Below are 288358 nucleotides of genomic sequence, written 5' to 3'. Positions count from 1 at the left end.
ACAAACCACCGCACATTATCTAGCAAACGTAGGCAAAATTCAGCTTGGAGGTCACACCCAACCCATCCAGTCTCTGACCGGATCTCATAATGTGTATTAAGTCTTAGTAAAGTGTCAAAAATGTATATTATTACATAAATGAAGCACCACAAAGAGTAAGATAACATTGATTCTTTGACATGGGTGTGATTGCCATTAGATTGAGTTTTTAAAACCATTTCCTAGTTACATCGATTGAATTTAGAACAGTTCATTCCAGAGTCCAAACTGTTGCCGTCATAAAACCTTTATCAACTGAACAGTCAGTGTTTAAGTAACATTTTAACATTAACAGCAGCAGTATAAGGAGAAAAAAAACTGTAAAGGACTGCCATACGTATGTGTGAAGAAACACTGCTGGTGATTATATATCCAACTATCATGACACCAAAACGCCCACTGGACTAAGAACTATTCTTGGCAACTCCCAAAGCTTTAAATCTTTGTGTAAACATGTCACAAAAACCTAAGGCATGAATAAATGAGGTGTACTGTAGGTGAGGGTGTTTCAATATGAAAAAAAAGACATAAAAAAGAACCACTTATTAAATTAGTAAAAAAAAAGGGAAGATTTTCATTGTACTATGCCATATAATCATGTATGCATTGAGAATTTTCCTGCAGCTTTGCCATGTTACTCCATCTAGACATCTTCAACGACGTCTTCAAAATGGCTCCCCTTGATAATTCCCGCAAAATCGGTAGGTGTTCAGATACAGATGCAGCTAGGTTGAGAGCTTATGGCAACACGACGACGTTTTTAGCCAAGAAATGTCAAATTCTCAGTCCATTGTGAGCAGGAAAGAGGTATCCTGTCATAACATCCCCCCCTTGTCTTCCATTGAACTGTCTGTAGATTTGCAAGCTGAATGAATGACCCACACTGACGGACAAACTGTAGTTTGTTTGAAACGATTTAATACCATCGCCCCTGAACCTTTTCTCCCACACATCCGACCTTGGATTCCAGTACAGGAAGCCAAAAAGGACATGCCTTCAAATTCAGGTTTGTTACATAAACGTGTAGTTCAAGGACAAAACCCCTCTGCATCACATCCGCCACCCCACCTTCAACGACACCCGTAATAGAGAGCTTGGGAACATGGCTGTTTTTGACACATTAAAAGCGTGACAGTGTAAACGGCTATGGGCAGAAGAAGGGGGAAAAAAGGCACCAACACATGACTTCCTCTGTGACAAATACATTATCAAAAGACAGAAGAGTGTTGATGCGTTGCGCGTGCACGCACACACACGCGCGCGCGCACACGCACACAATGAAGGAGAGATTGCGTGAAAAGGAAATGTGATCATTGTGTGACCGAAGCTGCAATGCGAAACAGCGTACAGTTGAATGTGAATGGGGCCTGGCAGGTACTTTATGAATGGAGGAGATCATGTGACCGCAGCACCTCCCGAAGCAGATATTTCTCACTGACTGTCAACAAGGGCACACAAGAGATCAGCCGTGTAAAACCATATCCACCCCATGAATCCCTTCCAAATAACAACACTAACCGGTTCAAGACAAGTCAATTATCCCTTTTATATCCGCCGTGTTTGGATAAGTTTACGCGGAGCTTTTGTTGCATTCAGGGGCGCATTTAAAGATTTTTTTTATGAATGGAAGTATGTAAATGAGTCTGATTGAAGAAAAACAGACCATCTTCCGCCTTTAGGGGAATGAAAGATCCATTTGAAGACGTTTAATGTCTTTTTCTTTTGCACAATGGTGACGATGTCCGCATTATTATGCATATGCGGTTACTCACGTATGAATGCTGAAAAATGGCGTTTTCGCCCTTGTACTGTCTATTATGTGCTAAAAACAGATGTCTTCTTGTGGGTTTAAAAACGGATTTTATGCCAAAATGAGGATCAGTTGATGATTTTTACACATGACGACACGCCATTCAAAAAAATACATTCATATATTACCCGTGTCGTGTCCATGAATCGCCACACGTCATGAATGCATACAAGCAACATGCTAGGGGTGATAAAAATATGGTTACGGGCTTAGATCGTTAGAATTTATACTCACTCGTTGTTTGGATTTGTTGACTCTTCACTCATTTTCTTCCTCACGGAGATCCGAGTCCTAGCACTAGCATCAACGGCGCTATGACGGCGGGATAAAATAGCACAAAATTCACCATTTTCTTCCACATACGGACAACCCAACCGTCTTTGACTTTGCTGTTTATTCAGGGTGGGGTGCTCGGTAAAAAGCGTCTGAACGATCCCCCCTACGATGGAGGAAAAAAAGCGAACAAAAAAGGAAAGAAATGGAGCTAACGTTAGCCGTTAATTCGCGAGGAGAAAGAATAACAATTTTGCCTTTTTCTTGGAAGTAAGATCCAACCATGGGGTGAAATTGCCCATCTCCTTTCCAACCAAACTCCGGGTTAGGGGTGCGAAGATTTGATTTATTTATTTATATATAAATAAAAAGGGCTTGATCGTGTTTAAATATATCCTCAAAAAACGCAGAAAGTGTTGAAGCCCGTCACGTTTGGCCGTGTATTAGTCGTAGCTGACAGTCGAGCATCCATTCGCCAAGTTGAGAGCGCTCCGGGACGACACTTGAAACAGCGCCTTGTTGGAAAAAGCCTTGCTCCGCCAACGTGTCCGAGTAATGTCCGCTTCAAGGCAACCTCGAAGCCTGGAGAGGAACGCAAGAGAAGGGATGGAGAGAAGAGGAATAGTCGTGTCCCAAAAAAAAGTGGGGTTCCTGCACAAATGCTTGTAAGAAGGGGAAGGAAAAAATAGTTTTGTATTTTTCCCCTCAGAAGTTGGTGGACATCTGCGTTAGTCGAACTCCATTTTCAACATGGGGAGGACTGCGGTCAAGTGAGCCGTCGTTTCTTCTTTGCGAAGTCAAGCCAGCCGCACTTCATTTTTGGTTGCTTTCTTACTTCAGCTTTTACGGTAAAGGGGCAGGAAATGACGGGCGCGCGCATGAACTGGGAAAAAAGAACGCGTCAACGTCACCGTTGAATCCCAGTCGTGTCAATGGACTTCATTTCGCTCTCATTCGCATCCTGATGTGCAATATAATACACTTTAAAGATGCCATATTAATCAATAAATGCCATTCTTTCAACCAATAAAAAAATGACACCATTGATTGTTTTTCTGTACATTTGACAATGAAATGCAAACACTGACGTCACCATTCAGGTCCTGGACAGCGTCATTAATGAAAGGAGTTTGTCAATGAAAAGGCAAAAAGTGAAAGATAAACATGAAATAATCATCCATCATTCGTATTGATTTGGTCTCAATACATCAAATGGCCATGGAGCTGTTGGTATACTGTCAACGCCATTCTTTCAATTATGAAAATATAATGACTCCATTGATTTGTTTCTGTACGTTTAATAATGAAATGCAAATGGTGACGTCACCATTCAGGTCCTGGACAGCGTCATTAATGAAGGGAGTTGTCAATGAAAAGCCAAAAAGTGAAAGATAAACATGAAATAACTTGTGTTGATTTGGTGTTAATACCTCAAATGGCCATTGAGTTATTGGTATACTTTCATTCATACCTTTTCTGAATCGCTTATCCTCACAAGGGTCGCGGGGGGTGCTGGAGCCTATCCCAGCACCAGGATGCTCTGAATTGTTGCCCAGCCAATCAGGAGATGGACAACAATTCCCACTCACTCATACCTAGGGGTAACTTAGAGTCTAATAAAAAAAAAAGTATAATTCATAGAAGCAGTTTTACATTGAAAAACCGAAATATGTACAATAAACAGGGAGTGATCACACATCAGTTGTCTTGATTTGGGGTCAATAGGTCAAATGACCTGGCAGATATAAATGAAATTAGGTGCCGATAACAGTAATAAATTGGTATGTATTAATAATTGCCTGCCTTTCTACAAAGTGTGACCATCTAAAAAGGATAACATTTACTCATTTGTGTGATACATTCAACACCTTTGTTTGTCATGCAGTATTGTCTTTGTTTTGTAGGTACACGGGTAAAGTTTGTCTTGTGATTGTGATCAAGGATGTTGGTTCAGATGGAAGGCCAAGACAGTTGAAATGCCCTTGAGGAAAACACATATTTGGGATGTTCTACGTTTTGTAAATAGCCAGAAAGTTAACTTTGTGAGCATTTGAAAACCAAAGTGGTGCATAAGAAGGTTTGAACTGGACCCAAATTTACATTTGTTGAATTTAATCATGATGCATTTTACTTTCCCTTGAAAGAATATAATAAAACTAAATTGAAATACTCATCCTTTGTAAATGTACACAGGCACAGTACCGTGACATCTGTGAGTAACATCAATTTATTGATATGCCTTTAAGGGAAATCCAGGCCTAATGTGTAATGTTAGGAAATGACCTTTCTCCATAGTTAGTTGGCCATTAGCAAATTCTCATGGTCAATGTTAGTGCTTCATTTAGTATGTAATGGTCAAGTGAAAATAATCATCAGAAATGGAATTGCTGATTTTTTGGGGGACTTTTTAAAAACTTTTTATTCACTGCACTTGAATGACGATATATCTGAAACTGGCTCTATGAAGAATCATACTTTGTAATTGAGTTGAGGCAAATGTGGCATCCTTTTTGACGATTTCATGACATTTTTCTGAGAGGATAGATGACCCCCCACTTCCTTCTACTTCCTATTGTTTGTATGCTGTGCGTGGGTTTGATTGAAACCCGATCCAACTGAGGGGAAACTAGTGTTTAGGGTGAGGTGGACGGGCCCTGGTGCTGCCGGGGGGAGGGGGTGTTTATTTGGGAGGCTTCACTGGGCTGCCCTGTAATCATGGTACAACCCACAGGATTGAGGGGATAAATGAATATGTTGGAGGGGAAGTCGCAGATTACTGTTTACAATTCGCATGGGGACGAGAGGGAGCAGCATGAGTGTGTGTGTGTGTTTGTGTGTGTGTGTGTGTGTGTGTGTGTGTGTGTGTGTGTGTGTGTGTGTGTGTGTGTGTGTGTGTGTGTGTGTGTGTGTGTGTGTGTGTGTGTGTGTGTGTGTGTGTGTGTGTGTGTGTGTGTGTGTGTGTGTGTGTGTGTGTGTGTGCGTGTATAAAGTGGGGCATGTTGAAGCATTTGCAGATGTCTATGCAATGACAAATGGAAGAAGGGCACGCATGCTGACCACCGCAATCTGCTAATGAGCCGGACTGCTGCAATTGAAGCATTTGACCAAGTGAACATCTTGCTTTGGGTTCAGTTTTAACAAAAAAAAAACAGGCTTGCAAAATAACGGCTCCACTCAAACTGGGTTATTATGTAAAAGCTTCAAATGTCAGTTAAAATATTATGATAGCATATCATCTTGAAATTCAGGATAAGTGTGGGAAAACAACATAACCAGGAAATCCCCTTGAGGCAAAACTGTTTCTAGTTTATTTACTCAATGCAGTTGGTAGGTTGAGGGGTGTGGTGAGGCTATTGTTTGAAGTACTAGGTGTACAAAGGGAAAAAAACAGTTGATGAGCGATAGTCAACCATTTTTTTAAGGGAAAGTAATGCTTTGAACAAAACAAATGTCTGCATAGAGAAATAGCGTTCCATTTATGTTACTAATGCTAATTTTCATTTACCATCAGACTTCATAGCACTTGTCAGTCAAGACTGTGAACAAAACTGTCTGCACTATAAAAAAATATCACATTTACCAGCTGTTTTTTCATAATGGAGCCTAATTGAGGGAGATATTTGATATCCGAAAACATCAAAATGTCACAAAGTGTCTTTTTGGTGTGAAAATAGAAATACATAAAACAATGAAAACACTTAAATGAACAATAAATTAACTCCCCTCTTTAGTTGCTTTTTATACTACGCCCTTGTTGGCCTCCAAGGCTGCAAATGTCTGAAGGTGCTGTTTTTTTTTTTACTTAGCGACAAAGGTTAACGCTTTCTTACAGTTACAATCTGGTTCTTTGGTCGAGAGGGGATTAATTTGTTTACGTCAACAATGTGGGCCATAATGTCAACCATTGGTACACACACTTTTTAGAACAATACTTTACTGGCCAGACCGCCACTCAGCTGCTCCCCCCCCCCCTTGGGCCTCCTCCACTTAATCCTCTCCCGCTCATCTGGAGACTACAAGCAGCACTCCTCCATGAAGAGATGCATTGTACCCAGATTATTTGATTGTTTTCAGATGTCTGAGATTTTCCGACTCAGATGCATGAGAGCTAGGGGTCGGGGGTGAGACCTTTAGGCCAACAGACACTCTGAGAAAGACTAGGGTCCGGCGTTGAGACACATAAGTTGCAGGAAGTGACCCCTGCTAAGGTCGATGATAAACAATGGGTTCACACAAACTGCTGCAGTCCTCCTTTATGGAACATACCACTCAGGTCAGATCTGGTGGGGTGACATTTGAAGGCAGAAAAAGAAAAGATAGCAATAGACCTCTTTCTCTACTCAATTTGACAACCAGGAAGACTCTTCACTGATGAAAATTAAGCCCAGAGAGGATTGGAGAGTAGACAAGTTGAAAAAATTGGATACAAATACGTTTAGATGTGGAAGAATGGAGAAAAATGGTTGCTCAACGACAGGAATAGAAGAAGGGGACCATGGCGGTGAAGGAGGAATCATCTCGTCAAGTCTAGGGTCCCGTGCCTGTCCAATTGGAACAGGCAACTTGTGTGCAGGGGGAAGCAGCACATTAAAAAACTGAATGGCGCTTTTGTTCTCAATGCCATGCAAGTCTACCGATGACTTTGACTCAAGAAGAGCATCAACAGAAATTCCCACTCTCATTACCTCCCCAACTCTTCACATTTGGTTGCCTTGATTGAAAACCTAGAGGGAATTTGAATGGCCAGATAAATGAATAAAAACCTCGAATGTCGGGATTAAAAAATGTGCATAACGCCACCCCCGTGCGCTGCGTCATGTGTGAGTCACCGCGGCACATTGCAACTGGGGTATAAACTTCATAGCAAATGTAGCTGTACATTCACACCACACGCTTTAAATAGCTTGGCCTCCTCAACCAGGCACTGATGAAATTCACGCAATGAGCAAATGACTCAATCATACACAAATGAAAGAGAAACAGATCATCTTTGACATTACATCTGTTCATACTCTTGGTAAATTTTCAGTCTGCCTCACAGTTGAAAGGAACTAAGCCAGTTAATTTGCGTTGCCCACATGATAAATTCATTAAAAACTGTCTTTTTGTGTGTGAATTTGTGAATAATTACTGGCTACTCTTTGCCGTGACAATTGTGTAAGTCCACTCAATGTAATCTAATCCTTTTTTTGCATTACATATATGAATGAAAAAGCTTAAATTTCATGCTTAGTGATGATTTAAGCAAGTTGGACTAAAGAAGACCCTTTTTTCTCTGATAAAATATTCATACTGCAAAGGCCCACCAACTTTAGGAGTTCTGCTTTTACATTAAAAAAAAAAAAACGGAGAAGGTAAGGTTGAATAGAACATGTGTGCGGCGGGTGTGTGTCTTTGTGTTCACTGTGGAATGCACCTGGCCTGATATGCAGGCGCAGGAATGCTGAATACCTTCTTCTCTCGCCCAAGGAGGCAGGGCTGGAATGTGGCCGAGGCCTCATTCTTCTTCTACTTCTTCTCTCTAGTGTGCACAGTACACACACATCCCACCATGCACACGTATCCCCCCCCACAAGACACATATGCCACTGGGTATGTGTGTGTGTGTGTTGGGTGCTTTTATTTTCAGGTTCAGGTTGTGGTGGCAACATGATGTGGGCATTGACCAACAGTTTATAGCCAGTGAATAACCAAACTGGAGTTATACAGTATATAATCATAAATTGTAGTCAAATAAAAGATTTCCTTGAAAAAAAATAACTAAAGGCTACTAGCGAATGAACTGGAAGTGGCTGGCAGTGCATATAATGTTGTTTTTTTGGCCATGTAATTTCAATGTTTCACAATTTGTTGACATTCAATCAGTTTAAACTCAAAGTTGATTGACACCTATCAACGTCAATGGAAGAAAATAACTAATAATGCACTGAAAGATTTCATCTGACAAACACTTCCACCACTAAACCTGTTTACTTTATACTAGTTTATATTGGGCATATTGGCTCCAAACATGGCTGCACTGAGGAAGTTTTAAGAACTAATTGAATTAGTTCACTTAACAGGATTTCCTATCCATTTGTTTTGGAAATTCGAACAAAATATTGGCCGACCAACGTCACATGTTCGAATTTTGCGGTGCCGTAGTTCGGGTAATGTTGACATGCGGTGAAGGCGGGCGCAATTTTGATGCCACTTGCCAACTAGTATTTACACAACAGCTACCTAGAAACAATACAAACAAGCCCATAAATTTTGGCAGAACCGTAAATAGGAGTGTGCCGATGTCCTTCTTTTCTACTGTGGTTTGTAAGACACTGTAGCCATGCTCGGTTGGGCCGCAGACTGGAGTAAATTACAGAGAGCATGGTTGTTTGGAGGGTTGGGGGGTGGGGGGCATTATTGTGCATATGTGTGTGTGAGGGGGTAGCCTGGGGGATTCAGGCCTCTGTGGTTTATGCGTCTCTCAACAACCAGTACACATAAATGCGTTTTTTTGCAAACTTTCCACTCTTAATTGATTGAAGCAGCCTGCTTCCTTTACTGGGAATAACCCTTCCAGTAAAAGTTTTTTTAACGGAAGTTTGAACTTTTGGTTTACTTATGGTGTTATTTGAGCATGTTATTCAAAATTTTGAATATCCAAGTTATGGTATATGTAATATAGTACTTGTTGTGGAGAAAATGGCCGGTCAAAGAACAATACATACTTTTTTTTTTTTTTTTTTTGCTAAAGTAGAAGTTGTTGTCAAATCAACAAATTGCTATTAACTCTGTCATTAGGTTGTTTGGTAAAACAAAGGAAATAACCATGACATCAAACAGGCTCTTACCCAAGATTAATCACTAAAAACATGTACTTCTCCCACTAGAATTACTACTTTCAGCAATGTCATAGAGTAGTGAAAGGCAACTCAACTTAGCAATCTTTTAGTAAGTTGTAACTGTGGACTGGAGGACTAACAAAAGTATTAATAGAAATAAAAAAAATATTGTGCCCTTTACTCTCTATGATGACAATGAACCCAGGATTACTGTATGTATAATAGATGGAAATTAAAGATATATAGAATAAAGAAAGGCCCCTTTTCAACTTCTCAATGATAGTAATGTGTTTTTAGTCCTTTTCTGTATTTTCACCCATGTTAGAGGAGAAGATAGCGTGCTCACAGGGCCGTCATTCAGAGCCAATTTCCTGCATGGCGGTCTTGAGACCCGCACTTCCAATTGATTTGGGCCTTGGCCTTTTGATCTCTCCCACAGCACCGGGAAGACAAGCCTGGATTCTGAAAAATAGAAGACCTAATTTCTAAACATAAAGTAGTTTGTGACAAATAAGAGTTCCTCTAGAGAGCCTATGGTGGAGAGTCACGAGTAAGCACAGAATTGTGTGAATGAACATGCACAAATGATGATGAATAGCACTGTTATTTCCTCTTTTTGGTCTGTACTGACACTGTGTGGCTAAATCTTGAAATGCAGTGCAGTTGTTGAAAAACGTTTTGGCCACCACCATGTGGCAATATAAAATGCTACACTTCATTCATTCATTCGTTCATTCCTTAATTCATTCATTCTGCTTTTCCTCATAAGGGTGGCAGCATACTATTGTATATGCATGTTAAAATGACAGTATTTTATAACATGACTACTTCTCCTAATACTTCTATTCCCATGATCAATTCCACAATACTACTACTTTTTTTGTGTGTTAATGCTTAAACATCAAAATGCTTGCATATATGCAAATGGAATGAGTTTATCATGGGTAAACAGATGTTTAAAGATGCTGAGGAAAGTTCTCTTTACCCCACCCAAAATATGGCACACTCCTCCAGGCCTTCCCAGTCACTGTCACTTTAATCAGCGTTCATCCCATAACCGTGTAGGGATCAATGTCATTTGTCATTTAACACACCATGTTGGAAAAACTAAACACTGGGTCTTTAGCATATTTTATGTGTAAATGCAGCATTTCTGACTGCAAGGTGATCATGGAAAACATTGAAGGTTTGCGGCTTCTTTGCCAAACTTCAACATCTGGCGTCCTGTTGACTACAAACAAATGTCATTTTGTTATTAAACATATCATGTGATAGGTTGATGGTTAAATCATAGCACTGCTGGAAAGTTTGACAAGAAAATACTCAATTTCTTAACTTAAAACAAAGCAAACCTTAAAATATAATCCACGCCAAAATAATCTGAAATACCAACAAATATTGTATAATCTGTTTAAATGTCACATTTCTTTTCTCTATGTTGCTTTTTCATTAAAATTCTTCTGTGCAGGCACCACAAAAATAAAACTGGATTTAGAATCAAGACAAAGCAAAGAGAAAAAAAAATCAACAATTGCAGCAATAAATCACCTTAAAGTCTACGTGAACACAAATAGAAATGCTATTTTTACTTTCGAGACTTGTAAGGTAAAATGCACTCTTTTCTTTCCTGGATAAATGTATCATGTGCTGGTATCTGTTCCCTGTTGGTTCATGTTTTGCTTTTATCACATGATTTAAGTGTAAAATGTCTCCATGGGGGAGATCATTATTTACATTGGCAACGGTGCTTTGTATATCGGAGCTATTTTCAATGCACTTAAAAGGAGACCTACTCTTACTTTATGTACATTATTTAACACAAGGCTATGGCAAGATAGAAGACATACCTCTCTGTGTGTCTATTATTCCACATTTTATTTTATGTGTACCAAAATTAAATATTAACTTGTGTATCTTTTTGCGCTTGCCAGAGACTGTTAAAGTGGTAATTAAATGGAAAAACATGCTTGGGTGAAAAAAAACAATTGTCAAGAAGGGGAATATGGAAAATCAATCCATTGTGTATAACCAAATAAAACTTGGAATGACAAGTGTAAAACAAACAACCACATGTTGACCTCCAAGATAATTTTTAAGAAAACAACAACAACAACAACCATTGATGACATTGTAAACACCTTGCGGGGAAAAGACACTGAAAAAAATGGATGATAAAGCTGTCAAAATTGATAAAGTTTTAGATACATGAATGCAAAAATGAAGGTGAACAAATGCAATATCTGTAACAGTAATTTGATAAGGTCAACATAAATTACATTAATTACCAAAACATATTCTTACTATTTAAATTATATACATATATGGGCTATATTTTTATGCAACTGTGAAGAAAAGTAATCACTATGGGGTGACATAGATACCTGTTTTTAATTGTACTAAATAAACTTTTGCGCAAACTGTCTTTTGAATATTATTTGCAAAGCTTTCCATAATCATGCTAGACAAATGAAACATATTTATTGTTGTAGTGGGAAAATGTGGCTAATTTCAATACATCACGGAAGGTTAAAATGAAAGACTTGTCATATTAAATTCATCAAGCCAAATATTTAGAATTCATTACATCGAGCAACTCCCCAGTATACATGGCAGTGTAGGTCATGATTAAACTCAATTGCATTGCTACTTCTTTAAGCAAGGCCCATTGAATGAATTGGGACAGAGCAAAATCCTCCCCAATTCCCAAGAGAAACCCTGCGACATTTTACCGCTCTGTGAACCTTCAGCTACACAAGGATGGGAAAAAAAGAGGGGATGAGGGTAGGAAAACGCCGTCACATGTAACAAGGAAGATCATCCTGTGATAAACACATAGCTACACGTCCCACTGGACCCCGTTGTCTGCGCACTAAATAGCAATTGTGTCTGTGCCACTACAAGGCACCGAATCCGTGTTTTGTCCCTAGGTTGTTCGTTTGAGAGCGTCACTTTGCTTTCTCCAGACGTGCTCGGCAGTCTTTCTCGTCGCCCCTCGTGCCAGACGTGCATAATCACGGCAAGCGTGGAGGGCGCTGGAACAAAGACTGAGTATATGTAAAGCATCATATGCATGGGGCCCTTTTCTTGTAACACTTTCAGGTATTCTTATGGGTGTTTGGTTTTTTTTTAGGCTTGATGTGACACATACACAAGAAAGTAGCACATTTCAAGACTTGAAAAAGGGCAAATCCCACCTTGATAGACAAAGAGCTGATGTGACTTCTCGTTTAAAAAAGAACAGGGTTTTATTATACATTTAGAAAAAAGATAAGATATTCTTTGTTGAGTAAAAAATGACTGACTGTTTTCTTGGAATGATGAATAAGACTCTTCAAGACAAAAACATGGTCCAGGGCCTGGTCATGGTCTTCTGAGATCACTTGCCTCATTGAATTTATGAGACAATTTATTAATGATGATACAATGATCTGATTCATATATAAATAAAAAGGTTATATTGTCATATTTTACAAATGTTGTTTGGTTAAAGTGCAAGACATTGATTGTATTGAAATAAATCTCACTTGAAAGAATCAAAAGATAGTTTTAAAAAAAATGTTATAGTAGTAGAGAGAAAACTTCAATCATCAGATTTCCTGAAAGTAGGTGAATAGCAATAACAATTTTACATTGGGTTCATTTGTAAAAGTAATACTACTCCCTGATTTAAAGAATGGGCTGAACAATGGAATCCGATGTACTTTAATAGTGAATTCTATACATCTTTCCCCCTTATTATATTACATCTTGTAATGTATGAAATATGCATCCATTCTTTAAATCTGGGAGTAGTATTACTGGTCATTGATGAAAAATCACTGCATTAAATACTCAAATTCATGCAAGATGTTATAGTAGGGTAACTTTTGTTTCCCAAACATTACAGTTCAAAAACATATCTAACCTTATCAGCTTTGTAATAGCTTTTAGTGTGTGCAAACAATTCTTAATACTTTAATAATGAAGACTTATGGCTTGGCAAATAGGGTGTCGGTTTTAGGAACCACTGTCTAAATAGATGCTGTGCTGTGAATATATATAGAATTATAATCCAAAAGTTGACTGTCATGCATTAATTATGAAAGCCTCTGGATGGCAGTATAGATCCAGGAAGTCATGTTTTTCTTCTCCCATCAGTAAGGCCTCGCGGAGGCCTGCTACAACGTGCCTCATAAATGTCAACAATGATACAAAAAGGGCCATCGGGCCAGTTTAACAAACAGAAACGTCGTCAAAGTCCACGCTGTCTGTCAACACTTTGCTCTGAAACTAATTGTAAGTTTGTTTTCTTGGATTTAAAGATCAGAGAATAAGATCCCAGTGTGAGATCGCTAGGAAATGTCTTGATTGATTTGAGCATATCCTATATTGACAGGCTTTTTATTCTTTATAGTGGTTGACCTGCGTTGATGCGTTGAGTGGCCCGACAGTTTGACGTGTAGCAGTAAAGGCGTAGATGAACCACCCGCTGATCTTCTTCATTAAGAGTGTCAATTGTGTTTAAAAGGTAAGCTGATATGAATGTGGATGTTGTTTTTCCCCCCATCAATCTATCACAGGGTAGAACAAGCCAAAATATTCGTATTAAATTCACATTTTACATTCTGTATACATTTTTTGATGGTGCTTTTAACCCCTGCTCACACATATTGAGATCATCAGGGTTTTGTACAAAAAAAAGAATTATACACAATGTCAGAAATAACATAATACCTTATCTAGCCAAATGTACAGGGGCGCGACTAGGGATAGCCTAGCAGTAATCGCTAATTTTTGTGATGTTTATCCAAGAACATATCCACTACTATTCCAGGCATTGTCTCAGTTTGCAGGATGCATAAAACTTCTCTCAATTGCATGACAATTTAGCCAGACTGAGACTTCTGATGACCCTACAAGCCTCAAGGTGGCTTTTATTGTGGGTTTATTCCCCTCATAGGTTGCCTTCCTCATTGGAATACAATATACCACAAAGCACGTGCATAATTTTTCAAAGATCTGATATGATTTTGAAATGTTGAAGCACTCCAAAGTATCTAGATGAGAACATTGCAGGAAGGCTCAAGACAAAATTCAAACTGAGGCAGTGTAAGTCTTCCTAATCATCACTACATCACTGTGCTTCACATTTGCATGATAATATTATGTAGAAAATTGCCTGAGCAGAAGATGAAGATAAAGATGCTTTAATTTGAATAACTTCTCATATTGTCTCCAAAGTACTTTTACTTAGCTCTCCCATCAATACATCTGCCTCCATTTCTTTACTTTCTCCATCCCCCCCTCTCATTATCAAGAATCCCCCCCTCCCACCACTATTATTCACTTCCAGTCGGTCCACAGGCGCAGGTGGATAGGAGATAACTCGTCTGGGCGCTTTTGTTTTCTCCCCAAGACCCTCATTAATCATAGGCAAAAAGAAAGGCTGTACTTGAACATGTAATAATATGGACTGGCTGCCCCTGCCTTTCTTTGCCGCCATGCCAAATTGGAGGTGAGCGGACATAGGCAGACACTACTCCCCTGTCCCCAGACTGTCTCATCATTTAGCTATTTATCCATCTTGGGGCTTGTCTACCGAGCGTCTCCGAGCTTCTCCCGGGAGGCCTGAGAATGTTAGGGGAGGGAGGATCAGATTTGTTGCTTTGGCTTCCCCCCCACCTCTTTGATTCTGTGCCTATAAGTTAGGGATTAGACGCAAATTTCCCACAGGGCAGTGGTGGATTTGCTGGTGTTTAAGTGTTTAACCTGCCTTAGTCCTGAGAGGCAATGGTAGGCGTGGGTGGGGAATGGGAGGGAAGAGGAAGTTGTGTTTAGGGAGAGGACATGGTCAACGTCCTGAGAGACCCGGGTTGATGAAGGTAAAGCCAGGGCTGCCTTTGACAAAGGCGAGCTTATCCTTCACAAGAATTACATAGTACTTCAGTGGTTTTGAGCGGTGTAGAAAATATTGATTTTATTGTTGACTTGTTGTGGATTTGTCGGGATCAAATATTGCTGCCATTTGATGAAAACACTTCTCACTACTTTATGCTCTTAAAGGAACATATCACAAAAATGCTTTCATTAATGTTACGAGCTGCAAACATAATAAAATACATAGATTTTGTAATTCATTGCTAAAAAAGTCAATTAGGAAGTAGAAAATTACATAATGTTTAATATTTAAATGCTTCTATTGACACATTAAAAAATGGAAATGCTGTAAACATTTACCTTTTTTAAAATGCCTATAATCTGTAAAATGTAAGCAGGCTGTTTCTTGTTTTAGGGTCATGTCAGACAAGAGACCTTTTGTTGGCTATACTCTGTCAACTCAAAACGGGCCCAGACCAGCAGGAGGATCCATGTCCTGTCAAATGTAATCTAGATGGATTAGAGTGATCTGAGGGCAACTTTAGGGCCTTGGGCGTGAAGGTGTGCGCTTAAGGCCCTTCTATCTAATACAAACAGGGAAATCCTAAGCCGTGCTTGCATTGGATGTTACCAGAGAACACTTTTGCCACCACTTTTTGGTCAGTGCACAGGTGTCCTAGGCAGGCCAATGTCAACAAAGACTTAAAGATTGGCTGTCAGTGCTTCCATTAGCGGTGCTCTTAACCCTAAGGCCTTGTTCTATTTTATGACCCCTCCATTTTTCTTAAGCCTCAGTCTGATCCAATTCATTGAGTGATTACCACAAAAGGTTTTTGTGAGTTTCAAATGACGAAAAATGGCCCAAAAGTATTTAAATCCGTCGCAATATATGATTCATTTCCAGAAAATATTGAGTGTGGGTAATGTTTGCACTTTGTGTGTTGTCAAGTCTTGATAAGACTTTTATCAATGTGACACTAAGACAGTAAAGTGTCCCGTGCCTACTTGGAAGCCAGTGAAATATACAGTAAAACCGTATTGATCTTTAATTAAAGAAGCTCTTAACCCCAGCTCGCCGGCGGGCCCTCAGGCAAGCGGGTTAATTAATGCACTAATAGTCATAATATTTGTGCTGTGCACGAAAGGTACATAAAAGATTATCTATTGTATGAGCAGTTTATCAGTCCAATGATGCCAGAGCCCCGTGCTGTACATATATCACTGTTATGGGCAGAAAAATCTGCCATACGGTCAGAAGGGAAAGCAGGTGGAATACTTCCCCCTTGGGTTCACCAGCAGTTTAGCCAGACCCCACATTTTACCTCCTGGGAATATCCCCCCTCGCATCGTAACCAAGTCCGCATTGATGGGACTTTTAAAGGCACTAACGCTTTGCTACCTTGACAACGCGGCACTTGCTGTAAGCCCTCGAAAAGATCCACTTCTTTTCCAGAGAACCCCATACCGCTGACCTTTATGTTGTGTATCCCCATAACCAAGAAGGGAAGAGAAGACATGTTTGCGTGACAGGACCAACACTCTGTGATATCACCCTTTATAGCTTTATTGATTTCCTCTCCGGATGCAACTATTAACGTCGAGCTTGCCTGCCCCAGTGTTCTCCTCAGGTACGCACACTGTCTGGCACTCCCCCCTCGGGTCTTGTGGATTCTAGATGAGCTGGGCGATGGGGGGGTTGGGCGCATGCTTTTTATAATTAAGGTCAGCTGGGATGCATTACGACATTTGGAGGTGTTAAAACAGGCCCTCCTTAGAGAGTGTGTTGGCACTGCCCGTGCTCGTAAATTAGCCACACTCCCTGCTGAGGTAAAAGAAAAAAAAAACAGGAGATGCTGAAAATGTAGAAGAAGGAGAAGGTGGGCTTTGAGGTGGAGCATTAGCCAGATTTCATAAAATGAGAAATGTAATTGTCTATTCCGAATTATATGGAAGGAAAGGTCCAGGCAGGAATAATGGGCAGGTGCAAGTAGATGCCCAAAAAGAAACCTGTTTCCTGGATATGTCGAATCAGGAATTAAGCAGAACACTATTGTTTCCACTGTAAAAAGCACCGGATTATAAACCATCAATGAAGTGAGTTTATGTTCATACATAATATACTTTAAATAGGTAGGTCAACTGCCAAGGTGTGTTTTCTGTAGAATTAGAGTGGCTCCGACAAGGCGTGCCTAACAAAACCCGGGTCCTTATTGTGCACAATGAGAACACTGTGGCATGTGGACACGAGGTGTGGAGAGAACAGGGAGCAAACAAAACACAAGTGTGTCACAAACAACATGAAGTCACAAGGCATTCAACTGGACTAGTTGGACTGGGATTGCCAGCTCACACTTGTTGGGTTCAAACGGGGGCCATCAACCTTTTATTCATGGTTACGCCAATGATATTGGATTAAAACAGAATATATCTGTACTTAAGTGGGATATACGAACATACTTTTAACCTTACAGTTCAGACTGACTTTTGATGTACACAATACTGTGGTAAAAGTGTTTCATAAAGAAGAAAGAAGCAACCAAAACAAAACTAAATTATATGATCAGAACTCCAAAATGGGTGTTTCTTATTTTGTTCAATACAAATATATTTTAATCAATTAAATCTACCATAAATGTAAGAAAAATTAAGATGCTTTTTGTCACTTGTGGCAGACTCCCTGGATTCACTTTTTGAAAGCACCAATTTTGTAAGAAGGAGATGTTCCCCTGACCCCCCCCCAAAATATCAAACCGAATCTGAATTCACTGCTGAGGATAGTAGCAGTTTTTTACTCCTGTATTTATTTGACCATTATTTTCAATTGTCGCCATAAAAGACACACTTGGCAAAGGCGTCCTCAGAATGTCGGCGAGAGCCACTTAAGTGTACCACTGGGGGATAGTATGTTCCCCTCCAACTCGATAAATAAAGCCATTTTAGTGAAGATTTAGTTTTTTTTTCAGAGCTGACACTTATAGGGGTAAAGTTCTCGGCTTATGGGGATACTTTAAAGTTTAACCACTTTGCTTATAAGAGTAAACTTTGATGATACCGCATGTATAATCTTCCACAAGGTTTCGGGGTGTAGTTTATGAATACTTTCCTTTTAGATTCCAAAATACAGGCTTTAATTAGGCTTTGAAATGAGGCATAATTTCGCAAATACATCATGGCTTTATTAATTCACGCCTAAAAAATAATAATCACAATTTAGGTTCAGAACCTCTGTATACTGTGATGCTAATGTTTGCATGGGGAGTGTGTTTGACTTCACAGAACACTGAACAAGAACAAGAAGCGGAACGACTCGCTAATTACATTCGACCAGGTTTTAAATAGGAATGGGCGGACACAAAGAGATAGTTGGTCCTTCATTAAACCCGTCGGACGCAGCCTCAGTTCCCCCCCACACACACTCCTCTTGCAGCAATTTACACTTAGGCCATTGTAGTGCGACGATGGTGTTGGACCCTCCTTCTCGACCTCTGTCCTTTTTTGGAGAAGCGGTTGAAAGTATGGTTTCTCTGATTAACGACTCCAACTTCAGCACCCTGTCTCTCCAACATCGAGGTGACAGTCTCTTGGGCTCTTTATGGAAATTAACGGGACAACACACGCCAATTAGAGCTGCATTATTTAGAATAAAAGCATAACCTGGGAAAGCCACTTCAGCAAATTAATGTAAAGTGAAAAAAAATGGCCATTACCCACAACTTATTCAATAGAATGTATTATTTAACCAGATTGAACTGGCTAAATAAAGACAGTCAATCACTGTGATATCTAATTTGATAAACAAACACTTATTATTATTTATTTGAAAATCAAACCTCATTACATCATTAAATCTTTAAATATACAGGAAATGTTCTGATAAGTGTCAGTGAACTTATGCAAGATTGGAAACTGCAGTGAATAATGGACAATATGATTGTTTTTTTACTTTTAAAGAACTTTTGCTGAGCTAAAATTCACTTTTCATTGGCAAAATAATTGAACTTTTAAGTAATATAGTTTCTGCTGTCCTTATTTAAGTTTATTGTGTATAGGTTTGTTAGTGAGGACTAGATTTTGCTCCTTTTTTTAATTAGGAATGTGAAAACTATGTATTAAGCATCAACATAAGGTCTTTTGAGATCGGCTCCTTAGCCTGACACGCTGTCTTAATTTCTCCCTTTCTCTGGCCACTGCAGTGAGTATTAAAAGCAGCGAGGGGAGGGTCCTTACTTCTATGCGTCGGAATACATTGTAGAATTTGCAAAAGGGCAGTGTCTCTAGGAAATCTACTCTTTCTTTTGGAGAAAATGTCACGGCAGAGATAGGAGATTGGCACCACAAAGAGCCTAAAATAGCACCGGCTGCTACGCGTTGTCACAGGAAATTTGGGCCAAGACATTGACTTTTGTTCTGCAAAGAACTGGCCCCTGAAAGGGAGACGGGAGGTGTAAAAATTGTGATTTCGCCCCTTCGTCCCCCAGTGCTTAATGCAATACATTTGCCTGGAGTTTTTCCTCAAACATTTGGAGTTCTACACCCAAAAACGAGTTTCCTCACAAGGATCCAAAATACACAAACCTGCCACAACACCATCACAAACTGTTGATATTCATTCTCAGCTTTGTTTCTCCCAATGGGCTTGGACTGCAAAAGTAATGCATCTATGCCTAAAATTGTCTCTAAGCAATGAAGATGGAAAAACTCCTTATTTCTAATGAACACAATGTGTTCTTGGTGAAGCGTTGTTTGATCCGTCATCCAAGATTCTTCCATGTAATTCTCAGAATGCACAGGTGTGTGTCCAAAACAACTGAGTATCATAAAAGACCATTAACTATTGTCATAGAATTTAGGTTTCTTCTTCTTTTAGCACCAAGAGCTTGGTATTCAGCACCATGAGTTACATAGTGTCCATTTCTTTGACTCTGTTGGAAAGGGTTACACCTCACTATTCTGTCTTTTCCCCTATAACTCCAGTGAGTCCAAAGACTTCACTTTGCACATTTGATATTGGGGTTGCACCCTCGACAACTTAATAGGATTATGAATCATTTCTGCCAATAAAAAAAACAATCACATGGGCTGATTTAAGCATTGGCTAATTATGCCTCCATAGTTGATAGATCAAAGTAAGGTGCAGCCCCTGCAGAGAAAGGCCAGTAGGTTTACCCCGGTCAGGATTTCTTTTAATGAAAGGGTTAATCTCTTGCGGGTTGACCATTCAGGAGCAAGCAGTGTGACCAGATGTAGATAAGTACAAGAATGATCTTTGCCGAGGTGCAGTTTGAATACAACAAGAAAGGGTGACTCCATTCCAGGTCCTGAACCAGGAAAGGAAGATGTTTATGGAAGTCTACTTTATTTATTCATTTAGTACATTCTGGTCATTCTAATGAACTTTACAAGCTCCAACTGTCCAAAGAATGAAAAGACAGAATACAGTAGCAACTCTCAAATTAAACAAAAGTTTTGATTCTCTGTTTTGTTATTCTAAACATCACTGTCTTGTTTCCTTCTTTTATGTGTCCCTTTTCTTTCATAGTTTGGCTTGTTTCTTCTTAAACTTTTCTTATCTCCTCCCTCCCCTGAACATCTACTCCTTAAATTCACTTCATTTAACATCCTTCTTCTTGTCCTTACTTCCCTTTCTGACCTTTATCTTCATCGCTTTACCCTCTGTATCTATTTTTTTTACTTTCTTCTTTTCAAGTTGTTTAGAGGTGTCTAGTCTGCAAAAGGGATATGATTTAATGCAATGATCTTGTCTAAATCTGCCCAAGCTGACAACGCCAAATAGTCCTTGCAAATCTTTTCGGTTTATCCACTGATTGTGTTGTGATGTAAAATAAAAAAAAAAATGCCAGTTACCTGAATAGTTTCGTGCCCTTATATGCCCCACTATTTGAGAAGCACTGAACTAGTTCAATTCACTTGTATATTAAATTAATTCTGCCCATTGAAATAAAAATGCAATGCAATGAATCCAAGGTGACCCAAAAAAACCCTTTTTTTGTGTTAATTTTTGTCAATATATAGACTTATACATGGAGCTCCAAACACCCATTCTTTCCAATTAGGGGAAGTAGCTTAATGTTATTTAGCCTCGGCTTTTTAGACTAAACTGAGTTGTGAAGCACCTCTTATGCTTACTGTAAGCACAAATGCCCTCTTGTGAGTCATTAAACACGAATGCCTTGAATCGAGGCAGAGAAAGAGAGTGGTAGACACACAAAAAAAGGAGAGCCACTTTTATAAATACATATAAGCTGTGGTTGGCGAAAAGCGTTTGGGAATCTCATCAAGTCAGCGGTAAAATGGGCCCCTTTTGTAATTAAGAACAAATGAAAATTGCTTATCGCTTACCGAGTTACTCTGCCCGCTGTTTGGCCGCCTTCGGAGGGATTAATCAGCGGGCTATTGACATTACATTGTTCCACAATTATCATTCATATGCTCTATGCTAATTGGGCATATTTCATTATGGAATTATGGCGCCCACATACTTTGTGGCGAAACTGAGATAGACAAAAACAAACATTAATCATACACTGAAAGTAACAGAAAAATATTTCAACTGCTGATGCATTAGAAATGCTCACAAGTCCAGATGTAGTAGACACTTAAAAATGGGTTATATTAGTTATGATTCACCACAGACTAATAGTGATGGTTTGGGGTGATTATAACAATGGAACCTGAACTGGAATTTACTGCCACAGAAAAGGCTGTACAATAGCAATATGTCACAGTATTTTGCTACTTGGGAGTTTTATTGTGTTTTAATTTTACTCCGTTAGAGTGGTGTGGTTTTCTTTTTACTTGTACGACAACTTTACTGAGAAGTGTAATTAAATTATAGTATTAATTTTAGGTCCAGGTTGGAATAATTGACTCTACCACAAGATGATGAATGAGTGAATGTTGGTATCAGTTAAAATTGATTAACATTAAGATGATAAAACCTCAGAAGTTGACCGCCAACTGTGAACCATTTTTGTTGGATCTCTAAGGTTTTTTTTTCCATTTTTTTCCTTCTTTTTATTTTATTTTATCCATGAAACTTAAATTCTAAATGGTCCAACAAAAATCACAGGTTGACAGCAAACAAATAAAACCAATTAAACCCTTTTTGTGCTGTTTATAGTGTAAACATAGATTACAACTCCCTCTCCCTTCGCTTGTGTTCTGTTTCCGATAAACTCACTAAGGCACACATGAAAACCAACGCCATTGTTCTGACGGCCCGGGGCTCTTGATAAAGAAAGAGTTTGCCTAATGCTTCCATAAACAAGTTAGGCAAAGTCCAGCAGGTTGTAATTGTGTCTAATATATTTACACAGGATCGATTTCCTTCAGTGCTATCCAACCACCACTGTGACAAGCCGCACTCATTTAGCTTGGGTCACTGCGGATGAGTGTCCTCCACCGGGCCGAGACAATGGAAAGTATTGAAGTGAGTCTTAATGAGGTCATTATTCAAAAGCCATGACGAATCCTTGGAGGCTAATACCTGCCACCTCTCGATCCTAGATTCCTGACACATGTCTCTAGAGGACATGAAGAAAAAAAATAGGCTCAAAAAACTAATTTGTAAGCCTGACATTATCGTTTTTGTGTCATTTTTAAAATTTACTGACCTGGTCGTGCCACCAATTGACATTTCCTGGAATTGGGAACGTGGTCCAACTCTTCCCATATTTTGCTCTGGACTAAACTTTATTTTTAGGTTTTTGACAGTCAATGGGCTTGCATGATTCAAGGCATCATAAATTCAATTTTTGTGACTCTTGAGAGGTGTATTTCCTGAAAATGTGTTTGAATGGTTGTCTGTCTCCTTGTGTCCTGCGATTTGCTGGCATTCAATACAGGGTTGATGTCCTCTATTGCCGGTCATTGGTTAGGCTCCAGTATCTCGGCGACCCTTGTGAGGATAAGCGGCACAGAATATGGATGAATAACTCTCTGACTTGATGCTATTTTTATGTAATTTCAGAAATGATCAAAGGATTTGCCATCATCGTACTGGTTACTGGCATTTACTGGCACAAAGGATTTGGCATCATCACCTGGAATTTACTGGTAATTATGCTATTTTACTTAATCTTGGATTTTCGGATCTAAAATAACTGAGAAATACTGTAGTCACAAAAATGGACACTATGTATTTGCTGTATTACCATCATTAAAATGTTCTAAGCTAATTAGCTGATACTGTTGGTGATATCCAATTCATTTGAATTGGAGGGACTAGCAGTCATAATTCAGTCAATTCAAATCGATTGGACCTCCATCACTATCAATGGCAGTGAAAAATTATCATTTGCCACCTGCACTTAACTCTGACTGTCTACATTTGAAAATGTATCTCATACAAAAATCAAATGTAATCAGCTGTTAAGATACTAATGCAAATCATGACACACACATGAAAGATTTCAATTGATGGTGGCATTATGAACTAGTCACCTGTTTGGAGACATAAGTTGGTAAGAATTGGCAGAACAAGATTGAGGAAGCAGTAGCAGACACACCAACACCCCCCCACCGCCATCTCTTTCTTTTCCTTTTATCAGGTTACATGACTGGAGGCTTCATTAATCACCACCTTGACAGCCTCCGAAGGGGTGGGAGGCGTGGGGGCTTGAGGTTGTGTTGGGGAGGTGGGGAGTGGGGGGCTAACTGCATTTGGTCCAATTAGACGGCACAGAGACAATAGGAACAGTGAGTTGCGTCCCGTGTCACAAGCCAAGCTTTGCCTCCCTGTCATTACCTTAGAGAAAAGGAAAAAATTAACCCCTACCAGCATTTTCCTGCTTTGCCTCCATTGATTCGAGGCTTTTGTGTTGTCCCTGGAGCGTGGCGCACAATTACAGATATTATTACATCTGCATTGATTTCTCTAAGAGAGCAGAGTGTCTCCAAGCAATTAAAAAAAATTACACTTACCAAGTGGGCCAATTAAAAAGGCCCTGGCCTTTGAGGGGGGGCTGACTGCGTTGGTGTTGATGGACAAGGAGGAGTTGAGTATCAAAATGTGGCACTTTAGTTTTGATCTTCATGCATACTGTAATATATATTCAGATTTTTATGCAAACTCTGCAAATGCCAATGAGTGTCTCGGGTCACCATACAAATTTCATAGTATATTAAATATTAAAATGGAGTATTGTATATATACTTTTTGAGTACACCACTAATTCCTGAAATACTCACTTAATGTTCAAAGCTTTGTCCAGTATGCAAATGAAATCTAGCATATATGCGAGCTGTTTGGATTAAACAACAAAAAAATGTCTTTATTTACATCCTATGTATATCGGATATTAAAATGCTCACAAAGAATAAGGATAAATGAAATTTTGTTTGGAGCTGAATGTATTATCATCTGAAATGTGTTTGAAATGGATAATCACTGTTTACGCTAATCCGTGAAATATTCAAATAAATTTACTTCTTTGGGATTAAGAACAGTAACAATAGAAGGCAGTTCAAAACCAAACAAACTGGGACAAGGTTTAGGTGTCTGGTTTACAGTGGAGTAAGCCCTCCACATACTGTACGTCCTGGTCGGTATCATTAGAGGAAATGTTTTATTATTGTTTAGCTATTCAGTTCCTGATTAGGGGAAAAAACTGCTTCCTTTATAGGATTAAAGAGTTTTGTGGAAAGGTTTTGGTCTTAATTTCCACTGTAATTCAATAAACCTAAAACCTACAGAAGTTGCAAAATAATAAAAGGAACTGATGATGTAGCACTATCTATTAGAAATAGCATTTAGTGTTTTTAAATGTGAATGTGCGTACATCAATTGTAAATGTAATTAATCATAAAATCAGTTTAATATCTGTGATATAAATCGCTCAAAAAATGCCTTATTTGTACCAGTTATGCAGGCATTTTTTTCACATGACAAAATAAACCAATTGGAAGGCCTAACTAAAACCATCCGGAGTATTCCCTTTGGCTTTCATCCATAAGCCGTCGCCCTCGCACATTTCCACGTTGAGCCCCCAAAATCATTCCAGACCAGCACCTTTTGAGAAAGCCCCCCTGCTGAACTGAAACCCGAACATTCAAATGAAATTACCCAGACATGCCTCTCCTGACAGTCAACTGCGATGACACGCTTTAGGATCCCATTTTGGAGAGTGGAGGGCGGGGGCTTTAAATGCGCTGACATGTAAATGACTGGCCGCAATAGAAGCCCGAATGGGACGCGTGATTCTACATGATTTCAAGATGGGAAGACTATAGATAGTGAGATAGGCGAGAGGGGAGATTCATAGGCCGAGCATTGTAGGGTTGGACACACCCTGCCACTTTCATTATGTGGACTGCTGCATCAAAAGGTGATGTAAAGGGCCTGCTTTTACTTCTTCTGGCAACGCACCCCAGGAACTGAGGTTTACTCTAAAAGAGGAACCGGCTTTATTTAAGCGTGAACTGCTAACTTTAGTCATGGAATCAACTATCAAGTATTAGTTTATGGTAAAGCATAACAATTTACAGTTGAACCTTCTAAGTCAAACCTCGTAACAATATTCAACAATATGGATACATTTGGCGACCATGAAGTGTGTCAAAGTAGTTGTACTCGATAGTTTTTTCTTTCCTATTTTGTTTCCTATTTTAATGGGCATGTGAGGATTTTCTGCCAGAAGTGAGATTGATCAACTTTTTTTGAACAAAAGACCTTGGCATTGTGAATTCAAGCCCATCTGTTTGTCATGCTTGGAGTGCTGAGTGAAGATGTAAACGGCTAGGTTAGGTTCTCGGAGGACTTTAATTTGACTGATGCTGTGAATTTGGCCCATATGCTTGCCATGTTTGGAGAACCCAGTTGTTAGTTGGCTATGCTTGTCATTCCTGACAATGCTAATTAAAATGTCTGCATTGTCCCTACATATTCCAACTCACCTATTTGTGGATTTATTTTTAAGACCTCTACTCAGTCCATGACAAAACTACTGTTTTGCTGTGTTGAAATCATGGTCAAATTCAAATGGATAGACATAAAATCATCGAGCCATCAAATAAAAATTCTGAAAGATACAGCCTGCCTCTCCATTGCAACACTGTGTACTCGTTAAAGTCGAAACTCCAGTTGTCAGTCACACACATGCCTTGCCCTCCCTGGTTCATTGTGGACAGAGCTCAGCTCAGCTCAGCAGCTGAGGGATGCAGTTTATATGCCACCCTGGAGTTACCCAGAACCCTATCTAAAACAGATTCCATTGAGAATAGCAGTCCCTCGAAATGTCCAGACAAGTGCTCAGTAGTTGTGTTAGGAATTGGTCTTATCAATTACTTAATCTAATGTATATTAATACGAGTAACTAATCTGCAAGCATTTATTTATCAAGTATCTATTTGGCATCTGAAACCCATGTTTGTCATGCTCCGTCACAATTTTACTGCCTGTCAGTGTCATTAAATCTCTATGAAGCTCACTGGGGAAGTCTGACGTGCCTTATCATGCTGCTCAAATGTGCTCCCTGCACACAATCTCTTAAAACGCACCCATCCCTTTTTTGTCAAAAAAAAAAATGAAATCCTTCAATAGTTGACTCATAAACAGTGAATTTTTCCTAAAGCTTTATATTCAGTAAATTGCATTGTAAGGCCCCGTGACCCTTGTGAGGATAAGCGGCATGGGAAATGAATCCATGCAAACCACACACATGCAGGCGCAAAAAAAACCACACACTATTTGTGGCAATCGGTGAGCCTTGACATATTTCTTTCGTCCCCATTTGAACTATGCAGGTAGTGTGGCAAGAAACTTTCCTCTGGCAGCCAGTAAGTGCAAGGCTGTGTCAAAAATGACATGCCTCTCCCGATTCCATGTCATGCCAGGCGTATGATGTGATGGGCGAATGACGCTGCTTCCTGCAGAGACTAGCGGGAGGTCATTATTAAGCCTCTTAAATTAGCGCCAGTCTACAAGTAAACCCCCCCTCCCTCTGCCTCACTCTGCCTTTGCAATTGCATGACCCAAAACGACATGCAAACCCCCACACGGCAGAATTGACAAAGAAAACCATTTTCCAAGTTTACTTGCAGCAAACTCATTTCATGTGTGATTGAATTGTACCTGTGCAGTACGACCCATTTAAACGAGGAGTGACACATGGACGCTTGGGGAAGCAACCCATGCTGTTGGCTTTCCATGCACTCTACCAATTGGATGTCCTGTGCAATGCAATTTACATGTCTCTCTGTCACGTGTGCATTTTATATGGTTCAGCTCACAGGGGCTACCACTTAGATGGAGGGGAGGGATGCTACATGCACTAGTGTAATAGCATTTGTTCAGTAAGCTGAATGCTTTACTTGTATACGCCTGAATTCAATCATACCTATTTTTTTAAAGCCTTTTTCCTACTTACAATGAAGTCCGGTAATGTGGCGGTGTTCATCTGGCATGCGCTATTGGGAAACGGAACTTGCCGACTCAGCTGACATAGACATTAGCGAGAACTTTGGCAAGTAATGGACTGCTTCAGAGCACGGGAACTTGGGGAAATAGCAAAAGAACTAAGAAGTCTGACAACTAACTGTTCATTTTGAAACTGTGTAATAGATTGAGACTGTGTAGGACAGTATTATTGTGTGTAGGGTACTTTCATCATACTATTATTATTTTTGTTATTATTATTTTGAATTACAGTTGTGATTAAGGATGCCTCATTTTTCATTCTGGTTTCTTACAAATGAATGACATTAGTAAAGGAACTATCTCATTTATTTGAATTGGAAGAAGCTGCTGAGTATGTGGTGATGCTTTCAGGCAAGAATTTTCATTTTGGACTTCCCTAAATAAATACTTAATACTAAATAAATAAATAAAATTAAATAAATGTAAATAAAAAGAAGCTGCAGGAGTAGTATTAAACAAGTGTGTTTTAGAGTGAAAACCCCTAACATCAATAGTTGAAAGATACCCCAATTGCCAAGGTCACCCTTTAAACTCCAATGCTTCTATTTCTATTTCATTTTGTAGACCGCAGACAATCCCTGCCGTTCCCGCTACCGCTGCCGCGTTGTGCGTATGTACGTATATTTACAGGAGTGCACATAACTGGGGTCTAGGGAAAAAGCGGCGGTGGAGAAGGGAAACCATTAGGGGAATAAAGAGAGGTGCTGCCTCACAGCCGAGCTTCACAGGCCACTGGAGCAAATCAAATTGGTTCTTGTTCTGCGCTGTACACACACACACACACACACACACACACACACACACACACACACACACATACACACACACACACACACACACACACACACATCCACACGCACGTACACACACGTACAGGAATTATACTCAGCTAGAGTGGAAGAAGAGCACATCTGACAGGATGGCCTTTGGGATGTAGCATGTTTAGGCTAGCCCACTAGAGGATGCAGTCGTGACCTCCTACCCCACTGAGCCACAGGTGAGCTCATACAGGAAGCTTCACTAGCAAGTTTACTGCCACTCTTGCCCCCCCCAGGAGACCTCAGCATTCTCGTGGCTTGCTGTACTTGGCAACATTGATAAACATTACAGGGAATGTATTTATTTTAGTTTGCGTGAATGGTTGTAATTTTATTGTATTCATGTAAGCCTAATTATTACAGTAGTCTCAAGAAATCTGCGGACATAAAAATGTGGAACATTATGGTGGTAAATCAGCAATGACATTGCATTTGTAGTTTTAAAGGTCTAATGGCAACATCCATCTACCTTGCCTGCTGGTAATGTCTCATTTAGGGTCAAATCCTGTTCAAATTCAGCATCCTAATGTTCGAAATGAGATTTAAGTTATTAGTAAGATCATTGCAAAGCTGACAAATTGCCAGATAATGGCTGATAACGACCACTAAAGCTTATGAAACATAAGGTAGAGCCCTTTTAATTCTTTGGTTTTATTAGAAATACACAGTGAAAGGAGCAAAACCTTAGTCGACATAATGTTCATGGCCATATATAACACTGCAATGCCTCTAGGGCAGTATTCTTCAAAAGTAGGAATGAATGGAGGTAAAAATATGAAATGCATGCAGTGCTTACTACTCATTCCTCTTTGAAGGATTAGCACCACAAATCACTTTTGCACAATTCATTACATGGCCTGCAGAGAACATGCAGATGTGTGATGGATGCTTTTCTGCAAATGGACTGGTGCCGAATAGAAAAATGCACAAACTTTAATTAAAGAGGACCAGACATGCACACCACCATTGGAATTGTTGGTTGTCATTCTACATTTGTAAAGACAAGATCACACATTACAATGGTCACAAATCTTGCTGTATAAAACTTATAAATAAGTGAGCACCATACTTAACAATTCAGAATGATAACTATAATGTCAGCAATTGAAAATGCAGTACTAAAATGTATAAACAATTTCTATTATTTTATTTTATAATTTTATATAATTTCCAATCCAAATTGATGAAAGCAATTGGCTGAGATAGGCTCCAGCACCCCCAGTAAAACTTGAGGATAAGCGGTATGGAAGATAAATTAATGGACTATTAAAATTTCTAAAGTTTTATATTCTTACTACATTGTAAATTTAATTCCTGGATTTTCTTTTATGTCGCATGAATGCATTAAAACGATTATAAACCGTGAGAGAAAATGTAAATCATTGACATAGCATCTCACAATCCATCTCTATGTTCCCTTGCAGGTCAAGAGTCAAAAAGGAAGCAACAAAACTCAACAGCCTCTGCTGCCTGTACTTTTGTCTGAGGATGGGGGCATTAATGAAGAGCTCTCCAGCTAAATACATCTTTATTCCGCAATTAACGACACTACTCCAAGTGAGCCTTGCCGTGAGCAGTAGCTGAGGCCCCTTCAGTCAAGTCCAAGCCTTAACAGCCACTCCACCATCAATCAGACCTTGTGTCCAGTAAGTGCCGCCAACATTTATGAAATATTCATCAGATCCCCACTTTTGCTGTTCCACTCAGCCCTAATCGCCACGTTCAGGCGGCAGGCATTGTGTCACCACTTGTCTTTAAAGAAAAACACACAAAAAAACCCAATACAATGACTCTCGTGAGGGGAAGCAAATTTCAAAATTCCTGCTATTATGCCAGCCAGGCACTTTGGTATTATCGTGTCACTCACAGGTCTCTCCCACCGCTTTGGATTTTTCATTATGTATACTAAGGTCACTGCACAATCTAACTGTATGTGTAGAGTTGTGGGTTCTGAGTGAGAACTGAAAATTCTAAATATATATTTTTAAGAAGTTCAATCTAATATAAGTATGAAATTACGTAGTGCCTTTAAAATTGACTTTATGGCAGCAGAGGGGGCGATAAATTTGGCCGACTCTTTTCCAATAGAGTATATTTGCAGTTTGGCATCCGGTAGCATATTTGGCGCCAAGAAAACAATCTGAAATGATATGTAGCACTTCATTAATGGAAGAGTAGTCCTGAATAAACTTCAGGGCTCAATTATTGTAGGATTTTAGATTTTTGTAACAAGGACTTCTTGGTCATCGCGTTCTGTTCTCACGCTCCCATAGTAGCCTGTATTTGGTCCTCCATATTCTATTTTTGAATTAAATCATTTGCAAAATTCTGTGAAAATATAGATTTTCACTGTACATCAACTTCAAAAGTGAATTCTTTATAAAACACCCCTTCCAAAAGACCACCTTGACGGTTGCTAAAGGTTTTAAGACGTTGACACTTTCACTGTATGCCACACAAACATCATGTAATGCCCCCGGTTCCATTTCTTCCCCTGACTGCTATTAATGTCATTATAGAACAATGATTATGATGTACTCGTCACTCATGTCAAGCAATCACTAAAGGTTGGGACGTTCATCATCACTGTTCGTTGACTTGGAAGTCAAACACACAACGTCCCAGTTAACAAAAGCCACGGAGGATTCCACCTTTTTTCCCTCCCCCTCCTCCCCTATTTGCAATTCTTATTGCAGCTAGGAAGTTAATCTATCCGTGGCGATAACTCATTGGATGATACAGCTTAAGAGAACACGTCCTCAGTCGGCCGCCTTGCATTTTAAGCAGGGGCCGGGGTACAAATTTTCCAAACACAACTGAGCTAACACTGATTTACTGCTCCAGTTTATATAAGTCATATTAGGAATTCATGGACCTGGCGAAAAGGGATTAGAGCATTTATTTCAGGCAGGGAAGATGATCCTGTCATTAATGGTCGATACTTTCATCATCATTTAAAAACTGGAGGAATTTGCCTGCCGACGAATCACAGGCAGATGCGGCTATCTGGCTGGCGCAGCCGGCTCTGCGTTATCTCGCCGCCGACCCGCTCGGCTCGAGCGAACGCAGGGCCCGGCGCCCATCAAATTCTCTGGATTAGACTGTCAATCAGTGGCGCATTGCAATTTCTCCCAAATGTCACCGAGATCAGAGTCATTTCTTGGCTAATTGCTTCTCGTCTCCGCTTTTAATGCCGCCGTCGTTGAATGCTTTTGGTGACAAGATGGCGCCCGGAAAGAAAAAGAAGAGCCGTGCTTTTTGTTTAGTGACGGAAATGAGCCAGTAAGTGACTGCTCAAAGTTCAGAGGGTGTATTGCTCAAATGGCAGCAAACAAAAGGGGAGGAAACGGAGGAATGATCTCCATCTTGAGCACTGCGACATCAATTACAGCAAATTCTCGTTAGAAAGGGGTTGGCGTGCGTGTCACGTGCACTGTTTTTATTCCATAGATTGTTTCAGAGCCAAGCAATTTGGAGGATTTTCTCGTCCTGGTGACACCTTAGTGTTCATTTTACACACCATTGCTGTACTGTAACGTGACAAATGCAATGTCAGGCACTCTGTCCTCGGCAGTAGCCACAATGCCCCCATTAATTTTCTCCGCTCTTTAACGTGCTTAAGGCAAGTATTATTAGCCACGTTAAATAAGCCAGGGAAACGCTAATTCCGCTGCATGTCAGAGGCGGGGATTACATTTTTCATGACATGTAAAGTTATCTTGAAAGGGAGAACATGCAAATAGTGGCTAAAAGCCAAAGTCACAGCCCCAAATGCAGACTGGCCAATCACCATGCAGCATACAACACAGGTCCGACAGTCAAGTTTTCAATATTTTTTCTCCAATGACTAAATATGATAAAACAATGTGACATGTATTACCCAGAGAGGTTTACGTGCTTTCCATTGGTAATTAACAGCTGTGGATAAAGAATATGCTTATTTAATTACACACTTTTTGCCAATGCTATTCAAACCACTAAAACAGTGTTGTTTTAAGCCAGTAATGCAAAAAATGTCATTGTATTGCAGTAGCACATCAATAGGAACTAAATGCCAAATACATATTTTTTTCAATGTAATATGTATGGCTGCAGATAACTCTTTGATTGATGTTACATTTATGCCACAACAAATAAAGAGAAGATCTCTTCCATTTTTGTTCATCTCAAAGGACTGCAATTTTCTCGACTACCACCATAGACAAGAATGTCTCAAATCAGAAACTAGATTCAATATCTACCTGCAATAACAAGCGTTTTACGTAACGCTTATGGAATTGTGATATAAATCTAACCCCATAAATATTACACACTAGCATCATTTTTGTTAGGAGGATGCATAAAAGAGCAGCCATTATTATTTTTTTTCCCCCAATGCTGAATCGAAACTCTGAATATAGAAGAGAAAAGAAATAATGGGGGGCACAATAACAAACACTTAGCTGCCTTCCATTAGTGCACTTAACCTCCTCTTCATGGTGAGCAATTCCACTTTACATTTCCTTTTGGCTAAATGCACATCTCTAATTCACAAATGAAGGGGATGCTTGGAGTGGTCCTCTGTCTCCAATGTTGCAATTAACTTTGCCTCCTCGTTTCTCCCAGCTTAAGGTGTTTGAAAGTCATTAGCTACAACGCAAAGGCGTCTTCTGGCAAAATTTAAGCAGGCGCCTTCCTTGTCTGTGTCGTTTATAATGACTTGGAAGAGAAAAGAACCTTCAAGGGTTGTTATTCAAAGCTGAGTTAATGGACGAATGCAGCTGTTATCATTTGTTTTCACTCAGAAGTATGCAGTTTTTCTTTTCTGTCAGACAAGATTCCATGATAGATCATCTATGTTTGCAAGAAGAAAAAAAAAGAAAAAAATAATGAAGAATTGCATAGACAGTTTGGCAATTTCTTGCAAAATTCCAATTCAACACATCACCAAGTACATTTTGTAGAGAGAATTAAGAGAAATTACCTATAAATTGGAATAAATTTGGAACAAACATAGTATTAAAGGTCATTTTTCCCTATCATTATCCACACAAATATTACTAATAGAACAAAATCACAAATACAGTATTTAAAATGAGTTAGTTTCATGGTATAATCATCATTTTGGCCTACCTTGAACAACTGCGGTTAAGGCAGTGTATTTACAATACTCTCTGTATTATGTATTGGAATAAATAACATGTCAAAAGTGAAGACCTTGAAAAGGCTTGAAAAAAAAGTCAGTAAAAAAGCACTACTCTAATAAGCAACACCATTTGTTGTTTGTATTCTCGCTGACATAGTCGCAGTGGTAAATAATCAGCATATGTCAGAGATAAACTTGAATTAGACACGTAATGATGTCACTGGCATCCCACAAGTATCTTGTGCTACCTTGCACTCGGCCACCTGTGTGACATCGCAACAGCGGTCGGCTGCATCCATAAGCAAAAAGGCTGCATAATTGGTGACACGTGACACTGCGCTATCTGTTGGCACTTTTTCCCTCCCGTCTGCATGTTGCCCAAACTCCCTAATTACTGGCTTTTCAGCTGGGAGGCGACGGCGAGGAGGAAGGCGTCAGATTCTGTCAACTGACGCCTTGTTTCAGCCTGGAATCCCTGGAGTGAATTTGGGGAGAGACTCACAAAGAGTGGTCATATCAACAATTCATAATCAAAAGCGCCAAATTGTCAGCTGTCACACTTTTTTAATGATCCTTGATACCTCAGGCTTCAGCTGACCCCAAAACCCTGAGTAATACTGAACAAATACACGAAAACCTACTCCAATATTAAAGAATGCACGTTACTTTTCGGCTTAGCTGTGCATTTTTCTTGCCACAAATACACATTTTTGTCTCTGACGTTCAACACCCCAATGATTGTAAACATTACCTCAAGAAAAAAAATATACCATATGGCAACTGTACTGCACACTAGTGTATTTTTCATTTTTTTGTATTCCTCTATATGTTTTTCTTGATGGCAATAGGACTGACATATAAACACCCATAGAAGTAAATGATTTGGTATTTTTTTCATATAAAGATTATATCCATTTGTAGTCATTGTCTCCCTAACATAACCCAGATTGACCCCAAGTTCAAGTTTTTGTTCATTTTTTATGTTTACATGTGGTGCTGGTGATGGTTTATGTTCAAATCTGTTGCTCAAGGGATTGTTATTGCAATATGAATGATCGTAGCCCATATTGTGGACTAGGTTTCTTTTTTTTAGTACACTGTAGACCATTTTTGAACAGATAAATGACAGAATTTACTGTCTTTGTCTTTCCACAACCAAATTTCCCAATTCTTCTATTTCAACTGTGCTCTCCAGTGCTCTACAATGTGCTTTTTTCCGAGTCATTTCGGTGGCAAACAATGCCATTTCAGCCCCCACCGACTCCCAACCTCCCTCCTTTTCTTTCGGATGATCCCAAACTTGTGCTTCAGTTCAGGGGAGGACGTAAAGGCCGCAGTGGCTTTGATCGGCCGACTGTTACTAAGAAGCTTTCGGAGGGCTTTGAGGGGACCTAAAATGTTTTAAAGAAAAATGGACAGATCAAGACTGGCCAGAAATTTGACGGTTCAGAGGCAGGTTAAAAAGAGTCGGCGTGTTCCCATCATATATAGCCAGCTGGTGCGCATAGGGCCATGCAAGATGACATAAATGAAATGTAAGAGCCGATTAGTGGCAAAGTTAAACCTTCACGTGAGTTGAAGTAAAAACAACTCTGGAGTGTTTTGCTCCTTCACAATGTAAAAGGATATTTATAATGTGCAAAATACAACCAGAAAAACTTTATTTACATCGTCACCCAAATCATTGGGCTCACCTTATAAGTTATTTTCAAAGAATAAGACAAAACAGTGATTCATCTTTAATCCCATTTGACCCAACCAGAAATGTCTTTACCCTTAATTTCCTCTCTAAACACTAGATTTAGAAAAAAAATTAACACAATGACCGTAACGTTATTAGTGCTGTTCAAAAATACTATCATCACATAATTGCTCTTTTATTTGCAATAAATTTCCATAAAACATTTCTCTTTTGGTTAATAAGGGAACACGACCTCGTTAATGAAACTGGCTGGTCCCCGCTAGTGATAACTGTTATTTATTTGAATGCTACGTTAGGTTTATCTATGTGGCCGCACCTTCACCAGCACCAACCCTGTCTGCTTTGCCAATTAAGCGTGTTGATACCATGGTATGCTCACCTGCAATTATGACATTTTAATGAGCCGCTGCGGATAGAACAAGGGCACAGCGAGGTCAGCCAGAGGCGACAAAGCATTGGAGTTTTAATAGACACTTAAATGCTGTTAATTTTGCTCCCACTAATGGGGGGAAGGCAAGCATGCAAAACACCATCTCGCCTTTGAGTTGGGGTAAGAAGGCAAAATGAACTCATTTGAACAATTTAGGGACTTCTTTTCTTCCTTAGATTATTGTAGCAGGTAGATTGGGCTTTCCCCCCATCTTTTAATGCATTTGGGAAGAATTTGGGGGAAAAAAATTCAAAGTGGGCATGAGTGCTGACGATGTAAGGGCAAGAAATGGACTTGATTTCAATTAGTGACCTTTTTGTTTTTTCCATGGCAGGTATAACCACAGCGCATCACTCACATGGTATATTTGGCTCATCTTTGTCAAAGGAATCATCATTCATCATTATTATACGGGTGAGTTTATGTCTTCATATTTGAACTATGGTTTAAGACCGTTAGGTCTTCTGTTTACAATACAAAAATGCAAGCCTTGCTATATTTGCAGGAATTTCTGGCCAGTACTACTGCCATTCCACACATTTTCTAGGTTTAGGTTATAAAGTAGGGCAATAAGACACCCAGACTTTTAAGAAAAACACATGAGATTGCCTTAATTGGCCTCATGAAAACAACTGTCAGTGTTTTAGCTGACCACAATCTGCTGTCTTCTTCATACAAGAACGAGACCTAATTTTGTCTCGACCTTTGAGACATAAGAGTTGCAGTATATTCATGCTATCTTCACTTTTTATTTTTTTTAAGCATTTAATAGTATTGGATGCTCTCTTTTTGTCTGTAAGGCATTGTACACATCATTGGTCATTGATGTATATCCCCTTTTTGACTTGACTTCATGACTTGACTATACTCATGGTATTGTAAAATGGACGGACAGGAACACATTTATACACCTTGCAAGTCTGCAATTTTTTTAAAATTACACACCATATGCAGAGGGCAATATTATTCTCTACAACCCACAATGTCTGACACTATCACAAAATATCAGTGTCTTGCAGTTTTACTAATGCATAAATTCAGGTGCTTAAGATCCTGGCTTTTGGGTTAAATCCTGGCCAAGAGTAGAGGATTTTTTAATGGGAAGACGACGGTCCCCCTCTTTTAATGTCTCGCAAGAATGTGTTATGGCGCTGTAGCTCCTTTCAGCCGGGCCCTCCTGAATTCAAGCCGATTATGGATAACAACCACATTACAGTGCGATACATCAAAGTCCTAGCTTACTGCTCAGCGGGGAGCCACTCTGGCACATTTCAAAAATCGACCCGTTCAAAAGCTCTCACTGGTTATGTGCTCAACGTGTCACACACTGAACTTTTCTCTCGTTGTTGACCTCATGTAGTTCACTTGATTTTGGAGCAAATAAGATGAGGGAATGGGAAATAACAAAGAAATATAAACAAAGACTTGGAAATAGTCAGTATCCTAACACAGACAATCCGTAGACATAGGGGGATAATTACAAAATGACAGAAAATTTGTATTACCAGCTAAAGTAAATAGTATTGAACTGTGTTTTTATTGTAACCCATGTAGTTATGCTTGGATGTTTTTATTTTTTTAAGAAAATACTTCTTCTGCCCAAAATATACATAAGTTAATGGAGATTTTGTTCATCAGTAGGACGCAGCAATTTTTTTCTTTGCAGCTTTTGTCTCTTCCTGGTTGTCATTTTGCATGAGCATTCTCCAAAAAATTCCGTTAAAGCCATTGCTTCCATCTGCTTCTTTGTCTTTCTGGTGTGATTTATTGCATTTCTTCCAGCTTTTCTTGCCTACAGGCAACTTGTATTTCCATCGACATCACTCCACAACAAATTGCTCCACTCTTGCCTCTTTTAGTTTCTTTGAAACATCAGTCACCTTCCCAGAAAATTTGCAATTACTTTTAATGTTGCCAATTTTTTTCTGGGCATTTTTCTTCGTATGAAAAGTCTATTATCTTGTCAGCCTGTCTGTATGAAACCATGGAGTCAAATCATTCATTCATTCTTCTGTGCTACAATCCTATCTCAACCTTCTTCTGACAGGATGTGAGGTGCACCCTGAACAGGTTGCCAGCCAATCGCAAACCACATACATATTTACAAACAACCATTCATACTCTCAATGACAGCCATATAGAATTTAGTGTTCTATCTGCCGATGCATGTTCTTGGGACGTGACCGAAAGTCGGATTACCCAAAGACAACCGACGTAGGCATCGGGAAAACATCATCACATAATCGCTCATTAAAATTTGATTCACAAAGATTGACTGATGACAAAATTGCACTGCAATTCATAGATAAATGGCCATTGTCATTGACGAACAAAAGAATGTAACCAACCCTAATAGGTGTATATAAAAATATGTATATTTGCATATATGTACAAAGTATTTGCATGGCTTCCCACCTTTGAATGAAAGTGCCTGATTTCCCTATAGAATTTCCATGCACCACCATTAAGGCTTACTTTCCAATCATCATTTCTATAATGACTGTTATCACAGCACCTTGGCAAATCCCTGTTCTAATAGCTTGCATACTGTAACACTGCTTTGTGCATATGTTGTATTGTTTATGTAACCTTGTACTGTCAAAGCAGATCAAACTCCTGAAAAGGTTGATCACCTGCCACTGTTCTGATTCCATGGGTAAATTCATTTTTCCCCTTTAATTTTAATCTTGTGCTTAGTATCTCTTCATCCACTTCAGAGTTTGACACATCTGCTGTTATTTTGTTGAAATCCATTGCCTGATATTGGAATTTTCTTTTTACTCTTTGATCATGTGCCGTTACAAAATTGCAACTACTGTCGTAATTTGGGGTTGAGTTGACTTGTGCATTGTTTGAGTCGATGTAGTTTTGTTTCATGTTATTTCTTGTTTTTCTGGCTCCCTGTTCAATTTCACCAATTTGTATCTTCCAATCGGCTCCCTCCAGAGACGTGTGTCAAGTTTAGGTTTAACTCATTCATTGTCTGTATTTACAGGTTTGTTTATAGTACTGACTTTTGGCTTCCTTGGCTTTCTACATTACTTTGAATATTATATTTTGCAGACATTAATGATTGAGAAGTACGATTCTACATCATGCCCAGCTTGAAATTTTAAAATCCTCCATAGCTGCTTACCTGAATTTGGTTCCTTGTTACATCTTTAGCACGACTATAAAAACTTCAGCTCCTAACAATTACCCGGTTATTGAACTCTTAAATTGCAGCCTCTTTTTCTATTCTTTATTTGGGTGCATAAGATCCTTGAACAGCTCTCCTTAAAATAAGCAAGCACTCAGGATGTGATTGTTGCTCCTAGATTTACAAAACGATAAATGTCTCGCTTTTGTGCATATGGTTTTGATTCAGCAGTGATAATTTGCTTATTCAAGCCACAGTAGATTAAACTCCTTTGTTGGGCAAACACATTTTAATATAGTGTGAATTACCTACTGTGCTTGTTTAGAGTGCTCCAAAAAAAAAAGAATAAATGGAGACAGCCAAACAGTTGGGACATGGATGAGGTGCTGGGCATGGTTGACAGGGAGGATGTGTGTTTATAAATGGGTGTCATCAACAGACACACAAGGAGATGAAAATATAATATTTGAAGGCGGCTGACTCTCTGACATTAGCACGGCACTAATCGTTAGGTTGCGGCATCCTTGGTCATTGAGCTCCCGGGAATTGAATGGAAGTGCACACATTGGGGCCTGTCATTACTACAAGAAATGGCTGTCCACTTCATGCTGAGAAGAGGTGCCCTCTGCTTTCACTCTTAAGCACTAGTTGTTCACCAAATAACAGAATAGCAAGTGTCTCTGAATGCAGGATTTGCCTCTATTTAAAATTAAAAGCTGCTGTGCAATGCTTTGGTAACAAAAGAGGTCCTAATAGCTCTGAGGAATAAAAGGCTCTACATCTTAATGCACAATTAAATCAGTGAAACGCTCAATTAGATATTTTTCCCTGATAATACCAATGCATCATACTAAGCAGGCAACTCTGGGGCATACTAAGCATACTCCAGCGCAATCTAAGAATGCAAAATTGGGTGCGATAGTTTCTGAGGTGAGAGTTTATTGGTACATTTTAATGTGTGGAGCGTCCTAAACATTTGTAAATGTTCCTCCATTTTATTTTTCAAATGGCATGTGAATCTTATCCATCCAAGTTTTCACGATAAGCAGTCCAAAGCTTTTCTGTGACCGAATGTAGAGCTCACTTTGCAACATCAATCTGTATTGCGAATAGCACCTGAGGTGTTTTTTTCCCTCATTCCCCATCAAGGTCTTATTCACTCGAGAGCTTCAGCAGATTAGCGCTCCGCTGGGGTGCAATGGCTTCTCGGCACGCCGCTTCACGTCCAATTTGAAGTGCATAAGAGCGTTCTTGTCGTTAGCGTTTACTCCAGACTGTTTTTCACACTGAGCGAGTGTGACGTTAAAGACAAATAAAACCACATCAGCCCACGTTGATCTTCTCCAAGCGGGGCCCCGGCATTTTATCTTGGCCGACAGCAATTTTCAGGGGGTTATGGATAGGCCATCTTGCTAACGCTATTATTTACAAATGGCCCAAATGTCAACGTTCCTTTTGTACCTCTCGGCTTTTCTCGTTGAATGCTTTGCCGGCGTGAAAAAGGCTGAGCTTTAACAGAGAGGTGAGCTGCCGAGTGAAAAATATTTCTATCGCGCCACCATTGGATCAATAGATATGTGTTTACTCGTCCCGACGGCACAATGTTCACTCCATAATGATGATTATTAAACAGCCTGTTGACTGAGAGCTTTTGTCTGGCCGCTTGTCAGCCGCTTCGCCCGGCGGAGGGTCACACGCTCCTGCTGTCAGGTTAGCACAGACACCTCTGGCAAACGGCATCTGTCAAAAGGGCGGGTTGAGTTGAGCTGCTGACCAGATACCCTTCTACCAAAGCAACTAGACGGGTCAATGAGATTCCACGTAATTATACCGCAATGGGACATGTTCCTTTTTAGCAGAGAACTCACAAGATAAGTGCGTTGGAGGGGTAAACTGGGGCCATTTCAGACTGAGAAAAGCTAGAGAGAAACTCATGTTTCTAAAGGTTCACACTGCTTTATTCATGGCAACAAATCTGTATGCAGAAATGATGTATCGTGCTAGAAAATCAATATTTTGCTCATTATTTCTAAGCTGTGATGAGTACAGTGACTCCTCTGAGTTTGGTCTCTTCTATGCTGCAACCAACACGATTACTGGCAAATCACTCAGTTCTTTTGCAGGCAATCCCTGTTTAATATAAAGTCCTAAAGTAGAGTTAGATGCTAGTTCTGTTTTTTTTTTTGTCCAGGGATGAGGTTGAGAGGTTTTGCTGCATTTGGAAGTTGTGTGCGTCTCAAATCCCCACAAACTACTGGTGTGTATTTTTCCATTCTTTCAGGTGAATGAACAGCGGCCTTTGCGTTTAATGGATTTCTAGCCTCTGAGTGACAGCGTTTGAATAGGCTGTAGCAAATAGGGAGGTAAAAGGGGCATTAGAGATGGGGGTTGGCCAGAAGACTGGCTCTGTCTTCTGCATTTGACAGACGCACTACACGTGCAAACGTTTTCAATGTGGGGCTACAGTCGTTTCAGTATTCTGCCGGTGTATGTGCTTTTGTCTGTATTTACCCCAGAAAAACCCTTCCACTCTTTGTTTTACGTCCGCCATGAATGTGGCCTTCTCTATGGATAGAAATAAAAGGTAGACATGCCCCAAAATTCTAAATTCCCAATGTATGCACGGGACTTTAAGAATATTCGTGAAAAATACATCAGCCATCCCCTTTTTTTTAATTATATTTGCATTTGTATTTTTGGCAATGATTAGCCTTTTTAAAATTATTGTTGCAATGACCAACCAACCAAACAAAGTAAGCATTGACTTAAAATTAGGCTACATTTTCTGAATCTCAATCATAATACATGTTAAATAGATGATTGGTTTCACAAATTTACATTATTATTACAAACAAAACACCATGTCAGCCTTTCATTATCATATCCAATGCTATTTGCTTTAGAGAGTTATGAAAGCCTTTCCTTTGGGAAACAACCACAAGAATAAGTTAAAAGCCTTTCTCCATGAAATAAACCATTTTAAGAACAAGCCTGCTCTTGGATGGAGCTGTAGTAAGATACGTCTTGATCTAAAATAAACATGTCACCCTGTATGCGCCAATGTTTAGCACTGCCACACATATGGATGCCCCCCAACACAGTAAACACAAACACACAACGATAAGGAAAAGACATTCATTGTTATTAATTTGTTTTTTTCTTTTTCTCTTGTGTTTGGTTGCTGGCAGGATTAGCACGCTGAACATACAGTCCAAATTCCATAACAAACAATTGCAGTTAATCTGCTCACCAGGCTTCACCCAAAACCTGCAAAGTGCCTCCTTTACATAAAGCTGATCAAATTAAGATGCTCACGCTGACCAAACTCTGTTTTCACAACATGAATTGTATAAAGTAAGAGATGAATGCGAAGTGGTTACTGTAAGTAACCATAATCAGTGTTTAATCCTCCAACACGGCTCGACATTCTCAGTCGGTGCTCTGAACCGGAATGGCCGTGTACAACAGCAAATGCATCCAGCGTTCTTATATGCCAGCATAATCCCTTAATTGCTCTGCGGTGAAACTGTCTATACCATATTAAGATATTCAATGCAGCCAGTTAATGGAAAAGCAAAAAGGGTATCGTGTTTTGCATAAAACCTTTAAAGCCAAAAATGTGCTCTGGCTTTTAGTCTTTTTTTCATTTTCATCACAGTGGCATATTCACATCCTTAGTAATCCCCTACCTTTTCTTTGGGCTCATGATCATTCTCTTACAAAACATATGCATTTGCTGAAATGCTAAATTTTCCAGTTTCTTATGTCATAGGGGAATTTATTGAGAAGTAAAACAACAAAAAGAGTTTCAATGAGAAGTGCAATGCTTTTGACAATGCAGTGATTTAGTTATTCAGTCTCTCGCAATGAAGGTGCTTGGCAACAGCAGTATCTTTTTTTAATGACTGAAACCGACATATAGTTCTAACTCTAGTCTTTTCTTCTACTGTTATATTCCTTATTTTGTTTCCATTAAATATTGACGTCCATTAGACAGGCTACCTTAGGCTCCTCATGATACCTTTCCTAAGGGACATTGACAATTTAGAGTAGGATTCCAGTAATCAGCTTTTTTTGTTTTTTATGAGACACAAAGAATCAACTGTATGTTGGGGGTAGTGTCTATCAAAAAAAAAGAACCTGCATCTGCATAGCTGTCAAATTCAAAGATTTGATAATATTCAAAGGACGTGATGGTAAGCCCAAAACCACAGAGGGTGTTTGATGATGTGTGGTATTCTCTTGGGAGAAAAAGCTGTGGTGGCGTTGGACCATACTTTTTCTGTTGATGGCATCATCTAAGGCTACTACGTATATCGATCTGAATGTTTTTAGAACCAGTTTTTTTTGCAGATGTTGCTGCTTGACAATAGCCAGAGCAAGAGCATTTGACATCAACTCACCAGTGTCAAGATCAGCATGTATATGCATTGATCCCTATGTGAATCAAGTTGATCAGCAGGGGCCTAACAAAGATGTTTTGAAATTTCATTACCCTAGACAGAAAGTGTCAGTGCAAAGGCAAAAAGCTGGGACAGGTTTGTTCACATACGGACCAATAGATGTCATCACAGTGCTTTTATGGATATAACCAGAAAAATCTGCATACCTTTTTAAATTTTCTTTTGTGGCACTGTAAAAGCTTGTTGGGCCGCCAGGCTTATGAAGCGCTAAAGGAAATTTTGCAACTAATTTTAAATCTGTATTTCACATCTCTACCCAATTTTTGTTGTTTTTAAGTCAAGATGATAAAGCGAGCAAGTTGAGAACAAGGCGGGATAGGCCACGGGAACAATGGATTCAGGCTTAGGAAACGGGGGGATCTCATGTTAGACAATAAGTAAGATTCATTGGGTCATTTTTTTTACTTGCGTCTGCCAAGATGGGAAATGAAATGTTAAATGTTTCATGGGCTACGAAAAGGGCAGGATTTGTCTTAGTATTTGCCGCTGGAGAAGAAGGGAAGGAGTTTGATTGTTGGAAAGACTCAAAACAAGGACAATTAGGAACGACGGGAAAAGCACCGCGAGCAAGAAGGAAAGGAATGAAAAGGGTGAGCGAAGCTGTTTTGGGCTGTCTGATGGATGACGGTGTAGTCGGCTTGGTGGGGGCGTAGTCTTCTGAATGATGATGGCCTAATATCATCATCCCCCTGTCAGGCCTAATAGGCTTTCCTTGGTGGAAATCACTCACACGGAGCCACCATAATGCCCGGGAACCCCTGACAGCATCATCCATCCACTCAAGCCAAGCCAACGTCTCAAAACTAATAAGGAAATACATGCTTCAAGGAGATCTGAAAAATTAAACAGGTAGCTTACCGACCATTTCTTCAGAGGGATGTTATAGCAGCGGATATGAGTTGGAATAAATATCGACATTGCCACGTGATCTGGTTTAAGATTTAAAAAATAAGGACCCTCATACAGTGTAATATTAGTAAGTACAATGTTGTAGCATCCGTAGGGCCTGGATTTTCACTATTTTCACTACTTTGTAGACATGAATCTGTTTTTTTTTTTTTTTTTTACAGTTTGTGCCCAAACCTCTACTTTATCAGCACTTCCCAAACCTACATTTTCCTTCTTCTATGATTGAATTATAATCACAGGCAAGCCCTCCAAGGTCATTATCAGCAAGGCTAAAAATAACACTTTTGAATCTTCATAGCAGCTTGATCCAACGGATGCATCTTCTGAGGTATTCTAATTTTATCCCAGCTGCCTTTAGAGGAGTGGCCCTGCCGATGTTTTCTTCGCCGTGATACACCTGTCACTGCTTTCCCTCGCGCAATGGCTGATCACAGCACACTTTAAACATGCTTACTCTCCTCTTATCTCTCCCCGTAGCCTGCCGATCCCGTTATCTCCGATCGCCACTTTAATCATGTGACACCTCACAGCAAACCAACACCACTCCCTCCCGCTTTTTCTCTCGCTGCCCACCAACCAACCAACCAAACACACACATACACACAAACACAAACTGCTGCCATCAATAATGCTGACAACTTTTTTTCAAAGTCTGCTTTTGAAAGCATCTGTCGCGTCAAAATTGTCGCATTTCATTATGGGTGATATGCTATTAAAAAAATAGGAAGTATAGGAAGTGCATTAGGCAATCATTGTTTTGCTTTTAAAAGCTATGCCTACACGCATATACCCTCTAAGATGGCTGCAATCCATTTACATCACATGTCCATCTCGCTCTTTCCTGTGCATATAAACTAATTACTAGAGTATGAGCCAGTCACTCTTTTTGACAATCCACATTTGAAGTTGGATGGGTGTCATGCATTTTTTTCTCCATCATGCTTGGCATATGAGGACCCTTGGGAGTAGCTTTGTGCAGAGAAAATATTTGTGTCACTACTATTCGTACGGTATGGATGCAGGTGTGTCATATTTGATGCAAGTGAGACAATATGTTGTGCACAACTAGATGAAACTTCACTAAACAGAATAAAAGTATGTTTTGTGACTTTAAAAGTGCAGAGAGAAGAAGAGTTTCTTCCAGGCATACCATGTTGGCTATGTTTTAAATGAGGAAATTGCAATAGTGCTCAATGTCCACTGTAGCTGTCAATCCTGATATAGTGGAGGCATAGTCCTGTGTTTCTGAAAATGCTTTCAGGTGAAGGATTGACAATTTCACCAAGTCAGCAATTCAGCACAAAGTTATTCTGAGTCTGACAGTTTTCAGCACATATTGTCAGATGCCATGTATTTAGAAACAAATTACAGAATGGGTGTACAAGGCAATGATAAATAATCCTACTATTTCCTTTGTGTATAATTACTAAATGGAGTTTCACTTGTATAGTGCTTTTCTACCTTCAAGACACTTTCTCCTCATTCCTCAAGACATTATATATAATGCATTCTGCAATGTTAGTGTTAAGCACGTGCCACTCTGGTTGTAGGTGGAGCATGCGGGATAAGTGTTAATAAGAGAGGTGTGTTGCAAGCCCGTTATGCTCTCCACGCTGGCTGATTCTCTTTGAGCTTTGAAAGGCCTTGGCGATACAGTAACAGCCAGAGGCAGAAAGGAGCTGTCTGTCGTCAAGATGGCCACTGACACCCACCTCACCCAAGGGGGCTGTGGAGAATAGAGATGAGGCAGCTGGTAGAGGGTGAACAGGAAGCATGGCGGTAACCACATTAACAGCTGGCCCTCACCCCGACGTTGCCTTGTAAGCCCAAGCGTCAGGCAACAGGTCATATGAAAAGCAAAGTGTTTGTTTAGCTGATGGCGAGGGTCTTACCATGCAGCATCACTGCGAGAGCCTTTTTGATTAGGGCTTTGTCGTTTCACAGGTGACGACAACACGGATGCTCGTGAATGTTGAGTAAACAAGACAGGAACAAAAGCTGAATAGGCACAGGCCTGAGCTGCGTTGTGTACATTAACTGATCCACTGTAACCTTTTTAAGGGGAGAACAATCATGGTTTACTCTAGAAAAGTTACAATCTAAAGGACAATTTTCTTTGTGTTGTTGTATCTGAATTCCCTCTTTGGGTACCACAAGCAAATTATTGTAGGATTTTTGTCCCTGTTGTTATTTGAATTTTATTTTTTATTTTTTCCCAGCAAGATGGGGAAAAAAATCTAATGATTGATTAGAAGTAGACACACACAATTGTGTTTTTGGTTTATTGTTGGTTATATTTTAATACATTTAAAGGGAATTTGAAATAATTAATTCTTAGTTTTGACATTACTTTCTTTTCGTTGTTTATTCAGCCACACACGAGTAAGATGCATGCTGCTTTAAAGAATGCAGATGATAGATAAGCCTAACAAATTTTCCCCTACCTGTGGCCGCAGCAGTGACCTCAAGACCAGGTCAAGAAGCCCACCCCTTCCCTCCAGCAGTCAATAAATCATGATGTCACCTCTACTGCCCAATCCCCTCGTGCTATCGCTAACTTTGAGTGTCCTCCGCATTCTTTCACTTCCCCCTGCTCCTTGCTTGACCCCTCCATCCAAACAAACCGCCTGTCAGCGCTGCACCGACAGGTACGACAGCTCCGGGTAATGTGAGGAGTGATCTCTCCCCGGAAAAAGTAACACTCTTCCTTCCCCCCTCACCCCGTCCTTCGACTTTGTGTCTCCAGCACCCTCCTTCCTCTTCCACCCTTTCCTCGGAGATTATGGACGAGCGGAGAAAATATGTAATTACCGCACGTTCTGCTAAGCTGTTTGAAGATGGAATGTGTTTTTAGTCCCGAGCCAACTCCACACGAGGGTTCTCAAATAAGGACTAAAGGGTGCGACAGCATGGTCGTCTACACTATCTTTACTTAAGTCTTAGTTACATCCAATTTGCCTGAAGCTTTAATTCGCCCTTACACGGATCATTGTTGGACATCCATATTTGGGAATCTGGCGGTATTATCTACAATTTGCCAACTTTAATACCTTGCCGTGGATTAACGCTTATTCTGTGTCTGGTTTTGGGGGGCACAATTCGCCACCTCAACGACTCATTGGGGTCATCTTTGCAGTGAGCACAGCCCTCCCTAGTTTACATTCTTAGTCATCATTAGATGAATAAATATCACTGAGATTACCTTGTAAGCCATTCGAAACTCCCCCCTTTGGACCGTATCTCCTCAGACATGAAGAAAGTATTAAATGGCTATTTCTGTTAGCATGTAAAATCCCTTTTGCTTTGAATGATCCCACATCTTTTTCATGTTCTTGTCACCAAGCCCAAAACTGAGCTTAAGCAAAAAAGGGGACAGTGAAGTCTGGTTTTAGCGACCTTATCTGTACCTTTGAAGCCAGGATGAAGTGATTGGCAGGTCAATTTGTGATTATATCGCTCCATGTACTTTGTGGCCCTAACGCTCCTTTTTTTCCACACCAGATAAGACTTCCCTAATATGAAAACTGTCATAATTCATCCTCGTGTATGTTTTTTTCCTCCCCCTCCCTCTCCAGGAATCATCAATCCGGTCACCTGTCAAGAAAGAGATGTCCCATTTTTGCCGCCATCCGCCCTTGTGTGATTTCACTTTATGGAGATTATCCCGCACTATAAAGCAGGTAAGGTTATTTTATGTTTGAATCAAAGTTTAGTTCCCTCAATCATCTTGGAATACCAACAACTGGGAGGCGCTCAGCATGGGTTTTTTTCTAGCTTTTTGTCCACATTTCCCCTGTCGAAAAGCCATCACGATTGCCGTCCTCCCAGCTCAGTCGGTAGTTTCCTGTGCAAATTAACAGACTCAGTGGTGAACAACATTTCCAATTTTGAAGGCCAACGCAAGTGGGCAAATTAAGCGTGTTTTTTCTTCTTTTTAATTAAGCCCAGTCCACGGCTCAAATGAGCTGAGGGGTGGTAGTGTTTCCGGATGGGGCAGGTGCAAATCTAATCTCTGGTGGAAGCACTGTTATGTCCGTCCTCCAGCCGAGCCCCATCTTTCTTCTAATCAGTCCCCAGCTTGAAAAGCAGACTGTAGTTTGGGCTCCCCTGTTGCTGTGGAGTGCCTGATGCTTTCCCCAAATATATTAAATTGGAACATTTTTGGCAACTTTCATAGGGTTTTTGTACACAAATGGAGGGATTTCAACAACCAGGCTAAACAAAAACCTTTGCATCAAAAGGTATTGTCTTCGTCCTGAGCACAACAGACCGGATGTACAAAACTCATGAATTATACTGTGAGTTTTCTGCATAGTGTGGGGTTATAATCAAATTGTATGCACGTATGCACATATGATTTTTTTTAAACACGTATGTTACAGGAGCTAAGCAGGCAAATTTACTGCTGTACAGTGGAACAAAAATCTTTTACTCATTTCTGCTAGTTCCTGGATTCTCTGCTTTGCAGATTCATATATTATCTTCCATAATCTTAACTACACCCTCTAACTTTTTTAGAATTTCATGACATGCAACTCATTTCAAGGGCCATGATTGCATTCTTGATTGAACATTTTTTTATTTCAATCCAAGTAGACAAAGCCTTTTCTGTGTGCTGTACATTAGAGAATGGACAATAGAAAATGAGCACTATTGGTGAGGTAGCTGGCTGCATTATGAAAATGGTCTTTTTTGGCTGCCGAGGCAATTGAGTCTAGTGTTTGGCGTCCTCTGTGGGGGCTTGTACGAGACCAAGACGAGTCACAGATAATGAGCTGCCTTTAATCACATGAGACAGTACTTTGAGTCGTATTTGCAGAGAAGGAAAAGGGTGGGGGGTCTAATTAACCGACTACAGAAAAATCACACGGCTTCACGTGTCCGTTGGAACTGACACTGAGGCCTAACCAACCTTGACAGGAAGTGACAACAAAGGCTCTAGCTCTGTTCTTCAACCGCAACATGGCAAATCAAAGACAACAAAACTGGAGACATTTTATGATTGCCAAGCTTGAAATTAATGACATTCTTTCTTTGTATTTTTTGCCTAGGAAATGAAACAGTAGATGAAATACATAGTGCATTTTACACCGATTTTAATTTAATTTACATCTTTTAACAAAGCACTTCTTAACCACAACATTTTTATCGAAAATACATTTTTTAGATCCCCATTCTTTTGAGATCGGTGTGCTTTACATGGTAACATGATAAATAGCCTATTTAAACCCCCCAACACTCATCATTTCTGATTTTAGAACATTTTTCCCCTTTTTTATAAGAGTGAATGACATGAATGCATTGTTTCCGAGTGTTGATCACTCAAGGGATCGGATAACGATAATATATACATTTGTTAACACAGTAATCTGGGTGGTTCCTCACCGCCACGTACGTTTCATTTTAGCCGCCTGAGATAAGTCGTTCAATCCCACCGCTATTTCATGCTCGTCCATATCCATAAGCAGCCCAAAAGATTTGTCCTGTAACGCCAAGTGAGCATTTGCATCTAAAACGATATTGGACGTTTGTTATCCTCATCAATCAATACAATCTTTCCCCTCTATTCTATGCATAATCTTAGAAGCTGCATGCAAAATGTTCAACAATAACATGTATGTTATACAAGACACCATATATCATCCATGGATGCATTTACATGGTGTTAACAATTTCTCAGGGCGGATTAGAGGGCGCTGAGGCAGCAGCTCAGATCCCATGAGAGGTGGGCTTTGGGAGCTGATAAGGCCACAGCCATAGCAAGGCAGGATTAATACGTCGGACCAGGACACATGGCGGCCCCTTCTGATTATGCCAGCGGAAAAACTGTTCTCTCCCATCGGGCTCGCCGTGATTAAACACAGACCGAGTGTGGACTCGAAGGCAAAGGGATGCGGAGATAACCGCGTTTTATATATGCGAGCCGAGTTGCCAGGCTGATCAGGCGGCAGGTTTGTTCATGCTATGGGGGTAAAGGGATCGTACTGGGGGGAGGGAGGGAGTTTGTCTAGCCCCTGAACACACACCCAAGCTTCCACTGTCACTTTCCGATCTAACTGTCTTTCTTCAGCGGAATATACATCAAGTATTCCTACAGTTATTATTGGCAATAGTGAGGGTAGGCTACAAATATATATCATTAACAGATTTTTTTGGTTGAAAAGGTATCAACAATGATAATATTTTTTGATTTAGCATATCAAAACCACCAGAAAAATGAAAAAAATAGTACATGAACATTTTTACAATTGGTGTGAAACGTTTTCTTCTCCAAAATCCCCAAAAATTGTAAAAAAAAGTGTTTGTTTTTTTAGCAATTCAATTATCACAGCAGGCTTCCAAAAAGTTCAAGTTAGACTCACATGTGCAAGTAGATTTGTTTTACTACACAGTTCCAGTTTGTTTTTCCCAGCGACTCGTAAAAAGAAGTTCGGTGTTTTTGCATTAATTTTAGTTTACGTTCAATTCTGTACTGAGACCTCTGTGTGAGCGCAGATTACCTAATTAAATTGCCTCAAAACATCTCCTTATGGATTGAATTCCTTTTTGTAGTTAGGGGGAGCTTAATTAATTAATTGTTCTAATGACCTATTAATGGTGATGCACCAAGAATTCTAATGAGACGCCTTAATTAAATATTACCTCAATGTTTAATCATTGGGTTTTAATTATTCACATTATGTTTTCTGAAGAATCATTTTGGGCCCTGCTTCACAGAAAACAAAACACAAGTGTACTACATTGACAATTCTTTTGGGATACATTATTAGTTGGCAGGAAAATAGATTGTTTGGCACACTTTTGAGGCATTGTATTTCAATTTACAGTAAAAGAGACACTGGTAAGTTGGAACCGCAGACTAGACCACAGATCCAAATATTATGAGACACACTGACTTGTGCAAATGTCCTGCTAATGTATGGTTTGCCTTGAACACCACCTTAGCACACATTTCCCTGACAATATGATTGGTCATTACGTCCTCACAAAGTTTTAGACCATACATGGAATGTACATATCTTAGGTCTTACTCTCATCCATCCTCATCTGAGACAAACTGGAAGAACTCCGTCATCATCCTTGTTCTAGCTCAAATTTGGTGGGATCAAAGGTGGCCAGCTGGGCGGGGGCGGGGAGCAGATGGTTGCATGTTCATAGGGGGCAGAGGGAAGCAGGAGCGGGGGGTACTAGGCAAAGGCCCTTCAGGTTTTAACACCTCCTCTCCCCTGGGTGCCCGCTTGGTTCAGAGGGTGGGGAGGTGGTAAGGGGATGATCCGGTTATGGGGAACTTACCTGAGCTCAGTGGCATGACCAGCAGGCTTCCAAAGGGACCACCCCCTGCTTCGCACACATATGGCGTTAACCACAGGGGCGCCTGACCCGAAGACAATGAACCACGGAAGGACATGGGACGATACGCCTGGCTCATTAAAACGAGTGCATGTCAGTGAATCTATTTATTAACAGACTCAATTTTTAATAAACTTACAGGATTCTTTCATCTTTGCCTCGAATAGTTTAGGTGGTACCTTAGAACTACCTCATTTTGTTGAGAAATAGGCTCCTATTTTCTATCCCTTTCCATAGTTTGGTATAATACATGTAAAATCAGGGCACCTACTTAAACTTTCAACCTCGTGAAAGCATTCTTTGTCGGCAGAAATACTCTGATCTGTTTTGCCTGTGGGTTCATCTGATGTTGCAGTGAAGCTTTGGGATTCAGTTTAAAGCAATATTGTATTGTTCGCTGGCGTAGGCTGGTCATTAGTTAAGAGTTATAATTTTGTTTTCCTTTTACATGACAATAGTGGTTGATTTTATTTTAGGGAAAATGTTTCATTCATCAATGTGTGTATTCTTGGTCATGGAAAAAATTTAGCATTTAGGTTATGGGTCCCACTGTGCACAAAGATAGTCATTTATATAGTGTTTTGTATTCCGGAACTTGAGGTAACCTGCATGTTGAGGGTGCGTATGGCCTAGAACTGGCAGGCTAGTTACAGACTGCAGGTGCTCGGACAGATTAATCCTTGGCTAAATCAGCTCCGCCTCAGCCATCTCAAAATTCCTGGAAAGGAGCCTGCTGGGAACGTCAAGTGGTACTTGTGGTCTAGGATTATGACTTTCATACTCGATGGCCTTGAGAACCTAAACGGAGTCGCACGAATTGTATTCGGAAGGGGCAATACGTTTTTGTATGGGATTGTCCTGGAGACCGATTTGTTTTTGTGGGGAACTATTTTTCCCATAAATCCCTCTTAAGAAGTCACATTCACCCTGTGGCTAATAGGATCATGATGGGAATAATCTTAGCAAATCTGACAGAAGAAAAAAAATGAATATCATGGCCTTCAGTTTCTTCCTTTCGGTAAATGAACAATTTCAAACATCTTTTCTCTGGCACTATGGTGGGAAAATAGACAAATTTTCATAGCCTGAAAGTAGTTTGTAATTTTTTTTCAAATGAGAAAAGTAGCCAAAAACAAGTATTTTCTTCATAATTCTATGCATCAGTGAAAGAAATAATTATGGGTGTTTTTATCCATTAGATTGTATGGCCTTTAATATTGTTTAACATCCTGCCTTCAGTAAAAATATATTATTTTAAAAACCCATTTCTGATATGGAAACAATGAAAAAGCTAGACTACTATCTCATTGTCATTTCTCAGTTCTTAAGGACATATGCTTGATCAGATGGATTTCAAAAGAAAATGACAATAGGTTTTCATCAGGAAAAGTTGTCTTCTCCCTTCTTTCACAACTTCATTCTCTCTTATTTGTGATGTCACACCTGCTATCATTCAAGCGCCGCACACACTGTCAGTGCATATTAGAAACTGGTGCAGGCGAATGGGGGGTGGGTTTGTGTCTCGACAGCCATCGTACAGTATCAATATTGTGACGGCTGAGGAGGTGCTCCATCCTCACATCTCCTCAGAGTGTAAAGACAATCGAAAAGACGACGCGTCACGAAAGCTGACACCCGAGTCACTTCAAGGAAAGCCCTTTCAAGACGAATACAAAAACCTCACCTGACAACACCGGGCCAGGCCAGGACAAGAGTAAATAGCATCAAACGACAACGGGCGCTTCCACTTTTAACAAAGAGAAATATTCAGTTGAGATTTTCTTTCAGAAGAGTTTAAAGGAATTTCAAGAATCGCCAAAATATGACACTTGAGAAAAATAAAAACTGAACGGTAGCATTGAATCCATTTCAATGGCCTTCTTGTTTTTGGAGGATTTCCCCAAACAGAGAAAACTTTTAATAAGAAAACACAGAAATAAATAATTATCCCAAAGCGATTGCTCTACAAATCATGGAAATTTCCAACAAAAATCGCAATTTTGGCCACAATTGATGATTAATCTATTGAAAGTTATTATTCAAAATTTCGTAAATTCGCCTTCTGTTTCAGTTTTTAACAAAGTATTGAGCATTTTAATTTAGCTTGTTATTCATGGTAATCCTACCCAGGCGACACAAGCACACAACATTAAGATTTCCGATGAGGAAAGGTTCTGGAAGAATAGAACAGGATGAAGCAAATGGTACTGGAAAAAAGAAAAAAAAGAGGAATAATACCAGGGTGATTACAAGATCACACGCTACGGTAGAATTCCCATCACTTTGATTTTGAAATGGCTATTTAAAGGGCAGCAGAGCATCCCGGAAAATTAAAGCGAAGCCTAATTAGCACTTTCCAATCTGACAGAGCAGCGCTGTTTTCAGCTTGGCTGAGCAATGCGGTCAAGCAAAAGGATAAAGTTAGCAAGTGACAAACCCAGCCAAGCCTTTGGCACTACTTCTTCTAAAACCACATACAAAAATCATGAACTTTTCACTCCTCATCTGATAATTCCTTAACACATTTCATATTTACGGCCACGGATCCGCAACATGCAAGCCATCCCTCTAGGCCCGTGACCTATTGAACCCCTCACCGTTAAATTAACTCTCCCCTAGCTGGGTGCTGCCTCAAATGTCATGAGCGACCCTCCTAATCCTGTCTGGCTGTCAACTCAACCAGTCAGTGGCCAACCAACTTGCCCCATTGGTGAACAAAACGTGCCCTGGACATACAAGTAACAACGGACCAGCTACTTTCTGCTGCGCCTGAATAATTCCATTTTCATCGACCCCGACAAAAGGATGGCAGGGACGAGTTAGAGGAGTTTCCGCCTGAAACTTTGACTGTCAAAGTGAGCCAAAAGTGGAATTGCAAAATCCTGCCTGAGGGATGTAAAAGTGCTGAGGGGAGGTGAAACTAGACACTGTCAAGACAGTTTGTGGTGTGTGTACATGCATGTGCATGTGTGTGTGTGTGTGTGTGTTTCCCTGAGCCCTAGGGTCTTTATTTCAGTGTAGTCAAAGAAAGCGAAAGCCCCCATGGCTAAATCTGTCACAGACCACAACAGGTCGACTGTAACTTTGCCTGAAAACTTAACAAATCAAGTTTGATAGTTGGTCTACATACTTAAGTTTTGGGGTTTTGCTACATGTCGGGATGACGAGACAGACAATCATTCTTGAGTTATGGCCAATTAGGTTCCAATATTTGCCTCTACAGGTATACATTTTAGTTGATGGCAGCTGTTCCATTTTTTACAGGCTGCGTACCAATTTTTAACTAAATTTAGTGAAAATTGGGAAAGCAGTTCATCCACATCTACAACCTGTTTGCGATGTGATAAGACAATAAATCTCTTTTGAGGTTAGTGTTATGGTTTGGATGACCTTTGGTGACTTCTTTTGAATCGGGGTCATTCTTTCTTTAGTTGAATGCTTCGACAGTTGTTCCTTGATGTCCCTACCTTCTTATTGATTGTGGCTATTTGGCGTAACAGATTATCTCCTTCACCGAATCAATCCAAACCTGTTCTGGCGACCTTCGGTGACTTCCCCCATAACACGGTCATGGAAAGCCATTGGCGTCATCAGTAAAAAAGACCTACCTAATTTGATTTGAGTCAAATGTTAGGCTCAATCATTGTCAATTAGCTCTGATTTCATTAGCCCAAATTGTGTTGTAGTGTTTGATGACAGAGATCTGTGTGTGGGAACCTCATTGTCGGATCATTGTTCTGTTGTTTCATTCATGCTCAGTCATAAGGTCGATGGAGAACGACTTGCTTCCTTTGTGGATTATGGAACAAAGGTTGTATAGTATCGCTAATCATGGGCATGAACTGTACCTGGTCCAAGTTTCATCCTTTTTAGTGACCAATTAGGATAGGTAAGTATCAGATATAATTAAATCTCTGTACTCACATGATTTTAATTTCTACCCAAACACATTTCATTTATTATCCTACATTAAGCACAAATTTTGGCTACATTTGACCTATAAACATAGCTAAAATCTGCTCAGTTCCTTATGTTTTCCACTTCTTGAATAATGGTGATGTATGAAAGAGGTTAATTATTTACAACATCTGTATTGTGTGCCACTTGTGGAGAAATAGGGCACACAAACTAGCAAAAAGTGCAATTCATTCAACTCCAAACAAAATGACATAAATTCCGATAGATGGTATATGCTGTTTTTTGACCTTCGTCTTTTCTTAATACCTTTCTCTCAGTTGGAGTAACATGATATTTTTTCCCAGTGATGCCCTATAATTGACGTCTTGGCTGCACTTTGCCAACGTGTGTTGAGCTGCTGTCTGGGTGAAGAATACAAATTTGTCTATAATCGAGTTCGCACGCACGCACACACAAATGCTGCCAATTATCTGAAACCCCCGTTAAGTGATAACTCTGTGGCTACTCGAGCGTGAAACAAGGAGATGAAGATGAATCTTCCTCTTCCCCATCATTCCGTCCCATTTAATTGACAAGCACTTGCTCGCTGTTACATTTTTAGAAGATTACAAATATGAACGAAACTCGAGCACCCTATTCAGACCTGCTTTAATCGCACGCCAAAGCGGTTGCAAATAATCTACATATTTTAATAAGGTGTCAGTGGCGGAGGAAGGTGTTTGCAGACATTTAACGGATTATCGTCCGTCATCCCTGCAGTCAAGAAATTGAAAAAATATCCTTCACAAATGCAACCTTGGCTAGCAAAGAGCTGTTTTCCGAAATGTCCATTTCTTCCACAAATTTACAGCCAAGGCTTTTTTATTTGTTGTTATACGATCCCATTATTCTTTTGGAGGTAACTTTCATAAAAGTATGGTTTGAGTGATTCTTTCTTTTGGCTCTAGTACACAGTAAGAAAGTAAGATAGATAGAACTCACTTATCAACTCTTAAATGAATTCTCCTCATGTTTGCCGATGACATATAATCTCATTACACCGTATCACAATTTCTTGCTTACTGACAAAGTTTTTAGGCAAGATTTCATATGCAGTAGACAACACGAGTATATCCATTGCTTGCTTGCCAAACATGTTCAGTCAGTCAGAAGTAGATGAATCTGAGTGCTGAGACAACAGGGCGATGAATCAATAGCGTGACAGTGATTGTGTCATTTCCGAGCGATTTGTCTGCCGCTGTCCCGTCTCCTGGCCCGAATGAGACGTCACAAGTCAGCCATGATTGACAACTCCCACTCCAGTCGGTTAGCTGCAGGGGAGCTGCAGGGAACGATAAGGACATCTATCTGTGTTGTCCCTAAAGGCAAGTTGTGATGAGGGGGGGTCACGTGAAGTTTCCCCTGCTCCTCATGGATCTCGTAGACTTAGTTCATGTCTTCTTTAACACCTTTCCTCTGCTGACCTTTTAACTCCTGCTACTTGGTAGGATATTCTTCTTCTGGGGTCAAATGGATTCCCAAAAGACCTTTTTATTAAGTTTGTATACTATATGAACTGATTTGAACTCAGAACAGTACTAAAAATGTCTTTTTTAACCACACAAAACTGAAAATGTGGTTCTCAATATGACTCTTGGGAAGATGTGTATTATTAACAACATTAACTTCACAGTTCGACTTGTCGGCGTCTAATAACAGGTTAATAGTAATACCCAACATCCTCCTAATTCCATGTCCCTGCCCACACAACTACTTTTTGTGTAATCCCTTCTCAACAAACTTGCAAACAATTGACCAATGAATATATAACCCCCTGAGTGGGGGGGCTAATTAGCATTAAGTAACCAAACAGAACGAAGATCTTAACCCACAATAGAGGGCCAGACTGCACAATAACATAAGTGTGTTAGTGGATTGAAGTGCCCTTTACTTTTTATCTCCTCAAATCTCCTTATTTGGCTTTATACAAAAGCAAATAAATCAAGCATTGCAGGGGTGCCTTAGAGAGGAGGGGGCCCATGGGGTTTGCAATGCCACTTAACCCTAAAGTACCTTGTATTTAATTCCTGGAGCATATGTAGTCTGGGTTGAATGTTCATGTCCGTTTGTTTAAATAGAGATGATTGTGATGGCTTTATCGCTATGTTATTAGATTGAAACTGGCTTTTATTTGTGAGTACAGTACTTTCTTTCATTGAAAAAAACCCACAAATTTGATGATATGAATATTTGTGAGGTTTTAATTCATTTTTTTGTTCCTTCATTTTCCGTACCACTTATCCTCACAATTGTTGCAGGGGTGCTGGAGCCAATCCCCCCTGACTATGGAAGTCCATTGGCAATGGAAATGTATGTCGTTTTTAGGCTATCGTACACACCTTTTTAAAAGAGCCCCTGTACCAAAGAAGCTCAAATCCATGAGTGACCTTGTGCAAAGAAACCAAGGATGAATGCAAATAGAAAATGTTGGGAGTGACATTGGAACAACGGGACGTTTTTGAGATGACCGAGGGTGGAGGCTGTAAAAGCTTGAGAGAATGCCTCACTTATTTTCTCAATCAGCAAGCGGAATAATAGCACAACAAAAAGCCCAAATGTGGCCAAACCCTCACCATAGTCTTCCTTCTGCTCGCTAGTTCCGGCGTTGCTAAAAGGAGTCTGTGTAATCACCGCCAACCCTGGTGACCTGGAATAGACGTCTTGGTCGTCCCCTTTGAGATCCCCACTGTGCAAACACAGCAGGCATATTAAAAACTATACAGCATATTTTGGGGACATTAGTCTAACTCTAAATGACAAGTACTGTGCTTATTTTTTATGGGATTGTCGGCTATTGACGATCCATCATGCATTTGAATGGTCAAGGGCGTATAAGTTGGTTTTCTGTACATAAACTTAACCACACTTTCTCAGGCTTCCATAAGAGCATCTTTTTTTAACTTTTCAGGGGGATTTAAGCGACAATTTCTCCTTTATCCAATATTTAAACAAGAGAAAAGAAACAAACACTGCAAGAAAATTTTAGCTTTTATATCCTGCTCATTATTTTCATTCTGTTAATAATTTCTCACATCCGTAGAAGACGGCATAATTCTCCATGGCTTTGTTACATTGCCACATTGGAATGAAAGTGTGTTATTATATAAATACTGCTGCACTTTTGACTCCAGGAAGCCACTTCCTCAGGCGCAACCTTTAGTCATGCGTTGGGGCGCTGATTTACAGTGACTGGACGAGGCTAGACGGGCGCGCCTCTCTCGACACCTCCTTCCCCTCCCCTTGCCTTCACTCTTGACACCCACATTTCCTCATCTAATTTTAGGCCCGCAAGTCTCACTCTTTGACATGTCCTGGGGTTGATTTTCACCTCGACCACCAGCGCAGCTGTCCATCCGCGTGATGTCCTGAGGCGTCCTGCTTTATTAAAAAGTGTGAATTCCTCGAAAGAAAAAAAAAAGAATTGTGGTCGGAAAGGAGAGTGAGGCATGCTAATAGGGGCATAGTGGCAAATTAGAGAACGAGTTGAGGGTGGCATTTGTCATGATTTTTGTTTGGTAGCGTACTAATGAGGAAGGAACCACTGTTCTTAATGGCAACGTTAGTTTGACTTCAAACATTTCCTTGTGTGGTTACTTAAGGTTTTGAGATGTTGACATATGGTTGAGTTTTTAGAGAATGATAGGGGTCTCTTTAAAGTCATTGAACTTAACTTAACTTTTGTCTTATCTTATAATTGAGTGTGGAAATGCAGCATTGAATTATGGTTCTTTTTTATATCGGTATAACAGCAAATTTTTACTTTACATGCATAATTAAAACTAAATACAACTGTATTCTGTAAAAAAAATCTTCATAGTTATTGTATATTTGGATGACTTGTTTAAATGGTTAAAATTACACTTTGGTAACACTATAAAAATACAATTTGATCATGAATGTAACTTTCGGGGGGTAATTTTTCCTTAATAATACATGCCATTTTTCTTTTTCACTCCATATTTAATGTTAGGCCGTTTTTTGACTTAGTGTGTACCATCAAATTATTGTTGACATAGCCACATTCTATTGAGCACCAAGGACAGAGACACTGGTACCAAATGAATAGGAAAATACATGGCAATATGGATAAATTCCTCTGACAAACTTCTTCCGCAACTTGAGGTAAAACACAATAACAATTTACATGACACAACAAGCGAGGGTGGAAGAAGAAGAAGAAAAAAAAGATGCAAACTCTGCCGCCAATCAAACTTGCTTTTGTGTTGAGCACACCAGATAAAAAAGAACCTGGCTTTCAAATCAAAAGATCCAAACAAAAGCTCCCTTGTCGCGTGTCTGTAATGGCACCCGCTCTATTCGGCTAGTGATTATATAGAAAACAACTGCAATTACATTACAGGCTTCACTAGAGAGAGAGAGAGCGGGAGAGAAGAAGGCCCAGGAGAGATGATTAATATTCTTATTCTTATTCGGATGGAGCCATCGTGCTGACAGCCACAGTCTCACTGATTCTCTCATCAGCTATAAATGCAAAGTGTGGCCACCAAGAAGAGAAAAAAGCAGTCTCACATTAGATGAGAGAGCTGTGTTGTAATTTAAACGTGAAAATCATAGTTCTGAAGGCAAATGATGCTCTTTCTGCCTTCTGAGTCTCTGAAAAGAGCACTCAGCTCATTCATTGGAGGAAAAAAATACTACACTGTTGAATGAATGTACACCAAATGCTGCAATTAAATGAATATAGGATGTAATAATTACTTTGGGGGTTGCCATTGTTCATATAGGCAACCTGTTTTGTTACCTTAGCAGCAAATTTTTTTTTCTACAATTAGAAATCGCTTTTGTGTTTTCAACTATGGCAACATGTGCATGATATATTGCAGTTTTTGCAACACAAAATAAATAAAGTGGGCATATAGACTATCCGATCTTGGGGTGCTGGAGCTCAGCAAATTTGTAAAAGAAACACAAAAAGTTTTCCAGTTAATATTAGACGATAGGTCCACTAACAAGCAACTTTAAAAATATTAAACAATGATTATTCAGTACTATATGCTACATTTAGTATCCTGCTATGATTCTCTGTTCAACTAAATACCTTAATCAAGCACATGTTCACAAAGTGTAAAATACAGTGTATGAATCAATACATTATTGGTCGATTTTCTAAAATAAAATGATTAAAAAATTAAAATCTGATGATTCAGAGAACAGGAAAACTCCGAACTATATGTGATCTTGTGATGAATGTTAGGCGGACGTAACAACTCCGAGTAAACTGTGCTGTCCTTATTGATTTCAACAACGTCTAAATATGTCAGTTTGTCAGTAGCGATGAGATCCTGCCCCTACTTCAGCTCTTCCTGTAGCCCGTCAGATAAGCCCGTCCATTTGTAGTGACAACAGTGTGGGCGTCACATTGGCCCGAGTGGATACTGACATTCAGGTGAACCCTCCGTTTCTTCTCGCTTTCTTTTGGCCCGACATCCCTGATTCGCTTGTACTGTCACTGTGGATGAAAACGTCCCACTCGTTATCTTCGCCTGTTGTAATTGCTGTCTTGTTTGCGTAGGAGATTAGAGGGGCCTGAAACCCTGTGTGGTCTCTCGCCAATTGAACACAGCAGCGGGGGTAAAAAAAAAATCCCGATCTGAGGAAAGCATGTAGTAGTCCCACGTATGACGATATTGCCACGCAGATGAACTGGTGTTCATGATAAATATGATAGTATTAAGTGAAGAATTGGCACACCTCTTCTCAGGTGTGAGCCAAATGAACTTTTCCCACATGATCTATACTCATTAGCTGCCAGTGGTTCCAGTATAGGTCGCATGGATGCACTGGGTGGGAGATATTTGGGTTTACAAATGTCCTCCACAGAGGACAGATTTTAATTACTGGTAGTCAGGAGGAAAACCAAGAATAAACTTTATACCTTAAGGGGTAATATATGCAACTAAAGACAAATCAGGCACCTGCTAATGTAACCTATTTACAGTTTTGTGAATCACTTTAGCTTATAAATAAATAAGAGGTCCGTAAAAAAACAGACAATTTGCATTTGTGTCCTAACTCCAACCAAACTACAAAAAAGTGCTTTTTAGGAAATACCGTAGTTTAAGGGATGTCTATTCCCTCTATGCCAAAACACCACTATAAAATATCTTCCATTTTGGACCTTCCCAAAACTTGTACTAATTTATTAAAAATTAAAAGAAAATGTAAATACAACAGTATACTTCAGCCAATTAAAATGTTTTTGGTTCACAGAGTTCTGTCCAAATGACCTTAGTTTCAACAGTACCCCACAAGGGTTCTTTTCAACAGCCTATGCACGAGGCCTGCACCTCAAGTGCTAGAGTTGGGCCTTTTGTGTGCAACAGCCTGCACTTTTACTCCCGTCTCCGAGGGTGGCATCCTGTCAACGGCCTTCACTGGTGTACAAAGCCACACTCCTCACTCCTAATGGCAAATTTCCATCCCAAGCCCTCCTTTTCGCCTTTGGACTCCCCCTTCGCTTTTATTCCCCCGCCGAAATGCCCCTCTTTGCGTCGGTTTCCTCTCGTCACGGTGGGTAGATTTTGCGTCTGATACCGTCAGATGGCCCGGAAAATTAAAAACCCAATTAAAGTGGCGGTCCGGGAGGTCAGCTCTTCTGCATATCAAAAAGCGCCCCCCTCCTCTGGCTATTCGCCGCAAATTATGTCTGGTAACGGCTTGCGTTTGCTGAGGCTGCAATTGCGCGCCACTCTGGAGAGTAATAAGAATGCTCCTGTCTTACCGTTTGGAGAAAAAAAATGTCTGCTGAGCTGGAAGAAATAGCGACTATTACCAAAAATCTTTTATTACACTTATGGATTAATAAAATATTGCAAACCTGACTATTAGAGCTACCTTTAATCATGTTTGATGAGATTTTAATAAGAGGATGGCTTTTGTGAACTATTAAATCGTAGAAAAAGAGGTTTGCTGACATAAAAACTGAAGTTGAAAATGCAGAACAATTCTCATATACCTTTAAAAACAATAGTTGATTGATTGTAATGTAGTCAATGAATCAGAAATGTGTAAACTTGACAACTGGGTGATGCTACATTGTAAAGCTTTTTACTCCTTACACCCTCTATTCTCTTCATTCTTCGTTCACGGGTGACACGCTACAAATCTGGCGACATTCATGCCTCATTTTTCTTGAAAAATTGACACCCACCTAAGCACCTAATTTCTTTCTTTCCCTCTCTCTCTCTCCATCTCGCCATGGTTCCTTTGTGTCCACTGTTTTACCCACGATTCATTAACTCGTGTACAGTGGTTGGAAAAGGGCAGAGAGAAATGGCCAGCCCAATTTAATAGCACACGTCTCGGACCAGCACATTAATATTCAGCGTAATGTTTCTGCGAAAGGGGGGTGGTGGGAGGTACTCACTCGTCCAAACGGCCTTATTAAGCAGCTGGAGTGGAATGATGCAACACTCACACACACACATGTGCACATTAAAACACACGACATTTCAGTTTGCATCATGACAACTTCTACAATGGAGGTGCATCCTCTAAGATTTTGCAAACTTGACCATTTCTTTACCAGTCACTCCTTCTTTTATTTAGATTTTTTACAAAAATGAATGTCTTTTTCCCCCAAATACAGGTTTTTTTTGTCTCCCCTTTCCTCTTTCACTTGTCTTTTTTTTTTTGGTACCCTACAGCAAGCCACAAGTCGTCCACGTTGGGCCTTTTAGCTCCATCTCATTTACATTTAATGGCATGATAATACACATTATCAGACTATTTCCAATAATTACAGCCTTTCACTCGCTTTTCACCCTCACCCCCCAAAGACTTCCCGACAGACATTTCTTTTTTTTCCCCCCTCTCTGAATTTTCACATTTTCAATTGCAATCATTCAGAATGATTTGCCCTTAGAAATCACAGGAAATAATAATAAGTCATTTGCACACAAAAAAAAAGGATTTTTCAAAATTGGTATGGCGAATAGGAGATTGAGCCCTTTGCACTTTTGGTAGTTAATGGCAAAACTGGTCGCTTTTAGAAAGATCTTTAGGTGAGGGCTTTTCTGTCAGATCAACTGTGAAAGCTGACTTAGCCACAAAGAAACACATTGTTTGGATAAATCACTTTGGTTTTCTTTTATGATATAATATAAAAATACAATATTTCAGTAAATTGTACCCTTAAATGGAAAAAAAATATATATATACATACAATGTTTTTTTTTAGAAGCTAGTTGTCTCATTACTTTTGGCAATGTAATTGTCAATCATTCATTTTATGAGAACTCGTATTTAACATAAATTAAAAAATGTTTATCACCTCATGTTTTTAAACTTATTCCAGCACAGGTTCAACCCCCTCAATTGCAAAAGTGTGCACCAAATCCTTTGGCCAGAGGGTGTTGGCAAATAAAAGTGTGTGCGATTATGTTAATACATAAAAATGATTTTTGTATTTATTTTTTCTACTCTGTGTACTTGTAGGGTTTAGGCATATGGAAGAGAAAGCATGGGGGCTTCCCCGCAGTGCCCATCTGAATCAACTCCTGGAACTTGGTCTGGACAAATTAAATCAACACACCAGTATGTAAGTAAGTAATTTTATGTAAAATTTAACATTGATGTCAATGACGACGACGTTTATTCCTCGCGCGCCACGAACAGTCCACGGTCTGCGCTCATTCTGCTCTCTCTGCGTTCAAACAACTTTAATACGTCCGAATTGGCTGCAGGCTATTGGGGGAGAGGGTGCTTAAAATGCACAAGACTTTTGATGTCACCACAAATACAGCGACATCAAAAGGAAAGTGACTAGCGGCATGTCATCCGTTACGGCGGTGAGCTGTTGGCTAGTAAATATTACGCATGAAGCATTGTGATGAATTTAGCTTGGTTGCACGTGGTTCCGGGTTGCGGCTTAATGAGATTTTTCCGCTTTTATGGAGTTCACAGATACTCAACTGTACTCTCTTCAGTCCGTATAGATGGCAGGATTTACACAGGATTTTTTCTTTTGTTACCAAGCACATCCTCGCATTTCATTAAATCCCGCCTAATGAGATGAGCGTCTCTCCCCAAAGAGCAGATGATGAACTACCTTATGCCACAGCGCATAAATTAGTATGGCGAGGTTAAATGCTGGAACTGGCTCGTGTTTCACAAGAGGACCCTATCCGGTAGTTAAATCAACGCTCGTAAATACTGCCAGCCTTACCACACTGACAGCGTAGAACCACCATCCAAATCGAACACGTCATTTAATGGATATGACGTTATACTGTAAATAACGTAGTCTAGCTTTTAGATTTCTCTAAAGGACACACAGTATGCATTTTTTTGCACCGTTTAAGTTGTTCTCTGGGGTTTTGTGATATCTTTTAAAAGTACCCAAAGCATGTATCTTTAAATTAAGCTCATACATGTTTCACACGTTATTTTAACCAAAATATTTAGCCAATACAACTAAATTGCTTACTCAGGACTCTGAAAAAATGATATTCTAAGGACTGCCATGTTTATAGGTTGATCAGTACAGTACATCACTTATTTAACTTTTGTTCTTGAGCTGTGCCAGTTTTTGTTTGTGGTATGGAATTGCTTTAGCATGTCTGTAGCTTTATCAGCCATGGTAAAAGCCTTCCTGATTCATATCTGCTCTTTCTTGTACAATTTTTCTGTCCTCTGTGCTTATTTTAGTGGGTTATTCGAGTCAAAAAGCAGGTTCTATTCAGTGTGAGCGGCGTTTTTAGTGGCCCAAATACTGATTGTAAACCCAGACGTCCTCAATGATGTGCATTAAAAATTTGAAATTGAAAAGCCCGTAATGGTCAATGACACTTCAACCCCCGCCCTTTTCTTACCCTGCATTTGCTACATTCTAAAGATTGAAAAAATTAAAATCCCGCAGCAGAGATAAATGGATTGGATGCTTGTTGTTAGCAGCTATATTACTGGTACTTGCATCTTTTGGGCCCACATGGGTGTAATGGACTTATTTTCAATCACTCCTTGTCTCAGTAATTAGTGCAACCGTGACCACCCCTCTACATTAGCCCTGAACTGCAACAAGGGCATTGCTGAGAACGAGAGAGGGGCTTTCTCCCAATGATAATGTGAATGGATACCTGCAGGGGCAGATTTCTGCACTGTTCCTCATCCTGTCAGCCACTCTGGCTAACACTGGGACTTAATGAACCTGAAAACAAGACACTGTGTGTGGCGAGGGGGAAAGTGTGGGTGCGTGCGTGTGTAGGTATGTGTGTCCAGATAGGTGTGCATAAAAGTGTATATGTATAAATCCAGAAACTACTGTGTCGACAGTACTATATTCACAAGTATGATCTTTTTTTTTGAGTTCTGAAATGGATATTTTTAGTACTACCTACAGATATAGTAATAATATTCAGTATCAATGAAAATGTGAGCACCAAAGTTTGAGACACTTCAACCCAAGTCATCATAAAGCGGTCAAATGCATTTCCTTTTAAATTTATTGTTATTAATCTTTGTACCTGTGCTGTAGAACAATATGAGGGAAGCACCTGCTCGTGAGTGATGATACACTGGAGAAAATGTAAAAGTAGAGTCAAAGGGAGAACGATAAAGGAGGTGAGGCAGAGATGGAGGAAGGGAGAACACAGATGTGTCAGGGCCTGGGGCGATACAAGTCATTATGGTGTAAAGTGCTCTAGTGGTGATGTTGTTGGGGAGAGCTGAGAGGTCACCGGCTCGGGGGGTTCGTCGAGCGATACATTCGTGCATACGCATAAGTAGACATGCACGTCTGGAGGAAACTGAGAGAACATCTGGATATGTGCCACCTGCCTGAAGGAAGTCATCTAGTTTACACGTGGTGCACGAGTGGTGGTGATGAGGGGATTTTGTCCCTTCCTGGATGTACAACCTTCCTGAAAGTGTGCACCACTAAGACATAGTGAAGGACACGGTGCTGAATGAAGGAGCGTGCAAACCAGATGACACACTTAACGGGGATTACATGTTAAAGTAAATGGTAGTCTACTTTGCAGTCGTTTTTTTGTGTCACTACTGGTTCTGTTTTGGATTTGACTTTGTTCATTTGGGTCTGTGTTTTTTGGGATGAACGCTGATACAAAAATAATATTACATTTGGAAGGAATTTAAAGATTTAGAGTGCTTTTGTCTTTCTGCAAAAAAGGGTACGCCTGAGTATCGATAATTGTATGAGAAATATTCAATAGACTATGAAACAACCAACAACTTATTCATGTACTGTTGAGACAGCGATCCTAGTGTTGTAACACTTAGGCCTTGTATTGTCTTGGTCTGGATTCCCCAAAATATTTTCTTGGTCGTTTTCCATGACCCGTGTGAATAACTGAAGCAACAATAATGACACAAAAAACATTTTAAGATGGATTTTTTCTGGTCTTGGACTGGTCAGTTTCATATTGTCTCAGTCAAGTCTTGGTTTCAGATACTGTTGTCTTGAGCACAGCACTCCAGCAACACCCCATCTTGTGACTTGTGTTCTCCTTTATTGATATTAGTGATTCGATTCGATACCCCAGACCAGGTTTGCCATTTCCTGCCATACAATGAGAGTAGAGTCGAATCAGTACTGCGCAGTGAAAAGGCTGCATGTACACACAGAAACTGGAGACCAGCTGGCAGAAGCCCAAGTGAGCGTGGCGCCAAACAATTGCATTCATTAGGGTTAATTAATCATGGTGTGTAAGCGCAATTTACTTTTTTTTTGTCTTGTGTGAACATGCTTCATAAAGACATTGCTTCCTCAGGCTGCTTTTGATCCTTCGCACAGGGTTCGCCCAATGGAAAACCCTTTGGGGTTGAATGCCAGACCTTTTATCGTTTGAACAACAAAGGTAAATGGAATAATATAATTGCTCGTCCAAGGAAGAGAAGGCAAAGGAATGAAGTAGCTTGAAAGAAACGGCTTGGGTGCGGGAAGGCCTGGGGTCAAGGAGCAAAGGAAAGGCACGTGACAAATGTATTCTGATAACTGAACAGCAGATGTCTCACACGGAGTTCCTTTGTTGCCAGAACAGCAGGACCCTGCACTTCAGTGGGCTCACTTTGCACCGCATTCATTTGCCCGCCAGCTGCCAATTTGGGGAAAGAACAGGCGGAAAGCAGGCAAAAGCAAGGGTCCGTCGTCCATCTCTCTCACCTCCCTCAACATGTTTTGCAGAGAGGCAGCAACTTAGCTCTCTCATCCCCCAGTGGCCTGTACAATTTGTCATCTGAATACCAGTGTAGACTATCATGCACAGTATGAAGGTGTGGGTTGCGCCATTCTTTTGGCTGCTGCAAAATGAAATCACTTTAGACTTGACTGAAATTCAGTCACCCTGACAGATAACTCTGTCCTTAAAATCTGAACATAAGTACATTCCATCCATGATTCCTAAATTATGGAAATCAGGGGGACATCACACTTTACTGTGTGCTTTCACTCCATTGAAGCCCACTCTCATTAGGCCCACAAGAGCCCACACTTCATTAACACCAGGGTGATAACAAATTTGCACCCCTCTGCTAAGTGATGCGAGGCGAAGCGTGGCGGTGTGGAGTCATGCTGTGTGAGGCTCAGGTGACTACAGGCGTGACTTACAGCTCACCTGATGGCTGTGAGCTCCCTGACAGCCAACTCACATCTCATTTTTGCCTCGCGGAGCCACGATAAGGCAAAACGGTCAGATTTGGCGAAATGAATAGTCCAGTTTGGACAGCATTCTTAAAATTTGACTTGAGTTGGAGTAGTCTCGAGAAAGTCCTCCATTGTTGTGCAGGCATAACAATCACTGTTCAGGATATACTCAAGGCATAAAGAACATTTACATTGGGGCAAAGTGAATTCTAAGGCATTTTGCCAAAGTATACCCCACTGATGGTGACTAGACGTCAGTCCCAAAACTATTGTCGAGTACTCATTTGTTACAGTACAATTATCCCTCTCGTTCCCCTCCCCAGTGTCAACTCACGGGACACGCAAATGAAACAAGATAAAAACTTTTTGATTAAGGGAGGCCGATCGTCTTTTTCATTTGGATTCAAACTGCACCAGAAAAGCGAAGGGATTAATCTTAAGGCTGTCCTTTTTATGCTTGTCTCCGCTCATTTCTCCCGGTTGAGGAAGCGGCAGTGAATAATGGGGTGTCCATCAGCCGTAGGCTCAAGAGCAGATTGGGATTTTCTCTTGGGGATGATACAAAGCAAGGCGACAATTGATGGTCTGTAATGTACAGTTTTAGCCCAAGTTGTGATAGGGCCACTCTTGACGTGGTAACAGGAATTCTTTTGAAAGCTTCTTTTGTTGAGGAAGGCCAACATCATGATTTTTAGAAATATGGATTTAGAACATCATGCCGACTGTAATTCTTGCTTTGACAAATGGCACTTTGAAGTCTTACGAAGAGGACCATACCAATGGCCCATTGTTATTTTCACTTGCCTTGACTGTTATTTCCTATATATGCGAACCATCACTTTAATAAAATTGTCTAGCTCTTCGGTCATGTGAGGAGCACCTGTCGTTGGAGGCAGTGAGAAGGCGGGGCCGGAGTAGAGACGAGTTGTTGGGGTGGAAATCATGGTGGGGATGCTATCCATCAGTGCTTCCATTTGATATTTAATTTAGACTTTTATGAGCTTTAAAGGATAGGCCATGTCGTCTTTCTCTCACAGGCTTCTCTCTATCACGATGCAGGATAAATTCCTCTCAGCCATGGAGCAGCCTAAGTAAGGTTCTTGTTGATTTATAACTGTGTGTGCGCAATTGGGGGTGTAGTGGACGCTCTACTGGCCAACATTCAACTTTTTCCGCACTTGATGAGTTCAAAAAATATCTATATATGCACCATATTTACAACAATGTACAGTAAGACTACTCCTACAAGTATCGATTAGAATGTCTAAATTAAAAAATAAATGCAACATTTGTTAAGATATTACTACACTTTTTGAGCAATTCATCATATTCAGTGGTGACAATAAGAGTCTAATTTGGTATTTGTAGTTTTAAAAAAAATGGCACTTTGGAGGGCATACTTTTACTTGAACAGCAACATTATAGTCATTAAATCCTTAAATTGGCATTAATTGACAGAGCCATCAGACATGCTTTTTGTTTCCGTGAATTATGTATGATTGAACATAGTCAGGATAATTCTAAAGAGCGACAATGCGCTTAATAAACTAATCCTCTCCTAATGGTCTGTTTTACTGTAATGTATAGCATAATTCATTACCCCCTTTTGTACTAGTAATTATTTCTAAAATACCAAAGAGCCATCTTTTCTTCTCCATCTCTGATTTATCACTTCAGCTCTGGCCTGACGCTGTCTTCCCAAGGTGTGACATTTCCAAATATTTATGGCTTTGGCACATTAAAACGAGGCCTTCATTTGAAGGTGACCGACTGCTCTTCCACACCAGTGTAATTAATAGAACCGGTACTTGTTCGCCTTGTGTTATTTAGCCGCTGCATTCTTTTTCAAACTGCATCTGGAGCTCATAAACATTCCCCCCTTTTTTTACACTGTGTAGGCACTGCTTTTCATGTGAAAAGAGCCAAAGTTTAATATTTTATTGATTAGATCTAAACCTTCTGTCCAAAGTGGCAATTAAAATTCAATTAAATTGACTGAAAGCATCAAATTAAATTTCATCTCTTTATGAGCTCCCAGATAATGCTCGAGGACAAGACTTGAATATCATCCCATCCTTTTTACATGTTATCATCCTGCTCGTTCACGATAAAAATGACACTTTGGGGTACACTTTCGATATTTCTTAACTATAACTTTGTAATGAACACAATTTATGGGTATTAAATCTACTGTTATTGGATTTTGTAATAACGAGGCACAGCATGCCAGAAAAGATAAGAGGAGAAGATGATGTTTATAACTGGACGTTTATCCGGTAACGTGCCAAACTGGATGAGGAACATATCATTAACGAGTCTAACAAACAACAAACTTCTATTGTGTGCTTTGACTTTTTTTTAAATAGTACATTTCTTTTTGTTGAGAAAATAAAAACAACGTCACAGGCCTGTTGTGGTGTGTAAATGAGCCTAAATTTCATAACAGCTGGTTATTTAATTTCACATTTGATTTGTGGCCGCGTACTCTAGAGCAGTGTATCCCAACCTTTTTGAGCCGAGGCACACTTTTTGCATTGAAAAAAATCTCAAGGGACACCACCATCTGAAAATCTTTGTCGCCTATATTTATAATAGTTATTCTCATCGAAGTTTTATCAGCAGAAATCGCATCCAAAATTATTCCAAAATCTAATTTTTCACAATGACCTAATGTCACGGAAATTTGGCCTGTGGACCCTGAACAACTTCCGGTTTGAACCAAGTAAAGTTATTGATCGCATCATTTTATGATTTTTCTCTAAATATTACTTAAATCTCCTAATATTCCGCAAAAAAAATTGTGCTCACAGACTTTACGTCGGCACAAGTTGATGCGCTAGAAACCAGACAACTTCCGTTTCGACTTAGAGAAAGAGCAAAAAATTACTGTTTGACAACTTGAATCAAATAATAGTATAATTTACAATTTAACGTCCATCATATTTTGATTTGAACCTTGTAATAGTTCCTTTATAATCTCCTTATATTCATATTAATTTTTCTCTCTCAATATCACATTGTATGACTTCTTGCAATTTCCCACGGCACACCTGACCATTGCTCACGGCACACCAGTGTGCCGCGGCACAGTGGTTGGGAAACACTGCTCTAGAGACCCTAATGTTTGTATTCAAAGCTAAATTGTAAGATTTCCAAGATTTCCACTAAGATTTCCAATTATCGTTTGTTGAATGCAATTTATTTGAGTTTATTCCATTATTGTAAAGTAGTCCAACCAGGCAGGAAAATGTTATTGAGCTAGTTTTGAATCTGGAGTGCAACTGTGCCCTGTACAAGTATTTAGTCTATTACCCTCTTTTGTACCAGGTCTATGATAGTCATATAATTTTAAGGGTGATGGAGGTTGCACTTGCGCACTAACCTCTCCTCTCTAGTGTACTCTTAAAGGATCCAATGAGACACAGTCGTAAGATAGCGACTTTCTGTCACCATGTAGCAGACCATCTGGCTTTATTTTGTTTGAGTATATGGCTCACTCATCCCAGATTTTATTGTTACCATCTCTGGGCAGAGGGGCTGGCAACCCCAGAGCCCCCCACCTCCCACCCTTCCAGTATAACACGAGTTCGTGACTCGGCACTCGGTAATTTAAAGCCGTTATGGAATTGCAATTTCAGGGCTCAGTGCTTGTTTTTCTTAAATGTACTCAAGGAATTAGCCACTCCAGCCACAAATCAGCCAAATTTATGCACAGTTGTAATACACTTTATGGGCTCATGGTACATTGCTTCAAAAACAGCAGATGTGAAATGATGATAAATATAATGAGGGCTCTTCCCCTCCTCGCCACCCTCCTTCGCCGCCAAGTGCGGCGGCAGAAAAGGACGCGGAGCGTGTTTACTTACCCCGTACAATACATTTAATGTCTTAGTAAGGGCCGCCGACAAAACCTGATTAATGTCCTCATCTCTTTTATTAAAGATAAGCGTGCCACTGCAGTCGTGAGATAGAGGCACCACCATAAATCTCAGGGCAAAATGAGCAGTCAAATAATCACTCATCAGAAATGAAATCTACATACATTAACACCTGGGCGTCAATGTAAACACTGGCCGCCGTCGACCATTTATCCCGCTATTCCTGCTTGGGGGTGGGTTGGTGGTTGGGGGTGAAGGTGTCTGGAGAGTGTTACGCTGGAATTGTGTCCACCATTAAGGTGATGGTTGACAGAGGCAATTAGGCATCCACCCTGAATGGGACGTAATGTTCTTCCATGCCTTTGGATTAATCAAGGCATCCGTTAGACAGTGATGGGTGACTCCGTGATTTGCCGACAAAGTGATTCCTTATCCCGTGTTTGGGGATTGAGATCCGGAGGTTCCTCCTGTCATTTATCGCCTTTGACAGCCATCAAATTGTCTTCTCCGAGCTAAGGGACATTATCGGAACCCCCAAGCGCTTAGCGGCAGGAATGGACTATCTTAAGTGGTGGTTGCACACCAGCAGATATGTAAAGTGACCGTTCTGCCTGACCCATGGTTCTATGGCAGCAATTGTCTTGGGTATAGGACGTTCAGACACATGAATGGATATCAAGGTTTGTTACATGGAGGGAGCTTGATGGAATGAAGATTATAGGACACTCACATGGACCCACATAAACACTTTGGTTTTTTTAAGATTGGGATTTGAACAGGACATTTTAGGTGTGGTAATGTATGTATGAAGGAAATATAATGGAAGTGTAACTGTCTTGCACTCCCCTCAGTAAACAAACGGTTCAGCTGACTTCAGGTTGTAGTAGTGGTATTTGACTATTATGATTTTTACTATTTCTAAGCTTTTTTGTATATATTCAGTAATTTGCTAAATTATTTTAATAGCTTTTTGACGGCATTCTTTTCTGATGAGAGCCGCATTCTGAATACACTTTAGTAAAGACACTTAAAACATGTTTATTTGATTTTCTTAATTAAATAATGAATTTTGGTTACTTTTCAGAAACCGTTGCATGTTTTTTGTGCTCGTATCTCTTTTATTTAAGCTAATTCAATTGTCCTGTTCAACGTGGCGATTTTGTACAATGTCACTATTTACATATGTGCAATCATGCATGTATGTATGCAGTCATTGGTATGCATCCACCACATTTTGCTCTCTTCCTGACACCCATCACAGGCGCACCTCTGTGACAGATGTCATATGTTGTGGTTCAAAACAAACAAATGCATAGTACGCTATGGTTTCTCTTTGTTTTTTATCCTATCTTGATCATCTAATTATTCTTTTTTTTTTGCTTGTCTTTTCTCATTTGCCACTGGCATCTGGCAGAGACAAGCTGACGAGGTGTCTTCACAGCGGAAATTGTCAGAAATTGATTTTCCATGCTTGATAAAAGTCACACGCAATTAGTGGGAGTGTCAAACGCTTTTAATGCATTCAGTCGAGTTATGTTATGCCCTGCCACTCACAATATTGACAGAGATGTTTGGCAACAATGATTATAACTTAGGTGACTCAAAGAAACTCTCCCAATGGTTTTAGTATGTCATTATAATTATTGAAGATAGTGTTTTTAAGGAATTATGTTGGTGAACGGAGGTAAAATGGGGTTACTACTTGGTGCTGTTGATTAACTCTCAACTTTAGCATTGTCAATTCATGTTTAGATGGGATTTTATACTATATAGCCATACTATTTTCAAGTCTTGTTTCATACTTGTAATGAAATCATGTAATCGTTCAGCTCTGCTGCTGTATTTTCTCTCTTGTCTATACGTTCACCTGCTCCACAAGGTACTTAGAAGGTCATTAACACAGTCATTGAGCATGCGATGAGGACCCGTTAGCGTGGCCGCCAAGCCCCGGCCAAGTGCCGAAGGTACAATATGCTCCTTGTTATTCCAGGCTCATTGGCGCTAAACCCTGGCAATCAACGCCGTTTTGTCCGAGCTCATTGGCCCAGCGGGCTCTCGGCTGCCGAACCACTGGCTCGGGGTCTGGGTCGTTAGGTAGAACTCGGCGGAATAATGGCACATTAGAGTCTTACAAATCAAAGAAAAAGGTTCCAAGCATATGTGATGTCATTTGCAGAGAATAGAGAGCTGCCATGTTTAAAGGCAAATCGTTTCTGGTTCGTTAAAACTCATCGCTAACTGCTGTACAGATGAAACACCTCGGCTATAATATAACCTGATTCAAGTAATGATATAGATCCTCCGACAATCTTTTTCAAATAATTATCCATACTTTGCAATTACGTCCACTATGTCATGGGGGGAAAATCACATCACTTTTTTAACACAAATCTTTGCATGATTATCTGCTACACTTGTAGACTCATTACATTACATTGGCATTTTAAATCCAAAGCTATAGTGCTGATTGATTCTGTTATTGAGGAACAGAAGCTCATTCATCCTTTTATTTAAGGTAGTTTGATTATTTTGAGAATTTGCTAATTAAAAAACAACCCATAATAATAATAATAATAAAGAAAACAGAAGCAGCCTAATTGGAATGTTGAAGCTCAGGTTATAACCATTTTTGGCATTGCGTCCAACTCTTATTTCAAACCTGCAGCTTCTTGGAGAATTCTTTAGTTATAAAAATATTAAAAGTTGTCCATTTCATCTGTGGAAGCACCTTTAAACTATCTTTCTCCTCGTGGGGTGGAGACTTCTGAGAGGTGGGAGTTTTAGGGGGGGGGGGTGCCATTTGGATCCAAGGAGAAAGCATGTTGTCAAGGGGCATTAATCATCAGAAACACATTTCCTCATAAGCATTTCCACTCATTAGAATCAGAGAGCCGCCGTACTGCTATCGGAGGGATTCTTATGCACATTGTCGCATAAACAGAATACATCAATATCAGAGAGAAGGCAGGGGAAGCTCATTTGCAAATTAAGATTGCAAGTTCAGAAAAGAACACCAATGACCCTCTAAAAGCGGAAACACAAGCTTGCCAAAGAGACATTAAAAAATAAATAAATTAAAAAATAGTTGCACCTGCCGTGGCTGTTCTGAGCTTTTCGCAACTGTCGTACCATAGACAAAACATTTCAGATTTACAGCCACTCTAGCCTGTCTTTGCGCCTTGATGGATGGCCTTCCTGGTAGATCAGCTTTTAAAAGAATGCTGTCAGTTAGCTGGCATACCGCTTCATTCAGGAAGTATGAAAGGATAAGTGATTGGGTTGACCTCACACTTTCTTCCTTCTTATCCCTTTCCCTTTTTTCTACAATTACTTGACAGTTTGTATTTATTGAGGTCAAAATATACGGATTTAATGGTGCCAATTGATGGTTACATGTTTCACACTAGTGGCTAATAATTGTATCTCCTATGTATATATGCTGGTATTCCATGAGAGTTTAATGAGTTTTTGTTTTGTTTTGGGTTATTGGTTATGCTAGAACAGTTTTCGCCAATCAAATATAAGTATTTCAGAAGGTAACCCTGTCAATATAATGGGTTTAATTGGTTCTTCAAAATGAATGAGCAGACTTCCTTATGCATTGTTGTACTGTTTTGCCCAATTTCAATGGTATTCTTTGTACTCTTTTCCCAAATCTTTATTTACGCTCTTTAAATTGTTATTGAAAAGTTAACAATTTGGACATGACCTTCTTAAAAAAACAGATCAATTAATCAGTAAAATTTGGTCTAGTGCTTATATTCTAATTAGATTTCCTTGGACAACACTACACCGCAAGTCATTGTGTATTTAACAGGGTGATCATTGAAAGCCTTCACTAGCCATGAATTCTTGACTCTCCATCTTTTCGACTGCTTCTTCTTTTTGTCTTTAACTCGATTTTGCACATTCCTCTGTTTAGCCTGGCAGCCCGGTAGAAGTGGTTTTACAGTTCAATCAGGAATTCTAATAAACTGACCTGCGCTTTAATGACTAATTCATTGTCTCCTTTACTACCTTCATGGGTATAAAGCGGATTAATGACTTGAGCAAGGTTAAAAACAGTACCACTGTGCTTTGCCGCTGTCCTCCATCCATCATCCTTTAGATTCTTCAGAGAGCAGCGGAAATTGAAGGAAAAATTAGTTATGCTTTTGATGGATGATGGCATAGGTGGGCAAAGATTTAAGTGAGGCTTAACCATTGATGGCAAAGGAGGGTTTTTGCGGCCAGCCATAGTGACAGGAGGATTCCCATTTAGAGCCCCCAAACTCTTTAACAACCCAAAAGCCATGTATTTTACAGTGTTGTTTATGCTACAATGGCTATGTATAATGTTGTACTTTCACCAATTCTGATGGGAGGATTCTTGTTTTTGTGAAGTTTTTCAAGTATTACAAACACCATTTTAAGTATAGACAATGAAGGTTATATAACAGTACTGGTTTGGACTCCGTAACCAATTATTTCAAGTGGAAGTAATTTTAATGGATCAAGTATGATGATAATTGCGGTCACACTTTGTGTTGTCATTCTGTTTGATGCCAGTGAGTAAAATGTCCCACAGAGAAAAATCCATTGCAGATTTCTCTTAGGGAAAAAGATATATTTCTGGTGAACTTTTTTTGACAGTTTATTTACTTTTCCATACTTCTTCCTTGTTCTGAAAGCAGAAAAGGAGGCGATGAAAACACAAAGGGGAAGCAGGTTCAAGGCTGCGTCTCTTTTGTTTACCATCCGACGTTCCCATTGCACGTGCCTCCGCCGCATGTTGGTGGTGGGAGGGGGATTCTTCCCAGTCATTTCTGACAATGTTAATGATTTAGTGGAGAGGCCTTCACACCGGATGATTTGTGACACGTCGGAAGGCTGCAAAACATGGGAGGACGAGCTAGGAAGAGTGTTTGGGATCCGGGGGATGCCTTGCAGAGAGCGATTCATTATATTTAAGACAAGTGTGACATCCCACTTCAAAAAGCCGGTGCACATATATGTATGGAGGGGGGGGATTTTTTGGGGTGGTCAAAGCAGGTGGGGGGTAGCCAAGTACAAAGGAATGCCTGGGTGTTTTTGGATATGACATCGGAACAGTAGGCAGGCATATGGAGACGGCAGACTGGAAAATAATGGCTAATGGAGGGATTTAGCCTGAGGCTACATGCCTGCTTTGCCTACGTCTGTATAACTAGTAGATTTATAATTCAAATACATACCTTTAATAATTAACAAGCAGTGAATATTCGAGTAGAATGCGGGATATATTTTCCCGCCGATGGAGGCAGGTGGAAATTTTTTGACAGCAGCTCGAAACAAAGAAGGAGGCAACATTTTCATTTTCAAACTCCTGCGGGCAACAAAAGCTCGTTTTTCAGAGAGCATCACTCCCCTCCCACTGGACAGTAGTGTGTGTGGGTGTGTGTGCAGGTGTGTCTGTATGTGTGTGTGTGCATGAAAACTGACAAATATTAGTGTTGTGGCAAGAAGCACTGGTTCCATAGCATCTTGCTTTTTGTGGAGCATTGCAGCCATCAGCACGCGACTCCCCTGGAATTATTGACTCAAATATTTCAAAGATTTAGTAAACAGTGGGCTAAAAATTGTACAATGTCCCCGTGCAGGGGATGCTTTGCTTCATTTGGTACTGGTACACCATAAGCTTTTGGCTTGTCAACATTGTACAGTTTTGCAAATTGAATGATTTGGTCACATACTCAATAGATTCAGTACACTTGTGTAATCACAGTGGTCACAAATATGTATGTTGTCACTACTTTGCACTTCTGGAGATGCTTTGCTCCTTCTGGCCTAATGTGTCTTATATCTATCTATACAGGGTACTTTTTTTAAGATTACTAGTATATTCTAGAGAGATATTTGCTGCCTGTGTCCATGACAGGATGTTGGTATTGTTAAGGGATAATGGGCGATGACACAGCTAAACCCCATCAAATGCAAAACATTGGACAGTTTTGGTGATTTTAAATTTTCCCTTAACTAAGACCTATTAAACACTGAAAAGTACATAAAATGCATTTTGCGACTACTGCAGGTATTCGTTTCATTAACAGTGCTTGCAACACTTTAGCACACTGTCCTATAACTTTTGTTTGATTGACTACTAAAGCCTTATGATAACATGATGACAAGCTCTCTGCATAAATTTCACTGCATTTACACTACTGCAATTTGTCGTCAAAATGCGTTGAATTGCAGCCTATTTATGAACATCCTCTCTTCCTTTGCAAAAAAACATCCCTAAGGATGGTATTTTCAGGGCTGCATATAAGTGGCACAATAATAATTTCGGAAAAGAAAAAAAAAAGTGTTATGCAAACACAATAATTCAATGATAACTGCCTCATTTGTATATTCCAGATCGGATACTGCGTTCAGTGCCGGCCCCATTTTTTTTTCTCATCCCCGCTCTTTGATGTATTCTCATACATATTGACGAGCCACTGTTTGAAATACGAATGTACCATACTAACTCAAATCAAGCATGCTTTTTATATTAAATAAAAAATGGAGCATTAGTTTGTCCCATTTATATTTCCGTGCTTAATTAGCAAGTGAGAGATTGGACAATTAGCTCATCCATGGTAATTGATTATAATATTACAACGTGGCCATGATAAGGCGAGCGCAAGATTCCTTGTTCCACATTCCTCGGTGGGATTGCTAATATATACAATGCTTGTGTGTAATGAGGGCTTTAAAAGGGCCAAATCAGCTGGGGAAATTGTTAATTCTATTCCGCTCAAGACTTAAAATGAATTGTGTTGGGGGCCGGTGTGTGGGGGGATCTCATGGATGACAAGTACCCCTTTTGATTTGGCCTGACGTCAACACAAAATGATGAACATCAGTCCTCGGATGAGCTTTTCTCACGAGAGTTTGGAAGGAAGATATTATTTTCTTCAGGGTTGTTCATATTTAGCACAAGTGTATTTTTATGTGGCCTTTTGTAACATAATTCTGCATGATTTGATATTGTCTAGGGTTATTGGGTATATGTTTCCTTTGTGTTTTTTTTAAGTATGCATAAGAGCTACGTTGTTTTAAGAAGTTGATCGGTTTTACGCATAGACAGGGTATTTTGACGGGCAGGCAGAGAAACATACAAACTCATACATTCAATTTTGACAGCTCTTATCCTTATCAGGGTCGTGGGGTCGTGGAGCCCATCCCAGCTAAGTTGGGGCGAAAGAAGTACACCCTAAAATGGTCACTAGTCAGTTCACCAGTCAGTTGTAGGACCATTCGCACTCACAATCACACATTCTCTTTTGCTTATCATTTTTTTGTATTTGAGAATATACTTGTTAGATCTCATTTTTTTCTGTGTTTGTCCAGGAAGCACCAATAGTTTACAAATACTCTTTTTTTGGAAGGTATCTAAGGCTGAAAGCACCAGATAAGTGAAGAGATTTGTTTATTTTAATCTTGTCACGTGGTTTCTCTGATAAGTGTATGGTTATGCTGTAAAAAATAAGTTTATTTGAATTTTTTAGAGTGCGTGTGGATCAGACAGGGTTTGCGCCAACCCACTGTTGATGAAATAACAGTAATAACAGAAAGCTTGCTAACAAGAAGCGTGGTGGGACTATGTCCAGTATTTGATGTATCTGCGATTCAATCTTCTTTTAAGTGTTAATTTATTTTTCCACATTTATGACAGTTTGCTCGTGCAGCTGGAATCCATCAAACTGTTCCTTAACGCATCAACATGAATCGCTTCTGTCAAGATAAACAGTGTGTCGGACAGATTTACCACACAACACCCCCTGTGTCCATACAGTGCACGTCCAGCCTCACACAGGCTCACTTCTCTCCCGAGTTGTCAAATAGCCGGGGGTGTGCGAGGATCCGGCGTAGACCTCCTAACCACGTCACGCCGGTGGGGCCCTCCCCACTTCCACTGGAGTGTGGGGAACGTTACAGTCTGTCAGGGACCACAAACCGCAGAAAAGAGCGGCGGGAATGTGATGTTCACCTGAAAAGTTCCTTTATTCGTGTGTGAGTGCTTGAGGAAATAACTTCCAAAGATTTACATTGTTCGTGAAGATGTTGAGGGGGCCCCCCATAGAATGAATGATATGGACCCCGTCGAGAATTTTATAGATTTCCAGCACTCGTAGAAAGATGGAGTGTGTATACATATATGGATATTTATATAAAATACGATGAAGGATGACATGTCTTCACTGTGCTTAATAATTAATAATAGCCCATTCTGGTTGTCTATGAATATTTACAGGGAGTGTGTGTGCCAGGGGGACGGAAGCTTGTGTGTTTAGAGCATTAAACGCTCAAACACTGTCGACGCCATTTCGCCTCAGAGCATACAAAGATTCTTTGCAGAGAGCATTTTATTTGTTGTAGCGCCATGTCGCTTATTCAACTTCCACTTATGTGTGGCAAGTCGCACTACAGGTGCTCCCTCATGCATCAATCCCACGATGCTGCTTTGAGACAGAGGAAGGAAGGTTCCCTGGAAATTGTTTCTTCACTTGTGGTATGTTGTACAATGTATATTGTCTCTAAAATGGCTTTATGGTTGGTGATTATGCAAAAAAGAAATGATAAGCCTAAAAGACTATTCACACCTTGCTCCACTTTACATCTGAATAAATGGTAAACAACACTTCGTTAGGCAAAAAACATGCATTTTGGAAACAGTTTTTAAAAATGCCAATATACATGTTGTTTTGTTACCATTTAATTTAAAATAGTCAAAACATTGCTCCTTTATTGCCAGGAGTCATCTCCAGTAGAAGTCGGTCCATTGAAATAGCCTAAATATAAATATAAAGCTCTAAACAAAGCCCCATTTATTACTAATAATCAAACCAACCTGATCAAAACAGTACAGAAAATGTCATTCAGTATTCTAACAGATTGTACGCATTTGTACAAAACTATTTTCCTTGAACTCTGTATAAACCCCAGATTACCGTCTGTTTAAATCCCTGTCGAGGAATAGTTCAGGTATAAGAAACTTTATATTTGATAGGTTTAAGTATTTTTTATTATAATGAATCATAAAGTGTAAAGAAATGGCTGAATGGCTAAACTTTTAACACCATCATTCTAGTAGTGCAGATTTTTCATTTTCTCATAATATAGTTGATGAACGCTTAGGCCTGCTATGCTACTACATGTCACTTTTATTCATGATGGTAAAGCGGCACTTGGTGTGAAAGGTTTAAGATCCCCTGCCTTGGACTGAATATAGTGTAACAGTAGATGAGAGGCACACTTTTGAATGGAACCCCCGTTTATGAGCTTTGACCTGGACAGTAACTACGACATACCTCGTCTGGCTAAAATAACTCTACGGAGAATACGGCCTCATCTAGAAATGGTGGACTGCGCATAGTACAAATAAATTGTGTGCCTCTTAGACCCCGTCTTGTTTGGCTTTTGCCGCCGTTGCTCCCATCGGCGATATTTATCCAAGGGAGGGAAAAGCTGAACGCTGTTGTTTCCTCTCTGCGGGTCCCCGAGCCCTCAGATCTTCTCCTTTGGTGAACGAGAGCCGGCTCCAAAAGCCAGTGCTTCACTTTTGATATTTCAATCCCCCCTTTGACAAGGCCGGATAATTACCTGGCTAACATGAACGCTTGATCATGCCCGGGGGAGGGGTTTACTGGACGTAGGAGGAACTGGCACCCAGTAGCCCCCTCAAAATAATCACGTTGCCTCCCTTGTTCTTGACTTGTGTCATTGCTCTCTGCAAGTATTTCTTTAGACTTGACTGATTGAATCTTAAGATTCTATGCCGGCTATAGAAATGATTGAAAGAAAGAGGCCGTGAGGAAGAGTCTCACATCATTTTATTTCAAGAACCAGTGACTTTTAAATTCTCCAACATAGTTGTGTATGGATATACGGTGCTTAAACAACAGTATTCATTGCAAAACAGGGGTTTCAGGGGTTTTTGTTCAATGACTATTTATTTGTTCAGGCCCTCTTGTGAATTTATGGAACCTTGTCAATGATGCTTATTGAATAGGAAAGCAGTGTTTACTCTGCTGTGTGACTGGAATATCAAAATGTGAGCCTGTGTGTGTTTGTGTGTGTGTGCAGCTGCGTTAGACTGGCTGTGAGATCGCAACCTGAAGTTGTAACACAAAATGGCTTCACCGACACCGGACTACACTGTCATGAAGATTACATCCAATAAATTCAGGTCAACAACAGTACAATAACAAAGATATTTCCAAATAATACAGTGGGGGATATGAGGCTATCATTCTAGTTAAATAGGAATATTTATAAAATAAAATTGTTTTGGCGAAATGAAAAAACAAGTGAAATACATTAGTCTTCCATGATGAATCTGTTTTGGGAAAGTGGCCCAAACATCATATAATTAACATGAATACAAAAATGAAATGAATTGCAAAAATAATACATACAATCAAATTTTAAAAGTAAAACAAAATGATATTTTAAATAATTGAGTACATACATAATACCTGTACCATATTGTAGTACTATTGCACTAAATTGACGTGATTACAAGTAAAAATAATTTAATGTACAAATGCTGTTTATAGAATAAAACACTCAAGAAGCAACATTATATGAAATATTCACACACAATGAATAAAAGGTCTACATTTTAACTTAACAATTTTAACACAGTGGAAAAACAAGCACCAGTAATGTACAATCAAAAAAAAATCAATTCAAAAGAATTAAACAGAATCGATTAAATATAATGAAAAACGTTAAACTAAACAATAAAATCATATACAATACAGTCCTAATCCTGCACCTACCAACACAAATGTGCATGGATATAAACTAAAAAGGATTAAAACAAACACAACTATCAACCAAAAAAATCTCTAATCATAAAACCATAGGTCTTTGTTCTAAAAATGCATGTAATATTTAACCATCGGACTTATTTTTGGCCCACTATAATTGCATTTGGGCCGTGATGATCCAACACTAACATCTCAAGATGCACATGAGCTCAATGTGTCTCCCCTCCAGAGGCGACACAACAATTAAATCAAAGCTTCAAGTGTTGCTTTTGCCTGGAGCCATCGTCGCTTTCCCCAGCGCACTCCTCTCCTTTTTTATGGGACATGTTTCTATTTCCAAATGTGCATTAACAACAGTCAGCCATGCATGCGTGCGCACTTCCTATAATGTAGATAAGGCAAGAGAGGCCGGGGAGGGTGTTAGGGGGTGATATGTAATAAAAGGTGGGCCTTTGCTGCCTGTTTAAGCCCCCTTAAGCCTGATAAATGATGAGCGACAGAGGCGCAGCAAGAGGGTGACCGCTATTAACTCCTCAAGCCCCCCTCCCAAAGACCCCTGCAACTTTTTTTTTTACCCCAGCTGTATACCACTCCTCTAACAACACTCCTATTTTTATGCTGTCATCATGCATACAATATTTGTATAGGCCTGGATCACGTGATTAGGATGGGATTATGGCGCCTATACTGCAGTAGCATCAGGTATTTTGGGACTAACACAAGCTCATTAAATCAGCATTTAGTGTACACATTGTGCAACACAGACACACACACAGTCTAATCTGATGACCTGCGCGGTACAAATACAGGGCTCAGTGCAAACTCAGTTGGATAAGGGAAAAAAAATGAAGAGGAAAATTAGATAGTGTATCGCATGACTGTAGAAATGCTGTCTTTATTAGTATTATTATGTTGACAATTAAGAAACAAAATGTAGAATAATCTTTAAGGTAGAAACTTGTTTAGTATTTATTTGTCTAAATTTAGTTGTAAGTAGAATGTGCTTTGCTATGCACTGATCTATTTAAAGTGTTCACTTGTAAAAGGCAGAAATTGTGTAGATTAGATCAATGTTGGTTGTAATTTTCATAACACTGTTTAATTGCAAACAATGTAGTATTTGCCAGAGTAAAGATGTTTCTAATATACATTTTAGGCAATTTAAGATTTAGCTATTGACGTAATTTATTAAAACTCATTCACAATCAGTCGAAATGTAAGGAAAAAACGTTGTATATAAAATATTATTTTAAAGTGGCATGTTTTGCTTAACTGCGCATGATTTTATTAAATCATTTTGAATGTGTAGCTTCAAAAAGTGCTTGTAAAATGATGCACAAAAGATAAAATATTTTCTTTTGGAAAATATATTTGTACTGAAGTTAAAGTATACATTTCTTTAAAATTTAGTTTAATTTATCAAATGAGAACTCCTATTTTGAATTTCTTTATTTTTTAAGGCCTCCACTCGCTGCTGTGCTTCTGTTTACTGGTGTAGTAAACTACCGCAAGGTGTCGCTAAAGGGCCACCTATATTAACTGTGCTCCAGCAGCACCCCCGCCTCCTACTGCAGCCTCTCTGCGGGAAATGGGAGCCAAACCGCGGCTTTGGGCGCTGAGAAAATTGACATTGAGTCGCGAAACTTTAGTATTTGCCTTTTTTGAAACTACGTCGTCACATTGCACCGGTGGGGGTCGCCTGGAGTTCAGGTGCACTGTTAAATACTTGCAAAGAGGGGGGAATCAAGATGTTTTATTACCAAAACAATGTGATTCATGACATTTTTTAAAATGTAGAAATGCACGAGGATTACATGAAATAGGAGGCAATGTAGAATGAGATCTAGATAGATTTGCAGGCCCTTAAAAGTTAGTGCTTTTCAATAGTCAGTGAATTCTTTAGCTACATTTTTTTAAACATTACATTTGTATGTTTGGAGAACATTTGAAAGGGTTTCATTTATTCAGAAACTATGAACTTGATGTGAATTATTATTTTTCAAAAGTATGACATGGGGGTGGGTATGTGTAAAATATAGTTTTTTTTTATAAACACATCAGTATATTGGCTTAGAAATTGAAATAACATTTCCCCATTCATTTTAATTAACTTTATTTCAAATGCAACTGCTTGAATGACATTGAAAAACATTGAATGCAATTTGTTAGATCCGATTTTAGATTCTAAATTTGTCTTCCTAGTAGAAATAGTATAAGAAATGTCAACAAATCCCAACAACTTGACCATTTTTCCCCCCAAAATGCTTGAAAAATCTGCCATTTTTGAAAAGGCCAAACCCCAAACGGGCGCAAATCAACTTCAGTTGAAGTTTGTTTGTTTTTAAGGATTTCAAGCAACAATGCTCACCATGTGTCGCTGTTGGGTGGCTTAGTTGGGGTCCACAGGGGAGGTGATGGTGGTGTGAGGGGGTGACATCTCTTCAGGATGTCTCCGAGATCTTTAAGCCCACTGATTGTCCCACTCGTGTTTTCCTTGAAATGGATCCCCGGCCCCCCTCCATCCCACTACCTTCCTCCTTCTCCTGGTCGTCCATATCCACGCACATCCACGAACACCGTCCGATGAGTCCAAAAACGCAGCTGGCCATGTCCCCACACGGACACGGAGAGCTTTAACCCTCCGTTGACCTCCATTTGACACCAGAAGATGAAATGTTACCGTCTGTTAATGGTGTCCCCCCCCCCGGTTCTGTCCACACTACGTTTATATACGGACAAGCTGGAGTGGATAGAAATATCCTTCAAACCCTCCCATTTTTAATGTTACCACTTTTAAATTGTGTTAATAAGTCGTTAGATGGGAGGAGAAACGGATGGCGATTATTAGGTTTGAAGCTTTATTTTTAACACGTCATTTCTAATCCCGCGTGGGCATTAAAAGACATAAAGTAAGGCCCTAAATAGTTATATAGCAGCATATAATAAGTCAAAGGTCGATGCTGTGATTTGCAACGTTTTGTGTGCATTACAAATACAAATATACAAAGTATTCAAGGTGGAAATTTAATATAGCTGGCAGAGTAGTTTTTCTTTTTTCCTTATTTACATTTAAACCTAAAAATAACAGCGTGCATGCATAAAAAGGGAAATTGCCTCGATTCAAAATTATTAACCAGTCAATATAGGCAAAATATATTTGCAATCTGTAAGTGTGTTTATTATAAAGGTAATTAAATCGCCAGATTTTTATGTGATGAATTAGTTAATACTTCAAATGTTAAAAACACAAGTCTAGAAATGTCATTCATATTAAAAAACAAGTCTAGAAATGTCATTCATATTAAAAAACAAGTCTAGAAATGTCATTCATATTAAAACAAGGCACATTTGTGTATAGAATAAGAAAAGAAAATGAGTCATGTTTTCTTACATTTAAAAAAAAAATACAAAAACACATTATTACCAGGTGATTTAGTTTTAAGATTTATTTTTCCGAGGTAGCCAAGCAGGCGCATTCTAGTGCATTTGTGTGTGCGTTGAAGAGCCTTACATTGGACACGCGTAATTAACTTCCAGTTTTCACACGCTCTTTTGGCTGCTCACATCACTCTGCTGGGGGGACAAGGGGGGTTAATCCCACCTTTAAAAAAAATCCACTCGACGTTTCCATTTTATTCTCATTATTATTACTGTTTGGCAGTTTTTTTTAATGGTAAAGCATGCACAAGAAATGCTGCAAGAAAACTCGTGTTGGACTTACCAGCGTTATCCAATATAGGACAGAAAACTTCCATGGCGCTTGTGCATTTGTCCGTTCTCTCCCTCTCTTTCTCTTTTCTCTTTCTTTCTTCTTTCTATGTGCGTGTGCTTCTTCCTTCCCGGCGAATTGCTGCTAGAAATGTCCACGCAGCCGTTCGTCAAAGCTTGCGTTCACTCCTTTGCTCTTCCCACAAAAACACGCACCAGCGACCCCCCCCCCCCCCCCCAACTCCTCCTCGCCACCCACCACCAACAAACACGACAGTTGTCACTTTGCATTTATGAATTATTTGTTATTTGTTTCACGTTGCCTTTACTGACCCCCCCCCCCCCCCACAAAAAACAATACAAACTCATCCTTAATTCCCACTATAAAGTAATTTACCTGCATTATCATTTTACTCCTTCAATATTAAAAGTCAGGATATAGTGAGGTGGCCCCGTGCCTAAAGAGAGCTCCTGGAGGGTCTTCACGTGCAATCGATGCCCTCCTCGCCCCTCCCCTGCCCCTCCCCCTACTCTTCAGCTTCAATCTCCCCTCATGATTGATGATGCCCGCATGGCCATGCTTTGATAATTGACCAAATACTCTCAGGCACTGATTCCTATCGAGATGGGGAGCAAGAATACAAAAAAAAGAGCCTAGTATGCATTTCATTTGCATTATTTTGTTGTGCACACTGCACTACATAAATGCTGATATGCTGTGTATTGTCTAATTTACCGTAAAGCTGCTGCTAAAACTGTAGTAAATGTACTTTGGTGGGAAAAAGATGAACATGGCATGAAAGATTAAATTATTTGATGACTTTCTTAACTAATGTCCAATGCAAATGTATTTGCATGTAAATATATAGTGAATGTAGTTGGTAATGAAGATTTCCACATTCTGTTAGAGCACAAGTGTACACAAAAACCCTTGCATCTGAATCTGATCTGTATTATGATCATGTTCAGGGTGAAAAATATATTACAATGATAAGAATTAAGTCATTCTTTCAGGCCAATTATCCATTCAAATGGGATAAAAATTTGTCGTCAAATGAGGTCAGTATATAAACAGTGGTGGTCATTTTATGCTTTTAAACTCCAGTATCAATAATCATAAAGTGTAAACAGAACAATGGAAAATGTGATACTATACTTGCAGTAATACCATTTTGATTTATTTACATGTACTATAAACAGATGAGTCTGGAAAGAATGGCATTTTAAATCTATATTCATCTATTTGTCAGCATAACTGTACACAGTGGCTCACCAGTCTCATCTTTTGAAAAAGTCCAACAATTTAAAAAAAACAGACAAGTCGTAATTGTTTTGTTTTATCATTCAAAGTCAAATTGTAATCAATCAGTCGCAAGAAAATCCCAACAACATTGGCAGCCATATTGTCGTCCCTTCAATCCAGTTGAATACGGAAATCGTCTTTATTGGCCTAGTTTAAAAGGACGTCAATACAAGTGGAAAAAAATGTTCTGTATTTATTGCTATGTTTACTACATTTCAGCTTCAAATTCATCGTCGTCTTTTTGGCCCTGCTAGTAAATGAAGTCTTTACACATGGAAAGAGTGAATAATATGTGGTCACTTTTTGTTATACTATTGGTATATATGCTAGACTTTAAAAATGGGAATGATCTTCAATGCAACATTTGCTGCGTTTTTACAAATTGGGAATCTTCAACAGTCAAACATGACCATTTGTTAGTATTTTGACTAGTCTTTTACTTCAGGATGGAATTGTTGTCCCTTTGCTGTTCTTTATTCATCTTTCATCCCGCTTATCCTCACCAGGGTTGCTGGAGCCTATCCCAGCCAACTACAGGCACCAGGCACGGGACACCCCGAATTGATGGCCAACCAATCACAGAGCACAAACAAACAAACACCTATTCACCCCACAATCTCATACCTAGGGACAGTTTCTAGTGTTCAATCAGCCCACCATGCATGTTTGGGCTATGTAGGAAGAAACTGGAGCACCCAGAGAAAACCTACACAGGCAAAGGGCGAACATGCAAACTGCACATAGGAAGGCCAGAGCTGGGGATTGAATTTGTGATCTTAGAACTGAGGTCTGAACATGCGAACCACTCTTCCACCTATATACCTATGTGTGTGCTTGTGTGTGGGTGCGTGTATGCACTTTCCCCCCTTGGCTGATATGAAATTGGTTAAAAATCAGGTGACTTGTAGTCAAGGTGGAAAAATCTAACATTGCGTCGTTCCTACTTCCATCCGGTATTATTATATTTACTTATATATGTATATAAGTTTGCATGTGTCATGCAATATGTTATGTTTCTGTTCATGTATACAGTATATCCTGTATATATACATGCCCATCTGTGTTCTTCATGTGTGTACTATAGCTGTCCAAAACGTGTATCCCCAAAGTATTTGGGGTGGGTGGGGTAGAGAGTTGTGGAAGGTGGGGGGATTGAAGAAGAAGAGGAGAAGGAGGAGGAAGAAGAAAAAGAGGAGGAGGGTGGTTTGTCTACTACTACTACACACGGGACACACACGCACACACACATTAGGAGGAAGAGTGGGTCTCTCCTCTCTCTCGCGTGGGAGAGCTGTTCGTTTTTCTTGCCTTGCCTTGCCTAGGCGCACCACCACTGGCTGGGGCCAGCACGCCACTTCCGGGATCCGTCATTGCGCTCGCCCACCGCTCGGTGCGCTCACTCAGTGTGTTCGGAGTACGCGAGCCGGCCGCCAAGCTGACAACACTCGCTGACACTCATTCACTCACCAGCCAGCTACCAAGCCAGCCAGACAGCCAACCCAGCAAGCAAGCACCAACCGACGGACTTCGAAAGTCATTTCTTTTTCTTTTTTTCTTCTTTTTTCTTCATTGTTCACATTTTTTTTACCCTCCTCCCTCGCCGTCCGCTTGTGCAAAAAAGTCCAGAGTGGGGCGAAGCAGACATTTAAAGGAGACAGAACGGAGAGGACTTACGGGGGGAGGACACCGGACTATCGCGCACGGCACCCGAAAAAAAAAAAAAACACCAGAAGAGAGAGAGAGAGAGGGAGTGAAAGAGAGAGAGAGAGGGAGAGAGAAAACTTGAACATCATCGCCGAGCGTCATTCATTCATTACCTTGACAACCTCTGGCTTTGATTGACAGCCGGAGTGGCAAAAAGCCATGATAGACGCGACAGTTGACTTTACGCGCAGCTCGTTGATGGGCCCATTGTAACTCTTCCATCGTATGTTTTTTTCCCCCTTTTATTTTTGTGAGACTTTCGGAAAATTATTATTCCCGGGAGGACAATCCAATGCGACGATTGCCACTCAATCGGGCCGGCGAATAAGGAAAATTCGCCTAAACAAATCAAAAACTTAGTGGAAGGCAAGACAGAACTGGGATTTTTTTTCCTCTTCCACGCGGACGAGTGGGATATTAAATATTACCCTCCCAACCCCCTAAAAAATATCAGCACGGCTCATTAAGGAGTTTACCGGAGCCTGATGGCGCAAAGGGTAAGTAAGTAGGGTTCCGCTGCACTTCTCCGAAACAATGTTTTGGGTGATCAGTAGGCGTAAAAACGCTCCAAAAAGTCGTACCGCAACACGCTAACTTGTCCCCCGTTGCATCTATTCCCGCAGTACGACGAGCTGGCCCACTACGGGGGCATGGACGGCGTATCGGCGTCCATGTACGGGGACCCGCACGGACCTCGGCCGCTCCCGCAGGTCCACCACCTCAACCACGGACCGCCGCTCCACGCCAGCCAGCACTACGGAGCCCACGCTCCCCACCCCAATGTCATGCCCACCGGCATGGGATCGGCCGTCAACGATGTCCTAAAGAGGGATAAGGACCAGATTTATGGGTAAGCTGTGCAGGCTCTTGTGTATCAGCTGCTAGGATATTTATTTTTGGTCTCACTATATGAGGAACATGCACTTTCACCCCCCGGAGTTTTGTGGAGGTTTGTGCGCAAGTTTTCCTAAAGCGTAAAAAGGGGTCTTAAAAAGGGGTGTATTAAGGGGAAAAAAACTCACTCGTATATGGTAAATTGTATTGTGAAATTGGGATTTTAAATATTTTATTGTATTTGTTTCTTTTTTTAAGGACTTGGTCATTTAGGGGGAAATATAGCGAGAATCAAAACAATAAGGCGTTTAGGAATCTAACATTTATTTAATTGTACTAACTCTAAATGGTTTTATGGAAGGGCGTAAATGTTCTCGTCGTAAATAATGAAGTTTAGACAAAATGTCAGGTGAACAAATGTTTGCATTCTTTTAAGAAAATAAAACCTGCCCGTACAATTCAAAACTATAATTTCATATCATTATAAAACACAGATTTGTAATTTTACCGAGTAGAAACAAGCGTGTGAATGACTTTAACATTTTATATTTCCTATCATTTAAAATTATACTCGTATTGCAAACGTCCGCGGTACTTGACACATAGACTCTAAAATAAAAGTAGTATTCTACTAGATTGTCTCTGTCGAGTGTGTGTGTGCGTGTGTGTGTTTCACTTTTGTGTTGCACTTCTCACGCTTGTCACGGTGCACTTAGAAAAACGTCAGTCTCCACCATGTGGATCAATGAGAGGTTAAAAATGTGGTTAAAAACAGCTTATCATAATAAATGGCAAATATTACCATGCGATCCTTTTTTTTTAAAGTCGCGGAGTGTTTTTTTGGGGGGTAAGTTGGAGTAAAAAAATGTTTAGGAGGGGGGGAAGGATTTGCTGGATGCATGCACCGGAGTTACGGACACGCTGGGCTGTGCTCAGTCCGTGTTTGCTCGCCTCTTTGCAGGCATCCACTTTTCCCACTGCTCGCTCTGGTTTTTGAAAAATGCGAACTGGCGACGTGCACGCCGAGGGAACCCGGAGTGGCCGGGGGAGACGTTTGTTCCTCGGATTCCTTCAACGAGGACATCGCGGTCTTCGCCAAGCAGGTCCAGAACCAAAGATCACATCTACAAAAACATTAAAAAAATAAAGACATCTACATTTGCATGTAAAACTTAACTTTTTTTTCGTGTTTGCTTTTAGGTGCGAGCAGAAAAACCTTTATTTTCATCAAATCCAGAACTGGATAATTTGGTAAGTGTTTCATATAAAGCACGTTTTCACGTAGGAATAATTTTGGTAAGTTGTTTAAAAGTTGGGAAATGACTCTTTATTGTTTTATGTTTTTTTTTCTTCCAGATGATACAAGCCATACAAGTATTACGGTTTCACCTCTTGGAACTAGAAAAGGTAAAGATAATAAAATGTTATTTTGAGGAGTATGACGAGTGAATGACAATTTGCATGTTGCTCTTATTTATTTTTTACGTGATTTTTATTTCTAAAAGTGCCTGTCATGTTTTGAGTCACGACGCTAAGCCGTTTAGGAATAAATAGTCATATTTAATGCAGGCCTATTTAAGAAGCTCAAGTAACAATTGGTGCTCAATTAAGCCTCTTTGGCGCACGTTATTGATCTGCGTGCGCCTATCTGCTTTCAACTGCATGCCACTTAATGCGCCTTTCATTTTTATTTAGATTTTGGATTACGATTTGATCTCTATTTTATTTGTTTTTGCTTGTTACACGTCAACTTGTTGCTGCACGTCTCCGGGGAATAAAAAGCTTAAAAAGACGGCAACAGTTTGCCTATTGTTTGCCCCCCTTTCAGTTAATTTGAGCTATTCTCGGAGCGCTTCTAGCAAGTTTACCCCTCCCTCACGTCCTGGAAAAATACCAAAAGAAAAAGAAAAACACATCAATTTTGTTTCCTCTTTAAGGTGCACGAGCTTTGTGACAATTTCTGCCACCGGTACATCAGCTGTTTGAAAGGAAAAATGCCAATAGATTTAGTCATTGACGAACGGGATGGAAGTTCCAAATCGGACCACGAAGAATTATCAGGCTCGTCGACGAACCTCGCAGATCATGTAAGTAAACGCAACACTTTTCCTTTTATTCTGCATGTGTTGACGGCTTTGATCTTTCATTTTTAATACGTTGAAAGTGGGTTTACTGCAGTATTTTCTTGATATTCTATCTATATTCTTTTTTTGCACCATTTGACGTCTTTTTAAAGATTTAAATAAGACATATTTGGACACCTTTCCTATTTTTGGGCTATGAATAATTGTATAGAAATGTTATATCAGTTTCTTTTCCTCCTTTGAATGCAACGCGGATTTGTCATGAGTTTTTGTTGGCTTGGATATTTGCTTCTTAAAGAGCGTGCGCGTTTATTTCTTTAACCGGGATGTGCCGGTGAGGTCAAAAGCCAAACGTGCTACAATAGCCTTAGTTATTGTTTTAAGTCTTTTGATTAGGTTCACTCATGCGTGCGTAATCGTGTGTGTGTGTGTGCGTGTGTTTTTGCGTGTGCGTGTGCGTGCGCGCACTGTGTAGAGACAATTACGTGTTAGTCACTAAGCTTTAGCTTTAGGCCACTATTATTAAAAAAAGGGAGAAAGAAAGACAGAGAAAAGGGGGCTTCCACGCAAGGAGGCTGTGGGAGTGTTGGAAAGCTGCTGTGGATTGCCTCGGAGGTTGTGTGTGTGTACAAATGTGTGTGCGTGTGTGTTTGTGCGCATGCATGTGCGCGCGCGCTCGTCTATTGCAACGTGAGGCTTTAAACATCAATGTCAAGTTCAGATTGCATATGATGCTTTTCTCTCAGAGACCCCACCTCTTCTCCCATCTCTTCCGCCTCCTGCCGCTACTCATGTTAATGTGTTTAATTGTTTCCTATTGATTATTACTTTTTTTCTTTTTTTTACACTGCAGTATGTAGTTTAGTCGCTACAACCCCCCCCCCCCCCCCCCCCATTTTTCCTCTTTTTTATGACTGGAGGGTCTGAATTCAATTATAAACAGCTAGTGTAAAAAGCAAGTCAACTTTAAATGTAAAAATGGTAACAAATCATGCCTTTTTGGGATGCTGTGTTGTTTATTATCATCAATATTAATATTGAGTCCATGCATGGGAGTTATTGTAACTGATGTTTTGTTTGCGACGAAGTCACTTGCTCAATATGAAGCGCATTATGCAAAGTCACTACTGTGCACGCATCTGTCGGCTCCTGCTTCGGGGCCTCGTACACACACACACACACACACACACACACACACACACACACACACACACACGCTCACACACAGTTTTGGGTTCAAGCTTTGTCATATAATTGTCTTGTCCAAAAGACACGACCAAAATGTGGTGTGCCGTTGGTCTAGATTCCTCATTTAGATAAAATAATATCTGTACAAGTAAGATTACAGTAATACTATAAACTTACTTTTGTTGTAATATGCTAGGAGTGAGCCAGTTTTATGCTTGCCAAATAGTGGACCAGTGTTTGGCTTGAGTGGTTAATTACTAGAAAATATATCGTACAAAATCTGTCTAATTGCAAACATTATTTGGATTTCAAATACATTTGAGGTGGAATTGACATTAGGTCACAGAATGCATTTGTGTCGACCTTGCATCAACTTGCCAAATAGTGCATCTGCATTCAGCTTGAGTGACTCTCAAATTGTGATTATACGGCACTTTTTAAATGTCATACAATAAATTTTGAACTGACAATACATGTATAAGTTACAAAGCTCTACAATCAACTTGCCAAATCGTGAACTCACAATTGAAATAATCATTGATTTATTACTTCTCAATGTCATTGTTACCACACCTCTTTTCAACTAGTTTTATGTCCTATGCACAATACAACTTGAAATTGGATCAGCTCAGTTGATTTGTATATGGATGGCAATGATGGGGTAACACTTACTGTAATTTACAACCTTTACAGAAACTTATATCACAAATTTGGTCTTTAATAATGATACAGACAATCTTGTATTATAACTATACTTGAAAAAATAAAATACACATTTAGAATATTTTTACCTCCTATGTATAACCTCTATTATAGAAATATAAGTTCTGAAAATACCCGTCAAAACTTTGGCCCTACTTGTATTACATTTAATCACTTGGTGATTTGGCTCTGTTTCCCCAATTAATTTCCATTGGCTTTTACATGAGATGGTTCTTTTTCTCCGCTTTGCATTTTTAATCGGTATTACACCCCCCGAGGACCAGTGTCTCATGTGGTGAAAGTTGGCTTTAGTAGCGATGATGAGGACGGCTGCATTTGTTTCCCTTGCGCCCCCCCCCTTTCCCCTCTCCTCTTTCCTCATACCTGACAGCATCGCAAAAAAGCGCACTTTTTATTTACACTTGAATGCAGCATTGTCTTTGGCATGATTGGATTACGGTGGAGCGAGAAAGGGGATGAGAGGCGTTCACTGACACTGTTGATTTGGTGACTGTCTCTTCCCGTGGAGCCCACCCAGGACTTATCCCCTCCCTTTTTAGTCAAACCCCATCCGTGGAAAATGGGGTAATATAGAGGCGTTAACATGCTCTTCTGTCTTGTCTTAATGAAATTTTCGCTCTGTTGTTCCGTGCTGCGTTGAATTAAACACAACTAAACGGGCCGTATAGCCGCTCTTGAAAAAAAATCATTGTATGTCGTACTTTTTAGGACCTTGTGGGCTTCTTGCTGCTTTGTTTTGGAGATCCTTCCTCAGGGAGGTAGATAGGAGTTCCCATAGAGGTTACACTGTTGCTTATCTTGACGCGGCATGGTTGGAAAGAAAGGGAAAAAAAGAGTAGAGGAGGAGGATGGTTTGACGGGGGGGGTGGACTGTTTACGTTGGATTTTCAGCAGCAGACAGGGAACTGGTTAAAACAAGGCAATCTCGCTTTTAGGTGCAGTCAAGTGTTACAATAATGAGGTGTGGATATAAGGGTACAAAATGTCCTTGCAAAAGTTTATAGTATATGCTAGGATAGTTGACAATGAGATCTTCACACTAAATGCTCCTTACAGTAGTGTAGTCATTCCAAATGTTTGCATTGTGAGCTGTTGCTACATTTTTTCAGTTCCAATATTAACACTGCTTGAATGTATAAGAAACAAATAAATAATTTAGGTCAAAATCAACAGTATGGTATCGTGTGCACGCAAATTGTTTTGGTATTGCTATCAGTTTGACAATGTCTTCCTATTGAATCATTTGTCAATTTGTGAGGTGGAGTTGAATATGTCCACAACTAATGCAGTAATTTGTTAATTTAGGGATTAGGAGAAAACTTTTTTTCCATTTTTGTATTTAGATGGGAATGGTAATTCCGTATTGAAAAATCTATGCGATCAGTACACTTTTAAAAAGGGTCCAAAGTGACCCTTGTGAAGTCACCAAAATATATATCGTGCGTCGTGTTGCTACGCAGTTCTGTCTAGCCTTACATTTCCTATTTGATTAGTGCTTCCAGGGCCTAGTGCGAGCCATATCTAATCATCATGGCTGCAAGCGGGAGAGAGGAAGGGAGTGGGAGAGAGGCTTTACTCACTTGTTGCATTCTGCGCACCCCCACCTCACACTACCTCTTGAAAAGTGCATTGCATGCAACACAGTGTCCACAAGTTCCTTTTCTGCACAGCACGCACGGCACACCAATGTATAGTATGAGCGTTTTTTAATATATTTTTAAATAGAACCTCTTTGAGTAATGATAGACATCGCTTCACATCACTTGTCTGTTTTTATGTGCACCACTTTATTAGGCGCACCTCGATAATACTCCCCCAGCAAAGCCTCTCGAGCATCATCATCATTATAATAACTTTTTATTGAATGTGTTTGGAGAGAGGCGTTGATTTATTTTGGGGTAATTTTGCAGACTATTATTTGTGGCATATGGCTCTACACCATGTAAAATCTGGTACACCTGTGCAATATTATACAATGTAAAATAACCCAATTTAACAATATAATTCCTATTCTTTGGATTTGGATGTTGACTTCCTTTTAATGTCACTGGAACTTTTCATAATTGAAAGTTAGTCTCATAATACTCATTTGTTTAATAGGTGTGCACCTACAATTTTTTTCATAGCTTTTTTGTATAATTATGAACTCTCCTTGTCTTCTACTTGTTTGTGGCGCGTGGCAAGATGTGTCTTGAAATATCTGCCCGTGTTATGATTTATAGCCCTTTTCTTTGAGTGTGTGTGTGTGTGTGTGTGCTTGGTAATGTGTGTTTGTTTGGCGTGGTTTTAGCCTGTCAGCGTTTCATTAAATGGGTGCCACTATTTAGATTATAGTTGAACCTTGTAAATTGAACACAATTGTAGATTATGAATACACATTTTGCTGTTGTTAAATCCTTTAATGTGATTTCTTTATCATCTAGTAAAATATTCTTTATAAATTACCATTGAAATTCTGTTAAACTAAAGCAAAATACACTCCTCTTTAATTAAAGCACATACTTTTTAATTGCTAAAACCAGACAAAACATATTTTAGTCTGAAACAATAATTTAGGACAAGTCTTCTGTGTCATGTAATGAATTAATCTCCTAACCCAAGGTACTACTGTAGTTCCCATTCCTATTATGAAAGCAAATGGCAAAACCCCCCGAGACGTTTCTATTTTGGCATCTTCTTCAATCCTTAGAATGTTGTGTGTTCGCATGCCACCATTTTCTCGATCTTCCTCCTGCGCTTTTTAAGGCAATTAGCGTTGAGTGTGATTGTCTCTTAATTACACCCTTTCTTCGGGGAATATTTGCACTGTTCCCCGTATATGCCCTTTTTGCTGTTGTTGTTGTGCGTATGCGTCTAGTCTCGCACTCGCTTGTTGTGTAGATTGACTATTTGGCTCCACGCACAACTTGTTTGAACTTTATCACACCCACAGGGCCCGCGACAAAATGCTTGTGTATGTTTGTGTTTGCACGCCGTCTGATGATGATGCCGCCGCTGCGCCCTCCTCTCTGAGAGGGGGCGCCGTAAATAATTTATGAGGGCGGGAGAAGAGGGCTTTTGTCGCCTTGTTCGCTACACAAAGTTACAGTGTGTGCTCTGATGTGTTTTGCAGACAGGCTTATAGATTTCAGGTGAATAAAAGGTATTAATAAAAATTGTTATTGCGGTTATGAACACTGGCTCCGGTACTATGTTGTGGTGTGTAGGAGGCACACATAACTCTGGAATGCTGTGGTTTTTAAACTCCGTCCTTGAGTCATAGCGCTTGATTACAAAATGATTTATAATACATTTTTTTATTTTCATTTTAAAAATCGCTAAACTGTGTGTAATGTGTAAATAAACAAAAGTGATCTACACATAAATATGATGTAATCCCAATAGTAATGCTCTCCTTGTTAAACATTGACATATCATGACGTAACAACTGTTTTTATTCAATAATAAATCAAACCCAAGTTGTAAACAATAAAAGAAATTAATGCAATTCAATTCAAATTAAACCACAATTGAAATCTTATGAAATAAAAAAAATGACAAATACAGTACATTTATGTACTAATATATCAAATCAGGTGCGTCTTGTGTATAAAGTTCCAAAAATTAAGTATAATTTTTTGTTGTCAATATTTACAAATGCATTGACATACATTTTTATAACGAGTAACTTATGCTGATAGACACCAAAGGCACAAACATTGTATGACAAATTTTTGTTAGAATAATCAGTAAAAATCCAACCTCAATAGTTTGTCAACCTCTGTTATCACTTTAAAAAAAAACTATTATTTCCTTTAACAATATTAATTTCAGTCTGTCTTTGAATTTAATTCAGTGTTGGCACTACTATAAACGACATATTGCCCCCACAATGCTAGGTGAATTAAGTCTCATCGATTGGTTGCCATTAAGACCACAGCGAGCCAGGTCTCACTCCAATGTAGACAACTTTGAGTTTTCCGTGGGGAAGCCGGTCATTTTCTACCCCCCTGCTGAGCCCGCCACTGCTTAATTACATGCAAGCTGCCTTCATCTCTCACGTGATGAAGACGCAACTGGATTATTTTGGGAAGCATCCTGCTTTTTACACAGCGTTCCCACGGGTGCTTAGATAATCAATCAAAAACAGTGACTTGTTCATCAATGAATTACAGCTGTAAATGCAGATGAGGTGGTTGCTTTTTAAAAATTTTATCTTAACACAATGGCTGCCATTGCCGACGTGAGATGTCCAATCTATTTGAACGCTCTGCTCAAATGGATTGGACGTCTATCGCCATCAATGGAAGTGAAATTTGATCGTTCACTGCCAGCACTTCTCAGTTAAAATGGATTGGATGTCTGTCACCATCAGTGTCACCAAATGAATTTTTAATAAATCGTGGATGTGGCTTGAGTGTGTCTAAGGTGAAATGGAATGCACTAGTAAAGAAAAAAAAACATTTCAGCAGGAATTAAACAGTTGAGATAGTCATAGCTCAACAAAGTAGGTGCTCTCTGTCAAGAAAATATATGATTTTGTATCCAGAAATAGTTTCAACCCAATGAAAACCACACTGTGACTTGGAAACAGCTGTATGAACTCCTTGACAACAGACTTTAGTGGAGTGTATCCGAGCATTTGCCAATCAATGGCCCAGAAAGTGAACTGAGTAAAGGGGCTGACCACTTTCTCCCCTGGGTTTCTTCTAGAGAGCCCGAAACCATTGCGCCAGCCTTCATTGTCGCGCCCGTCTCGCGAGTAACCCTCCAAGCTTTCCATCTCGGCAACAGCTGACACAGAGAGAGCCTTGAATGTGGGCGGAGGGGGCGTTCAAGGAGTTTTGCCCCCCTTAACAGATAAAAGGACCCTTGCTCGGTGCACGACAGGACTCGGCACCCGGCGGAGCCCGGGAGCCGCTCATCTTATAGCCTCCATTTCCTCCAGCTAAAGCTTCACATTACCTCTCCTCTTCTAGGACAGCTCACTTCATTGCAGGCAAAGTGGGATGCTCAATTAAGACCATATTTTAATTTGCAATGGGACTATTTTAGCTCTATATATTGTACAGTATTCTCCGTGTTGTTAAAGTCAGAAAGTGGCATAGCAGGAACTGAGAAGTGAAGTGAGGTTTGTGGGAAGCCTCCATGCAGTGCTGTGTTTGTTTGCCTTGGGCTCCGCACAAGGGGCCCTCCGAGGCTCCCCCATCCACCTCCCGAGCAGCGTCCGCTTCATATTTTAATCCAAGTTGTTAGGCTCCTTTTTTCCTGCGACCTCCCTACGGTATCGGGGCTCAATTTTTTGGTGAGTGACGGCATCGGTCAGTCTGAAACGGCGGAGGAAATTCCACTCCGAGCCTGCCGTCATGTGGCACTGATAAAGCCTTTCCTGTAACAGCCCGAGTAGCCAGCTTCCTAGTGGGCTGGGCAAGGAGGGAAGCGGTGGTGAAAAATGCTAAGTCTTCTTACAAGACAGTCGGCACGTGGGTGCAAAATCTTCATAGTCATATGATGTGTAAAAGAAAAATGTAAATGTTAAGGTGTTCTCTTGGATTTTTTTCATCTGGGGGTTGTCAAAAACGTTTGTAATGCGCAGGACTGCAATCTCCATTAACAGATGGATACAGTTTCGAAATTAGACCTGGTGTCCGATCCTTATTTGCAGTTTTATAGTATGCAACATCATTTTTAAACGTTTATTCATTTGAAAATGTCGTTGAAAGAAATACAGACATGCTTGATTCATTTGTTGGATTTTGCCTTATTCCGAAAAGACAGCAAAAAAATATATTTAGCAATTAGTACAGTCCTCACTGCAGGTGACAGTCATGAGCAAATCGTTAAACATCATCTGTCAATCATGACGATGCAACTCTCCCATTTTGACCATTATGTATTTGGCAGTCAACCAGTTTCAAATCAGCAGCCCACCACCTACAGTAATGGAGTGTAACAGCAACAGCATCAACTTATTTTTTACTTACACTTTCGACCTCTTTTCACAGGAAAGGAATGTTGTACAAGTTGGTTGGGCCTTAGCTGAGGCCTGCCCTCTGAACACTTGCCATTTTATTTCTCAACCTGCATTTATAAAAGCAAATGTGTGCATGTGCTTGCTTCATTATGTCATGTGTTTGCGTGCAAATATGCGTGTGCGTATTCCTCGTGAGCTTCTGTGGGCGTGTACACATTTTTGGCAGATTAGCAGGAGAATCACTGTCATATCTTATTTTCACTTTTGACAGTCGTAATGATTAATGGTGTCTGTGGTGTGTTTGGACATCTTACCTCTGTATTTCACACTTGACTCGGAAGTCTCGCTCGGTAGTGCTACAACAATAATATAGAAAAAAAGCTGGGAGGAAAAAGAACTGCACTGCGTGCGTTTCAACAATTACTCAGCAGAATTTGTGGTGCAGGATGCCGCTTTGCAAACGTTTTGTTCTCATGCATTAATGAAGATCTTTGATTGCACAATTTTGACTGATTGCCAGACATTGCCACTGCATTTTTCCCTTCTTTTGTTAGTCTTGTCCTGCGTGTGTTAAGCTAACTGGCAGCGTGTCATTTTGATACAGGCACGCTTGTGCTCAAGGGTGAATTTCCTGGAAAAAAATATGAAAGAAATTTATAATGTTTAGTGTAGAGTAAAACAAAACCAAGGGGGCGATTATGTAAACATAAATGTTTATTCTGTATTTTAACTCAGAAGATACAATCAGAGGAGATAGAAACAAGTTCACTTGAATAAATAGTGAATACTGAGTATATAAAATCTAAACTCATGTCCAGCTCAAAAATGTAGTGGTTCCAATAAAAACAGTGGTTTTGATTTCTAGCATCTTATGAAAAATAAATGTTTGCAAAAGATAGTTTGTAATAAACACTGTCAGTATCTCAAAGGCCTTCAACGGGCGTGTACGGCTTGGTGCTGACAAAAATCTGATAATCTTAACCCTATGTCAGATTGTCACTTATTTGGTTTTCTTCCCTTTCTTTGAAAATCTCAGAATCCGTCATCCTGGCGAGATCACGACGACGCTACGTCCACGCATTCGGCAGGCACGCCAGGACCGTCCAGCGGTGGTCATGCATCGCAGAGTGGCGACAACAGCAGTGAACAAGGTGAGCCACATGCACTAACACACCTAAGTACAGTGGACTCCCTCAGATTTACACCGATCCAATTATATTTTCCAAATTTTTGCAATATTTTTATATATTCCTTCATTATTATTGTCCTTTAAATAGTGGAAAAATATTAAACATTATCATGGGATGAACAAACCCATAAAAACACCAGTGGTGCTGAATCAGGTCATATTCAAGAATAAAAAAAGAAAAATACATGTTTTTAGGTTGTTCGTTTTCAGCAGTTTTGTAATCCATTAAAAGAGGGGGTCCACTGTATTAATGTCTTTATACTTCACATATAGTGATACCAGAATAATGCATGATTCAGAATTTGAATTAAGAACAGTGGATTTCAAAAGTCTCCCATCCCCTATTCAAATGCCATATTTTGCCTCATAAAAATAGACCAGTACATAAATATTTTCCCTAAATGTTGTGCCTTATAACCTATCCAAACTTTCAGCCACACAACTCGCCTAATTTGTCATTAAAACACATAAATACTGTCCAGTTATTTGACCGTGAAACACCCATTTCTACAATTTCCCTTAAGGAAATAAAAATCTGGACCATATCAAATCAACTGTGTATGGGTATCATCACCAATACGCAATGACTTGTAATCGCCCATTGCCAACACGTAGGAAGACATTTCAAGCCAACTCCCTCCTCTTACCCGATTGGATTATCCTGTCTTTTGACTGGCGTCCATGTTAACACAGTCACAACCAAAAAATGAACGCGCTTATCCACTGATTCAGTCAAACCCGTTTGAGTAGTGAGCCCCTAAATAAGAGAGCTTTCCAGAAACATTTCTATTTTGAGACTCAAACAAAAGGTGGTGACTAATAGTGTATTCCTGCCAGTTGGTTTTAAAAAGAGGAAAAAAAAACATTTACTTCACTGCACACAACAGCCTCTAATTACGCCTCAGTGTTATCTAGCACACAACCTGCCAAACGGGAATAAAGCGTTTCAAAACAAACGTATTGGAATGTGTTACAGATAGTGTGCGCCAGTCTTAGATATCTGTCTCTATTCGCTTGTCACGCTCAACGTCAATTCTGACGCGATCAAAAACATGTGCATTCTGGATAAAATTGTCTAGCACATGCGAGTATGGCCTCAAATGTGTATATACTTATGGATTAGTGTGTGTGTGTGAGAGAGTATTCTCACATTGTCCAGACATTTTGCACGAAATTTCATCAAGTCGTATACACGAGAAATAACGCTTGCCTCTTGTATTGTTTTGCCAATGAGCGATCAAACATATCGATGGGCTTTGATGCCGTCTCGGACTGAACCGCAGACCTCTGTGGTCACCCACATCTCGACTAGTTGGACCTCAGGACAATCAAATCGCTTTGGCTTGTACCAATGGGAATGTTATTGATCCCCTTATGGAGAGTTTTCCAATTTCTCTGAAATTGACTGTCATTTTCAACAAAATATTGCTTTCATTTGTGCAAAGCTGACATTAATGAAGGAAGCATTTGAGATATGCCCCTTTTGTTCGCAGCCAAAAGTGATCTCAAATAGATCAGTTCAAGTTACATCTAAATAGATACATGTTTATTCTTTAAGAACCATTTTTAGACATGGATTTGTCTTTTGTAACAAAGCAGAGCAGGCATTCTATAAAGAGCAATGATGATGATGGGAGGGGCAGGAGAGAAACAAATGCACTGCCTATTGATTATCTTACACACATAAGTACAAGTGACCTGTAATCCACAGAGCACTTATCGACTCCTATCCGCACCGTATCCAGTAACAGACGATCGATATGAGGCCAAAGACAGTTACGGTATGGCACTTTGCGCCAGGCCAAGACAGACACCAGCGTCTCATTCACATTGCCTGTCAATAATAATAAAAGTAATAATAATAATAATATCATCCATCATAATACTACCTGTTAACTACTTTTCACGCCTGCATGGTGATTTAGAGCAATAGAAGTGGAATGAAAAAGAATGAAATCAGATTCTTAAATGATGCATGATGCCATGTTCATTGAATTCAATTTCTATTCATAATTCTGAACTATTGTAGAACATTTTATGTCAATGGCAAAACATAAAGCACCAAAATTAACATTTACATTAAGGGAAATGACAAAATGCAATATATAAAAATGGTATTTAACTGGGTGCATTAAAGCAAATAAACATTCTGAACTATTGTAGAACATTTTATATCAATGACAAAACATAAAGCACCGAAATTAACATTTCCATTAATTTAAGCTAAATTACAACTGTTTAACTGGGTGCATTTAAGCAAATAAACAAGCTAAAATTAGGTCGTTAAAGCAATATTTTAGAATGACGAAAATCAAGTAAAAAATATAAGTTAATCCTTTTATTTGTTTCATCAATCGTATTTCACCTCTTCCTCTAAACTAAAGTTAATTAAGTGAAAAAGAGATGCCCCTGTCAACTTATTATGCTTTAGTCATGAGTTAGCTAGATTGATGACAGCATCATCCACCACCACTACCATCTCAACACCTGCATTCAAATCAGCAGCTGAGAAGAAGAGGAAAGAAAGTCAGAAGGATAGAAGGGTGCATGAGGGGGCATCTGATTTAATGGTCTAATGAGGCCGTCCTCCAGCCAGTTGTTTGGTGTGCTCTGCGCCGCGCTCTGACCTTTCGCTCCGCTCGGGAGCCCCGCCGCCTCATTTTTCACATTCTTGCAATTACGTTAACGCTTGAAGCGCTCGCTGACTCCCGACTCTGGCCCTTTTCCATTCTAGCACCCCTCCCGCCCCGCCGCCGCTAGTACTGCCCGCTAACCCCCCACCCACCCCCCACCCTCCATCCGCTGATACGTTCCCACATAAAATTTGCACTGCGCTCTCTCCAGTCCGCTGAGAAAAGGCGAAATGCTCGCTTCGCCGTGGTAATGGGGTCTTTAACAGCTTGGCCCCTGTTAAAAGGGGTGATGACGAGGATCAGGCAGAATGGAGGCGAGACGGCTAGATCGGCACAAAGTACTTTCTGCCAAAAGAAACATTCGCTTTTTCTTGCCACCTTCCCAATGCGAAGGTTTGCTTTTGGGAGAAGTATTGTTACATGCCATTTTTTGGGTGTAGGGTAAAGTTGCATGAGGTAAACAACATTGCACTTTATGCACTTTATTTTGTAATTCATTGGGTATTATGCTACTCTTTTGTTTTCATCTAAACCAGCGAGAGGAGGTAATTTAATACAAAAATAATTACTATATACACTTTGATGATGAATCAAAGCAAACCATCTTTATCTTTACAGTCAGTTAAAATTAATTGCACGTCTAGTAACATCAATTGACAAAAAATCTACTCAGATTCAAGATAAGTCATCCAAATAATTCGGTTTTAACCTAAAATAGTTTTGTCCACTCTGCTTCGTGCCAATGTCTGCTTTCTGAATTACAGTGCACTTGAGGCGAAAAGTAGAAAAATGTCAAAAGTGGCCCTTGTCGTTTAATTTCTCGGTATGCGCTCTCGGGAGGGAAAAGTTTGGACACCCCTGGTGTAGCAGGATCTGGTGTACGAATATTCTTTACAACCTCAGCCTCGGGATGCTGGAAGGCAGCGCAATCCACCTCCACCAATGTCAAGCGGCGTTCTGAAGCCATGCCAAAAAACAATTAGACAAGTGTGTGAGCATGTTTCGCCACCTCCTACAGGAACCGTTTATTATAAAGCAGTAAAGAACGGTGAGCCCTGCTCCCAGAATACACTTCAAAATCTGACAGTACATTTCTGACATTCAGAATATTGACTCACAAATCATTCATACACCATTATCATTTTAAAGATTTATATAGATATTTTTTAAAGTATTTGCATTTTTTTTAAATGACAATGCATTTAAAAGCAGTTTTAAAAAATAACATTTCAGACAATTCAGAAAATTACTATTTTTTTAAACATTTTTACAACCAAATGGTCCACATAGATCATATTTAATAAGGAAAAAATAAAAAGAGACTGCATTAACAGCAGAGTGACTCTCCTCCTATGTTGTGCGTAGATAAACAAACACAAAGTGGATCGGACGGAGTGCACAATAAAGTCAGCCGCTCATGCCTTACCCTGCACATCATTTTGATTAACAGTCTTTTTGGATGGCGCCCAAGCTTATCTCGCAACATCAGTGGCAGAGAGTTAAACTTGATGAATGTGCACTGCTCTCTTAGCAAGGTGCCCGCAATTGTGTGTTACCACTCTAACGCTGACTGCACATTTGACAAACGCCATCCAACATACTCAGATGTAAACGCTTAATCCCAAAAGCGCTTTCACAAAGGTAGGGAAGCGTCAAGTCCGTACTTGTAATTATTAGCTATGCATGAAGGCGAAATCCACATTGACATCCCGAGTGAGCAAAAGCTTTTTCCATAGTCGAGAAAAAAAAGGGGCAGACACCATTTTGTAGCATTTTCTCCACAATTGAACAATCCCCACGCTTTTGTGGATAGATGGACTCCCAAGAGAGGGCCACGGATGGACGGAGCGGAGGGAAAGGGGAGGGAGATTGCCCGGTGCGGCCTGATGCTGTTGCGGTTTTTTCTTTTGGGTGAACCAGTAGGCAATGCGGTGAGGTCTCGAGGTGGCCCCCCTAATATGTGAGGCCCTTTGCGGTGTAGTCGCCTGCCGTGTCTGCTATCAAAAGTATCAAAATCACAATATCCATTGCTTTTGGCTGGAAATGCATCACTAATACGATTACGCGTATATTTTAACCTTTACATCCACTTTCTGTTCACTCAGTCAAGCATGTATTGTAGCATTGGATTTAACATCTGAATGTAGATTCATCTTATCCTGAATATTATTTTTAATATATTTTTAATACCTCTATAAAATATTTGAAAATGGACATCATTTACTTTCTGATTTTCACAGTTTTTTGTTAGGTATGATCCTTATATCCATGTTTAGTGAATCTTTTTAGCCATTATTAATATTGTTCAACAATACACATTCAGATTATTCCCCAAGTTAACACGGCCTTTAAAACATAGTCAACAAACATAGTGATAAGCAACATGATTTAGTTAACAATAGAGTAAGAAGAAAGTCATAGTTTGAGCCGTTAATGGTCATGTTAGAATGATGCAGTAGTTTCAGCGAAGTATAAAAGTCCAAAATTATACATGGATGTATTCGAAGACGTGATATTATGACAAAAAACTAATGAAATGTAATATTACATTTTGATGACAAGTTTGCCCAATAGTGAATGCAGTGAATGAGAAGAGGGCCATCATTCATGTGAATGTTTGTGTGTGGGCATGCGTGTTCGCTTTAAGTGCCTGTTAGGCTTTAATTTAGTGTCGTAATTAAAGCTGAACACTGGCCCATAAACAACAGATAAACAATAAAGCAAAGCCAAGCCCCGCTGCTTCATGGCCCTCACTCCCAGCTGCTTGTGCACTGATACGGTGTGTGCTACGTCACTTCAACTTTACACACACAGAAAAATAAGGGCTTATAATGTAAAACTCACATAGTACAAGTTTTGCACTTAAACTTTTCAACCACATTCAAATTTGGAATTTTGCTACCACAGACTTTTGCCAAGAATATATTTGAAACATAATTTCCGGTCATATTTATTTTAAGATGCAATTCCATTCACGGACATAATGTAGGAGAGACACTTTTTCGCGTAACGTTATACATTTTGTCTTCTCTACTTACAATTTGGGGGGGGGGTTCATATATGACAATGCACCCTGTTGCTCCACCTTAACATTGTGCTGGTCAAAATAGTGCATTTTGCTAGTGTGCATGATGGTTTTGTTGCGAAGGGCAAGAGTATTGTTGAAAGCTGAGAAGAGTCTACGGGTTGAAAAACGTGTGATGGGGTGGGGTGCGGTGTTGTATACGTGTGTGTGTGTATTTGTGTGTGTAGTGGTGGGGGTTATACTTTCATGATCCCATTAGCATAAGAGAGGCTAAATTATTCATGTGGAGTGCTTAATCTATGGGGAAAAGTATAGTTAATGCACATAGTTTTAAAATGGATCTTGCCCTGCCTCTGCTCTAACACCAGATTCCTGCTGGATTCAGCATTCAGAGGCATTTACGGGAACAGCTACATGCACACACACAACACACACACACACACACACACACAACCTCACTCACTTTCGTGCTCGTCCAAGTTAGTGTGTGCGTGCCCCGCCAGTGGCTCCGAAATCCCCTTCCTCGTCCCCCCATTCCCACTTATTGCCCTCCGTGTCCTCCCCTCCCTGCTTTCTTTAGCCCCTCGCAGGACCGCAGACTACCTGGCCCTCTTCCAAAATGTGATTAAAGAGAATGATCAGCTCCCTCTGCTCCATTCTTCCTTCCTCCCTTCCGCTCTCTCTCTCATTCTCTGCAGCTCTATCTTTCTTCCGACCTGCTGTTCGGTTCTGATAGACCACGTTGAAACAAACAAAAGACGATCAAGTGAGGAAAAACTGCAAACCGAACATTCACTTTTTTTCATCACTTTCTCCTTCTTCTGCCTTCTGATTCTCTCTCTTAGTCATTTTGTCTTTTTTCTAATTGCCAAGTCACTTAAATTTCAAGGAACAAAATTGTGATTACCTCACCAGTTATAATCAGATTTACAATGTCTATGCACTTTTGGAGACTCCATCAAATCATAAAAAGGACTGTCCAAAATCTCACTTGTCAAATTTTCCTCCCAATGACTCACAAAGCAGAAAATATCTCGCCAAAACATCTCAGGAAAATGCCAGTTTGTTTTGGTGCCATTAGGACCACCCCCTTTACTGTTCTGCCTTTCTGCATGGTGAAGTCACTTTGACTGTGTTGACCGTAATTACGAAGCGAGGAGGAAGCCTTGTTGTAGGGAAGTAATCATGATTGAACTACAGTAAAAAAGGAGGGGAGTGACTCCTTTTTGGCTGCTCATTATATGGTGGCTTTACACAGCCGTGTTGCATCGCTGATTACCCGAGCGCCGTTGAGAATGTAGGAGAGCGTGCACGGGCGCCTGATGTAATACGCCTAAAAGGGATTGGAGCCCCGAAGGGCATCTGGGCATCCATTAATGCATCCTCCAGTGTATTTTTCACCGGGACGATGATGATGCTGATGATGATGGCGCTCTTGTCCTTGAGAGAGAGAGAGAGAGAGTAGAGTTGAATGCGGGTTGGTGTAGGGGGGTTTTCCAAGGAAAATTTCTGTTTTGTTTCAGCCTGCTCTCGCCCCAAGGGGGTCAGCCAAGAAGTCGGCCCTTAAGAGGTGATAATCCAATTGCTCCAGTCCTCGCCAGATTTGTTTTGCCCCCCCCTCCCCTTGCGTCTGGCGGCGTGTTTGTGTGTTTACACAGAGTGTAAGCACGCGTGCGGGGATGTAATAGACAGAAAATAGGAGGCCATGGCAGCAGGATGTCAACCTTCCCAACCCCCGTTTTTTTATTTGTTTCTGCTGCCCTATTCTGGATCAGAGCAAGGTTACAGGGGCCAAGTGTGTCAAAGGCACACCTGCAGGGGGACGACTTAAACCATCCCCCGTTTAAGGTGCGCTTAGTTTAACCCTGACTTCAAATGTCCTCTCTCGGACTGCCCTTTTGTATTTGACCAATGGGCCCTGCGCTCTTTCACTTTCTTTCCTTTCTTCCAACTCCCTTTGGCTCTTTAATCTCGCCTACTAACCCTGTAACCTCTCTATTCTTCTTCTCCGCCAATGTCCAAGCCCACATCACAACATTCTCAACAGATAAAAGAAAAGGTGAGTGCCCGGTGACTTAAGGGTAGCCAGGCGAAGCTTGTTCTGTTCAGTGCTCGTACTCAAAACGAGGTTTTACTCACTTGGGAGACTTATTTGGAACATTACTATCCCAGAAGAAAACACCATCCAAAAGAGTGGGAGGGAAGATGATAAAGCGAGTGCATCACAATCCGAGTTGTGCTCATCTTTCAATGTTTATGCAAAGCTTTTGAGAGGGCAGGATAAGCTTATTTTCTAGTCGCTGTGGAGCAGCCGATTTCATGACTCTTACATGGAAGCCTTTTAAAGGTACAATAGCATCCACCTCATGGCTTTTGTTTGTTTTCCATGGCTATTTGGAGGTGTATACTCTGACAGCAGGTAGCACCGTGAGCCCTTGAAGTTTTTCGGAGGCAGACACCTCAGGATTTTTGATCACCCCAGAGGAGGTATTAGCCTTGTTAGTCAGTGAGGATAATTTCTTATTTACACGCCCCAAGCTGTGAATGCTCTCGCAAAGGAAAGCCGGCTAAATGCGCTCCCCAAAATGGATGAAAAATGACTTCTAAATGAAATAAATGCTCCTTCTCGACTTGGCTGCAGGGCCTAAAGCTGAGAAAAACCTTCATTATGCATTTACCGTAATTCATTTAAAGGTTTATCAATTTGCAAAATAAGAGACAAGGGATCTCTGAGGGGAAGCAAAATGAACTAGGCAAGATGAAAAGACCTTAGATATGCAGAGGATAGCTCAGTGCCAATTACACAGTGTTCCATGTTCTGAGGCTAGTGTTAAACGCTGCACCCGTTTCTCTGGTGTGTCACGTTCTTCACATCCTTACAAAAATGAAGACCTGATTCCTCTTTGATGAATGCCCCCAATCCTAATTGGCAGTATTTCTGTTCAAATATTGTCCATTTACTCAACCAAATGTGGGGGACTTTGGTCACATTGCTCTACTTGAGTCAGATTTGGACTGATTTGATTTGAGCAGATCAGTTTTAATATGTCAGGACACTTTAGTGAACATATAGTATTGGTTTAAATGAGCTAACCTTGCCGTTAGTTTTACATCTGAGGTCAAAACATAGTGGACGATAAAGAGACACCATTGTAGAGCTACTTAGTGCCAAGTTACTAATGGCTGACTGAACTTTTTGGAATTAGTGTGGACTTGACTGCATTTTCTTACCTTTCACCATAATATGTTTTTGGAACCCAAAAGACATACCATATGTGACTTAATCGTACTTCTGCTGACTACTCCATGTTTTCATTCGTTTTCCACTGCTCTCTTGGCAACACAAAAAAAAAAAAAACGCTTTATTCCCATCTTTGCAAACAAGCTGAGGATGAATCATGCCCCCTGTTTGAACAATTGCAGGAAACGTAAGGAGACGGCGGGCATTTTTTCGGAACCAGAAAACACTACTTATCTGCTGATAAGTGTGTGGGTTCTTTTCAGTATCAAAGGGGGTCTCACACTATAGATGCATTTGGTCTGAAAACAATAGAGTAAAAAAAAAGGGAAAACTTAACTTTTTCAAAAGTAAGAGAAGGATGGGGGTAGCTAATGCTGCATTGTTTAGTATGAATGCTTACTCCCAGGGATGCAATGTTTAGACAACTGAGTGTCTGCAGGAGACATCTGTGAAGCCTGGCCTTGTGACCTCGTAAAGAATGCTCTTAAGGTGGTGGTTGTGGTAGTGGTGCTGGTGAAGGGGGTGAAAAGTGCCTTCACATACATCGTGGCCTACAGGACAGGAAGGAACAACACAGAGCAGATGATTTACTGCCCATAACATTAGGCACAGCCGCTTAGTTCTGTCTTTACACTATTGACATGGTCAATGGAATGTTTTTTATTCTGCAGTGCTAGGTGCCAATATTCAGACTTGCTCAGTATTTAGATAAGATCATCAACAAAGTACCATTTTGAACCAATGGTTATCAAAGCATATCAGTGTAGCAAACTCAGTTTTAATCAATGATTTGCTTCCGTAGTTTTCCACTCCAAGGCAGACCGATAGTAGAAGATTTGCTTTGTCAATTATGTCAAGTTTTATTTATTTATTGCTGGGGGTAGAAAAGAAAGACGTTGATTGCTACAGATAATGGCGATAAGGTAACCTTTTTTAAATATAGATATCACTTATATAATTTGGTTTGCTTCCACCAGATTCGGCATTTGTTTTCAAAAGAATTGGATTAACATTGTTGATGTAGCAGGGAAAGTGCATAATTGCAGTCCATTTTTAAATGAATAGTTGAAGTGAATTCAGCCTGCAGGACCCCATAGTTTTTTCAATATCGGCCCACTGTGAATTTGACTATGATTCCCTTTTCTAAATTGCCCATTGTTCTTAATGTGAAGGTGAATACTAGGTCATCTACATTTGTAGTCTATGATTGGCTGGTGACCAATTCCACCTCTTCTCAAAGTCCACTGGGACTGGCTCTAGTTCTATTGTACTCTTGTAATTTAGTATTTTTGCAGATAAAGCTGACATACTATTTTCTTTAGACAAAAAATAATTCTCATCACTATTCATTTGACCAAGCAACAAGTCGTTATGCCCATGTTTTCAGGAGAGATTGTGCAGGTATACAAAGTACGTTGTTTTGCAGGCATTGGCACTCTTCTTCCTTTGCGGCCACGATGAGATCATTTTCATCCTTTATGAGTCAAAAGGAAGCTTGGTTCAAAATGAAGCCCTCAGAGTGAAAGAAGGGGGATCCCTACTGCTATTCAAAGCACCTGCAATTGTGTGTGTTCGTGTGTCCATTGTTGTGCAAGCTCCAGGGGCAGGCAGCAAAGAACCCCTTGTTGTTGTGGTGGTAGTAGTGGTGGTGGTTGTTTCCATCTTCACCACCGGCTGTGGCCTTTTGCCCTCATTCCCTTATTATGCCATCATTGTGCCATTTTATTGTAGTTCTTTATTTTATATCACAATTCATGTACCCCTGCTGCCTTGTCATACTCCAACTCTTATACCTCCACCTTCTCTGGTGTACTGTACATGCTTATTGTTCTTTTCAAGCACCCTCATTACAGCACTGCTTGGATTTTAAGGGCCTCGTGCTTTGATTTGGCTCTCGTGGGGGGAGTCGCTGTTAGCTGCTGGCTAACTGCTACCAGGGCTGCTGCAGCCACGGATGCTGCCTCTACCCCGCCCAGCCAGCCAGTTGTTTCAGAGAGCAGGCTTGGGGGTATCACTGGGCTGAGGCTGAGTGAGGGTGCATGTGAGGCGAGAATTGAAACGTCAATAACCCCTCCGAAACAGACAGACAAGAAAAGAAGGGGGATGGAGAGCTTCAAAAAGCCGTGGATGCTAATTAATGGCATGAGAGAGGCTTTTCTTGCTTCTGGAACTTTTAACGCTGTGTGATCAAGATCTTATTTGGAGTCAGGTCCGTTCCTGCCGGCAAGACTGTACTAAAGTGCTTGAAGTCTCATTTAAATGAGATGGAACAATTATTTGTTAACCTTAGCATGTAGGATTCATTGTAAAATAGGTGGATATATTCATGTATAATAGCCTAACAGTTGTGTTGTGGCTTGAGTTCATCGCAAATCAATTGAATCTTAATATTAAATTCCCCAATTATTGATGGTTTTGGCATCGGAAAGTCTTGGTCAGTACTTGATCTTTACCTCAAGTCTTAGTTTCAAATTAGTTTTAACTTATAAAGTCTTGATCTTGACCTTTAGACAACTACTTAAATTCTGCAATTGCCTGTTTCTACCTTTTTTCCACACCATATCAACGTCCACCGTAAATGTGGAGTTGGAATACAAACAGCATTTTTTTAGTTAAAACATTCCACAGTTTTGGTGCTTCCTTAAAGTTCAAAATGTGCTTTAGTGTTTTCTTTTTTAGTTTCTTACTATTTCTTCTAAAATTCTCCTGAAACACCATCTGCTGTTTTGGGGGTCAATGACGCAAAGACAGACGGCTGTTTCGTATAGTATCAAGAGAGATAAATGTGTGCCAAGACCCAATGGAGGACACTCGGGCCGGGTTATTGACTTGTAAAGACGTTGGTAGGTTAGGGGTCTTGACAAGACGTAAGCGACTCGACGCTCTCGTAAAGCCGAGTGAGTTCTACACTGGTTGGCTCCCTGGAGATAGAGACAGAGCCCCGCTCGGCTGTATGGAAAAATGCAGCGATGAAAAGAATGAAAGAGTAGTTTTGTGAAAGGAGATGTTCGTTCCCCCTCTGTGTGTCACAAAACGCCCGTGCCCCCGTTTCTGGCGGGAATGAGAGCAAGCGGGGCGGGCGACGAGGGTGGAATCTCTATAGTATGTATGTCAGTCGTCATTGTGTTATGGTTTGTGTAAGATTTTGTAGTACAAATTTGCATGTTTCAGTATCAACAAGAACACAAGATGTTGACGGATGGCACTGATTCATGAGGTTAAAGCACAAGTGGAAGAGTAGAGCGCTGCCTGTTTGTTAGTTTTGGCTATGCATTTCCAACAGCAAACGAGCATACAAAGCCTGTATGAACGCCTCCCCCGTGCTCACTAATCAGAAGAATTCATGAAGCTAAACCAAACTGACAATTATGTTTGCTAGGCCGGTGACAGAATACAAACAACAGCAGGAGAGCATACAAAAGTCTGTATGAACTCCTTTCCATGCTGATAGATCAGACTAATTTATGAGGCTAAACTGCACTGACATAGTGCAATGCAAGCGGGTGGGTAGGGGGGGGAGGAAGTTTTCATTGACTCTCCGGCGCGGGCCCGAGCCAAAGCCCCGCAGGGATCCGGCTGGGTTTGAACTTTATCAGGGGCTGCACTTAATCAATACCATATCGGAAAAAGAATTAATTACTAAAGCAGAATAAAACAGCCGCATTTTAAAGCGAGGATTCATCAATTCCGTAATCTCTTGGTTACAGCTCAGGTGTCGGGAGGATCATTTCAACTCGGTGTAATGAGGAACTGTGGGAGTTTACAGACAACCTCCGCTGTCCGACTCCTGTGTGTACACACACAGGCGCACACACAACTTGCAACCAACTAACTCTCAGTTCTTAGCTTTCACCTAATCAAGATATTTTACCCCTTTGCTTCCCCGTCATTCCCCAGCATTCCTACTTGTTTACCTGTTTCTACTTGTTCTCGTGAGATTATAGAAAATGAAAGCACCATCATTTGTAGGAAAGGTGTGTTAGAAAAATGAATGTTCTGGTACTAAATAGACTTGAGAATTCCGCTTTAATGCGCACTATATGGATTTTTTGTTCTGGCTAGCATTTGCAGCGCAGTAAGTTTAATAGAAACACTCCCCACTAGTCCTATTTTCTGGGAATTCCTGTCTATGCGGGGGAACCAGAGAACGGTTTATTAAAGTCCAAATCAATGGACGTGAAAGTGAGATTCCTGCTGCTGTAACCATCAAACTGGACATTCCTCCTGGCCAGACTGGGATAGCACTGGGTTGTAAAGATCAAGCCGTGGCCACAAAAAGATGTTTTTAGTAAACAGCGAGTAGGTTCTGGTTGTTCTCTCCTGGCGACTGCTGCTTTCTGGGTCTCCTAGAGTTTGACCTCTACCTTCCAGTCTGTAAACTGACTGTCCTCAACTTGCCATAATGTGTGTTTGTGTATGTGAGAGGGGGGGGCAGTTTTAAGGCATGTTCCACGGGGGTTATGGGTGATGAATTGGCTTTTTAGTGAGCTCATTAGGAAGCCAAACAGAGTTTAGACTGGTGGAGCAGGGCAACAGCGCAGTAATCAGTTCTGCTCGCTTTGTTCCTTTGCCTTCAGGACATTCATGGGAAGAAAAAAAAGAAAAAGTAGAGGAGAGCAAAGGGAAAAAAAAGTTGATGGTGTTTGGTTGACGGGAATACTGCTGAGAAACTCAAATCTGATGGTTGACTTGTTGATTTACAAATGTTTTAATCCATTTAGGCCATAGAGCAAAGCCCTGCGGCACAATAGTATATATATATTATGAAAAACCTGTCCATCAGGTGTATCGAAGAGGCTTTTAATTAAAAGAAAAACAATTTAAACAGTATGTTGTTTTCGATTTTTGGTTGGAATTTAATTTACTACTGATGGTTTTGCCATTTGATCTTCCAACAACAACACAACCAAAAAGAACACTCGGAATGTCAGTGTCAGTGCATTATTTATTTCAAAATTAGCATCATAATATAAAACTATCTCCATTTTACTTAGTCTGAACACCACACAAAATGAGGAATTCTTTTAATGTTAAAATGAGTAGAAGAAGCTTGTTAAAACTAGCGATCATTGTTTCATTTCAACATAGCCTGACTCACTTTAGGGAATCCCCTTAGTTTAATATTTAATGGTGAAGTATACTTAATCCATCTGTCTTTTTTTCTTGTGGATTGTAGAAATGGAAATAATGATGGCGTGAGCAGGCTTAAGGTTGTGCAGTGTTCTGCTTTTTTGGTAGTGAAGCCTTGACAACAAGAGTTGCTCAGGAGCGAGAGAGTGTGAAACGTTTGCATTGTACACAAAGCCCCTTCATTAACCACTCATCCTTGTCGTCTGAGTAAGGGGGCAGTCATGGGCATCACAACTCCCTTTGAGTTTCCAAACCCACCCCTGTAATTTAACTCCTTAGCCATCCATGCAAATTAGTTCCTGACATCTGCGAGTGTCTGCCTCCTTTTCGCTTTTACGCATCTTCATTTTCGCCGGCTCTCGTACACTCCAGACGCGTCCTCATAAAACCCATAAAAATCAACTGCTATCTTCAGAAAATGTAGCGATACATTCTCACCAGACATAAAAAGAAATATGTATATTTAGCAGTATTCGGAATTGTCAAGCAAAGAATGGGTTCAACTTTTATATGAATCCCTATTAAACCCAGTTATAACTTAGTCCTACTTTGAATCAGATATTTAAATAAGTAGGGAGTTTGATGGAATATTTAATTATTAACTTACCAGTAGTAATCTTCAGTTGAATGACATTTCAGGAAACTTGAACAGTATCATACACAAGAACTTTTTATAATGCACAGATTGGACTTTAAGTGGCACGCAGACCCTACTTTGCCGACCAGTGATCTATTGTGTGACCCTCAAAGTGACAATTGCCTAAACTTTGCATCCCTGGATGAGAAATAATTCAACCAAATAAACCCCACTGTGGACTTTTTAAAAAGCTCGCTCCGCCCTCTATCTTCTTCGCCTCTTTTTGTAAGGATGTGCGCGGCAGGGGCGCTCCGAGAGGCCTTGTATCGGTAGAGAGGCGATACTTATCTCCGGCATTCCATGGATGACAGAGAGATATGTGCCTGATGGCAGGGTTAGGGGGCTTAAAGAAGGGGGCGGAGGAGCGAGAGTTGTTGAGCAACTAAACACCCCTCCACCCCACTACCACCACCATCCTTGCTCCATGCATCGCTGTCCCCTTACTGCTTGACTGCCCCGGCTCCTTGCACGTAAAACCCATCTAATTAGACACTCTTATTCCACTTCATTAAGGGAACACTTAATGATGTGTTTTGGGGGTGAGACAACTACACATTACCTCTCATGCAAGTTGAGTCGGAGCCGCCAGAATGCACGTACAGCTGCGTTTGAAGTGATTGTCCCCACATCTCATGATTCCTGGATGTGGAGACCAAAAGTGGGGAGTGGGGGGAGTGGCAATTTTGCCTCTCTCACCTTTAGCTGCCGTCCTGGTGGTAGAAAAGGGGGAAAGGGGGGAGAAAGCGGGTAGTGACAACTGAGTTTGGCAGGGAGCCTTGTTGAAGGAGAGAGTTTGTTGTAATTGCTCTGACAGGTTTTAGGGCTGTTAATGACTCCGGACCCAGCGCTACCAATTTGTCAGCATGCTTGCTGTTTACTAAGCTGTTGTTTTATGGTCCAGTGCGGGGGCCTTGCTGCTTGTTTAAGCACAGATCAGGAAATAATCAGGGTAACATCTCCCCCGGCTGTTGGTATGCTTCAAAAGAATGAAAGAAAAGTGTGTTTTTAGGAGTTTTTATCTACTGTATGATTTCAGTAGTCTATAGGAGGCCAAATGGTGACACCAAACCAGATGCTAGAAGCTGTTTACATGGCATTGTTTTTTTTTTTATATCAAAATCGTATTACAGTTCGTCTGGAATCACAAAAAGGTGGTTGTTATTTTTGGAAAACATCAACGAAAACTAAATGGAAAGCCTGGAGTGTGTTCATCCAGATTTTTTAATGAAAATAATGTTAGGTTGAGTATTGCATTTGACATCATGTGATTCAATCATTCCTAATTGAATATAAATATGTAATCCAGCTCCAAATTTAAAACCAGTCATAAGTAATACAATTTCAGAGAGTAAAACATAAGTAATATTATTAATGATTTAGCAACTGACAGATGAAATGCAAGACCCAAGTCGCAATTAATGAAAATTTAAAGTTAGAGTAGGGAATGCATTTCCAATGATTAGATTCTGGAAGAGAGAAACAAGCTAGTTTAGATTTTGACTTAAAGGTATGCAATTTGTCAAAAGAATTGTTGAAAAAAAAAACACAAGTGCCTAGGCTGATGTTTTGATTTGACTTAAGGAATGCTATTTTCAGGTTTATAATTTGTCATATTTAGCTAATGTGTCCAGACACATTGCTTCCAATTGGTAATGTAAACTTAGAGTTTTAGATATGTTGACCCATACTCTTTGTAAAAACACTTCCCCATGAGTGATTGGGTGTGCATCTCGAGCTTGTGCTCCCAGAAGCAGCAAAGACCCATGCGTAAATCCAGAGTAAATAAAAGGGGGTAACCAGATGGACAAAAGCGGGAGCCCCTACCGCTTCTCCTATTGCGTTGCCATTTGTGAGGGGTGGGGGGGCTAAATGGTGCTTATGTAGGTGGAAAAAAAGACTTCTAAATCCCTCGCTTCTTTTCTGCTCATTCTCGTTGGCCCAGCCTGTGGGGCGAGAAGTGGTGTAATAGGATGTTGGTGGAAGGGAGGGGCCCGGTCACTATGTCGAGCTCATAATGCCCAAAAAGAGCGCCCCTATATAACATATATAGCTTGTCCAACTACTCCGAACAGGCCATAGGTGAAACATGTCTGAAGGGTTCACATAGAGACAGAAGGAGGTAATAAGTCACTTTAAGCACGGCTTCTATAAGCCGCTGCCTCAACACTCTTGCTTCATTAGTCTGAAACAAACACCAGGGGCCTCTCCGTGAACCAAACAATATTTAAAGCCCATGTAAAGGCTCTCCACTCGCTATATGAATAGCAAAAAGCGAGACTGGCTCTCTTGTGGCTGTGGATTACCAACCGAGACTTGGTTAGACCATGGTTACTTACACTTTCCATTACATGACATTATTAGCTTATCCAGCAATGTAAAAGCTGACATAGTAGCCGTTCTAGACCATTTGAGGCAATATAGTCATTCAATGACTCTTCTTTGGTGTGTAGTCTGTACTTGAGTTAAGGGGTGTCATTTTGCCAGGGGCGGTCGTGTTAAAGTCAATGCATACTTTTTTTTTTTTTTTTAGAGGAGGGTTGTAAACTTGATTTTGAATTATTAACAACGCAGTTTTCAAAGACATCTTTGATGTGCGTTTTCAAATGTTTGTATTTTCTGACTTGAACAATAGGGGAGGGAATGCCATTGGCCTAGTAAGCAGGTGTTGTTGTTATTGTTTTTTGTTGTTGAAGAGAAACCTACAAAAATAATTCTGGTGAATTTGAATAAGTAATTTTGTTTTTGAAAATGACCATTGTTATCTATACGATGGATGAAGAGGAAACTTAGTTTGTTTTAAACAAAACTAAATAATTGTATTTCCTCGGAAATGTGACAATAGCTTTTTAAAACAAAGGTAAAATGATAAATAGTTGATTACTCCTTAGTTTTTAATAATTCCCCATTTTGCTCGTTCATATTCAAATGAATCCATTTAGCATATTCAGTTGCCTATTGTTTCCACTTTGTAATGCAATGCCATTTTATGGCCTTAGTAAAGGTAAAGTAATGGGAGTGGTGGTTAATAGAAAAACAAAAAATATTAATCAATGCTTGATATAATTGTTAGTTGTGGTCTCATATACAGTAAAAAAAAAAGTAGAGATGAGTACATCTATAACTCTTCCATGGCAAGCGGCTGCAAACTTTCCTTGTTTGCACCCCAGGACTCCTCCTAACAAACATACTGACCATTTGTACCGTAGATTGTAGAAGCCTTGGTGACAAACCAATTCTTTATGCACAAAAAATCCAAAAAGCAAAGCCCCCCCGGATACACTAATACGTTAGATAAGCAAGAGTTGCGGCGTGTTTACAATCCTCCTCCTCCACCGACCCGTTAATGAGCTCAGCCCCGAGACCAATTTACTCACAGGGAAGATATATGTGAATGCATTTTTAATAAGCACCCACTGGTGACGAGTTGAGAGGGAATGTATATGAGCGGAGTGCGCTCTTGGACTTGTTTGTTTGCCCATTGAATCTTCCACGTTGCATTATTAGACAATCTGAGTGAATTTATGCGCCGACTTTTAAACAGTGGCCAGTCACGGCATCAGTGGCATGTTTAAGGAAGAAGGAGAGTGGTAGAGTCGGGCGCTCCGACACCCCCCATCTCCAAGGGTGCTGCTTTTCCAAAAGTGCCCGAGGCTACACTCCAGCATCTCAGCTCCCCGAGGCCCTTTGGCTGCCTCCTAATAGCCAACCCCCATCTGTGTCACATGGCCAGATGATGGGACGCTTCCCCCTTCTTTTGCCCTACACTTTTTTCCCCCCCCTTCCCTCCTCTCCTCTGACTACTTTTTTTCCCAGCGTGCACATCCACACAGGTTAGAATGGCAGAGTTGCCAGGGAACAGTCAGAAGCCATTAGCGTTTGGGACAATTTGCCCTGCAGCGTTCCTTCTCTGGCTCCTAAGAAAGGAGGTGGGGGTGGATGCAAAGCACCAACCCTCCTTTAGATGTAATGAGGCTGTGCAAGTTGCCTCTTCTTTATTCTTCTGCTCCTTCGCCCCCTTTCTCTCTTTGTCTTTTTCACCTTTTTCTTACATTGCACCTTCTGGCCATAGCCTCAGGTTTTTTGTTAGAATAAACACATGGACACAGAAGACCTAGGTGTATCCCACAGGGCATCGTCAACATGCCAGAAAACTCACCGATCCTTTATTTCTTCTTTTTTTTGTTAAATCCATGTGCTAGTATGTGAGCCATTCCACCAAAAGTGGCCAGTTCGTGTAGTGTCAATCTGATTAGGAGTAAACTCTCATTTTTAAAACTTTCACTTCAAAGTTTGTGTTTTAAAGTTGTTCGGCAACTCCTTTGCAACAAGATCTATTGTGGGGATTGGCTGGATTTGTCTATAGTAAACGGGTACTCCAAAAGCCAGAGACTTTCATTCGTTTAATTTTCATTTCATTGGTGGTTCTTCTGTCAAAATGTGAGAATCATTTTTAAAGACAACTTTACTGTTTACTGTTTACTATTACTTTTTATATGCCACATAATCAAAGGCTCTCAAAGACACCACCTAAACAGTGACTTGACTACCACTCTTCTAGATCCTTAAAAAGCATCTGGATCCTTGCCACTCCAATTAAAATCCACTTGCAGAATTTTATTGAGCAGAACCCAAAGTCAAAGAAAAAATGAAAAAAACTGACAGGCATCAATTAATGCCATATTTAAAGCCACACAGACCAGTTGCGCAGCAGTTGTCATCTCAACTTTGAATAATCATCCTTCATAAACACTTTGATTTGTCTGTAGTTAATTTCTGGAGGTAGAACAGTTAAATGTATTCAGAAGTCCTTTCAATGTGGAAGATGTATTTGATATGAAAGTGAATTCAGCTTAGTGGAGGAAATCAAACGAGTTCATTCTAGCTACACATAAGAGAATGTTACATGTCTGGTTAGTGCACATTACCAGTTGAGGAGAAGCTGAACATTTCAGAGTCTTGTTTCAACCCTGGCAGTGGCAGAAAGTGGGAGGCGACAAGCATGCTGGGTAATGAAGTGACAGGTCACTCAGTAAATACGCCCCGGTCACCCCGCACGAAGGCGGTGGCGGTGGTTTTGCTGATGGAGGCTATCACGTTGCAGTGAAAATGGAAACGTCAATAAAATTAATCTGCTAGCCTTTTTGGCCAACGTGTGGGTTCCACTGCGTGAGGCCTTGACCGCTCACAGCAGGGGAGGGATTTACTCCCAAAAAAATCAACACAAAAAAAAAAAAACATGGTGAAGAGACACAAAAAAAGCAAACAAACCAAAGTGTGTTGCACATTATTCAAGGGCCAAGGTGTTTAAAATTCGCAGCGTTGTGTTGTTGACTTCCGCGTAGAGTCGCATTTCTTAGGAAGCGCACACCCCCTTTGCAGTCAGAGGGGAGCAGAGTTTATTGTTTTAGGCTTTCCTGAACAAGGATTCGTACTTAGCGCGGGATTTACGGCGCTGGGCCTGCTAATGAATGTCCGTCGGACAACCACAACACCCCCATATGTCCCTCAGAGGGGCTATTGCTTCTTTAACTTCACAAGCCGGGTGCTAAGTCGGCACTTCTCTGTTTTCCCCCATTTTGGTGTGGCTCCGTCCTAATGATGTGGAAGGAAAACAAGGACAGAAAGGACTGAAACAGGAAAGGGGGAGTAGTTAGAATTCAGGTCCCCCTTGCTATGTGTTTTCCATTTATTTGGGATTTTGATTAGTGCCAGGAGTCTGTATTTTCCTTTTTTTTTTTTTAAGGTCATTAGTTCAAATATTTATGCGTGGGTAGCGCTCATATAGGTGCCCGTGATTGACGCCTCTCTAAAAACGGGTCGACGTACCAGTTTCGAATTTGGAAAATGTCCGGGTCCTTCGCTGCCTTGGTGGAGGAGTTTTTCAGATACATAATTTAGATGCCCTCAAGGAAGGCTTTCAAGGCATCTGTGCCCGAGGGCAAGAAAAAATAACCACCACTGTTAAAAGTAAATCATTTTTTGCTAATGCACAATTAATGCGGGGAAGGAGGGACAAGAAGACAAAAACAAGGGGGTGCAAGAATGGAAACTTTTTGTTTTAAAGGCGAAATCTTGTTTTCCACTTCAAGTAAAACACTATCAGACATTAATGCAAGCTTACGCTAGTCTGCCATACTAATCAAGGAAAGAGGTTGGGGGGAGGCAAACAAGTCCATTGTACGCTTCCTTGTGCATTGACGCATCACCTCAAATCACATCTATGATGTGCTTTAAATTTGTACAGAGCTCAAAATGGGGCGCCTTAATGTGTACAAAATGTATGGCAAGTTGCTCACAAAGCAGTGCATTGAATCGAGCAGAAAATGAACATGTTTTTTTTGCTTTTTGGTCATATTTACTGTTTTGTTCTAATGTGAATTTAACATAATTGCACAAAAATGACTTGTAATGTGATTAGTGGGATAATGACATACTTAGAGAATACCAAACAGGCACAGCTCTTGTAATAGCTTTGCGTTAAAGCCCAAAACAGCACGTTTCTGACCCGCATAATTAATGAAATCTACAACAGTATGTAGAAATAACATATTCAAGCACACCCTATGAGTATATTTCAAAGTATTTACAATGCAATCTTTTTAAGGGTCATTAAACACCAAACAATGCCACACACATTGGAACACATAATATATTGCGAGCCCAAGACTAATAGGAAACACAAATATTGTATTGACAGCACATATAGTTACAAAGAAATCCTTTATATAAAAGTAATAAGATTTAAATAAGATTGTGTCACTGCATATGTGTGATGCCCCACAACAGTGCACAGATCCGTGAAACACCGCCACGTCCTACATTATGTCAAGCATGCAAACATAATTGAATTAATGACTCCTACTGTATGTCAAAGCTCCTGGGTTGTTACGTTCCCACCACTGTAGATTTGGTGTCCAACTGTAACACTACAGTTCTTAGTTTTTAACCCCCCCAGACTCTTGTACATGCATTGGGCTATTGAACAGCAGTGCAGGGTCTCAATGTAAACCCCTCACTCAGCACGGGCCTTTGTCTAAGGCCATCTAAATCCTTCCCCCCTCGTCCTCCTCCCTTACTACGGCCCTCATATCTTCAATTCATAACAGCGGAAAATCCACTGTGTTGCCTTTAACATCATTCTTAGGTATCAGCTGTGGTATTTGTCAGTTTATCCATTCTTCACGAGACGCGTTCTGGTATGCCCGTGTGGCATTTTATGTCTCACGCAGGCTTTATTTTCCGCCCAGGAGATGGTTTAGACAACAGTGTGGCATCGCCCGGCACTGGGGACGACGACGACCCGGACAAGGACAAGAAGAGGCAAAAGAAACGTGGCATTTTCCCTAAAGTTGCCACTAACATCATGAGGGCGTGGCTCTTTCAGCATCTCACTGTGAGTTTTTCCTTTTATTATTCTTGTTGTTGATATGATTTGTCGTGCAAACCGCAGCTGTCACACAGTTGTCATTGCGAGGGGAAGGGGAGGGCTCACCTGTCAGCCACCTGTCACAGAGGAGCATGGTGACCGGGTCAATGTAATCACTTTGGACTGTTTACCCTGCTCAGCACTCTTGTGGCGACAATGGGCTGGACAAGCACGGGATAGTTAATCCAAAGTCGGGATGCACAATGTTTGTTGGGCAACAGTCTCGATGCCAGGCTGTAGAGGGAAAGTGCTACTTCCTCAGGAATGTTTGGGACAGCCATGAATAGTGCCAGGCAACTTTTTTTTTCCGTCAACAGTTTAGCTGCTTTCCAAAATTGCAGAAATCGAATATCTGATCAGGATTAGAATGATTCATATAAACGAATGCCATCAATTATTAATGATATATTTACAAGTGAAATTGTTCTCCTAAATTTAAGATTACAGGCCACAAACACTATGCAGAATCTTTGCCTTTCAAACTTTTTCTGCAACCAATTCCATATTTCAGTCAGATTGTGGCCATTTATTGCCTGTTATCCTTCGTAGAGGGAAGTCTCTCAAAACAGACAGTTTTGAAAACTTTTAAAAACCTGCTTTATTCAATCTTATGACTACTTTTTGGATGTCAATCTTTAATGTGACAGTCTCTAAGGTAAGATAAGTCTATTGACAAATCTCTTCGACTATACACACACTTAAAACTTTGAGAAAATAAACACATATTTATTAGAAAGACTCATGCACATATACTGTCTGTACACACTAGCATATTTATACATGTATTTTGTTCCTCTTCCTGCTGATGTGCCATGTTTTGTTGATGTAAGGCACCTCCATGTGACATTCTATTTGTAAGCATGTAGAGGATCGATTCATTGAAGCCCCCCAACCGAATTCCCTCCTTGTAACCTCGCTGATGTCAGTACATTATCAGAACATCAGGCTGTATTGATTTTGCCACACTGCTCCAATTTCAGCAGCAGCATGTGACACACAAGCTGTATGCAGCAGTAAAAGCCCGTCAACTTTATTCTGATCTTCGACCAAAGAGTGACCCGCTCAAAACCCCCACCCCCTCCCCGTAAACCCCCTCAATCCCTTCCACCAAAAAGTAATGAGTGACCAGCAAATATGGCCTAATTGAAAGGGCTGTAAATCCATTACATATTGGTCAGGGGATAATCAGGAGTGCTTTAATCACTTTTATCTATTCAGGAGCAGTGAAGCTGCAACTGCAAAGCCCCTGAAGCCTCGCAGGCAGGCCCGCTTATTGCTTATTATTCTCATCATTATCAAAATGACTTCAGCAGCTGTTCACAGCTCACTCGTTCCCTGACTGCATGGAATTGTGACCGTCAAGTTGATGATATTTATTTGAAAGAAGTAGAACGACTTATTAGGCAAACTGTATTAGACGTGTAAGAAAGTGTTGCCTCGCAGTAACAAAGCTTGGTCGTTGTCTTCTTAACATTAAACGGTGATGAAGAATTACCCACCTTAAACAAGCTTAAAAATAGTCCGTTTTTTTTTTATTTTTCAGAAAAGTTAATCCGTGTGGTCAGATTTAGTTGTGTGCTTTCAAATTCAAGTATTTTATTGTAGTGTATTTTATTTCAACTTTTAGAAAAATGGAAGAGTTCATTTTTAGACAAAATAACTTTGCTAAACTCTAATGAATATAAAAGGAAACACACACCACATTAATATTTTATTTTACATTTTGCGTCATAAAAAAATAAACATGTTTACTGCATTTATTTATTTATCTTTATTAAAAACTGCTATTCTAAAGTTTAGCAAGCATATCAAATACAAACCCCTGTCAGGCAAAAAAGAAAGACTTCAAGTACAACCTTACCTAAAGAAAAGGGAATAAAAACATTTAACACTCTCCTGCAAATTGATCCTTGCCCAAAACCAAATGTTGCACACATTTTCAGGCGTCTTTAAAAAGGTTTAAAGGAAAGAAGGGATGCACTCAATGGACAGTTTCGAGGGTGCTGCTTCATTGAGTGTTTTCACGGTTTTCCCCCCCAACACCCCACTTTTCTGCCTGCTTGTAGATGTTCTCTCCAATCTTTATTTGTTTCCTTTGTGTAAAGCGCGGGCTCGTCTTGTACAAATAATAATCCCTCCCTTTTAACCTGCCTTTATTTCTTCGCCGAGGAAGAGGACTAATTGAATTATCCCCCTTCTCTCTTCTCACCATCCAATTCTCCCACCCATAAAGTCTCCCTCACACACACACACACACACTCGCAACCCGCCCGCCCGCTCGCCTTTCTTCTAATTTGTTAAGCAAATGTATTTTCCGTTGCTGGATGCATTTGGGCTTGAATTCTGGGGGACTTTGGCCCCTGAATGGCCCATAGTGGCATTTTGTCATGAGCGCATTCATTAACTGAGGGGTTAGGAGTGAAAAGGAGCCGCCTGGTCTTCCGTGAGCCACGGGGGTCTCTCTACATATGTTCTCAACATCCAGCTATTGTCATGTCTGCCTCAAAAGCTCCAAAAGGACAGGGCAGCTAAACCCCCCTACCCCTCCTTTACTACCCTACACTAGCCTACCACCCAAAACCCCCCACTTCCACTCACAACTATTGGCTTTTGGATGTAGTATAACAAAATTGTTCCACACTTTATATGATGAGGTCAATTTTGAAACTGGGAAGTACTATGTTTATACCACACATTCTTTTTTTGTTAGTGGTGCTCCATGCATGATGTTTTATGCGTATCATATGAATATGTTGCGGTAGGTTTTCGCCTTACATTCTGTTTACGTCAAGTTTTACATGTGATGGCACAAAAAGTGAAGTTGGTCAGTTTCTGCTCGAGTGCTTACTTGAGAAGTACCACTTTTGCTGTCTCATTTCAAAATAGTTTGGAAAATGTTTTAATCACCACCAAAACCTCCTTACACAACTCCTTGGTTAACATAATTAGTTTCTACACTCTGCAGGGCATGATTTTACCGCTGACAAATGCAATGGTTTACGACAATTTGGATGCAGTCGCTGTTTGTCTCGGTCACATTTCGCAGTCACACATTTTCCTTCTGTCACTGTTTGCCATTTTTGCCTGCACACCACATGGTGGAAACTCAAGCCAGGTCAGGATTTACTGTTCCAAACTGAACTAAACCGTACCACTCGGTGGCCGCATATTCAATTCCCCTCGCTACTGTCGGACCACTGCAACCTGAAGTCCATATGTTCATTCTCAGAAAAGCACGTAAGCTGGCAACCTTAAATGCCTGGTATATGGAGTTGGCATGGGGCCGCGTGCACAGATCAGCCGGTGTTAGCCGGTCACAGCATCACTCCGCTCCTTCACTCTCTCTTAATACCCCACTTGCTTCGCTTCCCCCGCCCTCTCCCGTCCGTCCCCATGAGGTTCTGGATGTCTTCCAGCCACATTAGAGGAAGGGAAATCCCAGACTGTTGGTATAAGCTTTTCAATACTACAGGGAGATTATGTTATCAGAAAGGTAAACTTGAGCAGGGAGGGGGGATGTTCAACTGCGCCCCTAATGCAAAGATGATGACGAGGCGCCGATACACCGAGGCAAATTTGTCTTTTTCAACCTCGGGCAAACTTTTTGAGGTCAAGTTCTTTTGAGTCATTTTTTAGTTTGAATATGTACTTTTGGCATTAGTCAAAAAAAAGGGAACATGGGGTCAGTACATTTGGAGAGTGATTGCATTGCCCGAGCCAAACGTTCAACCTTAGCGTCCGTTTTGGAGTCCCCATGCTTGAGGACAGAGGGCATTGGCTTAATAAAGGACATACTGTTGCTCTAAAATGAACAATTAGCCCCTGGCTTTCCTTCCACCTCACCCTCTGCGAGACCTCACTGGCCCTCCCTCACCCTGTTAAGACAGGCTTGGCCTCACAATGAAAACAGGAAATGGTCCGAATCAGAGGTACCACTTTGTCTTTGTCTTTGGACTTTGTGTTAAGCCCACTAAACACCTATGAAAATAAATAGCACACGCTCACAGTGGTCAGTGAGGAGAGTTGGTAGCCTCTCTGTGGCATCAACCGTCTCAAGTTTTGTTACCGGGTCACCCTTTTGGCCCGGGTGTTTCAGGGAAATGCTGTTAAGCTGCTAAGCCAGGTGTATTGGTCCCTCGGGCTCCCTGAAAGGGAAGCGATACAGACCTTGGTCTTTTTTTAAAGTGATTGGGCTGTGGACTAGAAACAGTGTCAATAGGAGATTGTGTTTGTACTGGTAAAGTCGGACATTTAAAGTGGAACACAAAAGAGGCCTTGATTGCATTTTTTACTGTCTTGGCTCAGTGTTGGTATGGATTTTATGTTTTAAGGGGTTTTAGTTTGGATTTAATGCATATTTTACTGAGGTTATTGTACATCTATGATGACTGCGTTTAAGGTGTAAATCAGGGACCATCTGGCGAAATGTTTTGTTTAGAATTGCATGTGTAAAATGCAAGTAATCACAAAACAAGATAAAAACAACACCTTTTTATTGATAAAAATAACATTCAAATGGGAAATGTATCTAAGGCACGATTATTACAGAAGTAAAAACAAACGTTTTAATTCATAATTCAACTTTAAAGACAAACCACAAAATAATTGTTCCTTAACTTCTGGTCGGTGGAGTTTGTAGAACTTTTGTAGACTCCCTGAAAATGATCAAAATCAAATATTGGGTGTAAAAGTATGCACTACTGTTCTTGTGTCCTGTGTCAGAGCTGTGTGATTAACCCTAGCGCGGACACGTCCACTCTGCGAGATGAGTGCATTGTCCTGCAAACATCATTAGATACAGCAGTAACAATGCTCCTGCCCACTCCTCCTCCTCCCCTTCCCCAACTCCAGCCCAACATAGAATTAGTCTCCATGACAACAGGGTGTCATCGCCAGGTCGAGCCCTCCTATGGGAGCTGCTCTCTCAACCGCCCTTTTATAGATGCACATAAAAGAGGCAGCCCGGGTCATTCGCAAGACATGGGCGCAGGCCGGGCCAAGCCAGGCCAGGCCAAGCTAGGCCAGACTAGGCCAGGCCAGGCCCTGGCAACGGATGTTTGTCCTGTATGATAAACAAGTGTACAAGTCCATGCTGTGAAAGGGGGATATGGCCCACGTTGTTTGCGGAGGCCCCATTTCGTCGTCCTTCTAATCCATTGGTGGCTGACTTAATGGGCAAAAAGAAACAAAAAGTGCCCATCATCACAACATATGCAAGCCCACTGTTCATTATAGCAGCATACACAGTAATGCAGATGCAGTGGTTAACTTTAGATCGTAGTTTGTTCCAATGTATCATTGGAAAATGTCTTTGACAAAACCTGTGGTCAAACTTAAACAGTTTTAACCACAAAAGCCTAATGAGGTGAAATCAACTAACAGGAAAAAGAAATGCATTGCTTGATTGCATTATTGTATTTGACTACAATTTTTAAAATATTTATATTATAAAATTTAGTTCTTTCACATACTGTTTACGTCTAAATATTTACTTTAGTAAATGTTTACTTATTGGTAACAGTTTTTCTTTGAAGCTTGACATTGCTGCAGTGCTGCTCAACCCCAAATCCCCCCAAACTTCACCATCCACTTTCCTTGAATAATGTGAGATAAATTCCACGACAATATTGAACCATGCGGTTCATATATTGCCATATCCCACATTTATGTCTTTTTCTTAAACCCTTAAGGTTGAATTTAAACTAAAATGAGTGACAAACTAGCAGCCGGTAGGTTTTTACGAGCCACCCGAGCTTGTGTCACCCACCCTATTCCTACAGTAATCCTTGTGTGTAACACAGGCAATATAGAACTGGTTGAGACACATCTGCAAACACTTTGAACAGCTTTTCCTCCTCCTCTTTAAAAAAAAAAAAAAATCCACTGCATTGCCTGCTGCTGTCCTCCCGCTATGGTCTTGAGAAGTGGACTATTTGACTTTTTCAAGCCAGGACAAAGAAAAAGGAGGGAGCAGGTTTTAAAGGCTTGAAGATGGAGCAAAAGCAGGGGAGGGAGATCCTAAAGGTCAGCGAGGTGGAGGCCTGGAGGAGGCCCACACACTAATCTGTCATGTGCTTGTTTGCCTCGCAGCCCAAAAGTCACCTCTCCAGTCACCCATGGCAACCTGGGCAGCCGTTTTGCTTCCATGGCCTCAAATTGTGCGACTATTAGTGGAGCAAGAAAGAAAAAGAAAGTCATCACATTACTTTAGTGACAAAACTGACAATGCTTTGTGTGAGTTTGTTTGCCAAACACACATTAGGTACAATTAGACAAGCGAGTTTCCATTGGGGGGCTTTGATAAAGACGATGTGGAGGAGGTGCCTTCGCTATTGTCTGCTGGCCGCTCAACGGCTGCCATCTGCTCTTCCCAACCAACGCTGGGATCGTACTCGATTACCCTTAAATGTCTTAACAAGAGGCCTTCATTCAAAGACAGAATAAAAGTTTAGAAGGGGATCCGGTGACGTCGCATTTTCACAGGCTGTATAATTATATTACAGGCCACATCAACTCTGGCATCACACTGCATTTGCTACTAGCACTTGTGATAAGGCTGAGTGTGATTCACTCGGTGCCGGTGGACCTTTATACTTTGCCCCCTAATCCAGATCTGTCGTAGTTCCACTTCAAAGCCACCTAAGATCACGTGCAACCCCCTGATATATAAAGTATGAAGTGTGCGTGCGCTTTTCTGAAGCTGAAGCAGTACATAACACACTTTTTTTCATCAAGATGAGCCCCATATGTTTTGTGTATGTGGAAATGCAAGGAAAGCTGCCATAATCCCTCCCTCTCCCTTCTGCCCCCCTAACCCTAAATACCATCCCAAATCTCCCCATTTATTCTCCTTTCCCCCGTCCTCCATTTCGCTCGCTTTAGGTTGATTTTCACTCCTGCTGTTTGCAACTTAATGAAGAAGCAGAAATGAGTGTTTTCACAAAGGGGTTTTGTTTACGACCAATTTGCACAGGCGGAAACCCTTTGTACCATCTACTAATACCGCAACATGCAGGGTGGGGGAAAGGGATGTAGTATGTGTATGGAGTTCAGACATTGCTTGAAGACATTGTGTTTCTTAACCCAGAACTTCAATGTTGCGAGGAGGCTCGATTGAAAATATAGCCACATTTTCCACTGAGCGGTCAAGTTCGGTTCACCACAGTATGCTTTATAAGGAGAAAGACAAATCTTTGGTTTTGCATTCATGCAGGCTGACAATAGCAGCAGTATTGACCTGGCAATTTAAACCCATCTTGTGATTGAACCCAATATAGATGCAGAAGACAGTGTCCTTGATTTATAACACTGCTGATTAATTTAGATTCATTAAGCATAAGGTCATTGTATACAAAAAAAAAGGCTGTAAAAAGACGTACTTGCTGTTTCTCGTGGAATTGTTTTAGATTAATCGGCCATAAGTGCAAACCTATCACACTCATACCAACGAATCTGTGTACAGAACCGGTAGAGACCATTATGCAGCAATTACAAATAAATATGTGGAATACATGGCACAGCAATTGTTTTCCATAAATTTGATAGAATTGCCAGGCAGCTTTTGGTGCTCTATAGTGAAGAAATATGAGTTCAGAGTATTCAGAAAAGATTATTGTTTCCATCCATTTTCAAAAGTACATCAACACTCCCATTAATCAGATTCTTCAGTGAACATGCATGCTTTTTTGGAAAGTGGGAGTAAGCAGAACACTCAGAAAAAACACACAGACATGGGAAGAACTTCTAGTCTGCACACACAAAACCCATAGCCTAGTTTCGAACACAAAACTGAGATCTATGTGGCACGAGATTAGGGGGTGTAAACTGTGTTGCCTGAGAAATATCCAGTGATCCTCAATGAATATCCACCTCAAAATGTAAATAATGGCAGAAACTACTTTGCAGAAACAGGGGGTTTCTTTCCCACCCACTGCTGCTCTAGTCATAACATAAGTCTAAAATGTTAAGGCGGCTGCCTTAACTCTTTGTAAAAGCAGAGTGAATGATGTCATCTGCAATTACAAACTGCATAAGCTTGCCTGTGATAGCGTACATGCCCCCGGTGGGGGTAAGGAGCAGTTATTTAGATGGCAATAGCAGATTTCAGGGATTTCTTTTTTTTGCCTGTGACCTTTCAGGGCGCAAAGCAAAAATATGTAAGCGGATTTTGGTTTCACATCCCAGAGCTGGTTTCCTCAAATTACCCCTTAACCTTCCGTGGGTGCCGCCCTGCAGGCGAGCCTGACTACCCCCAGTTGGTGGCGGCTGCTGGTTGCGGCTTCTGCAAGCTGGCGACCAATAGGGATTATGCTGAAGGCATCAATTCCGCTTTTGATATGTATCTCACACCCAGAGAAGAAGAACATGCATAGGGAGGAAGTGTAAGCGTGGAAGCGGGTTTAAAAAAAAAGCAAAGGAAAAGGTTGAGCAATGGAGGGGCGACGAGCGAAAATGAAAAACAGATTTCGTGTTACACTGTTTGGTTTGTCATGGGACTCTGACTACACCAAATCCCCAAACTGCCATTCCTTGTGATATTTTTTTCCCGCTCTTTCACACCTCTTCTCTGATACACGCTTTTGTTTTGCCCTGCCACTGCGTCCAGAGACGAGCACTGAGGATTCCTACACAGTGGGGTCCTTATAACTGGGAGCAACATCTCTTGTTCTCACCTCTCCCTCCACCCACTTCCTTACCTTTTCATTCTTTTCCCTTCTCCTGTTGATATTCCTTCTGCTCCCTTGTCTGAGTGTGCTTTTATGATCCAGTACTTCATCAAAGACTAAACCTGAGCAGGTCAATTTGTTGCTCCTTTACCCAACAACCTCAATGGAATCTGTCTGCACCTCAACGTCTTACCCATAATTCACTTTTGCTCGGACTGGTCTGAGCAAACACAGTTGAGCTCGAGTTGTTTTGTTGAAAACATTACGATGCTTTCTTGGATATTGCAAAACTGTATTTGTTTTCCACATAGTAACAGAGCATTCTGGAACAAAAACAAATGCATAGAGAGTCAGTTGAATGGAAATCCCACCTTTGTAACAGAATTGACTATCACGCAGACTTCAAAACTGACATTTGTTTCTAATCATCTGTGGTTCAACAGTAAATACGGATAAATAGTGTCCTGCTTTTGTTGGAAACAACAACAACACAGGTGGTTGTACTGTTACTTCTCTGACATGCTCATTTTCTTTGTGAAAGAAGCTGTTCTAGACTGCCCCATTATTTGCATCCTGGCTTCACGCAGCAGTGCCAGAATGATAAAAAGCTACACCACATGCTGATCCAGGGAAAATAAAATCCCAACGATAGAAGCGGTGGAAATCAAAGAGAGAAAAAAAATCAAATATATAAATCCAAATGTAGGCCTTGGCTCCAGATGTGAATCCGTCTGACTATTGATCGCTGGTGCCGCAGATCCCCAAGGCTGCGGTGTCTGACACACAAAGCACCCCGCTTAAGCCCATGAAGCAGACTGTACGAGTATTTAGATGACGACAACACTCTCCCAATCCAGTGCATCCTCCTACTCCTCTTTCCATCGCCGTTTCCAACAGAGATGCGGAAAATTAAAATGCGTAATTAGCACCATGTCTCCAAATGGATCTCTCCTTTATGTTCATTACTGCAACCAGGGGGCAATTACAAGTTCAAAGGAGTTTTTAGGGGCATCCACAAGCCGCATAATAACTCGCAAATGAAGCATTGCACATTTGTCACAGCGTAGCTGACGATGTTGATGTTGAGTCATCGGCCCCAAATGTGAGCCACCCCAAGGCGTCGGGTTATCGGGCCCCAATCCTCTTATGCGCGTTTATTCGTTGTTTTTAACCAACAACAACAAATACTGGTGACATTTACACTAACTTCCTCTATGTGGCTTCTTTCCACTGATGTAAAACACACTCAGTTTTTAATTGAAGTAAAACATTAGTTATATTTAATATAGATTTGAGTTAAATTATGAGTTAAAATCAACCTAATTTAGCTAGAAGTACAAATTTAAACCCCATTATCCTATGGTCAACCTGACCAACACATGACTGCGGATATCTCATGTTTTGCCTCCGACGTTTTGTCTCAGTTACCTCTCGGGCTGGGTCACAACGGTCTAATCCTGACTTCAGGTGGCTGTACAGCACACTGGGAGAAAGGCTAGCAAGGGGCCGGGAGGTGAGATCCTGTTACAAGAGTTCGCCGAGCAAAGGGGGTCACCGTGATCTGGAACGATCACACATGGCTTTGCTCACGCATACATGCACATGCATGGACACACAACACATTAGTTAGAGCCCGGCTTATCTGGGTCCGGCAGCCTCGGGTTTCATCTCGTTCTTTATCTCAGGACTGTACGGCCACTCTTTTAGTCCGTCTCTGCTGTCCCGACTGTTTGTTCTCTAAAATCTATCCGCTTCACGTTAAGATGCTGTGATATGATCGACATGGCGAACCGCTCCGGCGGCCATGCGTCACACTCTCATTGTACTCCCTACAAGGGGAACACAGCTGTGGATCTACAGACTCAACCTTAGGGGCTTTCAGGCCAGAATCGGAATGTCAGGCATATACTGCCGTTTAAGGCTCTGCTTTTTTATATTAAAACTATAAGAGTAGAATATACTCAATGTTATATGTACTACTGCTGACCATATCATGCAAATACATTTTATTTTGATGATTTCATAATTATGTTTTATTATTATTAGTATACCGTTAACTCTACTGGATTTTTTTAAAAAAGGAATCCCAAAAAGATTGTTATACACTGATGAAAGTAATACTAATACTTGTCAAGGTTGCTTGAGCAGCCCAAAAAATAGGTCTAAATAGTCGCCAGTGATTTGGAATGGAGGCATATCATGTGTAACCCAGTCTGTAAGAAGTCATTTCTCACCAATGGGACGACATCCATCACCATGGCCATGCGCTGGCTGTTTCATTAAGTAGCCCATCCAGGCAGACAGATGTGTTCAGCAGACAGCCGTGTTTGCCTATGCAAGAACGCGTATTAACCCAGGATCCTTTGGGGGAGATTAATAGGCTGCGAGCCTCTTTCCATTGATTATCTTCATGCTATGCCCACCCCCTTTCCTCGTGCCAGATATTAAAAACTAATGAAGCCTATTGAAAGCTGGGGAACGGCAAGCATCGTCACGGATCATTTTCGGTTTATTTGGACTCAAACCGAGAGGGCTCCTTTCAAGGCGCAGTTTTAGTGGATTTAGAAAACAAATGTGGCGAGAGTGCAGACAGTGGGATTTTACAAAAAAAGGGGCTGCGATCCTGAGAAAAGACAACTGAGCGCTTTGGGAGAAGCGACGAGATGGCGCAGATGTTAACAATTCGGCAGCGGTGCAAAAGCATTCCCAGTGTTAGAACCTCCTAATTGCTATAATGGTGGTGGTAAGCGTTGACAGTAATGGAGTCGTGGGGATCCATCCCCGGCAACCTGAATTAGGGGCCACATGCTCGATGCACATTGTTTTTTGTCTTGACCAAATTTTAGTCTGGCCATGAAAGCCGGACGCTGACTGACGCAAATGTTTGGGGGTAGGCATGAGACATAGCTAAAGGCCTAGCCAGCAAAGAGTTAAAAGGAGCCGTGTGATGGCCTCACCTCTGCACCGGGACTGGTGAAAGGCGGCAGGGTGCTGTCGGGGAAAATGACTTCCTGAGACATTACCATCAATCACCAGACAGGTCAGGCCCCCCGATCCTTCCATCAGGATGGAAAGTAAAGGGGGGGAGCTTGTTGGGGGTGGATTATACTTGAGGGGAAGACTGGGTTCAGGCTTGTCGAGGAAACAGCTATCGATGGACTTTCTTTAAACGTCTTGACTGTTTTATGTCCTAGTGTTCATCTCGCATCTTTTCCGATGTTTTTCGAGAAATTCCGGAATGGACGAGAGTCCCTCCCTCTGCTCCATTGCATCATTGGTATTCTCTAGGCAGTGGGCCCAGAAACCAATCTTTAAAGCAAGAGAAGGAAATAGAGAGGGGGTCAAGATGGGGAGATGGGCGACAGCTGTCTGACACCCACAGATGGTCTTTCTCTGACCGTGTTTTTCTGTCTATCTTTTCTCTTTTTTTTTCTAAAACTGAAGGATGGTTAAGGGGAGGTGCTTGGGTTACCTAAGTGAGCGGTTGTGTTACATTCCAGAGAAGGGAAGGGGTAGATGGTGTGGAGAGGGGGGGGTGGTTCAACGAGTTGTTGAAAAGAACACAGACGCTTGTCAACAGCCTTCCTAGCCGGGAAGCCATCATGCAATCGCTTTAGACCTGGAGGTCAATGACCCTCTTGTTGGACTCAGATAGAGAGCGTAAAATTTACGTGTAATATTTTTGAGTTGGTTTATTCGTTAAAAATGACGTGAATCGGAATCATGCAATCCCGACCATATCGAACATTTACATCTTCCTTTGCCAAACTTGCATGTAATCTTTTTTCTATAATTCCATTAACTCTATCATTTGTTCTATTGGTGTTTTGTACATGAAACCTTTAGTAAATTTCAGTTTTAATGTTGGTATAGCCAAGACCAGCCGGATTTTTGTCGTAGCCAAAATACTATTTGAGTAAATTAACCATCGTATTTATGATGGCAAGAAATGCATTCATGTTAAGGTTCTCCTATGGAATAAATTAGAAGGCTGATTTCACAATCAATTATAATCCGCTACCAAAAAAGCCTCACCATTTCTTTTTAAAAGCTAGCCGAGATTGTAAACGCAAAAGTCAGCACTGCTAGAATACAGCACACTCCTTTTTATTTCTTTCGATGGGCAAATTGGAGTCAAGAGGAATATAGTAGTGGGGAAATGGCAGAGCGGCAAGCATGGTGCCCCCTCAGCGAAATGGCCCATTTGATTTGAGCAGTGAAAGTTCATCAGCTTTATTAATGCCAAGGTGTATAAATGAAGTATGAATTAACCGACTTTTATGGAGCTGAGTCGTCTTATGAGCTAATGTTTTAGTGAGTTGCCGTGAGCCCAAGAGCTCAGTTGAGGTGGGGATGGGAAGGGGGTGGCTGGGAGACCAAGTGAAGTGTGCCGAGGTCCTCAGAGTCCATCCAGCGTGGCTGGACTCTTGCCCGATTGTAGCTCATCGTGTAAGCTGGTAGCGCGTAGGGACATTTGTCGCTCGCAGCCATGATAGTAAAAAATAGCAGGCCTGCAAAGAAGGTTAGCCTCATTGCTCTTGGCCACACAACATTTATGCATTGAAGAACACACGCACACGCGTGCATGCGCCCCGCCATCCTGTAATAAGCGGTAAGCTGAGCTAGCTGATGGTCATCCTCCCGTGGGGCTGCTGGTTGGCTGCCAACTTCCTGCCTTGCTTTGTCAGTGGATAAAGCCCCTAACAAACGACAGAGCTGTAAGCGAGGCAGGCGGGCCAGCCGGGTCAAAGGTGGGCCTCGACCCCCCCCCCCCGGGCAGGATTGAGCCCAAGACCGAGGCCGAGGAGAAGGACGTAGGAACGCGGATCAGCTATTAACTGACGCGGTTGGCCTTTTTTCTTCTTCTTCTTCCGTCGTACATTGTCTCGCTATTGTGGGTAAAAAAGCGAAAGCTCCTCAGGGCGTTTGTGAGCCTTGTTGAGCAATGACAGGAGATAGCGTCTTGACGAGTTGAAAGCATGACTGGGAAGACGTGCGTGCGTGTTTGAGAGGGCCCCAAAAATTCTGCAGCTACAACAGGTTGGGGCAGGGTGGCGCTTATTAAAGGCTTGGGCGCCTTTGTTTTCATGCATGTTACTTGGAGTTTCGCATGAATGCACCTTTGCTAACCATCAACTCAACTGTGCTATGGCTCTTGCTCAAGTTGGACAATTTTCTTGCAGTAGTTTAAAATTTAATGCACATTTGTTGGTGCATGAGTCTTTTTTGATATTTCAATTTAATATGAACATTGTAATGCAAGTAGAAAATATGTTGCACATGTATCTTTAAATGCATTATGTAAAACTTACCATACTTCATGACATGTATATTTCATGTTGTGCAATGCCTATACGGTATTGTTAATGATCATTTTAAATGTTCTTATTAATATTGGACAATGAACATAAACTACAATTAAGAAAGACCAATCAATTTTGACTAGGGGGACTTGCACCGATCATTTTAATTTTTCTATGACCCATGCTGCTTTTGCATAATCGTGAAACCTTTGTAGTGCATTTTTTAACTTTTATTTTTACAAGTAAACTATGCAAACTGGAATTTTGCAATACTCGGACCACTCAAACCAATCATTATATGTCCACCCCCATGAACATGTTAACACACTGACAGACATAGACAAGGCACTGAAGGAGAGGAAAGCAAATCTTTCTTTTCCAGCTCGCTCGGTCGAGAGGGAGGGAAAATTTGACACGGCTGACTTGAGCACATTTAGCATCATTAGCAAACAGGAAGTTTCCCCTGCAGCTGTTTGCGCCATGAAGGGGGAAGCAAATGGGAGGCAGTGGTGGGTTCAGTAGGGGTATTGGACAAACGTTACCCCCCACTTTTTGATACATTTTTTTCTGTGTGTGTGACCTGAGCACAAAAAACTGACATTATAAATGTCTTATGATATCTCTCAAATTGGCGTGACATTCCACAGTTGGCCTCCGGGTGTGTGTGTGTGTGTTGGGGGGGGATTGGTAGTAGGGTGGTGGTGGGTTGGCGTTGTTGTTTGTCCTCAGTAAGTGGTTGCGCTCTTGTCGTGTCCTGAGGCTCGCCGTTCGAGCGCCGCAGCCTTTCACGGTAGAATGTGAACTCTTAAAGAGGCAGCAGAGGCGAGAGGAGAGAGGCTTGGCTTGTGTATCCCAATACTTATGCTCATTAAGTTAATGCACAATGAAAGGGAGAGCCGTCAAGTGGAAACTCTCAGAAGCTTCTATTTGAGCAGCGGACCCCCACCACTTGCCCTCCCCTTCTCATCCTCTTTTCTCTTTTTTTTCCCTCACAAATGAATCTGTTTCAATTTCAACTGAAGATCAGCCCCACTTTGCTCCCAATTGGCAGGTCAAACAAGCAACACAATAGAGAACAGCGGCCTCAAAAGGAGATTCTGTATGTTAATATTAAGTCTCAACAAGATTGTCTCCTTTACAATAGATGAGCTTTAATGTAACACGACGCCAGGTGATTCATTGTTTTCCCTTCGGTCTTGTTTAGAAAATCACTGCGGTTTTCTTTCTTTTTACAATGTGTGCGTACGTCATTAAACAGCACTGTTGTTTATTCAGAAGCTTAGTTAGCTCACTGTTGCTCCTGATGACTTTATGACTGGCAACAGAGGCAAGAGATTTGCATGGGAGGATTGGTTTAGTGCTTGTTTAAAAGCACATGCAGGCAAATCAGGGTCTGCCAACCCTTCCAGTCCACAATGATTTGATTTCTAGTGCCAGCAATGAGTGCCCTATTAATGGTTCGATAAAAACCCTGAATTGGTGGCCGGCCAATCGCAGGACGCAAGAAGATTCAGTTGAGTCATTAATTTCATATCAGAATAAATGGAGTTTCCAGCTTGCTTACAGAACAAATTTAACCCATGTCACTCTACTTATTCTTTGAAAATAACCCTTTGGCGTCGTGGCCAAAAGTCTTTAACAGAAAACCAAAAACTGTTGTATCTTACTGACATGAGGTGAGGCAGAGAGTCAGTAGAGCGCCGGGTGCCCCTGAGCGGGCAGTTATCACAACAAAGCCGAGCTGGGGCCGGTCTGCAAAAAGCGGGCCAAATTCCTGCCCTGTAGGACCTGGCTTACAGCTCCAGCGGAAGCTTTGAACGACGGTTGGGAGGGGGGCGGCAAGGGGGGGCCATCAGACGAGGCCAGACGGGTTACTGAGAAAGTCATAGCTTCTGGGGCCTGGAGAAGAAGAAGGCCTGGAGAAGCAGAACTCTGAATCAAGACCTCCCTACTACTCCCCGACTGTATTGCTCCATCGTCATTAAAATAGGCTCATCTCTGCAGCTTGTGGCTATAAATAAGATCAAAACAGAACTATTGGCAAAATGATAAATCACTGGTCACAAGAGCAGGTACACCTACTGGAAGATAATGTGTTGAAAACATACAAACAATGAATTGTACAGGATAGACAACTAATTGGGTTAACATTTATATTTGAGGAAACAACTACAGGGCATTTTTGCATGTGTAACATATTTCTAGCAGTGTCTGTTATGTTATACTATTTGTGTAATGCTGGTTTTGTTAGAAACTTAAGTCAAATGATTCTAAAAAGCTAGCAGTGGTTGAGTTTGAACTCTTTAATGCAATGGACCGCCAATCCATTTTAACTGGAAATAATTACTGCCTTTAAATAAGCACAAACATAATAGTCCCTGTATAATCTATTTTAGGATGACAGGTCCTTAATAGGCGATGTTTTTTTGTTTTGTTTTTAACTGAACAAAATCCTTTTGTTAAATGAATGCCTTCTATTATTATCCTCAGTACCGGCAAAAGCCCACTCATGTCTTTGTTTTTATATAATGCCAATGTGCAAAGCAGCATTTGTTTTTTGTTTAGTTTTTTTTTGTTACTCTGTGTAGTGAGTCTGGAGGTGCGTTGGGATTGTGTGGGAGTGATTGCTATTTAGCCTCGCCGAGCTCGCAACAATCATGGGGGCTCCTTCCCAACCCCTCCTTCCATTTAGTCCACAAAGCTCTGGCTACCCTGCCCCTCCTCACCCGTTTTACGGCTACTGTAGGTTTACAGCTTCGCGCCATCTCCGAACGAATGGCGTAGGGCGAACAAGAGTCCTGGCATGGGTCCAGGGGCATCAGTCCAGGGGCATCAGTCTAGTGGCGATGCACTGCCAAGCAAGCAGGCCCATAGTCAGACACACAACCCTTCTCCTTCCTTCGCCTCGGGCCTCGCCAGTCGACCTTCTGTTTGCAATCATCGCCATTTTTTTACTGTCAAAAGAGCAGTCCACTGCCAGTTACACAGGAGGTGGTATGTTCTGAATGTGCTTGACACTGGGGAGAGGGATGGGGTGAAGATAGGAGCCGACTTTCATTGGTTGTTATCAGTGGTTGGCATGTAGTGGTTGTGGTTTGGGAGCTGGCATCGGGTGAGTTCTTTTTATAAGCGTGGGTGGTGGCTGTTTAGGTGGAAGCAATGTTATTAAACCACAGAGGCACGTGATATTTTCGTGAGGGTTTAAGAGGTAAGAGAGCATTCAAGGTGGATGCACTTCATGTCATATTCATCACATTATTGGGATTCGGTACATAAATATGTTTTGAAAATTATTCTAGTGAAATGTAGCATGATTTTACTCTTAAAAAAATATTTAAATCTATTTTTAACCTTGGTTTTTTTTTACTATTAACAGCACAGTATTTTATACCAAATTCTTTTTCAGTTTGGTTGGCTTTATGAAACACTTCTCTACCATAAACACTCCCAAAACACTACTAAGAGAAATAGGAGGTAAAGAGAAGCTAGATTAATGCATAAATGGAAAGAAATAATCAAATGAAACTTTGTGACATGAGTTCAAGTTTCGATTTAAATTCTTTTCTAACTGCTATGTATTTTTTAAGCAATAATATCCTGGCATTAATTGTCACTTGTCATTCTATTGGCACTTGTCAAATTTATGACCAGCAAATCTGTCAAAAAGGCATCTTATAAATCATAGAGGCTAGTAAACAAGCATGATTGATTGTGAAAAACATTATTTGTCATATCTTTTTCATCTGCAAGCATCTCCCAATATGCATCCGCTGTCTTTGTCATTTGTCACCAAAGCCAATTGAAACGTTAATAACGGGGAGTCGATATTTAAAATGTGCCAATCTTTCTCCCCCCAACCAGACTACCGCATGCAGATTTCATATTAAAATGCCATTCCTCATATTTGATTGCATTCATTTTCTGACAGCGGATAATACCATCAACCTGCAGTCACTTTGATTAAAAACAAATACGATTCCAATCAGTGTGAGGGATATTGCTATTAAATGACAACCAAAACTCACACCAAGAAACCTAGAATGATGCCGTCATTTGTCTGGCTTATATATGTTGTGAAAAGTATTTTCAAAGAATAAATGTGCATATAATCAAGTCTAAAATGTCACAAAAAAATCAACAACTCTTAAAGAAATCAAATATAATGTTATTCATTGGCTCGAACAATGAGTATATGAAAAGCATTGGAAAATAATTGTAAAATTCTTGCTAAAAGTGAACTAATTTAAAAAGCAAGGTAATGCAAGTTTTAATAAATGTCTACAGCTTTTTCTTTGATTTTGGCAACTACAAATCCATATCTCAAATCTTGAGAAATGCCCATACAAACAAACAAACAAACAAACCCAACGTCCTCCTAAGGTCATAAAACTGCACCTATATTTCACAGCGGTCATTAGTGGTGAATCCTTTCTGTGTCGTCGTGGCGACGGGGTAAACAGCCAATATCCAGCCTATTTCCTGGGAGTCATTAGCGTGGAATAGGTTTTCGCAAAGCCATACCACAACCTTGTGACCGCCGTCTATAACTCACGTCAAACGCTGATGATGTCATTCATCAATCGGATCGGTTCACTGTGGCCGGAGGGGAGTAGGGCGGGGGGTCGACATCATCAGGCGCAGGGCCGAATGAAATGCAGGATAATGATCGGTCTGAAGATGTTTGCGGCGAATGGAATGGACATTTGGTGACCGTGGAAAGAGGAGACGTGGCTAAAAATGTGCGGCAAAGTCAAGGGAGTGCGCTCTGTTCCTTCCCCCTCGGAGGCTGGCACAGTTTAAACTTGAAATGTTCGACAACCGCAGGAGCCATTATCAGAGAGGGAGAACACATCACACCCTGTAATTGAGCCCCAATCACATGCACTTGCAGAATGTTATCCACCTGTGTGTGTTGGGGTAAAATGCGTGCGCGTGTGCACATGTTTATCGATGATAGACAAGATGCTCTCGTCAGCATGGTGGCCTTAACTTAATTAACGAAGCGGTTTCGATCGTAGCTGACAAATTGAAGCTTCTCGTCTGGGCCGCTAATTATTTATTAGACTGCGGTCGGGCTGCTTTTAAGGCTATTGGTCAAAAGTAGCTGCTGTGGGGAAGAGGACCGGAGACTGAAAGGGGAAGATTGTCTTCCTGTGTGTTTGTGTGTGCCATCCATTAAATAATCATGTTCTGATGTCTCAGGAGGACCTAGTGAGACAATGTCAGGGTTTAAACGGCATGTTTCATACAATTCAATTGTGGGCTTTTCATGTCACATTTTCTTCAGTTTATTTCATGTTACTGCATAGTGTCAATAAATTGGACTTTACCAAAAAAAGAAAGGCTAAGATTGATAGCATTTGTATTGTCATCCCCTAAATATGGGCATGATTAAATATAACGTCAAAATTCACAAATTAAGGTGTGGAATTATATCTTTAGTTTTTTTAAAAACACAATTAAATTAAATGTTGTCAAACAATGGCGGAAAAACATAAAAAAATATATGTGGATTAAATAAAAATATTGCACTTCCACCCACGTGAACTGCACAGAAATTAACGCGGCAAGGTTACTCAAAGGTCTAAAGAGTCATTCTCCGATTTCACGGTTGCTGCCACCTCATAACCGCCAGGCCCACCATGGCGGCTCGCTTCTCAAGTCCATCTGTTTGTGTGTGCGAGCCTGCTTGCTTATGTGTTTGTCGTTGTGATCCATGAGCTCCGTGCTAGAAGGAAAACTGCCACAACATAAAGTGTGGGTGGCCTGCAGTCCAAATCGTAAAAAAAAAGACGTGTTGGAGTTTTGGTGAATGTGTGGGTGTCAGGGTTTGGGGGGCGGGGAGCTGGATGGATGAACTAGTCAGAAGGCAATTGGGGTGGCGTGTGGAACCCCTAAAGTGGTCCCCCACCCCTGGGGTTTAACGATTTGGTATAAAAATGTGCAAACTTTTAAAATGCTGTGTTAATGTCGCTAATATTGTTGCCTGCACATTCTCACCTGACCAGGTCTTCCATACAATACTATACATAAAAACTGTCCAATTTGTTATCAATGTTGTAGTCCAAGGCTATTCTGTGGTTATTCTGAGGGTTTCTTTTTACTGTAATGTACTTTTTGATGAATTATTTCTTTTCAAATTCTAAATGGAAACATTTTCTAGACAAACATTTATGCACGAGGTGTCAGAGTGGCATTTCTGTGTCATGTATATGCCGACATACACACACAGAGAGAAACACACTCACGTGTAGGCAAACATATAAGCCAATGAAGTCGCACTGTCTCCTGAGCCAAAGACGTGTCAACACTTGGCAATCAAAAAGTGTGTCTACCCTTTTGTTGTCGATAATTTCTCATTTCAGTCAAGCCGACACATTATATTAATCCCTCCGTGCAGACAGGACTCATTATTTGTCCTCTCCAGTGTGTCTTGTATGTTAATTGTTAATTCTTCAAAGCATTTTTTTCATGCTTTTTTGGCTGGGCCTTAGCCGGAACATAAACTTAATGAATGATACAACATTAGTGTATTTTAAAAGTAAAGTATACAGGGGCATGCATTCAATTACTGTTGCCCAACATTTTTTGTGACTCCAGCACAAGAATATTTTATCAAAATGTATGTTCCTATTATTCTAGCCCCAAATAAATCATCAATACGCGTCGCCTTCGCAGTTCTGGGATCGAGGGTGAGATGCCCTGTGATTGGCTAGCCACCAAGTGAGGTTGTCCCTTGACTTGTATTCGAAGTCAGCTCAGAAAATGAAATTAAAATACAAAAATGCATTTGAATCAACGTTGCATACCCTCTTATGTTAATCCTTTTTTTCTACGGGTGTGTAGAACTAGAAGAGTAGCATGTCGGTATTTTCTTTGAAGGGGAATAATGTTAATGGAGCTTGAAACCACCTGAAAATAGAGGAGATTTAAGTGTCATCTTTTAAAAGGAATTTTTGTGCGCGCTGATTTGTTGGTGTCAACTCTATATAATATTTCTGCGTGATGATGAGCACTATGTAATGCAATGTATGCGCCTACAAACAGTGTCTCATTTGTTTCGTTTGTATGTGCCCATCTCCTAATCTGGCCCTTAAAGACATCTGTCAGAGCCAATCACTGTTGTTTTGTCATGCTTCAGAGCTAAGCAGCCCAAGACCCGGCATGTATATGTCAGTCTTCGATAAAGCCATTGAAGCCAATGTGACTAGCGCCATTGCGTCCTCAGGTGGAAATTTCCCAACTATGAAATGTGTTGATGGAATGAAAGCATCCTCAGACGCCATAATATAAACATGTTTGTTTAGTGGTATGTTTTTGACAATTTACTTGGATTGCATTTTTTTGTAGCAAAAGCTGATATTTGGTTAACAAATCAACTAACCCTCACTTGAATTTAAAGTTGTTTTGTCCTACTGACGATGTACATACCAATGGTATCGTTATTTGTCTGAAAATGGGAGTGAAGTAGCAAGGTTCACTGTTTTTCAAAAACTTGTTCAGCCAGCTTTGATCAGCAAAGCTCAATTGTACATCTGTGCCTGCGTGTTTACGTTGAAGAGTGGGCGTATGCATGCCTGATGGGTCTATACCGTGCCGGGGGAGTGGCGAGGTTGGCTTGAGGTCACAAAGAAGGTGCAGTGAAACGCACAACATGGGGGAAAAAAAATGTCAGAAGCAACTGATAGACCACAAGGAATCTAACACTGTGGCATGCCTGACTATATTTATAAAGCTAATGAGTGTGTATATTGTTTCCTGCAGCACCCGTACCCGTCTGAAGAGCAGAAGAAGCAGCTAGCCCAAGACACGGGACTCACCATCCTACAAGTAAACAACTGGTGAGTTCACTTTTTAACATCCTGGTGTCTTATGCTTCTAAAGTGTAGGCGGGGACTCAACTGCCTCAGAAATGTATGTAGGTCATATACAGCCAAGAAGAATAATTGTTAAAATAAGATTTTTGGATTCCCAAAAAGATATTTGAAATCTGGTTATCGTTGCCAGAGTGATCACATTCTTTTTTCTTGAAATTGGATGACAAATTGGCCAAATAAGTCCTCAAAAATTGGACTTTTTAAAGCTTACGATCATTCTGGTTCATAAATGTATGCTCAAAAATGGAAAACTTGAAGTAAGCAATTCATTCCAATTGTAAAACACCAGATTGGTCAAAATAGTGTCGTCTTCTTTGGCCAAAATCAAATCCTGCAGTTTTTGTGCCTACAGAATAGCTTGGAGATCCCTATTTTAGGTGGACCCCAATTCAAAAAGGATTTCCCACCAATTTCCTAAATTGTGAAAACCATTTATGTGCATCGGTCCGTACCAAATGCACATACACACGAGTAAACACACATACAATGATGTGCTTGCTACCAGAATCTTCCTGTTATCACTTAAGTCAGCGTCTCTTTGTGGCTTGATACACATGAAACTGACTGGGATCTATTTAAGGGAGATCATAAGCTACCCCTGCAGCCCCCACACCCACAGACACCCCTGGCACCCCCTTTTCGCCCACCCCTGCCATCCCAAAAAGCCATGCCACGCTCCACCACCAGTGCCCCCACAGAAAAAGCGCCAACCGCCCCCTCCCCGGTTTACGGCAGCTATATGGTAGGATTAAGGTGGCGGTGGCCAGGCCGGTGAGGCCTTTGTAGATGGCTTAGCACATGACTGGGGGTGGTGGATTAAATAAAATGATCACAGAAGCAAAGAAATGATACAGGAATTACTTATCAAAATACTAGCCCCGGTTTTATCTGCGGCTTAATTTGGTTCCGTACATTCTCAGGGTGATGTTCAGATTAATTGAAGTGACAGCCTCCTTTCAGCACGCCGGGGAGGTATTTGCACGGATTTCAGGTCTTACACAAACTTAATTATATGGAACCCCATTTTATCATTCTAATTCCATGTAGCGAAGGGTTCTATTTACAAATGACAAGTCTGTGCCTTTTATTCGCAGCTTTCCTTAATATATTTATCAAAGCGGGTTCATTTACAAAGTGCTCTATCTGCCGGGTACAGGCGGGCCCACATTAACGAAGCTTTTAGGTTTATCAGACGCGCGGGCCGACAAGCCACCCGAGGGTCAATTGATTTTTTTTCTTTTTTGCTCCTCCGATTCATTTTTTTTTCTCTCCGTCTCATTTTTCTTGGATCACAATGAGAAACATGCCTGCAGAATTAGCCTGGTTTGTCAGCCTTATCTAATACCGCCCCCCACCCCACACCACCACCACCAGCATCATTTCGCATTTTCCCTCACCCTTCTGCTTTATTCACCCTTCGAGCCAAGCTACTTAAATTGGCCACAGGAACCACCGTTATCAGACTTTAATGCACCCTACAGTGTGGATAGCATTTCAATTACACCGGTAAGCAAAGATTAGCCGCCTGTTTTCATGGCTTGCTCTAGTCGTCTCGAAGCGCGCCACGACGCACACCTTACCTAAGGGAGCAGAAAATTGAGTCGCCTCGCCTGTGTCATGGTGATTAATACAGCAGGAGCAGGGAAACTGACAGAGATTGACTTCAGAAATGCGACAATTTCTCCTTAATGCATTTACTGGCACTGAACATAGAGCTAGGACGCCTATTGTCATCAAAGGCAGGCAATGAGAGGAACTGCCAAATATAATGTTTGGACATGAATGCCTTGTCTTTTGAAGACTTAATAGAGCAGAGGTCAGCAACTGGCAGACTGAGGTCCAAGTACTAGATGTACATAAGGAGGCAGGCCTACAGCCAAAATAAAGGGTTCTGGTTCTATTTTTAAGTGGCACAATGAGAACTGCAAGAGCAAGATTGGCAGGACGAGGGAGAGCTCTGGGCAAAACATTTAGGAAGTTGAACAAATACTTTCACCACAAACAGGGTGAAGGCTTTGAGTGGAAGGTCATGCTTCCAGAAACATCCTAGAAACTGACATTCTTGCATTTAAAATGACTCACTGCAGATTCTACTTTCACAGTTTTATTATACGCAGTTGATATTTCCTTCAGATATTTTTTATTTGCCCTCTTCTGGTTTCTCTTTCCAAGCCGAGATAGCCTGCCCGGGACATGACATACCGTTGCCGTCCGAAATTCCTGTTAAAAATAAAAGCTCTTCAAATTCCTGGCTAGGCCCTCGCATTGTTCTGTCTTTGCCTTTGATGCGTGGCCGCTGCCAACGTGACGGGCCAAATACAGATAGAGATATAGTCATGAAGACAGAGACCCGACGGTGGTGGTTACTAGAAGAGGAGGGGGCGTTGGGCTGGATGGCCGCCGTCTTGGGTTTCCAGTGCTCTCCCCCCATGGGGGAAAAAGATGTGCTGAATCAGTGCTTTGTCCTCCGCCACAATTGCGGTCCAGCGACGGCACAAGGCCGCCCTGTGTTTGGAGTTGGTCCCCTCCTACCTGATCAAACCGTCCTCCCTTTTCTACCTTGGGCTCACCTGGATGGGCCCAAAACAATTGCTTGAAAAACTCCTATTTCTGCTATCTTCAATCTGCATCATGAGCCAATAGCCTCACCAGAATACATTAGTTGGCCGCAGTTAATAAAGCACAAGGGAAAAGGTTAAAGTCCACTATTCCACCGCTACTTGATTATCCTTTTAATGGTACCCGATGTGTACATACTGTGTGTACATGGTATTTCTAATGTGGCACCGGGATATGTCCCTTCTATTGACAGATGTTTTGCGCACATTTCACCCTTAGTTACCATTGCACTTTCTGCTTCTGTGTAAATTTTGGAACGAGCAGGTGTCTGTTTTGTTTTCCATCATTCTCGGTCTTGGCTTCATTTAGAAAAATAGAAAAGAATAACAATTATGTCTTCGATGTATTTTTGGAGCGAATTCTTAGTCTGTCAAAAAGACAAATAGATTTTTGAGCGCAGATGAAAGATTATTTTTGCTAGTGCAGATTTCTAAGTGACATGAAAAAATGCTTACAAGGTGGAGCTACAGAGTCAAATCTTAAAAAAAAACTCTTTTTAATCTGAGCTGTAGATTTTAAAAACAACATTGTATAAAACCTGCACAATTCAGATTGTTAGCTTTTTGGCATACACCTGACAGAGAAAATCAAATGACCAGGTGAATGAAGCATTTTCCACATACAACCCCATATATCGCAGCCATCATTTGGAACTAAATGGGGCCTGACCAGATCCTCGACATCAGGCCCAGCACGAGTCCTCGCCTTTATTTACCTCCGCGGTGACGCAGTCATGGCATATACACATATGAGATGACAAATGACGACGGGAGAAAGGCTGCTAAAAGAAAGGCAGGAAATGGTGGGCTCATTATTCCTTCGTCTTCTGAGGCAGCCAGAAAGAGAGAAGATGTCACTTCTTGGCATATATGATGACGGACTGCTGTGCCAATGGAGCACTAATAACAATAAAGAGGGCACTAAGCCACACTCTATTTTTACTCCTCTGGCTTGTCTCTACAGCCCAGAGGGGAATACACGCACACACACATGCACACATACACACACACTCATACAAGAGCGAGAGAGGGAGAGAGAGAGACTCTAATTAGCGGCGAAAAGGAATACAATGAGTGAGTTATTAAGACACGGGGGCTGCTCTCAGCCAACCTTTGCCCCGTGTCGGAGCACAGGTCACATGATAAGGAAAGGAAATCCGCCAGACGACGGCGCCAGGCGGCCTGTGCCCACTGAAGACGCAAAATAGCTGCGATATCTGCAACCGTTCCCACAAGGGAGGGCATAGTACATGGACTTATGTTATTATTATTTTGAAAGCATCAATCAGCTGGGAAATAGGAGTTGCATACGCCAATGACTGCTTAACGTTTTGGGGGCATCCTGAAAGCAGAGGGTAAAGGTATGAAGGAAAGAAAATGGGAAGGAGGCAATGTTTTATGTCTTTAATTCCATAATTGCAGCATATTTAGTGGTGAAGACTTAAATATTTCAAGTTTTCCTTTTTTTAAATGGCCCCAGTGTTTTTATATTGTCAAATCATTTTTTTTATTTTACAATATATGCAACTGCCATTGAAATTCATGTCGCTTTTGCTTTAATTTCCTCACAATTTCCAACTCCAATTTCCATTAGTGGACATTGCCTTGGAATCCATTTTGACCCACGCTCAGTCCCACAATTAATTTCATCTAAACCTCAAGGGTTAACATTTTATTCCACCAACTTGCCTGTTTCTTTGCAGTCCACAAAGCCAAGAAAAAGTCCAAACAAAGCCAACAACTTAGTCCTCCAACTTTGTGGAGCATTTTCCTAACTCCCATCTCTGGCCAATACAGAAACTTAGGACCACTGACTTTTATGTTCAATTTTTATGTTCCCCTGATTTTGGCGGGCAAGAAGAATAAGTCATATTTTCCAAATGTATCATAAAACTATGAAGCAAGAGCCACTAGCTTCTATTTACCCAATTCTTTGAAGATATGAGAGCCTCCGGGGGTTCCTCGACATCCTACTTTTCCCGTTTTCATCCTTCTTAACTTTGACCCAGATGGAAATGTCGGTGGCTTTTTTTTGACTCCAACCTGGGATTTCAGCCAGTGGCCGTGTTTCACCCCTAGCTTACTAAATATAGTAGGATACTATATACAGTTATATATGTGTTTGATTAGGGTAGAGCGAGCAAGAGGCGGGAGTTGCTTGATTCGGTGGCGATGCCAACACGGGCATCGTGATCCCTCTCATTTAGGCAGTGCTAATTGGTAGTTAATTAGCCGAATTGACTCTGTTGTCAGATCCCAAGCGTCAGCCCCCCACCTCTACAACCTACCCTCTAAATTCATTTGAGATGGGCAAATAATAATCACATCTGTAGGGATGAAGCAAATCGCTCGTTTTCACATTTGGCAGATTGTGACGCGAGTTAAGGCTCTTTTTAATAGATTTTTATGAACATTTGATACATTTTGATCAATTATGGTAGATTATAACTGCGTATAAATGTGTACAACTTTTGAAAATTGATTTAGATGAATTTTGGTGTGTGGCTGTATTCTTGTACCAGAAAAGTACTGGTCAATCTCACAGTTGGTGGTTTTAAGGTGTTTAATAATCAATTTTAATAAATATGAGCGGTTCAAAAATATAGTACATGGACCAATGTGCTACAGCACACGACAGGTTGAAGGTTCTGCAAAGAGTGCACATGCCATCTACTGGTTAATTTGTAATCTATGACAGAAGTTATTACATTAATTTTAATTATATGTATACTCACTAAAGGAGTGGTACCTATAACTTCGATTCTGAATTATTCAGCGTAGAAAAAAATAGGTTGGGCTCCAAGAAACAATAGAAACTGACCAATGCTATGTAATTAGCAAGTTTCAAGACACTGAATTCACAACTGACATAGGGTTAGGATTTCAAAATTAGTGTACACAAGATCAAGAAAAAATACTGCAACAAATAATTATGTTGCGTTTTGGCAAATCATCAGCCTCAAATAATAATATAATCTTAAACCTGTGCAGTTTTAGATAGGAAACATTTTTCCGAATTTAATATAATGCTGAGCTCCCAACTAAATCCCAGCAAGAATACATTGTCTTGGGCCTGTGTGAGGCTGAGGAACTGAAAGAAGCATTGCAGGCAAAGCTTTGGAAGCGATTGGAGGGTGTAAGGAGATGGGGGTGCCTTTGTACTTTGCAGCACCTTTTGGCTCTTTCAAACCTCAACAGCTTGGTTTTATTGGTGGGGTCGTTTAATAACAAGAGCTTGCGCGTTTGAAATAAAGTCGAGGCGCGTTTTGTGCGTGGGCGAGGCTCCTTTTTCCTTCTTTTTTTAATTCTTAGACGGGTAATTTCTGTAGCAGCAGGGAGGTCGACAAGTGTGGGAGAGGGAAAAGTAGGTTAATTTATTTCATTTGCAGAAAGAGAGAGGCATTAAAACCTGTGGAGGAAAAAAGGGATTGCAAGGCAGTGAAAGTGGAGGGTAATTTTTAACATGTATATTTCTTTTAGGTTTTTTTTTTTCTGAACACAACTTAGCTCAATGCACGCGGGCAGCCGTTGTAATCCTGCCAGAATCCTCCCTTTGCCCGGAGGCCATCTGTGAGGAGAATAGCAATTTTATGACTTTGCCATTAAACCAATTTCACAGCCGTATTGTTTGTTAATGAGGCCCCCGCAAACGAGGCGAGATGTCACTCAATGGGGACGACTCTTCGACTCAACCTGTGCCATCTTCTTCTTCTTTTGTTGCTTCAAGTCGACCGCCCCAAACCTTTCTCCTCCAAACCATCTCCTTCAGGGGTCCCCAACACATAAAAAAGAAAACTGTAAAAGATAAAATTCAAAGTCTATACAGTCAAGGCTTTTGTTTAAGAGCTTCCATTTGCCTTCGGAGCTCATTGGGACAAATGGAGGGTGGGCGGATGGGGTTATTATCATACTGTACCAGCTTAAAGGGACCTTTACAAGGGCAGGTTTAGACCAATTTGACATCAAATGTAATCACAAATGCAATAGTAACATCCTTCATGCAGTTTTTCTTAAATTCGGAAGCCATTTTTGCGTTTGCTGAGTCTGAGTTTACAAGTGACAAGAGATGTTCTTACTGGTGCCCAACGCCGAGCATCACACAACCTGGCAGAGTACATTTGGAATAATTACTTTTATCTGTTGAGGAAGATAGCCATGGGAATTATGTGTCAGCCACAGGAAAAATGCCTGCTGTGTGCAAGTAGTTGTGTATGTATGTATATGTGTGTGTGTGTGTGTGTAAGGGGGTAGGGTATGTACGTAAGAAAGGGCGTGGGGGACTGAAAGGGATAAAGGTGACCAGGTGTAACAGAATGGCCTTGAGGGTGTGTGTGTGTTGGGGGTGGGTGGGGGGTGTTGGTGTGGACAGGATCTTGCCGCTGAGCTTTTTAAACTCTGTGAACCTCAAGTAGGTATGTTCTCTTTGTTGAGGCATGCTTCTTGTTTTTGCCTTCACCTTGCCGCTTTTCACTTTGCATTCCTGCCAAAGCCCCATTCTGTTCTTTTTACACATACTAGAGAAAAATAACCATATAAATATGCAGGATATAACAATGATCTCGTGTCATTCACCTAAGTTATGGTGCTTTTGGTACTGAAAACCTTTATTGGAGATAGGGACATTGATATAAGGCTTTCATCCCATTCATGCTGCTTTTACAGCCTTGAAACTTGGGAGTTTGTGATTTTTTGGGGGGGTGAGACAGATATTTGTTTGGCTTTTATTATTGCAACTGTCACTTAAGGACAGGGGGCCACAGCGGGTGAGACGTTTGCGTTGGGGGTCTGCCATGCACATCAGAGTCCCTGTGGCCATGTAGCAGTTGCAGCACCACAAACATCCGCTATTTATAACTCCCCTATGCTGGCCTTCACAGCTCAGCTTGTGTGTGTGTGTGTATGAGTGCATGCTTCTGAATATATGTCAAAGCAATTATGTGCAATTGAAGCTCTTATTAAATTTTTGCCCAACGCTGGGTCCGCCGCTACAACCATGCAGCATCATGGAAACTTCCAGGGTGAATAAACACATTCACACACCACTGACACAATTATGAAGAAATAGGTGAGGGGTCGAGAGTGGCGAGTATGATACTGTACTCCCTTATGTATGTCACTATATATCTGCACCATCAATATTTACTGTAGTTAATAGTTAAACTAAGAATTGGAATGACATTTTATATTGCGCCTTTCCTAGGTAATTGTCACAAAACCTGTTTTAACATTCACGTGAATTCATACATTTCATACACAGTACGGGTTAATACTCGTTTGTGACTTCAGATAGGTTTATTACTGGTAGCCGTTACATACATTTGAACTGGGAGCTGCTGCCACTCCTCCCAGTTCAAATTAATTTCACATCAATCCCTGCCAATGGCGGCCAATGAGTTAACACTTAACTGCCATCCCACCCAATTCAATTGGTTTGCACGTCTATCTTTGTCAACGACAGCCAGACTGTTTATTACTCACACCTCTAAAATATGGAAAGCATTTTAACATTTGGAAAGAAAGTTGCATTAGCGTGGTGTAAACATTCTGTAGCGCAATTTTTATGTTCCCGTCAGTAGAGAGGTAAGTGTATAATACATGTAGAGTTTTTCTTTCCCACATTACAGTACAATACATTGAATTCCTGTTTGGTTAAAAGGAATAGCAGAAGCATTTGTCTGATCCCGAGCAAAAAAAGCAAGTCGACCGTCCTTATTTCTCTGCCTCGGCTGCAACGGCACTCAATTTGGTTTGAAATATAACGCCTCTATCATGTCATTATCGCTCCCCCTGCTAATCCACAAAGCCGCCCTGTTTGATATGTGACAAAAAAGGGAGGAGAAGGTGGGGGGCGGGGTGTCGGGTCACAGAGTCGCACACTCGATTACCAGGCACTCGACGCAGGGAGAGAAGAATAAAAGGCAGCTCCAGAAGAATCAGACATAGAGGAGGAAGAAAGTGAAGATGCAGACTGAGAAATCAAAGTTGTTTGATAGCGCTGAGAGGTGAATGGATGCCACAGTAGTTAACCCTCCATAAGGAACGCTATAAGCAGGCTGGAAAATAATGCGGCTGATAGAAGGGGGGGTTGTTGGGGATATGAGGCTTCCCTCTGCATCTCCTCTCCATGCGTAAAACACCTAAAACACTCGTATTCCAATTTACCATTCACTGTAAAAACGGTTCATTCGCCTCAGGGCCCAAAAATACCTTATAAAAAAAGTTATTCACTGCAATTGATGACTGTAGATGAACAATTACCATGCCAACTGGGTGCAGTATTGTACATTATCCTGGTTCACAGTTAAAGACACACCCCCTCAGTTTTAACCTACCGGGAAAGAACACGAACCGTCATGTCGTCCCAAGAGAGGTGGTGTCAAACAAGAGGGCAGAAATGACGTATCCAGTTCTGGGCTCCGCAGTGTCCGCTTAGCTGCAGCAACCCATGGTTTAATCCAAGGCCCTAGCCACTCCCATTTTTACGTTTTTCGTATCTCTTCCTGACTTTTCCGACCATTTGTCTAACCTTTTTTAATGAGTCCACCTTCCCATCAGTTCATTCCGATGCATAGCAGGACTTGACTTTTACAGTGAAGCCGTCAGCAGAAATCTGTCAGGAATAAGTGCCCGGCAAGAGGCGGGTGAGCAAAGCGTGCCGCAGTGCTATTGATTTATTTTAATTAGCTGCTCGTTAAATCCTGCCAGTTTGCACCGCAAATACGTATAATGCTTTGTCTGATTTTATATTTTTTCTCCCCCCTCTCCCTATCGGACTCAACAACTCTACAGTTTTATTTTTGGGGGGGTTTGGAATGTACGGTGGGCTAAGAGCGGCCGGAGCGAGGCGAATGCAACTTGCAACCGGGGCTGCGGGGGTCCCACAAAAGGCCAATGAGCGCAGTAATAAAAAGGGGAAGAAAAACAGGTCAGTGAAAGTCCACAGAGGAGAGGTGAAACAGTCCCTCTTTGAGAGGCGCACAAAAGAGGATGGAAAGGAGGGGAGAGAAAAAGAGAGAGATAGAGAGCAAGTGAGTGAGAGAGGTATGTAAACACTGCAGTTGCCCCAAACGTGGGCCCTCAACCTTCCTTTAAAAAAAAAAATCCAGCAGCCTTCTTGCACTCACATCTGCACCAAATCAAAGACGGCGGTGAGGTCATGTTCACCCGCCTTACGCCGCTACAGCGCAGCAAAAAAATAAAGGGGGAGCGCCAAAACATCCCCACGTCAATCCCAGCTCCGCTATTTGTCACATTTGCGGTGATAGCGTATGATGAATCAGCTGATAGCGTTAAGTCCGGCCTGCATGCGTGGGTTACAAGGCTGATTCAATCAGTGTTGTTGTCACTACAGCAGATCAGTGTTGGATGTTCAGTAGCCCGAGACCGCCCCGCTGCAGGGCCGCACCATAATGACTGTTTGCTTATACTAAACGCGACCTCCTCGTCAGCTTTTTTCAGGGCGCTTTTCTGGTCAAAGGGCTTTTTTATTTTGTATTTTTTTTCCCACATCCCTACTTTCTTTTTTAGACTTAAGTGAACGTTTTGCTTTGGAAGTTGATGTATGGAAGGAGTGAGTTAGAACTAGCTTCATGCAGTAGTCATCGCTTTTTGTTTTTTGGTTAAGGTCATTTTTTTCTCCTTTTGGTGTATTATTAATGATAACTGAGGCATACTAGGATTGTTTAAATGGTATTACCTTTAAAATGTAATTGTTGTAGTTAAAGCAATTTAAATAAATAATAAAGACAGAGCAAATTCAAATTTAAGGAAGCCATAAGGACCAATTTAATTTTTTTTACTTCATTTTCTACTCTAGTGTTTCCTATCTGACATCCTTTTTCACAGTTATCCTACCATTAACCTTTTTCCCGACTCTAACTTTAAAAATAAATTAATTCATTTTTAAAAATCATACAGCAATGACAACAACCACCAGAATTGACATCATCCAATCACAAGCCATTTGTGGGAAAGGCTCAAAAAATATGACTTGACAAACAGACAAAGTTAAACTGTAGCTGGTTCCACTATGTCTTTACACACAAAGGTTGTGTTTCTCTTGAGCTTAACTTGTTGCCACGATAACCAGGAGGCAGCGCTAGAAGTTTGAAGGCGGGGGATATAGACCCCACTCCACCCCATTCTGGCCTTAGAGCATCTTTTATCAGACCTGAGTCGAACCAATTGAGCTTATCAAGGTCGGCCCTGATAACACTGTTAATAGTGTGTGTTTAGAACAACGCCACCACCCCCAATCATCCACTAGGCGATAGACAGGTGTGAGGACCAGGTCAGGTTTTGACCATAGGGCCCATCAATTCCATTTTTCTTAGGCTGTCCCTTGCTGTCTATGTTCACAACAATACCATAGCGTGTCCCCAGAACCTTCAGACAACCCCTGAAAGTGCACATTTTATTATCTGCATCTGGTGGTGCACTTATTATTGCCTGCCTCTGCTCAGTGTTCTCAAACCTACACACAAACACACACACACACACACACACACACACACACACTCACACAGCATGGGAACTCCATGCTGTCTTCAAACAAATAATTAAAGGCAAGGTTAGGGGGTCGCATAGAGGTCATTCCTTGGGATACGCAGCAGAATGTGTACATTCTCCCCAGGAGAGAGCCAACTAGTGTGTGCGAAAGGGGTGGGAGGGGGTGAGAAGGGATAAGAATGGCCTTTACCAGGTCCACTAGTGTTTTAATATGGACCCCTTCTTCAGCAGCCCCAAACTTGTTAAGCTGCACTTCCCCATGTCCCGACATACTGTAGGCGGCACACACCCTAAACCTTAGCCCAAAGTATCCAAAAGTGCACCCAAGTGCTAACTATTTTCTCACGCGTAAGCGCGAAAACGTACGCACGCGTCTGCCGAGTGTGTCAGCACATTCTTTACAGTACACACAGCCGCCATTTCAGCTTACAGTAGCAAGTCGACGTGTCCTAAAAAGGAATGACGCAAAGAGATGGCGCACATGCATGCGTCCGAATGGACGGAAGGACACGCGCCGAGACGGACAACAATTCACGGTTTACAAGTGCTCGGGAGCTCCGAGGCCTTGTGGGGAAAATAACAGAGGGTATGAATGATGGAGCCAGGACAGCGGGAGTCCACTTGACACAAGGTCTCGGCTACGCTGGATCAACACGGCGTCCCTTGGCTACTAATATCGGCTCACACACTTGGGGGGGAGGATGGCGCGCCTGTTAAATAGCCTGGCCAGAACACAATGTTGTCTTATACTTAGAGTGCATGTTAGTAGACTTTCAATTTGTATATCTTTCTATACAGCCGTGCAAAGTGTTATGGAGGTCATCCAAAATAGACTGTTGGGGGGGGGGGGGGAATACTCTAGCCAAAGTTTACTTATTTGCTGCAATTTTCTTTGTCATAGTGTTTTTCAGTCTGTCAATCTAATGCCAGCGAATGCTTCAACCATAAATTGCCTACTCTTTCGGAGAAATTAAATGGCAATTTTACAAGATGTTAGAAGCCAAATTCCCTCGATTGAGGAGAAGTCTTCGGCCCTTTATATAGCCACACTTAATGCAAAATAATAACGCTCTCAGTATATAAGTATTTATTTGATATTTCATGTTAAGTTAACTGTGTATTTTCCATGAGTGCCTTTCTGAGATTTCCAATCTGTCTTAAAAGGCCTTTAAATTGTGATTCAATGACGTTTACCTTCATTGGCCTTCACTTTTTTGCATGTAGAGGTGATTAGGATTAGGATTAAACCAACTGTTTGGTTCTGATTTTGACAAATAGTCTCAAGTAATTATTGCACCACATGTTGTGTGGGCATGCACTCACCATCATTATTGACAATTATTCCTTGGTTTGTCATTTTTTTTTTTTTACCTTCAGGCTAAGGCATTATAAAGATATTATAGTGCTGTTTTTTTTCTTCTTCCTAATTGTGATTTCCTTTCTGGTGTCTGATTGCCAAAAACCCTTCCTGGGGTTATAGTAGAGTGCCACCTCTTGGTGCTTCTTCAGTGTGTGCCAATTGGCTTGCACATTCTCGTTATTCCATGTGGAAAAATCGTATTCTTGGTTTTTTTTCAGCTGTTATTGCAGAGCTGAGAGTTGTCAGCGGTATGTAAATGATTCCCCTTTGGTGCGTCTCCTCCTTAAAAACATGTCTTGGACTAAGCATTGGTCTATTTGTGTTGAAATGTAATACAAATGTGCAAAGAAAGCTTTGTTTCGAGAATAGCTGCTCTACACACACGCGTATCTTTACATCTCAGTGTGTGTATGTCACAATGCTCTCGTTTCTGGTTAAGTGACTCCAAGCCACACCTGCTAACTGGCTCCTGTTGTCAGCATTCCTTCGCTGAGAAATCATCATGCCAAACCAGGCCTCTCCCTGGAGCGAGTCCCAGCGAGAGAAACGTGAGAGAGAACGAGACAGAGAGGGGGTTAGAGATAGAGAGAGAGAGAAAGAGAGTGAGGGTGAGGGCCAATCGCCACAGAGACTGCAGGGGAGAATCTGGCCAATCAGGAGTGAGGTCACCAGTTTGACAACTTTGTCGAGAAAGAAAAGTGAGTGAGTTGAGGAGCGAGCCAGAAATTTGAGAAATGCTAAACATGTCTGCCCGGATAAACAAAAGCTGCTGCGAGAGCAGCGTTCAAGTGTGCACGCCATTTTTCTTCCTTTTTCTCTATTATGACTTTTTAGTGGCTATGTCCAAATGTTTTGACGGGTCTCCAGCAGAAGACAGAAGGCCAAGTTATGGGAACACCAGTCAGGGCCGGATTGATTTTTATTTTTTTTTGTTTACATTTATTTTATATTCACTTGCCATTTTAGGCAATAGACAGCTTCTCATTATATATTTATTTTTGGTCTTAATTTTGAGCTTGACTTATATCATTTGGTTACATTTTTTGCAGAATTTACTTAATCCATTTATCTATATTTATTTCACATATTTTATGTTGTATTTTGTAGTTTATAAAAGCAATAGAAGGACAATAAGGAACAAAAAAATGTCTTTGGTGTCAGATTGCCCATTTTTAAGTAGGACTGTCATTGCCAGCGTTGTCACAGTTTTCACTTAAAATGACCAAAAAATATATGAGGGGTGCCTTATTTTTACACACCTGTTTATCTGCGCTTTCTCTTCTTCATGGTAAGCGTGCAACTTGGAGGCGGGCAGATTAGAAGGCGTTTAAAGTTCACCAGGGAAGGTGAGGGCAGGTATCATGGCTTCATGGGGGATTAAGATTCCAAATTGGTTCCAGCTCTACCTTTCCTGCTAATGACCACCTCTTGAGTCATTCTGTATGCTTCGCTCGTGATTTGAAACCACCTTTTCTATTTAATATCAACCACATGGCCGTATACTGGCAGTGGTCTTTTTTTATGGACGCAAACCACAGGGTTTAAAAATGAGTTTTTGGGAGGCGAGTGGTCAGCTTGTGTTTGACGTGACCCTCAAAAGAGTTAAAAGGTCAACCCCAGCTGACAGTCACCTCCAAGTGAACCCCCTCCCAGAGCTCCACTACACTGGAAAAGCTCCTTTTTTGTGACCTTGCGATTATTTGCCACTAAGACTGGTAATAAAACTTCAGACAGCCTAATTGATGGGCTCGATGACAACAATACCACGTGAAAGTAGCCCATGCCTGGTCCTCATTTCTAGGCAGCTGGAAAGAGAACAGAAGCCCCTCCCTCCCATAATACATAGAGAAATGGGGACCCATTGTTTGTTCATTTTTTAGCAACAAAAAAATATTACTACATTATATTACAAAATATTTTTTTAGCTCATAACTCAACTTTCAACAAAAACCCAATGACTTTTTGGTTAATCACTCATAAGTTATAAATTAAAGAAAATCATGCTACCCATAAATCAAATTTACCCTTTATTTGAACTTTTTTTTTTAAATCATGGCACTCATGATTTAAATTTTGGTAATTTACTCATTATATAAATGATAAAAATAAAGAAAAAATCAGTAGACTCCTAATTTAAATTGTCAAATGGCTCATAATTCGAAAATTCTGTCAAATCCTGTGGATTAAACTTTTTAAAAAGCACTAGTTAAGCAATATCTGTCAATTGGAAAAACTTGAGGAATCTTCATACCTTGAATTTGAAAAAAAATCATGTATTATTTTAAACTAAAATAGGGTTTGGTGAATGTACATATTAAACTTTTGGGGTCCAGTAGCTGCAACAAGGTTAAGAACAACAGATGTTACAGCCTAAGAAAATGTGAAAATTTGCATTTCTGCAGGTGTATGTAGCAATGGTGGTTAAAAGGGATGGGCAAACTCTGTCAACACAAAAGCATCCCATGCTTGGTCCTAATTTCTGGGCAGCTGCAAGCACTCTTCCCAAGAATTGGGGTTCCATTGAAGGGGAAGGAAGGCTGAAAGGAAGCATGTGTATCCTCTGTGCTTCTTCATTAAAGCTTACTTTTTACATTCCAATGAGGGGCATCCCGATGCTGTAAGGGGGGGGGGGTGCAGCTTTGGAGACAAGCTGCAGTTAAGTTGGCGTGTGCAGGGCCAAAGTGTCTGAGGGGGGAAATAAAAAAGGACGGCAAGAGAAAGGGATGTGCCACAACTAAAGCCCCCCACCCCGCCTGTGCCCGAGCAGCGGCTAATACTTGAGGAATGTCTCCCCGGTGCCCGTGGCAACGCAACGTAATCAAAAGCTTTATTAAACGAGGGGGGAATAGATCATAAGGAACATTAAACGTGTCCCTCGCAGGGTTCCCAAGTCGCCGCACAATTGCCCTTTTGTTTGTTGTTGTTTTTTTTTGGCTGTGGGGGGGCAGTGGGGTGTTGCTGGCATGAATGTTGGCTTGATTTAACGTTTGTTTCTTGTTGTTCTGTCTTTGCCAGGTTCATTAATGCCAGGAGAAGAATAGTACAGCCCATGATTGACCAGTCGAATCGAGCAGGTAAAAAAAAAAGAAAAAGAATGGATACAGTAGTCTTCTTCTTCTTGCTCCTCTCCCCTCCTCTTCCTCCTTCTCCTCCCCTAAAGCCCCCCCCTGGTGTGAAGATGTCCTTTCCAAAAATCCCACTCGCATGCACACTGTTGCCCTGTTTCTCTAAAGAAGAGGATGGGGGGGGGGGGGGGGGGGGATTGGTTTGGGTGTCTTACCTCAAGTTACCCCCGTAGACCATCTTCTCAATGTGCACAGACTAATTGGAGATTTCCTATTGGAAGTACATGGATAAAACCTTTGGACTACTTAATAGTCGGGCCATTGTTGTTTTTATACTACATTTGTATCCAATCTCTAATTGGCAGGCGTGTCTTATCCTACACAATTTAAATTTCGGCATTTTTTGTGTTGAAAACAAGAAAAATCTAATAACCTATTTAGTCCATATCAATCCCTTTCACACATTTTTAACAAATATGTAATATTTGGTGTCCTTTTAAAGATAAAAAATCTCAATAACTCTAAACAACCATTGACGAAGAAGAGTCACCATTCAACTATTTTGAGGAACTTGCGTTTTATTAAGATTAAACCAACAATATTCAGACCTATAACACTTCTTGGTTGTTAGCACATTTTTGTGCACTTAAAAAAAAAACTAAACCTGTGTGACTCTCAGGCACAAATAAAAGACAAGACACATCTTTTTTTAATCTGGTTTATTAATATAAATTCATACACAGTCATTTCTTTATTTGCACAGCTTTCTTGGATCCGCATCTGGAATATTTAGTCGCCTACCTTCAGTTTATCCCAATTAAAGATCTCTATAATAAATTAGCATGACTAAGAGCCACCCCAGTAATCCCAGTTGGTTTCATATGATCCGACATAATTCACTTTGGTGCATTTGATCTCCTAAAAGACAAAACCAATGCAGATTGTGTGGTAATATGATAGCAAGGCCTGACTGTATGCTTTCTTTGCCCTTTTTGGAACAATGTTTGTGCTGTACGAGTGTGCCATAACTTAACAGAGCATGTGTGTGTTTGTGTGTGAGTGTGTGAGTGTGTGTGTGTGTGTGCCACGCGCCACTCATTGCAGTGCACAAACATGAGAACAATGTCTTACAGTATGTTTGGGCTGGAAGCTGAGACAATTGCTGATTGTCTGGTGTCTTTTCTCTTCTTCTTCTTCCTCTACCACCATCCTCCTCCTCCTCCCCCAAACCTCCTCCACATCCTCCCTATTTTTTCTCATGCCCGCGTGTTGACTACAATCAGGTTTTCTTCTTGATCCTTCAGTGAGCCAAGGAGCAGCGTACAGTCCCGAGGGCCAGCCCATGGGCAGCTTTGTGCTGGACGGGCAGCAGCACATGGGGATCCGACCGGGTGGTGAGTCCTCTCCACATCTTCCTATACCTACTAGGTTACATATTATATACACATATTTTTATTATAAGTCATATCAGCAACAAGGAAGAAAAAAAACACAATTCAGTTGCAATTTTTGGGGTGAATTTTTTTATTTTATCAGACACACAAACATTTTTAAAATATATAAAATGAAATATGACAGCCTTAAAGTCGTCTCATAACACAACATGGCTGAACTTGTGTTTTCCAAACATAATTTTTCCACCCATTCTCCATCTTCACTATAATTTGGGAACAACTCTGCCAACTCCAGAATTTAAAGCGAATTTCGGTGACAGTCAGTGTGAAAAATAACATAAGTTTCACTCCAACCAAACGATGAAAATGTGTGACTTTGTCTGCAAAATATAGCATTAGTTTACATGTATTCCAATTCTTATCAATTGATTCTTCTCTCATCTTCCTTTTGCCCTTCCATCTTGATCTAACTTATCGTTCCTCTGACTCCAGCTGATTCTCCTCTGGTGTTTTCTCTCCTCTTTCCAGGGCCTATGAGTGGAATGGGGATGAATATGGGCATGGATGGGCAATGGCACTACATGTAACCTCCATCTTGTAAAGCAAAAACACAAAGAAAAAGGGGGAAGTAAGTACTGGGCTCTCTATCATTTGATCTTTTTTTTCATTTTCTTTCCCAGCTTGGAGACATTTCACCCTCGGACCTCCCGGTTTTGGTTTTAGGATCCTTTTTATCGCGGTGTGAAACAAGCATAGGGAATAGTTAAAGATGAATTAACTTGGGAAAGGGGAGGCTCGAGACGTCCCGGGATGGGACTTGTGGCGCCAGACAACAAGAAGAGAGGGATAGTAGAAGGAACAGAACATTTATTTATTGAGCCCAAATCCCTCCTCTTCACCCCTTCTGAGAGGACGAGGATGCAAATGTCGGGCATTTAGGGAAAAAATAACATCTCCTGGGGAATGGGCTGACAAGGGTTTGCAGTTGGGGGGTGGCGGCGGGAATCAAGCAGGCTCCACTGAAGCGATAAAGAAGGAGAAGTGAAACTGTCCTAAGAGTGACATAAATCTGTCCGGCGAAAGGATTGATGCTCAAATTATCTTATATGCAAAGATGGGAACGTTGCAGTACATTACACCCCCCCCCCCCCCTCCTCGTTGGTCAGCCCCCACCCACGATGAGATATACGGGCCTTGAAAGGGGGGTGGCATGGCCTCATCCTTCACGGGGGGTTTGTTTTGAGGAGAGATGTGTTTTGATTGTTTTTTACTGGACGGTGACAACTTAAGGAGCAGGACGGGGGGTGGGCAGTGGTTTGTCTGGGGCTGGTGGGGTGCCTACTATTCAGATCATTGCGATTCATTTATGAGGCTGTAGCTTTAGCGTAGTGACTAAAAGAGACACATTTAAATACTAATGCGGTAATTTAGAAAGAAAACCACAGTATTCTACCAATGTGAAATACTATGTTAAAGGGAATGGTAAAAAGTAGTTTAAATTTGAAAGAGTTATTCAAAATATTTAAATCGTGAAATGCAAAGGCCTCTGATAATTGCAAAAATACAGTTTAAAAGCACAAAAAAACTTAATGTCCATAATTCTGGTGTCAAATGGCACTGATATGACCGTCTTTCGGCCTTTCCTCTCAAGGGAATTAATATTAATGACATCATGAGAATTTTGAAATTGTCTTCTCGCATGTCAGGGAGCGACTGCCTTTTTATTTTTGTTTTTCTCCAAAAGATATGTAAGCAATACATTGGGAACCGAATGTCAAATTGCGAAATACATCTTGAGTCACTTCACAATACACAATATAGCAGTCATGTTGCCAGGCTCTAATAACCAGTGTGAAAGTTGTTTTTTGGATGGATTTATGATCTAGTAGCACAGTGCCAAAATGACGCACACACACACACACACACACACACACATCTATTGCATCTAAATGTAGTAATCGTGATTAAGGTAGCCACGCGGGCCCGTCTCGCCACCTGACATTTAAAAAACGGAGACATATCACATCGCAAAGAGCGTCGGGGGGGGGCTTCCAAGGATATTTTATCTTAACACCTAAGCTGCGCGCTGGCCAATGAGCCACAATATAATAGCACTTACCTTGATTAAAAGAAGCCTTTATATGCAAATGGTCCGACTGGGTTTTTTCCCCGACAGGTCAAAAATGCAATTCTACCGACAGAGATCATTTCACCCTTCTGGTCTTTACCTCCTCTTTCTCTCTCTGTCTTCTGTTTTGTCTCTCACTCATCATCAGCTTGTGGCGACCAGGGGCGAGGAAAAAAAAAAAAAAAGGAAAAATCCGGAAGCAATGTTCCCTAAAACAGCCGCGCAGCGACAACATTTGCTCAGTTTGGCTAATTCTTAATACGCAAGCCGTATAATTTTGAGACTATTTAATTACGCTGGGGCACTTTTATACGCTTCATGACCAATTACATTAATAGCTTAATGCAGATGAATATTATTCTCTCTTGATTTGATTACTGCAGCACACAATATGCTTCGACCGCTTACTTAATTACGGACGCTTGTTGAGCACCACGACGGGCGCTGTGCCGTAACAAGGGGGTCTGACGAGGAGTGGTAGGCAACCGGTATTGTCTTTGCGTGTGACGTTCTCGCTAATAAAGAAAAATATATCAGGGGAGGGTGAACTTAACGCAATGACTGCCGCTTCTTCCAGTTTACAGTCTCAAAAAACATCTGCTGGGTCTTTTAACAGGAGCCGCTCCAGGTTATATTGAGGCCAAAGGGGGGGCACCTCATGCCTATAGACCCCACCCTTCCTTCCACTTTGCCCCGCCTTGAATGATTTATTCATTTTATGACCCCGGTAGTGAGGTTTTAAGAGAGCTGCTCTCACAAATATGTGCATTTCCAATCATCTGACATGGCAACGCTGAGGTATTGGAAAATGGGCCAACCTCTCATCCAATGAGACCAGTCATTAATCTCACAAACACCCCCCCTCCTCCTCTGCCGGCCCACCTTCCCTCTCGATGCTATGTCCTCCTCTTCCCCTCGCAAAGGCCCTCCGGTGTCATTTCTTAATTGCAGTGTACTAAGGTGCAGGAATGCAGCGAATGAGCATGCTTAGTGACCTTGCAGTGACCTCTCCCCTCCTATTACAGCTTCTAATCCCCCAGGGGTTCACATTACAAAGCGGGCCGGCCCCACAAACTCAGACCCGAACCCAGAACCAGGCCCCCTGGCTCCAGTAGGCGCCCCCCCGCCCCACCCCTCCTTTCCTATCCAGCCTTATGTAGGTGGACTCAATGTTGCTCTTAAACAAGAGTGCGTAAAGAAAAGGGGAAGTCAGGAAGAAATATCACTCACATATCTTGTCTTTGGGAAATTATTACAAATGTGGGCCTCAAAACCAGTTTCATTGGGACAAATATAATAATATATATTGCATGCTTATCATGTGTAGACCCACACAAGCCTTAAAGACACAGTAAGTCTGCAAGAAAAAAATAAGATGCCCTTTTCTTGAGTTGTACATCCATCAACAACTAATTACTTTAACATTTTAAAAGTCCACTTCCCAGAGCCAATGTGGATTTTGATAGGCATCTCCATCATGGTTCTCAAAAATCCTCTATTTTGCTTTTTTTTGCCATTTAACTATGTTTAATATCACGAACTCTGGTTTTGAAAAATTCAACTCCTAAAGTCAGTTTCACTTCTCAATGAGAGTTTTGGTCCACATATCGATCATAAGTATATCTACAAAAAAATGTAGATGAGGAGAAAAGGATTGTCTGTGTTTTTTCTCTACAAGTTGTCACTTTAAGGTCAATTCAGCCTTTTTGTAGACACCCTTGAAATTTGACATAGGCTGATATCTTACAAAATTCTGCCCCTAAAGCTACTGCCACATAAATGTTGGTATGCATGTCTATTACAAGTAGACCTACCAAAATCTATCCTGCACACATACACAAAAGTCCTAACAGAAAAGCCTTATTGTTCAGTATTCGGATTGGAACTGGAATTGAACCCACCAGTGCAACCTATCCCTGATTAAACTGGAGCAAGTCCATTTTTTTTAAAAATTATTTTGCATTCATTCTGAGGGAAAACAATACAGATTGGTGACGTGTATTGTACATGTATTTTTGTCTTTTAGGTCTGCCAGCCGTGCCGGTGGACTACGTACCTCAGAGCGGTCCTATGGGCGTGAGCATGGCCCCGGCTCCTTTCAGCAACCCCCGTCAGATGACCTCCTACCCAGACCAGCTGCGTCACGTGGCCCCTCCTTTCCACGCGTACCCCCACCATCCTCACCCTCACCACCACCACCACCACCACACCATGCTAATGCACGGAGGAACCACCTCACCCCACCCGGGGATGTCTGCGCAGAGACCCCCCTTGCTCACGCCCATGGACCCCACCAGCACTGCAGGAGCAGGCCTGGACATCCACGCCTGACAGTCAGAAGGGAAACTTTTTTTGGCGTTTGCTGCAGCCACTTTTTGACTAAAAGAGAGAAAAAAATGCTGTGGCGCCATCTTTTGAGACTTCTTTTTTTAAGAGTAACAATCGAAAAAAGCCTTTGGGGCCCTGAACTGAAGAATTCCAGACAAACTGTGATGACCACAACTCTTTTTTTGTCTATTTGTTTTCTAACGTTTGTTACATTTTCACCCTGAACGGAGGACCAAGTTGACTTTGTAAAGTCTTGGGCTTTAAAAAAAAAAAAAAAAACGAAACAAAATTGAAAAAACTCCAAACATTTACAGAAAGGAACATCACTCTGGAAGACTTTTAAAAAGGAAGAAAAAAAACTCCAAGAGTTATAACTACTGTAGTATAATGAAAAAAATATATAGGTAAATAAGTTAAAACTTGTTGTTTTTGGATCACTTTTTGTGTTTTTTTTTTAAGTTTCCCCTTTTTTTGGAGGACTCGCAGCACAGCACTACGTCAACAAAAAAGATGGAACATCTCAAAAGGCTTCAACAGGGGCCACCAGGTCCTAAATACGCCCGTCACCCCCCCTGCCCCCAAGGCATGATGGGAAAGGCTGCTAGATGACACCCTTGAAGATTTGTCATGCCCCCTCCCCCCAAACACACTTTTTTTTTTTTTTTAACTCTAAAGGCTCTTGAATGAATGTTTTTTAAAGGAAAACAAACATTGTTTCGAATTGCCCAAGCACTGGATTGTGTTATTTTATTATTTTTCTTTTAATACATTTTTTTTTTACTTGCGGACTCTCTTGATGAGCCAAGTGAAGGAAGAAGCTCCACATTTTAGGGGGAAGAAAAGCAATCATACACAAATACACGGACACATGTTGATTGTGCAGCACTGGAGAGAAGCTACCGATGTTAGCCCCCGCCCTAAACCCCCCCAAGAAAATGGAAAAAAAACAATGACAAAAAAAAAAAACACTTAAATTATGAACTCAATGTTTTTTGGGAGGCTTCACAACAACACACATTTAAAAAAAGAAAAGAAAAGTTGAGAGACTATTGTAACAAACTTCGTACAGAGTTCAAGTCTATTAATTGTTTCCTGTTAGATATTCTGTGTTTACCTCAATTGAAAAAGAATGTTTTTTTTTTTTTGCTAGTTTCAGATCTGCTGTGGCATTGATATTGTATATGTCCATGAATTCCTTCCTCTTCTGTTGGTTTTATTTTGTTTGTTTTTGTTTTGTTTGTTTTTTTCTCAGCACGTGTTTCTCACTAGAAGAGAAGGTCTCCCTTGAAAGGTTTGTCAAAAATGAAAAAAAAAGACAAAAACAAACAAAACGTAACGAAAAAAAATACCTGTATGAGGACTGTGACGTATTGTTTTAAAAGGTGTTCAGTCACAAAATGCTGTAATAAATATTTCATTTTTGATTTTTTTGGTAGATTTCTGCTTGATTAACTTGTGTTTTTAACGATCATATTTCCGCACATTTTAGCAGCATGTTAACTATTGTTTTTATCTTAATTCACAATCATACAGTTTAGGCCTTTAATAGAGCAGGTCATGTTTAAAAAAATGTTATAAAACACTGCATTTTTTTTTAGTACATAAATATGTTTAAAAAGATGTTTACGCAAACAGTGTATATATTATTTTTCAGTAGATTTCACATTTAACTTTTTGATTTTTAACAGTACACGACTCATCGAAACAAAAGCGAAATGTAGAACATTAATGCGAGTATCCTTGTTTAGTTATCAGACATATTCCTATGGGAAAAAAATGACATTTTTTTCCCCCCAAATCCTCATAGGGAATGTAAATTTATGAGCGCAGTTGTATCATAAATTATTATTTCTTTTAAAAACAGCCATCTGGGAGGACAAGTAAAATATTTGAAGAGTAGAATATCTTGGACAGCTATTAGCTATTAATAAAATGATAATTTGGTAAATATGTATATATTTAAAAAGAACTAACAATAAAAGTCATTGCTTCAGAGAAAAAGATTAAACTAAAAAAGTATTTTTAGGACAATCCCTCAGAAGCACTGACTCTTATATCTAATTATGGCACTGGTTACATCTATTCTAGATTATTATTTTCATTATTATTATCATTTTTAAACGTATTTGTGGTTCATGTTATTTGACTGATATTGCTTTAAAAGGTACCTAAACATCATTTAAAGGTGAACAGGGCTTCAGGCTGAATTTAAATGGCACATCATTGCGAAGATAAAAAAAGGTAGGACTACACATTGTTTTACTTCTTCCTATGCCTTTTTTTAACAGATTTTTTTTGACAGATTGCTGATAGTGGACTAGAGGTACTGCCACAAAGAAAATGACTCGTTTTTGTGTTGCATATGTGAATGAATCCATTTATGTTTTTTACCTTTTGTTTGAATAACAGGAAAATGTATCCATTACAGGCTGGTTTCTGAAATTGCAAGAGCAGTAGTCAAACTCAACAAAACCAGCACAACCTTGCTGAATTAGACCATAAATTGAAATTAAAATGACATATATTCAGAAAGAAACTCAATATTTATTGAATGATTGGTATTGAAAAAAATATATTGGGGACAAATATGAAGAAGTAAAGGTATGAAGACAAATATTTAGTTTCATAGAAATACAATGTACATATGGGAATATATACATAACTATAAAATGAAAAAAAAAGGTTATTCTCTTGTAAAGTGATTTTCCAAATGGATTTATAACTCGACATATCCAATATTTGTAGGCTGTGTTTCAAACCAAGCAAGGAAGCAAGTGGAACAAATGTGCTGCTGTCTTTCAGGCATTTGGCAGCGACGTCTGTCGACCAATGTGAGTACTACAGTGCAGCAGCCCCACTGGCTTGAAAAGGCCTTTTCTCTCTTTCTTTATCCCCCTACTCTCCTCATCCCCCTCTCTCATTCTTCTATTTTGTGAGGAACCGGCCTGGCCTAACCACCACAGCATCACGTTAGCCACAATTGGAAAATATTCATTTTCTTTTAATAATTCCAATCATGGGTGCTTATTTTTTATTTTATTTTGATAGTGAATAAATGTAAGCTGCATCCCATGTTTAAATAATGTTAAATGTAATGTTTCGCTCAGTTGTTACTTCATAATTTGCTTTTGTATTTATTAATTGGGGTGAATAAGATGTGGTGGTAGGGCTTCATATTAGGGGGCATTTTAAAAATGATTCATCAATTTTCAGTTTGTTTTAAATTATTTTTTTCACGTGCATTTTGCTATTTTCATTATATTTATTCGTAGTTAGAATTTAGAGACATGTTAAAAAACAAATGCATTATGCATGTCTTTAAAAATAATTTGTAATTTCATCAATAATGGTTGGCAATTATGTTACTTTTCTACATCCAAAATAGTGACGTATGGTATTGATAATTGCATTTTCGGCATTAAAAAACATGTACATACTTTATTCTTATTGTTCATATATAATTTTAAATACATTTTTACAGGGTAAAAATCTAGTTGAAACAAATAAAAAATAGAATTAGAATACAGTTAATATTATTTTCTTCCTTTAAAATCCAAAATCTCCACACACCTCGCTCAAATTCTCCTAACAATTTATTTCATTTCAACATTCAATTACCTCAAAACCTCCCCAATTGTCCTCACCCTCTTCTTAAAAAAAATGCATTTTCTTCTAACCTAAATTTTATTGCCCCCCCCCCCTCCTCAATAGACAAGATCAGATGGAGAAAAGGACAAAAGGATGGAGAAAAAAACATGAGGATGATTTTCATATTAATAGTTTTTTTTCCCATTTTCTTTCTTTCTTTCTGTGGTCTCCCCTCTTCTCAATGCAAGTCCACCATGCCCCCCCCCCCCCCCCCCCTCCCTCCCTGGACCAGACAGAAGGTAGATTGCCTCTCTGCTGTTTTCCTTGCGTCCGCGTGTCTTGACAGCGGATGATGGATGATCCGAGCTCCACCAAACAACTCCTCCCCTTCATCTCCTCCTTGTCACCCCCCGTGCTCCCCCAAATCGAAATGCAACAGAAAAATCCACCAAAAAATCCACCCGTTTAACATGTTTAGTGGGATTTAACTCTCGTTTTTTTTTTCTTCCACCAATCTCGATTTTTGATTTCCACATTTTCGCATCCTTAGTATTTCTATGACGACGTTATGCGGGTCATGGGTGGATGGAAAAAAATGGTGTTGTGGGGGAGTGTGAGTGGGAGTTAAAGGGGGGAGGTGGGATGGGGGGCAGGGGGTCCGCATTTGGCCTGATCATTTATCAATGTCAGCCACATAATGATTCTCCCCGCAGTCACCCTATTGATGAGGATAATTACATTAGCTCAGAGTGAGTGATCAATAAAAGCCCGCGGAGAAAATGCTTTATTATGGCCAGCAAGCACTAAAAAAAGAAGAAGAAAAAACAGAAGAATAAGAGAAGGAAAAAAAAGAAATGTTTTATTAGAGCTCGATAAAATGGAGAAGAAAAGCAAAGATGAGGACTTTCCTTAGTGGAAAAAAATGGTATTCTTATTTTTTTAGACAAAAATAAGCACTATTATTAATGTGTTGCTTTGTTAATATTTTTGGCGAGATTTGTGAGGTATGTATTATTTTAAAAGGGCATTTAGGATATTTTTTTAAATTGGAATGTAGGTTTAAATTAGACCAGGGCAATTAATTTGAAAAAGGTTTGCAATGGGTGGAGTTTTTTGTTGTTCCAACCCATATGAGGAAACCTTTCCACCAATCAGGTATCTATATAAAGGCAATCAGTGGATTGCAGCCAGGTGCTTCCTTTTTTGGCAGAAAAATCATTTGTTAAACTGTTTGTGGTGGATCGGTTGGAACCAAAATCTGCACCCACAACGGTCCTTAAGGACCGTATTGCCCAAATCTGGTTTAGATAATCGGATGGTAAGTATGTTTCAAATTATAGTGCCTTATTTTTTTTGCTTAAAACTTGCATTAACTATTGAGCATAGGCAAAAACATTTTTAAAATTCATTTCTTGAACTATATTTCATCTTTTCAATTGAAGGAAGGCAACTTCTTAAGCAAATAAAAATAATTTCAACATTGCTTTGACTATAGATAAAAGGAACATGCATATAAATGCATTTTACTGGTCCTTCACACTTTTTTATTCAATTTTGAGATCCAACAAAAATGCATACATATAAATGTTTGCAGGCGCAAAAAAATATGCAAACCTGTTATAGCCGGTAGACAATTAAGAGCAGTGAGTTCTATATTTTAATATTGTTATTATTATTATTTTAAGGAGCGATGCCCTTTCTTTTCTTTCACACTCCAGCAGGCGCTTGTCTGCTTAAAAATGAGTGACACTCACCCACAACCCCCCTTGAATTAAACACACACACCACAGACCGAACTAAAATAAATCTTAATGAGGCAAAAGAAAGAAAGAAAAAAAAGATAAGAGATAATAAGTCAAAAACAGGAGCCGCAGGGAGGCTTTAAGAATGCACTAGTGACCACTTGGGGGACAAAAAAATAGAAGGATAAAAACGAAAGCAGGCCTTGAGACATTCAAAGTCTTCATTTCGATCATTTAAAATTGAATTAAGAAAGCCTACAGGCCATAACAGCGAATATTAATTCGTTTTTAATCTTATTTGTTTTACACATGTCACATTTTGCCCTAAAGGTTTTTTGACCATCTTTTTGCAGATTATTTTTTAAATTGTATTTTAAATGTATTTAATCATTTTACATAACCATTTATTCTTTTATTTAAAAGTACGACATACAGATGGTAAATGTCCTTATCAAAAATTCAGCATTGAGAAATGGTATTATTATTATAAGCTTAAAAATACGAAAAGATGCTTTTAATGCTGTGTGGCATTGATTCATATGCACGTCATTAATTAAAGACCGCAACTAGTGACCCCTACAGGAAGTCAAAATAAGGCAGCCGTCAAATAGATGTGAGAAAGAATAATAATTACTAAGTATACAGTGAGAGAATCATCGTGGGGTTGTGTTCATTTTTAGTGTGTGTATGTATGCATGTGTGTTTCCAATTTATATCAATTAATTTATAGTGGGTGTGCATGGATTTTTGACCTCAAATAAAGAATATATTTTAATAATAGTCATTACAAGAACAAAAGGGGAAAAATACAAGAAAGCAGCATTGTGAATGAGTGCTGAGGTTCACCAATTTTTTAACAGGTGGAAGGAGGGGATCAAAAGGGGACGCTGTCCAAGGTACCTTAATGACAACCTTGTTTTAGATTGAGATCTCCATTGGTGTCATTTTAGAGAAATGTCAGCTCCAAGAACATTTGGTGGTCAATGTGTTCCTTTTTTTGCATTGGCCTTAAAACTACAACCTTTAAATGTTACAAAAAAACTCATAACCAAAACAAAACAAAAAAAACTGACTGTTTTTCTTCTCCAGTTTTTCCTGTTACATATTCTAGCACCTGGAAATAGTTGTGATAGTAAAATATACATACACAATAAAACCCACAGCCAGCAATATAGCTATAAAATAGTATTTTATTTTGGGTTATATACCAGGTTTAGAAAACAGCAGTGATTCCAAGATGTTTTAATCTGAAGTACACACACTTTGGTATGTATTGATATTCCACTGCCAATCTTTCCAGTTGAACATATTTCATAACTTCTGTTATTCAGAGTAATCTATAGTCACCTGTCATTCTTCCTTGTTATTTATCTATCACACTCAAGTTCATATGTTCCTATGGTGTTTCACTTAAATACACCAAATAACTGAAATATTAGTCTACATCAATGCACATCTTTCATTGTCATTGACAGAAATGTCTGTTATACTTATAATACTTTTTTACACTTTATTTTTGGGGCAAAATAACATCAGTATAAAATTGGATGTGAAGTAGGAGTGTTGTGTTTTTATCTCTAGCAGACAATAAATGCACTGTGTTCAACTCTGGCGACATCAACATTCTGGGCGATAATGACAGGCAGCTGACATCCTATCTTATCTTCAGTCAGGTAGCAGTGTACCTGAGGGGGGTGGGGGAGGCTAACTGTAGCGATAAGTAACTTCTGGACCAATAGAAAGCCTCACTGGTCTGACTGTGCAGGTTAATGGAGAACGCCACTGGAGACGGGAAGTCCAGAAAAAAGTGAAAAGCACTTTATAGCACACCTGAATGCCCCAGCGTTGGGTTTCCCGTCCCGTTCCCAGTGGGAGAAGCCCATTACGGAGCTCTAACACAAGGTGGTTGCAAACGGTGCGATGGAGATCAAGTGATGTGATTGACAACATCACGTCCCTCCATTCATCAGGTGACCTGAGGGGATCCCCGTGGGATCTGATGGGGTTACATTGAAGAACTGGACACAGATGAGATAAGACTTTCTCAAGGTGTAAGAGTTCACAGTACCATTGGGCGGGAAATGAGTTGAGACTGACTGAAAAGCAGTTGTGGGTCAGTGGATTTATCAACAATGTATGACATGATAGGCAGAAATGGCACGTTAAGGTCAATGCGGACACGGAGTGTTATGGGGGTGATGAAAATAATTTAAAAAAAAAAGAACCAAGGTAAACCAATTCAGCCTTTTCCCATTTTACATGTTGGAAATCTGTTTGCTAATTAAATGACCATGTATAGTATTCCCTTCAAAAAATGACATAGTATATAGTAAGGCTTTATTCTGGAAAAGTGACCATTTATAGTAAGGCTTTTTTCTTAGAAAAATGGTCTGTATAGTAGAGCTTTTAACGGTAAAAAATGACATGGTTTAGTAAGGCTTTTTTTTGATGAAAAATGACATATTATAATGAAGCTTTTTTCTCAAATAAGGTGTGAGTTGGTAAAGGGGAGATGGTGCAGTGGTTAACTGAACCGTCTACCATGTGGGCAGCCTGGGTTCTAATCCCACTCAGGAAACATTTTCCCTAAATTGTTTGTGTATTTGTGGTCAATACCTTCAAATGATGACAAATGAAAGTGCAGCCATTTCGTGGCACAGAGGTTTTTCACTGGACTCCCGTCTGGGAGACCTGGGTTCAAGTCCCGATTGGGACACATTTTGACTTAGTTGTTTCTGTGTACTTCTTGTCAAGACACACAAACCATTACATAGGAAAGTGTAATCACTTGGTGGCGAAGAGGATTGTTCGCTGGACTCCCGTGTGGGAGACCTGGGTTCAAATCCCGGTTGGGACACTTTTTCACTTAGTTGTTTCTGTGTACTTCTTGTCAAAATATTCAAATGATTACAAAGAAATTGTAGCTGCTTGGTGGTGCAGAGATTAGTTCACTGGACTCTCGTCGGGGAGACCTGAGTTCGAATCCCGGCTGTGACATATTTTCACTTAGTTGTTTGTGTGAACTTCTTGTCAAGACACTCAAATGATTACAAAGGAAAGTGTAATCACTTAGTTGGCGCAGAGGTTAGTTCACAGGACTCCCGTCTGGGAGACCTTGGTTCGAATCCCGGTCAAGACACTTTTTCACTTAGTTATTTCTGTGGACTTCTTGGAAAGACACTCAAATGATTACATAGAAAAGTGTAGTCACTTGGTTGGCGCAGAGGTTAGCTCACAGGACTCCCGTCTGGGAGACCTTGGTTCGAATCCCGGTCGAGACACTTTTTCACTTAGTTATTTCTGTGGACTTCTTGGAAAGACACTCAAATGATTACATAGAAAAGTGTAGTCACTTGGTTGGCGCAGAGGTTAGTTCACTGGACTCCCGTGTGGGAGACCTGGGTTCGATTCCCGCTGTCGCCCTTTGGCTGATCACTGAGGCAAGCAGTCTGGAAATGGAACAAGAAGGAAAAAAAAAAAGAAAAACTTTTTAATTTTTATTAAACACTTAGTCATACTTTTCAGCAAAAGGTTATATTCCGAACTGCCTTCGGCAGTTCGGAAGACACTTGATGGACCTGTATGTGCGAAAGGCGTTCTCGGGTCGGCCTTCGGCCGACCCTCGACCGCTTGCTTGGTCAGTGAACCGCCGACACCGGGAAGCGAACTCACGTTCTCTCGGTGCAAAGGCGAGTGTGCAACCCACTACACCAACTCGTGCCCCACTTATACATAGGTGTTGAAACGTTTTATCCAAGGAAATGGGATGAAACACTTAGTCATTTTTTTGACAAAATCTTTCATCCACCATTGAATACTTATGCACTTAAACACTTAGGCATTAGAACTTATTTTTTTAACTGAATAATATTGTGAAAATCTTTGCCTGCACTGGGATTTGAACCCAGGACCTCATAGACGACAGACTGATGACTTAGCCACTGGGCCACCACCCTGTGAGAGAAAGTAGTAATACTTATACTTTTGTCTCATTCATCTACCTGCATAATATTGGGAAAATCTTTGCCTGCACTTGGATTTGAACCCAGGACCATAGAAGTGGGAAACTGATGACTTAGCCACTGGGCCACCAGTCTCAACAATTAGTCAGTAGTATTTGTTGTTTTGTCTCTTTTCACTCCCAGATCATACTTAGTATTTTATGGTACCTTCAAGTGGGAAAAGTTAGGTAAGCAGAGCAAACCAGGTTTTGAACAGAGGTGGGAGGCCAATGACTTAGTAATTGGCTCCCAAAAGTAAGCAGCTGTATTTATTGTTTTGTCTGTTATAATTATTCATATAGTTAAGCTTTTTGTTCTTAAAAAACAACATACTATATAGTTTGGCTTTTTTTCCCTATTCAAACGACATAATATAATAAGGCTTTTTTTCCCCATTAAAAATGACATAGTATAGTAAGGCTTTTTCCTCAAGAAAATGACATAGTATAGTAAGGTTTTTTTCTTTTAAAAATTACTATGCATAATAAGGCATTTAAAAAAAGACCATGTAGAGTATTCCTTCCTTCAGTGTGGTCAGGAGATTACACTTTTTTTCTGGGTCACCCCTGTCACTATTCAAATGCCATACAGGCGGGGATTGGGGAAGCAGGGGAGTTAGTTGACCTTTACAGTGGTCTTCACGAGAACATGCTGACTCCATGAAGCCTGTCACCCCTGCTGTTCATGTAGACAGGAAACTCTTTGCTCTCATTTGGGAAAATTACTGTATATTGCCCATTTATATCTTTATATTATAAACAAGACAATATTATCTAAAGGAAAATAATTTGTGATTAAAGTGAAAGGTGTACAATTTAATATTTAAATGAGCTGTTTACAAATTCAGGTTTAATGTTATTGTAGAATTATTCTGTGAAGAATGACTGTCACATTTTCATAGTGTGGCAGCTCAAATGGGAAGCAATTTCATATTTTTCCCAACACATTTTTTTTTTAGCTAAGGCTGGCCCGCATTCCCTGTGTCATTGTCATTAATTTTGATGTCAAACATGCCATCATACCTCCTTCCTGTCAGTCAAATGTGGCCTCTCTCAATCCTGGTTCATGTTCTCATGCTCCATTGTTGTTTTAAATAACATCTGATTAGCTGGCACAACTTCCTAAAAATAAAAATGGGTTCCTTCTCTCGTCACATCGGTCAGAGAGCCAATTTTTCCCCACCTTTCATCCAGCTCACACTCCACTCCCTTTTTTTAATGTGTTAAAACTTTCACTGGCTTTTCTAAGGAAACTGATATTTATTTCTACCCTGTGATATTGTCCTGGTAAGGGAGGATCGCAGACTAAAAGCTCGGGGCATAAACAGAGCGGTGTACTCTACACATAAATAACAGAAGCGTGTAGAAAGTCTGTATGGTGGTCTGAAACAGGAATGAAACCTCTGCTTTGTCTATCTGAATCTCAACGGGCCATTCAGAGGTTTGCTTGAAGACACATTAAAAAACAAAAAAACAACAAATAGTAAACCCAAAATGGATATCTGAGAAGCTCCGCACTGAAAGAAAGCCACAAGGTCTCCAAAGAATTTTAGTAATAAATTCTACTAGAATTTAAGCATTACATTACACTTACACCGACCGGACTGTTTTCTACAATCCTGTCACGCTCTACAAAACCAAGTCTTCCTAAAAACCACTTTACAAACATTCCAAACGTAAAAAGTAAAAGGGACAGCTATTTTGGCCCAAAATATCGAACCAATTTATGAAAGTCGTAGTACGACGAAAAATGAAAACAATACAATAATAAAATGTGACAACCTTGCTGACGCATTACAAAAAAAAGCGACCATTCAAGTCGGAGATCTCCAAATTTAACGTGTTCTGGAGCCTAAGTAACCAAAATGAATAAATGTTTGATACTTGGCACCAAAGACATAGCCATGGCACCTCAGGTTATACCATTATTAAACATTAAATACAGTCCAATTTCATTTAACTACCAAGTTTGTGCCAGCCATGCTAACATTAGTGTGATAAACATGTCCATTCAAAGTGAATAAGTTCCTATTCATTTTGATTAGAATTACATGAAAGAAAACTACTTTACAAGTCCTAAGTGGATGTCAACAAAATTCTATTGTTCTTATTAGAAATTATTAGTCTGCACCATTTTTTTCTATATTTGTTCCCACGTGGTAGAGTCTGTCCAGCTGCTTTGACTTTGAAGTAGGCTTTAGAAAGGTGCTATTTAGCTGGCATTGTGTGCACAGTGCTAATTTATAGAGTCTGACCCTGACTCTTCTTTTGTGCCATGGCCATCTTGGGAAACAATGGCAGGAAGGCTCAAAACTTGAGAGGAACTGATTCTGCTGTTTTTTTTCTCCCCTTTTTCTTTCTGCTCTTATTCATCTGAGAATTTTCCCCCCGGCACGTAAAATAGTCCTGTGTTTGTGTCCAACAGGAGTCATAAAGTGATGCCTAAGCATTCCATAGGCAGGCAATAGGGTTGAGTTTAACTGGACACATGGGGACAGTTGTTTTGTTGGAGGAGGAGGTGAGGCAGGGGGCTAGGGTGGAGGGTGCCATGGCCGCTTTGTGACCCAGCAGTGACCCAGTGGCCTCCTGGTGGAAGGATCAAGGCCTGGATGGGAGCCGGCTAAGGGTTAGAGGTTTAAGGGTCACAAATCAAGCAACACCTCATCCGCCATTCAAGCGTGCATGCCGTGTCTTTTTGGACTGCATGAGTGCACAGAATAAATATAGAAATGCTTATTTTTAATTCTCTGCAGTGAAGCCGACTTCCGTTTTGGAAGTGAACTAAATTTGGGATAATGGAAAGGGTCGGGGAACTGTACAAGTCTGGAGAAAATAAATTCATTTTTACACCTATAACCCACTTAAGATTTTCCTGTATAGTGAAACAAATATTTTAAATTTCAATTCAAACATATATGTACTTATTGTGGCCAAAGAAGGTCTATACTCCCATGTTAAGTGCCACAAATAATAAATAGGTTTAAAAATATTTCCAATCTGAGTGCAATCCGTAAAATGAACACTTGACCTTAGAGTTATGGGTGAAGAATGCCATTTGGATACTATTCCATGTTTTGACTATGTGTCTAGTTAATGACATCTCCTAGTGGAAATAGCCCAAAAAAAGAGTGTCAACTCTATGGCAGCATTGTCAAACAATCATGCTTTCAGGTCATTTTAGAAAATCTGAAGCCAGCAACTGTGCTACAGGCAATGCATACCTGCGTCTCAGGCCATCAGTCAACTTTATGGTGATCATTTTCTGTTTTTACAGTGCTCAACTTGTGTTTTTACCATTAGTATACACTCATAAAAGAATTTAAGCCCATAAATACGACCTGCCAAACAGTCACACATCTTCCCATTAACCTTTGGTGTTCCAGTGTATCGGCAAACACCCAAACGACCATATCGGTTTAAGACCTTCGATGATCATAGTATTTTTGACAAAGGAAATATTTAGTCTTAGTTTTGATAAATGCCAATTGTACAGAGGCAGCAATGAATTACTAAAACTGTGCACATCAACACAGATGTGGAAGACTAAGCCATGTCCAGTGAATAAATCATTCATCAAAACTGCCTATATTAAGAATTAACAAAAGTCATTAATAGAAGTCTTGAGCGGAAATTGATAACATGGAGAAAGGAGGGAAATGGGTCACAGCCAGGCCAAAGCCTTAATCAGCACCCATTCCGTTCTCCTGTTCGGAGCATGACTAAGAGGGCACCGAGTGACGCAGGTGAGAGCCAGGCTTCCAGTCATCCCCCTCCCCAGAACCGCACCTCGCTTATCTACTCACGAAACGGAAGAGGAAGGAGTGACAAAGGCCAGGACTCTGGGTGTGATAAGGAAGTGCCTTGTGTCCAAGCACTGGTCCTCCATCACACCCTGCCGTCCTTTGAGAGGGGCCAACCGGGGGCCACAAGTTGACCAGGAACTTCTTCAAGATTGCGTTTTTTTGGTGTAGATTTGAGCGCTGCACTAAAAGCCAAAGAGTCAGGAAGGTAGTGGCAGACTGAGAGTATAGGTCAGCAAGAGTTCAGGGCAGCAGAATTTTTGTCTCCAAGCAGGAAAGCTAAATTACTTCCGGATTTCGTTGTCTGCCCCGGTGTAACTGTTCCTACCCTTCCTGCTCCGTCATCCACTGCTCTTGTTCTTTCTAATGTCATATTTTTCTTGCTCTTTGCCCACCAATTGGCCTTCAGTCCTTATGACCAGTTTGTCCGAGGGCAACAATGTCCGTAGGGAAGCAGTCTTTGAGAAGAATACCTCGGTCTCTTTGGCAGTCTAGCTCACCAATGAAACCGTACCAGTAGATGACAAGGCCAGGTCCAAATCTGAAATAACAAAGACAAACAAAAAGGGGATATTTAGTCTTCATTGCAATTAATCAAGAAAGTTGTGTCATGACATCTCGAAAGTATGATTTAAAAAAAAGGTCAAGAACACAAGATGAGAGAGATCGATCAGTAAAAAATGAAGTTACAGAGTCTTTGATCTTCTTCCAGAAATTACAAACAAACTCCTGCTGTCCAGTAAGATCGCTCTCACAGTGTGATGCACACTTCATCATATTACAATGGCAGGGAAATTAACAATAATATGTGACATAACAAAGCACTAGCAAGGCCTCCGGAACCTGTCATTGGAAGCCTTTGGTATATCGCAGAGCATGCAAAGTTCAGCGCAAAGCCTCAGACTTAAATGTTGCATGTGGCGGTTAATGTTAGCCAGTCCAACAGAATCCAGCTGTTTCATTTTGCTTTGAAACTCCCCTCTCCCCAAAAAAAAAACAGTTTGTGAGTTGTACCGGTCTCAAGAGGTACATGTAATGAGTTTCCAGGCAGCCAAAAATTTGATTCAGATTATTTAAACATGAATGGCTTCTATCTTGGTTATTCCACTGTCAGCCTCATGTCTTAGCTGCAATTCTAGGATCTGTCGCTATTCCTGAGGGTCAAGAAAGGTGCAGAAGCAGTCAAACCGGTGAAGCTCTTCAGTGGGAACGTCGAGGGCTACCGTAAAAACGGCACTAAATCATCTTTCAAGCTCTTTATTGCACTCTAGAGTAACCAATGGCCTCTCTGGCTCGTGGAGATCATACGTTTTCTTTGAACGCTGGCTGCAATGCATGAAGACCTGTCTGAGTTGAACTCTGAACCAAGCACACCTTCCTTTGCCATCCCCATGCAAAAAAAGCAAGATTCTAGGGGTTTACAGTGCAGCCGCCCCAGACACTGTTCGACAGTTAACACCGTTGTGGGTTCCCAAGGGATTTGGACAGGAAGCGGGCAAAATGGGCCACATGCCGGTGTAGAAGTTCAGCGCTGAGGTAAAGTACATAAAAACTTCATCTGACGCCAAATTCACATTGAAATACAACCTCCAAAGCCTTCCCTACGGTGTGGATTTAATACCAACTTAGGGAATCTTTTGTATGATTATGATTTATAAGCACCGAAAAGACACTTACATGGTTGACCTTACAACTTCAACAGCGTATTTAAATCGCATATATTAAAAATATCCCTACTGTTCACGCGTATGTGACGGCTTGTATAACTGTATACAGTCTGGGGCTATGTGGACACAACCTTGAGGTAGTATTCGACTTACAGACACATTAAAAATATATCAGAGTGTAAGCATCTCATTCCCATCTCCCACAGAGGCCCAAACAGCAGTGCATGTTCCTGTCCAGCACACCATCCTTGTATTATAACTTTTACTGTGTGTGATTTACGGAGCTGTATCTATGGGCGAGCAGACTCCAAGAAATCCCACAGATGCAACTGTGAGTTCACCGCAATGTCACACACATACCTCAGCCTCACAACACTGCCCTCCGAGTAGCCCCCCTCTCCTAAAAAAGTCTCACCGTTTCTATGGAGGACGGCAACACATCCGCCAAGTCTTAATATGGAAATGTTATGGAAGCTAAATGTAAACATTTACATTAGATGACTTTTAAACAGGGGTTATGCTCCTCTTTTTTTTATTCAGCTGTGGTGCTACACCTAAGGCTTTTGGTAAAAAAAAAAAAAAAAAGTGGGCCGGGAGAAGGGGCAAGTGGATGTTTGAGCAACACAGTGAAGAAAAGGAGCTGCAGCGAGCAAAGGGAAAGGTTAAAACTGTACATCAACAGATAAGACGGTGGAGGACGATACATCACGTTCCTCGCCTGTCGAGGGGGAGGGCGAGCACAAATTGAAACACGCAAAATTATCAACACCAGGGGAGCCGTGTCACCAAGGCCTTTCCATACACCAAAAGAAAATAAATGGACTTTGAATTGTGCTCAGAATGAATCCTACTGGGAAGTTGAGGTAAGAAGCAGACACAGGGGATTGATTGAAATAACAATACTGAGAGGGGAACGGAGTGGACAAGGGTTCAAGGCCGAGATTAAAGTCAGCATTATGAGATTGTAACTCAGAAACACTGATCAAGTACTACAAAATACACTGCACTTTTGAAAGGGTCTGTTGTCAAACTTTACTGTTAAGACCCAAAAGGGGTTCGTTTTATTTGGTCGATATTTATTATTTATTTGACCTGTATTTTAATACGTTTCAAGCCTGGTTTTTACTGTATTTTCATTTATAAGGTTGGTGGGAAGCATTTTGTTTCATGATTTCTGCAGTAATAAATTACCAAATTTCATTTGTCTGCCAAAGATACAATAACTTATTGCATACTATATATTTGTGGGTTTGGATCTTAAGAAGGAAATTGTCCCTAAATTGTGTTAAGTGCCAAAAATTAGAGTAATATACAAAACAGGTAGGATAGCCGTAATATAAAGAATTTACTCTTTATGCTATACATTTATACAATTAAAAAAAAAATCTTAATGTTCAGAATGCTGAAGTGAATGCGACTATAGGGAACGCATAAATGGGGCTTAAAATTAAATTACAATGGTGATATCATAATATCTATCTGCATAATTAAATGAGTTTAGGCTGGTTTTAAGAGCCAGTGGGCAACCAAAAAAAAATAGAGTAGATGCATATGTCACCCCAGAGATTGAATTCATTGACGGTTACACAAGATTGTTTGAGTAGACTGAGAACTGAAGTCCTCCTATGAACCTTTTACAACAAGCTGTTAAATGAACAATCTTGTGCAGTAATGAGTTGGTTAGTTTGTAAGCTTGTGGTTTATTAACTCGACGTGAGGTGGCTTAAACCTGGCATGCGCTTTTTATACACAATATACAGTAGAACCTTTGAAATACCAGGCTACTGTCGCCACATTACTCAAATTGTCTGCAATTCAAGCAAAAACACCAGAACGGATTTGTTCTACCAGCCATGCTCCAGGTTACTGTTAATGAGCTGGTTCCTATTTAAGGTGCTGGCAACTAGCCTAATATTGTTTAACAAGAGCGAGGCATGCAACAAAAACATTCACAATACAATATTATAACTACAAGGTGAAGCAGAAGATGTTTCCCACCAAGCATTTCCTCACTTATGCAATAAATAATGACATGACAGGAACACGTAGATTCTCATCTTATCAAAAGATTAAAACAGTCCTTGGACCTACGTACATTGATATATTATCGTTGGCGTACATGCCGTCTTGGGAGATGATAACCCAATACAAATACTGTATTATTGACACAACCCTAGGAGTACTCATTGTTTTGACAACCATGCCAAATGTAAATTGGACTAAAATGCAGTGAGAACACACTTCAAACCTAATACTATATGAAAAATGACCATGCAATTATGAATTATCAATAAAATCAATAAGGAATAATGGGCTATTTCAAAAAAGAGTGACAACACATCACCTGCATACCATTAAGACATATACATATATAACAAATACTGCAGCAAAAACAGACGGGCTAAACCTCCACCTGAGTCTTCACCATAAAGGGCCCTTTGTTTTCAGTATCCATACATTAAGCCAAAAGCAAGCTCTGCCAAGCATTACAACGTAAATTATTTCTTTACTGGCTGAAAAGCAAGTTAAATCCTTGAAATAATAGTGAGAAATGACTAGGAAAAGACAATGCGGGTGTAGAGAAGAACTAATGGCCTTTTTTGTTTCGTAGAGTGTTTTGAATCTTATCCATTATGTTACTGCAATTACTCGCAACTAATTCAGGGTGCCCCCTGACTACTACTACCCACGGTTGGCTGGGATAGGCTCCAGCACCACCTTGTTTAGATAAGCAATATGTAAAATGAATGAATGGATTCATTATGTTAACTTGACCTTGTTCTTGAAGCTTCCGATGCTTTGCACGCTGTCCTTTCATGGCCAATGCGGCCAAAAAATTGTCTATTTTTGTTGTCATTATTTTTATCACTAGACACCCAGCATGAGTATGAGAAGGCCTGTCAGAGAAATTTCATCATAGAATTTTAAGTGTACCTCAAGTGATAGCTCAAGGTGTATTGTGGTAATTCATGCACAAAGCAAAAGTAAATATCTCTTTACAACTAGTTTTAAATCTTGCCTTGTTAACGTAACAGCTATTCAATGGTAGAGTGGAATGCATTACACAATTTCGTAGCAAGACAAAAGCACTACTTTATTGTTTTTAACGCGAGACAATTGTTAAAAAAAACAACAACACATCAGCACTACTTATGTGGATATGCATGAAGTTACACAAGACCTCTAATTAATGACAAATTTGCTACTGAAGTATCTTCTCATTGTGGAAAAAAATCTAGGTGAATGGTGAATTTGATTTTTTTTTCTTTCTTGGTATTATCATTTCTTCTATTTTCAGCCTGAAGATATGTTTGTGTATTGTGCTGATGGGTAAGCACCTACAATGTGATTGTGAGGTCAGATTGAGTGCTAGGAATTGTATACTTCAGTAATGTGTAAATATGTGCGTAAATTATCAGTCCCAAGAGAGATACAGGAAGATTAGCAAAGTTTATCTAATTGTCCTAACAACAACACTGGGGTCATGGCATGCCCCAATAAACAAAAATCTAATTTACATAATAAGGTTAACAATAAAAAACAAAATAATTAAAAAGAGTACGACAACTAACAAATATATTAATGATTACTCTGTCAATTACATTTCCAACCATTTTCTTATAAATAAATATGGGAAATTGATTGTGGTCAAGTAGATTATAAGGGCTATTCAATTACATAATTCAAGACCAATTTGTTGAAATCCTAAAATTGGAAAATTCCTCTTTTTACCTTATATTTGACCGCACCGTTGACATTTTCTAATCCCGCGAGAACTGTTCAAACACACCATGCACACACCTTTATCTCCCAATTGCAAATTCTCACTTTCGCTGACCCCCCAGTGTGCCTGACAAAGCTGCTATTACCTCAGTCACCTTCTCGCACCTTAAAATCTTATCTCTCTCACACACACACACACACACACAACCACACACACGTGCACAATTAGACTGACCCTTTACCAATCAGTTCACTGATAGCCAACTTCACACATTCGTGCGTGAAGGCAGCGCACAGCGATCCTATAATAGAATGACTTTTTGGGGGATATTTGGTCCGAGTCGTTTTGTAACTGGACTAAATCAGCAACACACAGTTAAGGCCAGAAATAGTCTCTGGACACACTCAGAGAGGGGGGATTAAAAGGAAGACATCTGTAAATAAGTGTATCATCAAAATGAATAAATCCCTACTTTGACGTGAGAATTCATTAACACCTGATACAGATAGGACTAGATTCTGTATAATGGATTGACATTTTTAAAATTAATTTAACATACTCAACTAGTTTTAAATAAAAAAAAATAAAACATTAAAGCATACATAAGTTAACCCCCTTAACACAATAATTCCAATAGCAATTTTACAAAAGTCGAATACGGACAACATTATAGCACCTGTGCTGTGCCGGACAGAAATGGCATCCTGATATCTAATTTTTTCCACTAAAAACATACTGATATATATTTAGTTATGTATATATGCATTGCAACAAAGCTGAACACCACCAATAGAGCTAATTTGAAGAACTGTTTACAGAATCCCTGTGGTATGGACATGTTGCACGTGTAGTTTTGACATGGAGAGGAGAAACTCCCATGATGGGGATTGGATGTGCAGACAGAGAGAAGCTCAGAGCCATGGGGATACATGCTCCTTTAACCTGTTATTGTGAACCCCCAGCAGCTTTTGCTGATAATTGCCTCAAGTCTCTTGGGAGAGCCGGTCAAAAGGAAGGCATTGGGACAACCATTTTAGGATGAACACACCTCCAGAGCCTCTCTGCCCTGGTCCTAATCCTGCCCTCAGCCCTGGCGGCAAACATGTTTTCAATTTAGGATGCTCCCCTGCTGAAGTCGTGGCCCTAATCAACAGCAGTTTGTACTGTAATCCTATCTGGCCTTGTGAGGGCAGCGTCAGGCTGACCGGGCGCCTGCAAACCTGATGTGTCCAGCTGAGTGTTAAGTGTGTGCATGCGTCTATGATATTGTGTGTGTGTGTGTGCGTGTGGAGTCACAGGATGTGTGCCCAATATGTCCACATATTGCTGTGATGTGGACATAAACATACAAATCACACACGATAAACAACTCAGTGGGCCAAAGTGCCATGTAATAAGAGACTTGGGATTGGATGTTCGATTTAAAATTGTTGAAAGCTTTTCCTGGGACGTGTGATCTTGAATGCCGCCAACTCAATGTATTGATACTATGGGATGGCATGTACAAGATGAACGGGAGGGTCTAAACAAGATCCATGTGAAGATATCTGGCTTGGAAGATGAATGAATGAAAATTGGGCATGTTAAAGCAGGTGTGAATGTTTGTCGTAAAGGGCCTGCTGGCCTCTTAGTTCACAACTAAAACCTCCTGTCCCAAAATTAGAGCTTGGCCTCTAACGTGTCCCTGGGAGTGAAAAAGAAAAAAGAGGCCTGGCTTTCGTCCAAGTCAGCACCTTTGGAAGTGCAGTCGTGTTACCGCCACTAAATCAACATGTCAGCACCCAGCCTAGTAAACTTCTTCACCCTGACTGCAGCTACCCCACACACCTAATGAAGTGGTGTGAATGCCCATCTGTCTGTGGGAGGGGACTTTACCAAGGAGGATGAAGAAATACAAACTTTTCAAGTTTGTATTGGAATGGCAGACAGATGCAAAACAAACTGGCTATTAGTGGGTTATACTAGTCGACCTTGGCCTTCTGATTCCAAAGTGTCCAGGTTCGAGGGGCACGATAGAAGATGGACACGGGTTGAGTGTTGGGGTATATGGAAAGCTGTGTGCTTACTCTGCACTCTGTTTACATTCCCTAGGGTAATTTTAGCCCCAGGAGGTGGGGAAGGGAAGGGGGTGCCACATGTCGTTGGGGCACCCAGCAAAATGGTGGTACATAAACAAAAAATTAAAACAATCAAACAAAAAAACTAAAACAAAACATGCAAAATCCCACCATACATTTTTTTTCATCTAACAGGATGAATTAATAACATTATAAATCCACTATAATTAAATCAAAGACAAAATAGAACCACCCCCCTATAGGCTTTTGGAAAACAGACCAACCACAGCGTCTGGGCAAGGCAGTTGAACTCTTGCTTTCACAAAATTTAAGGGTGTAAATCTAATTTCGTTGTAGTTTTAAAAAATTTGCTACGCAAACAAAACAATAATCTCAGCTCAAGAATTGCCTGTTGGAATTCGTCTCTTTATTAGTCCCAGCTCTACAAGTCCCTTCAAAGGCCACGTAGAATATCTGTGTATTTATAATCTTACCAAAGACTTTCGTTTGTGAAAGCTGGGGGGTGGTGGGACAAAGCTTATCGAAACTAATTAGGCGAGGGATCGGGATAGAAGTTAAATAGTGGGCTACATGTAATGAAAGCAGCCGTGCCGGGGACACTAAGGGGTCAGGCCTACACCAAACAGTGCTCCTCAGGCAATCTGGTATTGATTTTCACTTGTTTGGGGATGAAGGTGGATGGTGGAAAAGGGAGGGGGAGGCATGTAGCAAAAGAGAGGGAGAGTCAAAGAGAGACACTCTGCTAGAGTCTAGGGGCCTTATGAGTTGTCAACTTGACAGTTTAACCCCTTTTGGAGAAGAGCAAACAAACCAAGGGATCTCTTGGGTTGACGGTGTTGATCTGTCATAGCAAGGACACTGCAAAGCCCCACACAATGCCCATTTAGCAGAGAAAAGACTGAGTATATGTGTGTATTGGTAAAAGGCAAGTGTGGCTACATACTATAGTATTCAAATCACATTTCACAAGCCTATAAAGAGTCTGCAATGGTTGACACATTGCTAACACGTGGGATTTGTTATAGATTCTATGTGACATGTCATCTGTGCATTTATATCTAATTACTTTACTTTATATCGAGTTACTTTGCATTGAAAATGTGGCTTGAGCCTTACATTGTCAGAGAAAAAAATCTTAATACTACAAATGAATTGGTATATTATTTTAATAAAATCTGACGTTCAAAAAAAAATCCACGGCCCGCTATTTAATTTGAAATAAATTATATTTACATATATTTAATTTTCCAGTCAACTTACATTTTTTATAATAACTGAACGTAGGTCAGCCAGAAGCATGCATATGCCAGTGCTCTTCTATTCTAACCCAATCTTTAAGGCAATCTATAGTAGCACCTTCCATGTCCTTAAACATTACTTTTGCCAACTCAAATTCTCATTGCCTCCTCAGATAGCCAAAAGGTAGTCAGTCCATTAACTGTGCCGAGCATGGACACCCCAACTCAGTGCAATACTTAAAAAAAAAAAAAAAAAAAAAAACACACACACCCAAACTGTGTCTTCACGACAAAATTACAGAGGTCCTTATTGTCCCCATTACGGCCCCGGAATAGCTCCACCTCGACAGATACTATGTGGTCCCACACTTGTCAGGACTTGTCAGACAGATAGTGAGTCTGAACCCACACACATAGTTGACAGGTAATCTGAATGTCTTCAATTATCCCAATTAAGGCTGTCATAAACAATTCGATAAGTGCTCAAGCAACACAAACAGATAAACACACGCACAAGTGCACAGGCGTACACACATCAAAGTCTATGGGGTATTAATGAGAAGGGTAATGGGTATATCAACGGATGCTTGACTTGTCTTTTGTTTCAAGAAGCTGTGGCATGTGTATGTGTGTGTGCAGTTCCAATCTAGAGGGCCCCTCCCTTGTGTTGCTCTCAGCTGTGCACTGCTGGCTGCTACCTGGTCACTTCAAATTGCGCCATCTCCTTTCATTAGCACATTGCCGGCTGAGAATCTGAAAGGCCGTGACAAAATTCATTTGAGACGAGTGGGAGCAGATTGCCTGAAGCAGGTGCTATAAGGGAGATAAAACAAAAGCAGCACCTCTATGTGTGTGTGTGTCACTGTACACATGTGCCGTGTTTTCAGTTTGTGTGTGTGTGTGTGTGTGTGTGTGTGTGTGTGTGTGTGTGTAGGTTTGTGGGTGGTGGACGCTTTTCCCTGGTCTTCACATTCAGTTTTTGTCCTGGCTATGTTAAATGGGTAATGACACATAAGTGTTTTTTGGGGGCGGTGGGAAAAAAAGAGAAAGAAAAGGATCGGCCCACTGCACACTTTTACAAAGCTATGGTGAAATCTAAATATTGTTTCTAGTGTGACTAAACAGGGCAACGCCTTAACAGCAAGGAGACGTGTGACAGCGCTAACATTGTTTGATTTGGTTTCCCCTTCATAGTATCTTATCGCAGTGCAAAGGTGACAACCAATCAGCTTTTGTCCACAGATTGTTCCATCTACATGCATTTCTGGCTGACACGCTTTGGGCAAACGCTAATCTTGAAAAGAACATTTTTACGAACACAAGACCCAAGCGGCCTTCGCATCAATATGTGAGTGAGGCTCTAGCATCATCGCAGGCAATATTTTATATGCAATGGTTCAAAAATGGTTCTACATCAAACAAGGCTGACAGTTTTAGTTCAGCCTTTAGAAGCTCTATGTTGGGTTTGCAGAGAAACCTTGGACTAACTCTTGCATGTCATCCTTGTCTCAAGTGGTACGGTATCGAGAAATTAACATCAAATACAATATTATCAATTTTCAATAGCCAAATATGTGCGCAATTAATGAGTTTGACTTATTAATGTGATGTAAACATCAATATTCTCCAACTAGTCAAACTTTTATCAAGAATAGACAATGTCAGAAGGGTATTATTGTATTATTGATAAAATCACTTTAGTAATTTATATAAATCTCGCTTTACTACGCCATTTATTCAGTTTAAATTTCTCATTTTCATGGATAATTAACTAAATGTATTCAATAATTCTACTTTTAAGGTATCATAGACATGTTAGTGCCAATCTATTGATTATTGCATTATTGACTCAACCCCTTGGTTGCCCCTTTAAGGTATATTTTGTCTAATTTTGCATGCCTGTGCTATTTCAATGCCAGCAATACAACAAACATATGAAAAGGTAAAACAAATAAATGTATAAATAATAAAAACAAAAAAGACCAGAAGCATCACTGGGAAGTTGTAATAGGAAATTGCTCTTGGCAACTATTTGTTCAAGCACCAGATTTATTTCGTCTTCATGCCAACCCGACAAGCCCCCATTGGAAAACAGGGCAGGTTCCCCCTAATGAGTAATCTATTTCCAAGCAGTCGTGTCTGGGCATGACAGTTTACTGAGAAGCTTGAAGAACTGGTAATTACCAGTGTTACGGGGCAATTAATGCATATTACACTGCAGCACTCATAGCAGTGACTGTCAGCTCCCCAATAAAAATGAGCACTCTTCAGCTAAAGGGTGACATTAATTGGACCCTTAATGACTATGCAGAGGAACCAAGCCAAATAGGAACAAAACAGTGGAATCACTTTGACTCCAGCAGAGGGCTGGAAATTGGACTAAAAATGAGATTAATTGCTGTTGAGGGGGATGTGGTGAGGGGAAGAGGGGGGAAAAATAGAGTTGGGAATTATAGGGTGCAGAAGGAGCAATGGGTGCTCGTACAGATGACAATTCAATTAATTATTCTTTGTACTGTTAGGCTAGTTCTTTTCAAGCTCTTAGTCTCAATGTCTTTGAATACCTACAGTCGATGTATTCTATTTTACAAGAACCAGATGCTTTTCACAAACAGTTAACATGAGATATGGCACCTTATAAATGTATTTTATTAAGTTTATTTTTGTTATTTTTTCAAATTCCTTTGCAGAAACTTTGGAGTCAGGTTCACATGATGAAAATAGCTTTTGTTAGCAGATTCATAAGCATAAAAAAAAATCATCTTTATAGAAATTAGCTGCTAAATGCAACACTGTCCAGCAGGACAATAATTACATGTAATTTATTTTAATTAAAATGATCAATATAATATTTTTGCTTTTTAGATTTTTTAAATATATAATACAAATTACATGAATTCTTACAACTCAATATTTGTTGCATTAGTTTAAAATTAAACAACAAAGCTTTAAGTGAGGCTAAGAGAGAAATATATATTTTTTAAGGCACAAAGTTATCTTTGAGGAAAAGTTACTTCATGAAGCAAGGATTTGCTAGAGATGTGAAATCCCAATTAGTGGTCCTATATGCATATATCTATAGGCCCTCCACCTCAATACATGAGCTCCTAAACTGCGTGTGTGTGAGTGTAGTGGTGATGGTGGGGGTATAAAACATACCAAACACACTGCCATTTGCATACATTTTTGATTTCGGATTTCCTGGCTATTTAAATATGCGGTTAGAAATAGTGCGGCGCTGCCTCTTGCGCTGTCACGCTGCACACTCATGCTGTCATTGGCTCTGATAGAACTCACATGCTTCAAAGGCGGCTTTGCAGCGGCGCGGAGAACGAGCAAATATTTGAATTGCAAAAACACCTCATCTTCCGAGGGGAGCAAATTCAAGACAACTTTTTAAGGAGTTCGAGACAAACCAACCCCCCACCTAATGAAACATCGAGGAAGCCCACCCTTCTGTGCACGGCGTGGAAAACATATTCACAGTGTAAGCACTCGCCTGGCTAATTTACCATATCCAAATTTGTGTAATGGGATATGACACATTCTACAGGGGTTTGAGGGGGGGTAGAAACTTTAATACAAACAGAGAACCGTAAAATGTTTAAGCTTGCCTTGTATATAAATGAAATCCACCACCCAAATCCAGATTCTCGAAAAGCTGACATGGGTTTGATTACAGAATGAAGCGTAATTAGCTGCTTAAGTTCTCCAGCGAGGTTTTTCCTCACTGATCCTTCGATTCTACCAAATATGTTACACCTCGAGACTTTACATATGTTCACTTGAGATAAATGTTAAAGTGCTTCCAGCTAAAGAGAAAATGTCCAAAAATAATCTGAATCATAAATCAACAATGTGGCTTATTGGTTTTCTAAAAGTATGAGCCCAAGCGTTTGATGCCAGAATAAATAGCGCAGTAAAGCCAAGGAAGTAAAAATCGAGGCATGAAGGCCACGGACAACCTTAACATCAATAAATAGTCATCGTTAGACATCTAAGAAAATACTCTTTCAACAAGGGAGACACTCATCTCCCATCTTTATGATGAGACACATCTGCAAAACTTGAATCCAAACTTAACAGAGTCAGCAGTTTTTCATCATGCTTAATATGCCTGAATATTTTCTTGCCCTTTACTATCACTAAATCATGTCCCAAAGTTAAAGAGAGTAAAAAAGGGTGTGCAAGTTTTGGGTTTGATTACTGAGCTGTACTAGTGACAATATATATGACCACCTTCACTAAGAAAAACAACCGTTTTTTTCTCTTAATGGTGCTTATGGATGAGAAATAAAAAATGCAATTCAACAAATGAGAGTGAAATAATTTCCATACCCATCGGTAAGGAAATGTATAACCACACATGCATAACAACTTTTTATAATATTTACCTAACCTTTTTTTCTTAACAACATTTACTCTCAATAGCCGATGCACAACTGTTGATTCATTTAAATGTACTACAGATATCGAAGCAAAATCATATGCTGTAGTAGCTTTAGTACACAACCACGCCACACAACAAGCCAAACCTCCTCTTCCGACATGCAGACAACATGGAGACAGGTCTGAGCCGAAATCAAATGTGAATGATGAATAGCTTTACTGCACAATGACCTCTGTCACCGGGCTCTTGCCCTAAATCAATGCTGAGCGATAAGGGGCCTTACGCTAGCGCTCACCTTGGTATGTTCGCCAGCAGACCTTATCTGGAGCTTGAGGAAGTTTGAGTAATAACTAAAGACAAGCCAAAACAAAAACCAACCCCACCTTGTCAAACATCATTTACAATGTATACGCCCTTTTTTTCCAGCATTGCGGCTGTTAGGACAACAATTATAAGAAATAGACATTTTGGGGGAGTGCATGGAATCTGGTAATGAGACAGTGTGTAGATTGCTAGAGTTTAATCAAGGCTGACAAAGAAACAGATTTATGCAAGGATTACTATTATCATTATTATTATTTTACTACAGATTCAATAGGTTAAATGCTTATTTTTTGTGGCAAAGTTTGAGGATTAGAAGTCTGGAACTACTTTGTCAAGATGTCAAAATTATTGCATGTTAAATAAGAAAGAAACGTAGCTGTAATTTAAATTTATAGAATAGACCACTACATATGGTCAGGTCAAGTAAAATTATTATGTGGTATGAATCAACATGCTTTTTTTTAATGAAGACAAATCTTAATAGTAGGAGAACGTATAACAGAATTTTCAAAGATGGACGATGGCTAAAGCTGAACAAGCAATGTTAAGTAAATAAACAGTGACATGCAAAAGCATACCTAAATGCTTAATAGTAATTACTGCTGTGTTCAAAGTGACAGGCAGGAGGCTGACAATGAGTTAAAGATAATACTTTAAGGTTTACAGAATTTGGACATTAGACCTGTGCATGTTATTTTTAATTGAAATAAATGTGATGAAGTATTTACGTTTATGTGTGAGAAACAGACACAATGGCGCGAACTCGCATGCTTCCAGCAGTCGCATCAAAAGGGTGAAAGGAGACCAAACATGACATCAAACGTCGCAATTAGCTGACCCCTTTTCCCCAGAGTCGCGGTTTGAAATGGACTGCCTTTAAACGCGTGATTAAAATATGTTTGCTTTCTTATTCAAAATGACATTTGACAAGGTTAGCAATATTTCAACTAACTGCAAAAACATTCTTCTGGCTATAATCCTTTACTTTTTTCCAATGCGGACTAGAGGCCCAGGTAACCTCCGAGCGAGTTTCCCATGAACTCATAGCTACAATTTTGGAAAGAAAACCGCTGGGAGGGGGGAAAAAAGTAAAAGCGTGTTTTGTTTCACTCTACACAGTTGAGGCTAAATGTTTTACAATGATTATCCAGGGAATTTAACCCCCCTTTTATTAAGTCATTTTCATAACCACCAGCTCCATTCTTGCATGGGACATAAAGACTGTCAGCAGCTGAGTGGATCAAGTTCCTCAATCTGTTAAACCCTCTCATCACCAAATTAGTATAGGTATAGTCCATAGTCTAGTGGTCACTTCAAAAAGATCAAGAGTATATTGATGCTATTTAATGATGACTTTCAAAGGATTACATAAAAGTACTTGCATAAAATGTTGATATTGAAGCCACAAAGAGAATGCTTGCGTGTATATGGAGTCAAAACAAACCAACGTCCAGATAAGCAACAATTCATGGCACGGAGTCAGTAACAGAATGTACTAGTTAATAATTTTCATATTCACTCTAGACAAAACGAATGCAAAGTGTCAGGTTCGGAAAGCGAGCTGGACTGGGCTTCTGTCGCAGCTGAGAAAAAAAAAAAAACAACCCTTTGTTCAAACAGTTATATGCTGCCAGTTATGCTTAGAACCTTCAGCCAAATACGAGTCGTCATATAAAGCACACCCCTGTCACGCAAGAAAAAGAATATTTGGCGTTTAGCACTGAGGAAGAGTCCTTGAGTGAATAATATAGATATCACTTAAAATCAACAGCAGATTTCTTTGGCATTTCGATGACAGCACTTATAGAGAACTGATCTAGAGACTCATGTTCGATATAGATTCACTAAACGACCTAATAAAAATACAGTACTAATTCTCTACGGCTTTCATATACAGTAGCATATAGCAAAAGTACACACAGAAGTTAAAATATAACTGCTAAATAGCTAAACTCTCCAGAAATTGACTTGTACGCCGAGTAATGCATTTTTGTGGAACTTTGACACTCAGTTACTGATTGAGGACTTAAGTCATGCTAACTGAATTGAATTAAGGCAATCTTACCACTGATGTTGTTTCATCAGTCAATACTAGAAAGCAAAAATACGTCCTATAAACCAAACTTGATCTTGATCTAATATTTATCATCCTAGAACACTGACTTTTAGGGAGATAAATCTGTGCAAGCCTTAGTGCTTAGGTATTAACCCTCACAATTGATGAGCATAATCATCAGGTCAGCACTTTTGACACAGGCTACTCATGTGTCTTTGATTACACACTCCCACTAAGAGTGACGCAGGCAGTAAGGTTTAAGCTATCAGGCAATCAGACGGCAGACAGACGTGAAACTCGAAACAGAGTTGGGTTAAGGGGAGAAGGCTGCCTGGAAAAAAAAAATAGATGGATAGAAATGAGTCCTGACGAAGGTCTTTAACAAATGCCAGGCCAGAGAGGAAAGACTCAGATATGCATGTGTTCTTTCCGTGTCTAACAAGGTCCTGAAGAGAATTAATTGTGAAATATCATACAAAAACAAATACTTTTTCACTGGCCTTAAGAATCCGTTACTTACGGCATGTCAATCAAAAAACAACTTCTATGAAGTAAAATCAGATAAGGGTCCAACACAGGGAAACAAACCATCCTGACCGTATATCAAAGTTATTCTATTTAAGTGATGAGGTCATCTGGAGACTGAAAGTTTTTCAAACCATCTTCCAAGTAAAATGAGCAATGATAGATGGAAATTCAAAACAGCATCCCGCCATTTGACATTACTTATTGAGGAGCAAGGATTGATTTTAAGGTGTTTTATGGTTCTGTGGTTTTACAACTGCTTAGAATTATTGCTATTGTATAGGATCATCCTGGTTAATGGCTGCTTGGGAACTACGCCAATAAAAAAAGGGGTAAAGAGAGGAAAGACGAAGGCGAATATCAGAATATCAAAAGCTAGCTATAAATCAGTTAGTCCCTTTAATCAGGATGTTTTTGTTAAAAGCAGAAATTCGCTTTGAATGAGGAAAACAATCACTAAATGCTTGCCCATCTTAAACAAGGAATTGTACTAAGAATATATTCTTTCTGGATCGCCATTGATTGCATTTAAACAAACGAAGAAGCAGTACTTCAACAATAGATCACTTGTCGAAGGTGAGAAGGAGGGCAAAAAACTAAAACGGGAAAAAAAATGGCAAAAATAACCCTGGGTGGGACAAAAAAACAAGGGTATGTGTGGGACAGTGGACCTATAAAAAGGAAAACGCTGTCTAGGTTATCTATAAGAAACCACTTATCACAAGCCAGCAGCCCTGCTCAGTGAATGATGGGCCTCCACAGACCTCAAGTACTGAGCGCATTATCTGGTACACACAGAGCGACTCTTTAAAAAACAAAAGACAGAAATATGATGCATTGTTTCGTGTGGTTTGTCATTTGGTACAAAACAACTTATTTGCTGTGCTGTCTGAAATAGAACAACCTCAAACATTGATAGGAGATAGTGACGCTGACCTTAAGAATTTATGATCTGTGATGTAATGACATCATGGGGAACCTTGTTGCTTTGCATTTAATGCTGATGCAATTATAACTTTGACACAACTTTGCATATTGCTCTAATTGTCTGCTGTCTGGGGCCAAATTATTGACATTTCTACGTCAGCAGTGTTTATTGATGGAACATTTTTTGAATATTAAAAGGCTTGTAGTGGACCGAAAACAGGCTCAAAGATTGGTATTTAAATTTGGAACTTTTCTTTTTAATTTATGAAGTAAAAAAAATGATTTGACAATAATTTGGGGTGCAATTTAATGAGGTCAACTGATTTCTAGACAATTACCAACTATCCGTGGTTTAAATTAACATATGAGGGATGAATGATAACACTGAAATTAACAACTTAATTATATAAGGCAGATAACAGCAACATTAAATACTTTGACACCAAACAATACGGAAATTTAAGGTGCATTCAAATTAAAAAAATACTCCAATAGTTTTAAGAAATGTCAGGTGCCAGATCTTCCAAACTACAATCATACAATTGATTCAAGATAGCTAACATGATTGTTAAGTGTGAAGAATAGCAACCATAAGGGGTGGGGAGTTAAAAAAGTAATACAAATTAATAATTAAGCCACAGCCACAAAGAATAGAACCGCAGAATATGTGCTATAGTCATATTTTCAGCTGGAAAATATCTCAAGTGTTCATAGTCTAGGGCCAGAGGGGCACTGAAAGAATAAAAAAAACTGAAGGCAAGAAGTGTGTCTCTGAGATTCTGATGTTATAGATTGTGAAAGCTGACAAAAACACAGATATTCTTCTTTTTAAAAAATAGTTCCAGCACAAGAAAGAAAAAAAATACATTGAGTCTCCCACCTCATATTACTTGAGGCTTTCTTCATCATCTTACAGTGTTGTGGCCAAGTGCAAAGATAGGAGAAGCGATACCCTTAATGCGCTACTGAGATGCCACTTTCCTCTACTACTGTCAAAACCAAGTCACACACTCAATGCTAAATGACAAATTTGGATAATGCACACGTGACTTTACTTATATAAATGGCAGACATGGCGGCTTAACTAAAGCTAAATCCTGAGGCTGCTGGAGAGACCCGAGTGTGCGGATTACACCGCGGACCCCTTAAACAATGCGCTCAAAAGTGCATCCTTAAACGCATGAAATCCTTGAAGCATCACAGCTTACTTGTCATTTGGCATTAATACTCCAGGATGCCGGTGCAAAAGAAGGGAGGGTAGGCTTGCACCTCTGTGTGCGATGGCGCCCCAAAACAAACACTTGCAAAGCCCTAAAGGAACTAGCATTGTGGAGACCTATTTTTTTTTCTTTTTTTCTGGCTGTGGATATTCTATGAGAGGATGTCATAACAAAGGAAACAATAAAAGAGGCCACGTTCCTTCACAGCAAGGGGTGCCCATAACTATAAATAAGAGGAAGGCAATGTCACATGCGCTTATGCTTTATCAAGGAAGCTAATATTGTTGCTTTCTCAAATAGGAAGGCTTTATTAATATTCATATTTTCCTCTGCATATACTTTTGCTTGGATAAATAACAAATAGGGGAATGACATTTCTGTCATATGACATTTTGAGGTTACGGGTGGCAAGGAATGAACTATACTGTATAGTAGCACAAGAATAGAAGCCAAGCTCACTTATTGCCCCAAATTTTTGTTTTCAGATTGCTTGATATGTATTTTCAAATTATATTTTAGTTTAAATATGACCTGAATACCGATTTATTGTTGGCCTGTAAGAATACGACTTATAAAACCTAGTGCAAGCATTCTGAAATCCAAGCTTAAAAGGGCCAGCAACCTTTTCACTTACTCATATTGACTTAAAAACAAAAATTAGCAAAATATAAACATTTCATTTTCGATTAATTTATATACTACATATTGACAATCCAACTTCCATCCATTTTTTCTCTCTCAGGGTCTCTTCCAAAGATATAAATTGCAAATGGGCCCAGCTCTAAATGCGTTAACATCCATGAGTGAACAATCATATCTATAAACTGAATTCATTAGAATTATTACAACATGAATTCATTTCAACTACATTATTGACGTGGCCAGACAAAGCCTAAGAACAAAGCCTAAGAACAAAGCCTCCAGGGACAAACAGAGTATAAAAAAATAATAATAATCCTAATGCAAATTTGCACCTGAACACATTACCAGGTGGTCAAGACAGATGATGTATTGTAGCAAACTCAAGGGTCTTAACCCCTGCTTCATATAAGGAAGAAATGAGGCATACTGTAACATTATATCGTGATCAATCATGTTTTCTAGGGTTTCTGACAACTCCTTCTCATAAGTAACCTTTTGACACTATGTTAAGAGAGCCAGCATTTAGCATTTGCAGTTTACAAATCTATCTGACTGAATGTGGAGGGGGAGGAGATATGTTGGAGGCATCTACGGGTATGAATTTATGAGGAAAATGTGAGGAAAAGACTAAGCATTTTAATCTTTGAATGTATTATACAATTCATCAAAACCATTTTGTGCCAACACGAACAGTATATTCTGATTAGTGCTATTGATTTGTTCATAGGACACCATTGCTCTAGGAAGGACATCCTAATGGTACACACTAGATCCTTCATCATCAGCTCTAAAGAGCCGCATTCGGCTCCAGAACCTATAGTACTGAACCCTAGTCTAGTGCATAAGGAGGTGCTGTGCCATCACACTTACATATACTTTAAAAATGGAAACAGTATTAAAAATAATCATGATGAAAGATGGCTATCTTAAGGGGTACTGCATGACACCAGTGTCTTCCATTAACATTAGCCACTTCTTCCTAATTACACAAAGGACTTATTATGTGTTAAATATTAAAAGCAGGTGAATAATTCCTATGCAATTCCAATGGTGGGGTGAGAAGGATAGATTAATTATACTGAGAGTATGTCATATCAAACGCACTTGCCAATTTTGAAACACCACCATCCAAGTTCGAAGGATTAATAGATGATCGACATAAGGCAGTAGACTTGAACAGATTAGATAGATTTGATTCCATAGAAGATCACTTTAAATTCATTTTTCTCTGCTTTTCCACTTCTTTTGGAGCATTTTATGTGAAGCATCATTACCCTTCACTCCACTGAAGAGGGGTTCATTATAGGGTTAGTCTGTTGGCAAGACTGTTGTTTGGATGAAAAATGTAGTTGGTTAGAGCTTTGGAGAGAAAATTACTTCTTTTTTTTCTCCTCCATTCTCCGTCTACAAAACCATGCTCCCAGAGCTCCCCTTATTGCTACAAACTGAGAGCAATTAACACAAAGGCAAAGCAGTTCTGTTACGCGGAATTGAAAGTTCAGGAAAATAAGCAAATCCGTGAAGGTGTCATTAACGGAATTCCAATCTCTGCTGTGGATTCTTAAATAATAAAAATATATATATATATATATACTCCAAAGGTTGTAGAGTAGAAAGGGTTGGAGAAACAATCAAAACATTGGCCCTTAAGGGCTTGCTTTTCTATTTTCACGATTAAGCATTGACCCAAAAGGACAGAAATCCCTGATACGATGATGGAAAAGCTCTAACAATGAATGAAAATGATTGCAAATTTTGAAATGTCAACATGAAATGTCAATTAAAAGTACTGGTTGCTGGATAAGGTCCAGACTGACAGTTCTACATTTCTAGTCTGACACAACAATATTTATCTGATCGGGCTTCAGGCTGACATGATGGGATCTACATTGTCACTTGTCTAATTCAATTGGACAAGGCCGTACCGTCGAATACCAATGCAAGACAGCTCCGGGCAATATATGTACGGCTCGGGCTAACCCTAAACTCCCAATAAGCATGTTAGTGCCATGATTGTTTGACCTATCGTTACTAGTGAGGCTGCTGTAAACAACACTTCCTTCAATTCAAAGCAAACAAGAAACAATAATGATACTTGGTGACTGTACTACTACTGAAACTATATATGATGATATATCAAATAAAATAATAAAAAAAAGGACAGGCTCATTATTTTTTTTCTCCCGCTATTGGCTTTGAGCTGTTGAATGAGGCTTATTGGTGGGAGCAAATCAAAACCTATTTCTAAATGTCACTTTTCACCACATAGCAGTTTTTTCTGACATCAATTAAAGCTCTTAATCAGTTAATAACAACAAGGGAGAGCAAGTTTGATCAAATTAAATGTGTACATATGGATACCGAAACAGCAATGGAAAAAAAGACTATTAAAACTAAAAAGAAAAGGGTGATAGATAAATATAACAACAAATCAGAGGAAGATTTTGAAAAAAAAGAGACTGACCGGTTCCAGTAGCTCCAGAATTGTTCGTTGAGATAGGTCCGGTGACTGTGATCATCTCCAAATGATGCTTTGCTCTCAATCCAGTGAACAATGTGTCCTTCCACAGCTTTCCGTAAAAACAGATACCAGACCATTCACATTTGCACCAATATAATACATGACAATGCACTGTGCATTTAAAGAGAATGGATTTAAAATCAAAACAATTCTAAAAAAAAAGGCTTACTAACCAATAGGAACCTCTAGGATGATATCAGGTGTTTTGTCATAACCTTTAGCTCTCAGTTGGTTTTCATCTGAAAGAGAAGGCAAGGTCAAATGTGTAAGATTTGTTGGATTTGTGCATTCAATACCTTTAACAATTGTTTGCAAACTTCCCTTTGGCAATACACTGAACAACATTGACCACAGCTTTTGTGTATTTGCACAAAAAAGCTGAGCTTTGTAGTTTAGTGAAGCTTCATAAACTATAAAGTGAGAGGACAAGGTTGGCACTATAGCTTGAGTAAGCCCAACCTCGATCCTCACGGACTACAGCCATTGTCCTTGACTTTTTGCACACTTCAGCCATTATCCGCACAACACCTGATTTCTCCATTAAATCTCGAGCTGACCAGGTCATTCGGTTCCAAGGGCCTGCCTCTTTGTCTCCAGTCAAGCTCAACTAATGGGCTACAGAGGAGAATTGAGAAGAGATGGAAGGTGCTGGTGTCAGTAAAGAGGCAGCATCAGCCAAGGATGGAGAAAGGGGAGCCGTGAGGTCAGAGTGGCTGCCAGAGGCCTGTGGTGCATATGGGGCATCCTGGACTGTGCTAATGTGTCTGCACCAGAAGAGAGGACTAGGCTAGGGCTGTTGACATTGTCATGTGGCTCTGATCGCCTTTTTACACCACCTTTGATTAAAATTAATGGGCCGTCCCTGCTGTTGGGTAGCTTATTTCCAATCCATTTATCAACCGAGGTGATGTTGCCTCAGTGGCCCTCGTGCCCTCTGACAGTTTTAGAACAGTCTTCTGTATAGCCGTGAAGAAAGGTCAACACCGCAGGTCCAAATAAATGATGTGGTCTTAATGACACAAGGAATGACTTTCATCCTTCACTCACCTGACCTATGGGATGATGATGGGATGAGGGGGTTGAGAGGAAGGGAAGTGGGGGTTAAATATTAACTTCCACAATTTCACACATGAGCACTAGCTCAATTAAATTGTATTGGGACAAAATACTAATTCCAAATCTATAACCCTATACACTCCAATAATGCTATTTTATTGAAAAACATAAAAGAAGGCATTTTTTTTCAACAAAAAAAGGGATAGTTGTTGCTCACCTTTGGAGCAATTGCTGGTAAACAGTCATACTAAATTGGCTAGAAAATTGAAATAAAGCAATTCTACTATCAAAAATCCATTTGCATTAAAATCAAACATCAATTTGCAGCAATCCACTGTAGCCCTATTTTTGTGTACCAAGCCTATGTGCTGTCTTATAAAGGTTAAATAAAGACTTACCCAGGAAGGACAGATTTTTCTCCTTGAGTTTGTCACAGAGTAGTACCTCATGCTCTTGGCCAATAGCACTGTGGATAAGAGTCAAGGATTCCAAAAACAGTTGTATTCTACTAGAGCATGAAATGCATAAATTAAGAGTGAAACTAAAAAAACATCCCAGCATCATTATTTATGTGCAGATCCATTCCTTTCCCTACTTTAACATAGTTGCTGCAAAGTCTACTGGGGCTTATTACGCAAGGTAAAAGTAATTTCTCTTCATACAACTTTTTCATTCAAACCTCAAGGGCATAATCAAGTTCTCTGGCCAGCGTTAATCAGCACTCACAACAAAGCCCTAAAGTGCTTCGCTGTAATAATGAATTGGGAAGAGAGTCAGAGAAAGTACAATGTGGAACACAAATCTTTCCTAACAGTGTTGCAATAACTTCTTGCATTGTATAATGTAAATTATTTACCTTGATATATTTATCAAGACCAATTAAGACAGTGCTGCTGTCACATGAACTGGGTAAATGTATTTTGCGATAAGAGCAAATCACACGAGTAATTATTGAGCCATTATTTAGAGAATAGACTAATACTTCCCATTTGTTTATATACAAAATATTTCTGCAGTATTAAACATCGATTTAACTTATACTAAGAGAAAATATCATCCTTCATGACATATGCCAGCAAACAAACAAGTGGTATGTCTACAATGATCTAAAAAGAGCCAATAGTGAATGTGAAGATGTCATTCCTGGTAAATCCAATATCATTGAGTATGTCATAAACAAATTGGAAAATATAATTACGTATTTACAGTATGTATATTTCAATTGCCGGTAATTTCTCAACTGATTGTTGATACAAATTGCATAAGTGACTAAATCTATATGTGGTGAAAAAGCGTGACAGGAACTGTCCATGGTGCTGAACTGCATTTGATACATGATAAAAAGAAATTTGAATATATTCATAAAATGAATACAACCCACCTGGGGATGATACCAATTGGTTTCATTAAAGAGTACCCAGCTCTCGACATCTATTTTTTTTTCTTCATTTTACTCCTATTCACCTGCGGTATTTTGAATTCCTGCCATTCAATATTTCCTTCCACATCCTGCATCATTTGCAATAGAGGGATGGTAAATGCTTCCTCCGTGAAGTAGAATTTTTATGTGAGGTGAAGGCAGACACATCTCATCCCCTTCAATAGCTTCTCGTCAATTTCAAGCTTAAAATTTTATGGGATAGGATACTGTTTGATGCAGTCTACCAGTGGTCCATAACAGCAGTCGTTTACTGTGCACTGAGGATAGGAGGGGGTGGGTGGAGTTACACGGGATGTGGAGCATTGAGAGAGGAAGAGAGAAAGGTAGAGGTGAGGTAAGGTATGCCATACAGTAGTAATATAGAAGGAGAAAACTAGTGTTGCACTGAAACCGGTACGTGAATCAGAAAGGAACTCCAAAATGGAATTAAAATACAGGTATCGGTAGGACTAAAAACGCTTAAAAATGCATATTTACAACAACAAAAAACACTGAATATGCTCATTAAACAGTCATATTTCTGATGTATGGGCATATACTATACGGTGTGGATAAATGCACATGTTTATTGGTAATAAAAGCCATCATTCGCAGTACCAAAGAGTGCAAAGTGGAATGGTATCAGGAGAAAAATTGTCAGTGTAACGCTAGAGAAAACATGTCAGAAAAATATCCCCTCTCTGTATAAAGATAGTGTGCATGCAACAAAATAATACAAAGATATCTGAAAACACAAACACATTTACCTGGTATACATTCTTGGCTAAGGTTTGGTCTGGTATTAATGATGGTTCTTTGAGCATACTGTTGAGGATGGATTTAGAGGCTGTAAAGAAAAAAAAACAACAAACATGGTGATGCACATAGCAAAGTTTGTAAAAAGACTGATCATAGACATTTTCTGAGGCACCATGCCTAAATAATTACTGGGTTTGTTGTTTATTTGCACAAACTAACACCATTTCAAAATTAAGGGTGAATTTCTTAAATAAATTACACAAAACACATCCATTCTGAATGAGAAAACCCTGAGAAAAACAGACAGTTAATTGAATTAAACTGCCTAGTGCTTGGATTAGCATAGTATTCAATATGAAAACAGCCACTTGGCATCTATTCAGGTTTTAAATAGATAAACGTTTCAGTCCAGAGCACAAGACCTCCATGTAGTTTATCTATGTTACAAACACCGGCTGTTCTGCATGTCTCATCCCCATTTTTGGTCTACTAACACAATAAATCAGACATAAAAGCATGCCGGATGAGTTTCCCTGGGTATTGCAAAAGGCTGAGGAATAAATAGGTAGAAAGGAAGAAGCCTTAAATCATTTCTTAAAAAGATTTGGATTAAATGGATTGTAACATTGTGTGACGAAATGGCGGAGGCACATCATTTTAGTGACGTATATATAGATGTGTGCTCCTGACAGAGTCACCATATTACACACAATACCTAGGGTATGTTTTAATACATATTTCAGGCATGGATGTTTTGTTTTTCTTTTTTTTTTCTAATGTGTTTGGTAAAATAGCATATTCATTTTTATCCAGTTTGACAAAACTGAATAAATACTGGGACTGATAGTTACAGAAATTAAAATACTAGACTAATAGGTCATTCCATTGTGAGGAGAAAGATTTGAGCCTTCTTCAACAGAGTAAAAACCGGTAAGCCAGAAAAGGGACTAAGCCTTAAGCACTCCCTCTTCACTGACACTTCTTTTATTTGTGCTACCATCTATGTTTTAGCTTCACCCTCCAGCTCATAACCCCACACACTCCCTCTCAGAACTGCCAAGCATGGGCTTTATTTCTTTACTCTAATCTGTACAAGCCAGGCTCCTTTTTTTCTATTTTCCCCCCTCCTTGGTGGATCTATACCAAACTCCCAAGCAGGAAAGAGGGGTTGTAATTTCCCCTTGAGTTAGGACACCTCATGACAAATGATAATGGGAAATCAATAAAGCAGGGGAAATATGAGGCGGCAAACTTTATGAAGCCAGGAGATGTATTACTCTATAGATAAGACTGTTTTCCCTTAACAAAGTCACTACTTGAGTGTACCTAATACTCTGAAGGAAAATCAAGGGAGCCACAACCACATCAGCAATATTGGCAACTTATTCCACTTTAATGGCATTTGGATTGATCCCCCCCTCCTTGTCCTAATGGTCCTTTTATAGATTTGACGCTGCTTCTGCAAAACAGTCATGTGTATTAAACCTCCCTGAAGGCTAACGGTAGCCATTAAAGCCCTTGTCTCACTAGTGCTCATAATTGGAGGTTTGAGCACCACCACAATTTGGTCTCACATGACACACACACAAATACACACTTTACTAGTAGGCATTGATTGCTTGGAACAGTGAAATTCCCCAAGTCCAAAAGTTTAAAGCTCGTAAAATTTTCTTCAAGAATACAATGAATTTTCCTCCTTACCGTCACTTTTTTTGTTGGGGTTTTGGGTGGATGGGTATTTTTTCTTTGTCATCCCCTGGCTATGTATTTAAAGCTAGCATGTGTGGCAGTATTGTCTCTTGTGACTAATGTTTGCCTATTCATTGTGTGCCTACCTTGTTAAGTTTGTATTTTTGTTAATTTTGTCCCAATCTGTATAATTCCTATGGTTAATTTTCATTAAAATCCTACATTGTGCAAAGTACTTATCTCTCGTTTTCCTGCTTCCTGCTCCTGGGCTAAATTATAACACCCACAATCGAGAAATCTATGCTATGTGGGAAAGGAAAAAGAATGACAGCAAACTTACCTGCTGTTTGTTAGACTGTTTCATAGAAATTAGACACTTAACCCCACCCCTTTTAGTCAAAGGCCCAATGAAGAGAGTTATTTTCATTACCATTATGATCAGGGCGGAGTTTGGGGATTGTGGCAAGGTGAACGGCATTATAATTAGGGACGCATGACAAAAGCCACGCCCACTCTGCTGAGATGACCAGTAACAAACTTCTACAATACTTAGAGTATTGATTAAGTGCCAATCAAACACTAGGAACACAGAGAAAAAAATCTTTATACTTAATTTAATCTAATCTTAAATTAATATTGTTTTTACTATTGCCTATATAAAAAACCCTGTTTTAAACTCTTAGAAATCTGTAAACCACAACTGCCAGCAGATTATATCCTCTAATTTGGTGACTAATCACAAATTCTCCTCATCCTGCTCTCTATCTTTACAGTAAGATGGTCTTAAAATAACGATAAAAAGCATGACCTTGGCGCTGACATTGTAGAATTCCATCCAAGAATCGACGTGATGAAAATCGAAGGCCTAGTTGTTAATAAATCACCATGCTTTTAAAATGAATTTACCCTAATGCTCATTCATCATGCACTGTAATACTTTTGCAGGACTGCACAAACACAGCAGTAAATAACAACAAGGCGCCAGCGTTCCTTTGCAATGCTGCAGCTTCCGACATCAGCATACATTAAAAGACGCCCCCGCCCTACACGGCATCGCTCCTCCATGACACTCTGAGCTCATCTGTTTCTCTCTCTCACCCCCCCTCCCCACACATACACACACAAACACACACACAAACTACAAGCAACAACATACATAAAATAGAGGGATATAAAAAGCACAATCTGACGAGCACCAGACACACAGAACAAAGCCCTGCAGCACATCTTTGCCCCCTTGTAAACATTCACCAAATTTACAGTAATTGTCCCACGTTGGTATAAATTGTGACTAAGGCGCCGTATCACACCGTTAGCATCTGAACACAGCAAAAACAGAAGAGGCATGAAAACAACAAATATAACACTATGCCTCCCCCGGGATTTGCTAAACAAATCAGTAGACTGTGTTCGTGGAAAAAAAACTCCAAAAGAAGATGAGCAAACAACAAAATAATGTTGATTTATCACAGCTTACGTGTGCCATTTCTTTCTATTTCTCCGCCCGGGTGAAAAAGTCATTATAGCAAATGCTGAGAAACATCATTAGGAAGCAAAATTTGTTGAAGGAGGACATAATAAACAATAATGGATGACAATTGGGATTGAGTCTGACACTGATGAGCTCCTCTGCAAGTTTGTTTTTAAATTAAAATATATATATATATATATATATATATATATATATATATATATATACTATCAAGAATGTGTGTGACTTTTGGATTGGGGTGAGGCTAAGTGTACCCGTGGGGGGATTAGCCGTTTCCTCTACATGCCCAGCCCACTAACACATCATACTCCCTTACCCCATGCCACCAGAGTCATTTGAGCTGTGGAGTGGGGGGTGCACTCATTTATCAAACTTCATGGAGCAAGGGAGAGACAGGCCCTGATAATGTGCGCCGCGCTAAAGCTGATTTTCCATGATGAATCTCAGAGCATATAAATTGGCTAATATCTGAAAACATTTACAGATACTGCAGGAATTGACTACTTGCGCGACATGATGAATGAGTCTTCCCCATGCTGGACGACAGCTTCGCAAATCTCCATGGCAGCCTAAACCCCCTCATTTGACTTTCCAATTTACTTATTTTTAAATGCTTCCTCAAATATATGTAAATAAATATACATAAATATAGAAATACATAAAAATTATATATATATATATATATATATATATATATATATATATATATATATATATATATATATATATATATATATATATATATATATATATATATATATATATATATATATATATATATATATATATATATAAAAATAAAAATTAAATAAACTTGCTGTAGTTAGGAGAGGTGAAGCTGGTGGAGCTGAAGCGAGTACTGGGGCAGAACGGATCTGCTTCCACCTGATTCTCCCTGAAAGCATTGAGATGAAACTCTACATTCCAGTGTGTATGTGCACGTGTGTGCATGTGCGTCTGTAAAATAATTGCAGCGGTAGATCTGGCAGTACGGAGGCTACATAGGTCAGGCCATTAGACTGCAGCAGAAGCTGGCTGGAGCTCCTCTTGTGAAAAGGGAGTAATTAGTATACTTGTCAAGTGGAGTGCTACGGCGCTGCCCGCTTCTACCACACTTGCAAAGAATTGCTCATCTTGCCTCCAAATGCACTCCTTTTATGCGACTATAATTATTTCTACACACACACACAAACAGTTCTTGCCTTCAGGTAAACAAGAGCCTTAACAGTGACAATGGACTCTCCAGTTTGACTGGATGCAACACAACATGACACCCAGCTATCTCCAAAACAGCAGAGTCATTATGAATAGATCAAAAGGAGCTTGAAAACATTCTCGCAGTGTTAACATCAAACATGGGACATTTATAACCTGGCATACAGGGCTTCTGTAAAGGAATGCGACAATAAATCTTGAGGGCGCTCGAATCACACAGTTACAAAACACGCAGGGAGCAATCTAATCTGGAGCCGGGCCTTGGGAAAATGGAAAGGTCAAATAGCTAGCAAAATTGCCTACACGAGAAAAAGAAAGAGAGGGAAAAAAGTATGTCTAAATCTAGAGCGCCTGTCAGAGAGAGGAATAGAAAGAGGGATGATGAGATTGAAGCATAGCAAAAAGGCTGAAGAAGTGGGAGCACCCCATCTGATCCTCCTACTGACAGTGAAGATTCGTCAGTATAGATTTTACAGAATACTAATATCATACTTTCTCACATAGAGGGCACATGCCACTACTGACTGCCCTATAGAAAGTATACAACGTATACTATTACATTTAAATATAAAGACAAAAGCAGCAAGTGAACATTACATCCCAGGTGGGAGGAAAAAAAACATCATCTACTAGATAAGGATAACAATGATGTTGATATCATATTAATACATTCTAAACTGCTTTAGGGGTATTGATTTATTCACAAAAGCCACCCAATAGCATTTAATACTGCTCTTAGGATGTTTTGTCGATATTATTTTGCTGAAAGAACTGCTGAAAGAGGGGACAGGGGATTGGCCATCATAGTGAGGTGAGAAAAAAAGGTGTGTACTGGTGTGATTGTATGTATGTAAGTATTACATAGGTATATTCCCTGCAATTTAAGGGACCATCCATCCCTATGTCTCTTAAAAGCAAAGATGGAATAGAGAAAATTAAAGGAAAAAACAACGACAACAGCAAACCACTTCTCTGGTCGGGGTTAATGTCCCTTATATAGAATTTTATTGATTTTTGCACGCCACTTTGGAGTCCGAAAGGCACATGTGTGCGAGGAGAGTGAAAAATATTCCTGCCAATAGCTCTGAAGCAGCCTGTTAGCTAATTGCCCGCAAAGACAATTACCCAGGCAATGTTTCATAATGGTAACATATGACTTGGCTGTAATATAGTACCAGTTTCGGGTTCTGCAATTCCGATTTCCAACCCCAATAGGCAATAAAGTGACCTAATCCACCGCTATAATTATTTGCAATTTTGGAAAACATTATAGAACATTGCAAAATAAGATGTAAACACACATTTACTTATAACACTACCAACATAGTGAAAAAATGTGTTATCCATAATGCAGTGGGACAATGGAACTGATTAGTTCAATTTCCATTGGCACCTTTTGGGGAAAAATGTATATATATATATATTGATTGTACAATTGGAAGTGCAACAGCATAGGATTGCACTTTATATTATGTCTTACAATGTATGCTTCAAATATTGAATTTCCTATTGGATTACTGTTTAATACCAAAACTCACACAAAAGTTTGATTTCAATTTGATATCGAAAGCACAAAAAACAACATATCATGCTTTCGCTGTATAGCGATGCAAGGAAATGGTCTAATATCATCTGAGATTGCCTGCATCTCCCGGGTGAATGACCAGCTCTACAAGCTGCCGTGACTTGTATTTTGACAAGCAATGGATAACTGTGCTGTAAGTCCAAAGCAATCACACACTGACATTGACAAATGACCATGCTGTGTGAATCTGAAAATAACACACATTCCCTTTCATCTCTTTGGTGATTAAAGGGCAAGCACATCTCCTCTGATGATCACACAGACTTCTGTATACGTCTATTGAATTCATATTGCTAGTATGTTTCCACATTTGTGAAATGATTTCCCAAAATTAGTGAAGCCAATATCACATTACTATAATATTAATACCATCAAGCAAAGAAACAACATGTCTGGTGTGTCTGTTCAGTTAAAGTAGCAAGTAGAAAACAACAATTAAATATATATGTACCTATTTAAATGTGGAACAGTCTTCAGGCATATAGTATCATTCTAAAGTGCATACAAGTAGCATTTTTTCTTGCCTAAATGTACCTCCAAATATCTGACACAGTGTCTGGACAACATCTTTGACAATTTCAACAAAAATGTGAGCATCTGGAATTTACTTCCTCTTGCAGCTCATCCATCAATGCTACCTTAGCACCGTTTGCTTTTTATTTTGTCACTTTGCGGCAACTCAATTTCCTCAGTGGGGACCGGTAAGGTTAAGGAGAGGATGCAGACATAGGTAGGAGGAGGAAGGTATGTTAGATGGATGGAACTAGGGATGAAGTGGGAAGGACTCAAACGTTATAAATAACACTGATGAGGTGAGCTTGCATTGATCCAAAGTGCAATTGAGGGGCGGCGCCCCTCCTACTGCTCAATTGTCAAAGCTACTAGAGGTAGTCTGTTGCACATTTAGATGAAGCCAAGAGGAAATTGGAGAAAAGGTTGGAAACAGTAGGCGGAACCCAAAGACAAACTACTCCAATTAGGACTGATGGGAACAATGATTGAAAAGGTGAATGGAAACTCACGCATTCCACCGTCCAGGTCTTGGAGGAACCGGTCTAGGATGATGCGAGCCATCAGTGCAGGTGACAAATCCACCTGTAAAAAGAGACAATTAGTCTTATTTAAAAAAAAATGTTAAAAAAAAGGTCTCAATTAAGTCAACCAACTTCTGCTCCAAGACATATTATAAAGTCAATATAAAAACTGTCTACCCAAGAGCAAATTACAGAGAGCCCTGGTAAAAACATAAAGAAATATATATATATTTATATAACTAAACATTTTTGTGCATTTATGAAAAAATGAATCCAAAAAAGCCATAGTAAACAATATACATGCAAATTAAGGCCTAAAAATGATAAGACCATGGCTAAAATAAGGACCAATTTAAGACGATGATTTATGCAGATTGCTTATATGTTGGCAATTTTATGTCATTCAAAGCATAAGACTCGCAAATATTTTGGTTGAACAACTTTTAAGGCATTCGAGAGTTAAGGTTAAACAATATTGGATCCTATTCTAAAGCCTTTATGTTTAACTGACCTTTACATAAAAAGTCTATATTGTGCATAAAACTGCAATATTCACGGGGGACATCTAGGGGCGAAAAGGGTCCGGTAGCAGTTTTCATCATTGTTAATCATTTCTCGCCATTGGAGATATATTGTCTCATAAAGGGATGAAACTACATCAATTAGTGGTCTGAGAGAGCATGAGTGCTTGGTTTAAATGTTAAGTAGCATATTAAAATGACAGTTAAATGGTTCATAGACAGTTATCTCTGAACTGGATTCAGTCTTTTAAAAAGAGGAAGAAAAAACCTTGTGTCAATTAAATGGTGAATGAATAATGACAGTTAGCTTTGAGGCACCACTCATGCATGTGAGCTCCTCTGATTTTAGATTAAGAAGCACTCCAGTACCATTGACTGGTCTAAGGATGCAATAAAAAATCTAATGTACATTTAAATGGGCAAAGTAAGGCAAAAGTAACACGAGGGCAATGTGCAGAAAGAAGAAATGAATAAAAGACCGGCAAATTTGGCTTTACCAACTCATAACTGAATAAATGTATATGCCTTTAAAATCTGTGCAGAATGTTTCCTTTCATACTGTGTGATGTTGTTGGCATCTAAATTATAAGGTTGGTTAATACATAAAATAAGACCCTGAATTGGTTACCAGCAAAAAGCAGAGCAGGAGATGAAATATATTTTTCCCAAAATAAATGTGTAAAATGCCAATATCTGCAGTTGAGTAAAAGTCCCGGTACTCTAGTAACGTGGAATATACGATATTATGTTCCTTAGAAGTGTAATTGTTGAGCTGCAGTGTATACCCTTGACTTAACCTAAGCCACAACCTCCGACATCATGTCAAATCAAACAAGCAATGAAGTGATAGAAAGAGGAATTAACAGCTGACCCCTCACTCCTCACCTGTCTGTAGTTTACACTTTGCCGGGCCCGGTGCAATTTGGGGAAAATTGCACGAAAAAAAGACAACAAAGTATGTTCACATCTGCTTGATGGAGGTGAGAGCTAATTACATTAAATAATTGATAATGGAGCGGACCATTTCAGCAATTTTCATAATGACTAACAGACAAGGGAGAAAATCAAAAACCGCTGCCAACCTCTATATACGCATTGATGCAATAGGACATCAATGAAAGAAACGGAGGCGTGGAGGATGGATGTTAAACCATTACCTCATTGGCCAACTCCAGCAAGACAGGAGCAGAGGGATGTTCCAGGGCCTCGCTCAGATACCTTCATTAGAACATGAAAAGAACAAAAGCAGAGACAACAAATGGCAGGCAGTCAGTAAAGGAAAACAGCAAAGGCTAGCCGAGACATGCTAATGTCCCTGATGACTTTCCATTGGATGGCATATGGCAGGCCCAATGTGGTTAAAGCAGCATAGCTCAGAGGGCTTCAAATTTCCCCCCTAAGTCATATATAAATAGAAGGTTAGTTAACCCCTGCCGCCCAAAAACAAGAGTTTTCCCTCCGCAGTAATATAAGCACTGCCCTCAGTTCAACTTTGAGGTTTGTCAAAGTGGAAATGACTGTAATATGTGGGTATAGTATTCCTTGTCACTATTAAGACTACCAGGCAAGAATTTGGAAGGAAAAAATAATATTTAAATAATATTAACTTATGCTGGTATATTTAAATTTACTGTATGTCAAAACTTGTTTCTTTTCCTACTGAAGTCCCACGAGAAAAGCTATACACATGACAAAACGGTCTGGATTGACTCCAAAATATTATTATTGTAGCCTCATCCCTAGTGGCCAACAAGACAATGACATAACGCAGAGCACTGCACCTTTGGTAGTGGCTTTCAACGACATCAGGAGCATGGTGCTTTGAAATTGTCCTTTTAGTCCGTTTCTGTTGGGAGATGGAAAGAAATATGTTATTAGAAACCAGTAGAAAACAATACAAGACTGAATACTACTACTACTAAGATAATATTAAGTTTGAATTGCAGGAGAAAATGTTTTTTTTTCTTTTTTTCTACGCAAAATGAGTAAGACAACAGGTGTCTTTTGCAAATGAGACCTTGGTCTCAGTGGCATTTTACCTGCATGGAAAAGTTAGTTATTATTTTTTTTTATTTTAATAAAAATTAATCTACAATCAGCTATGCCATTAGTGCAGATACTCACATCAGCTTTCTGAGTAAATTCACTTATTAGATTTGAAACAAAGTGAACGATTTAATTATTCTCCATCCAAATGAATAATATAAAGCCTGATATAAATAGCTTTGGCACCGTCCACATTCTTATGAATGACTATGGGGATCTTAGGTCACAGTGATTTATTTTTAATACGTTTTCCAGAAAGGGGTCAAAGCGTGCAACAAACACCATGTATAACCGACACCTCCACCCCCTACTTTTTTATCAAACAATGATGCTATTCCTGTATTCCTATCTTCATTCAATTTCCTTCTTGTGGAGTAGCACAAGCAGTAAGAGAGGAAGAACATTGTTTTAAAAACAACTTATTTAAAAACTGCTACCCACAAGAAAAAAAAAGAATGTAATTCCACTGAGAAAAGCCGGTGACTGACACCCGTCAGACAGATGATAAATGACTCCATTTTCTGCCCGTGCTGCCTTCTGCCACTGGCGGCGGCGGCCATTTATCATCATCGGCTGTCAAGCGTGGAAAGCGGCAGTGACAGTGCGAGTCAGCAAACATTTAGCACACGCAGCCACACTAGACAGGGAAATTATTATTGTCAGAATAATAATGGTTTAGCATAATTTATTACAGGTCCACCAAATAAGCAGGGGCTAGATGTTATTAGACAGATGGATGGGGAAGCTTGGCAGCCATCCACTGAGGCTCGCAAGTGGCGTCGGAGTGATGAGGAGGGCTTGAAATAAACGAGTACGTTGGCGAGGTGTGGGTTTGAGGGGCATCCTCCAAACCAATCAGAGAGTTGGCAGTTCAATTACAAAGAAATAAAGGGACATTCATCATTCAATTAGGCACCTGTCAGGGCTCACAAAGGAAGAAAACTTCTAACCTGGTACTCTAGGGAGAAGATGCTCAAAAGAGTGGACTGCGAGTGACTGGAACAAATAAAAGAAGGACAAAGTTAATTACCAGGAAAGCATTGCACACGTTCACAAAGAAAGAAAGGATGGGTGGGTGAGTGACGGTATGGTGTAGCGCGAGGGGGGGCTTCAAAGCTCGAGCCAAATGCCCTGTAATCTAAAAGAACATGAAAACAAGGGTGGCAAAGTTGTTCCAGATGATCACCTCTGACAGAGAAGACACAGGGTGAATGGATGAGTTTTCACTTTCATACATAACATCACATCATTTTAATGTATGTTGTGGAATTTAATGGAACAATTAAGGGGTAATTTGGACAATGACAACCTGTATTTGATTGTATGGTAGAATAATCAGGAGACGGTCTGATTGGCATGTGATTGTACACTAAGTGAGCCCACCACAAACTATTTCGGCAACAAATGGACTTTGGAAATGGAAACTTGCACTGCAGGAAGCCCAGAGGCTCCCAGGAGTCTGTTCAGTCCAAAAAGGTTGCCATAAGCTACGATAATCGCAAGCTTCCCGCCCCCAATGTCAAACACCTGGCAAATACACCAACATGGGGAAACATGCGGCGGCAAAAGGGGCAGCCTTTAATATCCCTCTAATGTTTAAAAAAAAAAGGACAAGCCCACATTCCATCAAAAAGGGAAACACGGAATATGAATGCTGTGCAGACTAAGGCAATACAGTAAAAACACCGTCCTAACTGACCTCTGATTTGTTCAATTTTGGAATAATTTCCCACAGGAAATAATGTACATGGAGCTAATCTGTATCAAGGGGAAACCGCTGCTATCAAAAAGGCATCAACTCCACAAAAAAATGTCCGAACAACTATAATCAACCACTGTAACATTAAACAATGTAACTAACAGGGATTTTTTTTTTTAATTTTGGCTAAATTTAAAATAATTCAATGCTAAAACTATCGGACGGATTAGAACCGACATTTATCTTAATAAAATATTCACATTTCAACCAATGCCAAGACTCAAAATAAAGAAAAATATCACAACATCATGAATTTTAGTCCTGAAACACAAACAGTAAGTTCAAACTGTGAGAACTCATCACAGATGGGACAAATGTCACCCTCAAGGTTACTGTCTACAAAAATAAAGCTTCTCAGTTTCAAATAAAAGACAAAAGGAGAGAAAGTTTGAAGGTAAAAAAAATAAATAAATAAAAATAACACCACGGCTTCACCATTAATTTACAATGACGCTTGGGGACGAAGGGGGCCGCTGCAATTAAATGGGAGGAGGGGCCATTAAATGGTCAACTGTCAACATGTGGGTACTGAAGGGAGGGGTGGAAAAAATGTCTTCCACACTTCAACCTTGCACCTGAGCATTTCAACAGCATTACAGCCTTATGGTTGGCATGGGACCGTCACGATCCCCCTGCTGGAACAGACATCTGTTAGGTTTTAAATGGATAACTCCATAATGAGCATGATTACAGTCTAATTGCTAAATCTATACCCTGTTAACTTTAAAAGGGACATAAACTGCTCTTAATATCTAAGAAAATAGATCTGCTTCAAAAGTCGAAGATCTAATGGAACTTTTGTTTTTATTTCTCAAGTTAAACTATTTAGAGTTCTTCATCTCTTCTTCAAATCTTCATCAAATCGAGACAAATAGTAACAAACAGACTGTGTTTGTGTTCGGTTTGAAAATATAAGAGTAAAATAAGACAATGTTCTAGATAAATACTTCAATATGAACTACTATGACCAAGAGCAGTTAATATCAGGAGCTTGTCAGGCCCCAGTCTTGGCCTTTATGCAATAAATATATACAAATGATATTTTACAATATTTGTTATTACATGTAAAAGACAATCTTCTGTTTTCTGAAGGCAGATATCCACCTATGATTTGCACATCACAAGTATGAAGCTTTATTTTGTATTTTAGACATTAAACATCTATTAATTGACCTTTGTTGGGAGAAAGATTACATTGCAGCATCTCTCTTTGCACGCTCTACTTCGTGGGTATCATTTAGAACAAGAAAAAACAGAAGGTTGGGAAACACTAGAGTGGATGAGAAATCATTCACTTTCAACCTCATTATCTTTCCTCACGACCTAAGATGGGGGAAGTAATATGCATTGATGTCCAAAATAGTGAAATAGCCGATTAAATAAAAAAAAATGCATTTTATTACATTATTTTGCAAGTTTTTTTCTCCTCTAAGTTTGATTAAGTTAGGCAATTTTTAATAGGCACAATGAAAATATCTAGTTAGGAAAGTATTTGACTAATGTACATAGACCAAAGCAGAACAAGTTACCTTTAAAATATTTAATATGAGATCTTGATATATAAAAATATCAATTAGATTAATTTATGTCAATTGAGAAAATTAATCATAAACAATAGCAGTAATTTGGGTAATGAAAGCCACCTGGCTAATGACAGTGGTATCATGTGTTCTCACGGTGCTTAGCATTTGGTGAATCTGCATGCATCGGAGTATGGGGCATGCGGCTGGCTAAATTACATACAAAACATATTAGATTCTTCATCCATCCTTGACGATAGACGAAAAAAGCTTAAAATATGTTTTTTGTTGATGTATTTTTTTAAATAGAGTCCCCTTGCAAAATAGACTTTTTTTTTACATGTAAATGTTCTCCAAAAGACCAGATCTTTAAAAGTTTTCCCTCCCATAAATACCTGACAAACTGGCTGAAGAATGTATGCACTATAGTGAAGGACAATGCTAATGCAATGAGTTGGTTTTGTTTTATGCTCACAAAAACTCATGCGTGAAGGTTATTTTCATCGAAACATCTTTAGTGTGCATCTTTTTTTTGTCCAATGACTTCACAGAGGGAGTTTCTACTCTAAAACATGTCCTCATAAATGGTTACAAGGCCAACTCTACTTAAGTTGCTTACCTCAGTCGTTTTATCTCAATGAGTTGAAAAGGGAAAAGTAATCTATTGAATGTACTTGGACAACATCCCTGATATGAAAAGGAAGTCGTCATTCTCATGCTTCCTAATCAAGTAATTGATTGCATCTATTATTCATGAATTCCTCAACCTGACATGAAGTTGTAAACTCAGTGTTTCTTTTCCTTGTTCCTTTCTCCCTTAAGCTTACGAGTCATATAAATTCATCCTGATATTTTTAGTTGTTGTTATCCATTTTCATCGATTTATTTCACTCATGTAGAACCCAGCGAAAGGCCTCAATCTCAGTAAAATAATGCACTTAATGAAGCAAATTAAAAGATATATACAGTATTTTTTATAACCACACAAAGACATATCAACTGAATCATTTACATGACTTCGTGAAACATATCCTATCAAATTCGATTGCGATTCGGCTCATTAAGTCCATATGCGTGTCACGTCAGCAAAATTTTCTAAGGATGCCAAATGGCCATGCAAAAGGGGTTTGAATGTCATCCATGTTTTTTAAAATGGCATTTTTATGTAAGTATTGTTTTTTGCTGAATAGATTTATGACAATTCTGAAAAGAAAATACTTTTTAATCGATAAGTTAAAGAAATGATCTAAAAAAAACTTAACAAGTCATGTTCCAAGGCATTACTCAATGTTTTAACCAGTGTGTAAAAAAGAAAAAGAAAAACACTGCAGGCACAATAAATAATCAATGAGCAAGTCCCTTGCCTTGGTCTTGAGCCGAGTTATAACCATCAAAAACAAAGTGTCGGGAGTCAGGAAATCACCATATCAATGGCACATGCCAAAACAAGCCTGCCCTTTGCTTTTTCCTCCAAAGATCATGCTAGATAAACCCCCACCAATAACAGAGAAATTAACAAATACTTGACATTTGCTCAACATCCATTATTCTGACACTTCTCTGTGAATTTCAAAAGGCTGAGCGCATGCTTAATCAACATTCATATTCCCACAGCGATCCACCGCACCATATTGTGGCCCGCCTCGGTGCCAATGAAAACGGCACATTAGGGCCCAATTCGAAAAAGAGCGTACGAGGGGGGACACCACACTAGGGAGCTGTGTATGTGTGTGCTCGTGTGAGTGTTTATCGGTGTGCATATATTGAAGAAAAAGAAATAAAGCCAGAGAGAGAAAGACGATGCTTCACATTGAACTTTTAGTTGTACTCTAAAACAGTGGCATCTGCACTCCCTTTATGGACGACATACGACTGGGCTGAATGGAAAAAAAGATAGGAGGGGGCAATCATTACAGCCACATCTATTCATAATACACCACAGAAGGACAGAGAGGATTCGCCTCCCCTCCCTTCATATACTAAAAGGGACAAAGGGTGTAGGAACTGGGGTTCCCCCCCCGCCCTTTGGACACAAGGGAACCCAGGCAAGACCTCGGAGACCAGCCCATCATTTCCAATTCTAATGCACGGCAAGAGAAGGAACTAATAGGACTGATGTCACACGTCTGCTTGCACTGGTCCCCCACCTTTGCTACACTCCAGATACTTGGGCAGGACACCACATGCTCACTTTTACAAATACTCATGAAGTCTTTTGTCCCGAGCCCACAGTCTGTTAAGGCTCTCAGATACAGAAGGAACATCACAGTTGGATAGGAAACCCTCGTGCAAAAGCTAACTGGTAAAATTAATGAAAACAGCTCTGATTACTAATGTCTTTCACTGGTAATATAATCCATCCTTGGCTATTAATGCTTATCCTGTCCGGAGTAATGCGTAGGCCTTTGCCGAACCCAATTGACATGTTGGGGAAATGGGGTTCACTTTAGAAAAAAAAAATGCCAGTCTATTGTAGGGCACATGAAAAAGTAGTAATCCAAACTAAGATTGAAAGGCAGACAATTTAGTTTTAAGAGAAAATTTTACACAAACCTGGTGAGAAAATTCCTCAGATGAGATTCAAAACCAGATTTTTTTCATGTCTAAGGTGTAAATAACTGGGCCACAGTGCCTGTTAAATGTTTTTTTTTTAACTAATACATGCTTCAAAGCCTTCCAATATTGATAATTGTTTCTAGTTGCCAGGTTTTTAATAAAAGCCTTATTTTCCATGGGGTCAAAAACTCGTATTGTCTTCTTATTTGAGAAAGATTGATTTATGCACATATTTAAATACAACATTAAGGAGGACAAGAGTGGACAAAAAAGCATACTGTCAAGCTTTACCCAATTTTTTTAGCTGAAAAAACTTTTTTCCATTCGGATGTAGGGACAGCTGCACTAGACACATCAAGTAAAAAGAGCATTGAACTTGAATCAAACAAAATAGTCACAAAGGGGTACATTTCAAATTTCCCTATACCAGGAAGTTTTCCTTTGTTATAAAAAAAGAGTTGATATTCTAGGAATGTATTTATAAAAATAATTATAAAAAATAATTGTTGATATCATTTTAAAAAGTGTTTGTACTTTTTTTTTACAGCTCTACAGTGCATCCGACTATCAACTGCAGTTGTCAAATAACTATACAAAATTAATACTGTAACTTTTGTTCCAAAATGTGAAAAAAATGTATTCCATCATCTCGTGTTGTTTGAAAATCATTATTTAGTTATCCAGGACACTTAATTTTGAAATCAGTATAAGTTGAGTGACATGTCGGTCTTCGCAATGAGTGTCCGCTTCAGGGTTGTTATTATTATTCAGTGTTTATATTACCATGTGCATCCATTGTGAGTAGGGTTAAGAAAGTGACAGCACCGTGTCCAATCCGTCACCCCTCACCACCAACTTCCAACTCCCAACCCTCTCGAGGAGCACCCCATACCCGGAAAGAGAGGCCAGGCTGACAGATGACTCCCAACATCTGTGTTATGCAGGCCGTTACAGATGAGGGGGTCTTTTTCCACGCTGTCTGCGGACCCTCCCACTCTCCTCCCACTGGACTGATGGCCCGACAGAGAGGCAGAATGAGCAACCCACCACCCCCGTGAAAATCAGTTTGAAATTGACTCTTGCTTTCACTTTATTCCAAATTGGAATCATCCCTAATTTGTTAAATAAATCAAAAGATAATTATTCTAAAATACTGCGATGCCAATAAATTATTCATCACTATTGTTTAACATAAATTTACAGAAATAAATGTCAAAACTAATTTATTTATAGGCCTTAGTATTCCAGATCTCCAAAAGCCTTTATAAACAAATACTAGTAAACAAAAGGAAAACAATTTAAGAAATTAAAACAGTGAATCAAATAAGTAAATAAAATATATAAAAATCTGCAATAAGGAATATGAATATACTACTATGTATATTTTTTTAGCACATATACGAACAAATTGGAGCATCATATCCTGCAGAGTGCAGACAATAAACGTACAAGTATATTATAATAATGTCAAATCACTCTAACTTAAGTAGAAAAGCAACACTAATATTTTGGAAAAATAGATAAGAATAACAGAGCTATAATAAAAATAATAATAACTGTAATAACTTCCAGGGAATGGGAGAAATTTGAGGCTGATAACAATACGGAGGTGAAACTGTTGCCTATAAAAATCTGTTGTCTATCACAATCATAAACCAGATTTCACAATCCTTGAAACAACTGCTGTCTCGGACCATCTTATTTAACTAGTGCATCACTTTTATAGTTCATGTGATACACAGAGATGTCCCTATAAAGCAAAAATGCTTGATTCCCTCCCACAAAGCCACATTATATGTTTACACAAGTTTCCAGTACCACTATGATCAGACTATTTAACAAATTCTCCCAACTGTGCGCGCATTACTCACTCCACTCTTGCAGAAATGACCATTTCGGCCAATATTTACGCAGTAGCATTGCTCCCACTTTGTCCGAGGGGATAAGGTGGGTGGGGGGGCATATACAGCAAGTTGGAGGGGGCTGACTGGCGTACCCGAGTGCACGCTAAGAGATGATGGATGGCCTCGTCGATATGTTATGTCTTAAGAGCCTGATTTCCTGCCAGTCCAATCACTAACCCTCCTGAGTCCAGCTCAGCTGATTGGACAAGCAGAATAATTCTGCAGGCTGTGAAAACACTGCTGCTCAGCCTGCCTGTCAGGCCCAGTGAGGAGACTTGGGCATTTTAAAGAGCAAGGGTCTCACCAAGATTGCTTATGCTGAACGAAATAATAACAATATCAGGCAAGACTAAACAGAAGACCAACAATTTCCGGGAGGCGGAAAACGCTTACATTTTTTTCCTTTAATTGTTACACTCACCAGTACTTCTTTCTTTTCTCGAGACATCATGATATTATACAACATGTTTGTGGTCAAGCAGACATAATTCTGAATTGAGGCCATCTCAATTATGGGTGTCAAACTTATTTTGTCAAAGGGGGTATGATAATTATACGTGCAATAGGAATATAATATCAGTGCATCAATGTACTATATTTTTCATTCATTATTATGATGTGTATCTACTTTGGAGAGTGGTTGGCACATCCGACTCACAGTTCTGAAATCAATGATTTAATCTCCACTGGGTTACAACCTTCCTGTGTGGGGCTTGCATGGCTGGGTTTTCAAAAACATGCATGGTGGGATAATTGAACAATCTAAATTGCCCTTAAGTATGAGTGTTAGCACGACAGAGTGCCATGCGATTTGCTGGCAACCAATTAAAGGTGTCCTATGGCTGCTGCCTATATTTTGAGTGGGATATGCTCCAGCACCCCACCGCGAAATAGGCAAGTGACTTACTTACTTTGGAAATCTTTCCTTTAACAGTTTCATACACTGCCTCGTTGGTCTCAGATGATCGATCCATCTCACTATCTCCTTGTATTCAGCACGGGATAGTTTCATCTTTTAACTATAATACAAGGAAAGATGAGTTAAACTAAACTGGCACACAAGCTGACAACATCACGACGCTATATTTTCTCTATATTCCTGAGGCAAACGCCACGGATCGCATTCGTATAGAAACATATACATTACTACAACATCCCTATGATATTTTAAATGCGGAATTACAGTTCATGCAGATGATTTAAAATGATAAAATAACGTTTCTTTACCATTTACACCAGACGCTTCGCGGGAAATCGTCTGTACCCTAAGGAAGTTGAATGGACAACACGTGAATAAACTGTGCACCGATTGGGCTAGTCTTGTCAGATTTGAGCATACTTGCGTATGACTGGCTCACTTTCCATAAAGGGGGCGGAAGTAAATAAAGACAAACTAGAAAGCGCGTGCATACACGCTCGCTCTTTTGAAAATGTAAGCCGCGCTTTCCCACCCTCCCAAAATGTTTCCAAATATTTAACGAAGTAATCAAATGCTTTTTTAATGCTTTTAAGCCCAATCTTGATAATGATGCTCCGTGAATGGACGATGAACGGTTGACACTAATGTAGAGCGACCGGGGGGAAATACTAGTGGGGGCTCCACATGTATTTACAATTGTACTGTTTTGATTTTTTTGGGAACAATTTTTTTAATGTATGCTTCTGAATCAGGATTCCTTTAAATCTCATTTTACAAGAAGTGTCAGAATTAAAACGGGTGCATTCATATTGCATTGCACAAACATGCAAATATAAATACTGAAATACTAAGTACAAGAGCAATATATAGTACATTTCAAAATATACAAATACAAACTGCAAACATCACCTTTTTTGTTTGCTTCCAATGGTCACTGTCATTCCATTAAATATTATAAAACATTTTAATTTACACTATGAATGTCTTTAATTATAAATACTTAAGGGCACTACTTAATCAGATATTTTGTTATTATTCCAATCAAGGCACTGTTTGCTGCACGGTTTGCTGATCAGGAGATGATGAGAACATTTGTCCATATTCTTTCATAAATCTGGAGGAATGACATTTACATCACCAGGTACGGAAGGTATGTATATTCATGTAGTGAAATAATAAGTAGTAACCCTGATAAAGTAGAATGATAATGAAATGCATAAAAAAACATAGGGAAACATTGACTTTGACACTCATGCATAGTCCCCTTACCACTCATAACTTCATATGCAATTTGACAAATCTTCCCCCTAAGATCAGTATTTTGTAATAGCTTCATTTAAATTATAATTAGTCTCTTAGCGGTGCTAAAATGCAGACTGCTTTAATTAATTTTCTCTGTACATACCATTGGTTTGATGTTACATAATATTGTGGATTTTATTTCCCTGTTTGTTTGTTTTTTTGTATTTGTATTTTTCAAATTAAATGAACTGCATGTTGGCTTCTGGCCAAATGGAAATGTCTTATTGTACTGCATGTCTGTAGAGTCAAAACATTTCATTTGAGTGTTACTGGTTGCTCCCCATTGTGATTGAACAATATATTGATGAGCAAAGAAAGCCTCTATCCTGACCTGCGTGGCGTTTGGAAATAAAGGCCATTGTTGTTAGGCAGTGTAGTATGATGACTGAGATGAACCGAGGTCTCAGCCCTGCCGTGTGTTCGTGGGCATAGCCCATGGATTTGAAAGGGCTCGCTTCGCCGCGCTCGACTACAAAAGAAAGCCGTGTAGTGGAATTGGTAGAGCCAGATAAGATCAGGGCCTCTGAGGAAGTCTGGTCTGATTGCTACAAAGGGCCAAGGTCAGGGGCAGGAGGAGCGCCTCAGCTAGGTATCAGAGGATCAGGGGGTGGGGATTTGCTGCAGGGTAGTGTAATAGGTAGAAAAAGATCAGTGTAATGTGATGGCATTAACAGATAAAAATCTGAGTCAGGGTTGGGAGTCAGTGAACTGTGATCGCTCTAAAAGCGGTAGGATCACAGATTATGTTGTGTCTGTGGATCTTTACACTATAAACGATTAGTAAATAAAAATGGAACTGGTTCAGTCAAATGTACCAACAATGAGTGTTTCCATAGTGGTCAAATATTGATGACCAGATACTTTTTTCAGTCACAAGGTGCAATTTACAAGGTCACTGGTAGAGACCATTCAAACTCACAATCACACCACAAGCAAGTGGATCTATGCAGTATACTTTGAAGACAGTCGAAAGAACCACTGCACCAATGGAAGGCATGTTTAATTATCCATGGCTACGTTTAAATGGGTCTTTGGTAGGGGCAGTGATTGTCTTCTGTTCATAACAAGTCAGCATGTACCTGAAATGAACCAGTTTGGGGCAAACAAAGCCTATGGAACTAACGAGCTAAGGGTATGATTAAAGATTAGAATACATACTGAACATGCAAAAATCAATTTTAAAAAAAAGGCGCTTTATTTTAAAAGCCACAGGGCACAAATGGACAGGAAAAAAGTCATGGCTTCTAGTCCGTAATTTACAATACTTGTCAGATTTACATCAACACAGCACATGGGATTGTTGAGTTGGTATTATCTTTAAGGTTAAAAAAAAGTGCTGGGTTGATTTTCCCCCCAGCCCTTATTTTAAAAAAGGGCCAGAAAAACACATTTTTCACATATGAGGTGAAAATAACTGTCATAGGAGGCTGTGTGCAAACAGGGCAGTGGTACACGGCGCACGCTCACCAGATGTGAAGCCTGCTCACAGTGGGAGGTGAATTTACAAAGAGTGTCTCCCTGTGATAACCGAGAGAGGCTGCACTGATCTCTGCCATTGTAGTGCAAAGCAAGGTGCCGCTAATGCCACCCACAGAAGAATAAATTGACAGCATCCCCAGTTGACGAATATAATGATTGATGATTTGCTTGCTTGTGTAATTTCCTTTACTCTACACACATCTGAAGTAAATTGTAAGATCTTCCACGTCCTGCCTGTTAGTCCCCCTCTCTCCTTTCCACATCCAATGGCATCACTCACCATGCAAGAGCGTAGTTGGTTTCTCTCCATTGTCAGTATTGCTGTCATAATGTGTCTTGCTTCTCCCCCCCCCCCCCCCCCCCCCCACTACTGAAGCCAGTGACTTCATTGGCCCCGCACCACAAAATTGCTCTCAGAATCATCAGGGAGTCTGGAATCTCAGCTCTAAAAATCACAGTTTATACACGAGGGAAGCCAGAGTCAGGAAATGCCTGTAGTATTAGCACGGTATCGGATTCGTGCCTTCAACTCCCCCCCTCCCGTCCTCACCTCCTCTCCGAACAGCATGACTGCCCCAGAAAATCCCACATCCATATTTTACATCGTGGAAGACATGACATGTGTTTCGCTTGAGCTTTCCACTGTGCCTCCCCCATTTATTTTATTATCTTTTTAATGAATCTAATTAGCAAGACAAGTAATTAAATGCAATTGTGCCCAATGCTCGCGAGACGTAGGAAGAGCATACTGTTCAGCATGAGTGAATTTACCGGATTAATAGGGGATTGATAATATTTTGGGATTGTATTTCACTCTAAATGGCTGTGTGCGGTAACAAAGGCGGCAGGCCGAGCTCATTAATCATAGTCAACGGGCTGGCCGGCCCAGCCCAATTTGCATGACCGAAGGAGGCTGCACATGCTGCCGATTGGCTTGAATCGCTGGATCAGCCTCCATTGGATCAGCCTCCATCCAGACTGTTAGCGCAATGTCAATCAAAAACACAAAAACGATGCTGCTAAAGGAGAGCGAGACGAATCATTTTACCCCTCATTATCCAACACACCTGCACCACTGTCCGCTTTGCTTCAATATATGTTGTGTGTGTATATATTTATAATTATATATATATATATATATATATATATATATATATATATATATATATATATATATATATATATATATATATATATATATATATATATATATATATATATATATATATATATATAAAACATACCACATGAACAACAAGATAATTAAACTGAATATAGGCCTGATTCCATGGACAAATAATAAAGAGAATAATTTACTGCATCTCAGTACAGCGTTGAATAACAATGGTCGTAAAAACCACTAGTATTCCACTAATGATTCTCCTCCAGGATTTATTGTGTTTTCCAGCGTGTGGCGTACATAAAACACGCTGTGTCCCCTGCGCTCATCGTCGCGTCATTCCCCCCCACAACCGTTCATCCCCCGCCCCCTCTGCAGGTACTTCCAAAGCCCAAAATTAAATTTTAAACATTCAGGCCCGGTGTTTGGTGACCATGGTTAATCATTGTGAAAGAAAGACATCAAACAATATTTGATAATGAGAAAAATGCCTCAAGGATATTAGGGATATGGTGGGTGGTTGAAGTGGGGTGGTTGTAGTGATGCAAGGGGGGTTAGCACAGCATGCGACACTAGGTACAGTACTACATTGTCTAGACCAGAGGAGGCTGTGTGACGCACACACACATTAACTATCTCCAGCCCACTCAGTCACCTCTTACAGAGTTAAAAAAGCTATTAATACATTGCCTCTTTCTTAAAGTTCATGATGAGATAATTACAATTCAAGATTGGAGAGGCAGTGAGATGAGATTGGCTGTGCCACTCCTCAACTCAATTATACGTGTTATAATAGATTTTGCACAGAAAAAAAAGATGAAAAGTGCAGATGAACGAGTGATCTTCTCATCAATTATATATATATATATATATATATATATATATATATATATATATATATATATATAATGTGCATGTAAAATTGAAGAGAAAATCACTCGTTCATCTGCACTTCTCTTTTTTTTTTTTGCAAGTTAAGTAAACAAATCAACACAAATAAAAACTATTTCTCACTGTTTTTTTCCACATGCTAGAATTAGAAAGAATGCTTAATTTATGTGATGGCCTATTTATATTATCCCAAAACATCTTGCAGAGAAAAAAATGGTAGCGGCCATTTTTATTGTAATAATTGCAAACTCGTAGAGAAATTGAGCACAGCAAAGAGTAATGCAGAAAACAGAGAAGGAGTGTGTACTCAATGAATGAAAGGTTATACATCCCCCCACGTATTTGTATTGTCAATAACTGGAGATGGCTGTCAGGGAAAAGTGGGGAGATAAAGGTCAATAACTCAGGCAAATGTGTTTGTATTTGTGCACTCCCGCTGATAGCAAAGCAAACGTCAGGGCCCTCTGTGTGTGTCAGTGTCAGAGACACCCCCACAACAATAACACAAAAAGCAAGGTCTTATGGCTACACTGCAACGCTCATTATTATTGTCGTCGTCATGGGTGCTGGAAACGAGAGGGAGCCTCAGCACATGGCAGTGACAGCCGGTACGATGTCACTCAACTCACTTAATAATGAAACACGCCAGAGATCAGAATAGATGACGACAAAGTGCAAACACAGAGACATTATAGTTCTGGAGGAATAATAATAATAGAAAATCTCTATAAATATAACTGTCCCATTTTTTTACAGCATGGATATGAACATAACTGGGTAGTTTTGAGACACCAAAATAATGAAAAATGATATTTTGCCCAATCTTAATATACGTAGGGATTTATTTCTATTATAACATTGCATAAATGTGACCATTTGTTTCTTTTCTCTAACAACAATAATAATAGTCATGATACATTAATCATAATGGAAAACTCTAATCTTTTTTGGGGGGTTTCTGACAAAACAACCAAAATTAAAATACTCATATTGATAGGTTAAGCAACATCTAAAAGTGTAATTTTCTTACTTTGCTTTCGCATTATTATTATTATTTTTATATCCCTGTAAGTGACCTTAAGTGCAACTATCTATGGCCTTGAGGATCATACATGTGCAATTGACAGACTTAACTGACAACATTGTAGAACTAACAAAGAGCACAACAACTATACAGATGGTGCTGTCATTGGCCAATACCAACCGTGTGGTGTTTGTTAATTGGTGGACGAAATAAAAAGGTGATGTCGCTTTGAATAGAGTTATTGGCCTACTATGAGAATAAAGAAGCAGTCCTGGGTATGTTTATGTGTTAAGTCCACTGGGTAATCAAGTTAACAAACATGTTTTTTTTGTTTTTTTTCACCACAAAAAGACGGTCCCAATAAGCAGTGATGGTTAAAGAAATACTTCTATACCCTCAGAGCAAAACCAAACCGTCTGGTGAAGTATCGTTTAACTGTGGAATCACTATATCAGCTTCTAGAAAGAATGCTCTAATTAAAGTGGTATATCCTCACACAAGAGGCCCTACACCTAAAAAATGGATGCCTCTCATTTACTTATGTTGTATCCGGAAGCACTTTATCTCCCACAATGCACAAATGTTGTCCTTTATGTTGTGCACAGATGAGATTAAATATACTCTTAGTGTGCATATAAAGTACATAAGGGGACAGAGGGATGTAAAAAGCACAGTCCCCATCTCCGTCAGCCACAGTTTGTTTGTTGGCCTGCTTTACATTACACGTGATTATGCAAATCTAGAGCTGTTCCTGTGCATTATGGGCCAAACGCATCATCAAGATCTTTTCTAAAGCAGTCAAGGAGCTATTTCGGCATTCTTTTATTATCTGCAACAAAGAAAGTCTTTTGTTCACGCTTTGCTGCGTACACACTTATATGAAGGAAGAGAGAGTTACACACACACACCTCCACACACACACTAATCTACAGTATATACGCACAAGCCCTACTTTTGCTTTCCATGACTTACTACTGTCCCCTAGTGGTGCTAGATTCCCTTATTTCATTCCCAAACCCTTCATTTTCTTTCGCTTCACCTGATTCCAGCCCCCATGTCCACAGTTCTATCCTCTCCCTGTTCCTTGCCTTATCATGCTCAAATATTTAAAGGCTTGATTTGTTGTATTGTATGACACAGAGCTTCTATTATGTGTCCGCACTGTGTCCACAGTGGCTTTTTTACCTCAATGGTGGCCTCAAACAGAGTCAACAAAAACAGGAACCCTGGTGTTTTGTGGCTATTGTGAGCCAAAGGGCCCCATGTCAATAAGGTATTGTTTGGTGAGAGTGCTGCACCGAAACTTCTCTGAGAATGTTATCAGGGCTCATGGACCGGGTGTGCATAATGGTGCTAAAATGTAAGTATGATTGTTTGGAAAAGCTTTAACGCCAGTGGAGAATGAGTATAGAAGAGGGTTGAACTGGGTTAGTTGCAGCAATTTGACCCTTAATTTTTCTTGTGTGTATTTCACTAAAATGTTACTTTAAAAAATGTATTTTACGAAATGCTCAGCCTATATGCTTGGTAAAAGCTTCGTTACAAAAGTCACATGTAAAAAAAATCTCACACAGTAAATTAAACTCTTTTTAAACATGGTCTAAAATAAACATAATCCAACATATAAATAAGGAAAACATAGTCATATTTAGTCTTGCTTAGATTAACTTTATTTAAATCAGGTATAGACTCTAAAATGAAATGATGCACTTTTTCTATAAATTCACTCTGTTAGAAGGAACAAATTCATCCAACAGACATGAAATATAGCTAACCTAAAAAAAAAATAACTTGCCTCTTAAAAATGTGGTTGCAATGTGAATGAGCCAGAAATGACTGGAATGTATCAAAATACACATAGCCATATATACAAGCATCTGCAAACTAAATCAAGACTAATAGCTGTGTCAGAAGAGTTCCAAAACAGAGTCAACCCATTTGTTTTCCCTCTCAAACAAACTAGGCCTTATCTATAAGGATGCCGGAATTACCTGAATTTAAATGAAAAGAGCCTGTCCTCCCAGTTCCTCATAGGTAACTAATAGTATGTATGTTTATACATCCTGTTTACCCCTAAACCCCCACTTTCTTCCGGATCACTGTTATCCTAGACCCTAATTGGTGCGATAACCTGGAACGGTGCTAATAAACAGCGGGGTAAAAAGGGTCAGCCTCCAGTGGCAAGAGCACGGACACACACCGTCAAGTCACTCATGTCAAAGTAGCAATTAGACGGGTTATAGAGGATGGCACCTCTGCCTCTAGTGTGGCCTGCCACCGCTGGGAGGACTTCTGGAGCAAAGAGGGCTATCAGTCAAAGCCAGACCACATGCATTCATTAGTCGGTTCAGCTAGACATCAATTATTCATTTAAAAGTGTGGTCACTGGATTATTTCTGTCGCAGTCAGGCTTATTGTATCAAATCTTGATCATAACTCGGATGATCAAGTATGCACTATTATTCATGTGATCATTCAGTGATTTAAAATCAATCAAATAATGTATGCATTCCAAGTATTGCATTTAGACATAGTGACAATTCTCTATTGCTCTTTAACTTGCCGAATATAGTGTTCTTCAAGTTTTATCTCCAACGAAAAATGTTGGTCAAATTCACAGAGGTCGTAACCTTATTCCTGCACCTCCAATGGATTGGCTTCATTTTCTTCCCCCCCACTTCATTCCTCTTGGGTTTGTGCTGCACTTGCAGAGTGAGTCTCTTCACAAGAATGTGTCTAATTTAGTGGCTAAGAGGCAGATTTATACCTGTGCTAGTTATGGAGAAGGTTACTCCCCGGAGAGGCCCGATGACTGTTTACAGGCGGAGCCACAATGGCTTAGCAGATGATGAAGCACCTGCCAGTGCTCCCCCATGTCTCTGCCGTCCCGTTCTGTCTGCTCTCTCGCATCCCTTCGCCTTGCCTTCCTCCTTTTCCCTTTCTCATGCCTTCCTTTTGCGTCCTACCTCTCCTCGGGGTTGTGTAGCTAACACCCATTTCCCACTTTTCTCCCAAGAGCAAATCTATTTACTGGCTCACACTGATACTGAGCTTTCATCTGGGTATCCCTGTGCTTCTTCTTTCCTCCATCCTGCTCCTCCTTTATATATGTACTACGCCCACCACACCCACACACACATACATACACCCACCCGTCAACCATCAGTGCACAGAACTGTGGTCAGGTTTAGTTTATGGCCGGGAAAGGCAATATCGAGATTGTTTCAGAGCAGTGTCATCACTCGAGATGTATCGCTGTCAAGAGTGTGTTTTATACGTCTGGGCCGGCGGCCGCAGCCATTTTGGGAAGCAGAAAATATCATATCATATGACCTCCTCTAGTATAAAAGTAAACTATCAGCTGTAAATTCGATACACAACTACAGAGGGTGTGTTAAAAGGGAAGGAAGTTAAACGGGATTGGCGTAAAGCGTTCTAGAACTAAAGATCAATTATTTCTGTTGTGAATAACATAATTTTTATTCTTTTGATAATGAAAGATTAGTAGGATGCATATTTTTTTTCAACTCACGACGATTGCTGTCCAATCCATTGGCAGTGGCAGGTCAATTTCAGTTTTTTACCTGTGCCTATTCTCATAATTATTATTATTTTTTGTACTTTGCTTTACAAAATTATAACCACAGTAACGTTTGACAACTTACTTAATAACTCATCCAAGCAACGTTGTGGAAGGGGGAAAATTGGCGACCTCAGTCATGTCAAGTTCTAATGTTTTAAACCCAGACAGTTCTTGTCATTTGTGCAAACCCATAATTTAATACAGGGGCGAAGCTTGAGGCGGAGGCGGGTTCCCAAAGTTAAACAGTTGCAGTAATTCCGCATCGACGTCTCTCATGTGAAACTTTTTGGCACCTCTTGAATGCATAAAGACTAGTTGGCGTTCCGAAGTAATGATCGTAAAGTCAATCACAATCAGTCGAATTACCCTACAGCCCCCAATGATGCGACATGCGTGGGGGAAGAGGGTGGCTACATTTGTTTGCACATGTTCATGTGACATGTGGATATGAACGTGCACAGCAGGAAAAATGTTGAAGGATGGCCTGACTCAATTTAACACCAGACGTAAATCGACATTTTTTACATGTTTTCTTAAGGGAATGTGAAATTATATGTAATTGTTGTTAAGATTTAAAACAAAACAAACCAACAAAACACTTGAAGCTCTCAAAGTCCGAGCAACTCTCACATTCTGAATGGCTGCCCATAGGAAAACGTTGTTGGGAATTACTGTCAGGACTTCTGATTTGTATGCATGACGGACCTTTTCATGTCAAAAAGAATACTAGACCCCACAAGCTCTTTACATTACGGGCAAACATTTGCAATTATGATGACTTCTGCCCGCTTATCTCAAAAGGAACAGGTTCTAACTGATGGACAAGTCGACATTTTAATGAAATAAACGGCTCTGAGCTGATGAAATGAAGATTGCTCCACCTCGGGGCGCTCTCAAATTAAATTATCAAGATGACTATGTGCATGGTGGCCTCATTAACTCGGGTATGGTAACAGCAGGGGTGTCGTGGTAGGACTCTGTTGGACTTCGAAAAAGTGTTCAGAGGAACCTTGAAGGTTGTACAACGTCTGTTACGTGCAAGCTGGTTAATAGTATAGGAAATCAATTTAATGTTGTTATCATCTGGGATCAAACCATTGCTATTATTAAAAAAACATTTTATTAGAATGTTTTTCTGTACAAAGACGTATACATCACTGTATAACAAAAGGAAAACAATAGCGAACATTTTTAAATGCAACATGAAATGCACTTTGCACAATTTACGATCAAATGACAACATTTTGGCCTTTGAACTTTAGAGTCTCCACTTTATTCTTCTCTTGAGTTTCCCTCTTTGTCCCCATCTACACTTTTCAGTGATAGAAAATGGCCTCCAAGATTCGTTTGACTCCACGGAGACTAAGTAATGTAAAAACCATGTGTTGTCCCAAGAGTCATTGCAAATGGACACTGATGCAGATAAACACAGAGCACGATGGCGCGTCAGAAGTCGCTCCCCATTAAAACAATGTTGTTGCTTGTGGAGAGGGAGGGGCCGGCGGGCTTCGGCTGGCAATGGGAAACACCTGTGTTGGGGTGAGCGTCAGGGCATTGGGTTGACGGCAATATTTTACCACTGTTTCAAAAGGAAACCAATGGGGGCGGAGGAGAGGGGGGCGAATATACAGTAAAAAGACTCACAACTTCCTTGTATTTACTGCCTTTTCTGATGAGAAAGTGCAGCTTATTTCTCATTTGTTACTGTTGGTAGAAACCACTTCAGAGGTCAAGGTTAAATCCTTAAAAAGTATATATTGGATCAAAAAAGTTTCAACTCCCTTGTAGTAAGTTTTATGTGATAAATGTCCACAAATGTGGTATGTAAGTTTGTATTATTTATTAAATGCAATCAGTGTATCTTTTCAGCACAACATATTGTATTATTTCTGCGGATTTTTTTTAGTTATATGTAAATCTTTGTACAATTTAGCATGATTTTCTACTAGTTTTTCCAAAACACAGAAAAACAATGAACATTGAACACCATTTGAAACTGTCTCTCATATAGAACAGCTTTAGTGCACTAAAAAGACGTGTTAGTAAGATAAGTATCGGGGAATATATCGCATGTTCTATAACATCTATCTCTGGAAACGTATGCATCCGCTAAAAATGAATCATGTAAATTCCAAAAGCAATAAATAATGTGCAATAGAGCATCACCCTATTCAGCAGCCAAACATTCTTCCAGTGAGTCTCTTCTCTGTAGCCTGCTGCCTTACCTTTCAGTTAGGTTGATCATTCTGTACTAGTCTGCATCCCTGTCCTGGGGCCCCTGCTGTCTATTTATCAGCCTCTGCCTTTTAATTCCACACTTTCTGCGGCGTGAGCATCCGTCTCCGCTGTCTGGCTATGCCGTTAGAGCATCCAGAGCGTAGCGGCGTGCAGCTGACTGATGTGGAGCCCGCAACTGACAGGTGGAGGCAGGTTTGCCATGGAGTAATGATCCCTTTTGTACAAGAAATAGCTGAAGAACAGCACAGCCTACACTGTGCACTTTCTGTTATGGCCTGAAATCAATGATAGCATTCTATACTGAACTGTATGATACTCTTAACGTACCTTGCATACCATGTGTTCCTGTATCATAGTATATCATGGTGTCACATGCCATGTCAAGCAAAAATCTGGTCATATATCACTAATGTGTTGAAATAGCCGACCCAGGTGAGGACTTTCTACCAGCATCAGTAGAATTTATCTGAGGGACAATATCTGATTTGCCACTGAGAATGTGTAAAGAGGCCAGGATAATTTCACTTCTCAACATAGCCACAATTTGTCTCAGTCAACACTGTGTTTGCATCTGACTGAATAATTTTAATTTGCATCCTCCATGCTGATAAATGAGAAATCAGATGTATTGCAGGACTCATAACTATGCAATTACTGTATGATATTAATGCTAAAAGTATCTACTTTTGTAATCACACAGCATCTAAAACCCAGGGAAAGACAAATGTTAAAGATGCCACATAAAATATCATAAATTCCCTCTTGATTTTGGACACTCCATCAACTTCTTGATTGTAATCCCGTCTCCGCCTCTTCATCACTCTTTCCCCCATCACATACCTGCTCTACACGTCTAACCAAATTAATTACTGTGTGTTTTATTTCATGCAAGTGTCAGGATGGAATGATGAATGGCTTGTAATATCAACCCAATGCAATGAAGGGGACGTTCCTGCTTATGTCGCCGTAGTGCTTACATGCAGACAACACACTCACACACACACACTCACCCTGCATAAGGTCTCCAGGGCTGCCAATATCCACTTTCATATATGATATTAACTTACAGGGGGAGCCATTATGGCTGCAATGTCATTACCAGTGGTAGCAGCAGGGGATAATAGAAGTGAACCTCTCAAAAAAAGGTCCTCATAATTGCAGGTTGGGCACGTCTTGATAACATTTCATATTGCTACATACTGTACACCAGTCCTCTCATTACGGCCACAGAGCTTTGTGGTGTTGTGTAATGAGCGTCGCACCAGCGAAGGTCATCTTAATGGTTTTCGACTTGCATTTGGGGGTCCAGAGGAAATATTCTAATGAGAAAAAAGCCACTATGCCAATTAACCACATATAGCTGTTTTATTGTTCCTTTCCGACTGGAGGCCTTTTGTTGTCTTTGGCAATATTGCTCCGGATTTCCAGTCTGCTTTTCTGCTCAGTAGATTTAACATAACCATATACAGACACTTATTTTTTCCACATTTCAAATCAATTCACACACTAGCCAGTATTTATGGGAAGCTACAGTTATTTCAGTGTTTACTCATGGGTGAACAAACATCAGAACAAGCCAGCAGAAGGAATGAATATTAACCCCACCAATGCTCATGTGCATTTGTTGGCTGTGCATGCATGTAGTATATTGTCAGTTTGCCAGAGTTTACAGTATGCCTTCTTTCTTTCAATGTTCATAGCAGATTATACCATGCCATAACAAACCATACAGCATAATATCACATAATGCCATATCATAGTATATTCCTGATTTTTTTTGTATACAGTATTTTCATTATTATATTCCAATTCATATCATACTAGAATCATACCAGAGCATTCTTGATCATGTTATGCCATGTAAAGCCAATGCCCTTTTCATACGAGTATGTAAAAATATCAGATTTTATCCCATCCCATGCTATAAAAATAGCATAATACAATTTAATATTCATACAGTAACTGTTAATATGACATTATGATAGATTGAATTTATTATACCATATTATTTTTTCAGTTTTTCTATATTGTCTATATCTTTTATCTATATGCGTAGTCCTTTGATTCCTTTTCTGGTCATTTTTATAACAGCTCGTCATCAATGTTTGACTGTAAGAGGAAAACTACTATTTTCCGTTCAAGAACGTGAACGACGTGTAAGTTAAACTCTTAAAAGCTGTGCCCTATATGCATACATGCTTTGGGGATTTAAAAAAGAAATGAAACAGCCGTTTGTCAAATTTCAATCAAAGCACAAAGGTGCGTGAAACACTTTTCAATCAGTGTGCCGAAAACGGTCAGGTGAGGAAAAATGAACTCGCTCCACGTGCGCTTGTGTAAAAAGTGTGTTCACACTTTCAAGGTGATGAAAACGGCAAGGCAGCAAATATCATCTTGAAGATAAGACGCCACCCTGCTTTCCACAGGCCACATCCATTTTTATTGCATCTGGCAGCGAATTAAGGCCCGTGTGGAATATAAAGGACTATTGAAAATGAAACCCCGGGCAAAGACTGCATTCAGCCTGACTGTTTTCTTCCCTCAGCGCCGACATTCAACTTTGATTCTCACACGGGTCTTCTGATGACGATGATGAACCATAAAAAAAGATATAGCTCAATAAAAGTACAAAAAGGCCTGAGTTCATAAAGAGGACCTGAGGGCCATGTTAGGTTCGATGCATTTCTTCTCCCTCTACTAGCTTTTAGAGATGATTACCTCAGATATTTATAGACATTTTTTGATTACGACAAGTTCGCATGCCTCTTTATTTCAGTTTCTTCACACGTATAACATGTCCAACCCTATAATGCAATAAAAACCTAAACTTGTGGCAGGACAATTCATCAAAAAAATTACCCAGAGTCAGGCCATTGACTCTAAATTGATAGATGAATAGATGGGAAAAACTGAAAATGGTGTAAGTTAACTCATTGGGTGCCATTGATGTTGTTTCTATTCTTTTTAATTTAACAACTTCGTTCATCTGTAAACATATTATACTTGTGTGGAGGACAGGTCTTAATTATTCTGCTATGGCGTAGTTAGACACAGTTAGAAAACTGCTTATTGTTGAAAAGCAAAATGTAGTTGTTGCATTCATCTTGGAAGTCCAATTTAATTCTACATTGAGATGCATCACATCCATCACACATCTCTATATCACAACAATATGCCAATACATCGGCTTTTATGTTGATACACAACTTCATAAGAGCCAAGAGTATGTTTATCACATAGATATGGGCGCAAAACGTTTATCTTTTTCCCAAGCTAACATTATCCTGTTTATGTACCGCTTGATATGACTGCAACACCCTGGTGCATAAAGTTAATAATCAAGGCCACACAGGGTGACTTCAGACGAATGCAGACACGTTCAGAGTATCAAAAACAAAACAAAAAATAACAATGAGCACACCCCCTTTGAAAAAAAAAACACTTCCCAAGTGCATTTGCATAAAACATTAAGCTTAACAAAATGATTACACCTGACAAGTTGAGTTGGAGGAAGAACATCGCCGGTGGCAGAAGGTTTACTCTCACATCCCCGCCATCATTCTCTCGTCAAGCTCGGCTTTCACGGCCGCCTTTTGTGGGCGCTGTCACGCCGCCGCCTCGTGATTAATCCTCTGCCTTTTGTTTTCCCCCCATTTCTCCCCTCTCAGTCCCTCCTGCAAAATCCAATAAGTTGCCCTTAAATCAGGTTACCCTGCACCTTGCAGATAGGAGCATTGTGACGGATATGCCAGGGAAAAAAAGCATGCCAGGCTATGTGTGCGGAAGCACTGTGAAATTGTACTGCTATGATTGCACGTTATGGTACTAAGTGTTTGTCTTGTAATGCAATTAAAAGCGCATGTTACCCGCCTCCGTACACCTACTGACTATTGTTTGGCATATTTAATAATTTTACACGCACTCTTTTGTGACATTGCCCCCGAGGAGAAATGGAATAATTTAGAGTAGCATTGAGAAGAATAACTTTTTAAAGAACAGATGACAATCAAAACATTAATATCCTTTACACAGGGAAGGAAAAAAATGTGAACGTTGAATACTTTGCTGAAGGATAGCTTGCAGATAAAGACAGAGAGATTATTGCCTCCTTTCATATCTGCCCCCCTGGCGGCAGTGGGTTATGGTAATATAGTTTTTGAATATGTGTGAACGCAAAACTTAAGAAATGAGTGCTGATAAGTAGTGACAGCGCGACAGAGGCAAACCAGATCTGCCAGCGTGACAGGTGATGTCAAGAAGCTGCGGCGACGCTGTCACTGTGACAAACTTTTCAAAAGAACAACACGGCATTATTGAAGCGAGCTTCTTCCAGCCTTCCATAACGGCGTCATCCAAACTCTTACTGGGGAGAAAAATGGAAGCTTCACCTAATTATGCACATTTTCCCCCACCCTATTGAAAGCTTAAAGTTTTAGCATATGTCAACATACTTGCGAGAAACATTTGTTTATATATTTTATAAACAAAATCAGATTATGACCTCTGCCAAAGAGTTTATTTTTTTATTTTAAGCATCATTGTTTTTTTGTCTGCAGCTTTTCACATAGCAAGTTTGAGCTTGTTTACATTTGGCTGATTTTTTGTTTGTCTATACATGTCTTGTGATTGGATCTCAACTGGTGGCCTCTTGTCGTAAAATTAAAAGTAATTCTCTCTTGAATAATTTTATCTTGCTTCAAGTGGATCTTAAATAGTTGAGCTAATTTTGTTACTACACCATCTTCTAAACTACAACTAGTATGAAGCAACAGCCGGGACCATTGTATAGACTCTGCCAGCTGGGTCTGTTTTCATAACCTGTTTTCCTTTTGTTCTGTGTCACGTCCCCATTAAAACTGGGGCCCATAGAGATAGACAGAGTTGCATTTTACGATTCTCGTGAACTTTTGTCCTTATGAGAGGGTTTGTCCAGTGTACCACTGTGTCTCTCAATGTAGGGCAGGGTTGTGTGTGTCAACATGCATGTGTGAGTGACGCTGGGAGGAAGGCAAGGTCTGTAATCACCTAATCCAAACATACACTCGGGGAATCTCATTACTGGACCTAACGGTTCCATTTGAACCTTATCTGGTTTCAATCAGCCGCCTCTCATTTGGGAGCAAGGCGTAGAAACCTGATGCCTTTTGTCTACATCCTGGGGGTCTCATGCTTTTTGTTTGTCATGTCATTCACCGTCTTTCGCAAGCCCCAATGTGTTTTTAGATGCGCTCCTGCCACTTTGTTGGCAGTCAAACGAGCTGCTTCTCGTCAACCAACCCTGCTGGTAGCAGTGAGTGACATCAGCACGGCCACTGGGAACTTCTGCTAACCCTATACACTACCCACCCCAACCGCCACCCCATAGTCCGTCATCCACATGCAAACAGACATTAAAACGAAACCCGACCCAAGCCCTGGAATCTGTTTTTTTTTTGGGGGGCCGAACACAGAATCCTGCAACCTGTGTGCATGTGGTTTGCTTGAGGGAAGGTCAGTCAGAGGTGAGGTGGATGCGACGTCCCCTGAACTGGATCTCAGGAATCCCCCGGATTAAAGATCTCTAGAAGAGTTGGGAGATAATCACAGGATCTGGAATTCACAATAACAAACCGGTCATATATCTACCTGTCTCCGGCCTTCCTCCCTCACACGGCCACAGGGTCAGCTGAATTGCTGCATTCCATCAACAGTGCTTTTTTTTTTTTTAATCCTTCTGAGCTCCCGATGATTTGCCTTCAAGGATCAATCATGGTTTTAGAAGGTTAACGTAACTTTTGTAGTACTTTAAATATTTTGGGGGATGGCTAATGTTTGGCCCCTTGAGTGGCAAGGAATGGTGATAGCTGCATGAAATAGCGTGTAATCGTTGTATAATAACACTGTGTAGGTAACTTAGCTGAAATCAGGATGAAGACTGTAACATGATGTTGTAAGTAGTATTCATTATCTATATGTAAATGCATTATGTGGTCACGACTTTCAATCTTGAGCTTATGTTGCAGTAGTATTTATTTATTTATTTATGTTTTTAATTTTAATAATGGACTATAATGTAGTACATTTGCAAGGAAGGGCTCTTAAAAGTTTTAGATCTAGTATCTTTATAAAACTCCAAACTTTTCACAGTTTTAACCGTAGTGTTGTTGGAAAAAAAAGCAACTACCGCAACTGTAGACTCATCACCAGACTCTGATCTGCTTCTGCATAGGAGCTAATGTTAGAGGTCTGGTGCTTTAGAGTACTTCCTCTGAGACTTTCCGAGGTGCCACAGGGTGCTGTGGCGCTTTGGCCATTTCTGGGTTGAATTAACAGTTGAACAGGGGATCTGTGACTTTGTGTCTGCATTGGGGGTTACAGGGGTCTGCTGTGGAGGGCTCGTAGGGCCGGTATGATTTACATAGCAGTGTGAGAGAGTCCAGGATCTGAGTCTGTTTGTTCCCAAAGGAATTATTCCACATTGTGATCCATGTCTGATATATGTTCCCTGTGTACTCCCTCTCTCAAACGGCCAACAGATTCATAATTTATTTCACGTTTGCTGGGATTATTTGCTGTTTTAGCTATCAGATGTTTTTTCAAAGTAGTGGAGGGATTTGTCTTATCGTCAGATCTTTGCAATGTCGATGTTAATTGTGCACGTACGTTCAGTAGAGAGACGCTGCAGATAATGTATGCCTTTACTTCCTTTCCTTCTCAGTAAAGGAAATTACCTTACAAAAAGGGAAAAGGGCTGTCTATGAAAAGGGAGGTATTTTGTCAGTGCAAACTATAGTAAATAGCCTTAGGTTATAGGAAGAACTAATGTCTTGTCCAGAAGAAGCATGAGATAATAAGAGCTTTTCTGAAAACTTTTTGAAAATGTTTGCAGATGATTCATTTCAACATGTTCCTGCAGTGCCACTATAAAAAAAAAAAAAACATTCCTCAATGTTGGTCATGCACATTGAATACCGACAATTCTAGGGAATTCAGGGATTACACCAGAATGAAAAATCAATTTCGTTATTGATTGTATACTATAAAAAAAAGGGAAAATATGTGCAAATCCACAGCAGACTGTTTAATTCTTCCCTCACTGGCACATTCAAATTATTTGCTTTGGCAGTTTAAAATCGAATGGCCGTAAACATTGACTCTCTGCACAAGCAGAGATAAATAAATTTAAGACGTATTGACAGCAGCCAAACAGAAAAGCTATTGCCTGGCTTTTAATTATTGAAGACATTGATCAGTAAAGTGATTTATTTGCCTTGGTTTGGTTAAAAGGCCTAATTGAGTCGTAGTGTGATGGTAGTGCAACAAGGCTTTTAATCGTTGATTTCTTTTAAATCATATAGAATAGTGATGAGACATACATATTTTAAAAAAGAGACTAGAGGTGGGGATGTGTAGCACCACTGCAAAAAAAGAAAAGTGGTTTGTTCATTTTCTGAATAGATGGATCAGATGGAATGGAAGCTTGCATTGGAATGAAGGCAGCTGCACATTTGGCACCGACTCACAAACATGTCTCATTTTTCTAAGCACACACGTGCAATATATAAGAATCTCCATGTACCGTTTAGGGTTACCTCCAATGTATAGGCCCTTTGTGGCTGGACAATGTTGTTGGAGTATTATGTAGGACGAATGTCTCTGCCAGTAGTGCTTCTTCTCACAGCTTCTTCTTTGGGGATTCATCAATAAGAGAAGTGTTTAGCAAGGCCTCAAGGCAAAGAGCATGCTAAACCTTAGACACATTTCAGATTACCCACTGTGATCTATGTGAGACACCACTTTGTGTCTTTTTGTTGTTATTGCGTGCCCTAAATGTTTAGAGATTCAGTTTATTACATTTTGGCAAGGTGTAGAGTTGGATAATTATTTTTCTTCAAAATGGGGTCACAGATACGTATTATAATACCTGAGTTCATTTTTGTTGAGACTTGTTAATGATTTGTCACTACTCATTTCAAATGACTCACCTTTTCCCAAGCATCATCATCCACAATTATCATGAGGCTATATTTCATTTTGAGTGTGGCTTGTTAAGGATAAATGGAAGTGCTGTATCACTGCGTTGCACTAGGACACTACTTTACCTTGCTCAGCACTCTGTCGAGCTCACTAGGAAAGAACATGCTGCACAATATGGTGGTAATGCTAGTGGGGCCTCGGACCCCTCGCTACTCCTATTTGCTTCCAGCATTTTTTGGAGACGCAGCATGTGAAGTGACAGTTTGATCCACGCCAACTGCTTCCCGCAGTCATGTTTCACAGTTTATCTCTGTGTTCATGTGTTTGTCCAAAAAGCTTTTCATCAGTTTCATTCTATTTTTAATATGATGAAAAAGCAACCCTGGAAAAAAGCAGGTCTGGCCGTATACTTCCGTGCTTCCGGGGTCTGCAGGATCTCACTCAGGAAGCACTTTAAACAGTGCTGGACAGAAATATCGACCCACAAGCGGAGTTGTTTAATATTTCCTTTCCTCCGTAGATATGGACACGAGGGGAATATCGGTCTCCTAGGATCCTGCCCCCCTACCCCCATAGGAAATATCTATATTCCAAGCGGAACTCAAACAATGACATTTGTGGCGCTATTTGCAGCATTAGGTCACTTCCAAAGTATCAGGCCTTAACCTTTCAGGACCCCACGCTCAGCTCAATCCTTTTTTAGTGGCAAGCACTGTGAAAATAAGCATCAAGTGGTGGTTTGTCTTTTACTGCCTTTGCATCATTTCCTGCCTACTCATTTTTTTGTCTGCCTTTGATCATCTCCCCTCTGCTCAAATGCACACAGCCAACTACCCCAGACCTAATGAGTCTTTCAACTATGAGTGATCATGGACTGTTAGTTTCCATTCCTCAGACGGATCGTTTTAAGGACATGTTTCTGCATCCCAGTAAAAGATGAATGAACTGAACATTGCCGTTGTGTTAAAAGAACCAATGCCTACTCTTCAAATAATTATCAATTCCAAAGTATATGGTAAACATAAAGGCAAGTCACCATATACAAAGCCCAAGCAAATAGCCCCCAACCTAGTTAATGAAAGAGCAAATTGGCAAAAAGGACACTGTCTGTCAAAGAAATCAAGCGCAAGTGCCTGGTCAGTTTGCATATAAAGTTATCTAGTTGGGGAAGAGGGGCTGTGAGACTTTTAGAAGGACACAGAGCCAAAATTTTAGATAAATGTCAGCAAATTAATGATGGCACTGTACACTTGAAGTCATGAATGCAACATTTTACGTTCCATGCAAGTCCATAAGACATACACTCGGGGCCTATCTAAACAGCCACACTAGGGGTCTAAGCACTCTTTATTTACCGTAGGCTTGTGTTTGGGCTGGTGCCATGCAACACTCTGACCCACCGAGAGATGAGATTGTTGAGACATGTAGCTGTGAGGGATGAACAAATGACCCATTGTAAGTCACTCAGTGATGTTATTATTATCTTCATTTACTGACGTCATAATTCTCTCTTGACTTGTCCATATTTTTGATAACTATTATTTTTTGTATGCAAAAAAACTGACAGAATTGGGTGCATGACATAGATTCAATCTTTGCTCCCCAGTATCCTCTGCATGTGGATATTAGATCTAGAGGATCAGTGAATTACACCACTACACCCCCAACACACATGAACTCCCCTTGGGCCAGATGGTCTTTGGGGTAGGGCTGTTAGGGTAGCGCGACTCTCTGGAACATGCAGGACGAATCAGAGCACCTGTGATCAGTTGGACATACTATGATCGTTTGCACATCACACCATTTGTCAGAGAGGAAGGGAACCGGAGGTCATGGGGTTCTTCTTCACCAAAACGTCCCATGTAGAAAAGTAACTGATGCCATTTTAAAGATGACATTATGTATGTAGTTGTTCACTGTTAACTGACTTAAAGCTGTTGTATTTGGGAGCATCTTAAAGTCTCGTAGCATCACTGTCATGTCTATACAAACAGTCTTTACCCCCTTAGGTTTTTGGTTGAACATGTGGAATGTTATGGCTTAAACTTTAGCAGGACATGTCAAGGTCACAAGGCTAGGCCTACCAGGGAGGTGATACTAAATACTAACTGCTGTTTGGGTGTCATAGAAATATGAATTGTATGTCATGACCGTGAACACTCTATACTACCATAATACTTCAAAAATAATGTATAGTTGATGGCATTCCCACCACAGTTCGATTGGACATGCAGTCCATACACCTGTCTTTTTGTCCTTAAACACAACAGTGGTTTACCCATTTTATCTTAGAAATGCAAACTAACCCAGAAGCCCAGATCACATGATACATATTTTTTTTTTTTGGGCAATGCATTTTTGCAGTGACACAACATATTTGACTACCTTCACCTGATAAAGTCATATAATGAAGTTTAAACATTTATCTGGAATTCCATTTGATCTCCAGTTTAAACCCTTTAAAATGATCCCGTCAGGTGAATGTTACGTGTAGTTGTCCTCTACCTCATTCATCCTGACTGTTTCTGAGGGATGACAGGTAAATGACCTCTGAAAGCGCAAATGCTGTCACTGGACTGTCATAAATGTCCTCCACCCACCCGTACAAAGCACAAAAGCAACATGCATATTTATGATTTCCCGTAAACACTGGCCTTTACGTCTCACGCTGGCAGGCATGTGTGTACCTCGCCGTGACACTCCTATCCCGCCCTCAAAAGCTGTGATGGCACAGAGACGTCAAAGAGAATGCCAGCCTTTGTCAAAGTCTACATGCTACATGCATCAAGGCACCAGAAATACTCATTAAGATTTCCACTTGGGGGATTCATCCCAAACGGCCAGTCCAAATGGGAGTGCGGCCATTTCATCTTTGTTTTGATTGGGAGGCATCAGCTGAGATCTAAAGTGCATCTCGAGCTAAGGGCCTAATGATGAGTATATGAGGCATCCTAACCTGTCAGGTATACGTAGGCCTGATTCTGAGGAACTCTTGATGATTAGTGAATGACGAATTAATGAATGAGTCCAGACATGTTGCTGACTGACAGCTTCACCACCCTGCTATAGCCATAATCCAGAAAAAAAAATGGCAGGCATTAATCCTCTGCGCATTAGTCTAATGGTAACGCTAAAATACTTTTCAGTGTCCTTGCGAGTGGAAAAAAATGTTGCTGCAATATAAGACAGTTGAGAAATGTAAAACATTAACCTTTGGATATCATTTCCTTTTGTTCTTTTGGAATGTTTAGTATATTGATAAAATAGGCTTATCTTGCAGAAAGGAACAATTTTAATTTCTTAATTCAGATTGTTATCTCTCACGTGCCACCCTTCAAATGCATTATTAAAGGATATTTTTTCCTTCATTACAAAATGGCAACCCTACAATATTTTGTAAATCCATTCATTTGTTTTCCAAGCTACAATTACTCCTAAATATTCCTTCAACTATACTGCACAGTCCAATTTCTACACCTTTGTCGCCTGCAGGCAGTATAGGAGGCATTATTTCGTAGTAGTCAGTTTCACTTTAGTCCCATCAGCTGTGTTGTCCAAACGTCTCTATGACACCAGCGTCATCGGGTTAAGTGAAATGTGACAGAGCAAGGAAACACATTTTGTCAATACATTAACTCTCAGGAAGGATCTTTCGCAAATGTCTCCGTTATTGGCTGACCTCTGAGGGAGGAGTACAATGAGATAAACCGGCATTTCAATGTCAGACAGCATCATAAGCAGATGAGCGTTAAAAGTTGTTTGCCATTCTAAAACGATACAGACTCAAGCCTGTATTCCTCAGCCTTCACAACCATTAATCATAATATACTTTACATAAGATAGCAGCCAAGAGGAAAAGAAATATCACATCAAACTAATTAGAGATTAGTTGTCTATGTGTGCCATTGTAACATACACAGAGGAATACAGGAAGTCTGACAGCTCTGCCAAGGGAAGCCAACAATGACATGAGGCCACGACGCCAAGATGAAAGATGGGTACGAACAGCGTGCACACCTCACAAGGGACCAAAAAGGATTTCACACCAGTTGTGGCTTATTGTTTGGATGGAAGAGTCCCTCCCCATTAATACTGGCCAACTGGCAGGACTGTGAAATTATATAGGCTAACGGGACATTTATACAACAAAATCTGAAAATGCACAGTTTTGGAAGCCAAATGCACAAAGATGCATTAATAGCAGGTATTAAATTGCTGCTTTTACCTTCCCCAGACAAATCTCTGAGAATACAATGAAACCAAAAGATGACAATATTTGGGAGTCAAATCTAAGTTACGAAGGCAGGTGACTCAGTTCATCTGATCTGAGCACAACCGTTCTTGTGACACATGAACACACCATTCACAATATATATATATATATATTATTTATCCTTTGCGAAGAACCATAATGAAAAGTTGACAAAGGAGTTAATCTTAAGAGAAGAAAATGAAAAAAAATGTATAGCTACTCAATATATGCCACTATCTGTCTTTATGTATCTTCCTCCACCCATCCATATCTAAATCTATTTCTAAATCAGAAATCTGCAACTTTCAAAAACAAAACAAAAATACAGGCCAAACAAAAGACTTATCGTGCCCGATCTGCCTGTCCAAATGGTTATTTACCCTTGTAGGCTTCAAGTGATTGGCAGGTGCTTTGGAAAGCGTCAAAGGTTATGCTGAATCACACAGATGCATGCTAATGGTAGCCTCTAGTAAGCTGCACCTGACAGCAGGAGCCTTTGCTTGAAATGCTTGAATAAAATGAAGGAAAAAAATGACAGCCAAGCACATTATTTTCCTTGAAGCCAATTGTTAGTTAGTGTTGAAAGGATTTTGATTGTCTGCAATCGTACTTAATGCACAGCAAATATTTTGGACACTACTCATGGTTTCCAGTACTCTGAAACCAAGCAGAACAAAACCAAGTGAGCCACCAGCATGGAATGAGGAAAGGAATATTGACCTTTTTTTCCAGATCATTTTGAAGAGCTCTGTGTCATATAAATTTGTGGTTTTTCACATCACACGAAAACAGTTTTTCCCCCTCCTCAATAAAATGTACCCATATTACTGTAATGAACTGTATGCATCTGCCCCGTGGTCTTTAAACGGATTACTGCAACAATACAACATTGTCTTTGTCAGCACTTAAGGTCTATATAGTCACGCCTCAGGATATCTTATTTTTTTTCAGAAACAAGGGATTGGCCCATTTTCCAGATACTCACTCTATTTACTTTTTTTCACCCCCAACACTTCTACTTCTCATCATATTATATTAATACCCCACTTCCACTCTAACGCAAAAGAAGCTGGTAATGGGATTAGTTGGAATAAAGTTGCTATTTTGTCACAATAAAAGTTGACATTGTGCCTTTTTTAATCACTTCTAATCCAACAAAAAGGCTGTTAAAGGATGTGTTTCTGCTGCTAATAAATGATGACAAGTGATACAATAAATTTAGAGGTTACCAAACAATACTGGTAAAAGACAGCCTCAATCGCGTTCTTCATCCAGATGTTCTTATTTGACTTCCTCCCCCATCTGCCAGCCTTCGTTTCATAATCAATAGCGAGTCCATTTGCCATATCCTACAGAAGCATCTCGGACAATGTTGGGAGATTTGATATGATATGCAATGATATGATAACCCAAGGGCCATGTACACGGAGAACTTAAGTAGATCGATACTGCCAGTGAGCACTTTGACGGGTTTCCTAAAATCTTTCACAATGAAGGTGATTCACTGTGTTTTACAATCCTGACATGCTCAATGGAAGAAAGTTTGTCTATCCGTCATCATGTGCCTTTTTGGATCTTTTTTATGGGTCATAATGTCTCGTCCCTGGACGGTTGCAGTGATATGAGCCACTATGACATCATTCCTTTAAAGTGGCTACTGAGAATCAGAGAGGGGTTCTTCCTTAGAGAAGGGTGCATTATCCCACCATCTCCTCTTTAAGACAGCCTTCTGTTTCCTAAACATATATTTAATACCCTCATAAATGATATATGACAAAGAGAGGAGATCAATGCAGGCTGCAAGTTACAGGCCAGAGTAAATGTTTGTGTATGTATAATCCAACTTTAAACTAATGCCTTCAATTCCCACTCGGTGGGATAAACAAATCTCATTCTATTTGCATTTAATTGGATGTCTAGAATGAACACTTTGTTTTGTACCTCTGTCTTTCTTCCGATTAAGTATTTTACTTTATCTTTTGCAGGCTTTGCTGGGGTTGAATTTCTGTTTACAGAGCATCAAGGTTAAAGCAAGTGTTTTCAAAGGTAAGATTCAAGCACCATCTACTTGACCTTATGCGACTATCCATTTGTGAAAGAGCGGACCGGACAGAGGTGATGGTGTGTAATAAACCCCCCTCTCCTAATCCCTCCTCTCCATCCAAGAGCAAAGTTTGGATTTCATTGCCCGCCAGTGTCAGCCTGTTGAGCAGCCGCGGCGACCACTCGGCACTTTATTTTTCTTATTAGATTGCTCTCCCGGAATTCCATTTTTATACACATAGATCTGGCCAGTGAATCACCATTAAAAGAGGCCCATCAAACTGTCAGGCCATGCGGTGCGCAGGTGTCGGAGTGGGCCCCCCGCTCCACTGTAAACAAGAAAAGAGCAGTCTGGCTGAATAATGGGAATCCAGACTGTTTTTATGCCTTTCAAGATAACTTAAGGAGATTCATCTTCTGTTTTATATTTTGTTTTGTTTTGTCTTTTTTTTTTTGGAGGGGCCACTTTCACCTCACAGGCAGTGGCACTAGTGAATAATTTTGGCAGGGAAGAGGAAAAAGTAGTTTTTGTTAATCACCAACTTTGTTCTCTGGCTCTAAATGGAGCATTTTCTGTCCATATCAGGACATATGCTGAAACATTATAGTACTATATAGACAAATATTCATGTAGTATTAAGCTTATAAGTTACTACAATAAGTAGCTTTAAAAAAGAGTTTGATGAAATTGCTTAATTAGTAAATTAACCAAAAATATCCTGAACATGATACTAAACTTGTTTATGTACCACATGTACTAGATCTTGAGTTTTACCATTCATGTTTCCGATCTTAAAACATGTGGAAAATGACTCTGTGTTGGTGTGAGTGGACATTTTAAAACAAATAATATAAATAACTTGTCTTGCAAATGCAACTGCTAAAAAATAAATAAAAAAAAAACAGGTTGCCACATCTGGTCGAGTTTTACCACAAAGTTTGGGGCCTGGGGGGTTTGACGGAGAGTCGGAAAAGAAGGGAGCTGTCAGGCTAGACCAAACAAAGCCTTTCTGGCTAAGGACAGGCTAAACACACAAAAGACCCAAGTGTGCTTCGGCTACTGTTTTTCTTTTTTTTTACTCTATCAAGCTTTTCATAGTGACGCCTCACATGGATGTCTTTCATTTGAGTGTTTACACGGTATGTGGCTAACAAGTTGGACATAAAGATGGTGCTCAGATACCCAAACAAGTGTGATGTAAGATAAACTAAAATTATGCAATGGTGTGGAAATATATGGATTAACCTCAAATATATAACATCAGTGACATTAATATATTTGCAAAAAAATAGGATGGTTAATCGGTTATTTGTTGGTGATCAGTTCAGGTTAATACATACTAATATGTGTCTTATTTGTTCAATTTTGGTGTAGGTGGACATAGTCAAGAATAAGAGAAAACAAGGCAAAACCACTGGTAAGCTCACACAAGATACTACAAACTACTACAAAGTGTGTTTTAACAAAACAAAATTGCACATATTATACAATAAGGTATCAAAAAGTATTACAATTACGAATTCTGAAACAGTTGGACTCACTCCCCACTGTCCTTCTCTAGACGTCTAGTTTGCAAATTCCTGGATTTTTTTCCCCTCCCTAGAGGTCGAGAGTAGTCTTATTCACTCACAGCCAGGGAGGGCGCAGGGCAACATGGGGTGACTAAAGGACTCTGCATGGCATCACATAGGTTTTCTTCCTACTCGGCATGTTTCCTGGATCACTTGCACTCGGGGCCAGGACTGATTGCTGCGCTGGGATTCGGCCACAGCGCGTTTTCATTAGGAAACAGGCCAAGATCATCCAGGAAGGTTCCGGCCCATTAATACATTTGAAGCGGCAAATGAAAGGGAGAGCAGTCCGTGAGGTTTACAGGGGGGGGGAACGTGGGGGTTGTGGTCTATTTTGAAAGTGGAGAACCCTGTGGAACAACCATGAGAGCCTTTTGTGTATAAATACCCCTTGGATCATCTTAACCGCATTCTCCCTTTTTTCCCCTCTGTAGCCAATTTTCCTGCAATTTAAAATAAATTGTTTGTGAAATCCCTGTCGCTACTTCCACTGGGAATCCACGGACAATAGCTTAAGATAGTAGGGATGAAAATCATCTCTATGATATCATCAGTTTTTCCATTTCAGACACATGTTTTTTATATTATTCGTCATAACTGTGCTTAGAAATGCCTTTTACACACTCAGATTACAAAAGTAAAGTTTAAATAACACACAGTGTGACACTAAAAGCAACAATGATGGGTGATAAATATGATATTTCCCAAGCTAGTTGACCCACTCTAGGTGTTTATTACCAGCAAGGCCTTTGCACAAGCATGAAATAAAATATGCCTCGGTCAGTTTCCCCACTAGTTAATATTTTATTGTGCGTAGTGGTGTAATGATGCATATTGATTTTTTACCATCTTCACAATCAAATTTGTACTGCAACAAACTGCTAATCTTATACATTGTTCTGATTGGACATTATGAGGAATATATGGGATATGATAGAAGAGCTGCATTTATGTAACATGACTATATTCAGTATTTTGTGAAATTAAAACTATTTCAACACACTGTTAAATGATCATTTTAGTTAATGTAGTTGTGATGTGTGATAGTGTTTGAATATGTTGAATCGTTAATAATATGGTTTTACCATGTTAGGTGGTTGGTTACTCTATTATTGTTGAAAGATGTTAGAAATAGAGAGTGGGTTAAATTGTTCAGTGTGTAAAAGATTGATGTAGTTACACTCCAAGTTAATTTATAGGTCCACCTGCTGGACTGGACTGAGAAATAGTTGCATCTTGTTTAAAGAGTTAGTGATGAAACAACAGCATAATTAATCCTTGAGTATGGCACTCCATGGTTACAGTTGACTATCAAAGACTGTGTTTTATGTTGTCGAAGTACATCAGCAAATGTAAATGATTCTAATGGACTTACAGATGTTAAAAAAACAGTTCTGTGACTTGTGCGTAGTGTGGTTTGAGTTGCTGCCAATGCAGCTGTCCAACAGGCATCACACTCGGAGCTGAAAACGACCAGCCATCTATCACAGCGGCACAAGGACGGAAAAGGTGTAAAGCTTGCCTCAGCAGAGTGCTTTACACATCTTAATCTGGCCTTGTGTAAAAAATGTTGATAGCATCATTACTAAGCATGACATTTGCACTAAATTTCCCCAAGTCCACTGTTAAGACCATTAGAATACAGTGAATACTGTGTATTTGCAAGTCTCGTTTTCATGCCAATCATTTTTACCCCTTTTAAAATACTAAATTTTATGTATGTATCTGGTGTGTCTTTCTGGCCATTTTGGCCCAGATGCAAATAGTCTGTTCTTTCATTCATTAGAGTTACATAACAAGTGCAAAAGTGCATTCAACAATTCATAATATTCTGTAAATTTAAATAAATATTAAAAAGACATGACCGGTCATTAATATGTAAATCAAAACAAAATGTTGATACTGATTTCTGTCCTAAGGAGAGAAAAAAATAGATACAACTTAAAATAATTATATAAACTACCTGAAAATATCCAACAGGAAAGAAGTCATTAACGATGCCTATACATATGAAGTGTTAAAAAGCAGCCTTTTGTTCAAACATTCCAGTGTGTAATTCAGTCACCGGTTCCTAACTTGCCGGACGCCAGCCACTCACCATTGTCTTTTGTGGAAAATACAATGCCAACTGCGATTGACTTTCCTAAGCAGTTTGCACCCTTCTTGACAACTTTTTGTTTACACTTTCATTACATCTCCACTATATTATCTGATACCTGCATGCTGAGTCCAATTTGGCTTCCCCGTGCCACACCGGGCACTGGAGAGCCGGCTTATATTACAGTGTATGAATCAAGGCAAAATGAAATGCACTCCAGATGCTTTCAGATGGTTTTAATTCATGGCGGAGGTCTGAGGACACCGAGAGGGTGAAAAAAATACAAACTAGATGTCATATGATCTGCTTATTCGATGCTCATTTTATGAGCGATTTTTTTCTGTCTGTCCAACGACTGATTTATAAAACAGACACTGTAATCTTTTAAAGACATCTTTAACACAGTGGTGCCAATAATTATATGGGTAAACAGTTTGTTTGCATTATAAAAATGGCAAGTCGTTGAAGTTGGATCCCAAACTGACTTTGAAGATGGGAAAATGGGAATTTAACTTGATCAAATAATGGTTTAGGATGTTAGCAATACAATTCCACAATTCCACACTCTAAACAATTGATTGAAATAATGAAATAAAACAATGTAATAAGTTGATTTATGGATATCAGTTTTCCGGTGTCAGTTGAAGCGAGATTGACTATGCCTATCTCCTCTTTATTGCGGTTCGTGTTCCATTGACATATCAATTGTATTAAAAAAACACCATTGCGTGTCCTCTGAGATCGAATCAATTTTCCAGCGTTGGATGTCTGTCGCTGGAACAGAATCCATTATGGTCAATCTGAGCTGGCCCAAGCATTTAACTTGTACATTAACAGGTCCGCAGACAGTTGCTCTCAAGTGAGGAGATGCATCATGTTTTAATGGCCCGAAAGCCACAGAAACCAATGAAAGATTAGTCGTCGATGTTGTGACTTGACAGTTATGACTTGTGGCTTTTAAACACAGGCGATGATTGCCAAATGTTGAGATTTCTTTTGAGTGGTTAGCAGTGTTATTAGCCGCTTGTTGCCACTTGTATGCGTAGGAAGTGCATCCATCAGCAGTTTTGGGCTTGTTGCTGAAAAACAAAATTGCCTCTTCCTTCCCTCCAACTCTGACCCTAGCGCAACCCGTGACAACTGATAAGCACATCTGGATACGTGAGGATGTCCCTCTGTCTTCCTTCAAATGCAGTATGTTCGCAAAAATGAAAGGTGTGCCCTTCTCCATTGGAGTTCTCTCTTTTTTTTCCACCCACTTAAGGGAAACTGACACCAAACCTTTGGTCATCTGTCTCTCTTTTTCAACTTTCGTCATGACATAAGTTCCTCTGAGGGGAACATCCCTTTACAGCACAAGCTTCCTGTATTTCACAGTTAAGTCTCACCTGCCCCCTAGTGCTAGGCTTCATTATAATCACTGTAAGCCTTTCAACCAATGAAATCAATGGTAATCAGACATTTACAAATATATTTGTTCCACAAAAGAAACTCACAACTATGTATCTCTACATTATTAGGTGGTAAGTGGTCAGTTCAGATATTTAAACCTGCAAATTAATGGTCAATAGAATGTAAAGAATGAGCCAATATTTGCAACAGATGCTTGGGATCAATGCTTTGATGGTGTTTCTTCCATATCTGTGTCACCTACATGTAATAGTCAGTAATTGCTAGGGCTGTACTCTAAAAGTGGTGTTATGCATTGGCCTGTCAGCATGTGAACACACAATTACAACCGGCTATGTTTTGATATGACAAGTGTCCAGCCATTTGATGGCCATTAGATAAACTAGCATTGTTTTAAAAGCTTACTTTCTGTCTATCCATCCTTTTGATTCCCAAGCTCCCGCAACGTTTTCTTAACCAAAAAGAGCGCCACACTCTTTGCGTCGCTCGCTCTACTGCGAGTGGTGAAATTGTTACAAGTGCTCAGTGGTTAGATCTGTGATGAAAAACGAAAAAAAAAATGAAAGAAAGAAAGCCGCCGGGGTGACGGAGGAATTAGAAGTTCAGAAGGGCTGGCTTGGCGAGCTATGACGGAAGTGGTAGTGGTGGACGCCATTAGTGCTCCCAGTTGGGAGGATGACTCAAAGTCAAAGTGCTACTTCTTTTCTTTTCTTTTTCTTTTTGGATTATGTACATTTTCTCTCTTATTTTTTTATAGTTGATATTTTTCCCCGACACATTTTTTTTCTGAAAGAATCTTCATTAAAACTACCTATACGGTTTGAAATATTATGTCTGAAATTTAATTCTTATGAGATATACTACACATAGTTATTTTGTTTCATATTAAAGAAAGCATTGAATGAGACATGAGACATGCTTAACAAACCAAGAATTCTTTCAAAATGACTTCAAGAAGCTTTTTGGGCCTGTTATTGCCCCGTCCTCTCTTTTCATGTCCAGGCAAGAATGTGTTATTCATTCAAAGTCACTAACAAAGGAGCTTACACTTAAGAAGACCCAGTACTGGGGCAATGATGCGACGGCACGACTACGATCTTCGATAACAACACTTTCCGCTTATGTATGTATGGAGAAATGCGCTGGCTTTGTACCTTTGCTCAATTGTCTGTCCTGCGCCATGGCCCCCGGGCATTTACGCGAGCTCAAGTTGTGGCCGCGGATCAGATGGAGTGTAAAAGGCTTCAAAAGCATCAAAGTGAAGCTCGCTCAGAGCACCGTGTAAATTAGCCTGGTTACATATGCACGAGCTTTGCCATGCCCACAGGTCACATGCCAATCTAAAGAGGAAAGGGACGCTGGTTTTACTCGAAAGATAAAATCTCTGACACCCCCAAAAAATTCACAAATAAATATTCTTTGCTTTCAAATAAATGAATCAAATAGCATATTTCAGACCAAAAAAAGTTTATTCATGTTTCTTATGACTATTATCATATAGGATTATTTTTTTAAATCAAAAATACATTTCCCAGAGCTTTCTAGAGAAAAAATATGAATTGCTCACAAATGTACTACTTAGTAATAGTCAAACTGTTAGTGTATCTTTCAAGATGATGGAAACCTTCTCTTTCTCCAAGTTGTTCTTTCAATTCTCATCTAAAGGCGGCCCATCACCTTTATCAGTACTCACGAGTAAATGGAGGTCATCTGACATATTTTTATTGATTTTCTTGCGGCTGTGCTGTCAAAAGGTAGATGTGCCAAATAAGAGCTTGTTGTCCATTCCACAGCGATGAGGCCAGTTCCTAGCTGACCTGTCAAGCATGCTATCTTCTAAAGGGCATTCCCCTTCCATCTTGACACTAACAGTGTAGGTCAACAATAAACAAGTCCGTCACAGCATCCCCCAAAAATTGTCAATGTGGCCTCCGATTGCTCCCTCATAGCGACCTTGAAGTTTTCTACCAGAGAGTAAAAAAATCATTAAATGTAGACAAACACTTGGCTTGAGCTGATATTGTCAGCAGTTGGCTTTGAAATTTACCAAAAAAAAAATGACAACATAAAGACAAAATCATCAGTTGCATGGTATGTTTTTTTTTTTATGTTCATATATCAACATGCAGCCCAATATGTTTGTTTTGTGGCAATATGTATAAAGTCAGGCATCCTTTTTGGCCTTTCAAGATGTGATTGAGCCACTTTTTAAAGGGGATGCCAGGTGACACTCTCATTGGCTGCAAATGCTTTCATGCATATTATATTTGCTACTATTACTTATCTCAAATTTGTCACTTTCCTCGTTCAAATAAACTTCTTGTAGCATCCTATCCCCTCAAAAAAGTTGGTGTTAACTTTGATACAATTTCATGTTTGAATAATAAATTATTTTTACATTGTTTTGTTCCAAAAAGTAAAGAAAACATTTTTTGTTTGCTTGGATAATATTGAAAATGCCCCTTAGCGATGATATAAATGTCACCCCAAAATGTGACATTGTTTCAAATGCAAACTTTTGTTTTATCGCATGTCTATAAACAGCAAAACAAAAGCCTCAGGTGACACAAATTCCCCCCCGAAGTGTCACATATTGATACTATAGCAGTGGCGCGTGTTTTTGCAACCCTATTGTTTATGTGCGGGGCCTTCTGAGAGATGAACTGCCTCCGTTGTTGCTTGCCCGAGCGGAACGCGACGAACCGGTGAACCCTCGAACCTTGAAATGCAGATCTGAGGCCCGCTGAGGAGCGATGACAGCTGTCATATAGCTCCTGTGATGAATCACCCAAAAAGAAAAAAAAATGGAAAAAAGGAGGAGTGTGGAAAGAGGGTGAAAAAGAAAAGCAGCAGCAACTTTTGTGAAGACACAGGAGGATTGTTCTTCCATGTTTTTTTATTATCATACTAGTCAGCATAAAAGTGTTGGATTGAGGACTAAATCAAATGCTGTGAGTGACCACTTGAAACGTAGAGGCTGCGCTGCGGGGGATTCTGCCTCCTTTGTTTAGATGCTAATATGCTGCTGTGATAGCAATATTGGAGGAAGGGGGTCCTCCTTTGCCTTTGATACCCATTACCCCTCCCTTCCCTCCTGTATCTTTTTTATTTTTTTTTTTTTTACTAGCCAGGCATAACAATAAGCCAATCCCTTGGAGAGTACATTTATTTAGTTATTTTTTTCTTCTTCTTCTCCATCCACTGACCTAAAGGCACCGAGCGCCCATCATCTTGAGCCTGATGGCACTTCAGTAATCAGACTCCCTTGTACATGCATACTCTCTTGTTGTCCACAGGGGCTATAATCTCCTCGTGTATTCATATTTAATGTAACGCAATATTATTGGATTGTCCTGTAGTAGCATTTTTTTCATTGTAATAGATTGAGTAGGATTCCATACAAAATTATGGTATTTATCAGAGAATTTACGTTTTCAGAATGGCATAACTACATTTAAGTGATGTTTTCATGCACTAACAACAATAATAGTGCACAATCTAATTATGTCCTTCTGGTATGTATATAGTACTGTGCGCATATGTAAACCGAACAGTCACAACAAAAGGCACACACTGTAAACTAATGAAATCCAGCACAACTGCTGAAATAATCTTTCTGTTTTACTTCCCCAATTTGTGTTGCTTTATCTTCGTTTTTGTTGCTTTATCTTTGAATGGTTCTTACTTTTTTATTTTATTTTTTGTGTTTTTCTCCATATTTAATTTGATCTCACTTTTAAGCTTGTTTTTAATAAATATTTACTTATTGTTTTGTTCTTACATTTTCTTTACTCTGTTTATGCTGATGATTTTACATACTTTTTAACTTACTTAATTTCATTTTAATTATTATTTAAAGTATGTTTTGTGATTGATTTCTATCTTCTTTAATTTACTCTTCTTATAATTTATTTAAAAAAAATATTCACTGTCCTTATTTTTTTCTATTGTAGTTGTATTTTCAGTTTTTTAACTATTTTCTGTACAATTCTAACTCACTCACCCACAGTGACCACAAATGTCTGATGAATCTAGCACACATACATAGTACACCTCCACTTTTTTAGCATGATCGCCTATTAAATTTCCCTGTTGGTTGCGGCTGAGACAATGTCATAATAAGTGACCAGCTCATATCCTCAGTGTCCTCGCTTGCTGTGTAAAATGAGCCCTCTTTGCGCCCCCTCTGAACTGGGGGCTATAGATCAGGGTCCCTATTTGAGCCGGCGTGCTTAATGTTTTCGTGCGTGTGGGCAAAGTCAAGTGAGACTGCAGACAGGAAATGGACAGGAGGGGATCAAAATGAGTGATGGGGCGGCGGCATAGTTGAGGGGGGCTGCAAAAAAAGAGCAAAGAAAGAGCAAGGACCTTCTCCAGTTTCATTTTAATAGCAGCGGGCCATTTTTCTCCCTTTTCGCTAAGCAAAGAGCTGACCATTATAGGGCCTCTCTGCAGAATGTGTCAAGCTGCTGCTATTAAAAACACTATTTGCACTGTCAGCTCCTATGAGCCAAATCTATGACCCCCTTAATCCCTCTACCACCATCCTCATTTTTTTGTCTTCCCAACTTTGAGGCCACAATAACTATCATCCGTTAAAAGTGGAAGGCCCATTACACTTGGCCCGTTCACACCGACTTGCATTAAGCTAATATTATCTAGTCCCAGTGTGCCCCCCCCTCCACTCCTCTGTAGTAACCCATCAATTATTAATATCCTTTGCTCACGGCTAATGTTTTGCGCTGCATTATTTAAGGCCATCTTCATTTATCAATAAACATAAATGTTAAACAAAGAAATGCTGATGAGAGTGTAGACGAAAATACAAGTTTATGAGATGATTTGGGAAACGGGACATGATTTATGGAGGTGATATTCATCGGGAATAAGAGCGTTGTAAAGCCCAAGGGTGTTCTGGGGGGGTGTGGTGGGGGGCTATGGGACACGCAAGACTGGGTCAGTTTGCTTGCAGCTATGGGAATGTTGCAAAGAGGAACTTTTTATCAGGATTTCTTTAGTGCAGTGGTGATTTCACTTACAAATTAAATTTATCTGTCTACGCTTAACACTCCAATCTTGATTACCTGATTGAAATTGATGCAAATGCAATTATTCTGCTCCAGCCCTCCATAAAACACATAGAGTTTTGTGACAGCGTTTATGACTTTCCACTTAATTCTTGTAAGAATGTATTTCTAAAGGTTTATTACGCGTTACACTCTGGAAGGTTTACATGGCTTTTAAATAATTGTTTCCCAAAACAGCTTATCTCACAGTGTCAAAATGAAATATGAGGCACTTCTGAGTCAATCAATCTATGTACTTAAAAAAAAAAGAATAGATAACAAATGAGTGAGTGAATAATCTCTTACTTCAGAATTGGTTTTCATCCTATAGTTAATTAGAGGCTACCTTTGTCAACGGGCCCATCAAAAGCATTGAGAAATATATAAATAATTTGCCAAAGTGCCTTGTTTTTTAAATGATTTTACCCTTTAAATCTATTTGCTGTTAAACGTAATAAGCCGAGAAGCATGATATGCCGTCAATTTTCCATAAATTATTTTGCGTCCAAATTGGTACCTACTTTTAGCGGAATAACTTACATTTGTGCAATTGTAAATACAAAAATACATGACCTGCCGTGAACTGTACTAAAACTTTTAATGTTGTCCAAACTGTCAGTTGGTGCACACAAATGGAAATGACGGACACCATTTAAAAGCGTCCCTGCCCTCTTTGCCGTGAAATGCTGGGGATTCCTCACAGTGAAGAAAACTGTGATAAATATAGCTTCTGCCATCTACTTTAAGCTGGTGTGGAATTTAGGTGAGACAAAGGAGACAACGGTGTGCAGAGTGGGTGGCATTGGTTCTCCTCCAGCTAAATAATAAGAGCCAAGCCTGTGCCACACAATGTACCCGTTATTGTACTTGAGTCTGAATGCACAGATTAGGACACACACCACACAAAGAGTAGCGGGCTGCAATGACAGCGATACGGGGACATTTATAGTGACACCCAAAGGGTACGTTCCCTCGCGCCTTAAAATCTGAACGAGACTTGAGCAGAATCCCCATCGTCAAGGCGCTTAAATTGGCGGCTTGTATCGAAGCGTTGAATGAATGGTTTAAGGTTTGCAGTGAGTGGTTTTCACAGTTAATTAACCTGCTGTTGGCAGAAGGGTGGATGTCACATGACAATGTAACTTCAATCAAAAGTATTTCATTTATTTTGTCACACTTGGATATGGAGCAGATTATTTTTCTTGTAATTTGCAGTGGCACATTTTTACATGAAGTATCAACTTAACATTGAGGTTTTGTGATATTTTTTGTATAACAAAGAAGTACAACAAGTCCCTATTCAACATTTAATGCGCACATTTTAAGCCACAAGTGATTCACCTGACATAATCTTCTACTTATTTTTAAAACAAGTTCTGTGTTTAATGTTTTTCTATGGTTCACTATTTGTACATTTTGATAAAGTATTAAACTTCTCTGTTTTGGCGAAATTCTTGTGAGAAAGCATGGGATTACCAGCTGATGCGTCCCTTGCCATGTTTTGAAAACAGGGACCATTACCAGTGCAAGGTCAAGGACTCTAGGATTAGTGCCTGATTTGTTCTGGCCCGTTATGATTTAGAGGGGGAAAGAGGAGCTTTGAATGTGAGACATTAGCGCTCACAAGGTTTCCGCAGAAACTCGATCTGTGGCGCGCTGAAAGCTGTGTCTTCACCTGTTAGCAGCGCACCTTCTTGTCTCCGGGGTCAACGAGTGTTTGCCACCCAGGACGGAATGTAGTGTGTATGATTCATTCTCTGTTTAATTACAGGGTCTTGCTTCATTTTTAGCAGCTGACTATTCAAACAGGTGCAAGGGTATGGGTCTGAACAAGGGTGTATTACGTCTCAACTTTGAACGAGATATTTTGTTGTTGTTCATTCAACCCTTCACATTTTGTCCTCATTGTGCAAGTGAAGATGGAGACTGCTACATTATTCCAGATATGCATTTAAGTCTTATTCACGATATTCTTGAATTTCATCTACAATCCGACAAATGTCACTCATTCGTTCAGTTGTAATGTTGCCTTACTTTAGTGCAGATCGATCCCCACTCGGTGGTAGTGAATCCAAATGTTTGTCTCTCTATTTGTGCCCTAAAACTGATTGGCAGCTAGTCCAAAGTAGAGTCTGCCGTTCCCTCAAAACCAGATGATATAGTATCCAGCACTCTACACCCCTAACAAGGATAAGTTGAAAATGAATGTGTCAGGAGTCGCTGGATTGCCTCTCCTGACAGAATGAATGAATCCTGCCAAGTATTTTAGTGCCTCTTTAAGTGTATAATCATACATTCCGCTCTCCATACATGTGCATTTTTAATATAATTCCTTTACTAATTTACATTAAAGCTCGAGGCTGTGCGGGAAAACAATTTTCAAGGGATGCTGGTTAAAAAAAATGCCTCGACTTACGCAAATAAGAACATGTAAGCCATTATTGACTTTTGGCCTTTTTAACAACTCTCCTAAGGTCTATGTAATTGTCTATCCATTTATATTAGTTGCTCTGGGTAGTTTTTCCAATGTGCTTTGATATGGTAATGATTTGATTTGCTTCATATGTGCAATTAGAGACAATATTACAATGAACAAAGTGTATTTAAAATAATCAGTTTGTCTTGCATGCACGGAATATTGTAATTATTATAGGATATTTTGCAAAGACAAAATATATTCCTCAAATTGTCACTTGCAAGTCGTGATTCAAAACCAATGTATATCCGTGGGGGAATGATGCGTAGGTTTGTGTCTACAGGGAAATTCAGTAGTAGTGTAGGAACACATTGATGTATGGGACTAAATGAAGCATCCTCTCCCATGGCAGTAGGAGATGTATACTGTATAGACAAAAGAACAAGCGTGTGTGTGTGGTGTTGTTGTATGTAACAGCAGGGAAAAAAAGATAAATCTATCTCATTAATCCCTTCTTCTCCCAGCCTTAGCATCCCTTCTAAGGGAATTTGGACCCTAGAAATTATTGGATGGTCAAATAATATGCATATACACTTCCAAAGTTAGATTATTTCATGATAAAAAAATAATTAATCGAAATAGGCGATAATGTGATAAAATGATTCACTCCAAATACAATTCAATTGATTTTTACAATGTAACTAACTTTGGTTATAATGCAATATGATTCATTTAGATGATGAGGCAATGTAATAATATTCATTCCAAATATCGTACAAAATCATATAAAACAATTCACTGTAATTACAAAAGATTGTTTACATGTGTTTTATCACTTAAAATCCAATCTTGATATGTGAATTGTTGTTTTTTGGTTATTTGTCAGTAACCATACAATTCAGATCTTTTTTTTTTTTTTTTTTTACTTTTAATCAGGCCTTGCAGTTCTGAAAATCTAAGCAACTCATCTACAACTGTCCTGAATATGTCTAGGAGATTAATGTACTCAAATGCTGTCCCATGACATCATTGATCTGTATTATTTCCATTGTAATCAGTATTAGCAATACAAAAGAACTAAAGAAACTAACAGTTACATAATTTGTTCCAAAATTCATTTATTTTACGCTATATAACAATCTGTATATTAAAGGTAGCCCTGAGATGTCTTTTTTTTTCTTCTTTCTTTTTCTCTGGCCCCCAAACCAGCTGTTGTTCCAAAATAAAAATGCACTTTAAACAACCACAACGGGAGTGCACCAAAATCCCATGTGACGCATTAAAACCCTTCAGCCTAGAAAGACACATCATTTCCATTCTACGCATCTAAGCAGGTTTAAAGATAGCACTATGTATTAAAACGTGTAGATTTACAGACTTTTTTTCTTGTTAATGCTGCAAAAATACTGCCACTGTGCATACTTTACATTTCTTGTCAGACCATAATACAAAAGGGACAAAAGAACTATAAGGAATATGTTTTCAGACTTTTTTTTTTTGCTGTTTGCGTTGTGTTTGTGTGCAATGTTTGCTCACATTCTGTAGGAATAAGCCTTAAACATTTTGCGACATTCATGGCCATTTTTGGAAGAAAATTCATTTTGGGACTTCCTACCCCAACCTCACTCTCTCGTGGATATTTTTTTATAAATGACCAAAACCTGGTCTAACTCCCCATTTCTCTGGACACAGAATTGCACTGATCTAGATGTTGATGTTATATGAAAAGAGAGCCCAGTGTGTGAATTAAGTTGTAAACTGTTGACAGTTTTATTGCAGTTAGCCCGGCCGCCCTAGGGTAGCTTTAAAATATATTTTTCTCTCTGCTGTACAGGGGTGATGTTAAGGACTCAGCAGGTGTTAGCTGTCCCAAGGTATTATCAGACCATAATAATATACAATAGACTGGTATGATACCATGTTCTCATTAGTTGAAATAGGGAAAGTGGGTCTCAAAATGTGTGATGTTGAACTGCTTTGAATTTGTGTAGTTTTATGACTAGGGGCCATGAATTTGTAATGGTCTTTTGGTGTTCATTATTCTTCCTATCCATTTGACGGACTTCAAATTTCCATACCTGAATTTTGTGCTGCTTAAGTTTGTAAACCCAGCTTGTTGTTGGCATGCAAGTGATGGGAAATGATTTGATGATGTCTTTATTGTTTGGGTTTAGAGGGCCTTGTCATATTCTGTGCCCCTAGGCCTGAATCTGATTTGTTTCCACAACTGAACGTGAAACAATACATTGTAAATATGATGTTTCGTCCCACTGAAGAGATATGATTCATTCAAATCAGGACATAATGCAATGTGATCCAATTACGATACTATAATTCATTTCACTTAGGATGAGATTCACTCCGATTGTGCTACAATATAATTCTTTAGTTTTGATATAAGAAAAATCACACCAATTTCAATACAACACGAGGAAATATGATCTTCTTCCAATTATAATTTGATTCCCTGACTTAGTTTGAGATCAAATATGATTGACTCCAATTTTTCTACATTATGCAACTCACTCTAATCATATGAAAATACCATTATTTGGTTAATTCCAAGTACAACATGGATCTCTCTAATCATGATACAATACATTCCAAAATTATGCTATTCTCTCCGAATATGATTGGAACAAACCCCATTATAATGTCATAATTATGATGGGATTCACCCAATGATTTTGATCCTTATACTTCCACTTTCTATTCATTTCCCACCATCTATGTTCTAATAAAAGATTTGGTGAGTTGAAATGTCTATCATATGACAAAACATACTATTGATTTTTTGGGGGGGGAAATTTAAAATTAAATTGATTTCACCACCACACCATCTGTGATGGCAAAGAAGTCCATAAAAGAGATAAAGAGGTCATAACCATTTTATCAGCCTGTAGTCTATCTCGCAAAGATTTAGGAGGCAGTGAAAGTGTGACGGTTAAAAGTAAGGTTCGTTCAGTACGTTTCAAAAAGATAGATACATGTGTCTATAAAGTAACTGTTGATATGTTTGATAGATTTTTTTGCAGGAGGTTGTATTGAAATGTTTTATATTTCTTTCTAAGAATATCGCAAAGTGTAAAATTTGTTTGGGGTCAACGTGGCTGAAACCCAAGTTGATTGCAAATTCAATTAGAAGTCAATTTTCCTCCTCATTTTAAAGGTTAGTAGACATTTGATAGACTTGAAGCAAGAATATTTCCCTCTGGATACGGACACCAAATGTCAAGTTTGTATCTTAAACGTTTGTTTACCCTTTTGCAAAGTTCCACACAATCCCTGGGGAACCATTCTGTTTCCTAAGCATTCACTCTTTTTCCTTTTCCTTTAGCTTTTACTCACAAAGAAAATTAGTTTGAGAGTATACCTATGTTTGGAAGAAGTCATCTTTGTTCTACCCTAAACTGTGGACACAGAAAACACAGTGTTTCTGTTATATTTCTCACAATATGTGCATATTGTTTTCTACACTATATTCTGTAAGTAAGAGTTATTAAGCAATATATCAGTTCTCATTCATGTTTTGGATTTTCCTAGTTTAAGGTCCTTGGATTTGTCAAACAACAATAAGAGTTTGGTTGAACAAACTTTTAAAAAAAAATTATTCAGTGTATACATACAAAAATACACTGTAGGACTTAAATTTCTAATATGGGTTTTGAAAATTGCCTTCCAATTAATGGGTTTATTTGTCAAATTCAATCACGTACAATATTGCAGTATTAAATGTGTTTATCCATTTTATGTTGTTGACAGGTAAAACTTTTTCTTTTGAAAAAAAATCTTGTTACCTACTCACATTTTACACCCTAAGGCCTAGACCAGGGAATAATAGGTGAAGTTAGATTTCAATCCTGTCAATGTTCTCCTTCACCTGTCATAATGACAACACATTTGCAAGGGCTTCTTCACCCTTCTAGTTGTCTATAGGTCACAAGGTCACGATCTGAAGACCATTCCTGTCATAAAAAAAGAAGGATTTCTTGTAGAACTTCTTCCTCCTGAGATGTAATTTTCAGCACTTCTATAAAGCCTTGAATATGAGTAGAGGAAACCTGTTAAGGTTTTTTTTTCTCTGTCCGCGGCATTTTGTTTTGTGGGAATGGAGATCGTAAACTTGTGTAGTAAAACTGCTGTGTGTTCATGGTAATTTTAATCCAGTCATCCATATCGTTGATCTTGTCTGAGGAAAGCTACATAACAGACGGGAAATAAGATATGATATGATCAGATTTATGGGATACTGCACAAAATGGGGAAAAAACGAATCTTTTATTGCCTTTTACACATTACAGATGTGCACTAATGGAGATAAAGAAGAGGATTTCAAAGCCAGGTTTTGACATTCACCCCCTTCTGCATCTCAAGGTAAGATAATACTTTTGAAAAGCAGAAAAATGAATATGTCTGTGTGTGGTCTGGGTTCAAAACTACAATACATTTTCATTTAATCCATTTGTCAAGAAGTTAAAAAGAAGTTCTGGCTACATGGTTAAAGCATATTAAGTTCAGAACACATGACAACATGCCTTGTGATGAATTGATTGGGTGCTTTTCCAATTTTAGGCATTTTTAAATAATGTCTGAACAAAAGATCATAGCTATTTCTTGTATTATATAATCCTGCTCAAATGGAAAAGATGTCAATCGCCACCTATGGCACTTAAGTTGATAATATGTGAGGTATTTGAGATATACTCTAAATGGAATTGACTTAGCTTGACTTCAATTGCACTGAACTCAAGTCAGAAAAGTTTAAAGGCTGTTCCACAATCATTTTTTGACTGGTTTTACTGCACTTCATTATAATTGACACAATTGTTCCAGAAATGGACGATGATTGAGGGGGGGAGCACGTCACCACACACTCTCACTCACCAGTCAAAATTCTCCACAATGGAACTTAAGGGAAAAATCCTTTGTATGGGTCGACTCTCCTCCTTTTTCCGTCCTGTCATCCTTTGATCTCCTCAGCCCTCCTGGGCTTGACGCCACACACTCACAACTATCACCTTCAAGCACACGCCGCCCCAACCTCAGAAAGTGCCCACAAAAGGTAAAGGGGTGTGGAAATATAGGGTTTATTCTTGAAATTCAAATAGAATAGCATATTATAGTATAGCATAATATAGCATAACATAGAGTAGATTGTAGAATGTCTTTATTGTCAATATATAAGTACAATCAAACTGAAAGCACACCCCTTAAGAATGCATAGATAAAAAAATAATATGAAATACATTTTAAAAATACATACAGTACTACCTGTGTACCAAAGTACTGGCATCCATTGAAAAGTTTGAACCACCATATATTGCAATGGCTTACCTTTTTATGTCAAAACCTTTTTTTAGATTATATTTTAACACGTTAAAATCAAAGAAATAGAACAATTGGAAAACTAATTTCAGTCTAATGTAATGATGTGCAAAATTGGTGTCTTTCTCTATTTGGTACTTCATTCAGTATAATCATTGATCAACTTGGGACCTCAAAAGCTATTATCCGGTAACTTCTGTTAAGTAACCCCCCCCCCCCCCCCCTTCCTGAACAAACAGTTGTACTAAAACATATTGGACATTCTGCGGCCCTACATTTAATTTCTCTTTCGGACTATCTGCTGTGTTGCCAGACCACGGAACTCTGTCAATACTATCAATGTAATCCACAAGCATCCCCTGCTGTCACTGAGCACTTGGCTTCTGATCCATTCTGCACAAGGGCTGGTCAGTTTGGGCCATTGATAAAATGTCACGGACTGCAGCGCTTTGATTAGCTCTTCGACTAATGCCATGCTAAGCAGAAACATTACTCTACCCAGCAGGAGGATGAGGAGGTAGGAGAGGGAGAGAACCAGAGAAAATGTACTCTACAGGGAAATTAAGCAATGCGGATGAAATGGCAAAGCGAGGAACTTGTTGGATAAATTAACAACGCAATTACATTACATGACACGGCAGCAAGATGGATGAGGAAAACTTGGCTGGTGTTATGTTCTGTTTTCCAAATTGCAATTTATTTGAGGGCTCTAATGGATGCTGTATTAAAACATCTCTGGCCGCGGTCAGATTTCATTGTGTGTCACCTCAAGGTGATTGATGAGCCTCTCTTCCACGCCCCTTGACCCCCCCATTCAACACACACACATCCACACACACACACACACACACAGCCCACTTTACTCCAGTGTTCCTCTCCCGGCTACACTCACAACACATTTATTGGGAATTCTAAACACAAGGGTCCAAACATATTACACTGATATGCTTATTACTGCTTTAACACCATCTGTTTCTTAAACAATAGCAGCTGTGGCTTGAAAAAATACAGTGGTGTCATGATTTACGAGTTTAATCTGATGACATTCGTATCTCAAATCACTTTTCACAATAGCGTGGATTTATTTAGCAACCAAGCGTGTAGTGCTGTAACTAAGCTGCTGCAATATTGGTTGCTTTTTACAGAGGATAAATAATGTAATTTAAAAAAGGGGGTTTCTAAAAGCAAAGGGATGTGCTTCCATTGAAAATACAATATTTAATTATCTTTGTTTTATTTTTACTTTAACTTCATCTCGGAGGGGCAACAACCATTTTGAGATAAGCCTACTTGACTTTATATTTGATCATTTCTTCACTCTCTGCCAAATGTATACTTCATTTAAGGTAACTGCTAGTATTTCATTTTCTCAATGATTAGTTTATATAACCCCGATCTAATAAAACGTTTAAAACAAATTAAAAAATTTATTTTTCCCAATCGATAAATTTGCGTTTTTTCTTTTTATAGAACCAAAAGAAAATTATTGTGCTTGTGCTTCTCACAGTGATAACTGTGGCTATTCCTCGCGATCATGTCTGTTTGCATAGCTGGAGAAAATGCATTAGCTTGTCGGCACATCTGGAAATCATCAGCGGCTCGGTTATGGCGCTATCGTTGCAGCTTTACATACCTGTCAACCTCGAACCATTTGTGATCTTACCAAATTTTGTTTTCGCCCTTACATATATGTATAAATACATGGAAAATCTTACCACTTTACTTTTTTGTAAAAAATCACGAACAACAAGTGAAAATGAAAGTAAACATAAACAAGGGAACAGGAAACGGAAATCACATGGTGAAAGTGTTACAAAACGAAATGTTTATCATGATCTTTTTTTTTTAGCCAATCAGAGGCGCCGGTACATATATCACTTGGCAGACATGCGTTTCCGGGAAGAAACAATGGCGGATGGTGAAAAATGGCTAGAAAGTGCCTTAATTTATTTTTTTTTCTCAAAATCACCGTTTAGCGTACCATTTTCATGTGTACAGCGTACCAATATAAAAATGGGCTTTCAGTTGTACCAATTACGGCGAGAACGTACCAGTTGACAGGTATGGCTTTACATCACCGTTCCTAATGACTTACAGCGCAAGGGGGAAGAAGCACATGCTATCTGCTTTGAACTCACAAGGTTTTCCTCGGATGGCAACCCAATCCTTGATAGGCCCTTTCGTCATGTGTACCTCCCGTTCCCTCTCCTAGAGGTTAACAACATTCCGTAGGATGACATCAGCCAGTGCGCCTCCAAGCCACGAGACAGTAAACAGCTTTGTTTTTTTTTCTTTTCTTCGTTCTTTCTTTCCAGGTTTGCTTCAGATGTGAGCAATGGGATACATAATGAATGAGGCGCTGACGAGACACATATTTCACTTAGCGGAAATGGCTCTAATGCCGTCGGCCCCGATTAGGATCCACGGTGGGTGGGAAGGAGCTTCAAAACCATTGTGCAAGGCAAAGAGTGTTAAACTCAGGCGCATCCTGAACATCAACAAGCTACTTTCTGACTGTAGTGAAATATTAATACAAAGGTGTTATAATCTGCGCAAAATGGCCAATACAACGCAAAGAAAAATATGCAGGAGCATCTGGCTAAATGATATCATTTTTCATTGCATAATTGCATTGAATAAATGGGGTGGACCAGTGCTGTAGAGTGGTTAGGGCATCTGCCTCACAGTTCTAAACTCAAGGGTTCAATCCCTAGTGGGTACCTATCTGTGTGGAGTTCGTACATTCGCCCCAGGCCCGCGTAGGTTTTTTCCAGCTTCTCCGGTTTCCACCTAAATCCCCAAAACATGCTTGTTAGGCTGGTTGAACAGTCCAAACTTCCCCTAGGTATGCGAGCATGAATGGTTGTCCACCTCAATTGGCTTGCAACCAATTCAGGGTGGTCCCTGCCTACTGCCCATAGCTGGCTGAGATGAGCTCCAGCACCCCTTGCCTGTCCAGTAGTAGTCTGCATTCACACTCCTTTGACCCATTTAAAAATTTGACTGAATGCATGGTGTGTGGTAACTATGTCAACCAGTTTTTGGGTTGTCGACTTTGATGGACAAGAGGATCAACACCGCAGTTGAGCTTCCGCTTCCCTCCCCTGCTGACTCATCCCCTCACAAGCCTTTAAGAGGTTAACAAAAAGCTTCCCCCACCCTTTCATCAAAACAACCAACACATCTCCAATCTGCCTTCGCCACATCCTTTGACATGACACATGAGAGACAGCACTGACCACGACAGTGCCTTCACTGCACCCTTTTTGATGGCAAATAGGCTAAGTGACAATTTACATAGTACCTTGGAGAATAAAATATATAATACACTTAAAATAGAATATGTCAAAATCCCACTAATGTAGTGACGTCCAACTTGCTCGTATAGTTCCCACTGAATTGAATATGAAGGTTGTTCCAGCTCCTAACATTTTTTCATCTGTTTGCAGAGTGTTTTGGATGAGAAAAATATAACTTAATGTAATATTGAATTTTATAAAAACATATAAACAATAACACAAAATAAAGAAACATAACATTGGGCATCATAATTCACTGGTGTGCATGTATTCGCCACCTAGTGGCACTATTGAGTACTGTACATAAGTGAAGAAGAACCACAACTCTTTCTGTTGCATTCATTCATATATTAATTTTCCTTTTCAATAACTGATATAGAATATTTCTGAATAAAATACTTATCCTTTCATGACAAGTTCTGTCAATTCACATTCCTCCTGTATCTCAGACTACAACTGAATGGGTTCACAAAGTGGGAGCTCGTAACAAGGCCACATCATCTAATTAGGTTTTCCTTACGCCTACTTAATAATTCATGCTATCAGCAAGTCTACAAGGAAGTAAGTCTCCTCTTCTTCCCAGGAAGCTTTCGACAAGGATCATGTGTCCACTGTAAGTAAAGAAGTGTGAGTAACAATACATACTATAGCAGCCTCATAAATAAATATGATGATTGTTAATGGGGTTTAATGTTACTCCATGGTGCCCCAGTTGACCGCTATGGGCGACCACCATGGCAATGTGAGCTCAATGGAGGCTACGTGTCCATCCACAAGGAGTCTGTCACCAGGGAGAGAATTCTCAATGAAGATTGCTCTCGCTTTATGCCTTGTAAGGACCAAAAAAAAAAGCTATCAAGGTGACTTTTTATCACCCTGCAAAATGTAATCCAATAATAGGAATTTTTATGACTAGGGTATATGCAAAGGGTTGAAAAATATGGACATCATTTTGGTGTTAAAGTTGAATAAAAAAATAAAAATAAACTCTCTTGTTCCAAAATGTCAACATAGTCCAATTATCTTAGCTATGGATTTATAATATTGTTGCATTAATTATAAATTAGGCAGTCTGGTGGACGAGTGGTTAGGGCATCGGCTTTACTGTTCTGGTGTCTTAGGTTTGGTACCAGGTTGGTTTGCTCTCACTGGGCTTGTTTGGGTTTCCATTGGGTATTCTGGTTTCTTCCCACATTCTAAAAGCATGCAGGATAGACTGGTTGAACTCTCTAAAGTTCATCTAGGTATAAGTTTGAACGTGAATGGTTGTCTGTCTTTAGCTAGAATGGGCTCCAGCACCCCTTAAAGCCCTTGTGAAATGAATGAATGAATGAACTACAAATTGTTGTTTAAATGAATACCTCCTAATTGATTCAATACATTTAAGTTACTCTTTCTAAAACCTCACATTTACATTTTACATTAATTCATGGGTTTTCGGACAATGAGAAAATAGAGGTGATCAGTTGCCAACATTGAATTGCAGTATACTATTCTTGTTGCTTTTTAAAAGTTAAAAGTAGCAGCTCCATATTTGTACTTAAACTCCCGAATACATCTGTTTTGTCTTTTTTTCTGACCTCATTTCACTCCATTGAAGACAAGCAGCCAGAACATCCATGCGGAATCACAGTGAATTGGAAGTATATTAAAGTGGCCAGCAGAAATACTTTGCTTAAAATTCAAAATTATGCAGCCTTTGTAAAAATACATTTTTTTTTACCAATTCAGTAACTGTCTGGAACTTCCTTCTAGAAATGTAAACTGTCTATGCTTATACTGGCATTGCTAATCTTGGTGAAGTCATTTTCAGCATCTGGTCTTAAGAGCCATGTTTATTTTTGTACTGTACAAGAGAGAGACGTGATATTTTTTGGTGGTTTTTTAGGATGTTTCTTCTTCTTCCTTTTCCAATAAATCAGCGGAGACGTTCTATAAACGTACTCTAGCAGGGCCGTGCACGTCCACTTGCAATGTTATGATTACGAGTGTGAGACAGGAGTGTTAATATTCCGTCTGTATCCCACTGAGGTGTAGCTCACGTCCATCACCCCCCCCCCCCCCCACCTCCTCCCCTTTGCCATCATGCAGAGTGTTCCAGCAAGCTTGTATCTCCCCCTCCAGGACGAGTTCTATTATAGTCCCTGCACTCCCACAACACAGAGCAAGCACATTTCTGTCCCAGCCCTCAGATTCTCCAATCTGTCATTGCAATCACTGGAGGTCGGAGAAAGAAAAAAAAAATCCAAAATAAAACATCCCAAAGCCAAATGACGCTCCAGTGTGTGACAAAATAGTCAGAGGCGGTAGGCCGGGGCAATTTGCCTGGAATCTTTCATTCCCATCCCAGGCTCTCATTTCGGTTCTCCCCAGCGCTCGCCTGAGCTGATAACAAGTGTGCGCGTTCGGCAGAATGATGGATGGACTTTAGCCACGGGCTTGTCAGGAGAGGGTGCAGGGCCATATGGAAGTGGCATATGGAAGCTCATAGCGGAAGATGGTGAGAGATGCGGAAACATACATTAAAGATGTTTTTTTTTTTGCATTTTGAAATGCAATGTTCATCAGTTTAGTGTTGGTGAGCTTTTAGTGACACCCCCTTATTTGATGGAGAGTTTCTGATTGGTTTTGGCATTTAAAAGTAAATCTTTTGAATACTGTTCTTACATTTTAAAATTTCAGTATATTATGTATTTTCCAATGAAGTCATGATCTATCTATACGTACAGATGTGCACGTTTGTCATTCCTTGCGGCCATGTGGCGTCTAGGGATAGAGGGGCCCTGAGGAACTCCGTTTGATTGTTTAAAACCCCGCTTAATTGGCGCTTTGTCTGCTCACTTCTAAATGAGGCGGGACGCCCACGGCGGCAGGGAAGGGGGTTCCCGTGGAGACCACTCGCCATTTGACAAGCCCCGTAGTGGGTGGGTTGCTGGAGACCCCCCCACCCCAAATTGCCAGGCATGACGGCGGCCCGTGCTGCACCAACCCTGACCAATTAAAACTCAGCTGACATGACTAGACAGTCGACCAACACGGTGTGACTGAGGGTGTGTATTGCAGGTAATAATAAGCCTTCCACTTAAAACATTGTTTTCCTAGTTGCAGTACAAACAATATAAATTAAGAAAGAAAGAAAGCAAAATTCAACATGAGTAGAATACTTAAAATACAAGACCAGCATACAGAAAAAGAAGGAATCAAAAATTCAATGTTACAAATCTTAAAATACAACAACTGTATATACCATAGGTCAATATGAGTCTCCCGTTTCTCTTTTGCTGTTGAGTCGCCACTTGGGCTATAAAATAGGAGAAAATCAAAAATTCAACATGACTGACAACACATTTACTATCACAATGGTGTACTACAGGTCAAAACGGGTCTCCTGATTCTCCTTAGTCTTCTACTCGGTGCTCAAGACATACATTTTGACTGAATTAGAACTTCAATATATGTTACATCCATTTTGTGTGTGAGTGCAAGCTTGTGTGCGTTATCCTGTTAATTTTGGCTTAAAGAAATCCCCTTTTCATTCCATTTGTTTGTTCTCTCATTTCTTTGTCATACAGACAGAGAGGCCCATGTCTGTGCATGTTTAAAAATGTGGAGGTAACTTTGCAAGAGTTCTTTGTGAACTCAAGTACTCAGATCGGGTTACATGCAGACAGATTTATAATTGGCAATAATCACTTAGGACAAGCCCTTGCACCGCATGTGACTGTAGGCCAAAGTCAATACTTATAGTTGAGTCATGAAAAGAGGGTCCTAGGGGGTCACCCTGCTTCTTGCTCAAATATTAAACTCCATTTTCTTACTTGGTCTCTTTCTCATTCATCTGCCAATAAAAATACGTCGCCTTAGTCATCCTGGAATGATAGAAATGAGTTAAAGCACCCCTTTTGGTTGGACCCAGATTTGTTATTTGAGGTTTTCAGCATCAGTCATATATTCAATTCAATCCTGGCCTAAGGCAACGTGCAGTTTTTGAAAACTTCTCACCCAGTTCTCATCATGTTCAAGGCTCACCACGCAGTGTTGAAACCTGTCGGTCAAAAGGATAGCCTTACCTCAGAGTTATTGAGTCGTCTATGGAGGATGAGGAGTGAACAAAGTAAGACTGCTGAGGTGCAGCCACATTCTATCCTTGGGCTAGTCTGGGCTTTTTTTCTGATAAATTGACTGACAGGACACTTTGAGTGCTGAAACTTATGAAGCTGGTTATCTAACTTTAGTTTCAATTGGTGTAAAATACATTTCATATTTACTCATTACACTGTTTGTGGTTGTCATGGCGAGGATGGATGCGGTTGTCATGGTAAAGGGAGACAAACAAACAATGGAAATCATACACACATGCATTCCATTCTGTATAGTGTATGAGTAGTGAACATCGTCATCCTGGCTGACGTTCTCTATGTGGCAGTGGCTGCAATGAAAAGTGACTTTTTCCTGTTCATTCTTGGTTGGGATCATTTCTACTTGTTCTTCTTCTTCTTCTTCTTCTTCTTCAGGGAGCTGGCCCACATCCAAAGAGGCTTCACAAAAGCTCCACAGCCGCCTCACAGCACTTAAATGCAACATATGCTACCCAAGTACCATTGTTTCACCACTAAACACCCACTTTTTTTTCAACACGGAACAAGAAGAGGCTATTTAATGTCACTTCCATTTGGGCTCGCTACACCCAAAACTAGGCTGTGAGAATGAGCGATGAGCCTGTGCTATTACACTTTTTTTTTCTTTTAGCGTTATTTTCCCACTAATTATGGCAGTGATGACATTTTGATTCGCAGTCTGCGAGTTTATGAAACAACACCATCTGTGTGCTTTCCTCTCATTAGCCTAATAGATGCAAAACACACTTTTAACAAGCTGTTCATGTCCTATTTTGAGACTTTTCACACATTTTAAAAGCTGCACATTTGCACATTCCATTTATAGTATGGATAAACGTTGACTGAAAGTATACAATTTAATAAAATATTGCAGAAAGAATGTCAGGATAAGTTTGGTAGAATACTGTGCACCCTATTTTTTGTTGTTGTCTATTTATTCTTCAATTTTACACATATGAAAACCTTTTGAAATCATTTCATTATCAAACGGGGCTGTGTAGACTTAAACCTTAAAAGTTGCCAATAGGAAACGCACTTTATTATACACCTTTTGTCAGGAGATTGTAATGAGAGCGTGACTGCAATTATAGATCGCTTAACCTGCTGCGCTGCGCATAGACATTGTCATTGTCATCTTGCAAACATCACATCCTCTCCTCCATCCTCTAGCTTCATTTCAACCCCCCCCCCCATGACCCCTCAAAAATGGCGACACGAACAAACGCAAGTTAATTTGCCTCCCTCGGAATGTGTTACAATCAGCGGAAAGGTTAATGTTTCTGCTAATTTATAAATGCGGAGATGGCTGTCAGAAGAGGAGGGGGGAGAAGAGGTTAGTGGGTGAGGGGAGGTTGTTTTTTGAAAGGCGCTGACACTGTAAATTAAGCCTGTCACGTCGTCTCATCGGAGCGCCGGCGGATCAGGAGACGCCACAATCTATGATGTCAGACAGGCGGGAGGGAGGACAAAACAGCCCTGAGGGACAGACCTCCAACGCCAAAACACAGGGATGCCGCAGAAAATGTAGGAGGCTTTTGGGCAAAGGTAGCTGGGCACGAGAGTGGAAGGCCATGCCACCGTTTGATGAGCCTGCCGCTGATGCAGTCAGACTCAAAAGGGACTGAAGTTGTCTTACTTTCTCAGTGCAATGCATCTTGCATCATGTTAGCATGGACATCATTTTTGCATATTTGATCATGATTGTCTACTGTTACGGTTTGTCGAGTGGAATCTAGGAGCAGGAAGCAGGGAAGTGAACATTTTAATATAGTAAAATATAATAACCTTAGAAATAATAAAATCTGGGAAAAAAATTAACACATTTTACAGCAGGTGAAACTCATCCATTCACACGGACAGGACACAATAAAAAAACAACAACCACCAAACCCCAACAAACATCGACAAAAGTTTACTATTCTTGCCTTTTTTGAATATTTGAAACAATGGATAACATTTTTTTTCTAGTTGTGCATCGTATGGAAACTAAGAGAAACTGTTGACTTCAACACCAAGTATTTTTTTCTTTCTTTGTTAATCTCTTTCTCTTCCTCCGAGTCACCTCTCAACTCACTGCACGACTTCTCAGCAAGATACCGAAATAAACATTGGTTGCATGCCAATTTTCCCTTGTTATGTCATTACATTTTAATCCGGACCTACTGTAGATTTAATGACTTCTTTTTCCAAGACAAAGTGGAACAAAACATTTTTAGTGGAGGAAATTGGCGTTATTTGGTTGCTTCCAGGCTTGCTCGAGCACCACCTGCCTCGTCTATCCAAGCGCCCAAAAAAATAAAAAAAAGGTATGGGAGAATATCATTACCCGCAGCCTGTCAGGGCCGGGTCTAATGGTGTCTCACCTGGCAGAACTCTCTGACTCAACACTAGACATGCAGCTCAAGACACGTATGATTGGAGCTCCAAACCCCTGACGGGAAAAGATAATTAATGGCAAACTTGTTTTTCCACACAATGACAAGTGAGGTATCATCGATGTTGTAGAAAAGAAAGCATTATGTGATGGTTTCAAACCATGGGGGGTCCTAGAGGAAAGATAGGTTTGAAGAATAGCAATTAAAGGACAAATCGGCTTCATGCATATTATGTTCATTGTGACAGTTATATTTGGAAGACAAAGAAAATAATGATTAAAATATATATTAAATGACAAGACTTATAATTTGCTAATAATAAAGCTCTAAATATAAAGGGACACAGGTTTTGATTTTGTTGAATTGAAATACATAATAATAAAGTACCAAAAGGTTGCTGTATAGCATGATATTCTTACTAAAAATAGGTTTTATAGTTGTTTATCTGTTATATAATAAAAAAGCAATATTCTGGGATTTAAAAATAATAAACACAAATATGACAAAAATGTGATGTTAAATTATTGTAAAAAGAAAAAGATAAAATATTGCTCACAAATATTGTGAATTCAAACAGAAAAAAAGTTTCATTCTTACAAGAAAAAAAATACTTCAAGTAATCTACTCCCAGGATGACAACTGCAATGGATTTTTCAGATATAGCAATGGATTTTTCAGTTAAACCAATAAGTACTGGTTTTACAGTTTTTTTTTTACAAAATGGTATCAGTCAACAACACAGTGCTGGCGTGTTTATACGTGTGAGGGAGTGTCTGATATTCAACAACACACCCCGCCCGGCCTTGTATGTTGGGATGCCCGACCAAGGTCACACAGACACATGTGGAATCTAAAGATGTATGAGAAAGATGCAGCCAAGGTCACATAATGTGAATGATAACACAGTGTATGGATGCAGTTAAAACACAGTATATACTACTACATAAACTACAGGGAAAGATAAAAGAAGTATGGCAGGAAGAAGAAAGGGGCATGCTGAGTACAGGGGGGTTGGCAATAGATGACCTTTCCACAAAAAGCCCCCTTGCATGCCGTCTTAAGCGTGAGGTACACTTTTATTTATAGAAGGTATTTATAGAAGTCATTTTCCCGAGGTTATCCTGCACAAAATGCCACTTCTCATTACCGGCCCGGTCCGGTTCGTGCCTCATTTTACGGCTGGATGAACCGAGGCGGCGGGTGGGGGACCAGTCTGAAGCCCAGGGTCACCCATTAAATCCTCCGTGTCCGAGTCGACGAGGGGTAGTTGTTCCGTACTGGGCGGGGCCGCGGGTACTAGAAGTGGTCAGGTGCGGGCGGATAAACACGCGTGCTTTCCATTATGTGAAGGCGGTTATTTATCACGCTGGTTGACCGTTAGTATACAGCTTAGGGAATACATTGAGTACCTTGAAATATGAGACTTTGCTGTTTTTTTTGTGAGACAAACCGTCATTTGGGCCTTCATGCTATGAACTCAGTTTGACTCATGAGGAATGAGCAGCATTTTCTTATTGAAATAGTTTAACAGAATAGGTCGACAATGAATTAACCAAATAATGACATAAACTGAAGAATTTACCCTGTTAAAATTAGGAAATGTTGCCCTGTAAAAATATTTTTTCAATTTTCTTTTCATTGTTGTACTTCCTATACACGATTTATAATAATTACCTCTACAGGTAAACTTTTAACATTTAAACCCCAATCATACATATGCAAAATGTAAGTTCACCACTGTGCCATTAAGTAAAAATTATAATGAGTTTCATTGTAGATCTTTGCTGACATTGCTGTCCACCGGCAGGTCCCGCTGCCACTTAATCTTCACTGAGCTGCCATTTCCCGGCCTGTGGGCGACTTAAAACTGATTAGCCAAGAGGGCCTGACCTCCCTGAACACATTCGATATCACTTATTGATCAATCTCTCTATTGATTTCCACCACCCACGCTGGATCAAGGGCAAATTCTCTCATTGATCCATCCTGATTAGCTAAGACAAAAGGTTGACAAATAAGTTTAGACGCGGGCCAAGGAATGGATATGGCGACCGGGGATTAGATTTGACGAGGGTTAACGGTGGAATTGATACAGCCAGTACTGCGCCGACCGGTCGCTAATCAAGTAACATGCTTTGTTAACTCGGTCACGCGTGCCCTTTAAATGCATTGAGGTTAAAATCAGTCGATAGAGTTGACCTGAACAGGCTTCAGATCATATGCAGATAACATTCATTTTCACCTTATGCTAGAACTTTGTCCCTGACGCATAATTTGACTTCTTTAAATTGATTAAAAGCATGAATTACAAAGACAAACTTCTCAGTGAACTTTTACTTATTTGTACGTACCTAAATGAGGATTGCTGAGCCTTGTAGGAGGTTTATGTTATTCAGGTATCATTTATATTCAATGTAAATTAGTGTCAGAGAGTAACTTAAGTGGTTCTAACAATTTCTATACACTTTAGTTCCATTACTCGTCAAGGCTGATCACAGTCATTTGCAGCAAGCGTAAAAGCATAAGAAACCATTTTGGTGCTGTCACAGTTTTTTTTTTTTTTTTTGTCTTTTAGTTCTCTCCATTGACATTCATGCACTCTGACACTTGGGGTCCGGTATTGTGCTTTTAAAAGCTTGGCGGGGGCACTCAGAATCACACTCTGTCAACTAAGACCAAAACATACCTGTCACACACTGGCATACGAAGGCTGCACTTAAAGACGCTCTCCAATTGTTTCACATCAGTTACATAGTTGATTGCATGATCACATTATTTTCTTTTTTAATGTCATTCAAATTTTCTTTTCTTCTCTTTTTACTTTCTTTCTTCCATCCTTTCGTTCATTTGTTCTTTCATTTTGTATTGTAAGAACATACTATTGAATTCATATTCAAATTACAAGGGGATTCTGTATAGTTCAATCCTAAAAACAAAACGAAACACCAAAAAAATTACCTATTGTATTACAGTTCACATTTCCACTAACATCCAATGAACTCACTGTAAACCCGATCACTTCAATTGCATTGGTCAACCAAAGAGTCATACCCACTACAATTCCAGTGTGACCCATACTTAGACCTGGACATCACATCCATATTCAAAAGCTAAAACAATCTATACACCACAGTGTCACTTCACCTTTTTCCTTCCCTCACAATAAACAAATGGGCGCTCTGGTGGGGTCACAGTTCAAGCCTGACACAGGAAGACGCGACGTGATGGGCTTAGGCCACTCGGGCTCTGCAGCAGATGTTGCCACAGCGAGCGAGCAACAGAAGATGCTGGTAATTACTTAGGCTCCCCCGGGAAAGTGGTGACACGCGGCCGCCACTCCTTGAGCTCATAAGGGCGTCATTAAAGCTGCGGTAAAAGTTGTTAACAGGGCGGCTAATAAAAACTACACACACACGAAAAACTAAACATTTTTTCCCCCAATTGGACCAAGTGTGTCAAGATTTTGAGAAGAAGAGATTCAGCCTATAAATTTAGTTGATTCTGGAATATGACAATATATTTTTAACATCTAAGGGCATTAGCTTGATTATTTTTTTATGTCACTTCTCCAAATTCCATTATTTCTTCATTTTTTGTAGTCCAAATTTCAAGGAGAAAGAGGACAACAACAGAGAAGCACTGTAGAAAAATACCTGATTTAAATTTGCATCAGCGAATAACAAAAAAGCCTTTTGATCAAAGACACAGTGACGTTTTTAAGAAGGTTGGAACTTTAAAAGGCTCTTTTTATGCGGCACGCTTTCTTTTTTAAAGGCAATATTTGGCATCTGTGACATTAACGAGTATTATGAGGGAGGAGGGTGGGTGATTCATAAATATGCATTAAGAATTTAGTGGGGTGTTAACAGTAAGCACCTGTCTACTTAGCCATGACAGGAACTCTATGAGTGACTTTAGAACACCCCCATTCCCCCCTTGGAGCCACATGTGTCCCATTTTACTTAGGATCCTGACACTGACAACCAGTACTTGGCAAAGAGAGGGGATTGGCCTTTTTTTTTTTAGGGACAGTGTCCCCTAGCAGTGATGAAAGCCCAAGATTACCCAATTGTATCCCTGCTTTGGAATACTGAAATATTCATGTATTAATAATGCATAATGTTATTAGAAACAAAGGGGGTGGCACATGCTAGATCCCAACTCCCAACAATAAATAAACAGTAGATTCACATTTTTTTAGAGTTAGACCTGTTGTTTTATGTACAAATCTATATATATTTGTGTAAAATATACATATCGATTTGCATTCACATTTACATTTGTTTTATATTGTGACAATTGTGAACTGTAACACAAACAGCTGGTCAACATCAGGGAATGTTGAATGTATCGTGAACATCACCCGACAGATGCAGGACGTAGTTGTTTACCGCCATATTACTTCCCCTCCTGCCCTTCCCCTTGTCCTCCCTTCGCCTGTTTGGCACTATATAGAAGACAGGTGGAATGCTATTATTCGGGGAATGCAGGTGTACGGGTTGCAGGCTTGTGTGACGGGTCAGAACCCAACAAGCTGTGCTGGGACGCACTGTGCTGCTCGCCCGTCCTGTTCTTCTCTTCTCTGCCAGCGCCAGGTGGCGGTTGGCTGCGCTCTCGTCTGAAAGTGTCACTCGGTAGTGTGAAGTTTACTTAACAAAAATGAGGACACCTGCTACATGCCCTTGTCATGCATGACTTCTGCCTTTAGAATAACTTTGCCGACTCTAGCAGGAAATTTATAATACTTAAAAAAATACAATAATTTAATTGCCTCTGTTTTGGGCGTTTTGTTTTTGCATGATAAAAAATTGCAATGATTTGCTCTGTTTTTGCAGACACATCAGAGAAGCTGGAATGGATTTCTTCTCCATGAATTCAAAAATGTAAGTGTGACACCTGACGACATTTTTTAACTGTACTTTATTGGTGTTTAACAATGGTGCCACAGTACTTTGTATTCATAACCATAACAAACTGCTGGCTTTCCTAAATGACTGCGTGCAACCTCACCTGTCAGGTATACTTGATTTTTTTTTGTTCTCTAAAATGCAGTAAGAAATGAATCTCTTGAAACCAGACAGTACCATTGAGATCCAACAATTGCAGACATACGGCTAACCTTCATGTTAAATCAATAACTATATTTCTAAGGAGTTCTACTTGCTGTCAGAACTGGGTGATGAAATCTATGAAGCCTGTTGCTTTGTGTCAGTTTAGTATGAACTTGACTTTTTTGGAGCCTATTGGAACAGAAAACACTCACCTAAAGGACTAGAGTTTCCATTTGGGAATGGAACCCTTCCATGTGATTAGCTGACATACTTTCTACTCAACAATGTTTGAGACAGTGGAACCTCAATTGTTTTCACTGTTCAGCCTTGCACTTAAGGACAAGTGCTATCAAAAATAGCAGTCCTGAGAGACCTCAGCCTGCTTGCATGAGTGAAGTGAGCCAATCATGGGGCATTTTGGCAACCATCATATGCACTATGGACAGTTTAGTTTTAAAATAACTTAAGGAACATAAAGTACCCAAACAAAAACCTAAACAAACATCATACCGAAAGGTTAGGTAACTCCAGTACTCAAAATTCACCTTGACTTTTCAATTTTACTTTGTTTTATATTCAGTTACTCAGTTTTATTTTTTTTATTGGTGGCAATCTGCCCTGTGATTAACAAGAAATCATTCCACATGACCCCTGGTTGAAGCTGTAGCACACATGACCTTGTAAGGGCTCAGATGTTATAGTATTTTTTTTCTCTCTCATTTCTTCACCTCATGAGCTAAGCCTTGTTCAATCAGGTAAGCCTGACTGATGTCTCCGTTTTCAAGTCAAAAGTTCCCTCCTCCTCTTCTCTTGCCGACTATTTGAATCGCAACCAAACAGACCTTCAGCCTGGAAGATGGATGAACCCAGGCTACTCTGTCATAGGTCAATGACTTCCCTTTCCATGTCAACCGAGAAGTAAACACCAGGGCACAGGCAGCTATTTGCGACTCTGTGTCTGGACCCATGCAATCTCCTGTGAAGCTCATGATCTTTATCTGAGACTAGAGAGAGAGCACAAGGCCCCTTCCCCCCCATTTCTTATTCACCCATCGACTCCCTCCTGCATGCTATGTCCTCTTACCTTCATTACGCATTTTTTTGTTTATGCTTGGGCGCAACTATGGCTGCTCCTGATGGTTTGAGGTCAGGCATGACTGGCCATGGGTTACTCTGAATAAATACACACGGACTAGCCAGGAAGGAGCGGGTAGGCTCCACTCGCCGCCGAATCGCCCTTGATTAATCAGCTGGCAGATTCGGGGTGACTTTTTGTGTACAGTCCCCCCACACCCCAGCCATTTCTTCCCCCTCAGACACCGCCATAGGTGATGGAATCAGGTCGGCATGGACATGGAAATCCAGGCATCCGAGCAGATGGAGCATTTCTACCAGCAGTTGGTTTTAAATGCACAAATGCAATTGCAGGCAAAGTACAAGACCTACTACTAGACCGTGTGATCTGGAGCTGAAGTGACAGACAGTCCTATTTTCTACGCGCTCAGTGAACGAACACATGGCCAGTTGTCACACTCGGTAGCACTGTGGATGACAAGCTATGCGGCAGTGTTACTACTTGACTTTTAAATGGTTTTTGATACACTCTACAATGTAGAGTTGATTTTCTTCTACAGAAATCTGCAATAGTTTCGTCCATCGCCCTCAACTATTCTGCTTCCATCTCATGCCTTTGCCCTACCACCATCATGTCTACCTTAGTGGTGGTACTGCACTCTCACCTGTCTGCTCCACTCAAGCATGGATCAGTAGAGCCTCAGCTGGACCATACAGACCTTCCTCATAACCCTTGACCCTTTCTTCTCTTGCCCCTCACCCAACCTTCTGCACCCCCTCATTTGCCTCCCTGGGCCTCCCCTTCAGGCTCTGCCGCCCCAGCATCCGGCCCGTTTCTCCCCTCCACTTTGGTGCTTCTAATACAGACAGCCTACCAGCTCTTGGCCTTACCTCACCCTCACAGCCTAAGCACTTCCCTCACCCGCAGTATACAAGGACCTATCCTCGGGCAAGGTGTGCCCCCATGTGGCACGCCTGTCCAGAATACAGGTTACCCACTCTGATCGCCGTGATAGACTCCTCACCAAACCTGCTGCCCTGAGGGGATGCAGACAGAAAAAAAAGAGATGCACCAAAAGCGTACGTCAAGCAGACAGCAGTTGATGAGTAAAAGGATGAAGAATGGTGAAAAAGAAGGAAAAATGAAACTGGGCAGGGATGTGGATGAAGTATTGCCCTAAGGCGAGGATGAAACAATGAGAAGCCCTCAAAAACAAGCAGGCAGTTGGAGACCACCACAGGCACTTTTAGAGGGAAGAACATGTGGTCTTTTCAGCTCTGTGGCTAACATTATCAGGCATGCACTCTGTTGTCCAACATCAGCTAGCCTTTTAAATCTAGATGGACCCAAAAATGTTCATTCATTTTGCATATTCTATATTGTTCTGTAATGCAGTTTATTTTTCCTCCATCATGTGGGTCTTACCTTTAAATGAATTCCCTTGAAAGAACAATGGCAAATGAAATACCATGTCAGCCGATTATGACTACTGCTTTGTTGGAAGCGGCTTACCAATTAACTAACCAACCAAATTCAGTGGTGTCTACAATAGCTTTCTACCAACTTTTGTCGTCATCTACGAGTTGTGTCCATTGTTGGTTCTCAATCGAAGGGATTGCAATGGCTGCCTGATAGGATACCAATTGCCAGTGAAACGGCTCGATTCCACGTTGGCAGCGCTTGCAAAGATCGTCCGAGTTTCAAGCGTCATTAAGTCTCCAACCGCTGTGTCTCGCGGTGAGATTGCCCAGCTGTCAGCGAGCGGTGCTGCACTTCTCGGTTGCAGACATTGTAATCAGCCCCTCAATAATCACACTCCCAGAAAATGGAAAGCGCCGGGGGCCCAAGTCTTGGAGCTCTAATGCGGGGGTGGCACAGGCAGATGGAGGCTTCCATTAAACACACACCATCTCCATGCAGAAGAGGAAGACATCAGGGGATGTATCCTGGATTTTTGGACATTTAGTGGTGTCAGTGCCCAGAAAAAGATACATGATTTTATTTGATAGTATTTGAGCCATAACACATGTTGCTTGATAACATATTTATTTTTAACATGCCCAAATAGCTAACATTACACATATTTTATATTGTTTTTCAAAAATGATATTTGCAAATAAAGGGTATGTTGGGTTTATTTGTGGCCAGCTGGGTTTATACATTATGGCTTGGGAGTTAGCCAGAATTACAGCAATCCACTTGACATTTTATTACAATTTCCTAACTTTAGTGTTTATAAACCCTGCATTTCTCGACCGCTTGTTTCATAGCTTGTTTAAAAGCAATATTCTTTATCACTTTATGACCTAACCAGTATCCCATTCCTCATAAGGGCGCCACAGAAAATCACCCATTGTCACATATTCAAAAGAAATATTTGTTTATGACAAAGTGTTTTTTTTCAAAATTATTTTCTCTGTCTGTGCAGTACCAGTCACAAAAAGTAACAGGCAGAACATTAATGTTACCACTATATTGTAGAAAGCAAAAAATTAACCTATGTGACCACTTTATGAAATAAATGTTAAATGGTGTGCCATCAAATTTGATCCAATATGAAATAAGTGCCTTGGCTCAATAAAGGTTGGGAAAACTGGTTAATGGCACTAGCTCTGCTATGACATACATCCCATTGCTGTTAATTTATCACATCCTAATGGCAGAGACAAGCGAGTAGACAAATAACGATGTGTCAGTCAAAGCGCAAAGAGACTGTAATGAGGCCACCAGCAAGAATGGATATGACATTGTTTGCGCCATGAGCGGGTCAGACTATGTGGACTTTCTAATCAGACCTTAATTTCAAAAAAGCCTCTTTACACACTGTAAATCATCCCATATGCGAGTCTTTGTCCGACACCCCCCCAACTCTGATTGTCCCGTGTCTGGATCATAAATCTCACTATGAAGGGCCATTAGCCATGGAAAAAAATGTCTAGCAAAAGGGACATTTGACTAAGAGCGGATCTCCATTTCGGTTCTGCATGATGACAATCATGTTGTGATTCATTTCTTCAGTCACATTGAAAGATTAGAAGCAATAAATTACATTAAAAAATAGTACTACAACACATTCTGACATTAGGCTGTCTAGTTGCTGTAGTATTATTATCAAGTCTGGATATTACTGTGACATCCACATTTCACTCTGATTTCAGTCTCCTCTTTGTTTAACACTTGCCAGTTTAAAGTTGCTGTTGGATTTTCTCCAAAGTATCCACTTGGCTGTGGTAACATGATTTCTTTTTTTTTTTCCATGGGAACCTACTAACTTGATTATTTTCCATGTTGGCTCCAGGGATGCCCCCCTCCTACACCTCCTTCTATTCACATTTTTTAAATAGATGTAAGTCATTCACAACTACCTCTGTAGTGGGCAGTAATATTGTACTTAATATGGTCATCACTGCCAAAAAGAAACATATTCATGTCTTGACTTTAAGAGCATTGCACCAGTGTGGGTCAATTTATGGCCCATCTATAAGTGTTCCTTATTATTTCTATTAATCCTAAAAGAGCTCGGTAACAGAGGTATAAATGACCTTAACCACTTCATTAAATCTAATTAAAATTAATTGACATTAAAAGCCATCATTTCTGGACCTTTTTTTGCCGATTGCAGATTAGCTGCAGCTATGCTGGATTCCCTAGAATGTTAAATACATATTGCATACAGTATTACAGAGTTAATGGGACAGATAATTGACAGTGAACCATAGGAGGTTAATAATAGAAGCTCAATTGACTCCGATCAATTTGTCACAGTGAACATATCCTCTCCATGTGCAGAGAGCAGGCATGCTCATATCTTCTCCTTTTCCTAGTTGAGGATGTGGACTCTTTCAGGCAAAGAATTATATGTGGTAACATGAGCAAATTTTATTCCAAATATGATTCTTAACCATTTTTATAATATTGATTTACACCATTCAAAATGAATAGTTGAAATTGAAATTTAAATGTTACTGTCCTTATAGTAAATGAATGCATTGACAGTTGAAATTGAACTATAAATGTTATTGTCCTTATAATAAATGGAAGGATTGAAGCAAGGAAACATTGTGAGTAACTTTACTACTTCCCCACGTCTCTAAATTAGACTGCACTGATTCCCCACGTGTTTATAGCAAAGCCAGTGACCATATGTTTTAACATAAACACTTACATTCCCTCGTTTAGTTACTTTATAACTTTCGTAAGCATATATGGCTCCCCACACCTTCAAAGTGGCATCTGACACTGATTTAAATTCATTTAAACCTTTATTTGTATTAAGGCAAGGAACCATGTAAGGTAATCTAGACTCTGTAGCTGCCGAATAAGGTTTCAAACCCCTAGAATTAACATTTTTACTGATGTGAGTTCACATATCTCTTAAATGTATTTTGTCAGAGAAAAAAATGTAGTAGCATAACCTTGGTTTACAAATATGGTTCCTAGCGCCTCCATATTAACTTCTGAAAGGGCAGCAAGTTTAACTAACATTATATTTAGCTACTTGGGTTATGTTACAGAAAAAAAAGACAAAATTGAAGCCTTGGAACAATGTCTCTTACATGTTTTTACAATGGCACCATGATTTGTGACGTTGTGTTTGCGTGGATGGCTTTCTTTAAACACTGCCCATGCAGTAATATGACAGGTCAGCCACTGTCCCAGGCCCTCTGCCCCCCCGTGCAACACGGCTGTTTATAGATTGTGTTTCACCTTCTTCCTTTTAAACAATTAGATAGCTTGCCAGAAGGAAACATGCCCTTAGATCCCAACACGCCATCCAGCCGACTACAGGGCAGTCAGCCAACACAGACAGGATGAACGTGGGTAAACACTAGCGCATCCACGCACTTCACATGCACCAGCCACCAAGAATTGACCCTGCAGACTCTTCTCATGACTCCATTCCATTGCTAATAATGTTCCTGTCAAAGAATCACTTTTGTTTTATGGCTTTGTAATTTTAACCCATGTAAAATGAGGCGCATACATTGGCTGTTTTCCACGTGTCACTCGAGATCGATAGAAGAAGCTCAGACTTGGCTTAGAAAATTAATCATAGCAATTATTGTAAGTGTTTTGCTGTGGCATCATCATGCCGTGACATCATCACACTAGGACCATATATAATTTGTCAAGTGCAAGATTAATAATAAAGGTACACATTTATCACACGTGTGAGTAAATTGCAGGGAAAAAAATGTATCCTGTATAAAGGAAATGCCATATTGAAACAAATCAGCATCTGACACTGAAGTCAGTCAGTTCATGTAACCCTTTTTTTTTTTTAATCGGTCTGTTTTTCCAGCCCTGATAGAGATCTATTGTGTTGGCCCGGTGTGCGATTCTAGCCCTAGCGTTTTAGTTTCAACAGGAAACCAAAGGATTGCGCACATAAATTGACATTGTCAAGAGATTCACATGAAGGCAGTCTAAAAATATGAGAGAAGTGCATGGATGTTGGTACTTTCTTTGTCCTGAAGTCAGGAAACAGTAGAGCCTAGACTCTTAAATAATATTCCACAACTTGGAAAATCTTTTTTTTTTTTCAAGCACTTAAATCCGGTGGTAAATATTATGCAGACATGCTGTTCCAGTAAACATGACCATGCATTCACCCCCAAGTCTTGTGTGTAGGACACCTACTAGTCAATTAACCTCAAGTCCAAACCAAAACAACAGCACTGGACAAAGATTATCATTATTTATATTGATTCAATGCAATGATTAATACAGATTTATAGCATTGTTTTTTGCCTTCAATGATAGTAAGACTTCTTTGTAAGGCCTCCTTTTCAAATAATAGTATTCTCTCTTTGAATTCAATATGTTATAAACACCCCATTTGAAGCTCTTGGGACATCGGAGAGGTCTTTGGGGTCTTTGACGTATCATTGCTTCAGTTCTTCCGGGCAGTGGCCCAAGTGCCTGACAAGTCTGCTGCCCTGACCCTGAACTCAGAATAAAAGGGGTGAGCCAAGGGTCTGACTCTGAAGGTGGGTGGTGCGAGGGTTGGAGTGTGTTGGGGGGGTGACAGCTATTAAACACAAAAGAGGAAGAAGGCCCCATCAGGATGTGTTTTTTTATAGCCAGGCTAGCAATTGAAGGAATGGCGGTCCACTCTGAAAGATGAGAGGCAGACAGGTGAGATGGCAATGATGGCCCCACTGTTATTAGTATTTTTACAAGGGAAGAGAATATTTAGGGTCTTAGTGTTCCACTACATTTTTGCACAACATTTTTATTTTCCAGTCTGATTCTTAAGTCTTTTAACTTTGTCGCATTCCATACAGAGGCCCCTCAAATTTTTACAATTATTTGCT

The 288358-nt window shown here is 39.9% G+C and overlaps 3 protein-coding genes and 2 long non-coding RNA genes across 18 annotated transcripts in view; 3 read left to right on the top strand and 2 right to left on the bottom strand.

Moving 5' to 3' along the window:
• spred1 (sprouty related EVH1 domain containing 1) overlaps positions 1–2943 on the bottom strand; it is a 28337-nt gene extending 25394 nt beyond the window's left edge. Inside the window, exon 1 of the mRNA XM_077731414.1 lies at positions 2084–2943. Coding sequence (XP_077587540.1) covers positions 2084–2115 — 32 coding nt within the window. The 5' untranslated portion in view covers positions 2116–2943. The remainder of the gene's footprint in view (positions 1–2083) is intronic.
• Positions 2944–13036: 10093 nt separating this feature from the next.
• Positions 13037–63692, top strand: LOC144206472 (uncharacterized). Its single transcript, XR_013328370.1, has 7 exons — positions 13037–13218; positions 13337–13450; positions 22790–22875; positions 29478–29699; positions 35645–35724; positions 47397–47501; positions 63586–63692. It is a non-coding gene; the product is annotated as an uncharacterized LOC144206472 (long non-coding RNA).
• Positions 63693–88674: 24982 nt separating this feature from the next.
• Positions 88675–166720, top strand: meis2a (Meis homeobox 2a). Of its 7 annotated transcripts, none has more exons than XM_077731190.1 (13): positions 88675–89618; positions 89745–89971; positions 90917–91058; positions 91156–91206; positions 91312–91362; positions 91893–92042; positions 100940–101054; positions 123009–123151; positions 144918–144994; positions 160532–160590; positions 161865–161975; positions 162504–162603; positions 166130–166279. In XM_077731190.1, the coding sequence occupies exons 1-12, from the start codon at positions 89607–89609 to the stop codon at positions 162560–162562; spliced, it is 1197 nt and encodes a 398-aa protein (XP_077587316.1). In that variant the 5' UTR covers positions 88675–89606; the 3' UTR covers positions 162563–162603; positions 166130–166279. The 7 variants fall into 7 exon arrangements, with proteins under 7 accessions (XP_077587316.1, XP_077587313.1, XP_077587320.1 ...); XM_077731187.1 differs by having other exon boundaries at positions 122988–123151; XM_077731189.1 differs by having other exon boundaries at positions 88676–89618; positions 122988–123151; positions 161886–161975.
• A 6269-nt stretch (positions 166721–172989) lies between these two features.
• cdin1 (CDAN1 interacting nuclease 1) lies at positions 172990–222811 on the bottom strand. 8 transcript variants are annotated; one of them, XM_077731175.1, is made up of 13 exons: positions 222657–222811; positions 222341–222448; positions 214641–214686; positions 213426–213490; positions 212802–212862; positions 211112–211184; positions 204117–204196; positions 203578–203627; positions 202328–202395; positions 201047–201112; positions 200817–200922; positions 179957–180102; positions 172990–175210 (listed from the first exon to the last, which is right to left on the bottom strand). In XM_077731175.1, the coding sequence occupies exons 2-12, from the start codon at positions 222439–222441 to the stop codon at positions 179967–179969; spliced, it is 852 nt and encodes a 283-aa protein (XP_077587301.1). In that variant the 5' UTR covers positions 222442–222448; positions 222657–222811; the 3' UTR covers positions 172990–175210; positions 179957–179966. The 8 variants fall into 8 exon arrangements, with proteins under 8 accessions (XP_077587301.1, XP_077587300.1, XP_077587302.1 ...); XM_077731174.1 differs by lacking the exon at positions 172990–175210 and having other exon boundaries at positions 176773–180102; XM_077731177.1 differs by lacking the exons at positions 172990–175210; positions 179957–180102 and adding an exon at positions 199542–199677.
• LOC144206293 (uncharacterized) lies at positions 222802–265174 on the top strand. Its single transcript, XR_013328332.1, has 5 exons — positions 222802–222861; positions 223395–223498; positions 248179–248239; positions 249612–249654; positions 265100–265174. It is a non-coding gene; the product is annotated as an uncharacterized LOC144206293 (long non-coding RNA).
• Positions 265175–288358: the final 23184 nt, after the last annotated feature.

This window comes from Stigmatopora nigra, chromosome 13, assembly GCF_051989575.1.
Source record: "Stigmatopora nigra isolate UIUO_SnigA chromosome 13, RoL_Snig_1.1, whole genome shotgun sequence".
In the NCBI taxonomy this organism is placed as follows: Eukaryota; Metazoa; Chordata; class Actinopteri; order Syngnathiformes; family Syngnathidae; genus Stigmatopora; species Stigmatopora nigra.
Note: the sequence above shows the minus strand (reverse complement) of the source record. Positions and strands in the feature narration are given on the sequence as shown.

Coding starts and splice junctions, on each gene's coding strand:
- cdin1 (XM_077731175.1), bottom strand. CDS start 222,441: ATGAAACTATCCCGTGCTGAATACAAGGAGATAGTGAGATGGATCGAT. Junction 212,863..213,425: donor GTTGAAAGCCACTACCAAAG/GTGCAGTGCTCT, acceptor GTTCTAATGAAG/GTATCTGAGCGAGGCCCTGG. Junction 211,185..212,801: donor TGCTGGAGTTGGCCAATGAG/GTAATGGTTTAA, acceptor CTCTTTTTACAG/GTGGATTTGTCACCTGCACT.
- meis2a (XM_077731193.1), top strand. Junction 91,059..91,155: donor TCGCGGTCTTCGCCAAGCAG/GTCCAGAACCAA, acceptor GTTTGCTTTTAG/GTGCGAGCAGAAAAACCTTT. Junction 101,055..123,005: donor CGACAACAGCAGTGAACAAG/GTGAGCCACATG, acceptor TTTTCCGCCCAG/GAGATGGTTTAGACAACAGT.